At 47.1% G+C, this 288358-nt stretch overlaps 3 protein-coding genes and 1 long non-coding RNA gene across 12 annotated transcripts; 1 reads left to right on the top strand and 3 right to left on the bottom strand.

Annotated features, from left to right (window-relative positions):
• Positions 1-59701: 59701 nt before the first annotated feature.
• SH2D4B (SH2 domain containing 4B) lies at positions 59702-160785 on the bottom strand. Its single transcript, XM_089897780.1, has 7 exons — positions 144848-160785; positions 116287-116450; positions 115080-115227; positions 101806-101953; positions 88256-88472; positions 84112-84236; positions 59702-63112 (listed from the first exon to the last, which is right to left on the bottom strand). The coding sequence occupies exons 1-7, from the start codon at positions 145547-145549 to the stop codon at positions 63024-63026; spliced, it is 1593 nt and encodes a 530-aa protein (XP_089753906.1). The 5' UTR covers positions 145550-160785; the 3' UTR covers positions 59702-63023.
• Positions 160786-160909: 124 nt separating this feature from the next.
• On the bottom strand, positions 160910-215951 carry TSPAN14 (tetraspanin 14). Of its 6 annotated transcripts, none has more exons than XM_022591018.3 (10): positions 215841-215951; positions 189251-189348; positions 172664-172714; positions 170754-170900; positions 169028-169198; positions 166910-167035; positions 165560-165604; positions 163640-163759; positions 163173-163250; positions 160910-162526 (listed from the first exon to the last, which is right to left on the bottom strand). In XM_022591018.3, the coding sequence occupies exons 2-10, from the start codon at positions 189329-189331 to the stop codon at positions 162455-162457; spliced, it is 891 nt and encodes a 296-aa protein (XP_022446726.1). In that variant the 5' UTR covers positions 189332-189348; positions 215841-215951; the 3' UTR covers positions 160910-162454. The 6 variants fall into 6 exon arrangements, with proteins under 6 accessions (XP_022446726.1, XP_022446725.1, XP_022446724.1 ...); XM_022591017.3 differs by lacking the exon at positions 215841-215951 and adding an exon at positions 189442-189733; XM_022591016.3 differs by lacking the exon at positions 215841-215951 and adding an exon at positions 189446-189732.
• A 195-nt stretch (positions 215952-216146) lies between these two features.
• On the top strand, positions 216147-224257 carry LOC111183569 (uncharacterized). The gene is made up of 3 exons (XR_002647065.3): positions 216147-216397; positions 217260-217394; positions 218133-224257. It is a non-coding gene; the product is annotated as an uncharacterized LOC111183569 (long non-coding RNA).
• A 23298-nt stretch (positions 224258-247555) lies between these two features.
• PRXL2A (peroxiredoxin like 2A) lies at positions 247556-268741 on the bottom strand. 4 transcript variants are annotated; one of them, XM_022591010.3, is made up of 6 exons: positions 268611-268741; positions 257780-257959; positions 255360-255451; positions 252094-252234; positions 251325-251489; positions 247556-248481 (listed from the first exon to the last, which is right to left on the bottom strand). In XM_022591010.3, the coding sequence occupies exons 2-6, from the start codon at positions 257955-257957 to the stop codon at positions 248365-248367; spliced, it is 693 nt and encodes a 230-aa protein (XP_022446718.1). In that variant the 5' UTR covers positions 257958-257959; positions 268611-268741; the 3' UTR covers positions 247556-248364. The 4 variants fall into 4 exon arrangements, with proteins under 4 accessions (XP_022446718.1, XP_022446719.1, XP_089753905.1 ...); XM_022591011.3 differs by having other exon boundaries at positions 257780-257942; positions 268611-268734; XM_089897779.1 differs by lacking the exon at positions 268611-268741 and adding an exon at positions 263669-264063.
• Positions 268742-288358: the final 19617 nt, after the last annotated feature.

The raw sequence follows: 288358 nt of genomic DNA, 5'->3' as shown, positions 1-288358 counted from the left end.
GTAGCCCTAATTCCTTCTGCAAAGCCCTTTATTCCCTGTAAGATAACATATATGTAGGTATGACATCTCATCACATTTGCAGTCCCAGGAAGTAGATAATAGAATCTTCTTGGGAGCCATAAGTTTACCTAATACACCATCTTTCTCCACTTGCGTGCTCATCACCATGCTATCTAACCTTATTTTTTTTTTAATCTGTGCCAAGAAACTTTGCTCTAAGACATTGTCTTGACCTTTAAGGAATATCCACCTTAGTTGGGGAATTTAAAACAAGACACAACAAATAATCACAGCACTCATCACAACCTGCTTATCTATGGCACCTAATAGTTCACACCTATCTACCCGTATTCCCTAAATACCGTGTGTCATTCCACCTTCTTGCCTTCTTTGTTCTTTTGTACCTTTCCATAACCCTCAAAAAGCCAGGCTTCATGATTTGGTCCAGATATCTCCTCCATAAAGGCCTCACTAAGGTCCTCCCAGGTCTGACCTATTGAAATGAATGTGCCCCTCTTACGGGATGACTGGCACTGTACTTTCGAGTGTCAGCACTTGTCATACTCACCCTGAGCTCTAGCATGTTGCTGAAGTTCCAGTCTCCTCCACAGTCAATGCACAGGAAGCCCTCATGGCTTACACCCACTCCCTAAACTTGGCAATGAGTTACGCTAATGAAGCTGGTACTGGATGGAGGAGATGAGTTATCTGTAGGTCACTATCGAATGTCTGAATCCTCTCAAGTCAAATAGGATATTCAATTCTGATCAAGACTTGCCTCAATATGATAGTCAAGACCTTTATCAATAGTATTAATATAGCTGGGGGGAAAAGTGCATGTGCAGAAGCAGGATCTGCATGATCCTTGGAAAAGAGAGTGCAAAAACCGCAAGTCAGAGAAGTGTCCAGGGGCCCCTAAGCTGGGATGGATCGCCAGTGTTTTTCCGCTCTTGGATAAAACATCCCTCAAGGATCCTTATGCCCCTTCCCTGAGCCCGGGGCTCAAATTCTCTGACAAATAATTCAGCTTCCGGTGCTTTGTTGAGGGAAAAGTAAATATGCCATCGTAAATAAATATATCAATAGTCTAAGCTGCGCACCAGTCTCCTGTGAGCTTTGTTTGCTTGAATAAGTCCTTGAGAACTTAGAAAAATGCCAGCTGCCCTAAGAAAAGTCAAATGTGAAGGACTTCACACCAAAGAACTGCATTGATAAGGGGTCCTGTTGGGCGGCTGATCTACTTGTCGTCAGTGGGCTTTCCAAAACTGTGACTTGCACATTTCCCCATCACCAAGAGGCTGCTGGGGAAGAGCCCTGCCGCTGGGGGTTTGGGATATGAAAGATCACCCCAAACATCTCTGCCTTCCCTTTAAGGAGGTGGAACTTGTGCCCCTCCCCCTTGAGTCTGACCTGGGACTGGGACTGTTTTGACCACTGGAATGTGGAAGAAGCAACATCCTGAGACTGGCAAACTCCAGGCACTGAGGACACATGAACACTTCCAACTCCACCTCTTGGAGATCCAGGCTGACCATGTAAAATGTCCAGGGTAGAGGCCATGTGGAGAAGACCCAGAGGACAAGTTACCACATGGAAATAGAAGCCTCATGGAGTAGCACCGAGGGTCCAGCCCCATCTGACAGCAAATACATGAGAAATCCCAAAGAAACAGTAGGGGAACCAGCCAGCTGAGCCTCAGTCAACCCATGGAATTGTGAGATATCATTAAGTGATTGGTGTTTAAGCCACTAAGTTTGGGGATGGCTTTTTAGGCAAAAATAGATCATCAAAACACCATCTAAGCCAGTTCTTCAATCCTCCTTTCAAATGAGCCTAATAACTGTTCACTAGATTGAGTGAGTTCAAAGCTTTACTCTGTAGATCTCACTGAATTCTCTCCTTCTGTTTGAGACCTATTTAACAGGTAAGAAACTGAGACTCAAATTAGTTAAGCAACTTGCCCAACATTGCATAGTTAGAAGGAAATTGAAAGAGATGCAACCCAAATGCTGACTGCTGTGTTGTTTCCCGTTCAACAGCCCAGCGCAGGCCTGACACTCCTCTCCCGCCGCACTGTCTGGTCTTCATGTACGCTCAGCAGTGGGCTCTGAAAGATTTCTCAGAACACACACCAAGAAAGCTGTCATAAATGCAGGGACAGCCGCTCCTGATCTGTAGTCCCCATAGCTTCTAAAACGGCACTGAGCACACAGTGTGGACCCAATAAATGCCTGCTGTTGAAAACACAGATCCATTGATTACAATAAAAATAGAGCAGATTGAAAATTTCCAGAAATGGGCCCTACCCTAAGGTTTGTTTCTTGTGGGGTTTATTCTGGTCACTCTTTCTGCAGAGACTTGTTGTAGGGAGAACTGTTTCCATGCATTTCCTAGATTAATATAACTAAGTCTCTGATGGATGAAGTGAGTTGTTGCAAAAAATTTATTCAGCTTCCAGAATTTTCTAGAAGAGGAAACCCCAGATCACAGGCCCACCTTTCCCACACCAGCTTTGCCCTGAAGCGCATAGCCTGAGATTGGGGTTGCATATCCTTAGCTATTTAATTAAATTGACAAAGTCAGTTCTTTTTTCTTAATCAATTGCTGTGATTATGTCAGTTACCAAAGCCTGCAATCCTTTTTCCAACTTGACAGGGTAAGAAAAAGAATAGTGCAGCCAATTCATATGGAAGCGCTTCTGTGACATATGTCCCCAAGTAGGACAGGAGATGAAAGTTCCGATCTCCTTCTGACGTGAACTTCATTTAGGGTCTGGAGTAAGTCAAGACTGAAGTGCACGTATTTGTTAACCACTTGCTGTGGGTGAAGCACTCTGCTTGCTAAGTGCTAGAAGAAATGATAATAATAAAAAAACATCTAACGTATACATTATGTTTATCAGCTTAGAAAACATTTTCTCATATCAGCCCATTCAATCCCCATAATGTTCTTGAAAAGCAGATAAACTGATCACTGTTTTGCAGAAAACTGAGGTCATAAGAGGCTATGTGATATGTCCATGGTTACTCGCCTAGTACCCAGCGGGGCCAAGACTTTAAGAGGATATGGTGATTCTACGTTTATTACCCTTTCCAGGATGTGATGAACTGGCAAATGAACAATGTATAACAGAATCAATGTATGCAGATGACAAAAGGAAGGAAAAGATCGTGGGGTCTGGTTAGGCTTCTGGGATTCGGGCCGGGTTTAGAAGACTAGCCTGCCCACTGAGTGTGTCTGAGAGCCGTGGGCTCAGGGGCTGAGCAGCAGGGACACTGAGACCTTCCTTGCATCTGAAGAGCAGATTGGAAAGTCCTTGAGGCTTCACATCTCCTGGACGCTGCATCCTACAGACGAGCCAGGAGACGCTGTGATTATGCCCTTCCCACAGAGGAAGACCTGAGGCAGCAGGTCATCCAGGGCTGCACAGGTGGAGCCACCTGAGGCCCCTCCAGAATTCTGCCTCCTAAGCCATACTGCTACTTGCTGCATTTTCTTTCAGAAGCCCCAGGGCCTTAGTGATGCAGCCATGTTAAATACATATTCTCCTTGTCCCCATGGAGGACTCTCCCAGGACACACTGCCTCTTTTACACCCAGCCAACATGTCTACTGGGAGGGGTAATGACTATAGAAGGGGTAAGGACTTAAAGGCAAATCCTATGTGGCCATTTGATAACATAGCCATAAATTCTTTGACACTCATTCCATGGAGAGTGGGGTCTGTGTAATATGGGACTGAGTTGTGACTGCTTCAACCAATAGAGAGGAAGTGATGCTAGGTTACCTGTTAGGTCAGAAGAAACCTTGCAGCTCCTGCTTTGGTCCTTAGGAATGCTTGGTCTCCAATAGTCCCTCTTGGGACACTTCCTCCAGAAACCAAACACACGTTGGGATGAGCCCAAGCTACCTGCGGAGGCCACGTGTAGGTGCTCTTGGCAATAGTTCCAGCGAAACGAGCCTTCCAGATGTGCCTCCAACCCAGAAGCACCTACAGTCATTGGAGTCTTTGGTGAAGTAGAGACAAGCCATCCCCCTGCCCTGTCCAAAGTCCTGACCCACAGGCTTTGTTAGCAGAATGAATGGAGGTCATTTTACAGCACTAGAAAGTGATTTGGAGATGGTTTGTTACACAGCAAAAGAAAAACTGATGTCTCACCTGTAGGTACTGATTGTGTGACTTTGGGAAAAATAGTTATTCTTTTTAAAGACCCCTCTCTATATAATATTGATTTTAAAATAAAATTCTTCTTCACGTGATTTTGTCAGGAGTAAATGAGACAGAGAGTGTGGATCACTCGGCACAGAGCACATTACAGGGCCTGACCTTATGTGTGTGAGTTTCCACGTGAGGTGAAAAAGAGGCTTCAGTTTGTCCTGACAAGTGCACTGCATCTTCCCTCTCATCAGACATCCTCCCTCACATCCTCCCAGGGCTCACACTACACGTTAGACCTTGCAAGCCCACTTCCTCTCAGCCTCACCGCAGCTGATTGCCAGGTGGGATGAATGGACCCAGGGCAGAATGGAGGTTTTTCATGTGTGACACCCTCCTTCTCTATGGAGAGTCTGATCTTGACAACTGCGGGGAAGGGGCTCCTTTGCTTCAGCCCACCTGGCTCCACAGCGACTCAGTGCAGGTGGACACCAACATTCATTATAATGACCAAGTAGGGGGGCTTTGGTGCCTCTTCAGCCAACACTTCTCTCCACGTTGAATCCTGCATGAGTCTCATGATCAAAGTTCCAATACGTCAGGCATATATGCACACAGAGTGTCACAGAACTAAGAAATAATTGTATGGGTCTCTTCCCTCCTGAGGACCAGCATGAGGAAAGTCCTTTCAAGACGAGAGGAGATTCCAAGCATCCTAGGAGGTGATAATTAACTTTCGACCACCACAGGTTTGAGCCCATGAGAAAAGAGGGGAAGGGGAGCCCCGCTCCCTGTATGACCAGATGGAACACTGCCACACACGCTCCAAGAGAACACAGCTCACAATTCTTGAATGCAGTGCTGAGGCATCCCATGCGCAAGTCTCTTACTCTTAGAGAAAAAAAAAATTAAACTTTTCTAAATCAGACTGATAACTAAATCAGAGAAACTTTTTCTCCAAGACCAAAAGAAAAGCAAGAAACTGCAAGTAAGAAGGGCCTGAGTCTGCGTCTCCATGGTGACCGGCTCAAAGCTGGGCTCTTCCAGTGACACTCTCTTCTGCTGTAGGATCAGGGTTGGAAGGTAGGGGGTTCCTTCCAAGAGACTGCTGCTCCTCCTGAAATTATGAAGGGCTAAGACTATCAGGAAGAGGTCCAGTTGTTCCTGTGGATCCAGTTACAGCAGGTTCATTACCAGAGTCAACTTCAATTTAACATGTTTATTAAGCAATTACTATATGTTAGGCACTGCTCTGGAAGCTGGAAACAACTGAGTGGAACTAGAGCCGACTCTCAAGGAGCTTACAGTCTAGAATAGGGACAGGCTGGAAGGGATGAAGAGGAGAGGGTCATTGTAAGTCCTTGGCCTTGGGAGGGGTCCTCAGGAATGACCGGAGTCTTATTCCGCATTTTATTTTATTTTTTTTATTTAATACAATTTTTTGAAGGTTACGCTCCATTTACAGTTATTACAAAATATTGGCTCTATTCCCCGTGTTGTATAGTACGTCCTTGTAACCTACCTCACACCCAGTAGTTTGTACCTCCCACTGCCCCACCCCTATTTATTCCACATTTTAGATGAAAAGTTTCTTGGCTCTGAGTTTCTGAATTTCCACAGATCCCAGTGTAGTGACATTCTGCTCATTCCTGTAGGCTACCAGTTTCAAAATACCTCGTCTACACTAGTCATTTCTTAGAGCCCTTTTCAGAAATTTTCCACATGATTAATGTTCCATTTAAAAACCTCCGTTTTGCATAGGCTTGCGGTAGATGCCACAGAGCTGTAGCTGTCAGTGGGTCACACTGTGTGATAAATTAGCCAAAACGGAACGCTCGAAACACTGTCACTTTCCTGCATTAATGCAAGAGCCTCGGAGAGTCCCTGCATCATTGCTGCTCCACATTATACCCGAGATCAACAACAGGACTCTGTGTACAGAGAATTCTGATCAGAGACCTACCGCTTGCTACCTCCATGGGTCAGCTATGTTGTTTCAGGATGTGGTGCCTCAGTGTCTCCATCTCTCAAACAAAAACATAAAAATCCCACTCCTTCCATTAAAAAATTCTCTAAAGACAACACCGTATAGCAGGGGTCCCCAACCCCCGGGCCGCTTACCGATACCGGTGGCTGCACAGCAGGAGGTGAGCGGCGGGCGAGCGAGCGAAGCTTCATCTGCCGCTCCCCATCGCTCACATCACCGCCTGAACCATCCTCCATCCCCAACCTACCCCCACCCCCCGCCAGTCTGTGGAAAAATTCTCTTCCACGAAACTGGTCCCTGGTGCCAAAAAGGTTGGGGACCACTGCCGTGTAGGGTTCTAAGCACTGGGCAGAAGGTAGGAATACATAGGGGTTTCCTCCCACCCCTATTCCTACTTGGCAAGATAATTGACCTCTCTGGCCACTATTTTCTTCTACATAAAAGGGAAGGTCTCTTACTATTCTACTCTCTATGAATCTATAGGTATGGAATGTGCACCTATTTTTGAGTTGAGGTCTTGTGTATTTTTTCAAAGTTGTTTTATAGGCATTGTAGTAAGTCCTTCCATTTAACACCTTAAAAAATTATGTTTGCAAAAAATTCTGATAACATGTTTATAATTAGATGCACTTGTGAACACAATATGATCACAGCACTGAGACAAGATGATTTCTCCACTCTTTCAATAATAGGAAATAATTATTTCCTGTAACACTAAAAAGTACAGTTTTATCTCTCAAAATGCAAGTGCTTTAATGGACTAAAACAGATTGTTGCCCCTTGGACTCTACTACACATGTTAAATTATTATTATTATGATTATCACACCATGATTATAATGTATTCCATTTAGCACTGTGGATTGTATTTGCTAAGTAGTTCTAGATCATTTATTACTTATCCACTCAGTGGTTCTTACACAGCACCTGAGCAAAAGTTAAGGACAAAATGTAAGCCTTTAGTCTAAATAGATTTAATATTCGAAGCTGAGCCTTAGTCTGGCTGAACAGAACTGGCATGGCTTAATTCCTTTTGTCACAGTCCCCCTGGATAATAATTCCTTAATTGCTTCTTAGATGGAAATATTAATCATGGGGCAGCCTTAAGACCAAAATTATGGTGTTTTTTATCCCCAAAGGTTAACGGGGAAAAAAAATTATTCTTCTCTTCCTTTCTTCTCTTTCCTGATACACAGCTTGTGTGACACCAATCAGTTTGCCATTTGAATTCTATTTAAGTAAATGTGTCATCTATCCTCAGAAATTCAGAGTTCCCTGAGCAAGGGAATGGTGCCTGATTTATCTCAGGACTTGCCACAGAATCTACATTCAATAAGTGAAATAGCCTGACTCTGTACAAACACAACTGATTTCAGTAAATTTGGGAAATTGCCTCAGCAGTTGTGTCACTGCTTCTGTCTGATTGTGTGATAGTTGGTCAGTTTCATGGTTGGTCAGTAGGTTGTTCTGGGGAGAGAGAGTGGGGCTTAGGAAAGCTAATCACTCAATATAAATAATAATTAAGCCTCAACCACGTGGTGATTCTGTGCTCTGCCCTGGCGATGTTTCCTGCACTCCAGGAACCCACAGTGTGTTGAGCAAGATAGACTTATAAAAAGATAGGTTGACAATTAACTTATCTATTAAACTATTAAACACTATATTATAGGTAGAAACGCTGTGTTTGACCCACAGATATTGCCCAGAATGGCTCTCTTGGTTTGACAAGTGTGTGAAAAGTGTACGTTCGTTGTCCCGGTGTAATGGTGTAAGAAACCCTTTTGTGAGCCTATCCAGCCTGTAGATGCTTAAGACCTCAGGTGTGAGAAGTTTGTTCACAGAGGAGGGAAGCAAATCTACTTGCATAATTGCGGTGAAAGTAAGATGGGTACCACACACAGAGACCTTTCAGGCAGAACTACGTCATGGTTCTTGGCTAAACATGGAAAGCAGCAGTCTGATCTACTATTGAGTTTAAGATGGAGAAAGAAGATCTGTGACAGGGTTTTATATGTTGCAGAGATTTCATTGAAACACAGGAAACACAGTTTTGGAGAAACTGATTTAGAGAATTATCTAAATAAGACAACTAACGTGAATTGCTGGGCAGGGGTAGGTCCTATAACACAAAAGTAAGAGATCAATATATGAAAGGAGGCAGCCGAAAAGAAAACAAAAGACAGCCAGGAGAGAGAAAATGTGTGTATGTATGGGGGAGGGAGGGGGGGAGTATGTGTATGTATGTATGTGTTAGAATTTAATATTCAACAAATATAAGAAGGGAAGAACTCGTCAAAAATTTGTGTTGGTTATGAATTTGGGAAAAAAATTAACTTTGAGTTTCTCCTTAAACCATATACTAAATAAACCTCTAAATGAATTACAGAGCTACATACTAAGATATTAAATTCCAATTACAGAAAAATTAGACTATAAAATTGAATATCAAGAATGTCAATTTAGAAGTAATAGAAGAAATCACAAAGAGTAGATCATCAGACTTCATTACATACAATTAAAGTTTCTGCATAGTAAAAGAACCCAAAATAAAAAGGCAGATGAGAAAAGAAATGCTTCTGTAAATATGTTTTTAGAAAAAACAAAGAGATAATGATTTTATTCTGTGAAGAACAAAGGAATATCCATTTTTAAAAGGAAAATAATTAAATAGATGAATGCATAAAATATTCTCAGTAAGATAAAAGGTATTTTATCACTATTCCACTGCTCTTTATTTTTATTAAATAACATTTAACAACGATTACTGCCTGGAATTATGTGAAGTGTTGAACATTATTATGAGCCTCTCTTGTAAAAACTACTTGAAAATGGATTTACTTACCAGGAAATGATCAAAATTAAAAATCAGATATGAAAACTGCAGGGATGATTATTTAATCTATTTGAATATGGAACTAAAACTAAATGGTTATGGAATTTAAAGCCCAGAATGCAAATGTTATAAACCTTAACCAAGTAAAAGTAATAACATTACAAACAAAAATTAAGATGTGAAGGAAATGGAGATGGGAAAAAATGAAAAGTGCTAGTTTTTTTTTTTATCCCCTATAGCAAGGAGTTGGTTAATAATGTGTCTGTTTATAAGATGTAATTTTAAAAGCTTAACTCCTACCTGTTAATATTTTATAAGCTGTTTTTTCTAAATTTCAGAAGGATCTTTTGGGAAAGGAACAATGGCATGTGATAAAGAAACATTTATCTGAAATTCAGTTCTTCCTTCAGTTCTTTCTTCTGTAATATTGAAGGAAAATTAATTTTAATGTTTTTAATCTAAAGATGGCAGCTTAAGAAGAGGCCTCTGCTTTTCTCTACTCTTAAGAGTTATAGGACAGGCAGACAGGACAGGGTCTTCTCACAGGCAGCAAGCTGTCAGGGCAGCCCTTTCTGAAGAACAGTCTTCAAACAAAGGAATATTTGGTATGGGGAAATTTTATGTAAAGCTGGAATTTTAAATTATTGAAGTGGCTAAGATAAACCCAGTAGTTCGAGAATAAAAGTAGGAGGTGAAGGAGAGGAATAGAAAAATAAAAGGGAAGGGAAAATTAATATTTCTTTTAAAATACAAAAGGGAGAAAGCAGTAGAGAAGCATAAAGGCATATCAGACCTTCCTAATTGAAACAGGGGAATAGGAGAATAAAAATATATTTTATCAAGTCAGCAGAAATAAAGACTGGGAAAGAGAGGAAAGAGTAAAAGTAAATAATGGTAAACTTTAAATAAAATGAACAAGGATAAAATCAAGGCTAACACATATTATCCAGAATTTCCAAATCAATGAACAGACTACTAGACTGTGTTAAAAAGAGCACTGTATTCTGCGGTTTTTACAAAAAGGTACATCTAGGGTAGAGCGACAAGTGCTGAAAATGAGGGAGACACATAGAATACCAGCAAATGAAAATAAGCAAGCAAGCAGACGAAAAAAAAAGGAAAATAGCAATAGTCTCAATATCAAGCAAATCTCAATTTAAGGTCAAAAACATTTAACAGGGTAGATGGTGTGATGATAAAAGATACAATGAATGATGGCATTATAGTAGTCATATACACTGTATACCAGATAACATAGCAGCCAAATAAACTTTCCTGTAATTCAGTATAACGCGAGGCAAATACAATTTGAGTTTAAAATATGAACGCACTTTTAAAATTTTATAGATCAAGTTGGCAAAACATAACAATGAAGATTTGATTAAGGATATCAGCATTTATTGATTACTTGGTTGATTAACTCCATTCTTATAGGCAAGGAACTTTTATAATATAATATTGATTACATCTTTAGCCAAGGAAAAAGCTTTGTCAAATTCAAATATCTACAAGCTGCAGTCTGACCATGATTCAGTTGTATTAAAAATCAACAATGACCCTTTTTCCCCCTTCTATTGCCCCTCCCCTCTTCCCTCTCCCCACTGGTAACAACTAGTTTGTTCTCTATATCTGTGAGCCTGCTTCTTTTTTGTTTTATTCACTAGTTTGTTGTGTTTTTCAGATTCCACATATAAGTGATATCATACAGTATTTGTCTTTTTCTCTCTGACTTATTTCACTCAGCATAATGCCCTTCGAGTCCATCCATGTTGCTGCAAATGGCAGGTCTTTATTCTTTTCTATGGCTGAGAAGTATTCCATCGTGTGTGTGTGTGTGTGTGTGTGTGTGTGTGTGTCTTTATCCATTCAGCTGTTGATGGTCACATAGGTTGCTTCCATACCTTGGCAATTGTAAGTAATGCTGCTATGAACATTGAGGTGCAGATATCTTTTTGAAATATTGCTCTTGTATTTTTCAGATATATGCCCAAGAGTGGAATTGCTGGGTCATATGATAGTTCTGTTTTTAGTTTTTTGAGAAACCTCCATGCTGTTTTCCACAGTGGCTGCACCAATTTAAATTCCCATCAACAGTGTACAAGGGTTCCCTTTTCTCCCCATCCTCGCCAACATTTGTTATTTGTGTTCTTTTTGATGACAGCCATTCTGCTAGGTATAAGGTGATAATCTCATTGTGATTTTTGATTTGCATTTCCCTGATGATTAGCAATATTGAGCATCTTTTCATGTTCCTGTTGGGTTATTATGGATTATATGAAATCAGGTGTGTGAAACTTTTGAAAATTGTAACGCACTGTAGAATTTAAAGAATCATTCATTCAATAAAAAAAGGCAAAAAAATCACCAATGAAAATATTAAAAAATAAAGTTCTTAAAAATTAAGAAAGTCAGGCTAAATTACAAAGGAAATCCAAATCCAAATTACAAATTTTTTTAAAAGAATGCAAAGAAGAACAGAACTCAGTCGAACTGATGTGGGAGACAGTATTGTTTGGTGCTGAGACAGACAGCCTGAAGGTGTATGATTCTGGAAACACTACTTAACCTCTCTGTGCCTCAGGGTTCTCACCACTGCAAAATAGTGATAATAACAGCACTCCCCCAGAGGGATGTGGTAAAGATTGAATAGAATGCACATAAAACACCTAGAAGTTGGGCACATAATAAGGGTTCTTGAATGGTTTGTATCTAGTTGTCTTCATTCCTCCCTCTACTTACCTTCTTCCCTCATTCCTCTCCTTCCTCATTTTTTAAATTCTCTCAATGTATTTCTATTACCTTTGTGATAAAAAATACGTTAAAATGTCTACTGGAGCTATTTCATGGCAAATGACATTATTAATGAAAGTCAAAGGAAAAAGACTTCAACTGAATAAGAAATATAATCATTCCTTAGGTCAGCATATTCTGATATTCATCCTCCTTTCTGCTGGTGGAGGTGTGTCTGAGTGGGGAGAGGGTGCAACTCAACACAGAACTATTTGATTTTGCCTATTGTAGACATAAAAAATGACCCAGTTTCTGAGAAGGCTGTCTACTGGGACCTACCATAATTTCTACAAGGAGGGCTACAGTCTCCTTTGTCTCAGGGAGAGATGTAGCAGGATGGAAAACAAAGATGTAAGACTTACAGCCTTTTATTTCCAAAAGTCTAATTTCAAAAGAAGGAAGAGAAGATACTGGTGTAGACTTTTCCCCAAACCTCTTGTGACTACCCCCAAACAGGAAACAGAGTCTGCAGAAGATGAGCAATGAGAGAGAGGGGGCGGGGGGAGAACATGATCTGTGGGTCCCAAGACAGGAAGCATCCAGGCAGCATGTTCAGCAACTGAAAAGATCCCAAAAAGAATTGTCTTGGGGGCACACCAGGGCAGCACCCAAGAGGACCCTATGCCCCAAGGGGCACATAGGTGTAAGGCAGAGTGCAGGATTCAGAGGCCATGCCAAATGGAAAGGTCAGTATCCAGCAGTACCTGACCTCTAAGGACAGGGCACGTGAGGATCAGGTGGGCACCCATTACCGGACATTGGTCCTATGGAAGCCCTGGAATTTTGACACTATCTTGAGTGTCAGGAAACTCCAGGAAAGAGTGATATCAACTTTTCCCAGTTGCCCAGCAGAACAAAGGCTCAAAATAAAATTAATTTGGAAAATAAAATACCGCTAATACTTTCTTTCACACCTGAGTTTATAGTGAAACTTATACCTGCCACGTTACTCTTCCCTGCCTTCAAGGCAAACCCTTTGCCAAATAGTGGACCCATGTGACATGCTACCTAGTCCTGATGTGAGCTCTCCTCTGGGGTCCATAATCAGCACTTCCTCAACAGGGGTAATGGCTGTGTGGAAAAGGTGGGGCTTTCTCTCTAGCGCGTTTTGCAGCCCCTTCTAGGAGACAGACCTTGGAGGTTTATGATCAGTTTTGTTGCTCTGTGCTGTAATGTAAGACCACCTCTGAGTTCCTTCCATTTTCCTCCCCTTCCCTTCTCCCACTTTACGGATGAGGAAATTGAGGATGAGCATAGAAATAACACCCCCAGGCCACACAGCTAGATAGAGTGGAGCTGTAGTTGCCCAGTGGGGCTCATGAATGGAGAGTCTTCTCTTTTCCCAGGGCAAGGCAAGATGTTCCTTCTCACATCCCTGGGGACTCAGCCTGCCCCACCCTCCCAGGAGCTGAGGTCACCAGCCCACAACACACCCTGGACTGCTGCATGGAACAGTGCCCCGAAGACACGACTCCAGGCCCTTAATATGTTCAGGTTTTACTGCTGGTCCCCTGAGAGTAACCTGTTTGTTGCATTAGGCACAGCTCATGAGATGCAATCACAAAGAACCTTTCTCTCTCTCTCTCTCTCTCTCTCTCTCTCTCTCTCTCCTGTAGACTATCATATCCTCTGAGCTGTCCTAGGGCTTGGAATATAGATTGTACTCAATATATTTTCATTGACACTGATTCTATTGATTTGTAATTATTACATTAACATGATAACACAATAATTAGATTCACAATAGCATCTACATATACAAAGCACTTAGTGTATGTCACCGCTAACACAATGACCTTCTACAGGCATCATCATAGATGCTATACAGACGAGAAAACCAAGACCCAAGGTTGCACAGCAAGCAGGGTTTTGAATCCACACTCTGTCTGAAAGCAAATCAAGACCTCACTGTATAAAATGGTGATCGCTTTCCCCTCGCTAAAATCGTCTAATGCCCTTTAAATTTGCTCTGTGGGATTAGTTTTCTTCATCTGCCCCTAGGATTAATTTCCAGGACTTCCCTAGTTATTTCTGGTTATTATAAAGTCCTGTAGTCATTTGAAGTCACAAAGCTCAGTCTTGACTGTGAAATTAGAAGGTCTGATTCTGTGTAATAATCAATACTTCAATCTTAATTTGAAAATAAGATTCACCCGCTTCCTTGGCTAGGGTTTCCCACAGTTACAAAGCTTCTCTCTTCCTGCTCAACTCTTCTACCACTTGTTATCTGCTGTTTCTTCTAACTTTTTAACATTTTGAATATGGAAACTTCCAAGCTCACACAAATGTCAGAGTAGAATGATCAATCCATTACTCACCTTCAACAATTATCACCTCGTCATCCCATGGCCAATCTTGTTGCAACTATAGCCCCACCCACCATTATCTGGCTGATGTGACAGCCCCACACCCAGTGTTGACCAATGGAGAAGCTTAAGGGAGGAGGAAAAGGTCTTACCTGAGTATCAGGTAAGCTCTTTTGTATTCTCTGGGCCTGGCAAGTGTTTGAAGCAGGTATTTTCTTTAATGGGGGAGATTTGGTGGGTTCTCTAGAGAGTCCTGTAGGTATCTCTCCCCTGCTGCCCCCTTGATGTGAACAGACACATCTCCGTTTTGGTGAGTGGCTTAACCAGGAATCCAGTGGTCCATCTCTAGGGATTTTTTCTGCTGAGGTCCCATCAGCCCTGCAGGCAGCCCTATTACACAGGAATGAAGATGACCCAGACCCTCTACCTCATCGCAAAGCCTTCATCTGCTCAGTGGAAAACACTCAGGCAGCCCTTGCCCTAATAAATTCCAGAAGCACAGGCAAATGTCAGCTCACCTCTCTTTCAGCTGGTCCATCCTGCTGCAGGCTTCTCTCCCATCCTTTAGGTTTTTCAGTGGGACTCTTACTAAGGTCACAGAGTAGTTCCATAGAAGTACCTGTTGTCATTCTTCATGTGAGGAACATAAATCAGTATTGCTCAGAGTGTGGTCCTGGCAAAATAGATACAGAGTTTGTGCTGGATTGTAAATCAATGCACTGCTTCCTTCATCAAGAAAGTCATGCTATTTAAAAAGAAATGTCAGCCGAACTAACAATCGAGTATAGCAATGTACTCGATTTACTTCCTGGTTCAAGTTCCTTATGTCATTATAGACTGCAAACAAACAGCTCATGGACTGGCTTGAACAGTTCTTGGCCACTTACTTTGGAATTTATCCACAGTGGAAGCATTGGAATAAAGCATTTGTTATTCCTGCCAAAATCTGTTCCTCAATCAAAACTGAGGCAGGAAGAGTCCTGTTAACAATCCTGAGTTATATAAGAAAGATCAAGGACTTGGACCTACACAGATAAATTACAAAGACCCAGATTCTAGAAAGATTTCATAGGCATGGTTCCTGGTCTTGAGCTCCTGTTCCTCTGAGGTGGTCACTTGCAAATCCTGTGAAGTCATCTATTTCCAGTTTGCAGCTAAAACAGACCACACAGCCATGTCCCTGGTTCTTACCTCTTCAGAGCAAGTGGGCCTGAGTTCCAGCCTCGAGTGCTGTCTGCAGCCTTTCTCTCACCTAAGAGGCTACTTTGCTCTTCCAGCACAACAACAAAATGACTGAGGGGTTCATATATAAAGATTCTGTCTCACACTCTCCTTAAGGAGATGCACATCCTGCACTGGTGCTCAGAGTTTCCCAGTAAGGCACAGGCAAACATTCACCACATCCTGAGAGCTCTTCAAAGGGAAGATCCTGCCAGCTGCAACCTCTGGAAGGAAGCTCGCCAAGGAGCCTGTGATGCTGGTGCAGCTTGGCAACTAGAAAGCTCTGAGAGGAACATCGCGGACAAGTTGTTGCCTCTGCTTGCTTGCCCTATATCTGTCTCATCAACATGAAGGGCACACTACAGGCAGAGGGCCCTCAGAAGCCAGACTAGGAGAGGTATGTCCCTCGGGTCATCATAATCTTTCCAAAAGGATTCAAAGTGGACCGTTAGAAGCCGCTTACCCAGCTCTTCCTGGACCACCCACTTGGGCTTCCTATGATCCATGATCCAGATCATTCATTGCTGACCAACAATTCCAAAGAGCATCGGAATTCTGGCTCTTACACCCCCCCTTGCTGAGGTGATGAGTCACTCCACGGTGCAGAGACTGACCACGCCCTTCTACCCTCTGCTGAGTCTGGTCTCCCCCTCAATGTGCCTGCCAGGTGCCGGGGGCTCCTGAGCGAACTACGCAGGTGGGCAGCCAGGATTCAAGCGCTGTGTGCAGAGACGACGAGGCAGGGCCGTGAGTTAGAAAACTCACGATCTAGTGGGGAGACTGGTGAGAAGACAATCACAGGCAAATGTGGTTTCAAGGTTTCATGTCAGAACTTTGACTCTGCAAGAAGGGACAGACCTCAGAAAATAAAACATAAAATGAAACTACGTGAGCTACCTTGGGAAAACCATTTCTTCTTTCTGAGCTTTCCATTTTCTCACCTTGAAAATTCAAACTCTAATCTTCTTCGGGGCGGGGGGGTGGTGGGGTTTGAGGACTTAGTGAGCTGAGTTGTGAAAACATTTTGTAAAATGCAGAGCATGATAAAATGAAAGGAGTGGGGTGATATTTGAATAAATGATATGCTCATATTCTATCATTCTCATTACATGTTAACGGTTATACTAATGATATAACATTATCCTACCATTATATATTAAACTCATCACAAACCATGTCCAATCTCAGTAAATCCTGCCAGTGATGACTTTGAAATATATCCAGAATCCCTCCATTTCTCTCCACTCCTGATGGCCATCCCTGGCCTCTCTGGTCCAAGCCTCCAGCCACGGCCTCCTCACTCCTGCCACTGCCCAACATCAACCTTTTATCAACAGGCCGTTTTGTAAATTGTGGTAAAATAGTAGATGGCTCTTTCTAAACGTAAGTCAACCATGTCACTCTGCTATGGGAACCCCACTGATGCCCCACAAGTCCTAGCAGGACCCCCCGGTCCTGTATCACTGGTCCCTGCCCCAGTGTGACTACATCTCCCACCTCTCTGCCCTCTGTTCCCTCTGCTGCAGCCATGCTGGCCTCCTTGCTTCACCTCAGACAATAGCACATTCATGCCTCAGAGTGATTGAACTCGGATCTGCTGCCTGGAATGCTTTCCTCCAGAGAGCTAAGAGCTCACACACCTTTACCTCCTTCAGGATTCTTCTCAAACACCAGAGGCATTGCCAAGCCCTGGTGTGAAAAGCATATTGCCAGCAGTACCCTGCTCCACGTCCTATACCCGTGGCCGCCTTCATTTTTCTCCATTGCGCTTACACCGTCCCACATGTTAGGTATGCGTCCGTTTTCCTAGAACCTGCCTCCCCAACTAGACTGTCATCTCCTTGAGGGTGTTAGAAGCCTCCTTTGTTCACCTGAAGGCTGAGTGGTCCACAGCAGTTACCTAATACATTGTGTGAATGAGTGCACGAACGACTGAATGACAAATTGATAGTCGGCCAAGTAGCCCACGATATACCCACACCCCACAGAATGTTTAGAACAGCAATGGGAGAAAAGGGACACCGTGCACTTTGAAAAGTGAGGCTGATTCAGGTTTTTAAGGCAGGAGCGCTGGAATGACCCAGGGAATCTCAGTACACAGCCTTACAGTGTGTCAGAAATAACTTCACCCAAACTGGAACCTTTATTCTTCCTTCGCCTGGATGCTTAGACCTTGGCCTTCATTTTCTTTTTCAAGCATCCTGAATGGACGAGCTCCGTGGTCCCTTCTGCTCCCACAAGGACTCCGCAACGGCAGGAATCCAACTCCCCACCTCTCTGCTCTATTTATACTCCTTGATGCCTCTTTATGAAAGTTAAAGTCCTCAGAAGCTGAGAGAGGCACAAATGTGCAGATATCACTATTGATCCCCGCCCCCCCCCCGGGAGGGACGAGGCTGCCAAGTTGTATGGCTACAAAGCAGCCGAAATGGCCTGGCACGGGTCCCAGTCCCCTCCGCCACCACCGCCCGCCCCCCCCCACCACACACATGGTTCTTCTCTGATCCCCACCTCCCACCACCAAAACCTACAAGACCCCTGTTTCTCCCTCCTGTGCTGTGGACCTTCCAGACCCAGAAGCCATCACAGCTGCGGTAACGAGCCCAGCAGTTGGTTTCTGCCATTTTTATGTTTAGGCCCAAAGAGAAAATGAAAGCAAATAAAATTCAGGCCACTGCTGTTGATCTCCAGTCATTTCTGAATGTTGCTACAGCGACCTGCAGGGGGCTTTGCAGCCACTCTTTGCTTCCTCGTCACACCCTCCTCCACCTGACTGTGTGGCCCAGGCCATCCAGACAGCATCAGCACAGTGTCCTGTCATGAAAAAGCTTCTGTCCAAGGCTTTGGAGGAAAGAACCACCCAGGATCCAGGGCCAGGCAATCAGCTCTGTCCATGTGGCCCATTCCCTGACAGGCCAGCCCCACAGCCAGGCTGGGTCCTAAGATGACACACAGAGGGAGGCTGAGCAAGAAACCGATTGCTGTTAAACACTGTTGAAAATACAGGGAGAAGGAAAGGAAAGAGACCTGCAACATCTCAAGAAGTTTTACAGCTTGGACTTCCCCTGCTTCCGTCTGAGGAACTGGAAGACTTTTCAGCAGCCCAAGTCGTGCAGTCAGGGAGATTTGATTTTGGTGGCTCCGCCCCCTTCCCCTCCAGGCTTTTCATGGACCCTGTGTGTCCCCACCCCCCGCTCCATCCCACCAGGGACCTGGCTTCCTGCTCAGTCCAGTGCTATCATTTTCTTTTCCTGTGATGCATCCCAGAAGGAATGGAGTTAAAATGCATGTGCTTGAAAAGCTGCTTGACGTCACTAATTATTAGAGGAATGCAAATCAAAACTACAATGAGGTATCACCTCACACCAGTTAGAATGGGCATCATCAGAAAATCTACAAACAGCAAATGCTGGAGAGGGTGTGGAGAAAAGGGAACCCTCTTGCACTGTTGGTGGGAATGTAAATGGATACAGCCACTATGGAGAACAGTATGGAGATTCCTTAAAAAACTAAAAATAGAATTACCGTACGTCTCAGCAATCCCACTACTGGGCACATACCCAGAGAAAACCATAATTCAAAGAGACACATGCACCCCAATGTTCACTGCAGCACTGTTTACAATAGCCAGGTCATGGAAGCAACCTAAATGCCCATCGACAGACGAATGGATAAAGAAGATGTGGCACATATATACAATGGAATATTACTCAGCCATAAAAAGGAACGAAATTGGGTCACTTGTAGAGACGTGGATGGATCTAGAGACTCATACAGAGTGAAGTAAGTCAGAAAGAGAAAAACAAATATCGTATATTAATGCATATATGTGGAAACTAGAAAAGTGGCACAGATGAACCGCTTTGCAGGGCAGAAGTTGAGACACAGATGTAGAGAACAAACGTGAGGACATCAAGGGGGGAAAGTGGCGGTGGGTGGGTGGTGGTGGTGTGATGAATTGGGAGATTGAGATTGACATGTATCCACTAATACGTGTCAAATAGATAACTAATAAGAACCTACTGTATAAAAAAATAAAATAAAATTCAGGAGAAAAAAATAAAATAAAATGCATGTGCTGAGTTACAGGTGACAGTAACATATGGGCCTGGGATGGGGAGGGAGCGCTCAAAGCTCAGCTCAGGTCAGCTCTGGGGGCTGCGGGGGGCTGGAGCCTCAGCCCCTCACACAGCCTGCAGTCTAGTAACAGTTGCAATCATGAGAGCAGTGCCCATCCATTCGAGCACACTGGGTGCAATGGGTATTGACTAATACCCACTCCTGTGTGAGCACAAGACGGTTAAACAGCAAAACCCTCAACTGCTGCTGGAGTGCATGGTGGATGGCGCAAAAAACTTTATGGGAAATGTCTTCCAGGCAATAGGTAGCAAGTTCAGAGCTGTTCTATTTCCACCCGAATCAGAGTAGTCTGTAAAAGCCTTCACACACCAGCAGCACAGGGAGTGGGAGGTGTTTGTCATAGGCAACCACGGTGGCCATTCATTGCTGAGTGTATTCTGACTGAAGGCTCCTGCAGTGTCCTGATCTCTGCAGCCGAAAATAGCCACAGATGCTGCTGGGCCTGCAGCAGTGCAATTCATGAAAATGCACAGCAACGGGGTCCCAGTGGCAGCCTGGTGCTGGCCCACCACCAAGTTCTCTCCACCCCTTTTACTTCTCTCCTCAGATCCCTCTAGTCGTGACGTAAATCCTTCTCTCTCGCGTGTTTTGTCCAAGATGCTCTCCTTGTCTACTTCCAGTCTCCCCGCCTCCTTGAGGCTTAGACCTTGAGAAATAAAACCATGAAGACTGCCGGCTATTTCTGCTTTCCGTTCTCCCTCACCCTTGTAGATCAGAGTCCGAGCATCCACTTAGCTGGAAGAAGGAGAAAAAAGAAACTGGGTTACTATAGGTTCTGCCACTAATCATTCTCATCACTGATCTGATTCCAGGTTCACCAGTTCATACCCCACAGGAGCAGAGAACTGCCATGTTCCTTCCTGAATGCATATGTGTCCTTAAGGCCAGAGACGATGTAGTTTGAGGTGCGATGCAAATTTAACATGTACTTAGCGATAAAAATTAATGCTTATTGAATAGTTCTAAGTACTGTAAGTATGAATAGTTATAACTGTTCCAGGTACATTGCATGCGTTGCTCAGGTCATCCTCATAGCATCTTGTAAGGGAAGCACTATTATTGTTCTTATTTTAGAAAGAAGTCGAGACACAGAGAAGGCAAGTAATTTTCCCAAAGTCACACAGCTTGGAATTGGTGCAATCATAACTCAAATTCAGGCAGGCTGAGAGCAGAGCCTCTAGCTCTTCACCACGAGGTTTTACCGCCAGGCCCCATCCTGTCCCACCCTATCTGAGATACACGCCAGATGCCATGGGACTAAGATAATAATGCAGAGGTTAGGCAGTGCCTTCCTACCCTGCCCTTCCCAGCTGCCTGCCCCTCTGGACCCTCAGTGGGCCACTGAGAGTCCAGTGACTGCAGGGATGAAGGAGAGGAAGGCCAGGGCTGGGGCTCAGCTGAGTTACACAGGCACAGACATGGCTGGTTTGTTGAATTTTTATAATACTTCCAAGCTGACAGAAAGTCACTGCCCAGCCCCCTCCCTGAGAACTGCTCCTCTCCCCCCCACTCCGGATCTAGCATTAAGGGGTAACCCCTGGCCTGGTATGGGACCTCTAGAAGGCACCCCCTCATCAGGCTGCCGGGGCCCAGAGAGGTTGTTCCAGATTATCCTCTTAGCCCCACCTTGGCCCACCACTCTTCCTGAGTCAGGTGTCAGGGGTGACAAAGGAGACTGAAGCCCTCAGTGGCCTCCTGAGTGCCCAGCTGAGCCTCTTTGCCTGCCCTGGCCATGTGCGGCCTGACTCCTGACCAGCTTCGGTCTCTGGTTCCTGGTTTTTCCCAGCCCAGGCTGGTTGGCCAGGTTCCGAGGGGCGTGGCTCCTGCCAGCCCTTCTCTTGAAGCTGAGCTCTATTCCTATTTCTCAGGCATGGATCCAGATGGGTGCCTCAGTCTGCTTCTGGCACCCCAGCTACAAGCTGCAGCTCTCAAACCTTCCCCCTCCCCCTCCCCCTCCCTCTCCCATCAACTCTTCTGCCCTAAGTCTTGGTGGCATGAATAGCAGGCCCCTCTTGGGAAGGGGAGTGGGCACCCCTGTGGCCCTCCAGCCACTAGTATGGACTGTCCCACTCCCCACTCCCTGCTAGCAGCTCTTTTTTCACCTGGCTAAATCCAGTTCAGCATTATTGGGAAGCTACTGTGTGTTGGGTGTTAGTGTTACATGACCTAGTTGAGAAAATTGTCCTGTGCTCAGCTGATGGTAGTAACTGCTTAGCTATAAGAACTGTGCATCCAACACTGTCCCTAAGTGCTTTAAGTTTATTAAACTTAATCCTCATGTTAAACTCATGAGATAAGAACTGTTACTAAAGAGGACTTTGAGGCACAGAGAAGTTAAGAAACTTCCCCAGATCACACAGCAAGTCATGGAAGTGTCTGGATTTGAATCTAGCATTTGTAGCTGCAATTGCCATGCTGTGGCTGACGTCCAATAGCAAAAAGGGATAAGTACCAGGACAGGAAAGACCTAAGTTCTCCCCAGTCCTTTAGACATATGAATTCAAATCCAAATGGGCATATTTAAGAAAATGCTTAAAATTGATTGGTTTATCCCAAGACTTCTCACATCTCAAGTGTAGCTTCAGAGCAAATGGAATTGGCCAGCTGCTGGATGAGGAGCCCAGGTTTTCAGGGAGAATGTTCCTTTCTTGGTTACTCGGGAGCCTTTCACCCTGTTTCAGAGAGAGCTCCAGGCTGCTGGAGGAAAGCAGAGCATTCCGGTTAGCCCTGGAGCAGTGCCCACTGGCCACCCCTGCCAGCAAACCCAGGGGCCGCACAGAATTTTTCCTTCTCTCCAGCGAGCCCACAGGTAGAGGCCAGATTTTCTAGGTGATCACAAATACCCTCTTCCTCATGCCCCAGGAGAGGGAGCCAGGACAGCATCCTCATGGTGCAGTGGCAGTTCCTGGGGGACCCGCAGTTTGGGAACACCTCCCGCAGACAGAGCCAGCTCTCTTCAGATAACCGGCTAGATGGTGCCACCTGCTGGAGAAATGGAAAGTCTTCTCTCTGGCCACAGCATCAGTGAGCCCTGCTTCCCGTGGCCCCTTGCCCTGGTCCTCCACCCCTGACCCTGGCCAGAGAGAAGCCTTCAACAGAAATCTCGTGCCAGGAACACAGGTGTCCACCTCTGGGTCTTCCACCGGATCAATTAGCACACTGTGCATTTCTTTATCTGCCCCGCTTTCTTCTTTCTGCTTCTCAGGGCTCTGAGCATCCTCCCAGACCATCCTCACTGTCACTCTGTGGTGAGGGACTCTAACTCCTTAAACTCTTCGAACCTCAGTTTCCTCATTTATTACGATGCAGGACTGTTATGAGCAAGATAGTCCGTCTGTTCCAGGCACTCAGCAAGGTTGGACAGGGGACCAGTGATTGTCACACATCGGCCTGAATGAAGCCATGTGCTGAACATACGTCATGGCTGGCCGGTGACATATGGGAAACGTATGTGGGTAGATATTCTCAGGTTCTCAATATTACTGGACGATACCATTTCCTCTGTAAAATATCTACAGAAGAACAGAGCCCTTTTGAGATAAGGGTTCTGGACTGTTCATTAACTACCTATGGGCTTGCAGGGTGCAAGTCTCAAATTGTAGCCCCAGCAAGGTAATAAATTACTAATAACACTGGGACCATAGAGGTTATAACTGGAACACTAAGTTCTACTATTTCACTTAATAAACGTTATTTTTCTTCCTTTACTAGTTTGCTCCTTGTTCCCTATAAGCTTAGTCTTTTCCATCTGTTAAGGGCTGAACTGTGTCTCCCCCTTCCACTCCCCCCCCAAAAAATCACATGTTGAAGCCCTAACCCCCACTATCTTAGAATGTGACTGTATTTAGAGATAATTACCTCTGTAAAGGCCCTAAGTTAAAATTAGGGTGGGTCCTAGTTCAATCTGACTGGCGTCCTCATAAGAAGAGAGAATTTGAAAACACAAAGGGAAGCCACAGACTGAAAACAATTTTTCAAAACAAAGGGCTTGTATTTAAATTAGTTAAAGAACTCTTACAGCTTAGTTTTTTTAAAAAAAGGAAAAAAACTAATAAAAAATGGACAAAAGTTTGGGACAGACATTTCCCAAAAGAAGATATACAGGTGGCCAATAGCACATGAAAAGATGCTCAACATCACTAGTCCCCAGAGAAGTGCTACTTAAAACCAGAATGTGGGGCTTCCCTGGTGGCGCAGTGGTTGAGAGTCCGCCTGCTGATGCAGGGGACGCGGGTTCGTGCCCCGGTCCGGGAAGATCCCACATGCCACGGAGCAGTTGGGCCCGTGAGCCATGGCCACTGAGCCTGCGCGTCCGGAGCCTGTGCTCCACAACGGGAGAGGCCGCAAACAGTGAGGCCTGCGTACCGCGATAAAGGAAAAAAAACAAAACAAAACAAAAAACCAGAATGTGATACTACTACACACGCACTAGAATGACTGAAGACATCAATAACAAGTGTTGGTGAGGTAGGTGAGGATGTGGGAACTCTCTCCTGCATGGCTGGTGGGAATGCAAAAAGTTACGGCCATTTTGCAAAACGATACGACAGTATTTTATAATGTTAAAAATTCATTTACCATACTGTCCAGCAGTTCTATCCCTAGGTATTCACCTTACAAAAATAAAAATATATGTCCCCATGAAAACATGTATGTGAATAATTATAGCATTATTCATAAAGGCCCCAAACTGTAAACAACGTTAAGTAATGTAGACTTACCATGGAATACACAGAGCATTGAAAAGAAACAAAATATTAAGACATGCAACAACATAAATGAAACTCAAAAACATTATGCTAAATAAAAGAAGTCAAGCAGAAAAGACTATGTACTGAATGATTCCATGCGTGAAATTCTAGAAGAGGCAACACTATAGTGACAGAAAGCAGATCAATGGCTGCCTGGGGCTGGGGTAGAGGAAGGGGATCAAGAAAAAATGGGCACAAGGAACATTTTTAGGGTAAAGGGACGGGGGGGTTTTTTTGGATTTTTATTTATTTATTATTTTACCTCTTTTATAAACATCTTTATTACGTGTATTTTAAATTGAAATATATTTAATGTATAACCTTGTATAAATTTAAGGTGTACCACATGTTAATTTGATACATCTATACGTTGTGATACGATTGCCACTGTAGTGATAATTAGCACCTCCAACACATTACATAATTATCCTTTCTTTTTATTGGTTGGAATCATTAAATTCTCATCTCTTAGTAAGTTTGATGATTATAATACAATATTGTTGTCTATATTCACTACACTGTACATTTGATCTCTAGGTCTTATTTACTACTTATTGCAAGTTCGTACCCTTAAACAACCTCTGTCCTAAACACCCGCCTGAAGGATTTTTAAATTAATATTTTTAATCTTGAGATTTTAAACAAGGGGAAAGTGAATAAAAAATCTCTTCCTTTATATGTATAACATGCCTCCAAAGGGTACAAAGAAGTTAATAAACAGGGACTACCTATGGGAAGGAGGGCTGGAGGAGATGATATATTTTTATATATACCCTTTAAAAATCTTTCATATTAGAAACTTTTGAATGTATTTCCTAAAGACAAAATAAGCTTAAAAATAAGCTTTAAAATAAAATAATAAAATTACCTTTTTTTTATAAAAAAGCGGGGAGAATATGTAAAATTTAATTGTAACTGGAATCACGGGTGTACAAAGGACACCACATGGCACGTTGTTGTGATTCCTTAAAATCTACTTATTTAGAACACTTTCAGAATAGAAACATCCTCCAGTATATAGTAGCCTTCAATGTAACATTACTAAGAAAACAGAATCGAGGAGAGCGGAAGCTGAATATTCTATCATGATCAGGCAGTGTTAGGTACAGGGAGAGCCTGCCTCTCCTCTCTGAGCTCTCAGCACGCTTTTCATACCCTCTTTCACTCAGCTCCAGCCACAGTGGCCTTCTCCCCGTTCCTCAGTCCAGCCTCAGGCCCCTTACTTTGGATGTAAAGGGACTATTGTTAATATTGATTAGGACGGAAGTAACAGGATTGTGTATACTTAACAAAATTCATTAAAGTGTATTTTTGAAATGGGTGAATATTATTATATACAACTATAACTATTTCCTTAATAAACAAAAAGAGGACAAAAAAAGAGAGACACCAGGAGTGCATGCACGGAGAAAAGACAGTGTAAGGACACAGCAAGAAGGCAGCCATCTGCAATCCAAGGAGAGAGACCTCAGGAGAAATCAAACCTGCTGACACCTTGATTTTGGACTTCTTCACCTCCAGAACTGCGAGACAATAGATTTCTGTTGATTAAGCCACCCAGGCTGTGGTGTTTTGCTATGGCAGCCCTAACAGACTAAGACACCATCTTAGTACAATAAAGACAGCAGCTGCTCCAGGAGATAGGACTTCCATCCATGTGGAGATCAGCCAGGAGGCAGGACTCGGGCTGGGGTGGACTCGCACTTACAGCCAGGCAGGGCCTGAGGACACTGGGCAGCCTGGTAGGACCGGCCCAAGGGCCCTGGTGGATGCCTGCCTGGATTTCTGCTTCTCTCTGTCCTTACTAGAGAGTCTCCGATTCCCCGTGCAGAGGAAATGACTCATAAACCACAGTGCCCCACTTTGGGGGTCACAGCAGGGCAGGGTCACCCCTCTGCGGGGCTTTAAAGAGAGGCTGAATTTTATGGCTGTGTGAGGTGTTTACAACAGAAACACTTGTGTCTCCAACTGCTCTCAGGTTGCTGAACTAAATTTCCTCTAAAACTGAAAAGTACCCATCCATCTGCTTGATGGTGACTTCCCCAGAGGCAAAGAGAGCAGAGGCTTGGGCAGCTGGAATGGGGTTGGGCTGGGAAGGTAATGACAAGTCAAGCCAAGACTGGGGTGGTACTGTGGACGTCCCTCTACAGGCAAAGCAACTGTATATTTGATCAGAATATACTAAAAAAAAATAAAAATGTTAAAAATTGTCTCTGATTTGTGAATTCATTTGTATGATAAGTTTTACAAAGATTTATAAAATCAATAACAGTTAATTACACATTCAAAACATTTTATATTGAACATAGTATGTCGAGAAAGCATACAGATATCATTTAAAAACTTTTATCACTTAAATCAAGAGTGTCAGGTCTCAGCTTGAGCCTAAGCTGGATCCGGATCTGGTTCAAAAGAAGCTGGTGAACAAGGACTGGGGGCTTCCCACTCAGCGACGGGGAAATGGACCAGGACAGGCTTGACCCAGGATCAGAGAGAATGGTCCAGGGATGTGGGAGGAGTGACCACACAGATGTTGCAGAATCCGCCCACAGGCCAGTCCCAGAAACTTGCTGGCTCCTAAAGGGAACAAAAATCAAATCAAAAAGCAGCCTTTCCCTTAAAAATGCTGAAGACCCAGGCGTGGGCAGCACCTGCATTGGTCCCGAGGCAGGTTAGACTCCAAGCATTCATGGATTTGTTTTCTGTGTACTTCCTTCCTTTCCCCCAGTTACCCTGGGAGCACCGCAAGATAAAACAAAGACTCCAAGAGACAGACACCGATCCTGGTAAAAGACAGCAAGTCTCCAATGTGTTTTTCCCAAACCAGGAGCTTTGATTTTGCTCCCTGAATTTCACTTAAGACTAAGGCTGGAGAAGGAAGGGAGAGGCTGATGGAGACAAGGACAGAGGAGAAATGTGGGGAGGAAGCAACATGGGAAGGAAAAGAAAGACCAGCAAAAGCAAAAGCCCCAGGAGCCACAACTGAAAGGACCCCGGCACAAGCTGTCCTCCAAGGCGACTCCCTCACCAGCCCGTCCTTGGACAGCAGCCCTGGACTCCTGTAAACCCCTGTGAACAGCTGCTGTGGGCCTTGGGCAAAGCTGGTGGGAGTGCGAAGAACAAACCTCGGCATGACCATCATGGAATATTCCTATGGTCCAGGGCAACGGGGGGCACAGTCCTGGTGTGACAATATTGTCTAATGCCTGGTAGCCAAATGGACAGGGAAGCACCCGTCCCATCTTGCCACAAGGTACTGCAGCGCTGGCCGGCGTCACGAGGCCTTCAGAGCCCTATGCATGGTATCTGGCAGAAGTGAACAGCCCCCAGTGGGAGATGCCGGCTCCTGGTGAGAGCCGGAGGGAGCAGAGAAGCAGAAAGGTCTGGCAGAAGCAGCTGCGCAGCAGAAAATGGCCAGGAGCAGAGCCAACCGTTGGGGAGCACCCTGGAGCTCCAGGAGCGCCTAGATCAAGGAGGGAGGGCCCAGGCCCTGGGTGAGCAGGTAGGGCAGGTACCCTGGAATCAGATGGCTCAGGTTAGTGTAACCCCATTTGTGCTCCCAGCCAGACTAGTGAGGAACTGGGCTGATCCAAGACACGGCTGAAAATGCAACTAGCATCTGGCAAAATCCGTTTGTCAAGTTTATGACGTATCTGATGGAGAAAAAATGATGACAGGTTCACCACAAATTATGCACATAGAAAAGTAGCATACAGTTTTTAATTCCGGGAAAATGAAAAGCTGTACAAGAAGGAGGATGTAATCATAGGACCAACTTGACCTTTAGTGAGCAGTATTTTTCATTAAACTGAGAGGACTTGGGTGGTTGAGAAGAGGACTGGGGGCAGGAGACAGGACAGCTGACTCTGCATCAATTATCTACATAGATAATTGCCTAACACTGAGAGGTCGAGAGACAGCAGTCTAATCTTGTAATTCAGAAAAATAAATACTAGGAAAAATAGCTAAAGAATTGAGGCAGGTTGTGTTTAGGGAGCCGCACTGAGTGGAACAGGAGAAGGGGAAGCAGGGGCCTGCTGGGTCCTGCCTCCAGGCCTGTGAGTCATCTTGGACCCGTGAACTCTCCACTCTGGGACTCACTTTCCCCATTTGTATCATGGTGGTGCTGTGTAAGTGATCTCTAGTGGCTGTCCGGCTCTGGGGTGTGGGGTTCAAAGCATATGGCTTTATGGGGATGGATGCACTGTGGGTACTGGGCATGAGAATAAATGCACTTTTCATGATCATAATGACCTGAGTGTCACACAGAACTGGACCAGACCAGCCCCAGCATGCCTCTCAGAATGGTGCTCAAACTACAACAGGCGGCCTCAGCACTTCCTCAGCTCAGCCAAAGGAAACTCTGCCCACCTGCTCCCAGGCTCAGGGCCCGGCCACAAGAAGGCACCTCTGGAGTCACTGAACCACTTTCTTTAGTGCAGATACTGACAATCATCCCAGCAGGACCCATCTCTATCTCTGCAACCTCCTCTTCGTACTCCCAGCGCCCGCTTTGACCTCCTCCCCCCCCATCCCATATTTCATCCCCACAAACAGACCATATTAGCACCCTATCTGGTGAACAGGACATGCATCTACATGTAGAGGGAACGAATGAGTGAATGAATGAATGAAATCATATACTAACTCCCTGTGCATTGAATGTCTTTCCTATGCACCAGAATTGAAGGAATTATGGCAACGAAGAGATACAAAGCAGATGGAAACTGACATGCACACTCCACTCAGAGTGAAGAGGGAAATGACAGTGAAAAAGACATCGGATTCCTTGTCTAAGCTTCCTCTAGAGGCAAAACTATTGTGGGGAAATGAGGGAAGCAGTCCCTGTAGAAAGTAACTTTCTACAGATCTTCCAGGAAATCTTCCAGGACCTGGTACCCAGCAAAGGTGCATGTGGCCATATGGCCAAATGACCCTTTCTTTTATGCATAAGGCAAGTCAGGATGGAAAATGCTGGTTATCTTCAAGACTGAAGCTCTGAGGGGAGAAGAGAATTAGCATGTGTTTAGGACCTACTATACGTCACCAATTTTTATGTATTTTCTCATTTAATCCTGACAATGACCTTGTGAAGCAGGAACCATGACCCTGATTTACAAATGAAGAAACTGGACCTCTCAAAGCTAATTTATCTTCCTTTACTTCACATAGCTAGTGAGTGTCAAAGCTGGGATTCAACCCAAAGGCCAGGTCATGACAAAACGCACTGTTGTCCCTTATAAGTACCGACTTGCACAGACTTAACTCCACACAATTCTTGACCTGGCTGAGGAGGGGCATGCAGTGTGAGGCCCCGAGAGGGAATGTGTGCGAGGTGCCTTCTCTGTGCCTAGCTGCCACGTGCAGAGACTAAGCCACATTTTCCAGGCTGGGGTGTGGGTGGAAGGTCACAGAAGTTTGTTGGCCAGAGGGGGACCATGTTGAAAGGGGCACAGGAGAGGGGAATTGGTGCAAGTGTATTCCTTTAACAAATGGGAGACTCAGTCACATTATATTAGCTCTATTCCCTACCAAATGGATCTGTCCGTTTTTTCCGTTTCCGTGTATTCTAAATGCATTTAAATGAACTGATTATTTAACAATTTCTATGGGTTTTCTGGTGTTTGTTTTTGAAATTTTTGTTTTTGTTTGACAGTGTTGAATCATCAAAATACTGTAAAGCATTTTTCTGGCTCACTAATTGCTACACTCCTGCCTAATTGCCCGCTGTTTCATTTCTTCTTTGTTAAAATAACACAAAGTTTTCTGTTTTGTTGCTTCCCCAAAACAAACGGTGCTGCTTCACTACCCCTCCATCTGTGCCTTCACCAGGATAACAGCACACACAGCAAATTCCACAGACCATCGGTCCTGGGCAGGGGCTGGGGAGCAGGAACTGGGAAGGACGGGATGAGAAGCACAGTGGCCGGCCTCTTCCCTGCATTCCTGAAGCTCCTTCCCCAGCCCCCCGCCTCACATTATCTAATGGATCTGCTGACATCTTCAGCACCTCTTGGTTGCCTATACACTCAAGTGCCCTATGCCATGAAGCTGGTGGAACCTAGAAGCCCCTGCCTTTAGTTATAGAGACTCCACATGTAGCTCTATTTATCCATCCAGAAACTACAGCCTTAAACCAACCAGCCTCACCTGTGCCACAGAACTGTGCTCCGTTGACACCTGAAGTATGGGTCCCACGTGATGAGCAGCACATGGGCTCTTCGTTGCATCCTATGTTTCTGACCTCTCCCTGAGCCTCCCTTCCCCAATAGGAATGGGAATTGGGGATATGGATACATTTTTCTAAGCACATCTCTGCCCTTTCCATAGGACCTTGCCAAAACCAGTTGGCCGCCTGTTGGTTGGAAGCCAGTATTATGATCCTGGCCTTCTATTCTTATGGAAGAGAAAATACTGAGGCCCAATGAGGGAAAGTAGAGTCCAAGGTCACAGTGTGAGTCAATGGCAGAGCTGGGACCAGACCTGGGAGCTGGACTTCAAAACCAGTGCTGTGCTAATTCCAGACTTTACTCCTGTGAGAGAAAACTCAACACCCTGATGTTCTTCTAAAGACCTGAGGATGCCTGGAAAAGTGGAGAATGTTAGCTGGGAGACCTGGCTTGTCAGCAGCATTTGTGCAAAGGGTCAGGGCTTTGGGTTGCCTGGAAGGGTCTATGAGTCAACACTATGATAAACCTGCTATAAAGTAACCAACAAATGTAGAATCAAAATATTAATACACTATCTAATGCGACATATATATGTTATATATATACTATACACACACACACACACACGCACACACGTGTATACATTTAGCTTAACAAAATTTTGCTGCCAGAGTAAGGGACATGATCGTGTTTCCTAACCTGACCCCACGTGGAGGGTTGTGTTCACTTTAAGAGGAAAATTGACAAACTGGAGCATTCCCAAAGAAAAGCAACCGAGAAGCCAAGCTAACTCAAAGTAATAATAATAATGTAAATTATTAATTTAATAATTATTAAATTAATAATAATTTAATACAGTAAACATGTATCTGACCTCAAATAGCTGAAAAATAATGTGAAAAAGAAAACAGAATTGTTCTGGTCATTTTGGAGAGCCAAGCTGGAAGCCAAGCTTTCTCTTTGGAGAAAGATAAAAGTGAATTTTAACCACTGGAACTCTTTAAAATATGAAGATTATCATGTAAAGTAGTGAGTTCCCCATCATTTCAGGTGTCCAAGCAGAGACGTCTCCAGGGAGACACCAGAGGACTTACCGAGTGTGCTTTAGAAGGAATTCAAGCAACAGAGATGAGTTTGAACTAGATCAAGTGTATCCTGCCATCTGATAGTCTACCGTCCTTTCCCTGAGGCTCAGAGCGAGAAGAGGGAGGAAAGAGGAGAGGGTAGTGGAGCTGAGCCTCCTTTTGGAGGTAGGGTCAGAGCAGCTGCAAGTGTTTTCACCAGTCCGTGTACCTCTTAATATCCTTCTATATTAGCCAGGATCCCTCGGTTGCACAATGTAGAAGCTCATGCATTTTTAGGCAAAATACAGGTGTTTATTGTAAGAACACAGGGTGTCTTGTGAAAACTGGAAAATTCTCTCTCTTTCCACCTCTCCCAGAATATCATCCATCCTCTCTTTCTGCAGACCACTTTATTGCATTCTCCAGAGTCTTAGGTGCATGAGTTTAGAATTTATTCTGCAGTTTTCTCAAGTTTACTTGAGGTTAAGAATCATCTGGAGTGCTTGTTTCAGAAATGGATTCAACATAGGCATCCTGATGTGGAGTTTCTGCAGGGGAGTCCTGATAGTCCAGTGATTTTTATCATCGGGGAAGTTTGACAATCTTTGCAGAGGCAAACTGGGAGTCATTGAAAGTTTGAAAGCAGAGTCATGACATAAATAGTCATGCTTCTGGGAGATTAATTAGGTGGCTCTGTAGAAGCCAGACTGTCAGTATTGAGCTACAGAGAGCTCTGATAAGGGAGACCTGGGATGGTACCTCTAAGATCTGAGTGGAGGGACAAGAAGCACAGGCCCTGCGGCCAAGTCTTCCTCTCATGATCCCACCTTCCTGGCCACTGTTGAGAGGAAGAGCGTGTGCACATGACATTGGTGGAGACAACTGGGATCCTCCCTCACAGGGATTCAGAATGACAACTGAATGACCCTCTACCTCATCTCCCTGGTCCAGTCCTTCTCAGGTCAAAGCCCACCCCTATACAGATGTCCTGAGCCAGGTGACACTTACCCTCCATTGAGTACTTATGTCACCTGTCCTTGGCCTCTCTTCTGACCCTAATTACAATACTTCCTTCCATCCTACATCAAGGATGTATGTGTCCACTTCACCACCAGACTATAAACTCTATTAGGAATGAGGACTCTACTTCATGCATCTTTGTTCCTATCCAACATTCCTTACACACATACATCAGCCCGGGCATCAAAAAGCATTTCGCTAACTACTTGTTCCATGGAAACGGTGATTCCTCTCAAGTTCCTTCTAGCCAGTTCTTGAAGCGGCCAGGAGGTTTCCCACATGAGTGTTGAGAATGAGACCTCTGAGCTACCATAACATATCTGCACTTTACCTCTTGTCCTCCAGCACCTTTTATGGGAATTTCTCCCTTCACCCACTCAAAAAGTGAGGGCCACGACCCAGTGCCCATCTAAGCCCAGTTGCTGCTCATTAGGCATCAAAGCTCAATGCCAAGGGCACTAAAAGTCAATGTTGCTGCCATCCTAGATTCCAAATCTATCTGTGCCTTGTCTTTTCTGCGTCCCACAGAGACACACTTAACACATTTATTCATTCAAGATATATTACTGTGGGTCTGCTTGGTACGAGGGCCACTGCTAGGTTGTAGAAGATCATTAAGATAAAGCCCATTCAGATTCGCTTACTTTAAGGCTCAGACATCTGTCACAAGCATCTGGGGTGAAGGATAGTCTTCCTGGGAATCTCACCTCACCTCTCCCATAGTGGCCCCTTGGCCTGCAGCCAGGCATGTGCACCACAATTCTGTCTCCCCCCCGGGGGACTTCATGTCAAGAGTGTTCCCAATGTCTTCCTCTGAATTAACGCAGGGTCAAATCCCACCTCCATGCAGTCCTGCGGACCATGCTAACTCCTAGGGTCGATATAGCTGAAACCCACACTAACAAATATCTGTTGAATATTGAATGACTGTCTTTCACATACAAATCCTATATAGACAAACACACGCCTTCCGCTCTCCACTTGACCCTTCACACACATCCTTCTACATCACAATAACTAAGAGGGCTTCGTGGCTCTTAAAGGACTTTCAGCCATATAAGTGGAGGGCCTCATAGCATTTGTGAGAAGTCACTGGAGAGGACAATTACACTAATCCTCTCTTACAGATGAGGCAGGTGAGCCTCAGACACTAAGAGCTTCTCAGAGCTGGAAGGATGGGCCATGGCATTTGGATCCAGGTTCTCTGCTCCTAGGTGCTGTCCTTCCAATCCAGCTTCTCTAGGAGGGACAAAATGTCACCTATATTAAGCACCTACTATGTTGCAGGTATCTTACATGCTTTACTTCATCTAATCCTTTCAGTGGCCCCATGAGGCAGATGTCATTGCCCCCATTTTATAAGTGAGGTGACTGAGATACAGGGAGGTCAGGGTCACCCAGCAAGTAAATGATGGGGGCAGGATTCCAACTCAGGTCACTTGGATCTAAAGCCCATGCATTTGGCCCTCACCACAATGCCCCACCACATAGAAAACTCTATATCCTGTCATCGTCTCATTAGAAAACCAGCCGTCATGCTACTGCAGCTAAAGCAGTCCTCATAAATAAATTACGTCCCTAATCAATCAAATAAAGAGCAGTAAAGGGTGTTTTAATTCCCAGACTTCCAACCAGCCGAGTAGAGCGCTATGTGTAATTGGCCCGTGCTGCCCCTCTGTAATGTCACAACACATTCCCAGCTGAATAACCACAAAACTGAACAAGTCAACCAGGGCATTAGCCCAAACAAGGACATCTTGTTGCAGGACCGAATGCCCTCCCACATCATAAAAGCACCTAAAAAATTCCAGAATTCTAGGATCTCGGTTGTAGCGTGAAATCCTATCTATAGAACCTTTATTAAAACACAGATTACACGCACTACAAACTAGGGCTTTAGCTCATTTTTCAGCTAGACAATGATACAGACTTCCTTAGATCTTCCTTCAGCAGTGTTCCTTTCCCCACCAATGTAGTGGCTTTCCCGTGGGAAGAGAATCGGGGCAGGGGAGGGTGGCAGGCGAGCCTGACTGGAGATCAGTGTGGGGCGCAGAGAGGCTGGGCTGAGGGGCAGGAGAAGGCACGACCTCACCTGGGGACCACAGGGCTCCTCCTGGGTGGTTCCTACCAGGCACCGCCTTGCCTTTGTCCTCATGTTTCCACCTCTCATTCTTCCCACCCTGGGACAAATACCCCCATCATTGTCCTGTGGGCCCAGTGGGACAGCGAGAAGGCATTGAGGACCCCACTCGGCTGCTCTTATGGAGAAATCACTCGTTCTGCCCCCAGAGTTAGCCTCCTCTGGGGTTGAACGCTGGCCAGAGGGCTCCCACCGTTTCACAGCCGTCTCCTGCATGACTTCTGGCTGTGGTTTCCTCCTTCCCTCTGTCCCCACAGGCTCTCCGTACTGCAGAGATTCAGCAGGCTTTGTCCACTGAGAATTCACTTACCTTCCCTGTAAGGAGTTCCCTGAGGACCTGAGCAATCAAAACTCCTGGTGCACTGAGTCTGCCTTCTTCAACTCCTGTGCCATTTCCCCAGCACCGCTCTCACTCCAGGCTTTCTTCTAGTGCATGAAATACTTTCCCTAAATTGCCATATGTTTGAAACCGAGCTGCCATGACGTGCCAACAACAGAGGCAGGTAAGCGACAGCTGGTTTCAAGAGGCACCCTGTAAAAATCAAGACAAGATTTAAGTGGTGAGGAGAAGGTTTCTGAAAAGGCAGCATCACCTCAACAGGTCCCCAGTTGAGCTCATTGTCTCCCCACCCCCATCCTCTCTTTGTAGATGCTCTGTCCTGATGACTGGCCTTCTCATCCGTTCAGTCACTCACCCCAGAAAGTGGGAGTCAGCCCTGAAGTCCTATATCCAATCCGTAGCCAAGCACCGTCACTTTTGTCTCCTTGATCTGACTCAAACATGCCCCCTTCTCTCCATCCCTAGATGATGTTACCAGATTCCAGGCTTTACTGTCTCTCACGTGGATGATTGCGGTAGCTTCCTAACTAGTCTGCCTATCTGTGGTTTCCCCTGAATAACCCAATCCTGCCTCAACTCTGATGCCTCGGGAGTCTTTAGAAAATGCCTACTAAGATCTGAAAACACTGTGCTTGGTAGTGTCTGCCTGTACTTTCAGTCCATCCGACTCCGGAACTGCACAAACAATAAGCATTTTCCTGGCTCTCCTGGACCAACTTAGAGCCACTTATAGGTGCACGTGCAGGCCATGCTGTTTCACACTTGTATTCCTCAGTGCACACTGTTCTCTCCATCTCAATGCTCCTCCCAGGTCTACCTAGAACATCTCTAGTCTTCTACCAAGAAAATCCCTACTCCTCTCCAAACTCTTCCTCAGGCACAGTCGGTTGTACCAACACTTCCAGTCTCCCTTTAGCACTAATTAGTTTTGCCTGTGTATTTTTTACATACTTTGGCAAACTTATTTACTTAATTTAATATTTTGACAACACATTTTGTTTTACTTCAATCAAATCACAACACTTTGTAACTGCTGCAAAGTGCATCTACAATTTTCTGTTACAGATCCACTTGTAAAAGGTTTCCTGTGACATTACAGCAAGCCTCTTTTTTCAGAGAATATCCCCAAATTCATCCTCAAGTAAAAATAAAAACTCCAGAGGGCTGGTCCCACTGAATGAACTAAACTAAATTCTACCAAACTAATTCACTGCAGAAGACCTGAAGTTCATCACTTGGTTTAAAGAGTTTGAGTATGTATTTTTCTATCTTCCCTGAAAAATGATATTTAAGGTAGTAGATCATGACATACTTTAAGTTGAGGTAAAATAAATCACTCCCAACCTAAGTATTGGCAAATGGCACAAGGTACCCTGAGACTAGCAGGAAAAAGAAAAGATCAGGAAAAGCTATTGTATGGGGCAGAAATCGTGGGGTAAGTCACTCAGTGCCAAAATATAATAACTTTTATGGGAAATATTTTTGAATGTTATTCTAAAGAGTAGGATATGATTCCTCGACAAAGAGGAAAATGATCAGAAAAATGCATCAAGTAGCTACCATATGACAACCATTTTGTTAAGCACTTTATAAACATTTAATCTCACAACAGCCATGCAAAATGTGTGTCATTAGCCATTTGTAAAAAAAAAAAAAAAAAAAGAAAAAGAAAAGAGAAATTAGGTTAAAAATAGAAGATATTCCTAGTTTTATGCTAATAAATGACAAAACTAGAATTCAAACTCAAATCTGACTAATTCAAAGACCAGCTTCCCAGACAAAATTTTAAATCAAAATAAAGAAGATAATCTAATGATAATAAAAAATCCAAATGGGTCAAACTTACCAATTTAAAATGAGACTCTCACATTGGATTCATTACCCAATAAATACAGAGTATGCACTCTTTTTTAGTTGAACATTTAACATACACCAAGAAATGAGCCTGTATTAGGCCATGGAAGTGTCAGTAAATTCTAAGGACTCACTATCACCAAGGAATGTTCTCTACTCATAATACAACAACATTAGAAATTACCCACAAAAATGTAAGTTCAAAACCTTATGTATCAGCAGACAGGATTACATATTACTAATAAATTGGGGGCTGAACAATCATAACTGAAGTTAAAAACTCAGTAACAGTTAAGACACTCCATTTCAAAATTTGTGGGAACAGCGGAAGCAGAACTTTTCAGATATTCATAAATTCATCAAGAAAAATTTAAAAAGTGAAAGCAAATATTCAGTTCAAGAAGCTGCAAAAAATATAACAGAGCAAATAAAAGAAATAAGAAAGCAGAAAATGATAAAGGCAAAAATAAATGAAATTAATAATTTAAAAAACAGACATTTAACAAAGCCAAAAGCTAGCTCTTTGAATAAATTAACAACATAGACCTTTGGCAAGACTGATCAAGATAAAAGGGGGAAAATTAAAATAAACAAACAACAGAATGAAATAGGAACTACCAACAGACACAATATAAATGAAATGATAATAAATTGAACAACTATGCACTAAAACGTCTAAAAACCTAGATAAAAGGAGTAGATTTCTTACCAATGCTTCTGGCAGGGGCAGAGCATGGCCCTGACCCAGTGAGCAGCATAGTCCCCCTCCCCAAACCCCTGCCCCACAGACTAATGATCTGAGGCCAGATACCAGCAGATACCCTGAGACCCATCTCTAAGAGGGCACCCACCTTCCATCACTCTAGAGCCAGAGTTTTCCAAAAGCCAAATCTGACCAGATTTTAAAATAATTTTTAGGGCAGATAATAACGTGTGAACACCCTGTCCTTAATATTTTATTCAGCACTCTAAATAAATTTCACAATCCAAAAAAAAAAAATTCTGACCAGATAACACCCCTATTTAAAAGCCTTTGGTGGGTCTGAGAAACTGTCACAGCCAAGGGCAGCCAATGGAGATATGGCAACTAAATGTAGTAATGATATCCCTGATGGGATCCTGAAACAGATCGGGGACATGAGATAAAAACTCAAGCAGTCTGAATAAAGTATGGACTTTTAGTTAATAATGATATATCAGTATTGGTTCATTCACTGTGACAAATGTACCATACTATTGTATGATGTTAATGATAGGGGAAATTGGGTGTGGGGTTCACCCAGTGAATCCTCTGTTCTATCTTGTCAATTTTTCTGTAAATCTAAAAACTATTATAAAATTAAAAGTTATTGAATTCTGAAGAAGCTAATAGAGGAGAAAAAACCTTCAGTGGTTCTCCATCACTTCTAAACCCAAATTCCTTATCTTGGGAAACGCAGCCCTTTGTGAACTGGCATTCCCAGGGGGGCAGAGACCAGTGACCAAACCATCAAGAATGGAGAGAGACGGGGAGCCTGCTTCTTATCAGGCTGTGGAATAGGATGGAACATTAAAAAAGACAGGGTCCAGCAGAGGCAGAAAAGAGAATTCTGAGAAACGGCTTGAGCTTGGGAGGGCCCTGGTTTTGATCAGCAAAACAGCAAACATTCTACAAGGTTCCCCAAAAGTAGCTTTGGCATGCCTTGGGGACTTGTCACCGCTGGAGGGACCCCTGCTGCCCTGCTCCCTAATCTTGAGACCTAAGGAGGTGCAGCAGCCCTGGCTGGAACCCCAACATTGGCCTAATGGGGGTGCCCCCACCAACCAAACCATCTAGATATGGTCAGTCATGGTTCGGTCAGATCTAAATGGCCTGCCTGGATTCCTCATCATTGCAGCCACAGATCATTTTCAGATGTCACCCTCAACCCTTGGGTCTTACCAAGCACTGGACAGTAGCCCCAGGGGTCCTTGCCCAAGCTTGCCCCTTCCAGGTCAAGTTCCCAGGGCTCAGTCCAAACTAACTCAAAGATTGCCACGATGTTATAAGGGAAGGCTGGAGTAGAATTGATGACTTCTAAGAACATTTCCAGCTCTAAAAATATTCTCTGAATTTCTCCACCAAATCTGCACAGCTGGACTCTTAAATCCTCTTGTCCTTCCTTCTCCAGACTCCGTATCTTCAATTCCTCCATAGCCCTGCTGCAAATAAATAATACCCCCTAAGAGCCTCCAGCTTTCTTTCCACCCAGACCCCCATGAGAAGAGGATGTCTGTGCTTGAATACCCAGTGTGGGCTACAGAGGAAAAGCCAGGTGGTCACACACAGAAGCTACTTTGCAGGTTACAGACTACATTTCCATCCATATCCCCCCATTCATCTTTTGGCAAAATGCAGAGAGAGGGTTAAGAATGAGGAGGAGGGCTTCCCTGGTGGCGCAGTGGTTGAGAGTCCGCCTGCCGATGCAGGGGACACGGGTTTGCGCCCCGGTCCGGGAGGATCCCACATGCCGCGGAGCGGCTGGGCCCGTGAGCCGCAACAGGAGAGGCCACAACAGTGAGAGGCCCGTGTACCGCAAAAAAAAAAAAAAAAAAAAAAAAGGATGAGGAGGATTCCATCAAGTCAGGCAAAATTAATTAGCTGCAATTTCACTGTTGAGCTGCCAGGTAAATTTCACAGTGTGATCACTCCGAGCTTCTGCATTAACGCGGCAGTAACTTCTTATAAGCACTCAGTATCCCATTTTACTCCATGCATGCGCACGTCTAAGAATTAGGCACTAGTCCAGTTGCCATGCTTCCTTTGGAGCTGGGGATAATCAAATTTTATAGGCTGTTTCTCAAAGAGAAACACAGTAACTGCTGTCGCTGTTTTTTCTCCTCCCACCTTTAAATGGGAATGATAATGTCTACCTCATTGGGTTGTTGAGGTACTTCTAACACAGCACCTGGCACATAATTAGTGCTCAGTATAGCTCTATGTGGCAACAACCTCACGGCACGCACCCAACTGCAGTGAAGACATCAGAAGAGAAACTTTAGAGGAGTGAGGGATGGTGGTATTTGGGTTACACTTAATGATTCAGAAAGCATGGAAGGAAACAAAGCTTGGACCCCACATATGAGGAGCAGCAGGGTGAACTGGAGAAAGGACACACGTCCACGCTCTGTGAGCATGGCTCACCAGCATGCACACGTCCCACACCACCCGAGCCTGACTCAGAGATCCCTAGCCACTGGGAAGTCTTCTCTGTGTCAAATGAAATCTTCTCAGTAAACCCAGGTGGACCCTAGCTCTTCCCTCTGCTGCTACATAGAGCAGTTTTACATCTACTTTCAAATGGTGGCCCTGCAAGAAAGCACCTCTTGTCCTCACTAAGGACCCCTCATTCCTTCCTCAGTCCCCAGTGCCCAGACTGAAGCTGTGTTGCCTTGTGCTTAATTGCAAGGGCTCTGAAGTCAGACAGATGTGGAGAGAATCGAGCTTGACGCTGGTCCAGTTATTTTACATTCGTAAGACTTAATGCCTCTTCTGTAAAATGGAGAATTAATAGAGAAGATACCTCATAGAGTCTTGTGCATAATTGAACGCCAGTCTTAACTCATATTAAGCACTTACTAAATGTTAGCAATTTTCATAAAATGGAGAATTTAAAGAAGATAGCTCAAAGAGTTTTGTGCACAATGCAAGCATAAGTCTTAATGCATATTAAGCATTCCATTAAATACTAGTAAATTATTCTTCCTTTAAACTCTCTTGTATCTATGATTCTGACACCTTTAACCATTTTGATAGGTAGGTAAGTAGGTAGGTAGGTAGATAGGTAGATAGATAGATAGATAATAGATAGATAGATAGCTATACCAGAGGCTCTCTGAAAGTGTCTAGTTTTCTCCTACCTCACTGGCTGATACCAGTTGGTGCCCTTTGTTAATTCAGGCTCTTTGGATACTTCCAAATGATGGGTGCCCAGGCTTTGTTCAAGGCCCTCAAATTTCCCATATCTCCCCCTGGCTTTTAATAGCATCCCTGTGCTGAAGACCACCTCCCAACCATTCTATCTCTAGCTCAGATATTTCTGTTGAGCTCCAGATTTGTACATCCAACTGTTTACTTCACATTTCTCTTTGGATGTTGTGAAGTAAAGAATTTAACCTTGCCCAAAAAGAGGTCTAGTCTCTGCCCTTTGCTTCTGGGAGGTTATCTCTAAGCCTTTGAAATGTCATGCCTGACACGAGTGTCTTTATTTGCCTGAGAGTCTTGGATCATGCAGAATAGTCTTAACCATGTGATTTAGGGCAGGGGATTTGAGTTACATGGTATCAGTGAGCCCCAGAGACTGGAAGTTAAGATCGGCCACATGAGCAGTCGATCATGCCTACACAATTGATGCCAGTAGAGACTCCAAACACTGAGGCTCAGATGAGCTTCCCTGGTTGGCAAAACTCCGTGCATATTGTTACACATTAATACCGGGAGAGTAATGCTCTCCTGACTGTGTGAGGAGAGGACAATGAAAGTTCCGTTTGGTATTTCTGGACTCTGCTAGGAGCTTCTTCCCTTGGCTGATTTTAATCTGTATCCTTTCCTTGTAACAAACCATAAATATGAGTATAACAGCTTTCAGTGAATTCTGTGAGTCCTTTTAGTGAATTATCAAACAAGGCAGTTTTTGTTTTATGGGGGTTTTTTTGCCGTACGTGGGCCTCACTGTTGTGGCCTCTCCCGTTGCAGAGCACAGGCTCCGGACACGCAGGCTCAGCGGCCATGGCTCACGGGCCCAGCCGCTCCGCGGCATGTGGGATCTTCCCGGACCGGGGCACGAACCCGCGTCCCCTGCATCGGCAGGCGGACTCTCAACCACTGCGCCACCAGGGAAGCCCCCCCAAACAAGGCAGTTTTTAAAGTCGCTGAGCTTGCAACTGGTGTCAGAGTGAAGGTGGTCTTATAGACTGTGCCTTCTAACTTCACAGTGGGCAGATTCTTGTGGAAGTCTAAATGGCCTCTCAAACCTAATGTATCCAAAAGGAATCTCGATCTGCCCTTCTAAAAAATAAACTAACGATATTTTTTAAACCTTCAAAACATGTCTCCTAATGTCACCCACCTTGCTCATTTCCATCAAACCAGCGGAAGGGACAAGGACATGGAGCAGGCATGGGGGATTTTCAGAGGCCAGGACTGGACGGGGCGTCTGTTACTTGCACTCACATTCTGTTGGCTGAAATGTAATCAGACAGTCACACCTAATGTCAAGGGTGGCTAGAAAATATACAAGACTTAGGCACCCAGAAGAAGAAAAAAGCTTGGGGAGTAATTAGCCATCCCTGCCATATGTCACACTAATAGGACTAGAGCTCAGTTCCTTATTTCTGTCCTTCAAACACACTAGGTTGATTCCTGCCTCAGGCTCTCCACTGCTGCTCCCTTTGCCTGGACCTCCACGCCTGGCTCCTTCTTGCCATTCAGATGTCAGCTCAAATGTCACCTTCTCAAAGAGGGCTTTCCTGGCCACCCAATCAAAAGTAGCCTCCACCCACCAGTTACTTTCTGGCATAGCCCCTGTTTCAATTTCGTCACACACTTAGGTCAGCATCTGAATCAGTCTTGTCATTTCTGCATTTGTTTATTATCCGTCTCTACATTAGGAAATCCATGAATGCCTGACCCTGGCAGATGCACACTAATATTTCTGAACGAATGAATGAATGAATGAATGCTTCTGTATGCATATTCCAATTGACCAAACATCATCTCAACCATGCAACTTCCAGATGAGATCTCCACAGAGCAAAAACACCCATCTTTTCTCTGGTTCTGCTGTTTCTCCGAGTAGAAACCATGCTGTCATGAGCCCTAAGACTAAAACCCTCCAGCCTTTCTGAGGCAGGTCCTAAAGCTCTGCCCCTTCTGACTTGTACTTGTGTACCTGATATTACGGTCCTAGTGGTGAACTCAGGAGTTATTCCTGTTAAAACTCATTTTATTTTATCCAAATGATACAGTTTGTCTCTGGGAGTCTATTTAATGCCCCACTGTATTTGTTCTTTCATCCAAATTGCGTCAGTACATGAATGGATGCCCCCCATAGAGAATGGGAAGCTAAACAGTGTTCTTTCATCTCCATCTATTAGCCTTGCCCCAAACTTCACATTTCAGATGCTGTCCTTGTTCAACTAACTGCAGAAAAAATGAATAAGCCCTTGAGCCCACCTGTCCTTATTCACTGTGAGTCTCAGACTCTCAGCAGCTTTGTTCCTCCTGACACTGCCTGGCAAGGTCAGCGTCCTGCCTGCGCACCCCTCCTCCCACCTCTTCTGTACACATGTGCCCTGAAGAGCCTCAGGAATTTCTTCAGAGCCTTTGGGTGTCAGCCACTGGGCTTTGCATCAGACACGCCAAGATCTTAAGCACGGCTCCTTCACTTACTAGCTGTTATGACTCTGGGCCTCTGTTTCCTCTTCTCTAAGATGGGGTGATCGTGCTCATTTGCAGGGCTGTTGTGAGGATTAAAGAAAATAAAATGTGTAAAGCACCGAGCCTAGCACAGAGCAGGACTCTGACAGAGAAAGTTCACATCCTCAAAATAAGATGCCCCGGGCTTCCCTGGTGGCACGGTGGTTGGGAGTCCACCTGCCGATGCAGGGGACGCAGGTTTGTGCCCCGGTCTGGGAAGATCCCACATGCTGCGGAACGGCTGGGCCCGTGAGCCATGGCCGCTGAGCCTGCGCGTCCAGAGTCTGTGCTCCGCAACGGGAGAGGCCACAACAGTGAGAGGCCTGCGTACCGCAAAAAAATAAAAAGTAAAAAAGTAAGTTGCCCCTTATGGGTTCACTGGGTCCTTTATGGTCCTAGCATCCAGCACAGCGTGTGTTGAGGAAGGACGGTTGACTGCCCCCTTCCTTAGAAAGGTTCCACGTTGGGCACACCTCAGCCATCATCTGGTGCACTCGCTACCTCAAACAGGGGCAGAGCACTTACACCCCATCAGGCACGGGCTTACGGTTCATGACAACGTCTAAAAACAGGGTTCAGTAGCCTCAGTCCCTGCCTGGGCGAGGGCCGGGGTAAGGGCGCGGAACAGACTGCTGACCCAGGCGTTCCTACTGAACTCTTCACCCCTCTGTCCTGTAGGCCTGACCAAAATCAGGTTCCGAAAGCTTCCATACAGCAAACAAGAGAACCCGCCAGCCACCCAAGGCATGGTCCTACAGACAGGCCCATACCCACCATCCCTGGCTGGAGGGGGCCTGCCCTGCAGGAACATGAGCTGCTTTCTACTCACTGACTAGAAGAGAGGTGAGAAGCCTGCAGGTGTGCGGGCTGGTTAGGCACAGCCGGGGGGAAACCAGCTCAGGCCAGGAGTTGGCATACAGCCACCTCACATCCATGTTCCCGCCCAGCTCAAGGTGTCTCTGTCCTGGGGGATTCCCTTCTGTACATGTTGCAGAGAAAAGACCAACACAATAGTGGAAGAAAAGGCAGCTCAAAGGTACTCCCTCCAGGAATAAAAGGAGCTGGAGAAGAATGAAAGACAGAAATCTTATTCTTTTCACTGTGGCATTTTTTTTCTTATAAATCCTTGTATGGGAAGGATCACTCTTCGAGGTTGATGGCTTTCATCAGAATGCGCTTTCTTAGCAGCCGCGTAGCACAGGGAGATCAGCTCGCTGCTTTGTGACCACCTAGAGGGGTGGGATAGGGAGGGTAGGAGGGAGAGGCGAGAGGGAGGGGATACGGGGATATATGTATACGTATATTCACTTTGTTATACAGCAGAAACTAACACACCACTGTAAAGCAATTATACTCCAATAAAGATGTTAAAAAAAAGAATGCACTTTCTTTCCACTCAGTCGTGGAGTCTGCAAGTCACAAGGTAGAGGGGCTGACAAGCCTCTACTCTTGTAAAATCTTAAGCTGCAGCCATGTGAATAGCTAAAATAAAGCTTTCCGGGGCTCTGAGGTTCTGGCCTTTTTAAAAGTTGAATTTATAGGCTGCTCTGCTTCCAGATGTCCCTTGCCAATTCTAGCTTGCGCAAAGAACCATAAACCTTGAGTGAGAGGCTGGTATTCCAGAGCCTCTCAGGAGGCAGCGATTCCGGTTCATCCATCCATACACTCATCATGTATCCACCCACCCATCCATCCATCCATCTAGGCATTCATCTGTTCTTGCAACAGTGATTGGCTGAGTGCCAGCCTCTGGCCTGTAAAGTATCAGTATAGCAGGAAACTCACAGCCGTGGTCCCTGGTCCTGTGGAACTGGCATTGAAGGTAGATAGACAAGTAAACCAGTGTAGCAGGATGAGTTGTTAGAAATACACTATAACCTCGTTTAGAAATAACTGTGTCTTATCTCCCTGAAGAGATAGCCAGGGCTTTCATTCCTGAAGTTTTGGGCTTCCTTTACCTATGGTTGGCTATGTACATGAATAAGCTTTTGTTTTAAAAACTCTGGGTGAATGGTCCCTCACTGGCCACTGAGGGCCACCCTGCAGCCACTGTTTGCAGCCTGCACAAGGCTTTTAAAGACAATGGATCTGGGCAGGTGGGAGACCCCAGATAATCCTGTGTTGATGTTAACCACTCACCCTCTGCAGGCAGCTGGGTTTGTGCACCTTCTCTACACTCAGGAAAGAGAATTGGGCTGGCAGTACTTCTCGATCTTGGCTGCAAGTCAGAGTCACCTGGAACTTTTAAAAATCACTATGCCCAGATTTTATCCAGACCAATTGCGTCAGAGAATCTGGAGGTGCGAGCCAGGCACCAGTTTTTACAGCTCCCCAGAGGCATCTAATGAGAGCAGCCAGTCTTAGGTGAGGCGTTTTCTGCCTCGAACGTTGGGGATTGAAAGGAGTCTCGTTTCAGCCCCTCAGGATGGGCTGCAGAAGGGGAGGGTCTGGGTTTCTGTTCCTAGTGGGAACCAGACCATCATCACAGGGTCCTTCCCAGGGAAGCAGAGACAGCCATTAACAGGAGGAGCAGAGAAAAGGAAACAGGCAGCCGCCGTGGTTCATGGAAGCATCAGGGCGCTTGTCTGAGAAGAACGCAGAAATGGCTGGGTGAGCAGAAGCTCAGAGCTGGATTTTATATTGTTTAGAAAAAGTAGGAAATGTGTCACTTTTTGTACCTCAAGTATCACATAAGTAATTCCTCCCTTTAGCCCACTCAGTGGTCACACAGGGTAGCAAGCGCTAAGAGCGAGACAGACCCCTGCTTGTGGTGGCAGAGGGTCACCAAGCTGGTTGGTGCTTCTCTCCTTTTACCAGCACCCCTCAGCCACCCACACCTGCCCCACTCGGCTCCCAGCCACGCCTCACGGGGTCATGTCCTCTGGGCACTTTAACTCCAAGGTAGAGGGAGGTGGTAGGTTGGGGACCTTAGGCTCCAGGCAGCCAAGTCCTTCTCAGACTGTGTTCGCCTTTTACCTATGAATCTCAAGCATGATGCTCTTCCTTAGGCTCCTATTCTCCTGCCCACTTGCCTGCTGTCCCACCCCCCACCCCATGCTCCAGCCTCCTACCCCAAACAAGGAAGGTATAAGCATCTGAAATGATTGCCCAGCCCCTTTCCCGTGTGCAAAAAGACCTCTCTTCCACCCCTTTGAATTTCTCCTGAAGCATGTGGCTTTAAGAACCTTCCCTTGCATACTGTTGAGATTATTTACTGTATTTCATAGAAATAAAAAAACGGTAAGCTTGTTCTCTCTGTTGGCACAGCCAACAAGGAACAGCTGGCAGCTTTGTAAATGACTCCATTAAATCCCAGCTCTGTAGTGGGCCAAAGATTTCCACAGCCCAGTGCCTCTCAGCCTCGGCTGCAACTGGAATCACCTAGATGGATTTTTGAAAATAAGATGCCTGGGTCCGCACCCCATCCCCACAGATATTGTTTTAATGAGTCTTCAAGGGATGAGCAGGGCTGTACATGAGGATTGACTTTTCAGCACCCCAGGTGATTCTACAGTGTGCCCCGGGTTGAGAACCCCTGCGGTGGAGCAGACCAATGTCTTGCCTGCCAGGACTCCTGCCTCATCATCCAAGAGAGCATCTCTGAAGTGCTATGATCGGGGATGGGACATGATGAAATAAAGCCACATCCCTCATCCTCCAGGGGGCCTGCAGGTTCCCATCTGGTACTCTCACTGCCTCCAAACTCACCTCCAGTTGTTAAGGCACTAATGGGGGCACCCCATCTCTATGCAGATATACTTTCCAGGATAAAATATCTTTGCCTGGTGTGCTTTTCAGTAGCAAACCTTTTCTGAGCATGTAGAATAAGATGGGTGCAGCATACATGAGGCCCAAGTCTGGCCAACGGGGGAGATAAGCAGGTGACCAAAGGTGACCTGTACACTAATGCCTGTAAATTCAAGGTGTACAGTGGACTTTCAGAGAAGGGACGACAGTGGGTGCTGTGGTGGAGACAGCTTCCGGGAGCAGGCAGGTCAAAGGTAGGGTAGAGTATAGAGAAGGGTAAGGCCAAAAGGAGGGCTTCCTAAGAAGAGGCAGCGAAGTAAAGCCCGAGGACAAGAAAAGGTATGACAATGGGAGGAGATGATGGGAGAAACTGGGCGGAGAAAAATGGTTCTGTGGTTCATCCCTTCCCACTAACCTATCACCACCCCATGGACTGAGGCCACTGCCATTTCGTGTTTGGATTTTTGCACCTGCCTCCTCCTTCCCCGTAGATCCCTCACGGTTGGGGGACATGGGTAGTAGGAGAGGACCACGTGCTGAACCATAATCCAAACTATCGCTAGCTCGCACCCAACCAATTAACAAAAATTCCTTAGTATCAGCTGATTTCCAGACCACGTTCAAACGTCCCTACATGTTTCACAAATGTTCTTTTTATAGGTGATTGGTTCAAATGGAGATCCAAACAGTGTCCACACATGGCATGTGGTTGATATGTCTCTTAAGTTTCTTTTCATCCAGAAGTTTCTTTCCCACCCCTATTATTTTGTTCATGCCTTTTCTTTTTCAAAGAAGTCAGGTCATTTGTCCTATAGAGTTTCCCTCATTCTGAATTTGGCTCTCTACATCCTCATTTGAGGTTTAATTTAAAAACACAGACAAACAGAAACTTAGGCGGAGAATCACCAGCACAGGCAAGAGGCAGGGAAGCCTACCTAAGGAATACTCTCCAGAAAAAACAGGAATAACCAAGCCATTAGCTTCCATTTAGGTTAATGTCTCAATTTGTGGTTTGAAGTGAGAGGGAAAAGTAGGATTCAGCTATTGAAGCCTACTCATAATTCCAGACTTTCGGAACGTGGTGAGAAAAACAGTGAATGGAAAGAAAGGACGCATCAGATAGGAGGAAAAGGGCACTGAGGTTTGAACCAGCTCAGAAGAGGTGAAGAAAAATTAACAGCAGTGAAAGAAGTTTTTCTAGTCACCCCATCCTCCGCGGACACATTTTGGGGGCAGATGAGAGCAAAGCCTTGCCCAGCCATAGCCCGTGGCCTGCATCACTCCCACCCCCCGGCAGGTTAAAATCCTTCAACAGCAGGGATGGGATCTCACCTCCAATGGAATCTCAGCCCCAGTTTCCTCCAGAGCTTTGGATAAAGCAGGAGTGTAGGAACGGCTTCTGGGAATACTCTGCACGCTGACTCGTTAGGCAACCTGTCATGAAAGTATAAGACCCCCAGGTCTGTCACCCCAGGAACATGTCCTACTGCACCTGGCACCAGAAGTAAATGGAGAAAGGAGGAGATGCAAGGTTTAAGATGTACTGAGCCAGAAGTCAACCTGTGAAGAAGTCTTCAAGTCATCAAAGGTATACAATTGATGGTGGAGGCCAGAATTCTCACTGACATTTAGTCAAAATGCAAGTTCTGTCCTCTCAAGAATAGACTCAAGAATACAGCGTATAAAGTTATAAATGCACCATATATTTTCTCTGGGTTGATGGGAATTGGGTGAAATACAATTTCTTCTGTTTTCCTGTTTGTATAGCACAATCCTGTAGCAAGACTACAGTATGTCTGTGTCTGAAGACATATGGTTTACACATCCCAAATATCAAGATTAAAACATAAATTTTGACCAACTCTGTTAGAGGAAACAATAGCTTATCTTTTTAATTCTTTGCTTGCAAAATATTATCAAATGACAGTTTTTACAGAGATACGATCAAAGAGTATGAAGCCAAAAAATGTAGGAATTTGAAAGCACTATAGAGATGTGTTAAGAGAGTTATTTAGTGAAAATATTATACCGTCTTTCTGAATTTGAGGCTGTTTGTGGTATTTGGCAACTTATTCAAATTTGTGTTTTGTTGTGATTTCTTTTCATATTTTAATTATTCACTTCTGTACCAGAAAAAAAAAATCTTAGGCAGAATAAAAGTGAAAGTTATAAAATAGATGAATTAAGGAGTGATAATTAGCTTTGCACAGTTTGATTTAACAAAATAATTCTTTTAAATAGAGAGTGTTCTCGTGGGGCGTTTTAATTATGACTTAACAGAACGTTGCAGCTTGAATTGACCCGAGGTGATCTCATGCACCTTATTCCTCAGATAGCTGAGGGAACTGAGGCTGAGGAAAGGAATCCAGGCCGAAAATCACACTGGGAGTTCGTGGCAAAGGCAGAATTAGAACCCAGACCCCCACCCCCGACCCCCAAGCCCTGTCCACATGCTCCTGCGTCCATGCGCAGGTTTACAGGCTGCGAAGAGGTGCGTGGGCTTTTCCAAGGGGTTAGTGCCGTCACTTACCCCGAAACGCACACATTGACAAAAGCTCCCTCCACCTCTGGACCACAGAGCTAGGTCCCCCAGGCTAAGCAAGCGGAGAGTAAGGCTTTTTCACCGTAGTATGCCTACAGTACACCCTCCCGATTGCCACGGTCTGAGCTTCCCACCCGTTTTTCCTGAGGCAGGGGACGCTGCCTAGGCAGATACTGCAGGTGCCCCCTGCTGGCCAAACCGAATATCACAGGCCAGTCCGCCCTCCCTTTTACAGATTCTGGCGCTGTCTCCAGCGGTTTAAAACCTGTTCATGGATATGGGGCTGAAGTAGAGCAATTCTCCACATGCAGGGGAAGGAAGATGCTCCATGAGACTTTGTCCTGTTCATGCTCAGTTGAGACTATGGCAATCAGAACTGCACCCACAAGATCCTGAAAGTATGAAGCCCAGGTAGTGAAGCCCAGAGCAGTGCCTTGAAATTTAATGTGAACAGACATCACCTGGGAATCTTGTTTAAATGCAAATTCTGATTAGCCGGGTCTAGGATGGAGCTTGGGATGCTGCATTACTAACAAGGTCCCAGGTCATGCCAATGCTGCTGGTCCAAGGACCACACTTTGAGTAGCAAGATTGTAGATGGAAGTGCTTGGACTTTGGAGTCAGACAGAATGGTCTGAACCCCAGGTTTTCCACTTACCAGCTGTATGATCTCAGACAAAGATGGTTAAGTCATCTTGAACCTTGAATTCTATGTCTGTAAAATGGGCATGCCCACACCTACCTCACTGGGTCTTGCGTGGATTGTATAAGTACCATATACACCTACCTAGGATGGTATGCAGTATGTCATGGATGTTCAGTAAATGGTGTCCATTACCATAATGTGAGTTTTCTCCCAATAGGTTCACGTCCTCAGCAGCTTACTGCTCGTGGATACTGCTAAAAGGCTTTGATTTGCTCAAACATGTAAACCATAGCATCTCAAACTTATGGACATCACAGTTTCATTTATTAGACCCTCACTGCCAAGGTTAGATCTACTTATAATTGTAAACCCTGAGGCTTCTGGTCAGTTAGAGCTGAATCCTTAACAGTCGTCTCAGGCGTCCCTGATGAATGTACATCTCTCACATCCAAACTGGAAAGATACAGAAGAAGTAAGATTGATGCCTCATCGCGACACTGGAGGTGAGCCGTATTTCACATGTGCCCTAGGCAGACACTGGAACGTGACCTGCAGATAAAATCTCAAGAGAAGTGCGTAGGAAGAGACTTAGTGCTGTGAGCTGGAGGGTCTTGATTCACATACTAGCATCAGTGTTCTGTCACTGAGCCACCTCAAAAAACCCTCTAAGTTATATGAGCCTTAGTTTCTTCATCTGTAAAATGAGGTGATGAAAATAATGCATCCAGATTAAACGCAGAATGTGAACTGCTTTGAAAAGGATCATCCCCCTTACCTTGGTTCCCCTTATGTGAGGGGAGTTAGAGTTCAAGATAAATTGGGACCCTTTCTCCACAGTTAGTTCTGGACCCAAGGACCCAGGAATTTAGAAGCAGCAGATGTTACAGAAATATTTGTTTGTAATTAAAATATACTACGGTTTATTTTACATCAAAGAGTTTAGGTCACGAGGTGTGAAAAGCCCATCCCCCCGTCTGGGTTACATTTTGAAGCAAAGAGTGATTGACCCAATGTAACCCCATCTCCATAGCAGAGCCTGTAAAAGCCTTCTGCCCTGGCCCCTCTCCATCCCATCCCTGACTCCATCCCCAGTAACTCCAAACTCCCAGATCCTGGTGCCCTTTTACACCTCTGCACCTTTTCACATGCCCCTCCCTTGTCCTTTTCCTCAATCCTCCCCAAACTTCTGACTCAAGAACCAGTCAACGATCTTGGTTTCAACAGAATCTTTCCCAGGGTGACGTAAGCAGTGAAATCACATATCAGAGGCTATCAGGGAGCTGACAGAATCAGCTAGAAGGCTGGAGAGAGCAGCTGAGCAGGTGCAGGGAAATTGAGGAAATCACAGTCAGAACCACAGCCAAGACTTCAGAGCAAAACAGCCAAGGGATGACCCCTCTGCTGCCACCAGCAAGCACTGGAAGCCGTAGGTGTGGGCATCACCCATGCCACCACCCTGGAAGGCTGGCCCTGCCCCCGCACTGCCACCATCACCGGCCCAGGAACTGAAACTCAGCAGTTGCAGTGCAAGTCCTAGACAGATCTGTGCAGCTGGGGGCTTTGCCCTTCTTACCAGGGGGACAGGAAATGGGGGAACTGGGCTTTTCACCTTCTGTGGTGGAATCCTGCATTCCAGCCAGACACACTCCGGTAAAGGGCTCAGAAGCCAGGCAGCCAGATGGATGACAGACACAAGGCTACAAGTCTGGCATCACAGTGGTGCCGAAACTTCCCCGACACACTTTTCTCTGGGTCCCCGAGCTGTGCTCCCGGCACCCCTTAAACTTGATTGTGTGGTTTTATATTTTTCTGACTAGGTTTCTGCGACTGCTTTAGGACAGACTCCCCAGAAAAGCAGACCTTGGGAGGAGAAATCACATACAAGTAATTTATGAGGGAAGCTCTCCAGGGAAGGTATGTGAGGGAGTGGGGAAACAGGACAGGAGGAAGAGAAAGCCAAGCAAGGGGGAGATCTTGGGTGAAAGTGAAGCAGAGGTGCCTTCAAGCTGACCCCCACAGGGGACCTCAAGAGCACAAACTACACCTCAGAATTGCCTCAAACCAAGGCAAGGGGCTGGGTTCCCACACTTGATGCCCAACAGGCATGAGTTAAAGGCAGCCAGGGTTGAAGAAGGAAGGTATAAATATAAATCCAAAGCACATCCTTGCAAAGTGGCTTCAGTTGCCCTAGCACAGTCCTCCAAGAAGAGCGGCAGGTGCGAGCTATTGAAAGCACGATGTTGACAGCAGCGACAGTAAAATGGGGTCTGAGGGGATGGGACGGAGCTCTGACGCCATCTGCTCCAGTGACCCCACTAGACTGGGAGCCCCCTCGACGGCGCTGCCTGTGGCTGATTTATCCCTACGTTCCCAGCACCCAACACAGGCAGGAGCTTAGGAGGCACCGAGGAAGTGTTCGAAAAGTGAATAAATGCTGGCTAGAAGGGGCATCTTGCTTTCGGGCTGCAAAATGAAGCAAAGGGATGAGTGCAGACCCTGACGCGAGGCAAGCAGGCAAGGGTCCGGGAATTCCAATCTGGGATTTATAATCCCTTCGTTATCTTGCGAGTCCTGGCCACACGTCCAGACAAAGGAGAGAAAGAATTCATGGAGTTCGCAAGGTCAGAGGGCCTTCGTCGTCAGAAAGGATTCAATGTCGGGTGAGCACTTGTCTCTAGAAGGGGAACAAGGATTTGGAGTTCTCAGACACTGTGGCCCACAGCTACCCATCCCCTTGGGAAGAGGCTAGAAGCTGGAGCTGACACAGATGGCTTCTAAAGTCATGTATGATACCCAGAGGACATGGGCGATTTGCCATAGCAGCTCACTTCTTGTCGTCTACTAGCAGGGGGAAGGCAGGACTGGACAGGCCTGTAAGCCCCTGACGAATGCGCTTTCACAGTAGAGTCCCCAGAAGAATTCATCCAGGCTGACTCTGGAGAGAGGGCTATTTTTAATCCTATGCCTTTGGATTGGCCAACCTCAGAGAAAGAGGGCAGAGCCAGTGGGGCGGGGGGAAGGGGCAGTCTCCCCCTCCCATTTTAGGATAAGAAGAGGGTGGAGTGATTTAGCAAAGGCTTGATTTGGGATGCTAGAGAGATCTGGGTCCTTCCAGTCTGAGGCATAGATGGTAGCCCCGGGAATGTGGCAGGGCACCAAGAGAAGGGACCACCAAGTAAGGCCCTGCTTAGGGTCACCATGGCCCAGGTCGTGTCATCAGCAGGCCAGCACTTAACACCACCATTGGCCTCTGGAGCTAAGGGCCGCCGTGATGGTTAATTTTATGTCAGCTTGGCTGGGCCACAGTGCCCAGATATGTGGCCAAAGATTATTCTGGACCTTTATGTCAGGGTGTGTTTGGATGAGATTACCATTTAAATTGGTGGACCTTGAATAAAACTGGTTGTCCGTGATGTGGATGGGCCTCATCCAATGAGTTGAAGGCCTGGATCGAATAAAAGCCTGACTTCCCCTGAGCAAGAGGGAGTTCTGCAGCAGATGGTCTTTGGACTTGAACGGCAACATCAGTTCTTCCCTGGGTCTCCAGCCTGATGGCCCACCTTGCAGATTCACATATATAAGTATAAAGGCTACATGGAAGTGCCCAGAAGGATGGAGTCAGGCAGTGTCACAGAGTGTCCACAGACCTGGATAGAGAGAGTTCAGAAAGCATGCAAACGTCTTCCTGTGTGGCTCACCTAGAGGGGCTTTGAAGCCAGGGCAAGACTCTCAGCAGGTACAGTGTGAACCTTATGGCTGGCAACTCAATGGGAATTTCTGCCAGGGTCCAGCAGGAAGACAGGACAGACCTCAGAGGTAAGGTAGGTCTAGATACACCAGTGGGTATTGACTAGGATGGAACATCTCCCGAGTGGTAGACCCCCAGCAGCCCCATCACACACCAGGGTAAGTCACAAATCCCCCAGTGCAGTAAATCCATCCTGGGAAGAAAAGGGATTGTGAATTGACTGACTTTAACCTGAAATAACCAAATTTTATTCAGAAAATGGGAACTTGATATAAATTAGGTTCAATTACAGAAAATTAAAGTGGCATTTCTTGCACAGCTACCTGAATTATGAAGGTTGTAAGTGTCATCCATCATCACAAAGGCAGCACGTCCACACTGTCCTGTGTAGCACGGGGGGTGGGGTGGGGGGGGGACACTTAACCTCAGCAACATAGACTCCATTCCCTTCAAATAGACTCATGCAGAGGCCCCAGCCCAGACCCAGGTGTCAGCATCCCTAGAATAGAAATATTATTGTCTATTTGTTTGTTTGTTTTTAAGATCCCTGGAAACTGCTTTAGATCTTCCTGTTCATTCCCAGCATGTAATTCTGTGCATAGACAATTTACTGGCTGGGCAGATATAAGAAGACAATTGAGGTCCTTTCCTCTCTTTGCTAGTTTGTTTCCTTTTTGTTGTTGCAAAGTTTCAAATACAGTCAAATTAGACTCTGCCTCAAGTCCAAACTGTAGTTGGGCTTCACTTCTTCCTTCTAATCTGCCAGAAGTTACACTAGAAATTTCATCCCATGCTCGGATTAACCAGTGAGGAAATGACAGCAGTCATTTTGAACGGCCATCCCCTCGTTCTACCAAAACCATAAAATAACTACACAGAGAAACTGGACAGAGCTGCCTGGTGGGTGGGACCCAAAGTCTCCACAGTGTCCCAGCAGCAGACCCCTGGCTTCCAGCTCCAGAAGGACCCGTGCAGGAATGCTGAGCCACAGGTCCAGGTGAAGAACCCCTAGGGATGCTCAGAGTGTACTGACTCCAAGTGTGTGCTTTTCTGATGAATCTCCCGTGTCACCTAGTGTTACTTTGTCTTTGGAGAGCCAAAAAAGGAGAAACTCTACACTGTGGGAAAAGTGAAGAAAGTTAGAAGAAGTGAAATAAACCTTTAACTAGAGACTTCAAATGATCACAGACAGAAATGTACCAAGAATGGACTCATTGCTAAAAATGAAACTGAGATGCTGGAAAGTCCATCAAAAGCAGCATAACCAAGGAATGTCAGAACGTAGAGGATGCCGAGGTCCTCCATCCTGGGGTCCAGTGACCACCACCAGGCTGTCTACCTCCTCGGGCACGGAGGGGAATGTGAGGGTCACCTCATGGTGGAGGCACTGAAACACTACAGCCAAGTTTAAAAGCTGGAGGTTGGGTAATGAGATATGGCTTCTGTCTTCAAAGCAAGATAAAGAGGTCCATTAACAGACTTTGCAAATGCACCTAGAAAGGTGCCACTGGTGGATGGAACAGGAGAGCAGGCAGAGACACTATCTCTGAATATGTGAGAGGACCCATGGCTGGCAAGAAGAGCTGGGACACCCTCAGACTAACTTTGCTCCCAACCCAATACACTCTTGGCCCTTCCACCTTGGGGGGCTGACTTATGTAGATTTCACCAAGAGTTTCAGACCCTCTGGCTGTAGGCTGGTTCAGCCACTGGGGTGCTCAGCAGAGATTAGAAGGAGGGAGGAGGGTGAAGGCAGGGTATTTATTTCTTGCCCCAGCTGCCTCCCTGCAAGGCCACCTGAGGCTGGCTCTGTCCCTGGACACAGTCCTGACCTGCTCAAAACGGCCATCTGTATGTGTATCTCCCTCCTCATGCCGTAACTGCTCTCCCACACACCCCACCATCCTGAGGGGCTGTGGGGTAACAGCTGGGACGCCACCAAGCCACACACAAGTCACTGCACTTTCCACTGTGGGTACCCTACGCCCCCCACCTTTGTGAATGAAACCTCATCAAATGGCCCTTTGTTGAGGCCCCCTCTTCTTTCCTATTGGGGCACCAGCTAAAATAGACACCAACAGCCTCTCAGTCTTTTCTTGGCCATTCTCAAGTGTCTGTGGAAAAAGACAAATTACATATGCAATGGAACAAAAAAAAATGATTCCATCTGAAGAAGAAAAAAGTCAAGACAAAAAGCTTGTAAGAACCTATGAAATGTGTCTCTTTTTCTCCCTTTTAAGTTACCATTGTACTTTTGAGTACAATTGGTTAAAAATTAGTGTTAAGAGGCTTTTTAAATTGATGGGAGAAACGGTACCTCCCTTAAACCAATAACTGAATTGCTTAATTGAGCACATAAATCTCATCGTGAATACTGATCGTTTCTCTTAAGGGCTCTGTGTGCTACACCTACCAGCCTGGGCTCCATTGTTTTATAGACGTGTCAGGTAAGTGCTTTTAACACAAAGTATTCCTCCCTTGGTATTACTAAGTAATAAAAGTTAAGTTGTTCCTAAAATGATCTTTGCATTTCTGTTTCAGCTATGAGTTAGCACCTGCTTTCTAAGGTTAAGAATGTTTCTAATGCAGAGCATCGTTAACTAGTTTTCCAATGGTGCATATGTTCAGGGAGTCCATGCCTCTTGAACAAATTGCTAAGCGATTAATGGAAAATGATATTTTGTTAGGCAGACTTGGGGAAGTGTCTTGATTTATCCCTAAAATAATTTGTTAGAGTCAGGCTCCGGGCTACTAAATCACAGACGTTTTTATGGATTTTAGTTATTTGTTCGAATACTAACTTGTATTCAGCGTACTATTTTGGTTGTTCTGTTTGTTTTTGTTTGCTTGTAAGCCATAAGTGGTCTTCACTTTGCAAGAGTCCTTAGAAACTGGAAATGAGGAGAGAGGTTCCATTAGCTCAAAGAACTTTCCGTAGTTCTGTTCAACAACCAACTACCAGTAGAAATACGAGGCTGGAAACAATACACATGCCATATATAAAGGGGTGGGCCCCCCACCTTATTAAATTGCCCAGCAGCTGCTCAGAGGGAAAAGAATCACTAAAGAACGGCAAAATGAAAGGCAATAATTACAGCCAATCAGAACAAGCCAAATGGAGAAACCCAGCAAAAATCCATGAAGATGTGAGAATAAAAAAGAAATTAACCAGAGTCATGCCAGCACAAACAGCAAGGTGTAATATCGATTTAAAGAGTCAAGAAAAGATAGATGAGGAACAAAACAAGTTATGGAAAGTCCAGGCAGAATTTTTGGGCAACACCCAAGTTATCGGTACAGATTGCTCTTGCCCCATAGGCTCGCAGGAGTGTCCAAGACGCTTGGCGGATGACTGAGAATCTGGGCAGAATGTGTCCCTTATGATGAATTTGGTTGTGCAAATGTTCAGTTTGTGTTATAAGGGAGGGGTAGATTACCGTATGCTAAAGAGCCCCCCCCATATACACACAGCCCGAGTTTGGTTCTGAAGGACCCCGTGGATCATAGGGGCTTTTAAGGCTTTTTCCCTAGAACACACACACACACACACACACACACTTATGCACTTTCATGCCTCCATACCTTGGCTTGTGCGCGTTTTTTCCTCTCCCCGGAAGCCTCTTCTGTTCTTCTACCATATTGGTGATCCCCAATGAGTTCCCCTTCCCTCTGCAGTCTGCCGCCACGCCCTGCCTGGGTGGGGGATGAAAGAGGGCGTGTCCACAGAGGGGAGAAGCCCCTTGGTGAATGGGTTAAGGGTCGACCATAGAGCAGCTTGGCCACCTCCTCCTTCTACAGACCGTGGGTGCTCTTGAGGCCTTTTCTCCTTCAGCCCCCCTCTAGGGGGTCCCTTTGATTGCTGGGCCTCTGACACTGGTGCCCCCAGGATAACAAATTTCCCTTCAGAAGAGTAGCTGGCACAACCATTTTTGAGTCTGGCTCTGGCTCTGCAACCACACCATCCTCTACTTTACACAGTCTCCTGGAGTAAGAGCTCATAGCCCAGCAAGTCCACGAGCTTATCCTGTGGGATGACGTTATAAATGCACACGGAATATTGCCCACAGCAGGGACTCACACAGCTGCTCTTAGCATGGTCAATGGAAAGGAGACATTCACCTCTTATTAAGTGTTTATTGTGGACCCCACGCTTTACAAGTATCATCTTTTTAAAGCCCACCAGCTAAGGCCCTCTTGGAACACACATATAACCAAAGTTAGATTTATTAGCTGGTTGCAGCAAGGGGGAGCACATACCAGATAATCGTGGGAGCTAGGAAAGGTCACTTGTTGAGATGGGGGAGCTGAAGTTGATCACAGAATGACCTTGGCAGGGATTGGTCAGAATCTGTAAACTAAGGAGTTGCCGGAACACCCAGGGGTTCTTCAGAACACATGAGTCATGCAGATATGCACCCTTGTTCATAGCAGCGTTACTCACAACAGCCAAAAGGTGGAAGTAACCCAGGTGTCCATCAACAGAAGAATGGATAAACAAAATGTTGTATATACATACAATGGAATATTATTCAGCCTTAAACAGGAAAAAATTCTGACACATGCCACAACATGCACGAACCTTGACGAAATTATGCTAAGTGGAATAAGCCAGGGACAAAAAGGCAAATACGATATGATTCCACTTACATGAGGTACCTAGAGTCATCACATTAATTCAGACAGAAAGTAGAATGGCGGTTGCCAGGGGCTGGAGGGAGGGGAGAATGGGGAGTTATTGTTTAATTGGTTCAGCTTATCTGTTTTGCAAGTTATAGAACAGTTTTGCCAAGATGGGATTTTTGTTTAAATTCTCAGTTCCCCCACTTCAGACTAGCTGTTAGCAGAGCTTTTTTGACTTTATCAGTCTCGTTTGTTTGTTTGTTTATTCCTTGTTAACAACTGAAAGTAGTGGATTCAGAATTCCAACCCAAAGTAGTCAGATGCCCAGCCTGGGTTTTTCAACCATAGGGCTCCCCCTAAAGGTGAAAGCAGCCCTTTGAAATTCACACAGCCCATTTGTCCCCAACCCATAGCAAATGCAATTCGACAACATTGACTATTCCAGGCACCATAAAACACATAGGTAAATGGCATTACCTGGCCTCCAGGACCTCACAGGCTGAAGGGCAAAACAAATACATACACAGTTAAGTGTAGGGAAGTATGGTACGTTCTAGAAAGCAAAAGATCCTGCGCCCTTGTAAAGTATCTGTATAACCGTGATAGTACTTGCTTACATTTGGTTAAAATTCTTTGACAAAGAAACCAGCCTCCTTTTTAACTAATAGAGATGAGATGAGTTTCAAATTTAAAATGTAACACATTTACTTAGGTTTCTCTGACATATAAATGATGGTGTCAAAATCTTTCCTAAGGGTAGAATTTAGATAAAGCAGAGAAAGAAAGCAAAAGAATTCCTCACCTATGCACCATAATTTAAAGCCAGGGTCGGCAAACTTTTTCTGTAAAGGGCCAGATAGTAAATATTTTAGGCTTTGCAGGCCATATGCAGCCAAAGACTACGTAAACAAATAGCAAAGCTGTATTCCAATAAAACTTTATTGGTGAACGCTGAAATTTGAATTTAATGGAATTTTCACAGGTCATAAAATATTATTCTAATTTTTTCCAACCATCTGAAAATGTAAAAACCACTCTTGGCTCTCGGGCTGTAGAAACACAGGCAGAGAGGCCGAATTCGGCCTGCAGCTCTAATTTGCAAGGCTTGCTCCTCGGCTTGTGGCTGACAGTCACGCAGCGTCACAAGCACCCAGGAGCTTGTTAGACATGCACAACTTCAAGCCCCACCCCGGAGCCGCTGAAGGACATTTTAAGAACATCAGCTGTGTTCGTTTGCACACCTCGGTTTGAAAAGCACTGGTGTAAGTTCTCTGCAGACTCCAAAGCCAGCCTGATGAATCCCAGTGCTGTAATACAATTTCCCAGAGAATTAAGTGGCCCTGGGAAAGTTCTGGACTTCTCCCTGCCTCACTTTCCCCACAGGCAAGATGGGGATGATAGCATTGTCTCCCTCATGATAGTTGTGAGAATCACACACACGAGCCCGGGCGCACACACAGAACTGAAACAACATTTGTAGTTTAATCTCAATCTCGTGTTATGTTATTTTCCCAGCCACACTCTGAGACACGCACTGTGGAGAAACTGTGGCCCAGAGAATTGGAGACACACGCCCAGCGTCACAAAACAAGAGTCTTTCTGCCTCCAAATTTACGCTGAGGGTACATACAGGAGAGGGCATACTCCCCAGGCACTCAGGTCTTCCTGCCCCTGTGTCCCTTCTAAGGATCCCCTCTCAGTAGCCCTTTTCAGCCCGTGCTTCATAGATATCCCCCCCACTCCCCAAGTATGCAGGTCCAACTCTACCACACAGGGACCTCCCCAAATCTATACCCCAAGATACCCTTTCAGCTCTTGAAATTTATCTTCCATTAAGTTGCACAGTGTTTTTTACACCTTCTCTTTCTAGTTATAGATTGTAAATTTTCCCTCTGCTGAGTCTTGTAGCTGGCTGACTGTTTTTCATTATATTTGTAGGGCTCAGGGAAAAAAAAAAAAAAAAAAAGACAATTCCTTTATTTGAGTATCCTGACATTTATTAGCATAATAAAACTCTCAAGAAGAGATTGCAGTTTTCCAGACAGTAATTTCATTTGCAGGACAACTTACAAGGAATTTATTTTAAAGCCAGGTAAAACCTAAAATCTATGAGACGTGCAGAAAGTGCAGGCCCCAAATAAAAAGAAATAAATGTATTAGGCATGGAAAAACTCAGCTGTTGTCTCTCACATGTTAATTAGGGGTGACAGGAACAACAGCTTGGGGAATCAGGTTCTCAACCCATCTTGGTCTACTTTCAAAGCTGCTTTGGAGTGAGAACTTTCTTCTTGTTAGTTTCTTCTAACACCTTGAAAATCATCACATCACATCCCCCTGACACGTCCCTGCTAAGCATGAAACTGTTGCTGTTGTTAAAGCGGTTGTCATCAGCGATACCCTCCATTTGACAGAGCTTTCGTATTTATCATTTAACTGACCTGCCATAAGGCCTAGTGTTGGCCATATAGAAAATTCTCTCCTCAGTTATACTGAGCTTTAGTGAGGTTAAATAACATGAACAAAGTCACATGGTTGGTAAGTAGCAGCCAAAGCTCTAATTTGATTCCTCTGAGTCTAATGGAAAGAAGGTAATTTTAATAATAATAATAATAATCAGGTTTTAAAGCACTTTACAGTTCAGAAAGCAGGTTCCCTCCATCACTTTATTGCATTCATCCAGGGGCCCTGTGAGGCAGGTAGATAGGAGAGAGGACATGGAGTCAGCATGCAAATTTGATAGTATTGAGCACGTTTGTATGATGGGTCCTTACCCTGGCTTCCCCAAAAGGCTGAGCCTGCAGCAGTGCTTATGGGCTGCTGCTTCACCCAGGAGCATAGTCCCAGGGGAGCAGGAGAGAGCGAAAGGGGAGTGAAGCAGAGAGGGAGGAAGAACACACAGGAGGGGGTGGCACTCATCTGGCCACTGCTTGGTTTCATCGTGACTAGTTGCTCAGTCTTGCAGGGCTGTCTTGATACGTCTTGCATGTGAAGAACTGCCTCTCAGAACAGTCCCTCCAGAAGGGAAGAGGAAGGGAGAAGAATTGGTCACCATCCTCTGTCTCCCATTGATCAAAGGTTCCCCTCATGGGGAGTTAACCTCCAGGCTCTCCTTGGCTGCATGGCGTCTTAATGCCTCTGCAGTAACAGAAGAGAGGCCCATAGCACCACACGAGGCAAGGCACCATTGGCCGATCAACACGGTGGGAGAGCCGTGCAGATCTGGTTTCAGTGGTGGCAACTGGAGTGAAACAAGTGGCCAAGGTGATCTGAGGAACAGGTGAGGCAAGGGGTGGAGCAGAACATAAGAGATGCCTGATACAACTATCAAGTAAGGTAACCAGTTCATTGATGGCCACAGAGTCCATTCATCCTTTTACTCCCACCAAATACAATGCTGCCAGCATTATTATACTAGTCAGTTTCAGGGTGAGATTTGAACCCAAGTCTTCTTGATTCTAGAGCCTAAAATAATCCCATGATAACATGCCAGATACAGATATATATTTTATATATATATATATATAAAATCCATAAATATAAAATACGAGTATGCACAAAGACACCATCGCTGAAAGTTACTGAGTTACTGGGAGAGTCTTCTTGTTAATATGAAGAACACACTCAGTATAAATGGACAGTAGAATCAAAATCAAAAGAAGTAGGAAGGCAGAGGTAATCATTTGAGTAACCTGCATAAACAGGACCACATTCTAGAAAGCAAAGGCCTTATCAGATGTCTACAAGCCATTCTTGAATTTATAATTCCCCCTGGGGCTTAGGCATATCTGTAGGAATACATGAAACCACTGCCTCAATATTGCAAAACCAGGGCCAAGATATGATTCCAAGACAGAGGAGGGATGGCAGAAGAGGGAAGTACGAAGGCAGGGCAGTATCAGTCATCTCGTCTGGAAGCTGGGGCTCAGACGCCTTAGGAAATTCCACTGATAACATCAATGATAGTGACAATGAGTATCATTTAAAACACAGTATCTACGCCTTCCATATAAATCCTTTACAACATTTCTTCTCTAATCCCCATGACTTTATAAACAGTGACAAATAGAAAATAACTTACTAGAAATCGTTGCTGATGGGTGTTGGAAAACTTTCAGAAGAAGTGCAGTCGTTCAACAAACATTTATTGAATGTCTACCATATGTTAAACTCAGAGTTCGGCACTGGAATTATTTGTATAATTAAAACAGGATCCTTGTATTCTAGGAATTCAGTTTAGGGCAGCCATGACAAAAAGGCTTCATCTTCTGAGGTTGTATCTAAATTTTTCAGGAAAGAGTTGCACCAGCTGTTAGCAATTTCTGTCCTGGGCACTGGGTCAGGAACCAGCAGCACGTACACCATATATTTCATATTCCTTGAAATATACTAATCTACTTGTCCCTGTGGATGGTGGTGGATCTTCCAGAAGGCCATAAGAATTTGAGCTGGGAAGTTCTTGAGTTCAAAAATAGGATGCCCCACGGAGTCCAATTGAGAAGGTGGAAAAATATCATTCAAACAACAGATGGTAGTCTGGTGGGCTGTCCCTCTGTCCACAGGGTTCCTGCAGCAACTCTCCCCCTGAAACAGTGATAATTTCCTCCTAAAAGGAAAAAAAAACGGAAAATTCACTTATAATCAAAAAAAGGAAATAAAGGTCCACCAGAGAGAGACCAGTTCGAGATAGAAAGACTAAGAATATGTATCTGCCTCCTCTGCATTCAAATTTATAGAAATGGCAGGGAAAAATTTGCTTTTAAAAAGAAATAAATCCATAAAAAAATGGGAAAATAAGAAGGAGGACCACCAACAGAACAAAAATGTTGGAGAATACTTGAAAACCAAAGGCAATACAGGATGAGATTGTCAGAGGAGTGAATGTGGGGCAGGGGCAGGGGCAAGAACAAGTGTCAGTGGGACAGGCTGGGGAACTCCAGGTGGCAGAGGGCTCTGCCTCAGGCAGGTCAGGAAGTGAGGAGAGGCACGCAGTTCCTTGGGAAACCAAAGAGATCCAACTAGTTCAGACATCTCCACGCCCAAAGATGAAGTACTCACTGTCAATTCCGTCCCTCACTTCATGAACAGATTGGATTTGGGAAACAGGGACTATATCCACGGATGAATAAACAGGAATTTCAAAGTTCAAAGATCCCCTCAAAGCCCCAAATTTATAAACATTTAAGGAAGATCATAACCATAAAAGAAAGATGCCAAACTCAACAATCGAAACGACTCCCAAGAAAATATCAGGTTTATAAAACAAACAGAGTCTTTAAGAGGTGCGTATTAATCTCCTCACTGGAATAAGAAGATAAATCATCCATGAAACAAGAATGGACTATTATAAAATAAAAGAACCAGTTAAAAAGCCTGGAAATGAAAGGGATGCCCATTTAAGTTAAAAAAATTTTTTTCAGTGGAAGACCTGGAGAGCAGAATGGACGTAACTAAAGAGCAATTTAGTCGCCAGAAGAATTGATACATCAATAAGAAAGAGACATCTAAGTAGAAAAATGGACAAAAGACATTAACACAATTCACAGAAGAAATCCAAGTGGCCATTAAACATATGAAAAAATCCTCAGCATCAGTGGTAATCAGAGGAATACAAGCTAAACAACAGTGAGATACACTGCCCATCTTATGGGAAAACATTAAAATGACTGATAATCCCCAGTATTGGCAGCAGTGTAGGGAAACAGCCTCATATAGTTTGGGAAGAAGCATGAATTGGCGCTACATTTCTGGAGGGCAATCTGGCAGATCTTTTCAAAATAAAATGTGCTTAGTCTTCTATCCAGCAATTCCAGTTTGACGGATCCATCCTAGAGAAAGACTTGCACATGTGCCCAAAGTGACACATGCAAGCAAGTCTCTGCAGCACTGTTTGTGGTCACGAAAACCTGGAAGCTACATAAGTGACAAGCAAGAGGAGGATGGAGAACGAAACTGTAAGATACATCCATACCAAGGATGCGGTGCATGCACGGACATGAAGAGATCCCACAGATGTATGTCAGTAACAGCCAGCATGTCCTGACAGCTTACAAATGTCAGGTGCGTTGTTGTAGTGCTCTACACAGTGATATCTTACTGAAACCTCCCAGTGGCCCTGAGAGGTGAGTCCTGTTCTTAAACCTACCTTACTGAGGAGGAGACTAAGGTCCCAAACTTGAATAGTAGCCCAAAGTCACACACAGTAATGAAGTTGGGATTTAAAACTTGGCAGCCCGATCTCAGGGACCATGCTTTCAAAAAATACATTCTATGAAATATTAAGCAAGTTTTTTAAAATCCAATTGCTAAGCTCTTGGTAAAGGATTATCCAATTTGTGTGAAAAATAACAAAACTATGAACATACATTTTGTTATATGCATAACAAAAAAATTCATGTACATAAATTTCTACATTAATGCCCAGGAAATACCTGGATAGGGAAACAGCAGACTGGTAATTCAAGATGGAGGATAAAAATGGGGGCTTGAAATGAACAAGACTTTTGCTTTGCACTGTATTTGATTTTTCTTAGAATGTAATCATAAATTGTGTAATTAAAATGTTAATTTATAAAAGCTGACCACCAGATCTACACAGGGGCATAGACAAGATCTCTCTTCAGTGTTAGAAACTCAGTTGCCAGCCTCAGACCCTACATTTGGGAGAGGGTAAAGACCTCCAAAGACATCTGGTCTAGCCTTCCTATGCAGGAACCTGTCCATAGCATCTCTGAGAGACGGACATTCACCCTTCCAGGGACAAGGAGATCATCACTGCTCAAAGCAGCTTGTATTGGACAGAGAGAGCACACAACGTGGCTTAGAGGAACAAGCATAAGCTTTAGACGCAGACAGCCTGGGGCTTATCTCCTGGATCTAGCTGGTACCAGCCATGAAAACTTAGACAAGTTACTCAAACTCCCTGACCTTGGTTTCCTGATCTATGAAATGGGACTAATATGCCTCCCTCCCAGAGCCATGGTGAAGATTAAATGAGAACATGGATGAGAGCAACAGGCACAGCGATCGACACAGAGAAGGTACCAATATCCACGTACCCCTCCTTCCTCTTTCCTATAGTTGTTAGAAGGCTCTTCCTGATGCAAGTAGAAATCTGCTTTGATCCTGGTTAGCCTAGTTTTCTGAGCAGTCCTCTCCTCCCAGCATCTAGGTATTTGTAATTGGGTGGTTTTCTATGTGCTTTACGTATAAGTTCAAGTTAAGAGCTGCCCTAGAGCCCTGGGGACATCCATGAAGAAAAAGTAATACAAATCCAAGAGTCTCTATTACAGCAAAAGCCCAGTGAGGCGGTCAAGTAATTCTGTGAACATTTCTACGCCTGCAAAGCTCAGGGAGATGGGGGACCCCTGAGCTGCCACAGCTCTGTCTCCCGGAATCCTGAGCCCCCGCCCCCTTCCGGGTCACTGAGCTTCACCTCTGGCTTTCTTCCAGTTACTACTAATGCCAACAGCCACGTTAACACAAAAGTTGTTTCTTTTTATATACATCGTTTGGAAGAAAACGTCCTTCACAATGTGAGGTCCACGACAGGGGAACAAATAAGAAAAAGAGTTGTGGGAAACAAGAACATGCATACCACTTCACAGTTACAGGGCGCCGTTATGTACATCCCCCCATTTAACACTCACAGGATCTGAGTTAAGTATTATTTACATCCATTTGCCCAGTTAGCAAACTAAAGCTCAGTGAGACTAAGGAAGCTGCCTGAGGTCACACACACTAAGTGGCAAAGCTATAGCTGGAACAAGAGGCATTGTAACTGAAAAGCTTCTCTAACCACAGGGTTGCCTGCCCAGCTAACTTGACGAAGCTGTTGAAGGCCTGCCTAGAATGTCCTCAAGAGGGACACCCTGGAAAAAGCTGGGGGTGAGACATGGGCTGGGACAGAAGGCAGGTCGACCAGCCCCTAAGTGTTGACAGTAGGCAGCACTCAGGTACTCAGGGTGAGAAGCGGCTTGGAGACGGGTGTTTGAGGTGCCCGCATGAGTAGAGGGTCAGCCAGAGAAGAGCAGTGGCCCCAGAGCCTGGTCTAGACAACCTCTTGTCTCTTCTACCAGCATGGTCTAGATCCCTGTGACCCTAAGGACCTTCTGCGGCTGCTTGCTCACTCTCCATCCCCATCTCTTAGAATGCCCACAGCCTGCCTCTCCCCACCCACCCCCATCAGCACCCCTAAGAGGGATACCTTGTGGAAATCAATGAGATCCGTGAGCGTTGCATGGCGATTGGGGTCCACTCCCAAGAAGCTGTAAAAATCCCCAGAGGCATCCACAAGAAAATGCTTGAACCCTTTCTGCAGGCGGTAGGAGAGGGTGTAACCCCAGATTTTCTCACTGACCCGGACCAGAAATGCACCCTCAGTCATATTCTCAAGGAGATCTTCGGCATCTTCTCGGCTGATAATTCCTGTTTTTTTTTAAAAAAAAGAAAAGTCAGCAGATTCTGCAACCCCTTCCCCAGCCAGCTACCCTCCCCGGATCATTCCTGCCCCTCAGCCTTGGTCACAGGTCTAGAGAAGGGAGGGGCCTCAGGAGCTGTCCAGCACTTGACTTATTCTACTGAGGAGACACCTTGGCCCGGAGCAACTAGCAGTGAGCCTGGGGGCAGAGTTGCTACTCGGACCCCAATTTAGCAAGCTTTCCCCCAAATTAAGCCACACTAATTTGGATTAATTGGGTAAAACTGGGTAAGCAAAGAATTAGTAAATGAGCTGGAATTATAGCATCTATCGATTACAAATACAAGTCAACAAGAATTGCCCTGTGGAGAGCCTTAAGAGTACTGCTTTAATGACCAGACCAGAATGACTTACGATTACTGCCTCGGTTATCTCTCTGGTACCCATGAGTGAGCACCTGAAAACAGTATTTCCTCTTAAGAAGTAAAAACACTTCCTCTGTCTACCTGTGGACACCAGGCAAACAGTTTCTTAATAGGGGCACATAATTCAGCTCCACTTCGGCTCAAAGAACAAAACGTCCTCAGGTTCTGCAGTCCTACACAATGTGGCTTCACCACAGTAGGAGAGTCAGGTCTGGCCTTGGAGGTGTTTGTACATCAGGGTCAATCCCCCAAAAGGCTCTTCAGGAGCCGCTGTCCTCTAGGGAGTGAACGAGAGGCCATGTGTCTGGTAGGTCAGGCTCTAGAGGGGGCGGCGGTGGGAAGAGGAGGGGTGTCAGGAGACCTAGATGACCTGCCCACCTCTGCCCTCACCTGCGCATGGGACCTTCAGCCAAGCCCTCAACTTCCCCAGTGTCCTTTGACGTTTAAGTGACAATCTTAATCTACCTACTTCGAGGGCGCATTACGACTTTCAAGTGAGACCAAGAATTGAAAATAATTTCATAAACAGAAGAGCTACAGAAATGTGGGCTCCTGCTCTCAGCTGTTATTTGGGGGAAAGGTAAATTGCAACACAATGTCCTCTTACACACCTACTTGTTTACCATCTGCATTCATTCAGCGGGATTATTTATTGCCAGTCACATAGCAGAGGGTAGAAGGTAGATGGGCTGCTCATCACCATGACCCTGAAGGCACTGCATGCTGTGACTCCCCGCCACTGCACCCCTGGTGCCATTGCCATGCTTCACTGTAGGGACACTCCCTTCCCATATTCTTCCTACTTAACAGGAGGTGTGGCAGGACTTCCTTGTGCCCAAAGCAGAGGACACAGAAGCAACCACACTGTCACATGTCCCCCTTTTAAGACAGCCAACACAAATGGGGGCCACCTCTTTCCTCCTTGCCCAGGACTTATCAAGAGGCAATCAAGCCAGCCACCCGCTCCCCAACCAGGCTGTATAAGCAGAAAACCAGGGAGAGAGAAGGAGAGAAGAGGGTGGGAAGCACTCCCACCGCAGGGTGCCCGAAGAATCACACATACATACCATGCAGGAGGGAGGATGCTCCTTGGATGGCCTTGGTGGGTTCAGCCAGAGAAGCAGGGACAGCCAAAAGAGGACCAACCGAAAGGGCATGCCCAGGATTTGTCAGAAGACTCAGCACTGTCCCCCACCCACCTCCCTGGCCCAATACCAGAGGACCTAGGCCCTAAAGGTGTCTAGGGCAAGGAGGTAAGTAAGGGGAAATAGAGATGGAGCCAAGGGCTGCGAGGAAGAAGGACCAGAAGATGTCTCCTCTGTCCCAACTCCAAGTACCTCAAGCTGAAGCCCAGCCTAGACTTGGGAGTTGGAGAGGAGGGGAGTGTTACAATGGGCGGGAGACTGAACAAACTTAAATATGACTTGACTTTTTAATATGCAAAAGTGACCAGTAACCCCAAAATGACAATGCCATGCATCTCTGCCATCTAAAACCCTCGAAGGGCTTCCCACTGACCTCCGCCTGGCAGAGTCTGGCTCAGGAACAATGGACACCAGGCTCTGAAAGCCCGATTTGTCCCAGCTGACCCTGAATCCTCATTGTAGGATTCCTCTTTTCTCCCAGGAATCACAGGCTGCTGGTCACCTACACTCTACCTTTGTGTGGGTTAGAAAAAGATGTCCCTCTGGGTGGTTGAACTAGAAAAAGGTGCCTCCCTGGGCCAAAATGGCTAAGCTCACTTTTCTGTATTTCAATCCGTTCTCCCCCAAACTAGCCCCCTTGGCTTCCCTTTATTCAGTGTGCAACTTGCTTAACCCTGTCAGGAAATCATTTTTATCCCAGGAGGCTCCTAGAACGTCCCACCTTTGGACTTTCATAACCTTCTGTCCAAACTCTATGGTATATTAGTAAAGTGGCTGGGAATAGCTCAAGGGCAGAGCCTGTGATGGCCGTGGGAGTATTCTGTTCAGCCTCCCTTACAGGGAGACCCTGCTTCAAGGAGCAGCAATGCTGGTGAGCTGACAGCCTCCAGCTGCTGGTCCTTCAGGATCCACTGGGCACAGGGGGTACTATGTGCCTGACTCGGACAAGGGGTACTATGACGGAGCCCAGGGGGTACCAGAGCTGCCATGCCTACCCAACGTGGGACTCCTCTAGCAAGCAGTCTTTCCTCAAGAGCTTCCCATCAGCCTGACGAAGATGTTCTCTGAGCTGCACTCCCATATCAGGCTCTTCCTCCCAATAATCTGTCCTTCCTTCCCTCTGCTCCTTCACAGGTGTCAGACCTGTACCATGTTCAGAAGACCCTCCCCATCTGTCCTGCTCTGTCTCCCCTTTATCCTTCACAGACATTTCCTCCAATAAAGCTCTTGGACTTCTGCTTCTGGAAGACCTGAACAGACACAGAAATCTTATCTTTGTATTCCAAGTGCCTGGAATGTTGGGGGCTTGTTTGGAGCAGTGATCAGGCACATGGACTAAAATCACAGCTCAAGGACTTGATCAATAGGTGGCCTTGGGCAGGTCACTTAAGCCCCTCTGAAACCCAGCTCAGTGACCTCATCTATTAAGTGGTTCTGATTATAACACCTACATCATACGGTTGTTTGAGAATTCATTACGTTAACGCATGAATGTGCTCGTCACGCGTGTGAATGTGCCTGAGAACATAATGACCACCCGATACAATGTAACTAATTTGCACTGGATACACTGAGTACGCTACACACATGCCAGTGTTGGATGTTACCTTGAGCTGGTGGCAGCAATGGTCATAGTACTGCCAAGCTGTGCTGCCCACACCCCGCACACAGTCCTCTCAAACAGAGGCTGCTGAAGGGGACTTCCCCCGGGCCCCAGCCGGGGATATTCCTGGGAGACTCTCCAGGTATCTCAAATAGTAAGCATCTGTGAACTCTGCCCCCTCTTTGATACCTACCTGGGGATCAAACTTGTGATTTGGCCCAAGACCAAAGGTGATACAGCCTCATAGTTCAGGATGGCAAAGAATTTCACAGGAAACCTGACTCCTAAGAGAATTAATTGGCTGAGGGCCGTGTAGGATGATGGTGAGGAGAGGCTGTTAGGTTTTCCTGCCCCGTTCCCTCTGCTCTCCATCGCTCTCTCTCTTCTGGATCACCTCGAAGCCAGGTGTACTAGGAATTAGCATTAATCATATCCCATCCCACCTCCTACCTGAAATACTCTACAACCTCCTGGCCAAGGAAAGAGGGGGAGGGCCTCACCTCACCACTTCTGGCTGGGGAGTGAGCTTACCGTTGGGATCATGGAAACTTTCTAACTCTGCTAATGACTAGGATCTTCTGCTGAGGGAGATGGCCTTACCAGACGATGTTCCAGGGTAAGTTGCTCTGGAATGATTATTGGAGTATGCAGCTACACGTTCTTTCTGAGCCAATTCTCATCCCCAGACAATAGGAAATGTAGTTTTTCCAGAAACACTTTCTCTCCTTCCTTCCTTCCTTTTTTCCTTTTTCCTTCCTCCCTTCAATAAACATTCATCAAGAACTCTCTAGGAACCAGGTCCCATGCTGGGCACCTGGGAGTCAGCATTAAATGAGAAACAATTCCTGCATTCCAGAATCTCTGACTCTGGACTGAAATCAAGATTAGCAAAATTTTTTTAAGAGCGGGCGGGGGAGGGGTGGTGCTCGCTGTAACCAGTGGCGATAAAGGCTATAGGGCGTGGGCTCAGGGAGGCGACCCACACAGCCCTGGAGCCCAGGGATGGAAGCTCCAGTTAGACTGAAAACAGAAAGGTTAAAACAGAGAGGCAAGGAAAGGAGGGCAGTTTGCAAAAGGAACGAGCAGGTGATTCTTTGTGGCTGGAGGGAGGGCTAAAGTAGGAGCTGGGGGGAATTCCCTGGCAGTCCAGTGGTTAGGTCTCTGCACTTTCACTGCTGAGGGCGCCGGTCCAATCCCTGGTTGGGGAACTAAGATCCCGCAAGCTGCGCAGCGCAGCCAAAAATTAATTAATTGTTTTAAAAAGTAGGAGCTGGGCAGTGGCCAGATGTGTAGAGGCTGGCAAGGGTCAGGCCCCAAAGTGCTCTCCATACCATTAAAAAGGATTATGGACTTAATTCTGAGGGCAATGGGGAGCTACTGATCTTTCCTAAACAGAAGAATGTGAGAATGTTCAAGGGTGGAAAATGGATTGAAAGGTATGGATTGGAGTCATACAAGCCAGGGATTTCAACTCACTGAGGGCTTTTTCACCTAAGTGTTGCTTCACAGCTCCATTTCCACAGTTGTGACATTGGTATCCAGCTCCCAAGCCACTAGTCTACCAGGAACGGTTTCTGTTTTGAAGCAGAAAGGCAAAAGGATACACCAAGGGTCACATGAGAGGCCTTCTATCAAAGCCAGCACTGGGCAGTATCTGGGGACTCAGTGGCCCTCATCTCATTTAGCCTTCCTAACAACCCTACCATCGTCAGTTCATAACTGAGGACACTGAAGGTCAGCAAGAGAAGTGACTTACCCAAGGTCACAGAGCTATTAAGTGGTGGAGCCAGAATTTGAACTCAAGTCCTCGGACTCCAAGTCCAGTGCTCTTTGCTCTACACCAAGTTATCTCATGCAGAGGACAGCAAGTGCTGTGAAAGACACAAGAAGGAGGAAATTAATGAGGCCTGTAGAAGTCAGGGCAGGATTTATAGAGGCAATGAAGGGGGATGGGAAGTGCACCTTGAAGGCTGGGTAGATGCTAGGTGAGCAGAAAGGAGTGACGATGAGGTGAAAGGAGAGAAGAAGGGGTAAGTGAGTGAAGCGTCACAGTGAAGACCAAGAATGACACAACCATGGGATATTTATATAAATGTGACATAAGTTTAATCTACATTTCAGGAGGTTAAGAGACATGGAGAATGGAATGAAAGGTCTAACACATGTATAAGCTGAATCCCAAAAAAGAGAGAGGAGAATGAAGAGGAGGGAATATTTCAAGAGTGAATGCTGAGAACTGGTCAAAGACCCATAACAGTGAAATGGCACAAAGCTACTCAATGTCTCATTTTGTCAACCAGAGAGAAAAGGCAGATTACCTGCAAAGAATAAAAAATTAAACTGATGGTTGACTTCTCCATTGCAACAATAGAAGCCAGAGGACAATGAGATAATATTTTCAGAGTGCAGAGAAAAAAATAATGGTGTTTAATGAAACTCTTTCAAGGTGAAGGGAAAAATAAAGATGTCTTCAGAAAAAAAAAATTTGAGATTTGACTACTAAGAAAATTCTAGAGGATATACTTCAATTAGAAGAAATATAATCCTAGACAGAGAATCTGAGATGCTAGAAGGAATGATGAGCATGGCTACTGTAGGTCAATTTAAAAATATATATTGAATTACATTAAAATTGTAAGTTCAACATTAGTGTACCTATAATTATAATAGGAAATAGGAAATGATTTTATAATAGGAAATAGTCAAGATTATACCTGGTGTGAACAGAATGCTGTATAGAAGCTATATGTAAATTATTTGTCAGCATTTCATGCAAGTGTGATTATTTTCTAAGGCCCTTGTAGCTCTGGTTTTATGAAATATGTGAATGTAGTATTTTCATCAATAAAGTTTAATATGCTAAGCATTAGTTTAAAATTTGAATGAGAACAATGTTAGGCAGATATGAAGTTATTTACCACATGTTGTAATGATCATGTTCTGAATTGATTTCAATATGCAGTATTTGAAAAATGTCAATACATAAAGAAAAGGAAATGAGTGCAATTGAGTCAATATATTTTTTAAGCAATTTTTATAATTTAGCAGACATTGCATCTTAATATAAGTAACTATTAAAATCGTGTCCTTGTGAAAAAATAAATAAAAATAAATATTGACTTACAAAATAATAATAATAATGGGTAATTTGAGGGTTTGAATAAGATAGAACTATAATACTGGACAACATCTTATCAGTTGAGAGAAGGGTGCTTGGAGTTTAAAAAATCTTTGTTTAGGAAGAGGGTAAAGATATATATTAACTTTATAATATATTACGTATGCATGTTAAATCACCTGAATTAACCACTAAAAGACAGGCTTTGTTGTTCTGTTGTTCTCCAACAACAGAAGTGGGAAAATGCAATGAGAAAAAAATTTTTTTTTCAATGAAGTGTGAAACAAGCCAATAACTGAAAAATAAATACACTATAGTTCCGTTTATATTAAATTGAAAAACTCACAAAGCTAAACAGTCTAGTGTTTGAAGATCAATATATAAACAATACATGAAGCAAAGAAATGATGGGCAAAATACTGAGGATAGGGATCGTATCTGATGGAAGGAAGAGGGCTGCCCTGGTGAGAAGCACACAGGGGCTTCCAAGGATTGGTGATGTTTCCACTCCTTAAGTTTTCATTCTGTCCTGCTTTTCACCAGGGTCAGCGGCAGAAGCAAACAGAGGTGCAACCTGGAAACTGAGGCAGAATCCCGGCATACAGATGGAGGCCCTTGATGGGGACTAAGGGGAACAGGGCACTGGACTCGAGCGGGCCCACAGGTCCCTGATGTGCCCAAGGCTTCTCGGGAGGTCAGAGGCAGTCCGACTAACTGCAGCGCCCTCTGTGGGGACACTACCCAAAAAGACAGGGCCAAGGTCAGGGGACAGAGGCCCTTCAGGGCAGCAGCCCCCTTCCCCACGGTTGCATCAGGCGAGGGTGAAAAGGTGGGGCAGGCAGAAGGGAACGTGTACGCTGGCACAGCAAAGAAGCCCAGGCGCCCATCACCCCCACGTGAACATCACAGGCAGGAGTTTGCAGCCAGCACACCTGTGAAGTGGAGCCAGCTGCTCCTGACTTCTGTCTGTTACTGCACCTCGAGCACAATTCCCGAGCATTCTTCCTGCCACCTCGCCTAATCATCTCCCTGGACTCCGCGCACATGCTCTCAAACCCCAACTACTCCACGTTCACTATCAAAATATTCAATATTTGCTCCACCGGCGCTAACAGGCGGCAGCCCCAGGAAAGGAAAGGCACTCTAAGCATACTTGCAAAAGACCCTCTGCTCTAATGGACCCATAAATCCACATGTTAGCAAATCCTAAAGCAGACCCGGGATTCAGTTCCCAACCCCTCTGCCACCTCCGTACCTCCGTCCCTGAAATCGTTAGCTTGGAATTGAACCTCAGTAACCAAATGAGCTCCTTTTATTTCTGTTAGAGCTTCTCCCTGAAAAGAAAGGCAGGCAGCCCAGACAGGACGTTTTACTTTTTATGGGTCTCAATTTATCTGACATGCGTATTTCTTAAAGCTTTCACCAAAGCTACACCTCACCGGCCAACAACTCCTCCATTACCTTTCTCATTCATTTTTGTGACTTTCCTTCCCCTTTCTTATTGCCGTCCTTTCCAGATGGTATCATTAAGGGGGCTGGAATTATTAATCGCTTCATTCTCAACAGTTTCTCAGAGCATCCTAAAGCCACACAGATTGTGATGAATGAGTTCAAATGCCTTCATTTTTTATAACTCCAAATGAAATTTAGCCACAGTTAACTGCTGAGACGAGTGTTTCTCTGGACAAGCATCTTGGTTCCAGATATATTATGCACAAGAGGCACCATTCCACGCCCATGACTGCCTGCTCCAAGCTGACATGCCAGGTTCAAATCACTGATGCCGCTGTTCATGACATGGTTGCAACCACCCAGCAAAACGACTTCTGAAACTGGCTACACAAGGATCCTGTGTAGCACTAACCTCAACTGGAAGCATAAATTCATTATTTGATTCATGCCAGTCTCACTTACTGTGAGTTCCACTAGGCCAGTTATTTTCCTCAATATGGTGGACATAATTGGTCTTGCCCACTCAGGACCATCTGCCCTTCTTCTGGCAAGGGAATGGTGAGCTTCCTCTGCGAGGCCACACCATCCCACTCGGTCTATACAGTTGCAATGGGATAGACTCTTCCCTGCTCTGGGGATGGTCATGTGACTCAAGCCTAGCCAATCAGAGAGCTCATCCCTCTGGCCATGGTGATTGGTTCAGGAGTGGGCATGTGACCAAACCAGAGCCAACAAGGCAGAATAATGGGACTAATACCAGAAATTATTTGAGAGAAAAGTATGCCCTATCTTCTGTTGGATTCGAACCTAGGAGAATGAACGCACGCATGCAACCACAGGCTGATGCATTGCTTGAGAATAAAAACAACATGGAGCGCAACAGAGCTGAGCGATGGAGAGAGGCCAGTTGCTAAAAACCTAAGCTCCCTGGATCAAGCAAAGCCTGAAGCTGGCCTGATGTTTGGGTTTTTCCAGTCACATAAGCCAATAAATTCTCTTTTGAGTATACCAGTACGATTATTTTTCTGTTAATTTCAAGTGAATGTAAGTGCCATGAGGGGAGGGAAGTTGTCAGTTTTGTTCACCACCACATGCCCTGTACTTAGTACAGTGTCTCACAGACAACAGAAGCTTAATATTAATAATCAACAAATGATTTAACTGCCTTACACAGGGAGCCTGCTCCCTGGTGCCCCTGCCCAGGGAATTCGACAACCCCAAACTCTGACAACTCCCTGTTTTACTCCATTTACTGCATTTACTCCATGAGGACTCCATTTATTGCATTTATTGTGGAGACTGGGATAGCATCCCTCAGGAAGTCTATGGGAGGCGGCCCCAGCTGCACGAGGAGCAGACACTTGCCCCAGCCAAGAATAAGGCATGGCAGCTGAAACAGCTGTCCCCACGGCCCAGAGATGGCTGGATGTCTCCTAAAGGAACAGCCATCTCTTCATCCTCAAGGAGACATCCTGGACTGGAAAGGAACTGACTCTCCTGGGCACTGTGTGCCCCAGGGCAGTTTCTTAACCTTTGGAGCCTCTAGTTCCTTACCTTGAGATGGCAGCAAGGCCACAGTGCGTCACAGATAGGAGCGTGGACTGTGGAGCCAGACCACCAGGGTTTGAATCCCACCACCCCCACTTACTAACACTGAACCGCAGGCAAGTGGCATCACTTCTCTATGCCTCAGTTTCCTCATCTGTGAAACGGGGCTAATGCTAGTAGCAAGCACACAGTGTTATTATGAGCATCAAAGAAGTTAAAGTATGTGTTGTGCTTAGAAGAGGGCCCCACATACTGTAAGCACCATGGACCTAACTGCTAGTATTATTACCTCTTCCAGAAAGTTGTGCAAAGGGTAAATGAGATACTGGATGTTCGATATTTACTGGACACAAAGCTAGCACAAAGGAAATGGTCACTGAATTACCAGGTAAAACATAAAAGCCAGTGTGAGCCCACACATGAGGCCAACCAACCACACTTTGTGGATATAGACCAGTGCACACCTGACGGAGGAGTGGTACCAGGTCAGGTACCCCCTGCCCAGGGATGCCACCAGTCCAAGTGGTGCCTCTGGGCACCTCCAGATAGACACAGCCCCATGCAGGGTACAGGGCCTGGAAGCAGGGAAGAAGGGGTTGGTGATAACTTCATGAGATCAGAGAAATTATAGAAAAATAAAAGTGCATTTTCTTTGTACACTTAACTAAACTTGAAATGTGGCTACACAAATGTTGGTAATGCCTTACTGTCTGCAGGGGGCTGACAGCATATTTGTGACGATTACAGGAGAAAGCACACGTTAATTGCAAGCCATGTTGATCCCTTGCAGGAAGTATTTCCAGGAGGTTGAATCCTAAAGCAGGGGACACCCTCCTGCCCCGTGCACTCCCGGGGGGCTGATGAGGGGGAGTGTGAGTCACAACACCCCAAAGCAGCATCACTATTTTAAACGAAAGCTGTAAGCAAATGACGCTGACACGTGACTGTATAAAGAACTTAAGTACTAAACAGAAGGTAATTTGGGTCTAATAAACTTTTCATAATTAAACATAAGTGTTACATAAGTCATTTCCAGAAAGCTTCTCAACTACTGTAGTGACCATACTTTATTCTCTAGCAAGTGTCAAAGCCGCCATATTTGTTTCTCAGATAAACAGAGAAAGCAGAGCTCACAGTAGGAAGGGGTGGGAGAGAAAAGTCGTGTCATCTGATCTAACCCCCATCATACTGGACAACGCACGCTTTCACTGTCTTGACTGAAGAGCCATCTGGCCTCTGTCTACACATCCCAGCAGTGGGTGCTCCCAGCTCCTGGAGGTAGTTTATCCCATCTCAGGACAGCTAACTGCTAAAAAGATGATCAGACTGAACCAAAGCCAGCACCTTGTGATTTTCACCCAGTGTTTCATTGCTTGAGGCCGCTGACCTTGAGGACATTAGTGGTTTGAAGACACAGCAGCTGTGCCACCCACCCCAAGTCTTCCACCTCAACCCCATGCCTGTCGTCACAGAAATGTGAGGCCAAGGGCTCTGGCATGAGCCGGAGCCCTGGGTGCCAGGGCTGGGATGAGCTTGGGGCTGGGGACTGGTGGGAAACTAGACTACAGGTCCCAGAGCCAAAATAACCTGACAGCAGTTTCCTGGGTCTAACCTATGATAGAAACTTCCCGGAGTCAGCAAGGTAGGAGGAATCTCTTGTAGCCACCAGAAATACGATGAGACTGTCAGAAGTATATTAAATCAATTACATCAACAGAAATCAAGTCTATTGTCACTCTGTGCTTCTATTTAATCCAGATAGAAAATAAAAAATCAGTTCTATCAAATCCAAGCCCTCTAGGTCCCCCAACCCCTGTCCCTTCCCACACATTTTAGTTACCCACACCTGTGCATCAGAAAACAATCTCAGCAAAACATCCAAACTAAACGTGTTAGGTAGACAAGACACCAAGGGTCTGAAATCAGAAACACGGAATTACAGAGAGCAGAAAGGAAAGAGTTACGATCTTGGGAACCCCATTACAGCCGATGCTTTCCTAAAGCAAAAAATAATTTCGCTCTCTTTGTAATCTTTTTTTTGATACCCTATAGCCAGTGCACAATTCTTTTAAAAAGAAGGAAAAAGATTCCTTTATTTCTTAGTTGGAACAGCTTAAGCAAGAACTTAAGAGAAAAGTAGGTCAACTGACCTACTTCTTTTCTTCTTTCGAAATGTTTGCATTTGGGATCAGATTTGGTGGAAATTTTCCATTCCAAATTCTGCTCAGGAAAGGAAAATGAGCAATATGACTTGATGAGATGGATCATGACATGCTAATCATCCTTCCAAATGACCCATGTGTTACCCCTCACAGCTTTTAAAAAAATTTCAAGATGGGTATCATATTTATAATGAAAAAAATTCAGACTTTTACTTTTTGTGGGGAAAGCTAAATATGTACCATCTTCCTTTTGTGAACAGTCGTTTGATGTCATCATTCTCTTTACTTCCAAGTGATAGCAGTGGCATACTCTAAGGGTACGAAGCCACATTTACATGCTTCAAATCCCGATATGCATCTCCAAAGGCTACCGTGTTGATTTATTCCATGTAACAAGTGGAAGCATTTAGTGCAAGTTCTGAACACTTTATAAATATCATACATGTAATCCTTATAACACCACCACTACTTTCTCTACCCCTGGTTTCCTCAGCTAGTCCTTGCTTCACATGGATTTGGTGCCTGGGTCCACACCACCCGGGTCCCCCATTCTGGCTGCCACCTCTCAACAGGTTCCAAAGCCTCACGTAGTTTCTTATCCTTCCACTGATCTTGAAAGCCGAGGACAAGAGCTTAGCTGGCTCACTCTCTCCATCTCAGCCCCAGACACTCTAGCCCCTGAGAATGACCCCAAAGACCAAACAGGGCGCTCCCAGATTTCCCCTCAAGCTGGGCCAGGAGACGAGTGGCAGCTTTGCTCTGGAAGGCCCACGGATTGAGGAGGGGTGAGATTTAAGAGAAAGAACTCGGGCCGTGCGTAACAGAAGTTCAAGTGAATATACAGTAAGGGATTGTGGATCCAGAGGAGGCACTTTTTCGCCCCAAGCTCCCTGCCTGGCTAGCAGCATATTCAAGGGGCCACCAGAGTGGAGGAAGAAAACCTGGGGTCCAGAGGCCCTACATCTTGTCCCAGCTCCCATGCTTACTGCTGGGTGAATAAGGGTGACTTCTCAAGCTCTCTGGTCACCAGCGTCTTCATCTGTAAAGGGCTAACCATGACCAGCTCGAGGAGAAGTTGAGAGCACCTGTGAGATGGTGCACGTCAAACCACTCTGCACGTCTACACAGCCAGGCAAACACACAAGACTTCACAGCGGCAGCCAGTGAGGAACACTGATCAGCCCGTTCAAGCCTTTCCTGCTCTGCAGCTCAGAGAGGATGTGCTGTCCCGGTGCATGCAGCTGTGGGGGACCGGGGCCGGGGGCAGCGAGCAAGACCCCATTCCCACTCAGCCCCGGCCTCCCCAGGCACAATCCTTCCCACCTCCTAGGGGCTGCCGCCCTGCAGGACTCCTGGAAGGGTCATCCAGACGGGGTGCCCACTGCTGTGCCTCAGTTCCTGGACCGCAAACAACATCAGTAATAGGGACACAAATAAGGAGAAGAAGCACAACAGTCGCTGGGAGAAGAACACCTCGCTCCACAGCCCGCAGACTCCCGCCCGGGCGCCTGCTCTGCGGCCAGCCTCACGCCCTGGCCAGCCTTCCCCATTCTCCTGACCGCCTGAGAAAACTTTGGAGGTCCTGGTGCAATGCCAGCAGAATCACACTGCATCCCAGATGCTAAGGAGAGAAAGCTCTCAAGGGCCCTCGGGCCTGCCATCTGAGGAGTCCAACAGCCATCCTGCTGCCCAATAGTAGCTGCAACCACCTTTCTTCTGTTGAAGTGAAATGTGTCTCTTTAGAACTCCCAGCCCCCGAGCCCCTTTAATAATCTCCCTTTCTCCAGACAGGACTCCAGAGACTGGGGAGTAGTGGCTCTGTTCCCCCCTTCTGCAACACAAACATTTCCCCAAATAATCACTAACAATGCTATGACTCCTACATTCTCCCCCCTCCCCCCTTCAAAGACATTCGGATGCGCTGTGGTCAAGAGCAAGGTGGACAAGGAACCTGAAGGGAGGGACCCAGCCTAGAACCCTGCAGCCCTGGGACCTTCAACACTCCTCTCCTCCACGTGTGCCCTGAAGTCGCAGCATGGGCAGGTAGGACGCAGTGCCCATTCCACTTAGGAGCTCTGCTTTGCACGGAAAGCCACCCCCGGCTGCTGGACCCCCGCAGGCTGCACCATCCACATGGTGCTTGTCAGAAAAGGCGTGATGGGAACACCCCACTTGAATGCAGGACAGGCCATCAGGAGATCCACTCCGGAGCCCCAGCTCCACCATCCACTGCGCAGCCGGGAATCTGCCCCATCCACTCCCCGCCAAGCCCTAACTAAGGGCCAGCCGCAGACAGCCAGTGGGTTGCTGCCAGGACAATGAACCACAGACCAAGTGTGACTGTTTTCTAGACTGTTTTCTTTTCTCAGGAAAAGAAATGGGTTCTGACTGAGCCAGTGTTCAGACAGAGGATATTCTTAATAGTTTTAGATACATGTTGAAGTCCAAAAATAGATACTTTTTTCCCCCAACGTCAAGCTTATATGCACTAGCTTTTCTCAGGAGTATTTTTGTATACCAGAAGTCTCTCTTAGAACCACTGGAACATAACAATGAACCGAGGAGAAACGAGGAAGGACTTTAACATTTTCTCTCTCTCTTTAACAGAGGGGACTTTATCAAGAACCCCGTGGTCCCAGCGGGGAGCCAGTTCCTCCTTCCCTCCCGCTCTGTGCTCTGAGCCCACGTCCCCAAACTGTTTCCCCGGGGAGGTGGGGTCTCTAGTGGCCCACCTCAGTGCGTCAGCACTCATGCCAACGGCTCGTTATGGCGGACAGAGCGCATTTGGTGGCTTGATCTTCATACGTATCCTGTGGAGTCAACGTTATCATCACAGATGGGGAATTTAAAGGACATACCCAAGGTCACAGAGCTGCAGGGTTCTAGAGGGGCCCCAGATCTTCAGACTCCTTGCCCACATCGCGCTTTGGATTAGACCTCGACACATCCAAATACGTTTGATAGAAGGGAAGAAAATAGAAGTCACAGCAGTCCTTTTTAACCTGCATCTAAAATCCATCTAAATTAACTAGGAACGCTTTCCCCAGGAAAGAAAAGATTTATATTGGGATTGCGATCGATGGCATTATGGGCTCAAATTCTCCTCCCCTCCCTGTCTCCATACCCTTTGACACATGGCTTTGCAGTTCCTCACACGAAAGGAGCAGAAGATTTTTCCCAGCGCCTCAACTCTGTGACATATTGTGGCCAATGGCACGAGGTGAAAGTGACAGGGTGCTGGTTCAGAGGCTAGACTTCTGGAGCCTAGCATGCTGCCACGTGCTCTCTGGTTCCTGAGAAGAGCATGCCTGGGCTAGCCTGCCAGTCCCAGGAGGAGCCTGAGAGCTACACGGGGCAGAGCCGCCCCAACGAAGATGCCCAGCAAAGACCAGCTGAGAGCAGAGCCCCAGCCAACTTGCAGCGGACTCCCTAACAATTAGACTGTGGGGCAGGAGGTTTCTTCTCTTGGACAGATTAACATGGGGGGGGTCCCACAAAGGATGCTGTAGGGAATTGCTACATTGGAAGAGAAGTTGGACCATACCAGAAGTTCCAGACTTTGGGGTTTTAGGTATAAGTAAAAAGGGTGGAAACCAACATGGGGCTGCTCCCTTTTTGCTCTTCTGAACAAAGGCAGTATATAAAAAAAATAACTACTGCTTACTATCACCATCAATTCATAAGACATAGGACATTTTAATACTAAAACTGAGGAGAGGATATCATCTTCGAGTACAACACAGTCCTTTTCAAGCAAAGATAGTTGGCCACCCTCCATATGTGAGCCTTTTCCTTTCATCTTGTCACAGATCAATGAAAACTTCGACACATAGCTCTCGTCCGTGAATTAGCAACATTCCTGCAGGCTTTATGGTGGAACTGTGAGAAGAACACGAAATCAGTTACGTAAATTTCGAGACTTAAATCATGGTTCTGGGGCTTCCCTGGTGGTGCAGTGGTTGAGAGTCCACCTGCCGATGCAGGGGACGCGGGTTCGTGCCCCGGTCTGGGAAGATCCCACATGCCGCAGAGCGGCTGGGCCCATGAGCCATGGCCACTGAGCCTGCGCGTCCAGAGCCTGTGCTCCGCAACGGGAGAGGCCACAGCAGTGAGAGGCCCGCGAACCGCAAAAAAAAAAAAAAAAAAATCACGGTTCTGTTTCTTCTGTGACAATATAAAAAGTACATGTCTTTTTCATCAGGATAGAAAATAAAGCTAAAGATAAATGTAAGCACCTCTGCCGTGCCTTCTCCGTTGGCTGCCACAAGTGCAGCAGAGCAGCCAGTGGTTCTGACAAACCCCAACCGCGACAGAACTTTTAAGTTGCACTACGCAGGTGCCCAAGATGCTAGTTTTGCGTTTCCATGATTATTATAATATACAAATGAACAGGAAAGCAGTGATGCAAATGGAACCTCTCACAGGGGCTACAGGGACACATAACAGGGACAGAAGTTAGAGGCAGGGAATCCCCAGGACCAGCTCCCAGGACACACAGCTAGACCACACGTGAACGTCAACTGTCGACTTCCTGAGCCATAAAGAGCTACCCCATCCTTCTGTTAGATTTGTGGAGGCCCAGGAGAAGGAAGGGGTCTGAAAGTGGATGGTGGTCCCAACAGATTCTATTATCATTCCAAACTATCCGTACCACAGATGCCAGGCTGGCTCTGGCCAGAGGAATGTGAGCAACCATGGCACACGTCAGTTCCAGGCAGAAGCTCCGGGAGCCAGTGTGTCGCTGGCCGTGCCCCTCTTTTTCCCTCTGTCATGAGATCACTGGCGTTTCCAGTAGAGGCAACTCCTTCTGTCTGAGGCCCAGATTAAAGTTCACAACCAACTCCCACTGGGCATGTCACATGGGTAAGAAATGAGTCTTGGCTGGCAGACGTCACTGAGACTTTGGGATCATTTCTCACTGTAGCATAACTAAGCATAATCTGACTGACATGATGGGGATGCTACTGAGGTGAAGAACTCAACATCAGTGGCAACAGAGAAAGAGGGTTCATTTGTCTTGGATGCGTTTCTCTACATGATCCCTGAGCAGGTAAGAAGCAGAGGTGAGGGCTGAGTACAGAGATGCCTAAGACACAGGGCCCTGGCCCCTTGGAGCCCATGGCTAACCGGAAAGGCTAGCCTCACCTCTCGTGTGGCTGGGTTTTCTCATTGCTCCCAGATTAACCTCACTCATCAGGCCCTGAGGGGACTCACACACCTACCAGGCCCAATGCAGAGACAGAAGATGCCTCTGAGGAGCCCTGGACGGCCAAGGAGGCTGTGAGGTGAGGGCAGTAGGCAAGAGCCATGTTCATCCCTTCCCAGCAGAGAGGGCAGTGCACGTCCACAGCCCTGGGGCCTGCAGTCCCCTGGACTCCCGCTCACAGATGTTGTGCTTGGTCTCTGACCATCTCCATCAAGGTCACTCAGTGTTTCAGCACACGCCCTGGGGAAATCAAAGCTTGTGCCTTGAGCTCAACACACTCAGTGAGCAAAAAAAGGACAGACATGGGACCTCTCTCTACTCCACTCCCAGCAGGTGAGCCAGGAGCGCTGAGCCTTAGCCTTGGGAGACCGGCCAGTCTTCGTGGGGCCGGAGCGGAATTAGCGGAGTCTAAAGTCCTTGACTCCTCTGATTGTGGTGGCCCTTCAGGACCCCGCACCAACCCCAGAGGGAGGCTGAGATGTGGAAATGATCTGCCCCTGCCCCAGGGATCCGGAAAGCCACCCTACCGTGGAACCAGGGGGCGATGGCTTTGGTGCTCCTCTCAAAGCCCGCGCGGCGAGGCAGCTGCTCCTCCTTAAACCAGCGCACTATGACTTCTCTGGAGACAGGACACAGGGGCCGCTCCCAAGTCCTGCTGAGACAGAGACCGAGTGTGGCAGAGTCAGGGAGAGAGCAGGGGGACGGCGAGAGGGGAAGGAAGGAGGGGGAGGGAGTGGGGGAGACCACTGTGAGAGTGAACAGTCCCGACGCCCACACTCACGCCTGTGGACAGGATTAAACGAGTCCAGGTACTTGAAGGCGCTTTGCAGGTCACAATGTACCAGCTGTTATTGTTTTCCCCAAAAGAAAACTGTTGTCACTTAGTTTGAAAAAAAGCCACGCAGGTGCGAGTGCGAAGTAGGATAGGAGGGGATGTCAGAGGGAGAGAAAAGGCATATCTGCCCTCTAGAATGGCCAGGGCATAAACAGCAGCGTCTATGAAGAAGGATCGTAATGTAATAGGAGCAAAATTATTCACATGTGCGTGTCCTCCGCCCTCCCCAAACCTGCACTGAAGAGAACTCTGGTTTTGCCCCTCCCCGTCTCACCCACTGCTGCCATCTAAGGGGACACCTGGCTTGGCCAGCTAGCCTTCCATGTTTTATGAGGCAGAACCAGGACAGTGAACAGCCTCAATGTGCTCTGGAAACGGCTGAGCTTCACCACCAAGAAGTAAGAGGGAAAAGGACAGGGGAAAGGGAGAGGGGAGGAAAGAGTCGCTGCACGGGCTGACTTTTGATGGAGAAGCAGGTGTGGAATTGAAGATCCTGGGAGGGAGATGAAGAGGGGCACCTGAAGAAGGTCTGAGTAATAAATTAGATGCTTTTTGATATTTTCTCATAAGTAAGCCCAGATTTTAATTGTTATACTGTGGCTCCTGAACGTATACAGAGACGGGGCCACGTGAGACCCCGCTGTACTAGAGCCCCACTGACATGAAGCCCAGTAAGGGTTTGACAGCACATTCCCCGTAACAACACACACCACTGTGTGTTGAGGTGATATGCAGCAAGATCACATTGCACTGCTGTATGGGATGAAAATAGAGCTTCAGCAGACTTTGGGCCCAGCATGAACAAGCACAGCTTTCTCACCCTTCCCCCTGAGTGACAGCAACCTGGCAAAGGCTCACACTGTCACTGCTGTCTGTCCACCTCACAGCACTGGCATTTAGAATTCACCACCACTGTCGTCGTCTCTTATGAAATAAACACCAGCACGAAGTCCCCAAGTCTTTGCATTTCCCCTGCACCAACCAACACTTCGATGCTGAGCCCAGCACTTCCTGGCAAACCCCAGAATGAGCCCCTATTTTTACCTGCCCTAAAATGAATCCACATACACACACACAGTAGTGAACACTGTAGATTTTAGAAAAGATGCAATAAGAGGGTGAGGTTCCATTGAACAGCCTAAAGCCATCATCAGTGGAGTCTGTTCTCCAAACCCCTTGCTTCCCGCTGCCACCTCTGCAGGCTTTTTTTTAACACCCCCTCCAACCAGCTTTGCTCCTCTGTATCCGCCCTTGAGGATTTCCCTCTTCTCAGGAACCTCAGGTGCTCTCCCTCTTTATGAAGCGGAACACTGCAGCCCTGCCCCAGCCTCTTCCTTCACACTCGCCTTCCCCAATAAATAACTGTGCTCAGGGGGAAGAAATATCCTCTGGTTTCTAGGACTCATTCTCCTTAGAAGGCAAGAGGAGGTTATAAATAACAGCAAGGAAAATTCGTTCACTCTTGTCCCTCTGTTTCTAAGCAGAGAATCTGATTCCCCAGAATATAAATGCTAGGACCAAGTGCTCCAAGAGGCCACCTGGCCAGAAGCCTCACTCCTGCACCTGGAACTCTCTCCCATCAACAATGTGTCTGCCCCCAGCATAACCGGGCAAGCGTGGGCTGGCCGCCGGTGCCGGCCGCCGGTGCCAGCACCACAGTGCTGAGGGCAGTGAGGCCACGGGGACCTGTTCCATGGGGCAGCCACAGGAAGGAGGCTGAGGCATGGCTTCTGCCGCTCCATCTGCATGGTCCCTGGTCCCCCTGCTCCACCCAAGACGGCACACTGTGGCTGTCACTTCTCCTCCTCTACTGACAGCCACACACAGCGAGCCTGGAGCCAGACTGCAACACAGTTCATGCAGCTCTGTCTTCTGGGCCTGAAGGACAAATTATATGTCTCCTTTAAAAAAAAAAAAAAAAAAGCACAAGAGGAAGAAGGCTTTTCTAACTATGTCTCCAAATCCAGGAAACATAAAAGAAAATCTGACCTCATAAAAATAAAGAACTCCTGCATGACAGAAAACATCATCATAAAAGTCAAAGGACAAATGACAAATTGAGGGGGAAAAAATGTTTATCACAAAGAAAAGCATCCCTAATATTTTCCCTAATATTTAAGGAGTTCCTAGAAACAGATGGCGAAAAGACCAATAACACAATGAAGAGGCAGGAAGGGAAATGAACAGACAGATAGAGAAATACCAAAGGCCCTTAAACATATACAAAATACTTCATCTCACACATAAATAGAAATGCAAATTTAAGTTTTCACTGAGATATTATGTCTCACACAAAACACAAGTCTGACAACGCACTGCTGGCAAGGCTAAAGGATGAGAGTGTTCATTGGTACCACCCCTGTGGAGGGCAAGTTGATGGGAACTATCAATACTGTAAGTGCATGTAGCCCCTAACCCATTGGTCCCACTTTTGGGGATCTCTCTTGTAGATAATAGTTGCGTGTCTACAAGGTTACTCATTAAGGGCACTGTTGGTAATAACCAAAGATTTCAAACAACACCAATGTCCAGTAATAGAGGTTTTGAAAAATAAATTAGAGCACAGCCAGGCAGTGGAATACTATGCAGCTGCAAAAAGAAAACTAAATAAAAATAATCGGGTAAGAATCGATATGTAAAGACCTCCAAAATTTATAGTTAAATGGAAAGAAAATCAAGATGCAGAACCATATGTATGATAGGCAAACTTTTATGCAAAAAAAAAAAAAAAGGAGATACAACCTTTCACCTTGGCAGTTGCAAAAAGGAACTGGGAGGACACATAAACTAAGAACAGTGGTTCCCTGGGCGGGCAAGAGGGAACTGAGTAGATGGACGGCAAGGATGGGAGTCAGCCTTTCCTCCATGTATCTTTTTAAACTTTCTGGTTTGTGAATCACATAAATGACAAGGAAGGAGGAAAGGAAGGGAGGGAAGGAAGGAAGAAACGCCGATGTCAGTTCTCCCTAGGCTGCAGGGAGAGGGAGGGGGTTTTATGAATAATCCTAAATCCCAATTAAAGCAAAACCCAGACAACCCTCTTTCATCTGGGGCTGAATGGACTCTTCTGCAGGTTTATTGTGGTTCAGGGAGCAGCAGGCACTCACCATCCAGCCTCTGGGCCCTCCCTCGGGCAGCAGACAATCAGCAATAATGAGGAGGGGAACCAACCTTAGGGCTGGCCTGAGGTGGGCACAGGCGGCAGGTCGAGAGGCTCCAGGCAACCTCTTGATCCTCCGTCCCAGCGATCACGGGCAGTCAGTCACCTGAGCGCCCTTGCCAAACCACTCATCAGCCCAGCGTGTAAGGCCCTCCTGCACTCAACTGCGTTCATCTGCAACCGGCTCTCAGAACCCGGATGCGCCAGCATTGCCTGTGGTTACAAAAAGCAGCAGCCAGTTCTGGTTCCAGGCTGCTGGGCCACGTTTAACCCACTTGAGGTCTTATAATACAAGTTCTTAACCTGGGGTCTACGGATCTTTTAGAGCTTGAAATTATATGCAAACGTTTTGGGGTATTTACATATGTGCATTTCGCAGAGAAGAGGGTACACAGCTTTCTTTAGATTCTCAAAGGAATCCTAGACCCCAAAGAGGTGAAGCCTCCCAGAACTCCAGAGTTGGTAGAAATCTCCAACCCCGACTCCTCTCCCCAACTCCTGCCCCATTACACAGACTAGGGCACTGAGGCCAACAGAGGGGAGATGACTAGCCCCAAATTAAACAGCAAGTCGGAGGCAGAGCCGGACCGGATCCCTGGTGTCCTACGCCCCAGCCGGAGGCCCGCCCCCAGACACACCGCGCATGCGGATGCGGGATGCGAGGTCTGCGACCCACCTGCCAGGCACGGCCAGGGGTGAAGGCAGCCCCGGGCCCAGGAGGTGGTGGTAGAGTCTCGCCTCCTGCTCGTGGCTCTGGCCGAGCTCTCGGAACCTGGAGCTGAGGCCAGCGACCGTGCCCTTCTGGATGGCGCGGAGGGAGTGGCGCCGGTACTCGTCCCGGGCGCGCTGGGCTCGGCGCCTTCTCTCCTCATCAGCCGCCTTGGACCGACGCACTGGAAGGGAATAGAGAGCGCGTTCGCCCAGACCCGCAGCCCAGACCATGCACTGAGCAAGCCAGTACATGGCCAGGAGCCCTGGGACCCACCCAGAGTCCCAGGATTCATCCGGATGCACCCACGTGCGCTGCGTGGAGGCTTGGCGCCCAGCAATGGCAGGCCCAACCTGAGCCAGCAGCCGTGGGTTAGCCTGTCCCTGTGGGGATAAAGACACTCATGACAGTTTGGGGTGGTCCAGCTGTTCCTGTGGCCCTGTTCCAGAATGAGCAAGCAAATGTTGGATGGAAATGTACACCTCCATGTGTAGTTCTTCCTGGAGTGCCCTGCTCAGAGCAGCTTCTCAAACCCTGTGCCCTGCCTCAAGGACACCTGCCCACCTTGAAGTGGTTAGCATCTCAAATACCACTGCCACCACCCATGCTGATTACCGCTTTCTCTGTGCCAAGCCCTGAGCTCCGGGCCCTCCCTGCAATTTCACATTATAGACGCTTCCTCCAGCCACCAAGGGAGGAGGGCACATCACTATGTTTGCACAGAAACCCAGCCTCCGGGAGGTTAAGCAACTTGGTCCGAAGTTAAATAGCTAATAAGGGGCAGAGCCAGGGTCGGAACCCAGGTGTCTCTGGCTCTGAAACCTATGCAGCTCTCTACGCCACTCTACCCCACCTCTCAAGCTTCCTTCCATTTTAAAATCAGGTGTATCTGACACCAGAGCCCCTGCTCTTTCCTACAAAAAGCCACAAGAGCATTTAAGACCATCCCATCCAACCTCCTCATGTTATTCACGTGGAAACTGCTTTCCAAGGAAGGATGCTGACTTGCCCAGCTGGGTCAGTGGCCAAGCCTGGCCGGGAACCACCCTGTCTGCTACCACAGGATGAGTTGTTGGAAACTCTGGAGTCCCAGTTACGGTGCCCTTTCTCTTTGGTTTCCTGTGGCCTTGACAGCTGGTGGGTGAGTGTGTTGGAGGGAAGGGAGGGGATCCTTTGACAGCTGTGTCACGCCACAGGTTCCAGAATGCCACAAGGCCCCTCTCTCTAGCCTCTGTCTTTTCATGTTCCTCAAGGCAGGGTGGACATCTGCAAGTTGCTGCTTCTAAAACTCAAAAGGGAGTCCTGGGGCTGGGAAAGTGCCAAGAGAGGGAACAAAACCTGTTGCAGGTACGGTCTAGAATTAAAACCAATTATTTTGTAGTCTGATTGCATCGTGTCAGGCCCCTGTCTGCCTCTAAAATCCAATCCTTTTGTAGAGAACTCGTGGAGCTGGCCGTGTTCTTCTCGTTGTGCAAGACCTGGGATTGCCCTGGCCCAAGCAGGTCACCCTCCCCCCGGGAGTAAAATCTTACCCCCAGTCTAATTCTACTCCAATCTCCATCCAATACCTGTGCAGCAAGCACCTACAACCTATCAGTCAGAGAACTGTGTTCTGTTAGCATTTGGAGGATACAAGGCACATGGCCCTCATGCTGAAAGAAAGCGCTTCTCCTTCTCAAGTTGTCAAAGTCCACCCTCGAAACATAACATCCCCCAGATCTGAGGAAGGCAGCAGGAAGTCTGTCCCTCAGAAGGTATTTATGGATGTGGAAGTCACATGCAGAGGATCTAATAAGCTGAGAGCTCCAGGGCAGGAGGGGAATTTTCTTTGGTCTATTCACTGATGCATTCTAGTGCCTAGAATACATGTGTATCAGTCAGCAGGTGATAATATGCTTGGATGACTGTGCCCAATTAAGTACTTAACTCTGCCAGGCCCTGAACTGGATATAGAGACAGCAAAGACCAGACGCTTCCCTCAAGGCACTCAGAGCCTAGCTGGGAAAATCAGACAAATAAATATCTCTAGCACAAGGAGAACAGGGACTGATCAAGTACTGTCAGAGTTTAGGGGCGGTAGCACTCACATTCTATGAGGAAGCCAGGAGCCACCACAGGAGATGCAGCATTCCACTGGGTCTGGAAAGGTCAATAGGAGTTCTTCCAGAAAAAGAAGGAGGAATCCACCCCAGGGGAAAAAAAAACCTGTATTTCCACTCCAGGTACTAAGAACACCATAGTGCCTGCTACCACAGGCTCAAACAAGGCCAGGTTCCCCAGCACAGGCTTTGCGGTCACTAGACTACAAATTAACATAGAAGCTTGTGCCCTATAAGGGCCAGTGACCTTTGAGTGTTGACAGCCCCTGAGAGACAGTCACACTCAGTGACACAAGGAAGTCACATGCAAACTACGAAGACAGATTTTTGGAACTTGGCTAGGAGAGTGCACAAGCTGTGGGTCACAGAGGGACTAAACCCAGACTCCTAAAACCCAGCTCTAGTTTTGCCACTGTCTGCCTCAGAAGCCTTCAGTGGCTCCCAATGCACACAGGACAAAGGGCAAACCCCTTGGCCCCTAAGGAGCATCCTGCCCGCCCCACTTTCTTTCCCAGCCCAGTGGGCCTCTGAGCTCCTGCCCACTCTGTATTCAGGCGCCACCAAGCTCCCCACCATTCTGCGAACTCTCCCCTGTGCAGCTGTGTCCACCGACTCAGACCAACCATGATGCCCAGGCAGAGGCCTGGAGGGCACTTGGAGGTGAGGATGCAGCTGAGGCTACAACAGGAAGCCAGCCCTGCCGCCCAGGGGCTGATGTGGAGTCAGACAGGTTAACGGCAGCTCCGAGAGGGCTCTCTTGGGTCCTTTTCTTTTCTCGTGTTCTTTTTTTGAGACATAATTGACATATGTAAGCTTAAGGTGTACTATGTGCTAATGTGATACACTGAAAATATTACAAAATGGTCACCACCATAGCATTAGCTAACACCTCCGTCAGGTCCCATAGTTAATTTTGTGTGGTGAGAACATTTAAGATCTAGTCTTGGGCCTTCTCTGGTGGCGCAGTGGTTGAGAGTCCGCCTGCCGATGCAGGGGACACGGGTTTGTGCCCCGGTCCGGGAAGATCCCACATGCTGCGGAGCGGCTGGGCCCCTGAGCCATGGCCACTGAGCCTGTGCATCCGGAGCCTGTGCTCCGCAACGGGAGAGGCCACAACAGTGAGAGGCCCGCGTACCGCAAAAAAAAAAAAGGATCTAGTCTCGGCAACTTTGAAGCATATAACATATTGTTGACTGTAATCCCTAGGCTGTGCATTATATCCCCAGAATTTATTCATCTTCTAACTGCAAGTTTGTACCCTTTGACCAACATCTCCCTAACTCCCCCCCACCTCCCCCTTCATACCCCCTCACCCCCGGCCCCTGGTAACCACCATTCTACTCTCTGTTTCTACAAGTTCGGCTTTTTTAGATTTCACATATAAGTGATATCATGTAGTATTTTTCTCTGTCTGACTTTTTTCAGTTAGCATAATGCCCTGAAGGTCCACGTCTGTTGCTGCACATGGCAGGTCTTTATCCAATCATCCATTGACAGATGTTCACGTTGTTTCTATAGCTTGGCTATTGTGAATGATGTTGCAATAAACACGGGAGTACAGATATCTCTTTAATAGCCTGATTTCATTTCCTTTGGAAATATACCCAGAAGGGGGATTGCTGGGTCATATGGTAGCTTTATTTTTAATTTTTTGAGGAACCTCCATACTGTTTGCCATAGCGGCTGCACCATTTGACATTCCCACCAACAGTGCACAGGGTTCCCTCTTCTCCCATCCTCACCAACACCCCATGCCAGCTTTCTTAAGAAAGCTCTATGCCTCTAGGCCTCACTTTACACCTCTGTCAAAATAAGAATGACATGAATGTCTGCCACACTGAGTTACTATGAAGGTTAAATGAAACATAAAATTCTATAAACTATGAAGTACTTTTTTTAAAGCAATGTCTTACTAAATCAGGCCTCTGAACTTGATCCTTTCTTCAAATTTCCCAAAGCCTGATTCTGGAACCTAGCTGCCTGGGTTCAGATCTCAACTTCATTTACCAGCTGTGTGACACTGGACAAGTTACTTAATCACCCTGGGCCTCCGTTTCCTCAAAAGTAAAATGGACGTAATAAGAGTCCCTACCTCATAAAGTTGTTATGAGTTGTTAAGAGAGCTAATAATATAAACCACTTAGACCTGTGTCAGGTACATTTTAAGCACCATGATAAGCGTTAGCTAAAACTTTTATTTTCATTAGCCCTGGCATTGCCATGTTCAAAATGTAGCCATAAACAATTCTTGGCCAGTCCAGGAGGGGGCACCCTTGATGCTCGGTCACATGAAATCCGGGTCTGTTTACAAGCAGTGCGAGATCTTAGTTCCCCGACCAGGGATTGAACCCGGGACCACGGCAGTGAAAGTGCCGAGTCCTAACCACTGGACTGCCAGGTACTCCCAGCTTACCCTAAATTAAGCTTTGAAATCTTAAAAGGTTGCTTCTGTTCCTTCTCTGAATCCGGGATAGATTCGAACTGTATCATATGACTCTGCCATGGAAACCCTCAGCCAGAATTTGAAGTTTTTTCTTCTATCCCTTTGAAAACAACCATAAGTATCTGTGCCCTGAAGCAGCAAGTATCAGACAGTCCTTGTCCCCGGAGGACGCACTGCAGAGACGAGGGCCCCAACCGAGTCACCGGCTTCCTCCCACGGCCCAAGTTCCCAGGGCCTGCACTGCATGCAGAACAAAGGGGGGCCATGGCCATTTCCACTTCTAAGGTAGGTTCCAGGGTCTCCTTTCTCCATCTCATCACTCAGAAATACATAAAGACAGCTGAGCAGCATGAAAACACTGAGGACCAGAAGAAAAGCTGAATTTAGAGACTGAAAAAATGGACCAACCACAATAAGATTCCTCTTCACACCTATTTGGATAGCTATTACTTTTTAAATTTTTAAATATAAAAAAAAGATGAAAATAGCAAGTATTGGCAAGGACATGGAGAAATTGGAACCCTTATGCCTTGTTGGTGGGAATGTGAAATGCTGTGGAAAATGGTACAGCAATTCCATAAAAAATTAAACATACAATTACCATATGATCCAGCAATGCCAATTCTGGATATATACCCAAAAGAAGTGAAAGCAGGAATTCAAACAAATATTTGTACAGCCATGTTCATAACAGCATGATTAACAATAGCCAAAAGGTGGAAATAACCCAAATGTCCATCGATGGATAAAGAAAGAAAATATAGGATACACATACAAGTAACAGTATCCAGCCTTCAAAAAGGGAGGAAATTCTGACACATGCTACAACATGGATGAATCTTCAAGACATTATGCTAAGTGAATAAGCCAGCCACAAAAGGACAGCCGCTGTATGATTTCACTTACACTCCACTTATTGCACTTAGAGTAGTTAAATTCACAGAGTAGAAAGTGGCGGCTGCCAGGGGCTACAGGAAGGGTGAAATGAGTTTTAGTCTAATGGGGACAGAGTTTCAGTGTGGGAAGATAACCAACGTTGGAGGTGGGTGGTGGTCATGGTAGCACAACACTATAAATGCCACCGAACTACACACCTAAAAATGGTTAATTTTAAGTTGTATGTTTTACCACAATTTATTTGGTTTTTTTTACCTTTTTGGGGTGGGGGGAGGGCTGTGCCGTACAGGATGCGGGATCTTAGTTCCCTGACCAGGGATCAAACCTGCGCCCCTGCATTGGGAGCGCGGAATCTTAACCACTGGACCACCAGGGAAGTCCCCTACCACAATTAAAATGAAAAAAAACTAAAGGACATTCTGGCTTGGGGAGCACCAGGCTGAGAATGAAGAGGCCAGAGCACAGCAGGGTGTCACCATTAGCTAGAAATGTCCCCAGCTGTGTCCCTGCTGCCATCCCTCCGTTCTCTCACCTGCAGATCAGGGGGAAAGATCCCTTCCATCTCTGCTCTCCTAGCGCGAGGATGCACCCACATCTGCCCAGCGTGGGACCACCTCCCAGAGCTAAGACACCACCCTCCAGGACTGCCTGGCCTGCAGCCCTGCTGCGCAAAAGAAACCAAGTCCCACAGTCTGGGGAGTCCAGCCACACCCATGCCAGAGTGGGAGTTTCAGCTGTCCCAAGCTCGGGGGTGGGGAGACAGCTGAGCATTCTGCTTGACTTTGCTCCTAACTCTCTATCTAGCCCAGGACACGTTTTCATCTCTCTGGGTCTTAGTTTTCCCTCCATGGAAAATAGAGACCACCCCCCGCTTCGTCCAAGGGCTGCCAGAACGGCCAGGCTGCTCTGGAATCACGTCCTTGCCTGTGCCCCGGCTCCTGCTCAGTTCTCCAATGCTGAAGAGAAACAGCAGGAGCTGGGTTTCCTCTTGGCAGCATCTCTGGGAGCAGTTGCATAGCTCCAGAGATACGGCCAGGCTAGTCGTTGCAAGAGGCAGGGTTTTTAACACTTTAAATAACACATTCGGGCACTAAAAACACACTTATTCAGCACGTGTGTATAGTGCCTCCCTGTGCCAGCTCCATGCTGTGCAGGCCCGAGCTGTGCATTGCACAACTCCAGGGGGCGCTGTCGCCCATGACCATCATTGATATGTACAGATGTAACAATTTCCTGGTAGATGGCAGTGTAGCGTCTTATAGAATCAGCGCCTTTTTCTAATTTTCACAAGGTCACCATATCAGCTGGCTGCCTGGCTCCTGCTAGGGGATGTGGATAGAGCAACCATGACGACACAGTCCACGCCCTTGGAGAGCTTACTGCCTGGGAGAGGAAACACGCCAGCAAATGGTGAATGGAGCTGTGTGGGGTGCGCACAGGGTGCCGCGGGGCCCCGGAGAGGGGGCACCTCATCCAGGCAGAGAAATCCTCTGGAGAAGGACATCTAAGCTGATGCCTGGTGGACACACAGGATTCAACAAAGAGAGGCCAAGGAGAGGCTATTCTAGGCAGAGGAAGCTCAGGGGCAGAGGCCCAGAGGCAAGAGGGAGTTGGAGCATTCCTCTTAGAATGGCTGGGGGGAAGCTCCTGTGGGGAGGGGACAAGAGGTGAAGATGCAGAGACAGAAAAGGCCATTTAGGAGACCAATAAATACCGGCTAATTAATTTTAGTGCTTTACCAAAGGGTGATGGACACCGCTGAAAGGCTTTAAGCAGGAGAGCAGGATGCCCGTTTGCACTTTTCAAAGACTGACTTGGCTATGGTGTTGGAAATGAATCTGACAGGAACAAGAATAGAGGCTTGGAAACAAGAAACCTAGGCAAAGAGCAATGGGGTTAATGTCAGGACAATGGGAAGGAGGGGAGTAAATTCAAAGAATATTGAGGAGGTCAAATCTTTACAACTTGGTGGTTTGGGGATTGGTAGTGAGCAAAAAAGAGAGACCGGAATGACAGCCAAGTTTCTGCCTCTGACAGTCAGGTGATGAGGCAGGTGGGGGAAGAGGAGGATGGAGTTTTGGATGTGTGGAGTGAGAGGTGCCTATGGGATTCAGGGGGGAAGGTCCAGGGGCCACAAGGTTCTGGAAGATCATTAACTGTTGCTCTTCATGAGACCCGTCTCTAGAGCACTTGCCCATGGTTCTCCCTACCTCTGCCCAGATCGAAAAGACTCAGTGCTGAATAGAATTCAGATGAGCCAGTTACAGCCTGCCAAGAAAGCAAACGCTTCAAAGCAACATCAATTTGTAGTAACCCCTTGGGTGAATAGCATAATGTCTCTGAAAATTAGTGAATAATCCTATATACAGGAAAAGGCACCAATAAAGATTTAAACTGTGTATGTGTGTAGATGTGTTTAAATTCTGCTCCATTTTCTGCTTCACGGGAACCTTGGACAACTTGAATTACTATACCTACACTTTATTTCCTCATCTGTAAAACGAGGGCCTCGTAGGGTTACTTTGAGACACCAGTGAGATTGTACATAGATGGGGCTTGGACAGTTCCGGGCAAATGGAGGAGGCTCATTAAATATTATCTATTGTTGTTGTTATGATCATGTTGACTGTGAGATAAGGGGACTGGAATACCACCTTTAGGATGGGTCCAGCCCCATTAAGGCACAAAAGGGTGAAGGTGGGGAAGTGGTGTAAGAATGGGGGCTGGGTAGAGTCAGGAGCTCTTGTCAGGGAAATGGGAAAAATGAAAGTTCGTGAGAAGGGTACGTTTCCTGACCCCTGGGAGAAGGGAAACAGGTGGTCCGGATGCTGAAGGATATACATATAGGCCTCTGGTGACTCAACCTGCTGGAGCAGCCGTCACCTGGGGAGAGGACGTGTTTGGTGCCAAGACAGTGAGCTCTGAGGAGCCTCGGGGAAACCCAGTGAGGCTCACCAACAGCTAAACAAGGCCAAAGTAAGGGGCTGTCTCTACCTGCACCCCGAGGCTTCTGAGATCACCTGTCAACCATCCTTGTTCTGCTTGCAATCCTGATTGCTGCCAACAGTGACCCCCTGTGGCCACCAGGAGGAACTTCAGGGGTTCCTTAAGACCGGAGCGCTCCCCATGCCAGCGTGAAGCTCCGAAAGACTTCACTTTGGGGACAATATAAAGCGCCCAGGGATTCCTGAGTAATTCAAGAGGGGAGAGGACCCTAAGCAGGACCTGAATCAGGCATGTGGGGACTCACGCTGGCATCATTCTGAGCTGTAAAGCCAAAAATATATGGCACCTGGAGTTTGGGGATCAGTTCAAACTTACGTCCAAGGAGCAACTACACAGTTTCCCATCCCGTCAGCAGAGAGAAAAAAAATCCTTCCGTGCTATCCTTCAGCTTTCCTTCAAGCCCAAAACTCTTCTCTGCCCACCCCGTCGGCAGACCCACACCCCATCTCCACAGGCCCCTTCAAGCTCTGCCTGTGTCAAGCGCACAGCATTTTAGAATCACTGACTTTAAACCCAGACTCCAGAGCACATGCCCTTTTATGAGCGAAGAGAACAGAACCAGCATAACTGGACTCCCTACTGGGCCCGAGCACATATTTTCTCAGCTCTGACCGAAACCCCACAAGGCGTGCGACACTAGAGTGCTAGTTATGGGTAGGGGGGCCCACAACCGGGATCACACAGCTCAAAGAGGGAGGGGAGGAGTGAACAGTCACACAGCTCCAATTTTTGTAAACGATACCGTTAACCAAGTCAGGCCGGCTCATCTCTAAATCTCTGGATGACTAAAGGTTACCTAACTCGCACTCTTCCAAATTCACAGTTGAGAAATTATTAAGTGAATTTCTGCCTGATATATTCAGAGCTTCTCAGAAGCCAGAGCCTGCTCCGCTGTTTGAACTGAATAACTAACTCTGTATTCAAGCGATATTAAAGGGAACAATTCCCTTTTTTTCTAACTTGGAGAATTTAATTTAGGTGTTTTATCAAAAACTGCTGCTCCCAGTAGATTAATGGCCCACTATATCTTTCATATTAAGTTAATTGAGTGCAGAATGGCTTTGCTGGGTTTGAATGACAGCCTCCAGAGTTTAGCTCATTATTCTTTAAGAAAGCATAAAATGAGGAACCAAAATCATGGGCTTGAATGATCACATCTTTTCTCTGTTCAGGGTAGGTTTTTCCATTTTCGGTTGCCACACAGTACATTAATTAGCAATCAGGCAGCACTGGGGCCAAATGATTTCCATCCTCCATCACCAATGAAACACCAGCCCAGCCCATAACTTTCCATCTCATTGTGTAGCTACAAAAAAGAGGGACACTTCGTGAGTGACAGCCCTTCACAACTTAGAGAGCACGTGTGCTTCTGCCCTCTCATTTCACCCTCAGCTCTCCGTGATTACCCTCATCTCACAAATGAAGAAACTGAGAAACGGAGCAGAGCGAGAGCTTGCTCGAGGTCACACACCAGGAAGTGGCAGAGCTAGGACCGGGCTCCCAGCCCATTGCTCCTCCCCCAGACCACAGTAGCCTCGTGTGACTTCACTCTGTGATCGTTCACTATTTTTTTCAGTATAAATTTTGTCCTGCCTTCTTTTTTCACCCATCTCTTCATCCATTCCAAATTTAAACAAATGAATTCTTCGTTCGCTCTTGCCCATCTTATCTTTCTGGCCTCATTTCCATCATTACCCACCATGAACCCCAGGCTGCAACCACATCAAAGCATGTGCCGGTTCTATGCACGTTATGACCTTGCTTTTGCTCAGAACTGTTCCCTCGGCTGCGATGCCGTTGCCCGCCTTATTTACCTCCCCACTTTTCCCAAACCAAATGCCATTTCCTCCAGGGGGCGTTTCCAAATGTACAAATATTCTGTAGCAAAATATTACAGGATTCTTGCATCTATGTTTATCAAGGGTACCGGCTTATAATTTTCTTTGCTTGTATTGTCTCTATCTGGCTTTGGTATGAGATGATGCTGGCCTCCTAAAATGAGTTTGGAAGTGTTCCCTCCTCTTCAATTTTTTGGAATATTTTGAGAAAGACTGGTATTAATTCTTTTTTAAATGTTCAGTAGAATTCATCAGTGAAGCCATCTGCTCCTGGACTTTTCTCTGTTGGCAGATTTTTTATGACTGATTCAACATTCTTTTTTTGTTTTTTTCCAAGGCCAGTATGTTTCTTTTATTATTATTTTTTTTGTTTGACTTAAGATGGTTGAATGATTTCATTTTCATTTATAAGCATTACAAGAATTCCCATGCAAAAACCAAGACGGTATATGCCTAATTTCAATCGGCCAAATTCCAACCCATGAGACTGGACATTCAAGATCAAAAGATCAAAATGTTGCTTGACCTTTCCAATAGTAGACGTCACGGTCATCCTTTGAGAGATTGGCAGGCCCCTGACCTCCCAAACGCTACAGTTTGCCATGAGCTCATACCAAAACAGGGAGCCGATCGATGCCTTGCAGCACCTAAACCTGGCAAGTAATTTCATTCATGAAGACAGGACACCTCTACACCAAGGCTGCCACCCACAGTTATCTCCTGGTTCCTGCTGTATAGAAAAACCTGCTTTTGAACAGGCATGGTATCTTCTATTTGGGGACTGATATTAACTTTTCCTTCCAGTTTTCCTCAAAACTCTCAGTAGAAGCAAAGAGACTTTACAAAAAAGCTTACCTCTATAATGTCAAAAGAAATACAGTTGACCCATGAATAATGCGGGGTCAGCGGCACCGACCCCTGTGAGGTTGAATATCCATATATAACTTTATGAGTCAACATTCTTATTAGTAACTGGACGGTTCAGATTTTCTATTTCTTCATGATTTGGTCTTGGTAGGTTGTATGTTTCTAGAAAGTTATTCATTTCTTCTAGGTTATCTAATTTGTTGGAATATAATTGTTCATAGTAGTTTCTTATGATCCTCAGTATTTTTGTGGCAGTCGTTAGGTAGCTGCAAATCAAAATCACGATGAGGTAGCACTTCATACCCATTAGGATGGCTATAAAGCAAAACACCACGAAAAACAAGTGCTGACAAGGATATGAAGAACTTGGAACACTCACACATTGCTTGCAGAAATGTAAAATGGTACAGTCACTTCGGAAAACAGTATGACAGTTTCTCAAAATGTTAAACATAGAGTTATCCTATGACCCAGAAATTCCACTCCTGGATGTATATCCAAGAGAAATGAAAATATATGTTCACACAAAAACATACACAAATACTCAGAGCAACATCATCTATAATAGCCAAAAAGTGGAAACAACCCAAATGTCCATCAACTGATAAATGGATAAACAGAAACATGGTGTATGCACACATTAGAATTTTATTCAGTCATAAAAAAGAATGAATGACTGACCCATGCTACAATGTGGATGGACCTTGAAAACATGCTAAATGCAAGAAGTCAGACACAAAAGGTCACATAATGTATGATTCTATTTATATGAAACGTCCATAACAGGCAAATCCATAGGGACAGAAATTAGATGAATGGTTTCCAGGGGTGTGGTGGCGGGGGGAAGTAACAGCCGGTGGGCAGAGTTTCTTTCTCTGGTGATGAAAATATTCTAGAATTAGATAGGGGTGATGGTTGCACAACTTTGTGAGTCTACTAGAAACCACTGGATTGAGCACTTTTAAAGGATGTATTTTATGGTACGTGAATTACATCTCAATTTTTTTTAAGTCTGTTTAGTGAATCTGGCAGATGACTAAGAAGTGCTGAGGACCAGAATGCTGGCCAGCAGAAGGCACCTCACATCTCTGCTCTCCCTGCTGTGGCCCGAGTTCCTCTCACTCCCAAACCCAGCCTGAAGCATGTCACTCACCTTTAGAAGCTTCCAGTGTCCACCCAAATTAATCATGCCTTTTTATTTTCTGTAGTTTTCGAAGTTTTGACATCTGGGGCCTTGCCGATCCTTCAGAGACTGCCCCTCCAAAAGCTAGCCAATTCTAGTAAAGGACTCACCGGCAAGTGTGCCTTTCAAATGCAAACTAACCAATGCAAAGCCCACCTTCCAACCATCTCTTTTATCTAGTTCTTACACTCCACAATCTCTCCATCTGCCATAATCACCCCAGGGCCAGGTATCAGAGAACTAGAGGCAGCCCCTGGACCCCAGAGCCTGCTGAAATTATTCATACTAGCCAATCCTAAGCCTGTTTACCCTGCCCTACCTTACCTTTTCCAAAGAAACCACAGTGAAGGCTCTTGCCCACTTTTTCCCCTTGCTCCCTCTGTCTCCTGACTCACCCTCGTGCTTCCCCATGTGGCCCTGCCCGGCATGCCATGCTCTCCATGTCTAGGAATCTGTGAGGAAAAACTTCTTCCTGCAAGACAGTCATTTCCATGTCTGAATGTCTAACCATACCTGATTAAAGCAAATCTCAAGAACATATTAAAATACCACCCTTCAAACCTGGCTCCACCCTCTCTTTCCCACCTAACTTCTTACCACCCCTGACACTCTCCAAGTTTAAGAGTCACCCCATACATCTCTAAATTCCTAAGCACACCACATTTCTTTGTCATATTCTGGGTACTCCTTCCCAAGGGCCCTCTCCAGCTTCTTTGTCTGTTATCCCTACACCGCCATCAAGCCTCACTTCATAACTCAACTGGAACAGCACCAGGATAGCCACCATGTGCTCCAACAGAACGTGTGCATTTTCCCTCAAAGCCCTTAGCCTGTGCGTCTATCTCCTGTCTGGCCAGTGAGTTCCCCCAAGATAAGGACCGTGATCCCTCATCTCTGGATCCCCAGGGCTTAGCACAGAGTCAGAAAAATATTGGTAACTCAGTAAATGTAGGGTTTTATTCTTTAGTATAAGAAACCTCCCCAACAGGCAAGTAAGTTCCTTGAGGATGGAGTCCTTACCCCCTGGGTCCTTAGCAGGACCACACACATGGTTGACCCCAGGCAAAGGCTTCTGGGCTGATTGAGTGAACTGGAATGATGACTGAGCAAATAGACAGGTGGGAGGAGAGTGGGTGAAGAAGGCAGGCCGGCCCCCCAGTCCCCAAGAGAAGAGCTCTACTCACGCTGTTCTTCCCACTCGCGTTCCTCTTTCTCACTGGGGTGGCTCTGCAGCTGGGCCTGCTTCAGGGTCCAGTAGAGTTCCTTCGCCCTCTGCTCTTCCTGGAGGCGAATCTGCTCTTCTCCTCGCTTCCTCTCCTCTTCCTCTTTCCTCTAAGATACCACGGGGACAGGATGACGTTAGGTGACGGTAACAGGGCACGGGCAGGGAAGGGCTGAGCTGTCACGGGAAGAGGTGGGCCAGTGGTGCCCCTCCAGGCTCTGTCTCTACGCACATGAAACGGTGATACTTACACCCAATCAGGCCATGGTAAGGATCAAGTGGCCTGAAATATGTGAACGATTTGTAGACTCTAAAGCTTTCTGCAATAGTAAGAGGACTTTGGGCCACCCTTGGTCACACTTCCATTCTGGGGGAAGAGGGGAGGGGAGGCATGGGGAGGGGCCCCTGGTCTTCCTGGAGGCCAGTTAAGCAGGATATGATTATATCTTAACCTTATTTTCAGCGAAGGTATTTCAGAGAGAGAGCAGGTTTGGGGGCCCCAAATCTCCAATTATTGTCCTGCTTTCAAGCTCCAAAAAGGCCGTGTGTGTATTTTCCTCTACCTTTGTTTAATCAAAGCAACATGCACACACATGTCAATCATGCATTATATGCCAAAAGGCTTGTTGTAAAAAAAACATCAATTCTCCAATCCACTTCACCCCAACCTACCCCGCCCTCATCTACTGCCCAGAGGTCACCATCCTCGATTATTTTAGCTTTCCTTCATGTGGTTACATCCGTGTCTGAATAATGCTGCTAATTCTTGATTTATCAATTCTAGACATTAACTACTACCTTTCTTTTTTGGTACATGAGTATTTAGCACTTATATTTCCCACACAGGTTCATACCCATACTTTTCCTCTCCTTTACCCTCACAATAGATTTACATCACAATTTGTGGTTAAATCAAAGATGGGTGCAGAACTAAATATAGTTCACTGTAACGCCAAATAGGGTGCTATTTCCACCAATTCTAAGAATTACATTTTTTAACTTTCTAATATCTCTAAAATATGTATGTCGTACAACTTACTACTTGCCTTTTTCATAGCCAACAGTTTTTTTCTTTCTTCTTAAAATAATCATAGATTTTACAATTAATGGCATGTGAAATTCAGTAAAACATGGCAGTGTGATGATTTTTTTCTTTCGAATAATTTTCTTTCCTGAGTTACTAGTTGCTTTATCTTGAAGTAGAGTGTTGAATTTTTGCCAAACTTCTCTAAGATCTGCAGTAAATCTTTCTCTGTGTTTAACCAAGTGCTTTTTTTATAACAGGCAATACAGCAGTGATCTTTTCCAAGGGACGCCCGCCCCCCAGATGCACCTCTCCTTCCCCATCTCAGCTGGCTGCCATCTAGGTCTCCTGTCCGTCTGTCCTCTCAGGACTCGCCTCTCAGCCTCCCGTGAGTTGAAGCCCCTGTTTCTTTGTTCCATGTTTTCTTTCTTGTCCACGTCCTCATTTTGCAGCAACATAGCTCACAATACCTCTCAGAAAAGGATGCACAGAGAGACACTTGTCTGAAAATATATTTATATATATATGTATGTATTTATCTCTATATAGCTATAGATAGATCTATATATAATCTATACGTCTATATAGAGTCTTGTCTGAAAATATCTATATGCTACCTTTACATGTAACTTCTAGCTAAGCATAGAATCTGATTAAAAATAATTTTCCTGGGCTTCCCTGGTGGCGCAGTGGTTGAGAGTCCGCCTGCCAATGCAGGGGACACAGGTTCGTGCCCCGGTCCGGGAAGATCCCACATGCCGCAGAGCGGCTAGGCCCATGAGCCATGGCCGCTGAGCCTGCGCGTCTGGAGCCTGTGCTCCACAACGGGAGAGGCCACAACAGTGAGAGGCCCGCGTAAGGCAAAAAAAAAAAAAAAATTTTTCCTGCAGAAGTTGCAAGACTTTACTATCTTGTCTTCCAGCATCCAGTACTGCACTCGGATTCTCATTCTTCTGCATAAGGCACTAATTTTTCTCTTTATCACTGAATTCTGAACCTTTTTTTTTTTTTTGGCTGCGTTGGGTCTTCGTTGCTGCGCGCGGGCTTTCTCTAGTTGTGGCAAGTGAGGGCTACTCTTCATTGCGGTGCGCGGGCTTCTTGTTACAGTGGCTTCTCTTGTGGCAGAGCACAGGCTCTAGGCGCGCGGCTTCAGTAGTTGCAGCGTGTGGGCTCAGTAGTTTTGGCGCACGGGCTCTAGGGCATGCAGGCTTCAGTAGTTGTGGCTCATGGGCTCTAGAGCGCAGGCTCAGTAGTTGTGGTGCATGGGCCTAGTTGCTCCGCAGCATGTGGGATCTTCCTGGACCAGGGATCGAACCCATGTCCCCTGCATTGGCAGGCAGATTCTTAACCACTGCACCACCAGGGAAGTCCCTGAACCTTTTTAATAGATGTGCCTTGATGTGGATTTTCTTTCATTGATTGTGTTAGGCAATCAGGATGCTTTTGATTGGAGTTTCAGGTTCTTCTAGTCTAATACATCTCTGCCTAGAATTTTTGTGATAATTTCTTCTCCTCTCATTTTGCTTTTCTCTTTTTAGAACCCCTATGTGTCAACTGCTGGACTGCCTGATTTGACCCTATAAGTGCCTTATCATTTCTCTTTTATTTTCCGTCTCTTGTCTTTTTGTTCTACTTCCTGGCTGATTTCACTGACTTTATCCCGAAAACCTTCTACTGAATTTTTTATTTCAGCTAGCACATTTGTAATTCCCAAGCCCTCTTTCTTATTCTTTGGTTGTTTCTTTTTGCTTCGTTGCACCCTGAAATTGTGTCATGAATGCAATAGCTCGTCTCTGAGGATTTTAGAGATTTTTCTCCCCCATATTCTGATTTAGATCTGTTTCCTCTCTTCTTTGCTTTTTTGTTCTCTTTTAAGTTTGTTTTATTTGGCGCCTGTCATTCGTGTTGGAGGCTTTCCTCTGATGTTCCCTGACTGCTCACATTAAAGAGAAAAAGTAAGTATGTATCTGAAACAGAGACTCAGAGTGTGTAGTCAGGGTTTCCTTGAGAGATGGGCTTAACTCTAGGAAGATTGGATGAAGGATCAGCCATTTCACTGAGGACCCTCAAATGTAAGTATCTGGAGGTCCTTCCCCTGAGATTATTCAGTGTCTTCTCTGTCCTACCTGGGTGGTATGAGACCACCAGCATCCCAGGAGTCTGTGGTGGGATGCAGGCTGCAGGTAGAACAGCCCTTAGACTCAAGCAAGCAGGACCCCTAACCTAAGCCCCACACTTCATGGGAAACCGATGCTTTGAGGTGTCTTTTTGCAAATTTCCCTTGCAAGTTCCCCCAAGACTGGCCAGAGATAGTACCCCCAGGACTGGCAGGGGCAGCAGTATGGTCCAGGTAAGATGCCCCAAGCCCAGACCAGGTCCCACATGAGTCCTAGTGCCTGCTTCTCCCCTTCAAGGTGCTCTCTGACCCTCTCCTCCATGCAAGGGGTTAACCAAGTGCCCCAAGGAGCTCCAGGATTCATATTTATGGAGTCATCCTGGGGCCCAGTGGCCAGGCCCTGGCTCCAGAAGGGTGGCCCAGCAAGCAGATGAATCCTACTGGCCAACACAATATTTTTATCATAGGATCACATGAGATTGGGCCACCAGAATAGAGCTAATAGGCTGATTTTATGTAGTTCAAGTTCTTGATTTGCTATAGACAAAACCACCACCAAAAAAAAAAAAAAAAGTTGCCAGCCCTGTACACCCGACAGGCAACCCTGGCTGCAGGTCCCACTGTTCAGAGTTCAGACCTTTGCTTGCTCCCCCTGTTTCCCACTTGGCCCCCATCTGCTCTCTCCACTCAGCCTGATATGCTGAGCCCCAACCTTGCCCTTGCAACTCCCCATCTCCTCCTGGTTAGAGGAAGGGATGAAGTAGCCTGGAAGAAACAGGTGAAAGCAGGGACCTGAGGGTCCAGCCACTCCACATAGAAACTTGCCATCAATCCCACATTCTCAGCGCCATCCTTCATGTATCTGCTGCCCCCAAGTCCCGAGCCTGTGGGGACTCTGGACTGAGTCGGTTCAGTGCCACCAGCCCTCTTCCTGCAGGAGCCCCGCTGACCCCCGCACCGCTCTCCCTCTGTCTTCCAGAAACCAAACTTCTGTGGACATTTTCTCATCTGTTCTTCCCTTCTCTCATTTTCTCTGTTTTTGTGGACATCATAACTTTTTCAGTCCACTGATATTTTAATGGATCAAAAGAAAAAAAAAAAAGAAGAGAGTAACTGTGAGTTTTGAGTCCCTCATTTAAAAAAAAAAAAAGGCAAGGATTTTGTTGCTTCTGAAATGGCACAGATTGAGGACTTTTCTCCAATTCAATGATTTTTTTAAATTCTAAAACATAGACAAAATTCCAACTTCCTATTGACCCACTCTCTAGGAGTCAGGAATTAAGGGCTAAAGAAGTTGAGCGGCTTCATCTAGTCATTCACCAAATCCTTACTGAGCATCCAGGAGGCTCGGCCTGCTCCAGGCACTGGGGATGTAGCCATGAACAAGGCAGACACAGCACCACTCTCTCGGAGCTTGCCTTCCGATGACAGAAAAACACCCATCAAGTAAAATAAAAAATATATCAGAAATAATAAAGCGTGCAGAGGATTAAAACAAGGTAAGTGATAGAGTCTGGGAGGCCACTGTAGGCTGCGTGACCAGAAGTCCTCTCAAAAGGGACTGGTCTGAGACCTAAATAATAAGAAGGCTGATGAGTGAGTCTCAGGGAGAAGAAATTTCCAGAGCAAGGGAACCACAGATGCAGTGGCCCCAGCACTGGAAACAGGTTTGGCATGTTTGAGTAGAGAATTATCCACTGTGGCTGGAAGGAAAACAAACAAACTTCTATCTTTAATGAGTTTGAGACGCCATCTGACATCCAAGAGGCCTGCCGTGGGCAGTGGGACGCGTGATCCCAGGACTTGAGGGTGAGTGCAGGCTGCACATGTTGACTGAGAGGTCCTCTGCTCGGGGGTGATGTTTCTCAGCCATGGACTTGATGTTATCAATGCAAGAAAGAAGGTAGATCAAGAGAAAAAAGCCAGGGTGTCTTGGGGGCGCTGAGCCATTTTAAAGTTGGGAGAAAGAGCTGGAGCCAGAAAAGGAGACTGAGAAGGCAGACCAAGGGGTAAGATAAAAACCCAGAAGGGGCGACGTCCGTGGGGGAAGCCAAGAGAGGAAAGCATTTCAAGTAAAAAGGGAGTTGTAAGCTGAGCTCAGGCTGCTGAGACATCACGAAAGATAAGGATAGAGAAGCAACAAGGGACAGCAGGACGTGGTCTCAGGACGTGATGGGAGATCTTGTCAACAGCAGCCCTAGTGGTGCGATGGGCAGCCAACCAGGCAGCGTGGCGGAGGCAGGGGAGTGACCGCAGACAACCCTTTCAAGACATTTCCTGTAAAAAAGGAGCAGAGACAGGAAGTGGCAGCCGGAGGGGAATGTGGGGTTAAGATAGAAATGGGGAAGGACGGTGTGTTGGTTGGCTGGTTTTAAGATGGGAAATACTAGAGAGAGTTAATGACTGATGCAAAAGTGGAACCAAGGTCTGTCTGACTCCAAAGCAGAAGTTGAATCTTATCCCAAAGCTGTATTTCACCTTCATCAGTCACTAGCATCTCAGAAGCACCAAAATGAAGCATCACACTGGCACAGCACTTCACAGTTTATACAGTAGGTTTCTATTCCTCCCCCAGGAATCCCCAACCTGACTGTGGTCACCACATCACGCAATACACAGGGCACCAACCAAGACAGCTTCCACCCGGGGACTATAGATCCACCATCTGCCCCCAGGAGTCTTCCAGACAGGCGTGGATTTCAGGGAAAATCCAGGCAGTCAAGGCACGTCAGAGCCAGAGGGGCTTCAACCCCCTAGTCCTACTCCCTTGTAAGGATAAGGGGTGTATAACAAAGTACTTATAGATGGCCATCTCCTCCCTGTGTCTTCACATGGTCTTTCCTCTGTGTTCATACATGTCTGTGTCCAAATTTCCTCTTCTTTTAAGGATATCAATCATAGGGAATTAGGGCCCACCCTAAAGACCTCATTTTAACTTAATTTCCTCTTTAAAGACCTTAGCTCCAAATATAGTTACATTCTAAAATACTGGAGGTTGGGACTTCAACATATGTATTTAAGCGGACACAATTTAGGACACTGAAGGGTCATGACTGGCGTACCGTAGATAAATAGCACTTGACCAACCACCTCAAATTAAATGCAGTGTTCCTACTCCAACCAGCTGTGGTGACATGAAGCAGCAAGATCAATGGCAGTGCCCACTCCCCCGACCCCAACCCGGCAACCTCCATTCTACTCTCTGCTTCTACAAGTTCGACTTTGTTAGACTCCACATTTAAGCGAGCTCATGCAACATCTGGCTTTCTGTGTCTAGCTTATTTCACTTAGCATAATGTTCTCCAAGTTCATCCGTGTTGTCACAACTGGCAGGATTTCCTTCTTTTTTAAGACTGAATAATATTCCACCGTATATACATATATACTACTTCTTTTATCTATTCTTCTGTCTATAGATACTTAAGCTGTGTTTGATGAAAAGGCACAAAGTTTCGGTTATGCAGCATGAATAAATTCTGGACATCTAATGTACAGCATGAGGACTATAAATTAACACTGTATTGTATATTTGAAGTTTTCTCAGGGTAAATCTTAAGTGTCCTCATCGCACACACAAAAGGTAACTAGGTGAAGTGAGGGATATGTTAATTAGCTTGATTGGGTAATCATTTCACAAGGTACCTGTATATCAAAACATCACATTGTACACTTTAAACACATACAATTTTGATTTGTCAATTACACCTCAATAAAGATGGGAAAAAATTACTCCCAATAAATAAATAAATAGACAGATAGATAGACGGATGGCAGTGCCACTGTTCACTCAATCCTTTCCTCCTGAGATTGAGACAACACCTAAGAGCCAGAAACCTGCATCAACCTCCATCTCAAAGGAAAGCAACTGGTAAGTTACCGTGACAAAGGCAAGCTCTTCACGCGGATGCGTCGACAAAAGAAAACGCTTTCAATTACAAATAAAGAGTACTACATATTCTCGCCCTGGTTTTGCTAAAATGCTCAACCTTCACAGCTAAAACTGCCTGAAAACTTTCACTGTTGCTGCTTTCAGAGTCATTTGGCGCATCTGTGATGACTGAAGAAAAGGCCATCTTTCTTAGGCTTGGCAGCCAAAGGCCAATGCAGCCAAAAGGCAGATAGGCAAAAACACCCGCCTTCCACCTTAGGAGTCGATTGCTTTTTTCTGGCAAGCCCAAAGCCCTCTGAGCTGTCCAGCTTATTCAATCCCCCTTCTCCTGATAACCCATCAGTAACAGCACACCGCAGGAGCCCACAGAGGCCTGGCCCGTCTCACCCCAATGGAAAATGTCACGGAGACAGATGCTTTTTCTGGAAGGTAGAGTCGTTTTCGTTTTTAGCCTGGCCCCAATGATACCATTGTGCCTTGTGGGATGATGTACTCCCAAAGGACAGGGCCAGGCCTGTGTCGTTTACTCCTCCATCGCCAGTTCCCAGCACAGGGCCTAGCAGATACTGGGTGCTCCATAACACTGACGGAAAGAGTGAGTGAATTAACGAATTGATGAAGAGAGGGTTTGTGATGATCCGTGATGGGGAAAGGGTAAACCACACCACGCTGTCTGGTTGATGCCAGCCTTGTCCAAGAGAAACTCAGATAAAGCCTACAATTTTCGAGAGAAAATGGAAATTGGAAGGTTTTCCCACTGGTTATAACCTGATTGGGAATAAGGCAGTGATAGCTTCTCTAGTTGTGGAGGATGTCACGAGGTGGCCAAAATGAACTCCAGCCTTAAAGGAGAAAAAACAAAAAGAGAGTGGCCTTGAATAGAAAACAGAGAAAAATGAAAGGACAACTTAGCTGTACGGTGTCTTCCTCATCAGGGAAACTGGGAGGAGGCGGGAGGGGGCAGGAGACTTGGAGGTGGAGAAAGGAGGTCACAGGCCCTGAGGGAGAGGGAGAGAGCGGGATCCTTAACCCATGTTCTGTGGTCAGAAGCAGAGGGAGAAGCATTCAAAATCAGTCTTATGGGTTAAGAAAGCAGGGGAAAGAAATGCAAATTTTATCTGGCCTCATGATCTTTTTTCTAAAAAAAAGAAAAACTTCTATGTAAATCTCCTTCAAATGGTGCCAGCCACAACAGAATGGTTTTTAAAACATGTTTTTAGCTGTCTGTACCCCCTGTTTTGACGTTCCCTCTTTAACCCTACACAAGGTTCTGAGATTGTCTTCCCCCCATTTTCTAAAAGGAATTTCCTATGACCAGGAGAATTCACAGAACACGTCTACATCCTCAGCACAGGCCACCCAAAGTGAGCCCAGCCAACCTCCCTCCACCACCAGGCTTCTCATCCAGGTTCTCTCCTCTCCTCTAGCCCCCACCCCTCTCCCCCTTCTGGGTGGTAAAAAAATAAAATAAAACAAACAAACAACAACAAAAAAACCCCTCAGCACAGCCATTCCAAGCACATTCTCTCTCCTCCAAGTCTGCACCTCCTTCCCAGGTCCCCACGGTTAGAGGGTGGTGCCCTCTACCCATCCCTCAGCCTGGGGCTCAGATACTTTGCTCTCTGCTTTCCCTCATCCCGACATCTAATTGATGCCAAGCCTTGTTGATTTCACAACCACCGTTTCTCTCTGCCCATCCCCTTCTATCTCTCCATAGTCACAGACTCTGTCCAGACCCTTATTTCCCACTTTGACCACTGCAAAGATCTCCTAATTGGCCTCTCTCTCCCTGCAAACTTTCATCACTTGAATCACACCATCCCCACCAGTTATCCTCATAAAACTTGATCCAACCATGGCCCTCTGTATCCTCACAGGTCTGCTTTGCCCACAGAAAACAGTCCACCTCCTTAGCGTAGCATCCAAGGACTCCACAGCCTACCTTTCCACGTTTACATCTGGCTCCACCCATTGTGTGCTTTTTTCTCTGCCCCCAGCGGACCATTCATCGTTCCACAGATCTCCTTTCCATTTCCTGTCTTTGCTCCTGCAAGACTCCTGGAGAGACCTTCGCCCTCTATGGTCCCCTGGGCGTGGTTAGGGCTGAGGGCTGCTCACAGAGTTGTCTCTCCCCTGGCACCCTGTAAGCTTTTTGAGAGCAGGGAGTTTACTACTACCACCACCGCCTTCCCCCAAACAACCTGCACTTAGGTTCTCAGGGGGAAAAAAAGTATTAAATTAGATGAATGTTATTGCTGCATTGCTGCATGCAAGACTCACATTATGTTAGAATCTTGGTGTTGAAAGACACATAAAAATTATCTAAACCAATTTCTAGCCCGATGCATAAATCCCTTTGGCAAAGCTGTTGCAGGTATCTATTGCTAAGTAACAACAAGCTATCAGCAAATTTAGTAGCTTAAAACACAACCATTATATGTGCTTGTGATTCTGTGGACTATTAATTCGGGCGGGGCTTGGCTGGGTGGCCCTTCAGCCCTACATTGTGTCAGCCAAGGTCAATCACTTGGTTGAGGTCATTGACTGGAAGAACCACGAAGGCTTCACTCATGTGCCTGGTGCCTCGGTGTTCCTCCACGTAGCCTCTGTTTGGCTCTAGCCTGGGTGTCCTTGCAACTTGGCAGTCTAGGGCAAGGAGGGCTTCTCATAAGGCAGCTTCCAAAAGTGAGCATTGCCAGAGGGGCAAAGGTAGAAGCTACAAATCTCTTACAGCCCGTCCTCAGAAGTTACACAGAGTCACTTCCACTGCATCCTACAGACCAAAGCTCGCCACAAGGCCGGCGGAGACTCAGAGCATGGGAAGCAGACCCCACTTCTCAAAGGGAGGTGAGGCCAAAAACTTACCAAGAGGCATATTTAATCCACCACAGAAACCTTTTCAGATACTTTCAGCCTACACATAACCATTTCCTGTGATGAAGAGCTCATCACAATACACGGGTAGTTCATTTACAGACAGCTCTGACAGAAAATATCCCAGCTCATAAACATGGACTGTCCAATGCCAGAGTCTGATCTGATATTCCTTAATGAGCCCCTCCAGGGCCTCAAAGATGCTACCTGCATTTCTGAGGCTCCTCAAAATGCAGACATAGCCATCAGGGTTATTATGTATATTAAACACATCCACACTTAGAAAATTAATTTTTAAAACCCAAACAAACACATAATAACAACAACCTTCTTTGGAAATAACACCAAAGCCTGCATTTGGGTCCCTCAGTGAACCTGATGCCTGGCCACAGAGCTTTATGATCCTTCCATGAACCCCGACACAGAGCCAGCCCACAATCTATATCCGTCGATCACTGAGGTCCTCAAGAAGAACATAAACCAGAAAATCTCTGCTGGGAACTGAGCCCCAAGACCCCAGCTCCACCGAGCTACCCTCCCAGCATCTGGGACTCAGCTCACCTCTAGGGAAGAGGGAGTCCAGAGATTGGAACAGGTGACTTTCACTGTTGGAGACATATAAAAAGTATTGTTTTTCTTCCCCAGCAGATTTAAATAATCATATGCAAAATCCAACAATACAACCTAAATACCTCTCCACTGTGGATTAGATCTGAGTTACTATTATGGAATCATACTGTTAATTTCAATCAGTGTGCTAATGATTATTTAGGCTATGACAGGACATGTCCTTTTTCATGGAAGATCCTTGCTGAAGGGTTTGATCAGGAGGCAGCAAACTGAGGCTCCCAGGCCAAACCTGGCTGACATGCGTTATTAAAAGTCTCACTGGACCACAGCCACACCCTTTTGTTTATATATTGTCTGTGGCTGCTTTTGTGCTACGATGGTCTGGGTGAGTAGTTGTGACAGAGGCAGACCCAAAAAGCCCAAAATATTGATGATCTGGTCCTTTACAGAAAATAGTTTGCTAACCGTTGGGTTAGAGTTACTATGTCTGCCACTTTCTCTCAAATTGTTCAGCAAAATGACAGCAACCAAAAAGTGCATACATGTATCTGTATGTGTGTGTGTGTGCCTGCGTGCATGGAGAGAGAAGGAAAGAGAGTGAAAATGTGGCAAAATATTAATAATTGGTAAATTTAAGTGGATAATATATGAGTATTCATTTTATTTTTCTTTCCACTTTTCTTCAAGTTTGAATTTTTTTTTTAAATAAAGTGTTTTAGAGTAAATATTGCTTCACTTAAAAACTCAAAAGATGGGAATTCCCTGATGGTCCAGTGGTTAGGACTCCGTGCTCTCACTGCTGAGGGCCCGGGTTCAATCCCTGGTCGGGGAACTAAAATCCCACAAGCCGTATGGTGCAGCCAAAAAAAAAAATACTCAAAAGAATCTCCTAGAAAAAAATGCAACTCATAGGAAAGTTAACTAAGGAGATCAGTAACAATATAAATAGCAATTGCAATAAGTTTTAAAATAATGAGCACAATAGCAATAAAAAATATTAAACCTAAAGTTTAATTAGAAAAGAAATGTAGGGCACCTAAATAAAACAATACATTTTACCAAAGTCCAAAAATTAGAAGCCCACAGGTACGTATGTCATTGAGAATGTTTGGGATTGGGTGGCCAGTGCATTTACAGGTGTTTAAAAAAAAACCTATATCAAAGACAAAAAAGAAGCTTTGAATAAAAGGAAGAATATACCACATTCCTGAACAAGAAGATTTACTTGTTCATATTATAAAAATGTTCATCCTCCACAAATACAGCAATAGCATTGATGCAATTCCAATAAAAAACACCACGTTGCTTTTTTGATGTTGGGGGGAGGGGGATAGTGAGAAAATATTTCAAAAGTATCTCTAACAGGAAAAAATGGATGAGATTAGCCAAGGACATTTTAGAAATGAAGAGTAATGATAGACTCTGACTTTAATAGATGGTGAAATTTATGTTAAAGCTGCATATAATTAAACAATTAAATCTGGCTCAGGAATAATCAGTCAAAGAAGAAAAATCCATGAAAAGATCCGAAAGTAAGTAAGAAGTAAGAATCGAGGCAGCAAATCCAGTGAGAGGAGAGAGGATGGTTTACATAGTAAATGATGTTAGGATAACGGGCTAGCCATTTGGAAGAAAATAAAGTGAGAGCCATACATCATACCACACTCCAGAGTGAAGAAAAATTAAGTGCAAAGAAATGAAATAACGAAAGATATATAAAACAATGTAGATTAGTATTTTTATAAGCTTGTGATGGCACAGATCTTTCTATGCATAAAACAAATAATAAAGAAAATGATTGATATAGTTGGCTAATAAAAATTTTAACCCTCTGTACATCCCAAACCACCATAACCAAAATTAAGAAAATAGCCACAACAGTGAGAAAAAATATTTGCAATAGAAATGATATTAAGGGGTCAATGTCCCCATTACCTAATCATTATGGGGGGAAAAGTTTTTTAAAAATTCAAAAATGAGCAAATGCCATTAATATACAATTCACAAAATAATACAATTGTTGAGATTCAGCATGATTATCATTTTTTTCTTTTTGTTTATAGTATTTTCTGAGCTTTCTATCCCCCCAAAATGTATTATTCCTGTAGGAAAAAAAAAATCTCAAAAGAGGAACCAGGAGAAAATCTTTTTCTTTTTCAGGAAACCTAAGCTTCTTGCCAGAGGATAGTAAAGCTCCTTTAACAGCTCCAAACTCTCTCAGAATGAGTAGATATGCAAGGTTACAAACAACCTCCTATCGTGGGCAAAAAATATGCATTTTTCATCTCCTCGAATCCTCCAAAAGTCTCAGGTAGGGTGTTGTTACTACCCTAATATTACAGACAAGAAAGTGAAGACTCAGAGAAGTTCAGCAAGCTTCCTAAGGTCACACAGCAGTAAGCAATAGAGTTGGAACTGGATCCCAGGCTGGTCTAACCACAAACTCAGCTCTTTTCAGGCCTTGTTTCAGGACCCCTGGGTTGGGATGCAGAGGGATGAGTTCTGATCCTGGCTCTGTCCCCAACCATCAGTACACACAGCCTTGGCAAGTCTCTTCCCCTGTCTGACCCTGATTTCCTGATCTGTTCAAGGGGAAGTGGACTGGCCCAAATGGTGTGTCAAGTTCCTTCCTGCTCAGACATGCCAGATTTTTGTTCCCATAAAGCACTCATTAGCCAAGGACTGGTCCAAACCAGAGATCAACCCCAGGGGCCTGGGGGCTAGAACAGCTGGCCTCACACAGATGCCCAGGCACTGGCCCACCTTGAATTCCTCATGGATGCGCTCCTCCAGGATTTTGGCAGCCTTGCGGTCCTCCGTCTCCACTTTCCACTTCTCCACCAGGATCCGGGCTTTCTCATTGGCCAGAGCATCCCGGAACTTCTTGGTGATCTCTGCCTCCTTCTGTCTCCTTCCAAGAGAACACCAGCAGGTATCAGGAGGTATGGGAAACTGAAGGACCACATGCCAACAGAGCTTCAAATAAAAACCATGCGCAATCATTCTTGGTCTATCAGAACGGGAAATATCTGAGGTTCACAAAACTCAGTGTTAGCAAAGGTGGGGAGTATAAATCACCAGAATTGCTCTGGAAGCCAGAAGATAAAACCTCAGAAACCCCATTTCTCACTCAAGTTTACAAAGGTGTAGGGAAAAGCTCATCAGAGGGTTTTTATAACATAAAAAGTGGCAAACAACCCAAATGTCCCTCAACAAGACCAATAAATTGGGTTTCTCACGTAATGGGATACTATACAGTAATCTTAAATAACACTGTGGATCTATATTAATCAATTTATGAAGGTGTGAATAAAGCAGCTTACAAAGCATGTATTGCCCAAATGCTCACCATGGTTATCTTAAGTGGTGGGTATTGAGTTGTTATTTAATTGATTCTTTACAGTTTTCAATGTTGTTTACACGCTACAATTTTATGATTAAAACACTGGCATTAAAAACTGGGGGAAAAGTGTTGGAGTCGACTTCATACAAATTTCCAAGTCTGGCAAAAAATATGTCAAATGTGGTTTATGAAAGAAGTCTGACCCCCCAGTATCAGTAGGGGCTCAACTGTCCATCTTGTGTGAGAAATGGAGGTAACATGACGAGGAACAAACAGATTTTAAAAGTGAATTCAAATTGCTCTGCTGTCCTTGGGACAACTCAGTGAGGAAAGAGGCAAAAGGATATCATACGCATTATCTCAGTAAATCCAACTACATCCATATAGAAAAGGTGTTGTGATGCCCAAACCACAGATGTGAAAACTGAGGCCCTGGATCAGCTCACCATGAGTTAGTGGAGCCAGGATTTGAACCCACAAGGTCTACCTGATGTAAGACTAGTGCTTTGGTCCCCTAATCTTAGCAGAGCTCCAAACAGCCAGCCAGCTGCCTGGAGCCCCCTCCCTGGAACCCACCCCAAGCCTCCGTGTTCAGGACCCGCCCCAGTACCCACTGGCACCTCTCACCAGAGCTCCTCTGCCTCCCTCTGTGCCTGCAGCCGCGCCCTCTCTGCAATCAGCTCCTCAGAGATCTCTTCATAGGGCTTGTCTCCAGGGCCTTCTCCCATGACCCAGACCCAGACTTCGCCATCTGCCCCCAGGAGCCACTGGATGTGCTTGTCACTCGCTGCCTCACAACACAGGAAGAACAAGGAAGGAAGGAGAAACAGGTCTGAGTTGTACTGAGTCAGGAATGACCGGGGCTGGCCAGGGGTGCACAACCATCACGCCACCCTACAAAGCATGGTCATCTGCAAAGAGGATGCCAGAGAGACATTGACCTGAGTGCAGGTCCATGGCCATCTCCCTCTCCCACTCCCTCTAGGGAGCAATATGTCAGCCAAGTCAGTCTGCTGGAGCAGGTGTTCAAGGCTGGAACTGCTGTCCGAAGCCCAGAGACCCTGAAATCTTCAGCACAAAAGACATCAGGTGACAGCACTCGCTGAAGGAAGACTTGCGTCACTCCCAAGCCAAGGCAGTTAGGAGCCCGAGAGTCTCCTCTCTCTCTCTCTCTCCCCCCCCTCCCCCTCCCTCCCTCCCTCTATCTCTCTATCTATCTATCTCTATCTCTATCTCTATCTCTGTTTCTATCTCTATCTCTATCTCTATCTCTCCTGTCCATTGGCTGGAAATAAGGAATTGGAGACGGTGTCATTGCAAGATGAAGCAGCTGGCCCCTGAGTCTCCCTGACCCACATCAGCCTGTAACCTGAGCAAGAAATAAACCTGTGTTGGATTAGTCACTGAGATTTTCAGTTTGCCTGTTCTAACAGATTCCATTGATAACCATGACTAAAATGGAAATCTAAAGTGGGGTACTGGCTGAAACAGGAATATCAACTAAGTGTCACTGCCTTACCAGTGATGTTTAGCAGGCTGAATGGCTGGAGATCCACGTGATGCAGGAGCAAAGCACCTGGTAAAGTTATCAGACACTATCACTTAAAAGGCAGACCCTCCTGCCTTCTGAACCTGTCCCCCCTAAGGGAAGATACTGGAAAATAGAACTTTGGTAGTGGGTTGGTTGCTAGGAGCTGTGTTTGGCAAGATGTTAAGTTGAAGGAAGAATTGAGCACTTTGCAAGTAGAAATGAAAGGGAATAAAGAGAATATAGAAATCCGGGACTTTGTAGGTTTGGAAAAGCCATCTCTTTCTAGGGCCCAAACTGCAAGAGATGGGATTTTTAAAGGTTTTGCATGAGTGGCCCAGTAAAACTTTTAAGGTGAATAAAGGGCCCTAGGACACAGATCTCTGTGATGGTCATGAGAATGTGCTCCATGGACATCCCACAACAGGCAGCATAAGTGACTGTGCACTCCAGCTCCTATGCCCTTGTGTTTGCCCAAGGCCATGCTTCCACAGGAGGCTCCCAGCCTTTGACTGAGCGTGGCAGGCTGGTTCCTGGGAGACATGGGACTCCACTGATGGGCAACTCCCCGGAGGCCTTGACAAACCTTCCCTGGACTGCGTGGCTGCCTGGAACACCTCCAGCCAACCTGCCGTCCCCCTCTCCTTCACTCAAGGTCACGCCTGCACTGCCGTGCCACGGCTGTCCCAGCCTGCTCCTTTTTCTCTCACAGGCATTTCCTGAACAACAGCCTTGTGTGATTTTCTCCCAACCCTGTCTCTGCCCCTCACAAGCACACTCAGACTGCAATCTCTCACACTTATTTTTCAAAGAGCCTAACGTAGATGACCTTCAGTCGAAAGGTAGAGGCATCAGGGCAAAGAGGCAAAGAAAAACAGGCAATGTGCGAAATATGTCCAGAGAAGAATCTTCGATGTTGCTCCCGGCACATGGAAGCAAACAGATCAGAAGCCTCCCAAGTCTCTGAGTCTGGACTAAAAAAGCCTCTGATTGTTCAAGACTTAAACAACCATTGGGCACTCAGCCTCGATGACCAGGGGGCAGGTTTCAAAGGCTATACTGGTCCAAGGAGGATGCGACCCTCAACGCTCACTCTGGATGTGGCCAAGGGGAATAATGAACAAGAGGAGCCTCCAGGGCACAGACAGCATCCATTCAAGGCCATCCCTTCACTGCCAGGGCAGGGGGACCTCGCAGAGCCTGACCTGGAGGATTTCAGGATGCTATAGACCAGTGATTGAGTGGGGCTCACACTCCCCCCTTTTCCATAGTGGATATTCTGACCCTGCTCCCCCACTGTACATCATGTCTTAAAGGTGGGCCGTGTTAGGATGACATGTCTTTTTAGCCATATCAGGACCTTAGAGTGCCTAACGCAGAACACGTGTAGACTGTGAACTTCGGGTTGACGCAGTGACCGGGTGAGACTTGCGGGCATCCCCTTAAGGAGGTGGTGAGTGTATTTACGCAGAGAAGAACAAAACAAGTGAGTAACAAGAATGACAGTTTGTGACAGTGACCACGCTATGTCCAGCACCCCAGCTCCACTCCCTGAGTCCACCAGATGACCACTTTTCTCAGGTTCCCTTCAATTCCATGGGGCCATGTGACTGAATTCTAGTCTGTGGAGCGTCAGGGGAAGTGATTTGTGCCACTTTCAGGCTGAGGCTGGTTGCAATCTGAGTGCCTTTTCCACATTCTCTCTCCCATCCCTTCAGTGGGAAATAAACGACTCGAAGACGGTGGAGCAAAAAGCAGCCTGATCCATGAGTCAGTGTTCGAAAGCAAGCCAGGCAGACAGCTACCTAATCCACATCAAACTGTGACCTAATCAGAAATAAACCTTCATCATGTTAACCCACTGGAATTCCAGCGTTTACCTATTGCAGGAGGCAGCATTAATTCCCCCGGCATTGGTATATTTTTAGTATGTTAAAGCAATATAGTAATAGAGGAATATAAGTTTAATTATGACTGATAGAAACAGGAAAGCAACCACTACTAGAATTGTAGAACTTCCAAATTAATAGTGGGCAAAAGTAAATAGAGGCTTACCAATCCTGCAAAAATACTTAAAGGAAAAAGAGAAAACAACAGAAAATGTGTAGTTATTATAGCAGGCACCGTCAGTTACTTCCTCATCACCCACTCCAGCCACCTTCCTGCCTTACTAAAAACCCAAGTTTGTTTTGGGGAGTAACAGAGATCCCTTGGTTTCAGGAGAGGCAGGTTTCTACCCCAGCCTCAAAGAACAAATAAAATTAGTCTAAACCCATCATGTAATTTATTCTCCTTGGCAAGTAATCGATCTAGGAGTGACCAGACATCCCCGTTCTTGACAAAGGAGATGCAGGCAGAAGTCCCAATGACAGGGACTCATTCTCGAAACAAAAGGTGAAGACTTCTTAAGGTTGCAGACAAATACTGTTTGATTCCACTCATACAAGGTACCTAGAATAGTCAAATTCGTAGAGTCAGAAAGTACATTGGTAGATGCCAGGGGCCGGGGAAGGGGGAGGTAGGAGGAGTGGGGAGTTAGTGTTTAAAGGGGACAGAGTTTCAGTTTAGGAAGGTGAAAAATTCAGGAGATGGATGATGGTGAGAGTTGCATAACAATGTGAATGTACTTAGTGCCACCAAACTGTACAGTTAAATATGGTTAAAATAGTATGTTTTATATTATGTGACTTTTACCACAATAAAAGAAACATTAAAAAAAAAAAAAAGGTGAACACTTCTTAGGGGAAGCCCCTTCACTCTTTACTCGTTTACCTCACCTCCTTCTTCCTGCTTGGAAGGAAGAAGTGATGCCAGGAGCTGCTGGAGGACTTTTGCAGCCATAAGGAAGAAAGCCACATACTAAGGATGAGTAAGCGGAAGGACTGAAGGAGATGGGGCCTCGATGATCTTGCTGAGCAGCTAAACTAATCTATCCATTGCAGTACACCTCTGGAATTCTTATCATTTGAGAAAAATAAGGAACTCCAAGGAATAAAGTTCTGTAATTATTAAATGAAATGTGGTAATATAAATAAATATGAAAGATTTAATTAGGCAACTATTAATCGTGCATTCTGTTACTTACAGCCAAGCACATCCCTAACTGATACAGATAACAAATGAAAAATAGCACAGAATCCCTAAACCCTAAGTATATTCATTAACACAAAAATGGGAACAGAATTAATTTCCCTATTAAAGATCTGAGACTGTCAGATGTTAATAAAAAGTAAAAGACAAACACTGCTTTAGTAAAGACCCTAGATGTTCTCCTTACTGGCTGCAAATAATAATAAATCCTTCCTTGGCAGTGGTGGGATGAATTGGGAGATTGGGATTGACATATATACACTAATAAGTATAAAATAAATAACTGATAAGAACCTGCTGTATAAAAAAAAAATTCAAAAAACAAAAAGAAAGGAAAAAAGTAAAACCCCACTATTTAATGTCATTAATTAAGTCATCACTTTTTCACCCTACTTCTAACAAGGCATATTTCATTATAGCTTCAGTGTCAATTTTCTCTTCTTTTACTAAATTAAAATTCCACTAGAATGGTCACTAAATTAAATCTCTACTGGTGAACATTCTAACCCTATAATTCTGGGCATAAGGGTGTTTCACATGAGAGCTGTCCTTAGAAAATGCTGCCAGTTTTATATATATATATATATATATATATATTTTTTTTTTTTTTTTTTTTTTTTTGCCTTACGCGGGCCTCTCACTGTTGTGGCCTCTCCCGTTGCGGAGCACAGGCTCCGGAAGCGCAGGCTCAGCGACCATGGCTCACGGGCCTAGCCGCTCTGATCTTCCCAGACCGGGGCACGAACCCGTGTCCCCTTCATCGGCACGCAGACTCTCAACCACTGTGCCACCAGGGAAGCCCCGCCAGTTATATTTTTGAATTTAGGTTTGATAAGTATTCCCAAGTTTTCCCCATCATGGAAAAACAATAATAATAATAATAAATCCTTCCTTCTCCTGATGGAGAAAAAAAAGTAAAATCCAATTCTGTGCTATTTAAATAAAACACACATGTAAAAAAGAAAAAGTTTAAAAATAAAGAGCTAGTTAACAATAGACCATACAAAGGCAAGCAAAAAGAAAGCAGAAGTGGCAATGTCAGACAAAGTAAATTCAAGGACAAGTGTGTTAGACAAGACAAAAAAGAATATTACGTAATTATAAAAGATGCAACCCACAAAGAAGACATAACAGTCATAAAACTTTATACAACAAACAACATAGCTGACAACTGCATAAAACAAAAACTCCTAACAACACAATGAGAATTTCAAAATGCATATATACTCATGGTGGAGAGTTTCGCTATATTTATTTACGAGGCTGGTAGACCAAATAGATTTTTAAAATTAATAATATAGAGGATTTGAATAATATAGTCAACAAATTTTACTTAAGAACTACAGAACTTTACTCCTTAAACATTGACAATATACTTTTCTTCTTCTGATCTTGCAATTATGAGAAAATTTTATATACCGCATCCTCAAATAATAATACAAAACTTAGAAATCAATGGAGTAAAATAGCCATCAAGAAAATATCTCCTAGAGGGCTTCCGGGAAGATGGCGGAAGAGTAAGACGCGGAGATCACCTTCCTCCCCACAGATACACATCTACACGTGGAACAACTCCTACAGAACACCTACTGAACGCTGGCAGAACACCTCAGACCTCCCAAAAGGCAAGAAACCCCCCACGTACCTGGGTAGGGCAAAAGAAAAAAGAATAAACAGAGACAAAAGGATAGGGACGGGTCCTGCACCAGTGGGAGGGAGCTGTGAAGGAGAAAAAGTTTCCACACTAGGAAGCCCCTTCGCGGGCGGAGACAGCGGGTGGCGGAGCGGGGGAGCTTCGAGGCCGCGGAAGAGAGCACAGCAACAGGGGTGCGGAGGGCAAAGCGGAGAGATTCCAGCACAGAGGATCAGGGCCGACCGGCACTCACCAGCCCGAGAGGCTTGTCTGCTCACCCGCCGGGGCGGGAGGGGCTGCGAGTTGAGGCTCGGGCTTCAGTCGGAGCGCCGGGAGAGGACTGGGGTTGGCGGCGTGAACACAGCCTGCAGGGGGTTAGTGCGCCACGGCTGGCCGGGAGGGAGTCCGGGGAAAAGTCCAGACCTGCCGAAGAGGCAAGAGACTTTTTGTTCCCTCTTTGTTTCCTGGTGCGCGAGGAGAGGGGATTAAGAGCGCTGCTTAAAAGAGCTCCAGAGACAGGCGCGAGCCGCGGCTAAAACCGCAGACCCCAGAGACGGGCATGAGACGCTAAGGCTGCTGCTGCCGCCACCAAGAAGCCTGTGTGTGAGCACAGGTTACTATCCACACCCCCTTCCAGGGAGCCTGTGCAGCCCGCCACTGTCAGGGTCCCGGGATCCAGGGCCAACTTGGGAGAACGGGAGAACGCACGGTGCGCCTCAGGCTGGTGCGACGTCACGCCGGCCACTGCCGCCGCAGGCTTGCCCCGCCCTCCGTGCCCCTCCCTCCCTCGCCCCGGCCTGAGTGAGCCAGAGCCCCCGAATCAGCGGCTCCTTTAACCCCGTCCTGTCTGAGCGAAGAACCGACGCCCTCCGGCGACCTACATGCAGAGGCGGGGCCAAATCCAAAGCTGAGCCCCTGGGAGCTGTGAGAACAAAGAAGAGAAAGGGAAATCTCTCCCAGCAGCCTCAGAAGCTGCGGATTAAAGCTCCACAATCAACCTGATGTATCCTGCATCTGTGGAATACATGGTAGACAACGAATCATCCCAAATTGAGGAGGTGGACTTTGAGAGCAAGATTTATGATTTTTTCCCCTTTTCCTCTTTTTGTGAGTGTGTATGTGTATGCTTCTGTGTGAGATTTTGTCTGTATAGCTTTGCTTCCACCATTTGTCCTAGGGTTCTATCTGTCCGGTTTTTTTTTCCTTAATAATTATTTTTTTATTTTAATAACTTTATTATATTTTATCTTACTTTATTTTACTTTATCTTTTCTTTCTTTTTTTCCTTCCTTCCCTCCTTCCTTCCTTCCTTCCTCCCTCCCTCCCTCCCTTCTTTCTTTCTACTTCTACTAATTCTTTCTTTCTACTTTTTCTCCCTTTTATTCTGAGCCGTGTGGATGAAAGGCTCTTGGTGCTGCAGCCAGGAGTCAGTGCTGTGTCTCTGAGGTGGGAGAGCCAACTTCAGGACACTGGTCCACAAGAGACCTCCCAGCTCCACATAATATCAAATGGCGAAAATCTCCCAGAGATCTCCATCTCAACACCAGCACCCAGCTTCACTCAATGACCAGCAAGCTACAGTACTGGACATCCTATGCCAAGCAACTAGCAAGACAGGAACACAACACCACCCATTAACAGAGAGGCTGCCTAAAATCATAATAAGTCCACAGACACCCCAAAACACACCACCAGACGTGGACCTGCCCACCAGAAAGACAAGATCCAGCCTCATCCACCAGAACACAGGCACTAGTCCCCTCCACCAGGAAGCCTACAAAACCCACTGAACCAACCTTAGCCACTGGGAACAGACACCAAAAACAATGGGAACTACGAACCTGCAGACTGCAAAAAGGAGACTCCAAACACAGTAAGATAAGCAAAATGAGAAGACAGAAAAACACACAGCAGATGAAGGAGCAAGATAAAAACCCACCAGACCTAACAATTGAAGAGGAAATAGGCAGTCTACCTGAAAAAGAATTCAGAATAATGATAGTAAAGATGATCCAAAATCTTGGAAATAGAATGGACAAAATGCAAGAAACATTTAACAAGGACCTAGAAGAACTAAAGATGAAACAAACAACGATGAACAACACAATAAATGAGATTAAAAATACTCTAGATGGGATCAATAGCAGAATAACTGAGGCAGAAGAACGGATAAGTGACCTGGAAGATAAAATAGTGGAAATAACTACTACAGAGAAGAAAAAAGAATGAAAAGAACTGAGGACAGTCTCAGAGACCTCTGGGACAACATTAAACACACCAACATTCAAATTATAGGGGTTCCAGAAGAAGAAGAGAAAAAGAAAGGGATTGAGAAAATATTTGAAGAGATTATAGTTGAAAACTTCCCTAATATGGGAAAGGAAATAGTTAATCAAGTCCAGGAAGCACAGAGAGTCCCATACAGGATAAATCCAAGGAGAAATACACCAAGACACATATTAATCAAACTGTCAAAAATTAAATACAAAGAAAACATATTAAAAGCAGCAAGGGAAAAACAACAAATAACACACAAGGGAATCCCCATAAGGTTAACAGCTGATCTTTCAGCAGAAACTCTGCAAGCCAGAAGGCACTGGCAGGACATATTTAAAGTGATGAAGGAGAAAAATCTGCAACCAAGATTACTCTACCCAGCAAGGATCTCATTCAGATTTGATGGAGAAATTAAAACCTTTACAGACAAGCAAAAGGTAAGACAATTCAGCACCACAAAACCAGCTCTACAACAACTGCTAAAGGAACTTCTCTAGGCAAGAAACACAAGAGAAGGAAAAGACCTACAATAACGAACCCAAAACAATTAAGAAAATGGGAATAGGAACATACCTATCGATAATTACCTTAAATGTAAATGGACTAAATGCTCCCACCAAAAGACACAGATTGGCTGAATGGATACAAAAACAAGACCCATATATATGCTGTCTACAAGAGACCCACTTCAGACCTAAAGACACATACAGACTGAAAGTAAGGGGATGGAAAAAGATATTCCATGCAAATGGAAACCAAAAGAAAGCTGGAGTAGCAATTCTCATATCAGACAAAATAGACTTTAAAATAAAGACTATTAGAAGAGACAAAGAAGGACACTACATAATGATCAAGGGATCGATCCAAGAGGAAGATATAACAATTGTAAATATTTATGCACCCAACATAGGAGCACCTCAATACATAAGGCAAATACTAACAGCCATAAAAGGGGAAATCAACAGTAATACATTCGTAGTAGGGGACTTTAACATCCCACTTACACCAATGGACAGATCATCCAAAATGAAAATGAATAAGGAAACACAAGCTTTTAATGATACATTAAACAAGATGGACTTAATTGATATTTATAGGACATTCCATCCAAAAACAACAGAATACACATTTTTCTCAAGTGCTCATGGAACATTCTCCAGGATAGATCATACCTTGGGTCACAAGTCAAGCCTTGGTAAATTTAAGAAAATTGAAATTGTTTCAAGTATCTTTTCTGACCACAATGCTATGAGACTAGGTATCAATTACAGGAAAAGATCTGTAAAAACTACAAACACATGGAGGCTAAACAATACACTACTTAATAACGAAGTGATCACTGAAGAAATCAAAGAGGAAATTAAAAAATACCTAGAAACAAATGACAATGGAGACACGATGACCCAAAATCTATGGGATGCAGCAAAAGCAGTTCTAAGAGGGAAGTTTATAGCAATACAATCCTACCTTAAGAAACAGGAAACTTCTCGAATAAACAACCTAACCTTGCACCTAAATCAATTAGAGAAAGAACAAAAAAACCCCTAAGTTAGCAGAAGGAAAGAAATCATAAAAATCAGATCAGAAATAAATGAAAAAGAAATGAAGGAAATGATAGCAAAGATTAATAAAACTAAAAGCTGGTTCTTTGAGAAGATAAACAAAATTGATTAGCCAGACTCATCAAGGAAAAAAGAGAGAAGACTCAAATCAATAGAATTAGAAATGAAAAAGGAGAAGTAACAACTGACACTGCAGAAATACAAAAGATCATGAGAGATTACTACAAGCAACTCTATGCCAATAAAATGCACAACCTGGAAGAAATGGACAAATTCTTAGAAATGCACAACTGCCAAGACTGAATCAGGAAGAAACAGAAAATATGAACAGGCCAATCACAAGCACTGAAATTGAAACTGTGATTTAAAATCTTCCAACAAACAAAAGCCCAGGACCAGATGGCTTCACAGGTGAATTCTATCAAACATTTAGAGAAGAGCTAACACCTATCCTTCTCAAACTCTTCCAAAATATAGCAGAGGGAGGAACACTCCAAAACTCATTCTACGAGGCCACCATCACTTTGATACCAAAACCAGACAAGGATGTCACAAAGAAAGAAAACTACAGGCCAATATCACTGATGAACATAGATGCAAAAATCCTCAACAAAATACTAGCAAACAGAATCCAACAGCACATTAAAAGGATCATACACCATGATCAAGTGGGGTTTATTCCAAGAATGCAAAGATTCTTCAATATACGCAAAACAATCAATGTGATAAACCATATTAATTAATTGAAGGAGAAAAACCATATGATCATCTCAATAGATGCAGAAAAAGCTTTTGACAAAATTCAACACCCAATTATTATAAAAACCCTGCAGAAAGTAGGCATAGAGGGAACTTTCCTCAACATAATAAAGGCCACATATGACAAACCCACAGCCAACATCGTCCTCAGTGGTGAAAAGCGGAAAGTATTTCCACTAAGATCAGGAACAAGACAAGGTTGCCCACTCTCACCACTCTTATTCAACATAGTTTTGGAAGCTTTAGCCACAGCAATCAGAGAAGAAGAGGAAATAAAAGGAATCCAAATCGGAAAAGAAGAAGTAAAGCTGTCACTGTTTGCAGATGACATGATACTATACATAGAGAATCCTAAAGATGCTACCAGAAAACTACTAGAGCTAATCAATGAATTTGGTAAAATAGCAGGATACAAAATTAATGCAATCTCTGGCATTCCTATACACTAATGATGAAAAATCTGAAAGGGAAATCAAGAAAACACTCCCATTTACCATTGCAACAAAAAGAATAAAATATCTAGGAATAAACCTACCTAAGGAGACAAAAGACCTGTATGCAGAAAATTATAAGACACTGATGAAAGAAATTAAAGATGATACAAATAGATGGAGAGATATACCATGTTCTTGGATTGGAAGAATCAACATTGTGAAAATGACTATACTACCCAAAGCAATCTACAGATTCAATGCAATCCGTATCAAACTACCACTAGTATTTTTCACAGAACTAGAGCAAAAAATTTCACAATTTGTATGGAAACACGAAAGACCCCGAATAGCCAAAGCAATCTTGAGGACGAAAAATGGAGCTGGAGGAATCAGGCTCCTTGACTTCAGACTATACTACAAAGCTACAGTAATCAAGACAGCATGGTACTGGCACAAAAACAGAAATATAGATCAATGGAAGAGGATAGAAAGCCCAGAGATAAACCCACGCACATATGGTCACCTTATCTTTGATAAAGGAGGCAGGAATGTACAGTGGAGAAAGGACAGCTTCTTCAATAAGTGGTGCTGGGAAAACTGGACAGGTACATGTAAAAGTATGAGATTAGATCACTCCCTAACACCATATACAAAAATAAGCTTAAAATGGATTAAAGACCTAAATGTAAGGCCAGAAACCATCAAACTCTTAGAGGAAAACATAGGCAGAACACTCTATGACATAAATCACAGCAAGATCCTTTCTGACCCACCTCCCAGAGAAATGGAAATAAAAACAAAAATATACAAATGGGACCTAATGAAACTGAAAAGTTTTTGCACAGCAAAGGAAACCATAAACAAGACCAAAAGACAACCCTCAGAATGGGAGAAAATATTTGCAAGTGAAGCAACTGACAAAGGATTAATCTCCAAAATTTATAAGCAGCTCATGCAGCTCAATAACAAAAAAAAAAACAACCCAATCCAAAAATGGGCAGAAGACCTAAATAGACATTTCTCCAAAGAAGATATACAGACTGCCAACAAACACATGAAAGAATGCTCAACTTCATTAATCATTAGAGAAATGCAAATCAAAACTACAATGAGATATCATCTCACACCAGTCAGAATGGCCATCATCAAAAAATCTAGAAACAATACTTGCTGGAGAGGGTGTGGAGAAAAGGGAACCCTGTTGCACTGTTGGTGGGAATGTAAATTGATACAGCCACTGTGGAGAACAGTATGGAGGTTCCTTAAAAAACTACAAATAGAACTACCATACGACCCAGCAATCCCACTACTGGGCATATACCCTGAGAAAACCATAATTCAATAAGAGTCATGGACCACAATGTTCATTGCAGCTCTATTTACAATAGCCCGGAGATGGAAACAACCTAAGTGCCCATCACCGGATGAATGGATAAAGAAGATGTGGCACATATATACAATGAAATATTACTCAGCCATAAAAAGAAACGAAATTGAGCTATTTGTAATGAGATGGATAGACCTAGAGTCTGTCATACAGAGTGAAGTAAGTCAGAAAGAGAAAGACAAATACCGTATGCTAACACATATATATGGAATTTAAGAAAAAAATGTCATGAAGAACCTAGGGGTAAGACAGGAATAAAGACACAGACCTACTAGAGAATGGACTTGAGGATATGGGGAGGGGGAAGGGTAGGCTGTGACAAAGCGAGAGAGAGGAATGGACACATATACACTACCAAACGTAAGGTAGATAGCTAGTGGGAAGCAGCCGCATAGCACAGGGAGATCACCTCGGTGCTTTTTGACCGCCTGGAGGGGTGGGATAGGGAGGGTGGGAGGGAGGGAGACGTAAGAGGGAAGAGATATGGGAACATATGTATATGTATAACTGATTCACTGTGTTATAAAGCAGAAACTAACACACCATTGTAAAGCAATTATACTCCAATAAAGATGTAAAAAAAAAAAAATTCTGAGGAAAAAAAGAAAATATCTCCTAGAGAACCCATGGATCTTAGGGGAAATCAAAACTAAAATTATACATTATCTAGGGGGAAAATTTGTAGCAAAAAAATATGGGCACAGATAACAGTAGGCTCAAAAGAAAAATTATAAGCTTAAAGGCTTTTCTTTTTGATGTCCCCATGAAGATAAAATTCTCTTCTCCAAACACAATGTAGATGGCTTTGTTGACTCTATTCCAAACAGAAGTGTGAAACAGTGAGCAGGGTGGATGCTCCCATGTGGGTCCTGAAGCAAATAGTGGTCACCAGGAATGAGACTCCTACAGGGTAGAGGGGAATCAAAGTTCTCCAGGTGAGACTGGGAGCTGAGTAGGATTGAGGTCAGATGCTGGTAATGTGCTTGGCAAGTTCATGAAACAGCAAGGAGACCACTGTGGCTGTAGCAGAGGGAGCAAGAAGGGAAACTGGAAATGCAGTTGGAGAAGCAGCAGCTTTCATTCATTCAGTGTGGGAAACAGAGGACAAGAAAATCTGTAGGCCAGTGAGCATTTGTAATAGTCCAGGGGACAGACAATCATTTCTTGGACGAAGATGGCCCTGGTGGAGGAGGTATAAAGTGCTAAGATTTAGGATATATTCTGAAGGAAAAAGCAATATTTGCTTAAATTTTGGATATGAGTTGTGAAAGAAAAAGAGCAAGAAAACTCTAACTTTTCAGCTTAAGCAATGGAATGGATGGTCATATTACTGAAAAGAGTAACATGAAAGAAACTGCTTGGATAAATCAACATTTCTGTTTGGGCTAAATTAAGTTTGAGACGTCTACTAGACATCCAATAGGCAGTTGAATAAAACAGAGTTCAGAGGAGAGGCTGGAACTAAAATATAATTTTTTGAAGGCATCAGTGTATAGATATTTAAAGCCACAAAACTGGACGAGAGCAGGTAGAGAGCGAGTGTAGACAGACAACAGGAGAGGTCGAAGGACTGAAGCCCAGCACGCTCCAACACCTAGATAGGAGGAGGACCCCCAAGGAGATGAGGACAAAGAAGCCTGCGAGGCAGGAGAACAACCAAAAGACAGCAGTATCCCAGAAGCCAAGTGGAGAAAGAATTTCAGGAATTAAAGGGAGGTCAACTGTGTCAAAGGCTACTGATGGGTCATTGGGATGAAGACTTGAGAATTGACCATTGGATTCAACAACATGGAAGTCACCAATGACCTTGACAAAGGTGGTTTTATGAGTCTGTGAAAAGGAACATTTGGATGCTTGGAAACTCTTAGAGGAAAATATAAATGCATATCATTATTACTTTGGGAAGGGAAGAATTTCTTCTATGAGACATAAAAAAATAAACTATGAGAGACAATGTTGATATATTTGAATACAGATTAAAGCTTAAAATTTCTACACACAAAAAATGCCATAAAGACAATTAAAAATCAAGTCACCAACTGAGAGAAGATACTTGAATACACATAACTGTCAAACGATTGCACCAATTAATAAAAGCAATAGTAACAGCTAACATCTACAGAAGGCTTATCTGCTAATCATGGTTCAACATATTTTACATGTATTAACTTATTAATGTCTAGAACAATCTTTCTCTACTAGGGTCCTGTGAGAGAAATAAGCCCTATAAAACATAATTTGAATGGTCTTTTTTTTTTCTCAGTTCTCCCAAGAATGGAATATAGATAGTACTAGTCTAGATGCATTGCAGAAAAGCTAACTCATTGCATACAGTGTATCCTTTAAAGCATTTGTTATCAAATAATTTGCTCTCAAGACCCCTTTATATTCTTTAAAAATATTGAGTATCTCAAAGAATTTTTGTTTATGTGGGTTATATCTATCAATATTTACCACATTCAAAATTAAAACTGAGAAAATTTTTAATATATATTTACTTAAAATAATAGCAACTTGGGACTTCCCTGGCTGTCCAATGGTTACGACTCCGTACTTCCACTGAAGGAGACGTGGGTTCAAACCCTGGTCGAGGAACTAAGATCTCACATGCCACAGGGCGTGGCCTAAAAAAAAGTTACTTCAAAATAAAAAGTTTAAAGATTTTTAAGCAAAATAAAATTCAAACCCAGGGGCTTCCCTGGTGGCGCAGTGTTTGAGAGTCCGCCTGCCGATGCAGGGGACACGGGTTCGTGCCCCGGTCCGGGAAGATCCCACATGCCGCGGAGCGGCTAGGCCCGTGAGCCATGGCCGCTGAGCCTGCGCGTCCGGAGCCTGTGCCCCGCAACGAGAGAGGCCACAGCAGTGAGAGGCCCACGTACCACAAAAAAAAAAAAAAAAAATTAAAACCCATTGGTTTATTTTGCACTTTGAATGGATCTTTTACTCATGTGTGATTTTGCAACATTCCTCATTGGTCCTTGGAAAATATTGGTTCACTGAATCAAGCAGATCTCCCAAATTTATGATATTATAAAATAAAATACGTATTTTATTTTATAATATCATAAAATTGTTTGTTAATATTACTATGAACCTCAGAGAAAAGCCTTTACGTATTGGGAATCTAATAAGTTCATTGTAGCTGATACAAGTTTTCCAAAAATTCTAATTTTTGCTTGAAACCTGGAATTTTATCACTGGAATAAATTTTATCCATTGTTTTCCTTGAAGTGACAGATTCACTTTATTCATGTGCAAATACCCAAGTCTGAAAAAAGACATAGTTTGTCAGTCTTCTTTCAAGTAAAAATGGTATTCTATGAGTAAAGAGGCTAGTTCAGCACATAACTCAAAAAATCACACAGTGCCTTTCCTCAAGACACCCATCATACTTCAGAAATGCTTTATGCATCCTTCCATTTTGTCATACAATAAAATGAATAAGATTTACTGTTTCATCAAGGAGTGAAACCATCATTAATTTTACTGTGAGTGTATTATGATGAAAAAATACAGTCATTTCACTCCTACAAGACTGGAAAGAATAAAAAAGTGTGATGACAAATTCTGATTGTTGAAAAGGATATAGAGCAATGATAATTCTTATAAATTGTTGATGGCTGAAGGCACTGATACAACCACTTTGAAGATATTTGGCAAATATTTAGTAAAGTTGAACATGCTACTCATTATTACCAAGGAATAGCACTTCCAAGTACACACGTGCCCAGAGAAACCTGAACAAGAAGGTTCATGGAAACATTGTCCAAAATATTAAAAATCAGGAACAACATAAATGACTAATCAAGGAAAACAGATAAATAAATTATAGTATGTTCTTATAATGCAGTACTCTATAGCAAGAAAAATAAATAGGTTTGAACAACACAAACATATCTCCTTAAAAAATGCAGAACCAATAAATTAAGTTAAATTCAGATTGCATACAGTATAATGTCATTCATATAATGATTAAGCAGCATATTGCTTACAAAATATATATTAAAGTATGGAAAAGACATAAGGATGATACATGTTGAATTTATAATAGGCTTGCATATGGGGAAGGAGATGGGGAGTGAAATTTTAGAAAGGCATTAAAGTGGGTCTCAACTGTATATGACGTACTTAAATAGAAACAAAGAAGGCACTAAGTTAACACTTAATAAAGACATTATGGGTCCATAAGTACTTATTATATTATTTTCCATTTTACCTATATGTTTAAATATTTTATAATGAGAAATTTTATAAGCTTTATTTAAAAAAAAGATGTGGGACTTCCCTGGTAGTTCAGTGGTTAAGACTCCGCACTCCTAATGCAGGGGGCTCGGGTTTGATCCCTGGTCGGGGAACTAGATCCTGCATGCATGCTGCGACTAAGACCCGGCACAGCCAAATAAAATAAATAAATAAATAAATATTTTTTAAAATATGAAATAAAATTTTGAAAAAAAGATGTAACATGAATAAACTAAGTTCTCAATCTAAGACATAAAAAAGAACAATAAAATAAAAGCAGGAGAAAATAATTAATGAAAAAAACTAATATTAGTGAATGCAAAGCATATACATTATAAATACAACCAAACATTTTTTCTTTGAAAAATGTAATAAAGTAGGAAACCACCTAGCATGCTTAAATTAAGTTAAAACATATATATATATATGTTGTATGTCATATATATGACATATATATATATTTTTATATATATGGAATGTGTATACAGTATATATAATATATATGGCATTAGGAATAAGAAGACAATGTAAAACAAGAAATGATTAAAAGAGAATATCATGTGCTATTCTGTGTTAATAAATTTGAAAATATAGATATAGGTATAAATCTTCATGACCTTAAATTAGACAATGGTTTCTTAGATATGATACCAAAAGCACAAACAACAAAGAAAATATATATCAATACAATTTGGACTTCATCAAAATTTGAAATTTAAAACTTTTGTGTTTCAAAGGATGCCATCAAGAAAGTAAAAGGGCAATCCAAAGAGTGGGAGTAAATATTTACAGATCATATATCTGATAAGGAACTTGTGCCTGGAGTGTATAAAAATTCTTACAGCTCAATAATAAAAAGACAACTCAGTCTAAAAATGGGCAAAGGATCTAAATATACATTTCTCCAAAGAAGATATACAGATGTCCAATAAGCACAAGAAAAGATGCTCAAAATCTTTACTCATCAGCGAAATGCAAATCAAAACCACAATGACATTTCACATCTCCCAGGATGGATTTAACCAAAAACATAGGTAATAACAAGTACTGGTGAGAATGTGGAGAAATTGGACCTCTCATACGCTGCTGGTGGGAAGGTAAAATGGTGCAACTTCTTTGGAAAACAATCTGCCAATTCTTCAAGTTATTAAACATAAAGTTATCAAATGATCCAGCAATTCCACTCGTAGGTACACACCCAATAGAAATGAAAACATACATCCACACAAAAACTTGTACGTGAATGTTTATAGAAGCATTATTCATAATAGCCAAAAGTGAAAACAACCCAAATGTCCATTAAGAGATAAATGGACAAACAAAATGTGGTACATCCATATAATGGAATATTATTTGGCCATAAAAAAAGAATGATACTGATACATGCTACATTGTGGATGGGCCTTGAAAACATTATGCTAAGTGTAAGAAGCCAGTCACAAAAGTCCAATACTTTATTATTCCACTCATATGAAAGTCCAGAATAGGGAAATCCACAGAGACATAAAGTAGATTAGCAGTGGACTTCCCTGGTGGCGCAGTGGTTAAGAATCCATCTGCCAATGCAGGGGACATGGGTTCGATCCCTGGTCCAGGAAGATCCCATATGCCACGGAGCAACTAAGCCTGCGTGCCACAGCTACTGAAGCCCGCGTGCCACAACTACTGAAGCCCACACGCCTACAGCCCGTGCTCCACAAGAAGAGAAGCCACCATAATGAGAAACTTGCACATCGCAACAAAGAGTAGCCCTTGCTTGACGCAACTAGAGAAAGCCCACTCGAAGCAATGAAGACCCAGTGCAGGAAAAAAAAAAAAAGTAGATTAGTGGTTGCTAAGGGCTGGAGCAGGGAGAAAGGGGTCTGGCAGGTACTAGTTAAGGTGTATGGGTTTTCTTGAGGTGATGAAAATATTCCAAAATTGTCTGTGGTGATGGCTGCACATCTCTGTGAATATATTAAAAACCATTTAGTTGTACACATTAAATGGGTGACTTGTGTACACTTTAAATTGGTGACTTGTATGGTATATGAATTATATCTCAATGAAGCTGTTTGTGACAACAAAAACTCTCCTGGTAATTTATATGATAAGGTAATTTATAGGGAAAAAAATCAGTTAGGGTATAGGGGTCTAAAGAACATATTGACCAACTTAACCTAACTGACGTCTATAGAACACTCCACACTACAGCAGAATACTTTCTTTATCAAGTGCACACAGAAACAAGGTTGACTACATTCTCAGCCATTCAATTTCAAATGTTTGAAATCAGTTATGGTATGTATTGAGAACCCAACCGTGGTGGCCAGATAATAAGCACATCTGTGAGATGATAGGATAAAAATAAATGCTCCCTGAGGTCCTGTCATTTTGAAAGGACATGAGGGAAACAGGTGTGGAAATGTACCCAAAGAATTTAAACCCCAAAGTTGAATGCAAAATCTGGTTCCAAATGCAAGAATCCTAGGAAGCTTTGCTAGTTTTTACGTGAGAAAAACCTTGAAAGCAGCGATGCTACTAGCCACTGGGAGAGATAACAGAGGGGCAGGCAGCTGCCTGCAACCTGCTGCTTCAGCCCAGCTCCCCTGAGTGGGGCTGAGACCTGGCATCAGGTTACAGGGAGTCAGGAGATAACCAGCTGGTGGCCTTTCTCAGAAACTGCCCCTGCTGACCTCCAGGTGCAAAGGGAAGCAGTGAGGTGGACAGTTATGGAAGGAGGGAGGTGGCAGACATGATCACCCCTGAAGCAAGGGGAGGAAATTACACCTGGGCAGCTCAGCCCAGTATCCCCAGCTGGGGCCTTGCAACAGGCAGGAGAAGGGCTTCCCTCCAGCCAGAGCTGAGCAAAACTCCATCTGTTTAAAGAGCCCATGGGCTGTAGAAAACAAACTTATGGTTACCAGGGGGGAAAGGGGGAGAGGAATAAATTGGGAGATTGGGATTGACATATACACACTACTATATATAAAATAGATAACTAATAAGGACCTACTGTATAGCATAGGGAACGCTACTCAATACTCTGTAATGACCTATATGGGAAAAGAATCTAAAAAAGAGTGGATATAAGTATAACTGATTCACTTTGCTGCACACCTGAAACTAACACAACATTGTAAACCATCCATACTCCGATAAAAATTAAAAAAAATAATAATAATACACAGCCCATGGGCTTTTGGCAGCAGCCGGGAGAAAGTTGCAGGGACAGGAGAACCCCATCCCCGTGGGCCCAAGCTCCTCGGGAACCTGCAGAAAATCTGTCCCTCCACAGCCATGCAGGAGAGAGAGAGCATCTCTTTCTCTGGACCCCCATCAACATTCCTACTAGCAAACGTCTTTAACTTTTGCTAGTATTATTGTTTTAATTTGCAGTGATGTACTGATAGTTCGCTAGTGAGGATGAACACCTTTCCACATGGTCATTGTGACTCGAAGTTGCACTCCTGTGAATGGCTTGTTCATGTCTATTCCCCACTTTTCTACTGTTTGTCTTCTGCTAACTGACTTAGGAAGTTTCTTTCTTCTCTGGATACAAGTCCTTTGCCTGTTATAAATGTTGCAGATATTTTTCTCTCATTTACCTCCTGCTTTGTTCTATTTTTAAACTCCGTTTGGTGTCTTTTATCAAGAAGATTTTTAAAATCTAGTCACATTTATCTTTATTTTTCCTTTAATTTTTATTGCTGTATCTTATTTTAAGAACACCTTCGCTCTCCCCACTATTCTCTCATATTTTCTTTGATTACTTCTATGATTTTGTTTTTGCTTTTTCTGCACTGGTCTTTAATCACCTGGAATATGTCATTTCACCATGGGAGCAGCTGTGAGGAGGAGGAAGATGTGTGCACTGCAGTGGGGGGAACTGGAGCCCCAGCAGGCCTGGACCCGATTCTAACTCCACCTCGACTCAAACGGAGATAATAACATATTTCATTAATTTGAAGACACACACCTTAACATTTCTGAAACCAGGATGTATCTTACAAACAATGGTGTATCATGGTTTAATTTACAGCTTTCTTAGTAATATATAAAAATAGTGTGTCTTTCAAGCTATGGCATCTTAGATTTCATGAAATACAAAGGACCCAACCTCAGGTCCCTAAGGGGGTGGGATAAACAGGCACTTAAAGGGCCCAGGACAGGTCAGACACACAGGAGGCAAGGCGTTCCATCTGGGTGAGTTCTCCTTCATTCCAAAGAATGCAGCTGCTCTGAGGCTTCATTCTTCCTGCAGCCCTGGCCCTTCCCCCTTAGCTTCCAGAACCTGAGCCTACTCTCTGGGAACCTCTCCAGGCTCCCCTACCAAAGGCCTTCAGCTGGACAAGGCCACACCTTCAGTTCTCTCCTTCTAGATACAGGATGCTCAGAGCTGACAGTTAAGGGCTCCACATAAGGCTGATCTCCCTCCAGAGCCAAGAAAACTGCACTCTCACCCCTGGAGACACCCACACCTGCTGGGCACCAAGAGCCCCACATGCTCTCATGGCAGCTTCTGCCTGGCTCTTCCCACTGCCTGCCTGGTGAGTCTGGGGCTTTGCAGCTTCTGCAAATGCTGGCACTGGAGACGGGGAGCCGTGGATGCTGGCAGAGCTGCCTCGGCCAGAACCACAGCACCGGCTGGGGGAAGGCAGGGAGGAAAGGGAGTGAGCTGGTGGGCTGCAGAGGCCCCCAGCCAGGGCCAGCGTGAGAACTTTGCACAGTGGCTCCTTCAGTCTTACAGCCACCCAGAAAGCCCTTCCCTCTTCACGGAAGAAGGAACTGAGCTGTAGGGGAGCAGAGTGACGCCCCTCAGCGATGCTGAGACTGTAACACGGAGGACCTCACTCACCAGCACTGCTGCCCCACCCTTCTGTCCACCGTATGGAGGCCGAACAGGGCTGAGGAGACAGAAAGTGGGCTCTCCCCCTCAAGGTCAATTCCACACACCTGGGCAGAGCACCAACTGCGTGCAAGGCCCACACTGGGTCTCAGAGTCCAGGCGGGGGTAGTGGTCTGGCCCCTAGCCCCTCTCTCCATGCCCTAAGGGGTCCCACACCCAGCTGCACAGTCACAACCAGGGTGGTCCCAGGCCATACACTGTGCAATTCCCGACGGACCAGTCCTCCCACCCACCATAATGCCACATCTTTGCTTCGCCTGTAGGAAAGTTTATCAGCATCCAAGAACCAAGAGTCTCCTTTTACTGGAATAACTGAATTTCTTGCAATTTACCCTAAGAAGTAACCACACCAGGAGTAATGATTTGACAGACACAGGAAAAGTCCCATCCCCACCCTCATCTCTGAGACTCCAGAAAAACTGAGGTTGGCCAAGCAGTGGTGGAGCTGGGCTCACAGCCTAGGTCCCATGGGAACATTCAGGAAGAGGCTGAACAAATTCCAAGGGCATCTGCCACCAGAGGCAGACTGAGGCAGTGAGGAAAGGAAGGAGGTGGACATGGCTTGGCTCTTATGTGCCCCGCATGGTGGCGGGAGCTTTCCCACTTGTTGAAGAAGCTTTTTGAACCCTGCCAACAACTGCTGGAGAAGGGTTATTATTCCCATTGCACAGGTGATGTTCCAAGGTCAACCCAGTAGACCAAAGATGAAAATCCAGGGGACTTGCTTCTATTCCACCAAGCTAGAGACATGTTGAAAATAGCATCAACCCAACCAAAAGGTGGAGAAGTAATCTGTGACACTGTCATTTTCCACCCTTGAGCCCCTCAGGAAATGAGCTAATGGAGCATCCCTTCGGGTGTGGAAGTCTGGAAGAGCAAGCAGGATCTGCCTGCCCCCCACATACACCCTGAGAGCTGCAGTGCCTATCTACAGGTGACGGACACTAGGACACCTCTCTGGGGTCAGCTGGATGGCCTGGTGTCACCACAGATACACTTCTCATGACGTTCCTCTTGCCTGACCCCAGGGCTCTCGCTGGGAAGCTGGCAGCACCCCCATTGCTCATCTGTTGCCTTCACTGGTCCCTCGGACACACACTCAGCCCCAATTTACCAATTATCGTGCCACAGGGGACTTTTTACCTCTTGTCTACCTTGCACAGGACTCTGGACACCCTCCCCGCGCCGCCAGACACCTCTTTTTCTCTCCCCATCACATATACTCTGTGAAAAAGATCATTCTCCCTCCCCAAAGAATTGTTCTTTGAATATTTGCATATGGACAGGAAACATCTTCTTGACAGAGGGGATGGGACACTACTGGTGGATAATCCGGCACCGTAAGAAAACAGAGAGGCTAGATTCCCCAGCCCCCTCCCCCCATGGCACTGTCCTAGAAGCACTGTTCCACTGTGCCCAGGAAAGGGGCCATGAGCAACAGCTCCAAAGAGCTACAGTCCAGAAATCCAGGGCATCCATGCCCCTGATTCCCCAGTGTTCCTGCACAGTCACCACCCTCTAAGTGGATCTACTGGAAAACTGTTGGAACTAACAGAAAAATTCACAAAGGGAGTTGAAGAAAATCAGCATGCCTACCCCCATATGACAGCAAGAACAGGGATGGTGCAAGACACGGCTTCAAATGTGGATTTCCCTTGATGTTTATTAACTTCTGTGTGACGTGCTGAGAATCCGAACAGCAAGGGGTGTGCTGCTGGGTTGGCCAAAGCATTCGTACAAGGGGGCAAAGGGGGAATGAAATGTTTCTCACTTTCCCCTCAGAGGGAAAAATGTGGGGTACGAGTAATACAAAGTGGAGTTAGTGTCCAAGTAATTACTGTTATTATGATTTGATTATGAAACTGCCATTGGCATAAAAAAATAAGTCTTGAAAGATAAGTAAACAAAAAAATCTAAACTTCTTGATTATGCCAACAAAATCATGGAGACGGATATTAAAATATCCTTAAGTTTCTCATCTTCAGTAGATAATGTTTCATTCCTGATAAAGGTAAAGAAAATGGGTTCAACTCTATCTTTAAAATAAGTTCTAAACGAACATATGCTAGTTAATATGCATGTTTCAATAGACTCCCTTAAAACAAAATGGTATCAAAAGGCGGGGTGAGGGGGAAGAAAAGATACAGGGAAATGTACACTAAGTGGATGCAAAGGAAAAAAGTAGCATTGGTCAAACTAAAATCTAAGTCAAAATCCTAAAACAAGAAATGAAAACGAAATGAGTTGTAAGTATGAATGACAAGGTCACAGAACTGCCATTACTTACATAGTATAGATTGTAGTTCAGCTTCTACAATATATCGCAAAACACAAGTATACTGGGATTTTTAGACTTTTACTGAAGATTTTCAAGGTCTAGGGAAGGGGTCACACTGCACAGCTCACAGTCTTCTACTCAAAAGGGAAATCCTTTGATACCCGTCTCTTCTATCCAGCCCCACTGACACACCACGCATGCAACGTTCTTAGCAGCTCCCTGCCCACGGCTGCCCCCCAACCATATCCCTCAGCCTTGTTCCAGACGCTGGGATGGAGGCAAGGCAGCCGCAGCCATAGTGTCATGGCCCATGCAGACTAACGGAGGAGATAGACCATAAACAAGCAAACAGATACATGAGAAAAGAGGAAGGTGACGACGACAAAGGCAAATTCACAGAGACAGAAAACACATCAGTGGTTGCCAGGCGCTGGGGGAGGAGAGGATGCAGAGGGACCGTTTAAAGGATACAGGCTTTCCTTTTGGGGTGATGGATATGACAGAGGTGGTGGTTGCACAACATTTTGAATGTACTAAATGTCACTGGATCGCACGCTTTAAAATGGTTAAAATGGTAAATTTTATGTTGTGTTTTCTTACCACAAACAAACAACAAAAAAAAAACACGATACTTTCAGATGTGGTAAGTGCTTTGAAGGAAATCAGGCCAGATGTTGTAAGAGAGAGAGACTGGGGTGGGGTCCTTGAGAGCGGGTAGTCAGTGAAGAGCTCAACATTTAACTGAGAAATGAATGACGGGGAGGGCCCAGCCTCATGAGGATTTGGGAAAAGAGCATTCCACACAGAGGGACCCAAAAGGGTGGAAATCGGGTTGGAAAGTAGGCAGAGGCGCCCGAAAAGCATTCGTGTTTCTTTGAGTGCAGTGGAAGCCACGGAGGCAGGGAGATGCCTGAGCTAGTCAGTGTGTTAAAAGGACACTTTGGCTGCTCTGGGGAGAAAAGTCGTAGGGCGTGAGCCTGAGGCAGGGGACCACTGAGAACATGGGTGCACCGGGAATGTCTGCAGGCAAGTACTGCTTCCCACGCCCGGAAAGGAAACACACCGAGGCTAGGAGGGCCTGGGCCCAGCGGGCAAGGTTGCCGTGGTTACTGGATGGTTCCCAGGAAACAGAGAGAAGGCAGATGCCCAGTGAGAAGGACTGTGTCACACAGCTTTCATTAGAGCATGGACCAGGCCCACCTGGGCACCCAGTCCAGGGCAGACGCCCAGTGGGAGTGGCTGAGAGCTGAGACAGGATGCTGGATCGGGTGTCTCCCTCCAGCCCCAGGTCAGGGCTGCTTGTGGGAGCGCCACAGGCTGGGTAGGCAGAGAGAGGCGGGCCTAGCAGGTGGGAGGTGCCTCTTGACCCCAGCTGTGGGGAATGGAAGTAGTGAGGGCTGGACAGCTGGACTTAGAGCCCTCCACAGGCTGGACTGGGGCAGGCACAGGGCTGGCTGTGGGGGTGAGAATAAGGCACCTCCAAGAGGCTGCAGGTTTGGTTTGTGGCGTGGCCAGTGTCAGCCACGTTAGAGAAAAAAGCAGGAAGGAGGGTGGGGAAAGCGGTCTTGTTCCCAGGCAGATGACGTCCAGATGGATAAGAAGATGGTCACCGAGGAACCAATTTAACACTGACAGAGACTGCCAATCACAGCGGAGCCAGCAAGACCAGGCAGAGAAGCTTCCTGGGTCACAACAGCAGTAGGAACACATGTGTCCTGAGTCCTGTGTCCCAGGCGACATGCAGCTTCAGCCCCCAAAAACTGGGATAACTGGGCCAGCCCAGAAGGGGCCAAGGGTTGTAAAGGCTGCAGCTCCTCACACTGGGTGTAGGTTCCTGCGGTGGCAAAAGGGCACGAAAAGGGGAAACGATGTTGAAAGTCATGGTACTGCTGGATGGGCGTGGCTTAAATCTAGCGAGAATGTAATGTGATAACCGCCTTCCCAGAGTCTCAACAAACAACACAAATTCCCGCTGGACCTCAAGTTTTGTCAGAAATGTGACAAACAGCAAACATGACGGCAGACGGGGAAACAATGTAAGCTGAGGGTCTGTATCTTCCATGACGGGGCAGAACACCAGAAGCTTCTCAGCAAAATATAAGGTGAAAACAAAAAGACACACCTGCATGGTCAGGGGAGTGACGTGTGCCCAGCCACGACCGTCATCTTTCACCCCAGCTTACTTCTGTGGACCCCAAATGTGTGTCCCAGGACCAATACAACCCCTGAAGTTCTGTAAAGTGGAATAATCCCTATCACCAGTATTTACACCTACCCTCTGCAGGAGAAGCAGAGAAGTTTTCAGGGACAGGGTGCACCTTGCCCTGCTAAGCCCTCAGGTCAGGCCTGCTAGGAGCTGGGAAGTGTCCTCAGAAGAGAGAGGGTGGGAGGGAGGTCTCAGGGGACAAGCAGGACTGGGGAGACGGATGGACAGGAGGAGGTGCAAGGTCATTCCAGTCTGACCGGAACCGAGTAAGGTGTGCTCAGGGGTCCCAAGTGGCTGGCACACACAACAGGACACAGCAGTTGCTTCCTTCAGGACAGATTGGAGGGAGGGAGGGAGGCAAAAGCTGGGAAGGAAGTGCCTGTGAAAGGAAGGAAGAGAAAAGATCCAGCCCGTGGAGTCTGTCCCCACACACCCTGTCCTGAGCTGCTGTGCGGCTGCATTGCCCCAGGCCACCCTCCTGGCACTCCTGTTGGCATGTTCCCTGGGATCTGATCTGTCTACCCATGGACTCAAGGGCCAAAGCTCTGTCCAGTTCACCAAGGTCAGCGCTTAGTAATGTTGGCTAAGGGACTGAATGAATAAATGAATGAATGAACAAATGAACACATGAACAGATCATCCATCGAATGGAAGTCCCAAGTTCAGAAGTGAATGAGTAGAAAAACATCAGCCACTGGACCAAGGTCAAAGTCACGGGGTGTACATCCCGTTTCCATTCTTAGCAGCTAGGTGACTTTGGATGGATTGTGTCACCTCTGTGCGCAGTGGCTTCCTCATCTGAGATGGGGTCACAGGGCTATGGGGGCATTCAGTGAGGACAGGCGCAGGGTAAATATTAAAGGTCACAGACCAGGTGGAGGGTTGTTGCAACCCTTCATTGTGATCCTAGGACAGGAAGCAGGCACTGTGCACCCCAGGCCCACAGTAAGAAGCTCTTCAGCCTCTGGGGCCACGCCTGCCCCTCAGGGCTTCCCCATCTGCCCAGCTCCACACCAGGACTGAAGCAAAGAGCTGAGATCTGAGCGGGATCCTGATCTGGAATACATACACTCCTCCTCTTATCCATGCTTTATAAATCAGAAAATTAATTATCTGGAAAAGAGTCTTCTGCACCAGAAACCCCAATGAGTTTAATGTATAATTTATACACGAAAATGTAGATGTCAACGTGTGACAAATCGCCGTAAAAACATTTTTGCAGTTAAAGCTTTAGGCGTCTGTTCTCCTTGCAGAAGAGCCACCTGACGGACAGCATGAGGCCGCAGGGCTCAGGCCAGTGGGGCAGGAAAGGCAGCCTGTCATTTTCAGTGATGCGGCTGCCAGTGTAGCCCCACCCTTGGCACCAGCCACACGCAGTCACGTCATAACTCCCCCTCCCTGGGGTCCTACTGTGTCCTGTTCAAAAGGGGATTCCGCGCTCTGTGCCAGCTCTGTGCTAGACCCAAGGATGGAAGACAGAATGGAGAATGTGCTCACTCCTGTGGCTTTGAGTCCCCTGGGAGAGCCAGGCGAGCAGACGATGCATGACACTGACAGTGTGGCAAGTGCTAGGGCAAAGACGGGTCCTATGTGCCGAGGAGCAAGTACTTCCCTATGCCAGGAGCATCCCCAAGAGACTCCAGGAGGCAGGGGCTAGAAATGAAGGAGTCTGTCAGGAGGACGAAGGCGGGAGAACATTCCCAATGGGAAGACTCACACGTGTAAAAACAGAGGCTAGAGCAAGGTGTCCAGATGGGTGCCAGCGTGGCCTACGGCACATGGCAGGCGCTGTCTAGCAGTGAGCCTGGAGTAGAGAGAGGGAGCCAGGTCACCAAGGGGCCTGTATGTCTTTTTCCTGGACTGAAAACTTACAAACAGATCAAGTCTGAACTTCACTCTGGTCAACAGTATGGAGACCAAGAGGGTTGCTCTGGGGAGTGAACGAGAGAGATGAATGGGCTTTGCAAACTGTGAAGTGCAGCATCCACGTAAAGTGCCCTTCCCGGCAGGACCTTGAGTCCCGCAGCAACTCAGCAGCCTGCCTGCATCAGGTGCACCGTCACTCACAGGCGCCCCGGCGACGGCCTTGACTGGCACGTCACTGCAGAATAACCACCGGAAACGTGGGTTGAACCCTTGCTTCTTGTCTGCAGTTGCTGTTGCCATTGGGGTTGGTCACTCTTAGCGCAGGACATTCCCTGACACCCTCTCTCCAGAGGCCCGCTGGGGCTCCAGCACAACCCAAAGCATCCTCGCACACAAGGACAGGGAGGAGGGGCACGGGCGCTGTGCTGGAACCACTATGCCGCGCACGCAAGTGAGGGAGGGGCGATGTGTCTTTGCTGCACCCTGGCCCTCTGTCCGGAACCACCGGTGAGGTTCAAGAACATGGCCTCGGGCTTCCCTGGTGGCGCAGTGGTTGAGAGTCCGCCTGCCGATGCAGGGGACACGGGAGCGGCTGGGCCCGTGAGCCATGGCCGCTGAGCCTGCGCATCCGGAGCCTGCGCTCCGCCACGGGAGAGGCCACAACAGTGAGAGGCCCGCATACCGCAAAAAAAAGAACATGGCTTCTACCCACCAGGCAGTCACCAACAGGGTCTGAGCACAGTCTGAGATCCCAGTGGTGTCTTCCCAGAACCTGGGCCCTTCACAACAAGACAAAGCAAGTCCCCGTGCCTCAATGCCATCAGGGTCCCCAGGCAGTTCCCTGTGCAGCCTTGGAGCCCTACAGACCTAGTCAAAAGATAGACGCCCAGGCTAATGGGAAGGGATGCTCACAGAACAAGGGTTTCAAGCCCCCAGCCCTCATCACACCAGTGCCCATTTTAAAGAAGAACATAGCCTGACATCGATAACTTTTCTACCTCCCGGGAGGCCAGGGGTCAGCCCCTTGGTGACTCCCACCCACATACCTCGCTTGACCTTGGGGGGCCTGAGTCCCTCGAACTGGGCCAGGGCCTCCCAAGCCTCACGCTCCCTCCAGCGTCTCAGCTGCTCCTCTCGCATCTTGTAGAAGAGGATGTGCTTCTGCACATCACTGAGCTCGGCCAGGAGCTCGGGGTCGATGTACATGTCGTGCAGGATCTGCTGCAGCATGGTGTCACCTGGGATGCACACGCCAGGAGGGACACCCCAGGCCACTCCTCGCCCCTGGCTCCTCACGCCACGGTCACTCCCAGAGCCACTTCTCTGTGCAGCATCATCGCTCTGCCTCAGCTCCCAGCCAGCCACGAATTCATCTCCTCTGCCCAGGACAGCCACAGGGATCAGGCAGCAGGAAGCAAAGAGGCAGCCAGGACCTGCAAGGGGGATCCAGCACCAGGAGCTGTCCAGTCCTTCTACTGGGTCACCAAGAGCCACATCCCAGCAGAGCCTGTGTCTTGGCCTCCCCTGCGCTCTGGGACAATGGGAGAGTGAAAGCCTCCAGCTCTGCGGGCAAAACCCAGGCCCGGCCCTTCCTGGCCCTGGCAGGTGTCGAGTGATCTGTTCATGGAAGGTAACGATGACACCAGCTATATCAATGACACTGCCCCAGCCAACCGGGAACCGATCTCTCCTCCACAGGTAAGAGGAGGAGGAGGAGGCAGCTTTGCCTATTAATTCCATGTCTTTTGAGCCAATGTCAAACAGGCCAGAGGAGCCAGCCAGGAGCTTCTAGGCTGCCCGGCCTCTCGCTCTACTTGCTCCGTCATTGCCAAGCTTCCTCTTTTCCAGGACGTTGGGCTACTGAGGTAATGCTTCTAACACTCGGCCTTGGAGGAGAAAAGAGCTTTCTTTCTTTCTGTGTTGCAGCCAAGGAAGAAAGCAAAAGAGAACCAGTAGGGCCACCCGAGGGGCTTGATCATGGAATTCAAGGACATGAAGGAGGCAGACATCCTCTGCCTTCTCCCTGTAATGAGGTTCTAAGGCTATGCGTGTGCTGACAGATTAACCCTCAATTTGGGGTCAATTTTTGTTGTTGCTTATCTTTTTGTTGGTGTTGCAAGTACCTGGAGATGATCACAAACAAAGAATGCAAGTGTGTCTTCTCTGTCGTCTCCATGCCCTGAATGCGAAGCACCCTGGACAGAGCAGGATGTTGCTTTCTGCTTGGAGGGAGCCCATCTGTCTTTGGCCGTGAGGATGGGTAGGCGCTGCTCATGCTGAGACCCAAAGTTCACCCTAACAGCTGCTCAGAGCTACTCCCAGCTGACCCTGTATTCAAACTGGGGTTCAGAGAAGGTAAGCAACTTGCCTATGGCTACCCACCCTGGGACTCCATCCAACTTTCAAATATGACAACCACTGGGTACTGTGAATCTTTTGATGGTTTGTAGCACTGTGGCCTAGTTGGGCTGGTGACCTTCATGTCCCCTTCCCTCCCCATGAGGACTAAAGGTGGATCAGGCACCCAAAACTGATGGAACCCAGGTGTGAGTGGGCGGTCTTCTCCTGCAAGGTAGACCCACAACAGTAAGGATTAAGCGGGTTCAGATGAGCTTTAATCCCACGGGGTCACAAGAAGTGCGGAGGGCCAGGCTGCCCCTCCCCCAGGTCTGGCTGGCTTGTCCCCGGGTGACCCAGACCTTGGAGGCTCCACAGAGAGGCTCTTGCCATGCAGCGCTGTGGCCCTGGACCCCACCCGCCCTCTTCTCTCTCCTCCTCACCGAAGACCTTTCAGGGCTCGGCGTCCCGGCTCGCTCAGTTTCTTAGACCGAGGCCATCCGAGCCTCCGGCACAGCTCTAATCTCCCTTGTCCTAAATGTGGCTGGGTGGGAGCCCGGCGTCCAGAGAGGAAACAAGGGGAGGAGGGGCACGAACGGCACGAAGGGAGTCTAGCTTCCCGCGGGCAGCTTCTTACTTTCTGGGTCCACCAGATGCCTACAAGAAGAGGGGAGAGACAGCACAGTACGGGGCCGTAGGGATGGGACGACTGCTGTGGGTGTGAGGTCCAGTCCTCTGGCTGAGCGGTGATGGTGTCATCCTTGCGGTGGTGACACCGTTGAGAGAGGGTGCGTGGCGGCCGGCTGGGAAGGGCCCCGCTAGCTGCCCGTTTTGTGCCGCAGCCGGCGGAGCGCTCCCTGGCAATCCCAGGTCAGTGGGGCAGGAGGCCGAGCGCGCAGCGCAGCCGGGGCGCGGGCTGGATCCGGTTTCCGGAAAGACGCTCTAGGGCCGGCGCCGGTGGGAGCTGCCTGGCCCTGATCGGCGCCACCTCTGGGCTGGTGTCCTCCCGCCCGTCGCCCTCCCCCGGCGGAGGAAGCCGCTCAGCCCGGCCTGTGGCACCCCCTGGCGGCAGATCCGAGCGGGAGCGGCAGCACGTGGGAGAGCCGGGCGCCGGGAGCAGCACAAGGTCGGCTACGCCCGCCGGGATGCGCCGGGATCTGGGTGCGGGAGGACCGGCGGTGCGGCGGGTACACGATGGCCGTCCAGGGCCCGGACCCCGGCCCAGGAGCCGCGCAGACCAAAGGAGCCCGCGGCGGTTCCTGCCCAGGCAGCTTCCGGCGACTGCAAACGAACGAGATGAGGGGCCCCGGGGTATTCACACACGCTTTTCTGCCGCCTTCCAACTGGTTTTATTTTGTTTTCATTTTTTATTGGCCGATGTGATGTGTTTAACTTTGTATGCTAACGCAGTTCCCTCTGGGGGCGGGGTACACGCACGCAAATGTTGTTATGAAAGTGACTGGAAACCACCTGAATGTCCCTCAGTGGGGTGGGGCGGGGAGGGCCCCTGGGGAGGAACACTAACGTTTGTCACAGAGAATGAAGTCCATCTGTCTGCTTTGGCCGGGGAAAATGTCCGGGGCAGGAAAATGAAAAGGCGACACGCAGGATATTGTGCACGGCGTAATCCATTTTTTAAATTCTATGTTTGATTATTTTTGTATGGGCAAAGGAAAAAATATGGAAGAACACACACATGGTTTCTTTCTTCTTGGAAGGGGGAGAAAGCCCACTTTAGACAATTCTGTATTGCTTTATGCAGTGACTAAGATACATAATTCATGCGGCTGAAATAAATGTATTTCAGAAGTTCTAAAATGTGACCCAAGAAAATTGGCCTCTGGAGTTCAGTAGTCGTGGGGCAGGATGTGCACAGCCTCGTCCACACTGGCACCCACCCCCAGAGAGGGACATGCAGACAAAGCCAGACCTCCGTAGCCTGGGGGGCTACAACGTTGGCAGGGATAGACCGTTCATGTTGCCAGAGTTCCTAAACTGGAGAAGGACTTGGAGACATTTCTCCGAGACAGAGGAGCAGGAGGTGGGGAGAAGAGTCAGCAGAGTCTGGCCAGAGTCTAGGAGGGAGGTGATGAGGACTGTAGTGGCATTACCAGCGGGGACCAAGAGGGCAGAATTGGGGGACATTTCCTCCTCCCAGAGCCTCCTATCAGGTGTCTCTGCTTCCATCAAAAATCATTTTAAAACTTAGATCATGTTACTCCTCTGCTCAAAACCCTACAGTGGCTCCCATTTTACTCAGGGAAGCCCAAGGCTCACAGGATCTGCCTTCCACCCCCTCAGATAGCCCCTGGCACCACCACTCCCGCTTCCTTGTGCTGGCTGTCCGTCTGCCCAGAACCCAGCTAGCTCATTCACCCCCTTCAAGTCTTTGCTCAAACTTTTAACTCCTCCGTAGTCCTGATCCCCCATTATTCGGCTCTATTTCTTCCCGTATCACTCACTTTGTAAAATACCATTTTACAGTTTGTTTGGTTTTGTCTCTCTCTCCTGACTTGTAACAAGCACCACAAGGGCAGGTGCTTTGCTGATGTCCTCAAGAGCACTGTCTGGCGTGCAGCAGGTGCTGGATAAATACTGTAGCTACTGGAAACAAGAACGGATGAAGGAACATTCATACCGGAGTTGACCAGAGCCTGTGCAAATGCTGGGCAGGCATCCGGAATAGGGCTCTGGAGAGAGGTTGCTGGAGACTCGTACCTGGAAGTCGTGGGCAGATGGGCTAAGTCTGTGGAGCATTAGGTGGACTGGCCCTGCCACAGGCCGCCTCCCCTGACTGTCCCCCCATGCCCTGACCACAGGGCTCCCTCGAAGGTAGGGTCACATGTTGGCCAGAGGACCCTGTCACCTCGGCCTCAGGCAGCCCGGAGCACAGGCACCGTGAAAAGATAGGCCGCAGGAAGGCCGTCCTTACGTTTCCCCCCGCCTCCCCGGCACACAGTCACTTGAGGAAGCTGGTCCCAAGAGCACATTTAGGATCTTACCTGGTCTCAGTTTTGCGATCCAAGGGCTCAGTGAGAGTCTAGAGGAATTTCTGCTTTGTCACCCGTTAAGCTCCACGGAAGAATCATGGCCATAAAAAGCAATAGTGTTCCTGTATGAGTGCAACAACTACTTAGAAAATACAATGTGAAAGAGATCCCGTTCACAATAGGAACCAGATATAAAACTCTGGGAATAAATTTGATAAATATTGTGGGGGACCTATATGAAGAAAAGTAAAAATCCTCATTGAGAGCATACCTAAGATTTAAGTTGATATAGAGACACACCACATTCACAATCAGGAAGACCTATTACCATAACATGTTCAGTTCGCCTCTGTGTTACTTAGCCTCCAAGATGGTTCCCGATGATCCCCGCCACCTGGCAGCTGTGACCTGGCGTGGCCCCTCTCACGCATATCCGGGTTGGTCTGTGTGATCAGTAAGATACGCCGGAAGTGATGATCTGTCACTTCTGAGATTAGGTTATAAAAGACTTTTCTGCTTCCCCCTCGGGTTCTCTCTCTCCCTCTCTCTCTTCCCCTCTCTCTCTCTCTTTCTCTCATCATTCACTCTGGGGAGACCATGTCATGAGACCCCCATGTCAAGGAACTGAAGCCTCCTGCCAACAGTTACATGAGTGCGGTTGGCACAGGACCTGGTCAGGGGAGACTGCGGCCGCAGCCAGCAGTTTCAGTGCAACCTCATGAGAGACCCTGAGCCAGAATCCCCCAGCCAAGCTGTTCCTAGATTCCTGACCCTCAGAAAGAGTGTGAGATGTATATGTGCTGTCATGCAGCAATGCATAACTAATACAATCTCAAAGAAGTCATCCGTTTAATACAATTTCGAGCCAAACCTGAAATTTAATTGGGACGTGGAGGAGAGACTCAATAAAATGATCCACAAGTTAACTGAAAGAATGAACAAACGAGAACAGCCTAGAAAATATTGTGGAATATTGAACTCCATACTGTCAGTATTCAGACTTCTAAAACAAACATTTCGGTTCTGACAAAAACAGGTAGATTGAAGTGAGAAAGTCCAGACAGTGATCCAAATACATATGTAATTATTTCGTATGTGATCAAAAGAAAGTTAATAATGGGGTGGGGGCTTCCCTGGTGGCGCAGTGGTTGAGAGTCCGCCTGCCGATGCAGGGGACACGGGTTCGTGCCCCGGTCTGGGAAGATCCCACATGCCATGGAGCGGCTGGGCCCGTGAGCCGTGGCTGCTGGGCCTGCGCGTCCAGAGCCTGTGCTCTGCAACGGGAGAGGCCACAGCAGTGAGAGGCCCGTGTACCGCAAAAATAATAATAATAATAATAATAATGGGGTGGGGGAGAATGGATATTTGTTCAATAAACAGAGTTGTGTTAATAGATCCTTGCCTATCACTTGTGATTCTACTATACAGCCATTGGAATTAATGTTGAGAATATCCGTTGGCATAAAAGTGTACTCATGATGTATTACTTGGGGGAAAGCGTGTGTAGGATAGTCCCAGTTTTACGTAACAGGAAAAAGAGTATTTTAACCCTCACTGCCTTCTAAGGAGAGTAAGCAGGTCCTATTAAAAGAAAAGGACTGTGAACTTCTGCAAACCATGCTAGGTTTGGGTATGCACATTTGGGAGGCCAAGCTGGGGTGAACTGCGTTACTCCATGTAACACAGGACTGAAAATCAGGGTTCCTGAGCCCAGAGATGGCAGTGGAAGAAGCGAGGGGCACAGCCACACACCCGAGACTGTGGACCACCCTGCCCCAGGTCTTTATCAAAACGATTTAACTCACAAAACGCTTGCTGTGAGGTTTCTTATTTAGAAAAGAAAAAAAGTGAACTTTATCCAATTCTGCCAGGACAGATGAGGGACATAAAGGGGACCATTAAGGGACACAGGAGTGGGAGGCACAGGGGCACGAGTGCCAGGAATTAGCAGAGTTCATGGGAGAGGGCTTGGGGCTTTCCCCACCATGGAATTGCTGGGATCGGAGTACCTGGGCAGGGTGAGGACACCAATGCTGACATTTGTAAACAAAAAGACAAGACCACAAACACACGAGTTTATGAGCTCAGCTTCAGAGCCCAGGATTGCAGCCAGCCAGGCCTGATTTCCTGGGCAGAGCTTCTCAAGTAATCAGGGTGCTGCACAGGGCTTTTGTCAGAGTCATCTGGCCAGGCTCACGGTAGGTAACAGTGGGAGTTGTTTCCTGCTCCTTCATATGGGACCTGGTTCCTCACTAACTTGGTGAGTCAGTATATTAGGCAGGGGTTGTGGGTGCCGGTAGCTAATTCTGTGTCCCCAGACTCCTGGTTTAAAGGAAAAAGTCCTGAGTCCCGCACAATCCCTGGGCCAGGGATTGATACACAAACGCTGGCAGAAGTTGGCTGATCTTCTGCTACGGTTCTAACTTGGGCTGCTGGCTCTTGCGTCTCCCCACAGGGGTGAGGGTCTGTGTGTAGTAGGGCAGATGGGCCAAGCTGAAGAGAGGCGGAGACACTGATGGAGAGAGGAAAACACTGGGCAGTGTGAAGTCTGTTCCAGCCCCCAAGGCCCCGCTCCTCTCTGTGACTGTCCCACCCTCCCTCCCTGTCATAGGAGTCCCCTTCTGCTTAACCTTGTCTGAGTTAAGGTCATTGCAACCGGTGTGTCCTGACCACCGCAGTGGCTTGGCTCGCCCTCCATTTGTCTTGCCAAGGATGCTGCGGAAGTGGACAGGACGTGACACTAAGGACCTGGGCCAGACCCTCTCTCAGGGCCCCTCCTGCTGGCCCATTTCCCACAGGAGGTCCTCCTGGGCCCCGATCTCTCTCTGATTGCAGCCACCCCATCTCCTTGCTGCCCAGCACCCCTTCCATCGCCTCCCCCGGGAAGCCAGTGACACAGCAAAGAAAAGGAGGTTTCCAGAGACGGCCAGTCCTCTGCTCACAGGATGCTAAGTCCTTTGGCCTGCACACAGCTGGTGCAGTAGGCAGCTCCGGGTCCTCAGGTGGAGGGAGTATTGAGCCAGCCGCCCCCCTCTCCATCAGCTGGCCCTCTGATGCAGACAGAGGACCTATACTCGCCTGCACCCCTGACCCAAAAACCTCTCCAGGAGCCCCAGTCCTGCTAATTAGAAAATACTCTACTCCATCCAAATTCCCCTGGAACCAGGCCACTCAGCACAAGTATAACAGATTGACTCAGTCTCAGCCCAGGACGGATTCTTATTAACTCAAAGGGCAGGAGGAAACTCTGAGGCTGCAGACGGCAAACAGGCTTCAACGCTGGCAGCCCCACACACAGCCCTCCCCAGGTCCCCTGGCACCTACTAAAGACCACACAGTCGGCCAGCCCTGCCTGCTGCCCCTCTCAGCTGCAGAGTCACCTCCAGACCACAGGCCCAGCCCCAGCAGGCCCCAAGGCTGTCCTGCCCGGTAGAGAGAAGCAGTGCCCTTGCCCTGTAAGCAGCTGAGAACTCCAGTGAGCCCTGGGCCCCCCATCCCCAGGCCCTCCTTAGAAGAGCAACCAGAGATTACTGCTAATATTTCCTACACACCCACCATGAGGCAGCAGGCACTGTGCCAAGGGCTTTCTTCTCCTAGCTTACTTAATTCTCAGAACAAGATTATGAAGCAGGCAATTTTATTATCCCAAGGTCAATTTTTTTTTTTTTTTTTTTTTGCGGTACGCGGGCCTCTCACTGCTGTGGCCTCTCCCGTTGCGGAGCACAGGCTCCAGACGCGCAGGCCCAGCAGCCATGGCTCACGGGCCCAGCCGCTCCGCGGCATGTGGGATCTTCCCGGACCGGGGCACGAGCCCGTGTCCCCTGCATCGGCAGGCGGACTCTCAACCACTGCGCCACCCTGCCAAGGTCAATTTTATTGTCAAGGTCAAACAGCTGCTAATGCTCCAAGTCTTACTGAGCCCTAACAGGTTCCTGCCCTCCCATCCTCCACTCCCACCCCGTGGACTCTTGTTCTGAGCTGGACAGTCCTTCTGGGGCCACGCAGCAGTGCCTTACCTCCCCAGTGGTCACACCTGGAGGGCACAGACAGGAGTTCGTGTGCCGTCTGCCCCCTCATCTGCTCACAGACCACATCTCTAGCCCCGTGGGATCCCACACACCCATCCAGCTTGATGAGGTGCCCTCCTTCAGGCTGCTCTTGGGAGCGGTGAGAAGGCTGAGTGGAGGCTGTGAGATAGGCAAACAGCCCACCACGGGCTGGGCCCTCAGCTCCCTACAGAGGGGGATTCCAGTCCCAGTCTTCACTTCCCTAAGCTGTGGGCCTCGGGGCACAGACCACTGGTGCCCTCCGATACCTGGCCTCGCCTCTTCCTCCTGCACACACAGCGAGGCCCTTTCCAGCCCTGGTAGTTTGACATGGCTTCTGAGTCGCGGCCAATAGAACGTGAGCACAAGTGATGTGCAAGCCATCCAGGCCTCTTTCCTAAGATTCTCCCTCCCGGGACCTTCACCCTCTTCCCCAGCCACCAGCTGACTAGACTAGAGACTTCAAAGACCTATCAGAGGGTGGAGTCACAAAATGCAGGGAGTCTGGGTCTCTGAAAGACTGCACAGAGTGTTTGCCAGCCCAGCCCCTCAGCCTTCCACCAGAGACTGTGATGTAAGCAAAAGACATTTATTTTTCAAAGCCATCAAAGTTTAGGGGACATTTGCTCTAATGGTTAGTCTATCCTGACTCTAATGCAATGGTCCTCTAACTTGAGCTTGCATTCAAATCATCAAAGGGCTGGTTCAAACAGAGACTGCTGAGCTCCCTTCCCGAGTTTTTGATTCCACGGGCCCGGAGTTGGACCACAGAATTTGCATGTTTCACAAGTTCCCAGGTGACACGGTGGCTGCCGGTCCAGGGAGCCACACATTGAGAAGCACTGCACTTTTAGCCAAGCTGTAGTGTAAGAATCACTATCCCCACTTTACAGAGGAAACAGTCCCAGGTTCCTGGCTCTTTCACTAGCACTGAGCTGCCTTCACACTGTAACACATCAGTGCATGTCCCCCACACACCTGCCCTCTTCTGTGCTCACTGATTGTGTCTTTTGAGTTAGTATCCTCAGAGGGAGAGAGAACAGTCCTTGGAGTAGACATCCTGGGCTGTAAACCCAGCTCTGCCCCTCACCAGCTGTGTGGCACCAGGCAAGTCCCGTTTCCTCTCGTGTCAAAAATACCACCCCCCTGCCCAGCAGTGTTGCCCACAGTAGGTTTTTTATGAGGCTGTCTGACTGTCGCACTTCAGTAGCAGACACTTGGAACAGCAGGAACAAACGTGGGTCCTAGATGAGCCCATTCCAGCCTCAGCTGTATTGCTGCCTCCAAGGCCAGTGGCTGACATCTATCCTGGCACAGCCTTGGGGTGGAGGAAGCGGGGATGGGGGTGTAGGAAAAAAAACCCACACACAATCGAAAACTTTTAATGCAACTTTGCGGGGTGTAAGAATTGTGTTGCCGGGAGGAAGGAGGGGAGTTCACCAGCTGGGGGCTGGGCCGCACACCCTAGTTTCTTAGAACATCATTACAGATTCATTTTTATATGAGAATCCTACAAAGACCCCCAGCCCCTGCAGCTTCCAAGAATGGTTTTGAGATCTGCAGAGAGGGGAAGTAAGCTCACTTCAAAATGCAGTTATTCGAATGCACGTGAAAGGTTTAGCCTTTAGAAGAGGTGACTGACCGGATGTTCTGTTGACTGTGGAGGAGCTGATTTCATCCTCAGGGCCCAGGTGACACCCACACTCCTGGATTTGGCCCCTGGGTGGATGGTGGTCCCCTCAGCTGAGATGGGCGAGACGGGGAGGAGCCGGCTGGGTGTGGTTGGGATTTAGGGTTGGAGGAACAGAAGACAAGTTCAACGCGTCTGCAGGAGCGGACGGGGACATGGGGCTCTGAATAAAACCCACATGGTCTTAGACACAAAGATTTTCTCCTGGGGGCCTGGGCTAGCACAGCAGGGCTCCATGCACATGTCTTACTCACACACACACACACACACACACACACACACACGCTTCCAGTCCTGCTGAGGCTGCCCTGCTTCGGGGATGCACACCCTCACTCGTCAGAGGTGGAAGACGCACAGAGCACCTCCTGGACTCAGGGCCTCACTCTGAGGCCTCGGGTGGGTCCCAGCACTTCCCTGAGCCTCTGTTGTTCTTACCATGAGTGGGACCAGATGGGGTCTCCCCAGCCAAGACCCTCCCCATCCTGTCCAAACATGTCATCTTGCTGGTTTCAGAGCATCTATTCCGGCCCTTTCTTCTTTCCCATCCAAGCTCCTCTAACCCCTGTTCTCCCCCAGATCATCCCCCCTGGAGCCCTTGAAGGCAGGCTGTGGCCCTCTGCTGGCTCCCTGGGGCGGTCTCTGCAGATGGCCTGGCCCCCTCGACAGGTGAGGACCACTCTGCTTCCTCTGGGGGCTCCAGGAACGACTTCTCAGGCTGTGTTGATTTCTGGCAGGATCCACACCCCAGGCAAGAAGAAACCCCTTCTGCCCCCTCCCCACCCCCATGACACAGAGAGCAAACAAACAGACCTTGAACTCCAGATGCCTGCTGAGCTCCCCACAGATCTAAGCCTTGCTCCTGAAAGGACGGGGAAGTGGGTCTTCTCATTTCAGTCTGGCTGGGAACTTGAGCTGTATTTCACGTAACCCAGGCAGCTAAGCCTGGTGGGGACTGGTAGTTACAGATAAAATTTCTTCAATAATTGCATTAGCAGTAATTTTGGGGGGTGCCTACTAAGTAATCTAGACCTATGTCAAAACGCTTTACCCACCTCATCCCATTTAATCCTTGAAACAACCCTGTGTTGGGGTGTTTTTATCCCAATTTTACAAAAAAAAAAGACTCAAAGAGGTTTAAGTAACTTGCTAAAGGCCACAAGGCTAGTGAGTAGTAGGTGCTGTGGAGTCGATAACACCTGCCAAGTTTACCAAGCTCTCATCTACACGAACTCATCCAATGGTTCCAGAAACTTTGTGAAATAAAGAAATAAAATGATCTCCACTTGACAGATGAAAAATGGAGGCACTAAGGGGTTTTGGGTTTGCGCGTGATTTTTGTTTGTTTTCGAGCCCCAGCTCAAACTCAGGCTCAGTGCTCTTCCCACTGCAGCACAGGCCTTACTTAATCCTTAATCCAAAGCAGTCTGCCTGGTGCTACAGAGGAAAACAGATACACCGCAACCCCACCCGGTCTCCCTGGGAATGCAGCCCCACAGGGCCAAGACCCCCTCTTCTCCTTTCCCCACTTACCCTGGGTTCACTGTCTAGTTTTGCCTCGGACACGTAGTTGCCTGTCTGGGGAAGTGGCCACGTGGGCAGGCAGAGCCCACCCGAGTGTGCTGCCCTTCTCCAGCAACCAGGCAGTGAGCCGTCTGGACCCCAAAGCCCCATCGCGGGCTTGTCTGCCGGGCTCTGCAGCTCCCTCCCTGGCAACCTCGGGGTGGCACTGGATCTCCAGTGCATGTCTTCATCGGTACGCAGGGATGCCACCCAAACCACTGCTCTCCCACATGACCAGCTATCTCCAAAGGCAAAGGCAGACTGCAGGGCCACCTTGCTGAGCCTCCCTATGGAAGCTGTGCTGTTGCAGGTCACAGGCTACTGGAGGAGACGTCACCGCCCCACTCCCAACTAACCCTCTTGGCCCAGAAACAGCCCGTACATCCCTGGTGCTCAGGCCGCCCTCACACACACCAGCCCCGAGTAGCCGCTCATTATGAAGCCAGCCCACCTTCCTGGAGAACTTGTTTAAAAACATGTTTTTCTTATTAAACCTTCTAGGAAGTAATTCTAAGAACAAAATACCGTGGGGTTCTCATAAGCCCTTGTAAGAGCAAAACACCCCGTAACTGAAACACAGGAGTTCATGGGGGTGGTTGGCAGCCTTCCCCATGTCCGTCTCCTCCCATAGGAGCCTGGTTTCCCCACCACGTGGTTTCAGCGGGATGGACAAGCACAGGGGGCTGGGGCAGGGGGGGCTTCCCTCAATGGGACCACCATACTGTCCTCACCAGAGGCTCAAGGTGGTCCTTGGTGGGGTCTTGCCTCCCTCTGCCTTGGGTGATGGGAGCACTGTGACAGGCAGAGCAGACAGGGGAAAGGAAACCGGATCCTCGGCATCACTGAGTCACTCGGATCAAACCCTTAAAGTCACCCCACCCCTGGACTTTCCAGGTTCAGGAGCCAAAAGCCTCCCTTCATTGTTTAGGCCAGTTTCAACTGGGTTTTCTGTTACCTGTGACTGTAAACATAATCCCCGTTCCAGAGCAAGGCTCATTCACTCATGGCAGTCCTGCAGTGGACTGTGAAAACACACTGTGGATGCGTATGCGGAAATATTTCTGAGATACACTGAGTAAAACTCATTGTAAAACACAATTCTCATTTGTGTGGAAAATTCTCATTTGAATATGCATGGACATTTCCTAGGAGGGTACTTAATAGTGGATGCCTCTGGAAAACAGGACACATACTTTTTACACTCTGTGCTTGGATACTGAAAAAAACAGATTAGTTTAAGAGCCCTTTGAGGTAATAAAATTACAGTCCAAGGGGATAATTTAGTTCGGTAGTTATTAAGCCATGGTTTTGAAGCCCCTGCTGATATACAAGATGCAGAGCATGGAAGAAAGCAGAGTGAAGAAATAACTCTTCCAGACCTTTACAAGGCACACAGACTTCCTCCTTTTACAAACCTGGAGTCTCTAAAATTGCTAAGTACACCAAAACAGCATCCATTTGAATGTAGCCTTAACTTTCTCTTTCCCAAAGTTATACTGCCATTGCCATTCTATAGTGCCCACATCAGGTTTTCCTGAGGTGTCCTGGAGACCCCAAAAGCATTTTGAGAATGAATCTACCTTTACTGTAGCCTTTGAGGAGGAAAAGCCAGGTCTTACTGAGTTTACAAGGAGCTAAAAAGGACCTAAAGTTGTATAATTCTCTGGATTTTTGGAGAGAGCACCCAGATGAAGGAGAAAGGAACTGCAGGAGGCCCAGTCTGCCCTGGAAGGCTGGGAGGCATCCTCTTGGATGACAGACAAGCACGTGGAAGCACCTGTACCAAGATTCAACCCTGGGGACAGGTTACCACAGTTTGGGGGCCCATATCCTACAAACCCTGTGGCCAGACACCTCACATGACCCTAGAGCTAGAAAGCGCCCACCCATGCAGGTCATACAGCCACCCCACTCACCGGGGACAGCTGAGGGCCCTGGACCACAAGGTGACAGGGCTGAGCTCCTGACACCTGAGCAGGAGGATGCCCTGGGTGCTGGGACCACGGCAACAGCCCCTCCCCTTTCTCTGTGCCTCTGCAGTCCACACTCTGAGCTTGCCGGCCGAGAAGCGATCAGGTGCTCTCTACTGCCAAGACTGAGTCCCTCCGTCCTCTGCTGGCCTCTCACCCCACCTCCTCTTCTGGGGAGCTCTCCCCTGGGGTCCCTAAGATTGCAGTAGCCTACACTCACAGGCACGCCCGTTACTGCCCCAGTGGCAGCCCCCAAGTAGTATCTCCTGAAGAGAAAGCTATGCCCGATCCCTCACCGCCCAGCAGGCTTGCTGGGTGGACGGCAGCTCTGGCCATGCGAGGAAGTGAGCGTGCTGCTGCTCAGAGCCAGGGCCTCCAGCACAGGGTGGGGCTGAGCTCCTTGGGGATGACATCATGCTCCCCCAAAGGTCCCCCCAAACCAAACCAGGCACCCAAATCCAGGTATAGAGACAGGGATCCACACTCTTCCTCCAGCTGCTTGTCAACGTGCCTCAAGAGCCCAGTAACTGGCTCATCCTCAGGACACCGATGCTTCTCAGGCGTGCCCTTGGTGCTGGTTTTGCTCAGCAGGCACCAAGCAGAGGTTCAGAATCAGGAGCTGGCAGGCACCCAACCTCCTATTTTAGTTGCAGGTGCAGGTTCAGGGGCAAGAGGCTCCCAGAGTTTCAACCCAGCTCTTCAAAATCCTTGATCAGCAACTTACCTCATGTTTTTAGCATAAAAATGGCTTGCCTGAGCTCTTCTGGTGACAATCGGTTTTTTGTTTTTTTTTTACGGTACGCGGGCCTCTCACTGTTGTGGCCTCTCCCGTTGTGGAGCACAGGCTCCGGACGCGCAGGCTCAGCGGCCATGGCTCACGGGCCCAGCCGCTCCGCGGCATGTGGGATCTTCCCGGACCAAGGCACGAACCCGTGTCTCCCGCATCGGCAGGCGGACACTCAACCACTGCGCCACCAGGAAAGCCAGACAATCAGTTTTTAAGTGTACCTTAAGTTTTAAGGTACTCTGTGTACTTCCTACGTTCCAGGAAGTTCTGGATCCGTTAATTTTTATTGTTATTCATGTGGAGAAGACCAGCACAGTCTCATGCACCAGCACAGATGGCTTTCCTGCCCAGCTCACAGCCCTGCCTTGGGCGCACGGGAGCCCCAGGAGACAGGTGAGCCCTGGCAGGTACAGCTGAAGGTGGGACAAGGATGGGCGGGAGAGACCTGAGAGCCCTGGCGGCAGCAGAGGACTTTGAGGATGGGGTGGTCCAGAGTGCCAGGTGCTGCAGAGGCCAAGAGAGGCATGGAGGCCGTTGATTGGGGTGTGTGGCTTTCAGTCAAGTGAGGAGAGTACTGGGTGGTGGTGGGAGGGGGACAGGGCCCGGACGAGCAGCCGCCTGGGAAGGAAAGCAGTGGTGGGGCGTGGGCCGGTAGGAGGGCGAGAGGGCCAAGGCAAGCTTTCTGGGATGGGGATACGTGGGATGGGGCGAGGACAGCAGGTGGGAAAGATAACAGTGCAGAAGCCCCAGGAGGAGGTGGGCAGGAGGGTCACAGGAAGGATGAGCAAAGACCCTGAAACTTCAAAGCGAGAGTGTATGGGGGGCCAGGAGGGGAAGTGCAGAGGCACAGGCTGGCCTCTATCTCAGTCTGAGAGGACAGGGAGTGGCTGGAGACTCAGGGTAGGCTGGGCAGGGAGTGACTGGGAGGGCTGCACTGCGGCTCCATGGAGGGAGCCCAGTGTGCTGGAGATGCCACGTGAGCATCCCTTATCCTGCACTTCTTTGCTATTCTCATCCAACTCAGAGTCAGATGAGATGGCTGAAAGTGGCCAGCAAGTTTCGTAAACTAATTGGAAAACAAACCCAAACTCTGAAAAAGTCACAGCTAGACTTCACCCTGAACTGGGCTGTGACCTGTGAAGACACTTGCAAGGGGTCCAGCCACCAGGTCCACGTGAATAGATGGGACAGCAGGAGCTGTTGGTGCCCACACACCAGCGGTGAGGGCCTGGGGCCACCGACTCCCCCAGGGCAGCCTGGGTCAGATGTACCTGGCACTGCCACTAACCTCCTCCACAGATGGGCCAGCAGGTCTAAGACACACAACTCATGCAGTGGCAGTGCCCAGATTCCAACCCAGTGTCCCCAAGCTCTTTTGCCTGGACCTTACTGCCTGGGGCTGTACAGTTATAACCTAAAATAACATTTCCTCCGGGCCTGTGGAGTCAAAGTTCTACCTTATGCTTCCAGCTGGGCATAACTAAGCCACAAGCCAGCTTGTTCCAGGTGTAACCTCCACACAAAGAATCACTGAAAGTGGCACACAGAATCTAAAAAAAATCACCCGATGAAATTTATTTCAGATTGGGCCAACCACCTACCTTCCCGTCATGCCTACCCACACCCGATCCCACCGTTTCCCTCGGCAGCCGAGTTTACCACTGAGATGCTTAATGCCATCTTGATATGACCCAGAACAAAAACAATCACAACAACAGCATTAATATAAAGATATATTCCATAAAAGAGTTTGGCAGTCAAAGAAAAGCATCACACTTCCTAAAAACACAAGCATTCTTCCCCTAGTCTACAGAGAAAATTGTAAAAAAACAAAACAAAACCAACATCATCAACAAACACCCACCAGTATATACCACATTAGCATGTACACTTCGGCAAGTATGTGAAGGTGGCACTCCATCCCTGAACGATGAGGACAGAACTGGTACGAGATCCAGAGAGGCGTTAGAGTGTAGACCAGCCAAAGATGCACAAACGCCCCAGCTACGCCTGGGGGGTTATTCAGTACATAAGACAGACTTCATTTCCAACAGCAAGCCCCCAATAGCCCTGACAGGAGAGGTGGACACGGTGACCACAGATATCCCCGTCAGGGGGTGGAAGGTCACCATGAAAGTGAGCAACGAAACGTCTGAGCCTCTACGCAGCTGCAGGCTGGGGTCCGTGGCTTGGCCCAGGGGCCTGGCTATGGGGCTTCTCTTTCCAGGGAGAGGCTAATGCCAGGCCGGCCAGCCGGCCCTCAGCATGTGGCCTGGAGAGGAGCCCTGGCCAAAGGGGTCCAGCTGGCCATCTCTGGCTGGGGCTCCCCGGCCTTGCAGTGGGGGAGGGTCAGGATCACGATTCAAGTTCCGGGTAACAGTTTCAGTAGCACCAAGACCAGAAGACAGTGAGGCCAAGTTGGGAGGGGAGTGGGGGTATGCATGTGGGGGGTGCACAGACGAAGGGGGAGCATGTATGTGCAGCTGGGTTACTAGGGGTGATATGGAGAAGCTGCTGGAGCTGGTTCGTGGGACACTCAAGGGAACTGAAAGGGACGGCGTCAGTCCCAGACGCCGCGTAAGGCTGTTGAGAGGAGAATGCCAGAGGAAATGAAGATGTGGTGTGAGAACATTCCTGCCCTATAAATAAGCTATTTACACACTTCAGGAAAAGGAGAGCTGACTCCGCAGGAGAGCCATGCCCACTGCCCCCTCGTGCCCTCAGGGCATAATGCTGTTGAGGCTGGAGACAGTTCCCGCCCTGGGCGCCGGGGGACGATGGACGAGGCACTCCCGTGGCACCAGCCCCCGCACTGGCTCAGGCTTACTTCACTTGACATGGCCGAGGATCCTGCCAACACCCCGACCTGTGCAGACACTGCGAGCCCCCCTGGCACTCAGAGGGCCACAGAAGGTGTGGCTGCCCCCTAGGCCAGCACCAATGACATGAGCGGTGAGGAGGCCAGGGTGCAGCCACCAGAGCCGTCTGTCCCTCAGAGTCACCTCCCCCACTTAAAGACATACCCTCTGACTCCAGGCAGACCCCAGCGGGGCTGCTGGTCACAAGTCTGTGCAGGTGAGAGGGGGCCCCTGGGTCTCCAGCACCAGCAAGCAGAAACAGAGATCATGTCACGTGGATGCTGAAGGCGGGGCGCTGGCTCGGGCTGGGTGCGTCCGTTTCTCTCCCTCTGGACGTGAAGTTGATGGCGGTGAAGGGCTTCGGCCTCCACGGCGTGGCTCAGCTCTGCTCGCCCACCTGTGGCTCCTCAGAAGTGGTGGCCTGCCTTCACTGCCTCAATGTCCGAGATCAGGGTCCTCGCCAGGAAAATGCCAAATATCTGACAACAAAGCCGGCAGAGGCAGGGGCCGTCAGCATCGGGGCCGAGGGGGAGGTGGGGCAGGGCACCCCGCACTTCCCATCACCTCCACACCCACCCGCAGAGGCTGAAGACAGAGAGCAGCAACTGGGCACGTGGCCAAACGAGACCAACCCACAGCTAAAACAAACGAGCCCGGGCTCTGCTTTGCTGCGTGAAGAACAGTGGGATCTTCCCTAAAGCCTAGAAGGGGCAAACAGCAGGCACCACAGAAGCAAAACGGACGTTCTGCCCTGCCTGCAACATGACCACGCACATCCCATATCACAGGCCGCGACTCGCTTTGTACCCGGGGTGAAACGGAAAATGACAGGGTCACCCTGACTGGTTCTGATTCCCCAAATACCAAATCTCGAATGTTTCCTGCAAACCTGGATTCCACCATAAAAACAAGACTGTCCCCGATTTGGGCCATGCTGGTGTCTGAAGCTACACCCCGACCTCAGTGACCAGGATAATCACGTGGGAAGGCTGATCTTTTCCTACCAGGAACAGACTAATGTGAACTTGGTGATCTGAGGAATTCTGCTCCCCTCACCCCCCACTTTCAATCCCTCTTGTGGCTGGTATCTGATGGGCCAGGCCTTCTGAAGTAAGAGATCCTTGCCTGCTTTGCAAGTAAATTTTTTTCTTTCTTTTTCCAGATGCTTCTGTCTCTCGGCCTTCCTTTGAGATCAGTCAACCACTGAGTGAAGGAGGAAAAAGGTGCGTGGATGGCTGGTGACCCCGAGTCCACCCCAGTCACCCTCTTCAAGGCAAGGTCAGAGCCGAACATTTTCTAAATGGTGGGTTTTCCACAGAGCAGCAGCCTCAGCTGCCTCCGAGGCTGCCTTGGGGGCTGCCGGCTTCTCCTCCCAGCCCTGGGCAACCCTGGAAAAACTCCTGGTTTTTCTGATTCACTGAATTCTTGACTTTCTCCCGCCAGTTCTTCTCCCGGGAGACACTAGGCAGCCTACTCACCCCGGGCCTCATGCGCCCTCGGCCACCAGCACCTTTCCCAGTGTGAAATCTGGCTCAAGGGAACAGGTGCGGCCACAAGGGGAGAGGAAGCCACGAAGGGCAGCGGGGGCAAACCTGCAGCAGTGAGATGGCGATGAAGACACCGGCCACGATGTAGATGTTCCGTGGGAGCCACCCCTCCAGCGCCTGGATGCAGCCTTTCGTGAAGATGGACTCGTCCCATTTGCTCTTCAGCTGCAGGGAAACAGGACAGCGGCCTGAGCCCGAGACACGCAGGCCGTCCCCACCCTGGATCCCCAGAGGGCTCCCGCCGGGGGCAGAGCAAAGCTCGGCGGGGGTGGGGGGGAACGAGGGATCTGGGAGGCTGGTGCCGAGGACAGACGGACAGACAGAACTCTCCAGGAGAAACACGTCTATTTGCCTCGGTCTCTGCCCCTCCCCGGGCCGTTCGCATTTTATAACCTGTCTAAGCAAAGGCTCCCTGGCTGTGATCTTTAAGCCCTTTCTCTTAGGGCCTCCACACATTTCAAGGTCAGCTTGTTCAACACACCTCCACAGCCCACGTCTGGAGAAAGGGGAGGGGGATGAGGGCTTGGGGAAGGAAAATGTGCCTTAAAGAGAGAAACTGGGGAAAGAGGGTTCAGCGTCTTCTGAGTCAGGAGAGGGAAGGGACAATGGCTTCTCAGAGTGTACCCCCGAGCCCAGGTGAGCCTGGCTCCAAGAAGCAGAGCCAGCAGGAACAGGCTGAAGTCGACCCTAGCGGAGGCTCAGTCAGCACACAGGGATGTGGCCTCGGCAGACACCGTGTCCTCACCCACCCCGAACACAGCAGTCAGCCCCGGCCCCCCTCCCCTATCAGCCTCACCCATGAAACACTGACGGAACGTTCATTCGTTAGCAGTGTTAGGGGCTGAATTATGTCCCCCTAAAATTCCTATGTTGAAGTCTTAACCCCCCAAGACCTCAGAATGTGACTGTGTTTGGAGAGAGGCTGTTTAAAGAGGTAAATAAATTACAATGAGGTCATTGGAGTTGGCCCTAACCCAATATGACTGGTGTCCTCGTGAGAAGAGATTAGGACACAGACAGACACAGAGGGAAGCCCATGTGAGGACACAGGGAAGAGGAGGCACCATCCAAGCCAAGGAGAGGGGCCTCAGAAGGGACCGACACTGCTGAGGCCTTGACCTCAGACTTCTAACCTCCAGAACTACGAGAAAATTAAATCTCTGTTATTCTAACCGCAGGGCCTGGGTACTTTTTTACAGCAGCCCTAGCAACTGATGCAAGTGGCGAGGAAATGGGTCACTGAAGAAGCTGATGTTGACATAGGCCCACCGCTAAGAAGCGGAGCTCACTGCAGTGGGAGTTGAGGTTTCCCAGCCTGGAGGGTCACATCCCTAGTGTCCACGGCCAAGAGCAGGGTGCCTGCAGTTTCCCCGAGATCCCTCTCCTTCAGAACAGCTGTCATTCACATCACCAGAGGCCACCAGAGCAAGGACTGGGGTGGGTCCTCGCCTCTTCACGTCCAAGCGCACACTCCGTACGGCCTGAGGAAGCCCTTAGAGGGCTGAGCCCTGCTCCTGCCCTGAGCCTATCTCCCTCCCTGTTAGCATTGCCTCCATAATGGCGGCTGGACCAAGCCATGTGCCTCCTGCAACTCCATCCTGAACCCCTACATAACAGACACCTCCTGGGACTCCAAGGGCCTCTTAAACATGTCGTCTTTGTTCCCCCAAACTTTCATCCATCTTCTTTCCACTAACGTAGCAAGTGCTAGATTTTGTGACTGTGGTTCACAGAGCTCGATATCACACCCATTACTGTTCCTATGAATCTTGTCTTGCCAGCGGCTCAGGGAAGGCGTGTGCGTGGCCGTATGCTCCCGCTTGCCTGGTTCCCAGCTTAGGTGGCACCTCTGAGCTTAGTCTCCCCTGGCTTTCCCACTCCAATTTGCACTTGTGCTAAATCGGGAAGTTGGACCCTAGAGGATAAACCTGAAGAATTCAAAGTCATATGCACTGGAGCTCTCACCTGAGTCCTGACATCATAGCCACACTGTGTGTTCACAACTTTTTGCTGTAAGAAAAGCAGAAAGATTAGTCATTTTTGTGCTCCAGAATCCGGTGGTAGAAAGCTCTAGAAAAGTCACAACCAAACACCAGCAAACACCTGCACCAATTCCATTACAGCTCATGCCCTTCCATCATGCTGCCAACTAACCTTCCATGCTAGGACAAAGGTTGGCAAGTTTTTTGTGTGAAGGGCAAGATAGTAAATATTTCAAACCCACCTACGTAGCTACTATTCAACTCTGCTGTTGTAGCATGAACGCGGCCATTGACAATATGTAAATGAACAAGTATGGCTGTATTTCAATAAAACTTTATTTATGGACACTGAAGCTTGAATTTCATGATTTTCACGTGGCACAAAACATTATCCTTCTTTTGATTTATTTTCAACCACTTAAAACGGCTGAAACCATTCATGGCTCACAAGTCATCCAAAAACAGACAGCAGGCCAGATCTGGTGCAGGGGTTGTAGTCTGCCAATCCCTGAGCTAGAAGGGAAAAGCTACACTTGCTAAAGATTTCAAAGTCATGGTGGAGATGTCAGACACCGCTGTGCAGCCTCTGCAGACCTGAGCCCCTCCCGGGCTGGGGAACGCGCCTAGAGCCCCGTGGCCCAGCACCAGGCAGTGTGATGGTACTGACGGCCGTAGGGGCTCCCTTCTGCTCAGGCTAGGTTTGGGCAAACATTCAGTGCTCCTTCAAGGACACCCAAGGGAATTCCTTGACAGTCCATTGGTTAGGACTCGGCGCTTTCACTGCTGTGGCGCCAGTTTCAATCCCTGGTCAGGGAACTAAGATCCCGTAAGCCGTGCAGCGTGGCCAAAAAAACGGGGCGGGGCCACCGAAGAGCTCAGTTTCTGGAACCCAAGGATGTGGTCTGTGGCCTGGGGATGAAGACAGGTGAAGAAGAAAGAACAGTGAAAGAATTCTGCACCACCCCCAGATGGCGATGTATGCCACCGCCCAGGGCTTCGGAGGGCTGACTGAGTGTTTGTTTTCTCCAGAGAAAGGAGACCAGGGCTCATTATATTCACAGCATCTTGTCCAGGCACCCCTGAGTGAGAGCCCCTCACGGGAGGGGGACCACTGTTTTTTGCCTGCTTCACCCAGCACACCAGAGCCAGGGTGGGCCATGCAAAAACACTTATGGAATTTATAGGTATAGGATTTCAGAGCTGCAAGAGCCCTGAGGCGAGTGGAGGGGGAGCCGGGCACTCAATCCATCTGCAGAAGAGAAGAAGCCAGAGCCCTCAGGGAGGCAGGAACTGCTCCGCTCCAGAGGGACCGTCCATGCTCGGGCAGACTCACCGCGGGGTCGGGTACACAGCAGGAGAAGGGCACCCCACACTTCTCGCGGCTGTAGCTGGCGCCACTGCAGTTGAAGTAGACGTTGAGGTCCCAGTCTTCAGGGCCATATGCCCCACAGCACTGGTTCTGCAATCATAAAGCCGAGAACTGTCGGGGCTCTGAGCCAGGGCTGTCGTTGCCCCACGTAGGGTGTCTGTCTTAGGGACATGGGGTTCAGTGCACCTCTGTGTATCACACAGAGAAATCGAAGCCCACCCCACGGACCTACCATCACTGAGAAGTGAGCGAGGTGACCCGAGTGGACCCTTAAGAAGGAAACTGTGTCCAGGTCCTGTCGGGGCCCAACACACCAGGCCGGCTCGGCAGTGCCCTTGGAGTCAGCTCCACTCCCTCCTCACCCTGGAACTTTCCCTTCCTCCCCAACTGACCCCCAACCCGGGAGAGCGGGCTTCTCGCTCTCCTTCTGATGTGGTCCTCTACTGCCCCCCGAGAGAACACCTCTTTGTGGGCAGTGTGCTTTCCTCCCCAGGAAAGGTCCAAGCTGACCCCAGTCACCTTTCGTGCCTCTTTACAGGAAACAGCTGCTGAAGTCTACTCCCAAGGAGAGTTATGACTGGGGTGAAAGGTAAGGCAATCAAAGCTCTGCCCTGACCCAGGGTCTCCACCCTCCCTTCCCAGAAGCCCCCGCTATCTGGTGAGGCAGCAAAGAAAAACCCCATTTGTCTAAAAAATCGTAAAACCAAACGCAGTGAAAGCAGCACTGTGACGTCAGCGGCGTCCCAATCCGAGAGCAGATGTCGTTTTCACCCTTGCCCTTACAGCTGTCACGGTTATGGCCGTAATCACAGGCCCACAACCAGGATTTTGGCTTCACTTTCGGTTCTAAGGTAAAAAGCCCGCCTCCCCTGCCCCTGTCCTCCGTGGTTCCAGGTGCTCTAACGACTACCTGATATTCTACCATGAGGAAGCTCCATCATTTACTGAATCTCTAGGGAAAGGTATCTTTTAAAAGGAGAGGAAGGCAGTGGAGAAAACTACAATGTCGTTGAGGCCAGTGCAGAGAGGAACCACCCTGGCATCCTTGACACCAGCAAGCCCAAGGTTATGTGGAAGTGAAGAGAGAATGGCAGCCTTGAATAGAAAAGGAAAAGGCACAGGGGGCAGTGATGTCAGGAGAGGGTGGGATGGGGACTTTCGCAGACGAACACGGAAGAGATCTAACAACAGAGGAAGGATCTAACGACACAGGAAGGATCTCTGATCACATAAATGGGTTTTGTGGGATCCTACAATACATGAAATAAGGAGTAAACAAGCTCTGGTTAATAAGGAGAACAGCTCATAGTTATTTTTAATGCTCTTCTATTTACTCCTCAGAACAAAAGGGTTCCATATAAAAAGTTCCTGAGGAAGCTAGGTTTTCTGGCAGAGCACAGATCAAACAACAACCTTGCACAGGCTGGCACGGTGGGGAGCTGGTTTCTCCTGGGGCTGGGGGGGCGGGAGGGGTGGCAGGGATGGGGGACAGCAGTGGTCCCAGCCTCCAGGTACAGCCACACACAAGGGGGAGGAAGGCCTGACAGAGAAAAGGCCACAGCCTGGGACTGCTTAGACAAACCCCCAGGAACAGTGTCCAGGGAGGTCACATTCCTCTCCATCTGAAGAACCTTCCTCCAGGCAGCTCTGCCCTCCCAAACAGGAAGGGGAAAAGGTCCCGAGGAGGAAGGGGACAAGAATAGCCTCAGTCGGGGAGTCACGCGCCCAGCTCTACCCCTCAGCACACACAGCACCTAGGAGACTGCAGCCGCCTGCGTGGCCAGGGCTGGAGAGACCCGGGCCCTGCGGGGGTAGAGGGTAGGGTGGCCGTGGGTGTAGCTGGACTGCCTGCCCAAAGCAAATGGGGGAGGGCACCCTGAGAGCAAGCCTGGCCCGCCAGCAACCACAAGCAGACAAAGCTAACCTGACCAGAGTTGGGGGGGAGCACCTCCCCTGGCCTCCCGGCTGTGGGCAGAGCTGAGAAGGGAAGGCCCAGTGTTCCCTACCAGCCTGGGCCCCGAGCCATGCACACAGACTGAAGCCAGGAAAGCCAAGCTCTATCAGGGAGAAGGTGGTGCTTACAGCTTTCTGAAGGGAGTCGATGAGGTTCTGCAGGTCAATGTCATCCCGGTAGGATCTGATGTTGCTCTCGAAGAACTCCCGGAACCGGTCCCTCACCCAGTCCTGGAACAGGAAGGCCAGCACGGCTACGGCCAGCTCCAGGAAAAAGATGAGCACAATGGCACTGCAGAACTGCAGGGGGACAAGCACAGGAGCAGAAGTCACTACACCTCTGGCCTCCCAGCCAGACGCGCATCCTTGTCCGACCCAGAACCTCTGCCTGCTGCGAACAGCACGAGCTCGGCACCCAAGAGACTCACGTTGGAGTCTGGGGAAGCCCACGTTATTAGCTGGGTACTCTGGGCAACTCATCCTTACTCACACTGCTGCATTGTTGGTAAGAGTCAGATGAGTGAAAGTATGAGAAAGCTCCAAGACAATGTACCAACCACCTCCTATGAAGTAGCCCCCACTCCAAGGAAACTCCATCACGGGAATGAATGGCTATCCTACCCCACCAGGTATCAGCTCCTTCAGGGCAGAGACTGTGCTCCAGACACGCTATCTGACCACTCTCCTCGCACATACAACCAACCCAGTTGCTAGAAACTTGTTACTCCTACTTTAGGGATAAGGAAGCTGAGGTTCACTCAGGTTACATACTTTAGATACAGGACATCTGAGTTCCCTGGCAGGGCTCTTTACAACTCTGGAGTTGCTAACGTTATCAGTACCTACTCTGTATGTGTGTATATGATAGTCAACTGCATAAAAACCTCTGCAGAAGCACAGCTGTCCCTGGCCACAATAGTGGTGGAATTGTGTAAAGGCCACTGCAGTCACAGGTCCACACCCCCTCCCATCAAGGCGGGGCTCCAGCCTGTAGAGCTCAAGTTATCACAGCTGTTATCACTGGCCATACAGCACACTAAGCAGCTATGCCACAACCAACAATATCTCAAAATAAGACGTGCACGTGTACAAACATACACACATGAGGCCCTCCAGTGTACAAACATACACACACATAAGGCCCTCCAGAGTGAACTCTCCATTCATAGAGAAGCAAGGTAACCAAACATAATCTTTAACAGAAAAAAAGCCCACGTGTTTTGCTTTCTAAATGAAGCCCAGAAAAAAAAGGCTTGATCTAATAAATTCAACAAAAACTATAGTGCAAAAGACAATTATGTGTTTTCCCCACCAGGTGCTATTTAATTTTAGCTGAATGCATTTCAAAATGAATGTGTACCTAAGTATAAAACTAAACTCTTAGTAACTCGAAGTTCTGCCAGGAAATTAAGCATTCTGCATTGCACAGCCAACAGTTTCACACACCCTGGAGGAGGGAAAAGATTTCCTAACATTATTGACATCTTTTGATCTTAGCCAGGAAGGGCAAAGGTGAGTAGCAAACAAACAACTGGGACTTCTTAAGGGAGATGAAAGGCAAGGGAAGGGGAGGAGAGCAGGCCAGAGAGCAGCCGACTCTGCCCACTAGGAGATAAAATCCAGAGGGGCCCAACCTCTCCAGAGATGAGGGTCTGTTTCATCTGACTGTTCCCTGAAACCTTACCTTTCATTGGGCAGCAGGGCACCAAGGGCTGCCTCCTCCCCCCACTGCCAGATCCTGAGGGAGGCTCATAAGAGCTGCTACCCACCCCCCAGATAAGGGCTAGGCCTGCCCGGCAGAGCCCACACCCCTACCTCCCTATCTCCTCCCACCCGCGTGTCCAGGGCCACTCACAAAGTTGAGCAGGCAGATGTTCTCCCGCAGGGCCCCCACACAGCCAGCGAAACCCAGCGTGAACATCACCACGCCCACCATCAGCACCAGAACCACAGGGTCAATGCCATGCATCCGGGTCACTTTGGTGAGGTCGGACAGCACCCCCTGAAAGAGGCAGAGAAAGCAGGGTAACATCAGCTTCAAAGAGAGTCGAGGGTGCCCTGGGGGGCTGTGTCCGGACCTAAATGAGGACAGGGACCTGCCTTCCAAGCCTCAGTCTTGTCATTAAAAGCCACGGCATGGCACGGCCCCTCCCCACCTGCCCCCTTAGAGGCCCCTCTGCCCAGTAGATCTTTGCCTACGCCAGCCCCCAGCCACTCTCCTGTTCCTGGTCTCCATCTAGGCTGTGACCGCCTCCCAGGCAGACCCCACACTTCTTTTGTAGCCTGCAGGGTACTGACACCAGGCCTGGGGTGGAAGAGGCCCTGAGGGGCCCTCTGGTCCGTGGTCAAGGCACCCCAGGGCCCTGGCCTCTGGCCATCTGGTGATTGACTTTGCACTCGATTCATGGAGCACCCCACTATCCTGAGATGAAAACAGCTTCAACATGAACACGCTTGTGAACAGCACACCCGCCAAGGACAGGCGAAGGCAGCGCCATCCACTAACTTTCTGTGATGATGCAGATGTTCTATATCTGCACTGTTCACAATGGTAGCCACTGGTCCCATGTGCTATTGAGCACTTGAAATGTGACCTGGTGGAACTAAAGAACTGAATTTTAATTTGTATTTCATTTTAATTAATTTAGATATAATTAGTCATATCTGGCTAATGGCAACTGAAATGGACAGAGCAGTTCTACAGGATTCAAAGGAGGATGGAGAAAAGAGCAGCCGGACCAGGCACCCAGCTAGAATCAGGGAGCCAGGGTAGCCAGGCCTAGGCTCAGGGCTCCGTTGGCTGAGATGCTGCTGTTCCGGAGGTGGTCACACGGTGGCACTACGAGTCATGGTTTGCACCAGCTTCTTGGTCACTAGGGCAAAGTGACATTGCACTACAAGCTCTTAAAGGGGCCCAAACCCAAAGGCAGACCGTATCCAGTTCCTAAGGCCATGGCAAGAAAGCCCACAGACCTAAGCGGTCCTGTCTCCTCCTCCTGAAAGCAGAAGGAGATTCCACTGAAGGAACAGAGGGCCCTGGGCCTGAGACTCAAGAGGAAGCTTTAGCTCCCACTGTTTCCAGCCTGGTCTCTCTACTTCCCCAGCGCCCACCTACCTGCAGAGCAAAATGTGGCACCAAAGCTCCACCCTGCCCACACCGGGTCTAGTCCCATCCTTGGAGTTCCAACTGCCCCTTGTCCTTCCGGACAGTAAGAGCCTGGTCTTCTCTCCTCCCCTCTCCTCTACAGGTTGGGCAAGGAGATTCAAAGGTGCCTACAGGGCACCCAGGGGGCACATCCCAGAGCCCTGCTCCCTGACTCAGGGGTCCTTCGCGTGGACAAGAACAAGAGCTTCAGGAATCAACACAACTGTGTTCAGGGTCCTGCTGGCTCCCAGAGGCACAGACAGGGTCCATTCCAGAAGGTAGCCCCAGGCCTGCCCTGGACACAGCTGTAGACATGCCCCAGGGTGACTCAGGGCTTCTGGTAACAGGAGAGAGGGCTCCCCACACTCACAGGGCTCAAAATCCCAACCAGCCCAACCTTGACCTCTAGCAGCGACCCTACCACGGGGAAACAGGGCCAGCAGCAGGACCCCAGGAGTTTTCATCATAAGTTCAGTAACTTCCAAGAGCCGGCTCTGTAAAGATTAATGACTACGAACCATTACCCTGCACAAGAGAGGCTCGTCAGGGAGGAGTTTGGAGGAAGGGACAAACAAACATGGCGGACTGATGCTCAGGGTCCTAGTGACAGTCACACCTACCTTTTCGCTCCACGCCCATAGTCCGACACCGAGGAAGACAACTCCAGCCAACTGAGCAGGCACAGGGGGAAGAGAGAGAGAGAAAGTGAGGTCAGAAACCAGCTCCACGAACATGCTTCTCATAGGAGGGACCACACTGCTAGTCAGGGGGTGTTCCTGGCTCGTGTCCAGGCTGGGCAGAACAAGGGCAAGGCGGCCCCCTTGGCCCCTGCAGATGACAGGGACTCTACACCAGAACAACAGGACGGTGAGGCTCTTCAGATAACCCACACCTATCTTCCCTGACCATTGGGACAAATTCCTTCAACCCCAGCTGTCCCCATGCTCTGGAGAGCAGAGACAAAGATCTCGGAGCAGATTCTGTCCAGGTGAGACTATGGAGTTAAGAGACATCAGGCCACGCCCCATTTCTTACCCATTCCACAAGCCCCCTACTCATTTCAATGCACTATCTGGTGTGTAAGAAGGCATCACCCCTCATGATGGCTGCCCCAGGAGCCTTCATGGGCTCCCAGTGCAGGTGAAGCCCTGCATAGGACAGAGCACCCCCTGTGCCGCCCACCTCGGGCCTCCAGCCCCGGAGACAGACTCCAAGCACAGACAAGCAGCCGCCCAGGCCATCTGCTGGCAAGGCTCAGGCTCCTCACTGTGGTACCTACACTCGGCACTGCAGGGCATGCCTGCGCTCAGGAAATGCCTGGTTATGTTACCGAATTAAAAGAAGCCTGCACCAGGCCAAGTGCTCACCCCAGAAAAGCAGTGCCCCCCAAACCTGACCTCCTACCCACAGGAACCCACCAGGGCTAAGGTGCCTCACATGCACCATGACAAAAAGGGACCCCCAAATACACTCCACAGATGCCTACACCCGGGAGGACTGTTCCATAGAAAACAAACACCACGTGGCCTCTACAAATTAAGCAGCCCCGTATCTTTCTGCTTCACTGCTTTATACTCTGCTGGCATTTTGCTGCCATTTATCAGGACCTCTCGGTAAACAACAGGGCAAGGTTCTCTGTGGCTGCAACTTTCCCAAGTGTATTCTCCAGCTTTAGGATACTCCTGTCTACTTCACCGCAAGCCCTAGCAGGCTGGACTCGGAAGAAGGGCCTTCAGAGAAAGCCCCGGAGTTCCCAACCTCCTCTGGGTCACAGGCCACTTTCAGAAAATGTGCACATGCCCAATGTTTTGGAGGGAATTTCAGAGGGTTCTCAGACTCCTTACTGCTGGTTCCCACAGCAGTCTGTGGACCCCAAGTGACGGAGTCCTGCCAAGACCTGATTCCCCCGCCTAACAAAGCAGCACGCGAGCCGAGAGGGCCAGGACCAAAACTCTGAAACCGAGTCCCTCTGAAACACAGCTCCTCTGAAACAGACTTCCCCGACAAGTTGATGATTAATCTCTCTATCCACAACTTTATTCCCTTTCTCGTCTCGCCCCTGTTTCCCTCAAGATTGAGGAATATCAAAGAAAAGGGGTGACTGAAACCGAGCAGGGCCCTGCGGGGCCTTCTTGGGTACGATGAGCCCCTCTGTGCCCGCGGCTTCTTGTTGGTCTCCCCTCCCCTGCTCCCCCCACCCGAAGAGCAGAGTCACAGGACCCCTGGTTCCTCCAGAAGGGATTTAGATAACAATATGACACTATCTTTGAGCTGTTCTGCGGAAACTAAGACCACCGCCCGCCCCCAGCCCTGTAGAGGATGGTGATGACCCGCTGACCTGAAGAGGTATGTGGATCCCAGACTGACTGGAACCGGAAGGTAGATGATTCAGATTCCCGAACCATCTTCCTGTTACATCACCACTAACCAAGCAGGAGAAAGTCCACAAGTTAATCATATACCCTGCAACTCCCACCCCTAACATTTCCTTTAAAAACCCTTGACTGAAAGCCATCGGGGAGTTTGGGTCTTTTGAGCACGAGCTGCCCATTCTCCTTGCTGGGCACTCTGCGATAAACCTTGTACTTCCCTTCACCACAACCTGGCAGCAAAAGGACTGGCTTTGCTGCAAGTCGGGTGAGCGAACCCAAGTTCAGTTCAGTAGCAATCCCAAGCAGTAAGTGAGAAGGCCCAGATCCCAAGCCTCTGTTTAGTTCATTCGTTTACTCACTCACTCATTCATTCAACAGGCATTGAGTAAGTGCCAGGCACCATCTCAAGCACTGGAGACAGCACTGCGCCACGTGGGCAAAGATCCCTCTGCTGCCAGAACTTAGGCTCTACGACACGTGGTCCTTTCCACCACATTGTGCTGACTTCCCACTTTTCCATCCTCCCATTAGATTAATGAGTTGATGAAGAGGGCTTCGTTTTCCTTGGTGGGGTACACGACCAGTTCCCTTCCCTTCCCGAGTGTCTGACACTGCACGGTAAGCAAGCCTGAAGGTGACCGGTCACTACCTGCCCGATCCCCGTAGGCCTCTCTCCCCACCATCCCTCAAGGTCTCCAATGACTCACTTCCCTCTTGCCAAGCGGGGGGGGGGTCACGTCTTTTGCCTCAGCTTACCTGATCTCACCCAACACAGCTGGTCATTCTCTCTGTCACTGAGGCACTCAGCTTTGGGGACACCAAGTGTACACACACAATTGTCTTCCACCCTCCCTGTTGTTTCTTCTCAGTCTCCTTTATGGGTTTGTCCTCGTCTTTCAGAGCCCTCTAAATGTTGGAGAACCTCGCTGCTCAGTCCTGGACCCCTGCCCTTCCCTGATCCCTCTAGATGATCTCATAACTAACATGGCTGACTCACAAATCCTAACCTCCAGCCATAGCTGCTCCCGAGTCAAACACCCCAAGGTCTACTTGACTTGTCCACTGAATATGACTAGTAACATTTCAATCTCCACGTGCCCCCAAATGGAGCTGTGGTCTCCCAACCCCGGATCAGCTCCTCCCCACCTCTCCCCTTCTCACTAAATGGCACCACTGACCATCTACTCATTTAAGACAGAAAACCTAGACCTCAGGCTTGACAGCTCTCTCCCTCCAATTCCACATTCAACCTATCAGGACCCCTCTGTTAGTCCTACCTTCAAAATACATAGCATACCCTCTCTGCTCCCACCTGTCCATGCTTCATCCCTGCAGGGGCCTCCCCACCGTCTCCCCACAGGTCCCCAAGCAACTAGAACAATCCTTTAAAAATATGTCTAGATCACTCCCCTCCTCAAAATGCTCCGATGACTTCCTTTCACGCTTAGAATAAAATTCAAACTGCTTGCCGTAGACCACGAGAACATGGGCAGCCATGCTGTGGCGTGTGTCTCCAACACCATCTCCGACCTGGCTCCCCGGTCCCAATCCCCTTCTCTGGGCCACCCTGGTATTGTTACTGTTTCTTGAACTCACCAAACTCATCCCTGCCTCAGAGCCTTGACTAGATCCCTCAGCCTAGAATGTTCCTCCTCCATATCCCTTCCTGGCTTCCTCCCTCATTCCATTCAGGTCTCTTCAAATTTCTCCTCCTCAAACACATCTCCCTTTGCCATGCTATGTGGACGCTCCCCATCCATCACTCCTGATCTTCCCTGCTAGATCTTCTTCATGGCGCATATCCTAGACCACATGAGCTGTCTGTCTGTCTACTGTGCCTCCCCCCCACTTAAGCCCTCTGAGGGCAGCGATGTTTTCTATTCTGTTCAGTGTTGCCTAACCACTTTCCATGACAACCCACCCACCACCCGGTGCCAGGAGGGACAGTGAGGAAGGTCTGCCCCTCAGAAACCCTTCGCCGAATACAGTCAGCTTGAGACACCAGCTCCCTACCACCGCAACCCAGTTCTCCTTCTGTCGCAACAACGGGGCTCTAAGAATGAGAGCTTGTGTTTTTTTCCATTCTGTTTTACAGGAAGAACTAAAGTTAACTTTGCACCAGAAAGACAGGAACTGGGGGGGCAGGGACCCATGTCAGATCATGGGTTCAGTGAACAGTGGTCCAAGGCAGGACCTTCAGGGACCAACAGTTGTTTTAGAGACAAGGAGACTGAGGGAGAACCAAACTGGGGAAGTGACCTGTCTGGGAGCTCACACGACAGCCCCCTGAATGATCCAGGACTCTGGCCAGCTTTGCCTGGCTCCCCGTGGAGACCCTTCCCTGGACCTCCCTGGGACAGATGGTCTATGGAGCTGGGCTGTCCTCCTGGCTGCCAACCATCTGGGAGTGACAGTTAAGGTGGCTTCCAGCCTCAGAGTAACCTCCTTTGTCTCTCTTCTATGACCTGATTAAATTCCTTCCCAAAGAATGGAGCCCAACTCCCACCAAGCCCAAAGGCAGGCCAGCCTTGGACCATCAGGTGCATACCCTGAGGTGGTCACCAGGGCAAGTAGCACCACCCCTTCCTGGGTGCCAGGTGTTGCATTAAACACAATACACCTAAAGAGGCCCTCCACACCCCATAACACTGGTACTATTACCCCCATTTTTCAAATGGGAAAGTTCCGATGTAAAACGATTTGGTTATTTGCCTAAAGTCAGACAGCTAGCTGGTGGCAAAGCCAAGAAACAAACCTGCATTTCTCTGCCCTGACATCATGTCATCTCATTGCCCACAGGGCAGCCACCCAAGGCAGGAAGAGCGGGCACCAGCCTGTGCCCTCCACCACACGGGGCAGTCACAGTGCCCGGCGGCGTGGGAGTCCGCAGGAGGGGCTTCTAAGCTGTGCAACCCTAAAGCCAACGTCCCACATCATCAGGTGGGGAGGATCACTCTGTGTCCAGTCAGGCCCTCTTGGGGGTCACTGTGAAGATTCAGTAGTGACCTCTCCACCTTAGGCAAAGGCCCCTGTGAAAGAAGGTGAGAGGTCTCCTGGGGGGCATTCTGGGCTGGTCCAGCCCTGCCTTGTTCCGGAAGCCACACGGAGTCCACTCACCAAGTGGGCAAGCCTTTACCCAGCAGGTCCCAGACACAGCGGAAGCGTACACATGTAGCCAGGCCCTGCTGGACTGGAGGAGGATTCCAACGCCAAGGAGGTCAAAAGCAGCCCCTCATCACCCACGATTTAGTGGGCTTGGTCTCCTGTAAGATTTCACTTCAGTGCGTGAAAGCACTTAGGCAATTCTTGCGGGCTCCAGAGGACTTTCCTCCACAAGCTCGAGACAAACCACCAGCAGCCACGAAACGCTTTCAGGCCATGCCCTGCCGGCCCCTGATTCTTGCAGACTCCCCTGGCTGAGGAAGGGTGACATTCACAGAACCCCTGCCCCTGGGCCACCAGAGGGAGCCTCAGAAAAAAACAAGAAGGAAACCCAAGAGTAAGCACCGAGACCCGAGGGAGTCCAGGGCAGCACTGAAAAAATAGCATAGGTCAGCCGGTCCTGGTTCCGGCTCCACCCTGCAACAAGTGACAGGACTTGTGCGAGTCCAGAAATTTCTCTGAGCCTGTTTTTCTTTGCAAAAGGGGGATGACCCTTCCTGGGTCATAGGAGGGTTGTAAGAATTCAAAGAAGTATCCCGAGTGATGTGCTTACCCTGGAGCACTGAGCGAGCCCTGCCCTGACATGGAGGCAGAACAGAGGCCGTGGGGACCCTCAAGACGCCATAATCATTTGCTGGATTGAAAGCACTCTGCGCACCATCCCCCAACGACTTGCAGCTTTGTCCTGAGACAAGGTCCTGCCTTCCAGAGGCATCTGTTTCATTGGGCTTCTGGAGACAAGAGTAAAGCAGAGTTTAAGGAAACAGATGCCTTCTGGAGGCTTTTCAAGTGAGGTGGGGAAAGGATGATGGAAAGAAAACAGGGCAGGGAGTGGAAGAAGATAGAACTGTCTCAGCTCTGTTCCTAACTCACCCTGTGGCTCTGAGCAAGCCATCCCTCTCTCTTGGACTTCAGTCTGCCAACCTGCAAAACTGAACAGGTAGAGACCAATGATCTCCAAGGGCCTCTGCACCTCCCACTGCCTAAGCTCTGCCACCATAAATCATGCCAGGTGGAAACCCAACAGTCCTGGCACTCACTCTCCAGAACTGGAAATCCGGAGTCCAGGCCTGGGGAGTCCAGGGAACACCAGAGATGCTCGTGGTCACTAGAAAGGACACCAGAGGGCACAGACCCTAGACCCAACCTGGCCCTGAGAGCCAGTGCACTGAGGGGGAGTCCCAGGACATCTGTCGGGATCAGGAGGCCTTGCCCCTCCAGACTGCGATCACTCTGGACCCTAAACAGAGCATAAAAGAAACGCCTCTTTCAAAACAGTCCCACATGAAAAAAAAGCTTAAACCAAGCCAGTTCTTTGTGGGAGTTTGGAAGTTCTGGGAGCTGGAAGGGACGCTAAAACCCAGCTTCTTTTCCCGGAGGGAAATGGGCCCAGGGCAGGATGGTGCCTTGCTCAGGGTCACACAGCTATCACACACCAGCTCTTCCTCCTGCCGGAAGGGTGGTTCTGAAAACCAGAAGAAGCACATGTGCCCTTCCCGCAGAGCCAGTGAACTCCTGCGAGGGGCCCGAGGAGGAGGTGGGGAGGACTACCCACAGGGCTCTGGGGCAGCTTCCACATAATCTCCGTGCTCCCTGATAGCAGGGAGCTCACGCCCACCACACCCTGCCCAGGAATCTGACTGTATCAGCCTTTGAAAGAAAGGAAGGCAGGGAGGCAGAGTTCTCCAAGGGAGGTTACAGGCAGCGCTCCAGGCAATGGAGAGAAGGAACCCCCACCCCAGCCTCACCCCACCCCAGCCCCTGCCATCGCTGGCACATTTCAGTGATTAACAATGAGTAGAGAACAAGATACTAAGCTAGGGGTTGACAGTTCTGTAAGCCAGATAGTGTTTTCAGCTTTGCCTGCCAGAAGGTCTCTGTTTCAACCACTCCACTCTGCCGTTATAGCAGGAAAGCAGCCACAGGTAATACGTAAACGAACGGACAGCAGTGTGTTCCAGTAAAGTTGTACGTGCAAAAACAGGCAGACAGCCAGGTTTGGCCTGCGAGCCGTAGTCTGCCAAGTCCTGCACTAAACTATCACACTGAAACCATCTGGACCTAGACAGGATTTCCTTCAGCTCAGCCACACGAACCCCAGGACATCCCTATAATTCGGGTCCCCAACCCTGGTAGGTTTTTATATTACTTCAACAGGTCTTAATAGCCTAAAACTGCAAATAACTCAAATGATATATTCCCACAATGGGATATTCCACAACAATGAGAATCAACGATCTACAATTACGTACCACAGCATGAATGAATCTCACATACAAGATTTAACAAAAGATGTCAGACTCAAAAGATGTCCCTCCTAAATTCATATCTTGAAGCCCTAACCTCCAGTGTGATGGTATTTGGAGGCGGGGAGGTAAGTAGGGTTACATGAGGTCATGAGGGTAGAGCCTCCATGATTAGAGGAGGAAAGACCAGAGCTTGGGTTCTCTCTCTCTGCCACATGAGAAAACAGCAGGAAGGCAGCCATGTACAGGCCAGGAAGAGAGCCCACACCAGAACCTGACCATGCTGGCAAACTGATTTCAAACTTCCAGCCTCCAGAAAGGGGAGAAAATAAATTTCTCTTGTTTAAACCAAAGAGCCTGTGATGTGTTGTTATGGCAGCCCAAGCTGACCAAGACAGGAAGAATACTTGGGCAGAAAAATTAGATCTAGCATCCAATCAAAAGTTACTAGATAGGCAAGAGGGAAAATAAAAACATGACCTATAACAAGGAAAGAAATTCAGTAACTATAAGACACAGAAATGAGATAGAAGATGGAATCAGCAAAGACTTTAAAACAGATATTGTAAATATGCTCAAACATTTAAAGGAAAATAAACATAATGAAGAGACAAATAGAAAATATAAAAAAGATCCAAATAGAACTATTAGAAATAGAAAATACAACATTAGAAATGAAGAATCACTAAATGGGTTTAATCGCCAATCAGGCACTATAGAAGATGAGTGAACTTAAAGAAAAAGCAATAGGAACCTTCTAAACTAAATGGTAGAACGGGGTTAAAAAAAAAAACAACTACTGAGCAGCACCTCAGTGACCTGTGGGACAACAAGGAGTCCAAGGGAGGGAGGGTGTACGTTTGAAGAAATAATGATGGGAGTAATCACATATTTGATGAAAAATACAAACCCACAAATCCATAAAACGCAATGAACTTCAAACAGAGCACAGAGAAAACACACCAGCACATATCATGATAAAATTGCTGAAATCCAGCGACAAAGAGAAAATCCTGAAGTAAGCCAGAGAGGGAAAGAAAAGACACATTATATAAACAGTATGCATATACAAGACATTTAACCAAATGAAATGAAAACATATCAAAATGTGTAGGATGCAGAAAACGCAGAGCATCAAATATAGACATACCTTGGATGTACTTGGGTTTGGTTCCAGACCACCGCAATAAAGCAGGTCACACTAATTGTTTGGCTTCCCAGTGCATAGGAAGATTATGCTTACGCTATACTGTAGTCTATTAAGTGTGCAACAGCATTATGTCTAAGAAAACAATGTACATACCTTAATTTAAAAATACTTTACTGCTAAAAAATGCTGACCATCATCTGAGCCTTCAGTGAGTCACAGATCCTTTTACAACAGTAACATCAAAGGTCACTAATCACAGATCACCATAACAAATACAATAATAATGAAAAAGTTTCAAACAGTCTAAGGATTGCCAAAATGTGACAGAGACACAAAGTGAGCCAATGCTGCTGGAAAAATGGTGTCAATAGACTTGCTCAATGCAGGCTTGCCACAAACCTTCAATTTGCTAAAAATGCAGTGTCTGGGAAGCACAATAAAATGAGGTATGCCTGTACTTATACTATAGGAAAGAAGAAAGATCTAAAATCAATGACCTAATCTTCTGCCTTAAGAAGCCAGACAAAGAACAAAATAATCCCAAAATAAGTAGAAGAGAGAAAATAATAAAAAGAGCAGAAATCAGCGCAATAGACTGGAGGTGGATGGCGGGGACGGTTGCACAACACTGAATGCACTTAATGCCACTGAACTGGGCACTTAAAAATGGTTATAATTCTAAGCTTTGTTATGTATGTTTTACCACAATTTTTAAATATAAAAATATGATTTTTGAAAAACTTTTAAAGAAATTAATAAAATAAAAGCAGAAAAACAACAGAGAAACATCACCTAAACTAAAGGAAGTCAGATCGGAGAGTGAAATCTAATTTATGTAAGTGACAGGAGGCAAATCAGTGGTTGCCAGAGGAAGGGTGGGGAGGGAGTGACTACAGAAGGGCATAAGGACAGTTTCTGGAGGGATGGAAATGTTTCACATCTTCATCGTGGCGATCATGATGAGAGGGGAGGGAGGATACAGCTGCCAGTTCAGCGCACTGAACACTTGAAATGGGTACAGGTTCATCCTTCCTTCCTTCCTCCTTCTTTCTTTCCTTCCTTCCTTCCTCCCTCCCTCCCTCCCTTCCTTCTTTCTATGTATGTATGTATCAGTATGTATATTAGAAGTGGATTTATTTATAGAGATACATATTCCATAGTCAGAATGCCGTCCGTCTCAAAAGGCGAGAATGGCCTTGGGAGAAATACACTCCACAGACAGAGTGTGGGCCATCTCAGAAGGCGAGAGGCCTATTCTATTTAATCTACACTTCAATGGAAGTGATTTTTTTTTTTTTAATTTATTTGGCTGCGTCGGGTCTTACTTGTGTCACGTGGGGTCTTTTCGTTGCAGCGCGCGGGCTTCTCCCTAGTTGTGGTGTGCCAGCTCCAGAGCGCACGGGCTCAGTAGTGGCGGTGCGTGGGCTTAGTTGCCCTACGGCATGTGGGATCTTAGTTCCCTGACCAGGGATTAAACCCCCGTTCCCTGCACTGCATGGCGGATTCTTAACCCCTGGACCACCAGGAAAGTCCCTAGAACGATTTTTTTTAAAGCATTTCTAGGAAAAAAAAAAAAAAGGTACAAACAAGATGGGAATAGGGTACTCCCCCATAGATGACAAATCACCCCAGCAGACTGGGCCATGCTGACTATTTACTGGCCAAGGAAGCAGAGTTATACACATCACCAGTTACTTAGACCTGACGCCACCCTGTGAGTGTGTAATAATCATATGTCCTGGGGAATAATCACAGTGCACCATACTGCCCATCCTCGCAAATCCCTCCTGGTGGTCCCAGCCGCAGATGCGCCTGAGCCAGTGAGATCAGGAGCTGAGGCCCTAAACGGATCAGCAACTCCTAGCTCTAGCGGAGTCTCTAATTAAGCAATCCTCGCCCTCTGTCTTGGCAAGACAAAATGTGGAAAAATACACAAACACACACCCCTATGAGCCAAAAGATAAGGCGGTCTATTTCCTATGAATTGGGGCAGCCCTTCTGGAGAATATGACTATATAAATGTCAGGCTGGTCAAAACGATGGACACACCTTCTGACCCATTTACTCTCACTCCTGGGAATCTATCCCAGCAAATAATTTCTCCCCTTTCCCCAAAGGGAAGAATCTGTGTTACAAAAGCTAATCACTGCTCCTTATCTAGGATAGTAGAAAAATTGGAAACAACCTAAATGTCCAATATAGGAATTTCCAAAAATACAATCAGGAAGACTGTGCGGCAACCTGGAATGTTCTACACTAGGTGATGCTGATACGAAAACGCACACTTCAAGATCACGTGGATACTCTCACCAAGATGTGAAACTATGTGTGACTGCAGACAGGAAAATGGAGCCTGAAGGAGGGAACACAGTCAAGTTGGGATGCCTTGTGTAGTCTTCTAGAATTTCCATGCAGTTACAAAAGTTTAGTAAATAAAACTGGAAGGGAAAAAAGGTACCACCTCTCAGCAGTGGAAGTGAAATCGTCTACACATGTTATTAAAACACTAGACTTTCCCTTTCTGACTGCATTGAATTACCAAGAAATGGAAGCAGAGAAACCATCTGCGCTCAGACCTAGGGATCAGGCCTTGGGGTCTGATATCACATGGAGCTGAACTCTTTCAGCTCAAATAAGGGCAATTCTCTAATGGTTAGAATGATCCAGAGTCAACAGCCCATTGCGGGGCCAGACAAAGAGAGTTAAGACCATCCACCCACAAAAATGCCACAAACGGGAGCAAGGGCAGGCAGCTACCGTTAGGTCCTTCCGCATCAGACTGGCTTTGCCTCTCTTGGGAAGGGTTAGGGTTAGGGACTGTCCTGGTTTGCCTGGGGCAGTCCTGGGGCACATCTGTTGTTCCGGCAAAATTCTTAATAACCTCTCTTTCATTCTTAAAAGTTTCCCAACTTGGAGCACAAATTACATGCTCACCCTACTCGTGGGAGGCATCTGTTACTTCGAAGGAAGGGGCCTCAAGCCATGCTGCTCACAGAGCCCAAATGTTTCTCACCCAGAAACAGGCTGCACATTAGGGTCAGAAATGAATTCCCGCATTTTACAAGCAGGGAAGCTGTGGCTCAGGCCTGCCCTTGTCACTGAGAAGGTCCACAGCAGAGGGGGGGGCTCTCTGTCGTCTGTGCCTACAAGCAGTCTCCGTTTTTCACTTTTAATCCACCTCTGAAATAAATCCAGGCAAGGGCTTTATCAGAATCTTTGCAGATTAAACTCAGTGTCTGTGGTGGGAGCTGCAGGCATCATCGGAATCATCCCTTGAGAGGATTCATTCAGCAAAACCAGGGAAGTTCAAATTCTCTGTGGAATCAGGTGGGGTGAGAATGAACAAAGACAAAGGCTGTAAGCCCCTCCCAGCTCCCTTTCCTCTGCAAGTCAAAGTGAGATTTTTTAAAGAATTTTAATCATAGTAAAGTACACATAATATAAAACTTACCATCTGAGCCACTTTTAAGTGTACGGCTCATTGGCATTAAGTACATTCACAGTATTGTGAAACCATCACCACTGTCCACAGAACTCTTTCCATCTTGCAGAACTGACACTCTGTCCCCATTAAACAGTAACTTCCCATTTTCCCCTCCCCCCAGCCCCTAGTACCCACCATTCTACTTTGGGTCTCTGAAGCAGACTACTCTATGTACCTCATATAAGTGGAATCATAGAGTATTTGTCCTTTTGTGTTTGGTTTATTTCATTCAGCATAATGTCCTCAAGATTCACCCATGTTGTAGGACGCGTAGGAATTTCCTTCATTTTTAAGGCTGAATAATATTCCATGGCCTGTATAGACCACTTTTTGTTTATCCATTCATCCTTCGGTAGACACAGGGGTTGCTTCTAGCTCTCAGCTATTATGAATAACGCTGCTACGAACAAGGGTGCACAAATATCTATTCAAGATCCTGCTTTCAATTCTTCTAGGTATATGCCCAGAGGAGAAATGCTGCATCATATGGCAATTCTATTTCTTACTTTTTGAGGAACCGCCATACTTTTTTTCATAGCATCTGCACCATTATACGTTCTCACCAACAGTGCACAAGGATTCCAGTTTCTCTACTTCCTCACCAACATTTGTTATTTTTCTGGTTTTTAATAATACCCATTCTAATGGGTGAGAGTGATATCTCATTGTGGTTTTGATTTGCATTTTCCTGTGTCAAAGTGAGACTTTGCCCTAGAAACAGGTCTAACACATCCAAGGAATGATTGTAATTTAAAAAAACCAGGCTTCCCTGGTGGCGCAGTGGTTAAGAATCCACCTGCCAATGCAGGGGACATGGGTTTGAGCCCTGGTCCGGGAAGATCCCACATGCCACAGAGCAACTAAAGCCCGTGTGCCACAACTACTGAACCTGCGCTCTAGAGCCCACGAGCCACAAATACTGAAGCCCGCGCACCTAGAGCCCGTGCTCCACAATAAGAGAAGCCACCACAATGAGAAGCTTGCGCACCACAACGAAGAGTAGCCCCTGCTCGTGGCAAGTAGAGAAAGTCCAGCACAGCAATGAAGACCCAACGCAGCCAAAAATAAATAAAGAAATAAATTTATAAAAAGAAAAGAGAGAAGCCACCGCAGTGAGAAGCCTGCACATCGCAACAAAGAGTAGCCCCCGCTCGCCGCAACTAGAGAAAGCCCGCACACAGCAACGAAGAGCCAACACAGCCAAAAATAAATAAAATAAAATAAATTTTAAAATAATAATAATAATTTTAAAAAACCGAGAAAGGGTAAAAAGTGCTAGTGTCCTCAAAATGCTGTGGTGGCAGCATTTTCCTGACATCCCTGTGATAAGATCCCCATGAAGCCCAGCTCCATGTACACCCAGTAAAACATGCAGTTCAGAACACACACAAACACGGCGGGCATCCACATCTCTCGCCTCAAGCAAGTATTAATGGTCCCTTGGAAAAATCTCGGCCTTGAAGTTGGAAGGAGACAGCTTAAAAAGAAAAAACACAAAAAACGGTTAGAGTGCTACAGGTGTTTGCTATAAAGAGCGTTACTGTGAAAATAATTCTGGATGGGGCAAACTTAAATAAAACCTCTGCTTGTTCCAGCACCTAGAATTGGTCAAAGAATTCAACAGGTTGCTTCTGCATATTCAAACCTGCCTAAGGAGCCCAAGTCCACCATCAAGGCTGTCACCCTTCTGCTCAGCTTACTCACTGTTAATTCATCGAAACCAAACAAAAACTCTCTGCAAAATGATCCATCTGTGCTTTGCTTCAAAATAATCCAAGGTGGGGGAAGATATAAATTAAACATGATAGGCTGAGTTGGTAACTTCTGAAGCTAGCTGATGGGAACATGGCAGCCGGGGTGGGGGGTTCATTATATTCCTCTATTTTTGTATTTTCTCCATTTAAAGAAGAAAACTTCTCTGAGGAGGTAAGGGCTTGGCACATCATCTTATTCATCTTCCACAACCTTGTGAGGCAGGCAGCAGGCAGGTGACAGCAGTATTTCACAAAGAAATCAGCTCAGGTTGAGAGTCCAGACTGGCACCCAGGAACCCCCGCTGCACCATGCACTTCCCTAAGGGCTCTGCGCCCCAATTCCCAAGCCTCATTCCACATTCCCAGCTCCTGTGCAGATGAAGACAGCAAATCTCCGCCTAGAACCCAGCAGGGAGGGGCCGGGCAGCGCCCCCCCTCTCATTTTCCCAACAGAGCTCTCATTCCTCGTTTTCCTGACTGTTCCTGTTTGTCCTGTGCTGTTCTGCCCCAGTGCACACTAACTGAAAAATGATTAACTCTCGACCACAGACACTGCCAATTCTGCAAAACTCCAATAACGCTGTAGCCCCCTTCAATCACCAAGCAGACTTGCTACAATTCTGGATTCATGAACTCTGCTATGTGAATTTGGTGCTGCAAATGTATTATATTGGGCAAGTTAGTAAAGTTTCCCAAGAGCAAAGAATCTATCCTGAAGAGGCTCTGAAGAAACAGAGATTACCAGGGCCCTGTGCCACAGCAGCAGCAGGAGAGTTTCACCCCAGACGCAAAAATCAGGATGAGAGTCAGAGGTCGGGATGTAAGGCCAAGCAAGCACAGCGGGCCACCGGGCAAGGGGTACAACAGGCGGGTGGACAAAGTGTCTAAAGTGTCAAACCACCTGCCTAAGCCAGGTGGCCCTCAACTGTGCACCTGGCTGGGGGCTGGGGACTCCAGGTGAGGCCGGAAGGCTCTCCTCCAGATAGGGAGCAATGCAGGTCTGAGGAGCCACACATCTTAGGGAAGGGGCAACCACAGTCCTCCCATTAGGAGGGGCCCACAGGAACCACCTCAAATGTCCAGCACTGCCCTACCTCAGGGGCAATAATGAGGCTGCTGGTGAAAGGTTGTCTGGGCACCAGAAAAGTCCTGCAGTGAATGGCCAAGCCACTGAATCCCACCCTACTTCTCCAGGACAGAAAACCCCCCAAACTTTGAGATAAATCATCAGGGGGTGATGCTGGAAAAACAAGGGTGAAAGGCTGAGAGATCCTGGTAAGCCGGCCTCGATGTCAAAAGTTCCAGTCCAAATAGGAAATGCCAAAATCCTCAGTAGAGGTAAATGTGGCATCATGACCACTTACCCTGTCCCTCCTTCTCCATCAGGCCCCACCCAGACACTAGCAGCAGACTCGACGCTTGTATTAAATGAGGTTTTAAAACCCTCTGGGCACGGTCATGTCACCGTGCTCTCCTGCACAGAATCAATGTCTGCCTCCCCCTGGACCAATGCCACTGACATGCTCTGATATCTCCCTTAAGCCCTTGACCAGTTCCAGCCGGTACCCAATTGCTCCTCTTTAAGGCAAGAGTCCTTGAAAGAACTGTCATGAGTCACTGGTCTCCACTTTCTCATGTCCCATGGGCTCCTGGACCAACTCCAGGTGGGTTTCCATCCCCAGCAGTTCTGGTCAAGGTCATACCCTCCACCTTGTCAAAGCCAATGTCAATTTTCTGTCCTCATCCTACTCCTCTCTACATGAAGGGCTTCCTCTCAAGGCTTCCACGACACAAAATCTCCTGGTCTTCCTTTTACCTCAGGCCACTCACTCACTCACAGCCAACCTTGGAGAGGACTTTCCTCCTCAACCCCACCTCTAGCATCCCCACCTCAATATTCAGACCCCTCCTCTCCTCAGTCAATACACTCTCCTTCGATGATCTGGTCACCCCTTCCTCTGATGGTGGCCAAGACTTTCATCTCCAGGATGGCCACTGGTACGGGACACTGACATGTCCATGTGGCTGGCTAAGAGGCCATTCAAACCCTTCTGCCCCAAATGCCCATCTCAGAACATGGGACCACCGTCCATGCCTTCACTCTGCAGAATCACTCCAAAATCAGATGATACCATCCAACTTATAACCTACCAAGAGTTACTGACAGAAGTAGAATTCCAGCTACTTACTGGGAACCATACAGTCCTGCATGACCTGGCTTCTTCATGCCCATGTCCTCACCTGTGTCCCCTGTGCCCTGTACTCACTCAGCTCCAGCCACATGCCCTTCTTTTTGCTTCTTGCACATGCCAAGTTCATTCCTGCCTCAGGACCTCTGCACATGCTGCTCTCCCTACTGGAGCTTTCTTCCCAAGACCCCATATAGCTGTGTCTTCACTAGTACTCAGGTCTCAGCCCACAAGCCACCTCTCCTTAGAATGTGCTTCCCAACCACCCTGGCCAAGCAGCTTCACCCTCCCTGCTCTGAGGCTCAGTAGGCTAACACCCCTTCTGATTGAACACCAGCACCACAAGGACAGGGTTTTACTCCCCTTGTCCACCCTTACCTCCCAGAGCCCAGGACAAGGCCTGGCCCACAGTCCAATGTGCACAAAGGACCCGGCAGCTGATGTCTCATTGGGGCATTCCTGGGGTGTGGATGGAGGGAAACGGACACGCATCTGGGTCAGAGCCCCATCTTCCTAAACCCCCACGGCTGGGGTAGGGCCCCTTAATCTAGTCTTCAATCACCTTGGCCTTCCCCATCACAGCACCTGACGGTCTACTTTATAATTTATTGGGTTGGCCAAAAAGTTTGTTCTGGTTTTTCCGTTTTGAATGGAACTGGATTTTCCAGTTTTTTGAACAAACTTTTTGGTCAACCCAATACTTGTCACTGGTTTCATGAGGGCAGGACCCTGACTGTCAGCCACCTCACCCAGAGCCTCACGGGGCTCTGGCAAATCAAAAAAACATGAAGAAGCATGATTTACTAATTAAGGACTACGCCAGGGAACATGGTTGCTCTCATCCACTCACCCAGAAGACGATGTTGTAGCTGAAAAGGAGGTACTTGTACCAGCAGCTGACCTCGGCGTTGGAGTATCTATAATAGTGCATCTTCTGAGAAGCAGGATCTGTGGAGAGAGGAGGAGTGATGAGACAGCTGGTTCAGTTTGGAAACATCTCCCCAAAACCTGCTCCCCAAGGGAAGAGCAAAGGCAAGATACAGACTCAGGCTCCAGAAATCCCCAAATGGTCCCCTGTGCTCTTTTACTAGTCCAGACGTGGGTTTACTATCAATGGCAGCTACAAGTTAGACAAAAATCAGGTGAAGTCAACTTTCCATAAACAGCCAAAAGAATAAGAGGAGAATTTTTGAAAGAATGGAGAATGGTGATTTTTAAAAAGTGTGTTCTAAATACCAGGACTTCTGCTGGGAACCTTCCCAAACATTATGTCATCACCTCTCCATTGGGTTGATTTCCCCACTTCCTGATGGGGAAACAGGAGTTCAGAAAGGTCATGTGACTTGCCCAACAGCAAGACAAAAACAACAGGGCCCAGGATCTAAACCAAGGCGGGGTGGGGGGGGTGGGGGGGTGGGGGGGGTGGGGGGGTGGGGTTGGGGGTTCCCCACAGTCCACATTCTTTCCACCCACGGCTACCTGGGGCAGAGCAGCCAGGAGTCGAGGGAACCAAAGGAAGAAATGAGGGCTTGACCACTGAGAGCCGCGCTTAGGAAGAAGAGATGAAAGGGCGGGTCTGGACGTGACCTAACAGTGACCAGTCAGGAAAAGCCATATTTGTTCATCTAACATTTTCTGAGACAACCTCCCAAGCTCACCCTCAAAGGGTAAGGAAGACAGAGCACCCTGGCCCGGGCAGGGAGATCCTGTGAGCCCACAGCAGCCAGCCCTCACAGCATTGCCCCTTCCTCTGCCACCTACCAGGACCACTGTTTTGGCCTCCTGGGGCTGCAGTAAAGCTTGGATTATAGAACACTGAACTGCACAGGGTGAAGGAGGGGCCACTCTTTTTTTATCTGTGTCCATCCACCAAAGCCTGCACAAACGAGGGTGCCCTCAAAGGGGAATGAATTCCGAGGGCCTGGCCCACCTTTACTATGTTCCTTTTTGAACCCCAATGGCAACCTAGGTGAACCCTTAACTCCTCCATTATCCCCTGCTGTCAAACAGTGGCTGAATGGTGGGGAAGGAGGCAGGTGCCTGCCTCAAGCTGACCCCCAGGGTGGGATCTAAGGCTCACGGGGAATGCTCCCCCCCACCCCCTATTCGCCCCACTCCCCAGGGTGAGGAGAGGAACAAGATGAAACCCAGAGCCTAAGGCAAAAACAAACAAGGCTACTCTGGCAGTGGGGAGACAAACCACCCGCAACTGCCAACAAGAGACCAGCTTCTGTGCCTTGCTGTGGAGCAGCCACGGCAAAATCCCTTCCTGTAAGGTGGCCTCGGTGGCCTGGCCACTGGTCTGTAACGTTCTGAGAAAGTGTTGCCAAGCAGGGACATGAAAACCACATCCTTCTGGAAACGGGTGCTCTGACTGCTCCACCATCCTTCCCACAGAGCAGAACCAACAGGCAGAGCCTGGACACCACCATCCACTGGCTCCCCTCCCTCCAGGAGCAATGGGAGCGTGGTCAAGGCCCAGCTGGGAGTGCAGGCCTGCCTGGCCTCAAACCTAGCCAGGGAGGGGCAGTGACCCAGCAGCCCCATGCCCACTTCCCCATCCCACCAGCAGAGCAGCAATTCTACAAAACTGCCCTCCAAGAATGCGTGTGAACACAGCCCCAGGTAATGAGGGACAATACTGGACACAAGGACACACAGGAGGCCTGAACACAGCCTGGGCCACACAGGGTGGCTGCAGGGAGAGGAAAAGGAGCTCTCAGGCAGAGATTCCTTCCTTCAGCAACATGACCTGACCTGGGCAAGCGTCTGCCTCTCAGGGCCTCAGCATCCTCAACTAAAATGGGGCCTTAACGACTGATTCCTAATGTCACAGGAGATCAGCCAGCAGCATCAAAATGACTTACTCTAAACACAGATTTCTGGATATTCTGATAAGCAGGTCTGGGTTGGGGCCAAGAATCTCCGGTTTTGACAAATTCCCCAGGTGATTCCTGCCATGCCTAATGGACGAGGTATCAGCTTGGGCGCAGAAGGCTGTAGTCCCTCTGGGGATCTTGCAAAGGTGGAAGGACCTTGTCAGCTGTACTTGCAGCACAGAGACTGGGAGTGCAGTAGTGATGGCTCCTGGTAAGCAATTAACTAAAAGTAACCAAAATTCACCCACTTGTGTTTCGCAGAGTACAAAACCCCAAAGCACTGGTTTGTCTTCCTAGCTGCAGATGAGTGAATTAATCCACACAGGAAAATTTTTTTAAATCTAAAACTCAAGTAAGTTTAAGACAGAGAACAGCCAGCTTGGCTGGAAATGACCTATGAGGCAGAAAAATGTTTAAGTGGTAGAAACCCCGTTCTTTGTATGGACAAGACAATCCTGCTCCTTGGAAGGCCAAATGCACCTCCCCATCTGTGCATCCTAAAGAAGCCAGAAAGTGGATGGCCGTGCCCTCCATGGAACTGGGCCCCAGAGACTGGGGAGGGCTGCTCAGGCATGGTACCCGAATGTTCAGGAATCCAAGAGGGCGCTCCTTGGCCATCATTTAACCTAAGCATAGTAAAGAACTCTCCCCAGAGCTCTGAAGCAGTAAACAAAGCCAGGCTCCCTTCTTTCTCCTTGGTCTTGGCTCCACAAAGAAGCCAGCTAATTAGCACTGGCCTGTATGCTTTCCACAGCACTGCAGACCTCATCCCTACCGGCTTGCCCAGGGCCTCTGAAAAACGATGACCCTGAGGTGACACAGGGACTCTCCATGTGGAGATCCCTGGTCTCCTTCAGCTCCAGCCAGGTAAGCAGGGAGAACATGGAAAGGCCACAGGGATCTCCTTGGCACACAGGCTGCAGGGAGCCTGTGCTCTGGAATGTGGATTCTCTGCAGCGGGCTGCTTTTCTCACCATCTGCTCCCCTCTCCTCCACTGGGCTCCCAGGGTCTCACCCCAACAAAGACTCACAACCAGGAAATAACTCTGCTTTCACAGATGTCAGGGTCCGAACCCACACCCAGAGAATCTCAACAACCATGACGTAAACCCCAAGCCCTCACTCCCTGGTAACTTAAACACTCGAAACTATACCAGCCAGGTCCATGCCAGGGAATGATCAGAAAGAAACACCCTAATCATCCATCAGATGATGTGTCACACTCAGATATGTCCCCTTACATGCCTGCCACCCCCCTCCCCCGCCACAGCACTCGCACGAGGACTGTGCCGTTTGTGTTGGACCAAAATAACCTTATGAGGTCTTGGAGCAGGGTGTCTCAATGACACTTATTTCCCCATTCCAACCCACAGAAGAGGAAACTGTTGACAGGAAACCGTTTAGTCTTTCTTCACCCACTTGTTTATTCCTCCTCCCCATGGGAAGAGAAGGCACTCAACGAACCAGGAGGTGAGGAGAGTGACCCCAGCCCGTATTTCACCTAAGGAGCAGGGAGGAAAGGCTGCCTCTCACTCCTGACCTGCTCGCTCTGTTCTGGGACCAGGAGGTGGAGAAGCAGGTCCTGAACTTCAGCCAGAAGATCCAGGTCTCCACACAGGCAAGTCCCAGAATTTAAATGGAAGGAGGTAACAGTTAGACCTGTTTGGACCCTAGCCTAAGCCACATCCTCCAACGCAGGGCCTTGGGTTTGGGGGGGAATGAAGCCAATGAGCATCTGAGGTCTGGCTTGGCAGCTTCAGAACCTCAGTGAAGGAGAAAAGACTGTTGAGTGCCCCGCAGCCACCAGCCTGAGGTGTTACCCGAAATTTACCAAGGACCAAAGAACAGAAGGCGATGAGGACAGCGGCGCTGAAACCAAAACCAGATCTGACCCAAAAGTTAGCCAAAGTGACTCCAGAGTGACTGTGGTCCCTGACTTCTCACCTCCTTTGGTCACCCTAGTCACGTCAGAGGAAGGCAGAACTCAGCTCTCTACCAGCTAACCAATTAACACCAAGACCATTTACCCTAAAATACATACACAGACTAAGAACTTTGCCTCCTAACAGAAGATGAATAAACTTTTCACAAATACTAATTACCACCACAATTGAGAAGAATCTCCAAAAGCTATTTTGTGTTTTTTGCATAGAAAACAATTATCAGAAAAATTTAATTCCAAGTCCACAAACTGTCTCAACTCCAAAAGTTATCAAAACAGAATAAAGCATTTATGTGGCAAATAGGAGGCATGTGTTTGTCAAAACATCAACTTCTTAAAACAAGGGGGAAAGTCAGGATTATTTTAAGTGTTGAGATAGCTCGTTTGCGATCAGAGAGGAACTGGATAACACACTAAAACCAATCTAAATATTAAAGGCTACATGTACACACACACGCACACACACACACGCACCAATCTCCTTCACTTTTGAGCCAACAGGAAAACACAATCAAAAGTACAAAAATATCAGTATAAAACAGGTAAGTTTTAAAATTCCCATACAATTAAAAGTAACATTAAAATTAAAAAGGAAACACAAATGATAAGCTACCTGCAGCTGCAGCTATTATGACAAAGGGTAAATACTACCTGCAACATATAAAAATTCATACTTTAGTCGATTTACAAAGTTGTGTTAGTTTCTGCTGTACAGCAAGGTAATTTTCCATTATGGTTTATTGCAGGATATTTTCCGTTATGGTTTATTGCAGGATATTGAATATAGTTCCCTGTGCTATACAGTAGGACCTTGTTGTTTGTCTATTTTATATGTACTAGTTTGTATCTGCTAATCCCGAACTCCTAATTTATCCGTCCCCCACCCCCTTGCCCCTTTAGTGAACATGAGTTTGTTTTCTATGTCAAAAAAAAAGAAAAGAAAAAATTCATACTTAACAAAAGATCCTAGTTTTAGACAAAGGATACGGGCGTTATACTGAAATGGAAGGACAATACAATTCATCAATGGAAAAATATTCATAGTCACTGGAAATGAAACTTAAAGACAACCCGCACATAGTGTTTTACACTTTTTAGTTTAACAAAATCACCACCACTATTGCTGGCAAGCCACGGTGAGGCTAGTGCATGCATACCTTGCTGGCATGGGAGTAAACTGTTACTAACTCTTTGGTAAGCGATACAGTTACAGACATTCAAATTCAAAAAAAAAAAAGACCCTTAATCCAGTAAACTCATGACTCAGAATTTGCCTCAAGGAAAGAAACCAAAAGAAGAAAAACAATATGAGTTAAGTATGAAATCTAAACATGCTGGTCTGCAATTATAAAACAATTTGTAAGCATGTGGTCAAAGGTCAAAGTGGAAACTAAAAGCGTGAAAATGGTTTCATGGGTTGGTAGACATACAAGTGATTTTCTAAAAAGGTTTTCATCATCGCACTTACCATTACCATCTTTGTATTAAAAATATAAACTGAGGGTCTTCCCTGGTGGTGCAGTGGTTAAGAATCCGCCTGCCAATGCAGGGGACACGGGTTCGAGCCCTGGTCCGGGAAGATCCCACATGCCGTGGAGCAACTAAGCCCGTGCACCACAACTACTGAGCCTGCACGCCACAACTACTGAAGCCCACGTGCCTAGAGCCTGTGCTCCGCAACAAGAGAAGTCACCGCAATGAGAAGCCTGTGCACCGCAACGATGAGTAGCCCCCACTCGCCGCAACTGGCACACAGCAACAAAGACCCAACGCAGCCAAAAATAAATAAATAAATACATTTATAAAAAATAAAATAAATAAAATTTAAAAAAATAAACAGAGGCCACTGCTGGTGGAGGATGCTGGCCCCCCAAGTGTGATGACCTCTGTAGGCAAAGTAAACAGGGCTCGTCTACTTTGGGATATTAACTTGTAAGATTCCTTCCTCTTCCCTCTTCCTCCCACCACTTTATTTAATTTAAAAAGTAGCACACGCTCAACTGTAAAATACTTGGACAATTCAGAAGTGTGCAAAGGGAATTGGCAATGAGAAGTCAATGGCTTTCAAATTTTTTACGATAGCTCACAGTAAGAAGCACATTTAACAATCAATCCAGGGCACACATAGTTACATGCACCCCTGAGTTTTGTGAAACAGGACTTCCCCTTATCACAGGCCATGTGTTCTAGATTTGCTGTTGCTTTAATTTTTTTCAAAACTGTCCCTGCACATAATCTACTAATCAGCGACTGTAAAAGCTGTGTTGAGAAACACAGCAGATCCCAGGTCGCAGGGCCAGGCCTTGCCCTTTCCAGGGACTCCCTCAACTTCTAGCTGGTCTTGACGTTAACTTCCCAAATATCTCTTAGAAATTTCTGTATATGATATGTTTGTCTTACCATGATTACTTTTCCTAGACAACTTTTTGTTCTCTGGAGTTAATAATTCTTATTTTTCTGTTTGTTTAATTTTCTATGAATTTATTAATAGTCAACCCCAAATTCAATGCCAGTTGTCCAAATCTCCTCTCAATAAGTTCACTCACATAAGATGTCCTACTTCTAGTTCTTCCAGAAGAAACCTCTCCTGGAATCCTCTGAGCGGCTTTAATCTGGACTGGGTCCCAGAGCTCCCTTTTGCCTCATTTGGAATACAGCCTACGAGAGAGCCAGTCTTTGTTCACCTTCGTGGAGGAAATCTTCAGGGCAAAAGGGAAGTTTTTCAGACCCTGTATGTCTGAAAACATCTTTATTTTACCTTCATTTCTGAATAAAAGTTTGGCTGTGTATAGAATTCTAGGTTGGGAGTCAATTCTACTGAGAATAATGAAGGCATCGCCCTACCTATATTCCAGGGTATTGAGAAGGCTGAAACCACTCAGATTCCTGATCTTTGTAGTTAACCTGTTCCTTTCTCTCTGTAAACTTGTAGGATCATCCCTTTCTCCCCAGCACGCTGACATTTCAGGGTACTGGTCTATCTTCATCCACTTGGCTGAACATCTGATGAGTCCGTACAATATGGAAACCTCTATCTTTCTAGGAAATTTTTTTCTGGATGATTTTCCCACTTGCATTTTTCTCTGTTCTCTCTTTCTGCAGCTCCTATATTAATGGATATGGGAACCCGGGCTGATGCCTTAAATTTCTTACCTCTTGTGCTCTATTATCCATCTCTTCATCTTTCTTGTCTATTTTCTGGAAGACTCTTTCAATTTTATAATAATTCTAATTATTCTAGTAATTCTGATATTTTTGCTCTGCTCTTACTCTTTTAAACTTTTAATACTTTTTTGTTTTCTAAATGTTCCTTTTGTATAGTATCCTATTCATATTTCATAGATATAATATTTCTCTTATCTCTCTGAGAAAATGTCTAATTTTTTTCAAAATATTCTCTCTAAATAGAATATTTATTTCAAGTTTCCTTCTCCCCCCTACTTGTTTTGCTTCCTTTCATGTTAGGTACTTTCTTCAGATATTAGCAATCCTTGGTAATCCTCATGACTAAGAATAGATGCCTAAGAACTGACTAGTAGCACTGAGTTCTTGGGCAGGTGAGTTTCTGTGCAGGGAGATCTGGCTGGGCCATCTGCTAAAGATGTCATCAGCATCTTTAGTTCTTTCCTCTTAGGCCGGTCAGGTTCCCCAGTGAAGTGTCTTTTAATCTCCTGCCTGAAAGGTAAGGGGCTGGCTGTCAGTGTTCTAGAAGCCAAGTGGGATAAAAGGCTGGGGAATGGAGGTAGTCTTCATATGAACCTCCCAGAACACCTGGAGTCTCCCAGGCCCTTGGTTTTTCCTTCAGCAGAAGGAATCTCCAATGTCCAGCTAAAGGGAAGAAGCAGTCACCAAGCACCACTGAGAAAGGAAAGGGCTCTAACCACATCAACTGCTTTCAAACAATTCTTATATTTAGCCACCTCTGATGCTCCTCCCCCGCAAACCCCCCTAAAATAATAATATGGTGACACCAACTCCTACATTTCAAACTGAGCCCCTCACCCATCTAATTATTGGTTTGCAAATTTTTTCTTGCTGTTGTTTCCTTTCCCATTCTCCCTGTCCTCGTAGATTGATTGCTTTTTAAAAATTCCCTTTATCTTAACTTTTGTGGGGTTTTAGGATAAAATAAAATTAGGTGTGTCCACTCAATCCATCATTTTTACATGGATCTCTAGGATGACTTCAAAATTTTTTTAATTGCCATCTTTTTACTGAGCAAAGTCAAAAAACAGGAAGTATAATTTATAAGCATATAAAAGAAAGGACAAATGAGATTTTGCAGATGTAATCAAGATAAATAATCAATTTACTTAAAATAGGGAAACTGAGTGGGTCCAGTATAATTACATGAGCCCTTAAAAGCAGAGCTTTCTCCCAGCTGAGGGCAGAAGTAGTCAGAGAGATTCCAAGCATGAGAAGGATGCAATGCATTGTTGCTGGATCTGAGACAGAGGAGCCACATACAAGGACCAGAGAGAGGCTCCAGGAATTGAGGGTAGCCCTGGTTGACAGCAAGGAAACAGGACCTCAGCTCTACAACAAACAGCAAGGAACTAGGTTCTGCCCCAGAACCTCTTCTGAATGCAGCCTGCCTACCCCTTGATTTGGGCCATGTAAGACCCCTAAGCAAAGAACCCAGCTGAACTATGCTGACCTGGACAACACCATCCACCCATATCCTGAGCTAGAACCCAAGTTATCCTGCTGGCTCCCCCTGCCTCATTCTCCAGACTCAGCCATTCACCAAGATTCAACCTTTCTACCTGGACTTCGAGGCTCCCAGTACTTGTACCTGCCCACAGGCCCATCCCAGGGAAGGGCAGCCATATTCCCAATGGAGCTGGGAACCCTGCTACACCTCCAAACAGCACACCTTAGGCCCTGGACTTTCCAGGTCCTCAGTACCCACTGGGTACTGGCCGCAGGAACAGGGAGGCCCAAGGGGAGAAGTCTAGGAGGAGACAGGTGACTTTCAAGGGAAATGGGTTCCAGTAGGAGAGATGGTCACAAAGGCAGGCCAGAGTAGGCTGCCTCACTGCCCATGGGAATCACACACAGGAAGGACATCATGCCTCAGCCCTGGGGCACCGCCACCCTGAGAGGGGAAGGAGGGGTCAGGTCCACGGGCTCCCCACTCAGCTCTGACTCACCCTCAGAAGTGTCTAAGTCCTCCCCTAACCCATACCCCTCAGGACCCAACTCCCCATACTCAGAGTCTGCCAGAAACAGTGCAAGGTTGGACATGGTGGCAGCAGCCACTCACAGGGGTCTGGAAGTTTGACTCTTCACTATGGGAAGACACTACAAAGCCAGCCAGGCATTAGGGTGGGCCACCGTCCCTTATCACAGGGTCACAAGCACAGGCCCTGCCACACAGGTGTGGGAGAAGGGAGGTTCCCAGAGTTCAGAGACCCTCAGGCCCTTGACTGCTGGACCTGGGATAGCCTCCAGGTGGAGGTCCAGGAAAGCCTAGGCCACCAGCTCTGAGCCCCACCAGGCTCTCCAACGGGCCTAGGATTCTAAGTGCTGTATGAATTGGCTTCCTGTATGAAACTCTGTTCTTAGCAAACACGGCATTATGAGCTTCCACCACCAAAAACCCACAACCCCAAACCTGCTGAGTTTGAGGAGCACCAAGGGGCCCCTCACTAATCTGGTGAGGAGACATCTGTCTACCTCAGTGCTGTCACCAGGGAAGAAGCTGAGGGAGCGAGGGATGTAGGTCAGAGGAGGGAAGTGGGGAGGTGAGGGCTCAGCGGGAAAAATGCTGGGCCTGGAATGGAGGTCACCTAATGCAGCGATTTTCAAACTTACTATTTTTATTACTTTTCAAGCTACAAGAGCTTTTGTACAAAGAGACTCTGACCCAGAAACCCAGCATGGAGGTGGGCATAGCAGGTCTCTTCAAGTGGCTGGTGGAAAGGGGAGGCTCCATGAGCTACACACTTGAAAATGACTGGCCTGGTCCAGCTGATCCCAAATTCCACAGAACAGGAGAATCACTCAAGGAGCTTTTTCCAAACTGCACATAGAGACTAGTTTAATAGGACTGTGACAGACCTGGAAATTCACATTTTTAAGAGCTGTCCTTCACAGCCGTCAGTTTGAAGGGACCCCCACTGGCCCAGTCTGGAACAATGTGAGTGTCAAAATAAACAATAATACTAATACATTTTAACTCATTGAATAAAGTAAGAATCCATTCTAATATATATAAATGGATAAATAAACAAGTGGAGGAGAAGGGAAAGTTCTTTACAGCAGAATGATAAATGTAAAATTAATGTAATTAAATCATTGCCACTCAGCAACCACAACAGAAATAACTGATAATGGGTTTTCAGTCTGTTCAGGCTGTTATAACAAAACACCAGACTGGACAAAATACCACAGACCAGGCAGCTTCTAAAGCACAGAAGTTTATTCCTGACAGTTCTGGAGGCTAGGAAGCCCAAGATTAAGGCGCCAGCATGGTCAGGCAAGGGTCTCATCCTGGTTCAAAGCTGGCACTTTTTCACCATGTCCTCAGAAGATGGAGCAGCAAGGGAGTCCTGTGGGGTCTCTTGTAAGGGCACTAATACTATTCTTGAGGGCTCCACCACCATGACCTAAGCACCTCCCAAAGGCCCCACATCCTAACATCATCAAACCAGGCACTAGAATTTCAATATGTGAACTGGGGCAGGGGATGACACAAAAACATTCAGTAAACAGGTTCTAAAACCAGTTGATCAAAGTTTGATGAGAAAGCAGCATGTTTACATAGTCTCAAAGTATCTCCCCATAGGACACTTACTAATTACAAAGAACATAATAGTAGCTCAGCAGTGGAGAAACCCAGCAGATACCGCCTTAACCAAGTGACCACCACTGTCATCACTAGTAATGAGGTCCTCAAGCCAACATCCATCCCTCCTGAAAGGATACACTGAGGACACACCACAAAATGCATAACCCGAGTCTTATCTTGACGAAAGATCAAAAAACAAACAAAACAAATGAAGGCAGAGTCTACAAAATAACTCACCTCCAGTAAAATGTAGAATTTGTGGCCATTTTCCTTTAAACAAACAAACAAAAAAACATTTGGGCAACTAACAAGTCTGGGGCCCAAACACAGGTCTTGAAGATGATTCACCAGGAAGCTTACTCAACTGCTCAGGCAGCACCAGGGCGGTGCCTGCCCACCCAGGTGAGGCAGGGCCAGGTCACCCACAGCTGCTGCCCCCCAGCCTCTCAAAAGGCTGTGGGGAAGGAGGCCTGGCACCGTCCCGGCCTCCCAGCTGCCCTCCCTCTGCTGCTGCAGGTGAAGCCGCCTGCTCACGTGAGGATGGGGAGCCCTGCTGTCATGGTGTACGGCACCTTGTGCCCCGATAATCACAGCAGGCCTGTTTCTGAAAACCTAAGTGCACACAAAATGTCTACACCCAGAAGCCAGGTGCACACAAGACGTGGTAATCTGGACCCAGTTTACAGCAACATCCTCAGCATGGACAAGAACCCATGAGGCCTATGTGCTGTGACCTCCAGACCTCAGGACCCAGAGGCCTGGACCCTCTGTCCACCCTGAGGTTCCCCACGAAGGGCCTAAGCCAAGGCCAAGGCGCGACTGAAGCCAAGGGCACAGCAATCCACCAGTGCCCTAACTCACTCTGCGAGCCCCTGGGGGAAAGGCTTTTGCTGTGGGAGATGAACACCTCAGGACCTGTTTCTACATGTCCCGGCACCTGCTGCGTGCCAGGCACCTAGAATGGGGCTGTGGACACCAAGAACTCGAGTGAGACCCGTGCCCAATGCAGGGGGCTCAGGACACGCTTCCCTCTGCTAAATGCAGTCAGGCAGGGGCAGGAGGGCAGGATGGGGCCCAGGAAGGAAGGAAGGAGGAGGCGGGAAGCTGGTCAGGAAATGTTCCCCACAGCAGTGGGTTTAACCGCTACAACCCAGCATGGTGGCAGCCAACAGTCTCAACAGAGCCCCAGTGTGGCCCCAGCTCTGGGCCAGGCCCTGAGGATGGCACCAAGACCCCACCGGTGTGGCTGCCCTTGCAGGGCTGACACAGTTGCGGTAGGGGCCACTCCTAACAGCCGCAAACATACTGAGTGACAAGTGGGCCTGCTCTCGGAGAGAAGTAAATTCTGCTCCAATAGCTGAGTCCTGGGCAGCCCTCAGGGGAGCTGCTCCGGTGCGAGGATGTGACCTGCCCGTCTAATGTAGGTGGGAAATGTTCTCTTTGCAGGGGTTGCCCTACCCCCACCCTCCTCTGCCCCAACACAAAGAAACTATATAGGAGAACTTAGAATTACACACATTTACTCCTTTTCCTCCATTTCTCCACGCCTGAAAGGCATAAAATACTGTGGCTCTAAGATATTCAAAATCTTTGTATCCAAAATTGCACAGTTCACTACAATATACTGTGTTGTAAGACAACCAACCAACCCACTTCACTCCGAGGTCAGCATTGGGAGCACCCCCTAATCCTGCCCTGGGCAGACAGGGGCTCACCAGGCCAGGGCAGAGCCTGGCTCCTGGCCTCCGAGCAAGGCAAACAGCCTGGGGTCAGGCTCACAGAGGGACGAAAGCAAAAGGTGAAGCCCGCTGGAGAAAAATAAATAAATATAACAAAGTGCATTGAAAATGTAAAAGAGAAGAGGAATAAGAGGGGTGGGGGAGGGAGAAGCAGATTTTTTTAAAAATGCAAATCGATGGTGGAACTCTACTGAAAAAAGCTGAGAAGAATCCACAAAGAGATAGAAGATTACCGGCTTAGTCCCTAAAACAGTCCCGGAAAGCCAGGGGCATCCCCAGGCCTGGGGGCCCAAGCTCACACCCACGAGCCCTCCACCCACCTCAACCAGAATGCAGGGGGAGGGCAGGCAATCCTAACGAAATCAGGAGAGTCATCTCAAACATTTTTCCGCTAAAAAAAATTAATTTACAATCCCTTTTCTGGACTATTTATTTGAACTTCAACGTCTACCAAAACACCTTTATATATAGAATGCTTTGTGTTTCTACAAAAAGCAAACAACATTTACAACCTGATTTTGATCTCCTGTCTCCCAGCTGGACGGATGGGGCGGGGCAAGTGGCACCAGATGGCCGAGGGAGGCTCTGCACCCCCTTTCACAAAAGAGGGCTCCAATTACCTCCTCGGCTCAGTGCCCCAAAGTTGACCTCGCCAGCAGGCTTCAGGGAGCCAGCTGCCCGCCAAGGCTGCTTCCACGGTCCCCAGACCCACCTCCCAGACACCGCCAGCGCCCAGGGCTACCTGCTGCAAACTGCGCGCCCCAGGGGGTGGGAGCCACGGAGCCGGAGCTGGCAGAGCCCTTTAAAGTCGGCAGCTTTAAGGAGGGCAAGAGGGTGAAGACAGCAAAACCACAAAAGAGACAGAAGAAGGTGCGAGAGTCTCAGGGTGGGGCAGGGCGGGACGAGGTGTCTGAGCCAAACTTGAAAGCGCATGAAATCACCTGGGAATCTAGTTCAAAGCGGATTCTGCGTCAGCTGCTGTGAGGCAAGTCTGCAGCGCTACAGGCTCCCAGGTGTTGCCAGTGCTGCCCAGTGACAGGCCTGTGGGCAGTACTCTGAACAGTGAGGGTGTAAGGGGCCCAAAAGAAAAGCAGTAACACTGATGGAGGGAAAAGACCTTTAAGGCAAGTCATGGGGGAAAGCCCACCCACCTAATCGTGCGTCCACTGACAGGGATGCAATCAGCTCTCTCGGAGGAATGCTTTAACTGTGGAATTTGCTCAGTATTTTAGTGCATCCCACTGGATCCTCACAGGTTATTTTTATTCCCATTTCACAGCTGTGGAAGCTACTCTAACCAAATGTTTATCAAAGCTGGACTCCCTGCCCCTTGGATATCTTCCAAGACCACAGACCTCCTGTGACACAGGGCAGAAACACACAGTCCAGAACAGTGACAAGGCTGATCCCAGCCCAGCAGACAATGGGAGGAAAGCCATGGGGCACAGGAGGCCTCCCAGGGGGTGGAGGCTGGGTGGGGAAAGGCAGATAAAGGGCCAGAAACCCGTTTTTGCCTCCTGGAATTTTTAACAAAATAAAGGCAAAATGTAAATCTAGCCGCCACCCCCAGGACCAAGTTGGATATTTAAGTACAGATGGTATCTCTGTCTTACAGGTTTTGTTTTTACTTTTAACAGCCTGGCCTCACTTTGGTGGGAAGTAAAATAAAGAGCTTTCTTTCCACCCCCAGAGGTTCACCAAAGAGGGAATGTGGTATTTCCAAGAAAAGGGTCAATGCCATTGTCTGAGGCAGGACTATTTATCAGTGGGCTCCTTGGTGCCACACTCAGCCCCTGAGGACTGGCTGTGTGCTTTTGGGCTCAGGATGGGTGGGTTTCACCATCACCAGCCCCTCAAGAACCTGAGGAAGAAATGCCCCGGGGAAGAGATGCCCTCCGTTAACCCCATCTGATGACATTTCCTCCAAAAAGGTACCCTGAGTTGGTGAGAGGGGCTCAGTGTAGCGACCAAGCATTTTGGGCTTAGATTCATAGAACTCAAAGAGTCACGGCTCAAAAACGTCCAAAGTTCATTTGAGCAACCCTTCCATTTTCCAGAGACCTACCCCCATGGAAATGAATCGCCAAGGTCACCCAGAGGGCCAGTCGCACAGCTGGGACCCAACCTCAGCCTTCTCCTTACTTCCCTGCGCTTTTCCGGAGCAGTGTGCTGCCTCAGTCACGACCTTTCCCACACTTGTTTGGGCCCAACTACCCTAAAAGCTGCATCTGTGTTTCAATGCATATGACAGCGAACTTAGCTATTTTTGCTGAGTCTTGTACAACATTTGCTGAAACAAGGGCACTCCAAGGGGTAACCCTGTCCAGGGCTGGGACTTGCTTCCTAATTTGCGAGGTTGGCTGATAAGAGTCAGATAAGACAGCCAGGCTGATCTCAAGACGGATGGGTTTTGAAAAGATCAAAAAAAAAAAAAAATGCTAAACACGAAAAAAAGTAGTGAGAGCTCCGGAGTTCTCATACCAAACAACTCTTATGTCAAAGGCAGGGGGACTACATTTCAGATTCCGGCTGCGGTTTAGAAAGCTGGAGATGTATGAGTTGGGACGGGCACACTTCCAGAAAGAGATGCCAGAGAGTAACCCTCAGCTTGGCCTGTGACCTCACACTGGGTGAAATCAGACCCCCAGGAGGAAGCTCCTTTTGCCCACCAAAAACTGGGGATGAGAGACATGCAGATGCAAAGGGGCAGGGGATGGATGGTTCCCCTCAGTTGGAGAAAAATTCCCACAACCACAGAGACCAAAAAAAAAAAACCTACTGTTTTCTCAACTACCCCTGCCACTAAATGCTAAGAGCTTTTCCTACACGACTCTTTCATGGAGAAGGACCAGGAGGTAAAGGGATCAAAATTTACACTTGGGAGTGGCTTTTTCTGCCAAAGACCAGGAGGCTGGTGCTCCCAAAGGCATCCATGAACTCGCCCTCCCCCCCATCCTTCTCCCTCTCACACACCCTCAGTGGCACAAACAGGCAAGCCCTCTCTCTGTCCCCACTGTACAAGTCAGCATCACTGTGATCCAATAAGATGCAACACCCTCTTTAAACAAACGGAAATCTCAGCACCACCGGGGAGCTGGGGATACAGCTGGGGGAAGTGACGGTACAGCCGGCAGACTGCACACCATCGGCTCAGTGGGAAGATTCATGTCGTGAGGGCTTCCGCTGGTGCTGTGCACCCGCTGCCTGCTGCCTGCCCAGCCTGCCGCCGCCTGCCTGAGATTCAAGAGCCCGGAGATGGCAGAACAAAGGAAAATGGCCGTGGCTCAGGCAGCGGGGTGGAGGGGTGGGTGGAGAGACTGCAGGCCGGCCTGCCAGCAAGCAGGCTTTTCTACAGCTGAGTGCTCCAGCGAGGCACAGGGGACACCGGGCTGAGCGCTGAGGTACAAAGGAAAATGGGGGCCTCAAGACTGACAGCTACCCAGGCACACGCCCGGCCCCCACCCAAGGGTGCAGCTGGGCGGGGAGAGCTCAGGCAGACAGCACTCCCAGAGGCAGCGGGCAGGTGGCTGATAAGACAGGCACTGGGCACCCCTGCTCCTTGCCCAGCTGCTCAGAGCTCTCACACCCAGGGGGGTTCCAGGCACAGCTAGGGGGCTTGAGGGGGGAAGGGGAATCTTGACAGAGGTACCCACAAAGGGCAGGGTCCCTCCAGATTTCCAGGGATGGGGAGCGCTGGGAGAGGGCAGGGTTGGGCTAGGCAGCTCACCCAACATCAGAGAACATGAGTGGGGCCCTGGAGTGGCTAAGATCTGTTCACTAAAGGACTTCTATTAGCATAATGGGCTCCCGCTACCAGCAACAATGGAGCCACTGGCCACCCCCTCTCCTCCTCCCCTCCCCCCAAAATAATTCACAATGGGAGGCAGCAGGAAACCAGGGCAGAGCCCATGAATAGCTCCACTGTCAGTTCCCAGGCGCCACCTCCTCAGCCCCACAGGTCAGCCCTAGCTGTCACCCGGCCACAACAGAAACTTCTGTGCTACCAAGCTCCAAGCCCCGTACAACAGAGCGGTGGGCATGGGAAGCTGTGGACTTCTCACAGGGGCAGCATGTAAGGGCAATGGTGGGAGAGACAGGGCAAGGACGCAGGCCTCAAACTCACCAGGTCAGGGTCATATCGGGCACCCTTCTTTTTAGGGGGGCTATCTGCCAGCCTTCCCTAAAATCTCCCCGCTTCCTGCCCTGCCCTTTGCAGGCATGGGGTGGCCAGAGCCAGATAGGGGAAGATTATGGTCCTTTCTGGGGTACACGGTGGCCACAAGTATGGGGAAACAGCCAGAGCACTCCCAGGACTCCCAGAAGGATCCCAGTAGATGGCTCCAACGTAAGCCCTCTCTCACATCCCTGCCTCCCTGCCCCAACCCATCCCAGGAAGAAAACCTCATCTGCCCTCACCCCCTGCTTCTGCTCTGCAAGGAAGCCGCCTGCTCAAAACAGAAAAACCCATCTATTATTTACACCAGGTGCCTTGTACACAGGCTTTTAAAATCACAGGGTGGCAGTCAGGCCCAGAGCCCTGAAGCGGTACAAAGAAGGCAGAGCCTCTCGGCAGGCGGGAGATGGGGGATCCCAGAGCCGCGGAAGGTCCTGGACAAGAGGCTTCACACCAACCCCTGAAACCCAGGGAGAATCTGCTCTTCTAAAAGCTGATTCCCAATTCCTTGTTTGTTTCTCAGCCAGGATGCTGGACCTCACACCTGGCCCAATTCCTGCAAACTCCCGGGGCCGCTCAAGCCCACGTACGAAAAGCCTCCCCACTCCCCGCCTCCCCAGAACCTCCCTAGACCCTATCTGGCTCTGACTGCCTCTTCATACTCTTACATCACACTTTTGGATGCACAGGCAGGCCCACAGGGCACAGCCAAGAGCTGCAAACACCAGGTGCCCTGGAAGAAGGCTGACCTGAGCTGAAACAGACAGGCTCTGACTGCAGAAACACAAGATCCCTCCAAAAGAAAAACTCTGAAATGTTCATGCTCCCTCTTGGAATCAAAACAGCGTGTTTCTTTTCTGGTCAAGCACCCCATGCCTGGATTCCCCGTCTAGCCATCTCTACGATAGACCTCTGAGAATGTACATGTGAGGCATTCCTGCAGCTTGGCTTGGAGGAACCAAACACTGAAAGCAACCTCAACGTCCATCCACGGGGGGCTGATAAAGTGAATCATGGTTGACCACACAGAGGAATAACATGCCGCCGTTAAAAAGAATGGCCTGAACTGCGTGTGCTGAAATGGAACAATCCCAAGATAAACTTTAGGGTAGAAATCAGAACCCCCTAAGTAGTGTACGGCATGGCGATAAACAAGAGGAGGCCAGAGACGCTTCACTAGACACCCAACATCTGGTGATGGTGACAGGGCCCCAGGGGAGCAGAACTGAAGGAGTCAGGGGTGGAAATATTAATTTTCACTATATATTTTTATGTATCTTTCATTATGTACTTTTTTAAAGAAAAAAGTTAAAACTAAATTGACATTTAAAATCCCTAAAGTTCGTGGCACAAAAAATTTGGCTTGTAGCTCTCTGCAGGCAGTTTGTGGCATCTCCCTAGAACAAGAAAAAGGGGGGAAAAAGGGGAAGAGAGTGCCAGCCTCTGGAATAAAGACAGACTTACCAACTCAGAGAGTTCCCTGTTCACAACTCCTCCCCAAGTCCCTAAATAGAAAGCCTTCCCAGGAAGACCAAGAGCCGATTTTGACCAAGGCAGAAGGGAAACCTAAGTTATTCCATACAGAGGACCATCTGTAGCCAGGTCCACTCGGATGGATGAGACTGTAATACCCCCAGGTTCTGGGGGCACTGAGCCGCAGGCATCCCAGGCCTCAGCATGGACCCTTCTCAGGGCCCTCCCCAGTCATCAGTGAGGCTCAAGGTCCTAGTGTTACAAACTCATCCCAATTTTAGCAGCTGAAGAAAGCTATTTCAACAGATTTCTAGGCCTGGCCCAACTCCAAGAACAGGCTAAAAACAGTTTCTCCAAAATCCCAGCTCTAAACTCCAACCCCTTAACCACTAAACTCCCTGTACCTTTCAGGAAATGCAAGCTGCAAAATGGAGCTGTGAGATGGGTTTGCACATGTGTTCCTTACTAAGGGAGTACGCACATGTTGTTTAAAAGCCTACTTTAACTGACGCGTCAATAAATACTCTGCACTCAGAAGCACTGATGTATTTCCTCCAAGTGATTTTCCCCCTAAGGAACAATATAATAACCATCCCAGTCTCTCTCCTGCTTCTGAGGGGTATGACACAATGCCTATTAGAACCAGGACTGGCCAGACCATTTGGGTGAGACCACTTGGCGGGCGGGGAGTGGTTCCTGGATGGAGCTCTCTCTACCTAGCAGAAGTTCCCTGCCCCACCTCGCAGCCCACCACAAAGATCTCCTAATGACTCGCAGACCACCCAGACCACAGAGAAAGGTGGCTGGAAAGAGGGAAGATGTTAAGTTTGGCTCCCCTATCCTATTAGAGGCTTTCTGATGAGTGTTCAATGTTCGAGAAGCAGCCCCCAAATTAAGGAGCACAAATGAGACTCCACAACAAGTAGAATCACGCAGGCACTTGGAGCCCTCAGACCTCAGCTGCTGGAGACAAGTTCCTGGGCCCTCAGTGGGCCCTCAGCACCTCCGGTGCAGAATCCTACAACCCTCCATCAGCCCAAGGCCGGCCCCTCTCTGACCGCCTTTCTGCATGAGCGGGCAGTGCCCTACACCCAGGTAGGCACTGACCCTCAACACAACGAACCCTGCAGCCCCCCAGCTGGCGCTTGCCCCACCTCCCCGCATCTGTCTTCCCACAGAGAGAGCTTCAGGACTCCCTAGCCCAGAGGGGCCCCCGACAGGCCTGCCCATCCCACCCCTCCACCAGGGCACACACCACTCGCACCTCCCTGCTCCCTCGGGAATGAATGAATACCCCATGGCTACCACCAGCTCTTTTGTTGACAGGCCCCCTTGTCCATGTTTATATCATTACTTGTATTTTACAGGAAGCAGCTAGGACACCAGGAGACGATGACAGTGGAGGTAGGATGGCTGCACAGAGCCACTGTCCCCTGCAGGGGTGGAAGCCAGCCTTCAGGAAGGGGGGAAGGCCCGAACCCGCACCCGGCAGATTTTCTGCACACACCCTTTTTTCTCACAACAGTGGGGGGTCTGGTTCCTAACAAGCTGACTGTCGAGACAGGAGCCCCCCCAGGAGTAGCAGACACGCCCAACAGGGTCATCTGTGCAGGGTGTGACCAAACAGACAAGAGGGGCAGAGAAAACCAGGAGGATCGAAGGCCTTGGGCAGCGGAAGGAAGCAGCGGGGGATCAGGCCAGAAGGCCCCTGGAGCGGCATTGGGGGGGAGGGAGGGGATCACCCACTGCACCTCCCCTGGCCCAGCTCAGGCAGATTAGACAGTCGGGTCCCAGGCCTGTGGGAGAGGGAGATCCATAAAGTTGTCAGACTGGTTTGCCCAGGATGCAGAGAACAGGAAACACAAGGTACACAGGCCAAGGAAAGAGGGTCAAGTAGGGAGGGCTGTCCAGAGTCAAATGGCTGTTATCTGGCTCCCAACAGATCTGGCAACAAGGGCAGCCAGCATTGGCCTGGGGGCGGGGTGAGGGGGGACACAGGGAACCAAGGCCACGGGTCCATACTGTTTCCTGGATGCAGAGGGTGGTCCAGGGGCCAAGAGGGAAGGAGCCAGGGGCCAAGGAGCCAGTAGGTGCTGAAAAGGACAGGACTAGGTTTCTGGAAGCAAGGGAGTGACGCCCACAAAGCGGGGCACCACTCCTGAGCGACAAGCGTGAGTGCTGATGAGCTCAGGCTAGTGCCTCGTACACTGACAGTGTCTTTTTGACCAAACTAGTCAGGATCCTCTGAGCCCTCTGCCCCATGAGGCCCAAACCCGGGCTTCTGTCTCTGTCCCTGTAGAGTCCAGTTTTAGCAGGAATCCCGCTAAGGCAGTTTAGCCAGGATCTCCCACCCTCCATAGCTGATCACCTTCCACATCTGACCAAATTCCTCCTCCTCCCCGTGTAGCACCCGCCACATGACACCTGATCACCCTAGCCTGCCTTCAGCAAGAACTGTCAGGTCAGTTAGCAAAGGATTACCCTACCCTCCTATAAATTTACCATCCATCCACCCACCCACCTCTGCTCCCTTGTAACATCTGGGGTTGAGCCCAGTCTCTCTCCCCTACTGCAAAACCCCATTCCCCACTGTTGTAGTCCTTATACCTATCACGACACTCCTGAATAAAGCGTGCCTTACTGTTTTCACGAGTGTCAGAATAATTTTTTTTAAACAATATGGAGCTCCAAGTCTTCCTGGACCCCTCACCCAGAGTGTGAGAACCGCTGGGGCTGGGGCTGGCCTCCCCGACCAAGCCCTGGGGGACAGACCCTGTCTGTCTGGCGCACGGGTGAAGGGCTGAAACCAGACAGCCAAGCTGCAGGGTGGCCGGACATTAGGGAGGTCATCTGGAGAGGACACAGGGTCTCTTCGTGGCAATGGTCACTCAGTGGGCAACCAGGGCCTTTCCTTGGAGCAGCTGGTGGCAGCAGCCAGAAGCCTGGAAAGAGCAGGGACCTGAGCAAGCTGAGTGGGCACCCCAGACTGGGGATCAAAACACTCCGAAAGCTGAGAGTCACACATGGCCCGAACTGCTGCAGCGGGTGTGTAGGGCCCAGTCGCCCATCCCTGGGAGGCCAAATCTGAAGCTGGGGCGGCCATATCCCTTATTTCCACCTGCCACTTTCCAACAAGCCCGGGTATCCCATGGTGCCCTGATGGGCTTCTGATGCATTAGCACAGACCCTGCCTTGGAACTGTGTGTCCTGGGATATGCTGCTGCCCTCGACCCTCCCAAGCTCACCACTCAGACTTCAGGGTGTGGATGAAAGAGATACAGGGGACACTCATTTAATTCCAGCTGCTGTGAGGGCCCCTCTCCAGAGTATCAGGACGACAAATTCCTCAAAGCCGCTTTTTTTTTTTTTAATGCTTCCTGGGCCCTGCGGAATAGACTGGCACAGGCCCCAGCAGCTAGTACAGGTAAACAGGGAAAACACAGAGAGGGAGTTCATCGAACCTCTCCTCAGGGTCAACCTCTGCCTAGCCCCACGTCCCGACCCCTCCCCAAACCTTACCCATGCAGGAAAGCCCAGCCTCAGCTCTCCCAAATTCCAGGACACACGCAGAGTCTGAGGCAGCACCAGAAGTGTAGCTCTGACCCAGGATCCCGACGGCCCCGCCACGGCTCGCAGCCACGCAGCACAGGCTGACAGAGCCCAAGAAGGGAGGAGCTGGTCCCTCCAGCTATCCAGCTGATAGACATCAGGGCTCTAGGAACTTCTCCCTGGCTACTGGGCGAGCGAGACGTAACAGACCTCCAGAAGCCTGCCCAGGTCCACTTACTCTCAGATTACCAGCCTGCGGCCTCCTGAGGAAAAACCACAGCAACGCCCAGCCAGGCCCAGCCCTGGCCAACCCCACCAGGCCCAAGAATGGAGGAAATGGGCTTCCCAGAATCCTTGGCTGGTGAGCACTTTGCTGAGAGCCGTCAGCGTGACGGCAGCAGTCCCAAACCAGGGTATCACCCTAACTCAGGGGCTGCACACACTGCTTCTCAAACCTGAAGGGTGTATGCTTCACAGTAACCCCACGAGCGACAGGAAGGGCAGATTCTTCTCACTTCACAGATGAGAAAACCAAATCCAAGAAAGAAAGAAAGAAAAAAATCAAAGACTTGTCTAGGTCACTCAGCTAGAAAGTAGATACAACTCTAAAGCTGGCCTCGCCACTGTCCACTCTAGGTGCTGGACAACATTACTCATCGTTATGTTTCATCGGCACTAAACATTTCCTACTAGCCAGGCCCTTTGCTGGGCCAACACAGCCACTTGCCCTGTCTGAACCAAAAAAAAAAAAACATGCCCTTAAGGGAGAAAACAGATGTTGAGACATTATGAATATCCCACTGCTATAATGAAGATAAGACAAATCAGGAATGCTGGCATTCACTTAGACCAAAGATTTTCAAAGCACAGGTCTACACAGTCCCCTGAGGACTCTGATGACCAGCCAAAAATGGGACCACTGCTGTAGACCACCATTACCTCTCCCTCTATTCCAGGTAGGAGAGAAAACAGAAGCCCTGAAAAAGGAGGAGACGAGCCTAAGGGTAGTACGTTAACCACGAGCAGAAGAACCTGAAGTCCCACCACCTCCACCAGTGTTTCTTGACCCTGCTGGAAGTCACCAGGGACAAAGCCGGTGACAAACCACAAAAGCAAGGTCCACAGGGTAGCCAGCTCTTTGACACCCTGCAAGCGTGGCCCGGGTGGAAAAATGCAATTAACAAAGGGGTTCTAAACCACTTCGCAGGACAGAGAACCACCCCAGCCCCATATTCAAGCCTGTTCTCATGTGGCTCCATCCTTTAGTAACCTCACCACCTTACCTTTCCATACCCCTAGGCCTGCAGGCTCAGCCCCAGAGTCTCACAGGTGTAAGGGGAAGGGCAAGGCCTATAGAGGTATTTCTACATGCTCCTGCTTCCAAGAAAGGTGGCTGCCCCTACTCGCCACATACAGATAGAGCATGAGGAAGTCCAAGAAGTCCAAGGGCTCATGTGCCAGGGCAGAGAGAAAGAGCAGGAGCCTGCTTCGCTTCCCATAGGCAATAATATCCCTCCTTAAAGGCCACCAGGACCCAGCAGCAGGAAACAGGAATCCTGGAACCCAGTTTACAGCCCCTAGCACCAGGCTAGGAGCTAAACAAGTGCTTAGTAAGAATCCCTGGCCTGGGACTCATCACTAGTCCTTGGGCTCATAAACTAATGCATGAATAAATGAATGAGCAAAAGAAGACCCAAGGGGCTCAAATAACTTGCCCAGGGTCAGAAGAGCAAGCTGCTTCTGCAGACCACCTCTTACTACCCTAATAAGCATTTTTGTTCACCATACCTCTGCCCTTCAAATGTGGCACCTCAATTCATCTTTAACCTAAATGACATTTCTTTGACTAATTCATGATCGATGTTCATGGTGACACAGAAACATACGACACTCAGACCCAGACCTTGGGAAGTCACAGAGAAAGCACAGTGGTGGGCAGGTGGCAGGCATCAGTGCTGTTCACCAAATGTTCCCAGTCCTCTTTTGCTCCCCACCCTGCAGGGAAGTACGTGGCCATGTGACTGCTTCGACCATTGAAATGCCACTTCCGGGTGGAAGCTTTAAGAGCCAGGGTGAGATTCATCGTGTTCTCTGTCCGTCTGTCCAAGTGACCAGGAACATTTCACTTAATCAGCATGGGTCCCACGGTGAGAACAACATAAAACAGACATGCGATGGATGTGGTATAAGAAATAATCCTTTGTTGCTTTAATTCTCCGAGATTTGAGGATTGTTACCACAGCAAACTCTGATCTATCTAGACAGATACAGGCAATGACTCTCTCCTACTGTGCATGGCAGTGCCGGTCTTCCCATTCCCTGGCCTTAGGGAGACAAAAGCTACATCACCAGTCAACCTGCTATGTGCCCAGATAGTTGAGATGCTTTCAGAAGCAGGGAACATAAGTGCACCTGCACTGAAGAACTTACTAGATCCTCTGTGGGCCAGGCTTGTTCAGTGTATTAATCAACTTTATTCACTTCTGAGAGGAAGGCATCATCTAGTTAGGTATGAGGAAACCCGGTTCACATTCAGACCTAAAGCAAGTTACTCTGTGACCTCTCTAGGCCACAGTTTCATCTGTAAAATGGGACGTTAACATTATCTACCATACTGTGTCGTTTCACGGATTAAATGAATGAATACAAGTAAAGCTTCTAGGATAGTATGTGGTGTAAGTCTCAATCATTAAGTCTCAATAAACTTAACTATTACTACACATTTTAAAACCAGCAAAGGTTTCCCAGGACCGGCACAATGGCACTTTACAGGCATTGCCAAACTGAATTCTATCTCAGCTGAAGTTAAACAAGTAACAAATCAAATCCCTGAGTGCACTGTAACCTAGAGTGAGACCTCAGGAAATGTTTCCACACCGCAGAGCTTCCAGAACTCCCTGCTCCCTCCCCTCCTTGGGAATTCACTACCACCAGGACCTGCAGGGCAGGGTCCCCTCCTCTCCCACACAGAACACGTGCTTTGTCCTCCCACTCCCAGTCACCGAAAGGGAGGCGCCCTCACCTGTCCTCAGAGATTTGCACAGCTGCCCAGCTGGTAAAGGGGGGAACTTCCCTGGGCAGCCAGCCCTTCTGCAGCCCCTTTCTTCCTAGAGGCTGCCACAAACCTCCAAATGCACCAGTGGCCTTGAACTCCTGTTTGCCTGAATAATGCTGCTAAGCAGAGATCAAGCTCAGATTAATAAACGCTACAGAGCATCTACTACATGTCCAGCCTGGGTTCTAAGACCACACAGAGCTGACAGCCAGCTGTGAGCCTGGAACAATGCTTGCAACAGCTCCTGGCACCCCACAGACTCTCAACCATGCTTTGTTGAATGAACTGAAGACCATGTTTGGTAGTGCAAACAGTGGAGTTCAGAGATGTGGGGATGCAATAAGAGGGGAGGGGAAATCCGTCTGGTAGCCTGGGCTTCCAAGGCCTGACCCCCAGACATTATGGATCCTCAGGATGGGACAAAGCTTGGAGACAGCTGAGAGAGGAGGTAAAAGGGCAAATGGGGCCATCATGGAGGAATATGCGCTTCATTCTGAGGATGCCAGGGCCCAGGAGGATCCCTGGAAACAAGGGTGCTTTGGCCTTCCACAGGGCTGACTGTAGAGGGGATGTAGGGGTGCTGGGGTGCTCTGATGGCCTAGGCCCCAGGTTTCCCTTCACCAACAGGGAGGGGTGACCTGAGCACTCTGCAGGCACTAACTTCCCCTACTTTGAGGTCAAGGGGAAGGGGGAAGGCTACTTTTGAGGATTCGGCAAGCAGCTCCACCCACTCCTATCAGTCCCAAGGCAACCCCCATCTCAGAAGACAGAAGGAATCCTACGGAGCAGGCCATGGGAGAGAGCACACCTGCAAAGGCTCCAATGCAATGCCCTGAACTCACGGCCCAGGATGACCGGATGCCCCCAGACCCCAGCGCGCTGCTACACAGCGCCGCAGCCAGCCGCCAGAGCAGTACCGGGGCCAACCATTTCCCGACTCCTCACAGCACCGACCCCTTCTAGCCTGAGACCAACTTCTTCGTGCGTCCCGGATTCGTGTCCCAGCAGTCCCGGTACCCAAGTGTTCACACACACACACACACACACACACACACACACACACTGGCGGAACCACCACTCCTCCCCGCAGGAGCAGTGGCCCCGGGACAAGCCAACTCCGCAGCCACAGACCCAACTCGACCGAAGCTCCAGTTAGATCAGGAGTCGGGCTTTGCTCCAAAGCACAACCCCAAACGACCAGCACGGAGAAGCTGGATCACCACCTACTCAAACTCCGCCCGCCCCAAACCCGTGCAGGGCAGAGTGGTACACACCGCCGGGGTGGGCGACTTGGAGCACACTCGAGGCGGGGCGGGGAAGGGGACCGCCCTCCCCAGTCCGCGCCACCCTCCACCCCTGGCCCGAGCTCCGGGCAGCCGAGGGTCCGTGACGGAAACGAAAGGAGTGCCCAACCCAAGGCTCGAGGCTGGGGAGAGGGGCAGAGCCCAGAACCGCGGCGGTCCGACCCCTCCCTCCCCGAGTGCTCCCACTCCCGCCCGGTCGCAGCAGGCACCCGTCCGGGGACACGGACAGGGCGAGGGCGGCAGAACCCCGAGCGCCAGCCGGGTCGCCCGCTGTGGCTCTCACTCCGCCCGGCGCCCGAGTTCGGCTCAGCGGGGTCCGGGCCAAGGCCTCCGGCCCCTCACGGGCGATCTGGGCAGACAAAGCCAGCGCCGCCCGCCGGGCCGCCCCCGGGGCAGGGGCGAGGGAACCGGAGGGACCTATCCTGGACATGGGGAGCAGTCCTAGTCCCCAGAGGGCGCTCAGGGGGATCGGCCTCAGACAATGAGGGCGGCAGGGCCCGACGCTCCAGCGGGGACTCCGCGCTCTACTCACCCGGGCGCGGCGGCGGCGGCGGCGGCGGCGGCGGCGGCGGCGGCGGCTACGACGACTGCAGCGGTGCGGCCGGGCTGGGCCAAGGAAGTTAGAGCAAGTTCGGCGGCGCTGGGCGGGAGGGCGCGACTCAGGCCATCCGAGCGCGGGGGCGGGGCGCGGAGGGGCGGGGCCGGGGGCGCGGCGCCCGGCGGCGGCCGAGAAAGGGGCGCCACTTCCCTGCGCCGCCCGGCGCGGCCCCGCCCTCCACGCCCCGCCCCCACCGCTCGCCCCGCCCGGCCTTCCAGCCCGCGCCTGGGCAGAACCCGCGGCGCCCGGTCCCCGGCCCGCCCCTTTGTCCCGCTTTGGGCGGGGCCGCAGGCGGGGGGCGGCCCTGGTCGGCGCTCGCCTCTTGGGTGAGCGGGGCGGGCTGAGGCCGGACCCGCACCCAACGTTTGGGGGCCGGAGCAATACGTGGACGCCACGTCGGCCTTGTCACTGACCCCACCGGAACCCAGCCTGAGAGAAGCGCGAGTTGTGGGTGCCACAACTCGGGGCTGCGGGGGTGACCGGGTAGAGAGGTGAGCGCAGGGTTAGAAAAATGGCTGAATTGAAAGTGCTGGAAGGCATTCCTGCCGGGCCTCGGAGACTGGGGTTGGGGGTGGGCTTCAAGACTGGGGTAGTAAATTAACATTTATTCTTTGTAAACCGGCCGGTAAAGACTGGCTGCTTGTAGCCTTCGTGCTAAAAATACCACGCTCTCTTTCGACTGCCTGCCGAGATTTGTCCCTCACCTTCATCCTGACAAGATGGCTGAGAGGATTCTTGCGGGGGGAGGGGGTACTGAAGGTACAGCCTGTGTTAGAGAGGTATTCACACCGCTGGCTGGGCTCTGATGTTAAAAAGGCTGACCTCTGGGGTCTCAATCCACCTATCTGAAAAATGAGGCCCAGGCACGCCTCATTTTTTAATGAGCCTTAAACTCATTCAGATGGAGGAGGGCTAAGCGATTTGTTCTGGGGACAGCAGGAAACTCGGATCTGTTAAAATTGGGTCAAGAGACTAGTTGCACCACATTCTAGTAAAAGCAACCAACAGGTTAAGTCCAATGTAAGGAGGAGCTCTTGAACTGTTCAGTCCATTCCCAGTTTTTTCTTATTAAGGGGGATGCAGTCTGCTTGTGACACCCCAGGCAGCTCAGAGACCTCCTTGCAGAACCTGTCTATCCATTCATCCTCTAACAGGTAGTGGGTGCTTGATTGAGCGCCTGATCTGTGGCCAGGCCCTGTTTTGATGCTGAGGATTCAGCAGTAAACGAGACAGCTGAAGCCTCTTGCTACATAAGGCTGATTTTCGGTGGAGGACACATTATTGCAGGTTGAAATAAATGCTGGGACAAAAACAAAGGACTGGGATAGAGAACAAGAGCTGTTTGTACTTTAGGTGGAGCCAGCAGGGAAAATGTCTTTGAGGAGGTGATGGTGAAATTGAAGTCAAGAAAATGAGGAGATAGCTTTGGGAAAAGCCAAGCAGAGACATTCCAAGTCAAGAACAGTTTGTGCCGAGGCCCTGAGAAAGGTAAGCTGTGAATGTGTGAAGGAGCTGAAAACAAAACCTTGTGGCTAGAGTTCAGCAAGCCTGGGAAAAAGAACAAGCATGAAGTGGGGAAGTGGGCAGGGACCAGGCCATGCAAGACTGTGTTTAGGAATGGAGACTTTTTATTAAACCATCGAGGGTGGGCTTCCCTGGTGGCGCAGTGGTTGAGGGTCCGCCTGCCGATGCAGGGGACGCGGGTTCGTGCCCCAGTCTGGGAGGGTCCCACATGCCGCGGAGCGGATGGGCCCGTGAGCCATGGCCGCTGGGCCTGTGCGTCCGGAGCCTGTGCTCCGCAACGGGAGGGGCCACGGCAGTGAGAGGCCCGTGTACTGCAAAAAAAAAAAAAAAAAAGTAAAAAAAACCATTGAGTGGTTTTATGCAGAAGACTGTGTTCTGATTTTCTGCTGTGTGAAAATAAATTGGGTGGGTGGCAGGCACAAATAAAAGCAAGGAGATAATTAGACTGTTATGGCAGCCCCAGCCAAAACTAATGGTGGTTTGGACCAAATTGGTGGCCACACTAAGGTGAGTAATTGAAAGATGCTGTTTTGGACATGGACACTGATAGGATGGATGTAGGGGCAGGGAATAGAGAAACCAAAGATAACTTTGAAGTTTCTGGCTGGAGTAAGTGGGTGAACAGTGCCTCATTTATTGGGTGGAGTAGCCTGGAGGAAAGGGACTACAGTTCAGGGAGACACATCAAGAATTCTGTTTTAGGGGCTTGCCTGATGGTGCAGTGGTTAAGAATCCGCCAGCCGGTGCAGGGGACAGGGTTTCAATCCCTGGTCCGGGAAGATCCCACATGCCTCGGAGCAACTAAGCCCGTGTGCCACAACTCCTGAGCCTGCACTCTAGAGCCCGTGAGCCACAACTACTGAGCCCGCATGCCACAACTACTGAAGCCCACGCGCCTAGAGCCCATGCTCCACAACAATAGAAGCCACCGCAATGAGAAGCCCACGCACAGCAATGAAGACCCAACGCAGCCAAAAATTAATTAATTAAAAAAAAAAGAATTCTGTTTTAGTCATGTTGAGTTGAGATGCCCGTCAGAGATCCAGTTCAATTGTCCAGTCACTAGGTGCTCAGAGGAGAGGCCTGGGCTGGGGGTGGGGCTTTGGGAGGCATCATTTTAATGATGGTAAACACCTTGGGATCTGAGGGAGTCACCTAGGTTGAGGAGGTAGATGCAGAAGAGGAGAGGGTTCAAGAGGGACCCAGAGGAGTCAGACAGAGGAGCCAGAGCAGGAAAGAAGACTGAAAAAGAGGCTGGGGAGGCGAAAGGAGAACCGGGAGAGTGCTATCTATGTCCCGGAGACTGACAAAGCAGTGTTTCCAGAAAAGAGTGGTCAGCTGTGCTAGGTGCTACTTACAGCTCGGATAAGATGAAGAAAGGGAAAGATCCTTTGACTCTGGCCACATGAATGTCATTGGTGCACATGATAAGGACAGTGTTCCAGGAGTAGTGGGGTGGCAGCCAGACCATGGTAGAGCTATAGTGTTTGGACAGTTTGTCCAACAGGGAACACGGAACAGGGAGAGGTCTAGAAAGGGATGTGGAATCATAGGAGGCTTTGCCAGAGAATGCTAGATGACCCTAATAGCCATTCTCCCCCATTTCCTTTATTATAGACTTTCCAGTTCTAGCTGGCCACATGGCTTGCCTGAATAAAAGCAAGTTTCTAGGACTCCCTCATGGCTGCATGTGGTCACATGACTCAGTTCCAGCCAACAGGAAGAAAGTGGAGGTGTCCACATGCAACTTTTGAGAAGTAGCTTTAAAGGGAAGTGGTGTGCTTATCTCAGCCATTGCTCTCTCCTGCTCACTGGAATATGTAAATAGAGCTGCAGACAGCCTATTGAACTTTGAAGCCATAGCCATGTGTTGAGGATGTTAGTGCAACAAGTTAGAATAAATCCGGGTCCCTAATGTTTAGGGAGCCACCGTACGTGCTCTGGACTATTACCTCTTGATTTTGTATTTGAGAAAAAGAAATTTCTGTCTTGTTTAATCCTCTGTTTTCCAGTGCTCATAGCCATATCTAATTTTTACTTCTGTTAGGATACAAAGGGTTTTGTTAAAATATGGAAGATACTAGAGCAGGTTTGAAGAGTGATAGGAATGATGCAGGAGTGATGATTCTGAAGAAAAGGTGGAAGGAGATGTTATGTGAGCATGAATGGTGAGGACACCTCTGGTAGAGGGATGACTCCACCATTATTAAAAAGGGGGGTGTGGAGACAGAGAAGATGTTTCCAGTGAAAGTTGCAATTGGAAAGATGATCATCCACACCTGATGATTTCTGGTTAACCCTGGATGTGAAGGAGGTCATGAGCCTAGAACAAGGAGGAGAGAGTAAGGCCAGCTTTGTGAATCATGGACCCGATGATGTTGGAGGTCCTGCCAGCCTGAGCAGCCTCAGGGAGACAGCTGCTTTCTGGAACAGTTGGCCACACTGCTGCAGGGCATGAAGAGGGTGAGGGGAGTGCCCACAAAACCAGCAAGGCCTCCACCCCTCCCCCCCCCAGGCCTCACTGACAGTTACTTATGACACTCGCCTGCCATTTCCAGCTGCCCTTTGAGACCCACCAACTTTACCTGACCCATTTTTACAATAATACGGGGTGGCTTCAGAAAGCATCAGGGACACTCAAAGCAGGGCAGGCCCATTTTCTCTTCCTTTCTTAAAAAGTAAAAAGAATTGCAGTGGTGATCATTTTGAAATGTATAGAAATATCAGACCTCTATGTTATGCACCAGGAACTGCCATAGTGTTGTAGGTCAGTTATATACTTCAAAAAGCAAACAAGCTCATAGAAAAAGAGATCAGATGTGTGGTTACCAGAGGTGGGGGGGGGGGGTGGGGAGAAGGGGAATTGGATGAAGGTGGTCAAAAGGTACAAAATTACAGTTGTGAAATAAAGAAGTACTAGGGATGTCATGTACAACATGATTAATTAACACTGCTGTATGTTACATATAAAAGTTCAGAAAGTAAATCCTAAGAGTTCTCATCATAAGGAGAAAACTTTTTTTATTTTTCTTTTATTTTGTATCTGTATGAGTTGATGGACGTTCACTAAACTTATTGTAATCATTTCATGATGTATGTAAGTCATATCATTTTGCCATATACCTTGAACTTACACAGTGCTGTATGTCAGTTACATCTCAATAAAACTGGAAGAAAAAAAAAGTACAATGTAACCAAAAGACAAAATAAATTAAAAGAATTGAGATATGGACAGTCCCAACTCATAAAAGGGCTGTATTGTAAACAGTGACTTAGTTTCCGGGCTAGCCCCCAGAACTGTAATTGCCAAGGATATAACTGAATTATTGCACAGACTGCAAGCCTTAGGTATAGATTATGGGAACAAAAAACATTACAAGGAGGGGTAAAAGAAAGAAGCTGAGAGTTTCTTCTCCTCCTGGACCTGGAGTTGGCTATAAATTTTAAATGGAGGAGCTTGGCCTTTATCATCCTCAGACTTCCTCCTTACCCTCCTGTCCCAGTCTGGTCCCTATCCCAGTGCTGCTTTTACTCTCCCTGGGCTCCGCTCTGTAGCGCCTCTGTGTGTGTGTGTGTGTGTGTACAAGCTGGGGGGCAGGGGGGCGATGAGGGGAAGCAGCTTGAATAGAAGAGGAACTTGGTGTCCAAGTGCTCCTAATTCTCAGCCTCTGGATTTTGAGCAAAATACTTTACATCTCTGAGCCCTACTTTTCTTATCTGTAAAGTCAAGATAATAATAAAACTCACCTCACGAGCTTATAGTAAGAATCAGATGAAATAATGTTTATAAAACATGAGCTGGAAGGAACTCTTATTTGTTTTCTGGGAACCACCAGACAACCAAGGATCTTCACTTTAGTCAGGATGTTTTGGTTGGAAGTGAGAAAAACCTATTCAAATTAGCTTAGGCCAAAGGAGGGAAGATTACTGGAAGGATGCTCAGGTCACACATAGAATCAAAAGACGAACTGGAAACCAGATTGACTCTGAACACTAGGGGCTGATCCTGTGGGCTGCCCAGTCCAAGACCCCCTTCCTCTGCCTCTCCTAGTGCTCAGAGTTTGCCCCATGTTGGAGATGTGACTCCGAATAACTACACTGTAGGTTGGTTTGAACAAATCCCAAGGGAGGCCTCTAATTGGCCCAGCTCTAGTCACGTGCCCAGTCTTGGACCAATCACTGTGGCAAGGGAGAGAGGTTTCCGTAACTGAACCAGGTGTAGGTCAATATTCCTATCCCTGTGGTCTGTAGAGCAACACCTATGCCAAAGAGGTGGTGTTGCAGGACCAACATCATAATTCCGGCAAAGTCTTACAGTATATGCCTGGTGTTCCTCAGGCCCTAAGCCATCTCCGAAAGATTTTAGGCAGAGTAGTGACATTATTACATTTGTGCTTTTACAAGATCCCTAAGGCTGCAGTAGGGAGAATGGATTGGAAGGAGCAAGATTAAAAAATAGGAAGGAAACTGTTAACAATGGTTCAGGAAGTCGGTGATGAGATCTAAGAGGTGAGCAGATTCAAAATATATTTAGGAGGTAGAATTGAGGGGTGACTAATAGGATGGTGACTGATAGGATTCTGGCTGCATAGATGGTGATGCCGTTTACTGAGACCAGGAAGCCAAGTGACTCTGTGTGTGTGTGTGTGTGTGTGTGTGTGTGTGTGTGTGTGTTTCGTGAGGGGTGACAACTTGGACCTCTTCCGTTTGAGGTGTCTGGACAGAGAAAAGCGGTCCAGTTTGCTGTTTGATGTTCAGGAGAGACATATAAGCAAAAACTGTACATTTGGGAGTTGTATTAATCAAAACTTGTGTTCAGCTCCTGTAACATCAACCCAAGCACACTGCTTTGACTAAATAGGGTTTGTTGCATTTTGCTGCTATACTCATTGAAAACTCTGACATAACGCACAGTCTGAAGGTAAGTAGAGTAAGGCTGGTCAGCAGTGCCACAGTCATTCAGGTCCCAGGTCCGCTCTGTCAGTCTGCTCTGGCTCTCCTTACTGGGAAGCTTGCATCCTCAGAGCCAGCTGTGGTCATACCATGGCTGCTCCAGCTCCAGCTTCCTACCTTCATTCCATATAGGCAGGAGAAAGAGCAAAAAAGGATGAAAGAGTAGCACCTATGTTAGGACAGCAAAACTTCCCCAGAAATCCCTGCCGACTGCTGCTTATGCCTCATTGGCCAAGTCTGGTCGCGTGGCAATCCAGAGCTCCACAGGAGGCTGGGAAATGTAATTTTTAAAAATTAGGTTATATATGTTATATATATTTTACCACAATAAAAAACAACAACATTTTAATGCTAAAAAAAAATTACGTTCCGAGCCTGTTTGAAAGAAAGAAGAGGAGAATGATTATTGAGAGAGCTGCACAGAGATGATGATTAAAACCATGAAAGTAGAGGAAATTATCCTGGGACTGGGAGTTGAGAAGGAAAAACAACAGAGGCAGAATCCTGCTGAATGTGGAGACGACTAGGAAGAGAAAAAGGAGAGGGGTTAAGGAGCCTGAGAAAGAGCAGCCAGTGAGATAGAAGCAAAGCCAGAAGGATGGTGTGTGTGCAAGTCAAGGGAAATAAATGTTTCAGGAAGGAAGGAGTGGCCCCCAGTTTCCAGTGCTGCAAGGAAGGCTGCGAGACAAGGCTGAGGAGTGACCACAGGTGTCGGGAGCTTCAGAGCGCTGGGCCAGTGGATAGTTGGGTCACAAGCTTGTTAAGTGGGGATCAGAGTGAGGTCTTTAGCTGGGGGATGATGAGGGTAAGAGGCTGAGGGAGAGGTTTGTTTGTTTAAGAAAGGAGAGACTTGAATATGTTTAAATGATGTAGGGAAGAGGCAGTAGAAGAAGAGAAATTGAAGAGTCTGAAGGAAAAAAGATGATGCTTGCTGGAGAAGGTGGGAAGGATTGGGGTTCAGAACAAGAGGGCAGCCAAAGACTGGAGGACAGATAGGCCTCCATGGAGACAAGAGGATGGGGGAAGAGCTGAGATGCAGATGTTTGTGGGTTTAGTGGGGGTTCCTGAGTGAAGGCTTCCTTTTTTCTCTGAAAATAGGAGGAATAGGTCACCTGTTTAAGGAAAGTGGATGTTTGGTGGGATCCAAGGATTTCAGAGAAACTTAGTAGAAAATGAGAGAGGCTTCTGAGGAGGGGCAGACAGAAGGATTTGAGGAAGGATTGGGAGCCCAGGTGAGGATGGCGAACCAGAGTCAGAGTTACAGCTCAAATGGCACAGCCTTCATCAGTCTTCAGCGGCTGGGGTAAGTCCAGGTGCAGAGAGCGCAGGCAGTAGGATTGATCAAAGTTTGAGGGTCTGCTAGAAAGGCATGATAGAAAAACAATACTGCAGAGGATTGAAGAATATTGGAAAGAAAGCACTGAGGTGTCGTATCATGAGTCTTGGGTGGTAGGGGAGAGAAGTGACAGCTGGAAGGGCCAGTAGATGGGAAGAAAGGAGAAGGTAGGGGTGAGGCAGGAGGGCCCTCATTGACCGCAGAAGACAGGAATGGTTGCACGTGGCTACGGTCAGACAGAGGGATGTATCCACGGGAGAGAGTGATCAAGATGAAATGAAGGAATCAGTGGCCCTTGCAGTGAGGAAGTCAGGGCCAAGAGGCCAGTGGGAGGATGGGTCACCCCATGAAGTATGGCAGGACTTGGCTGAGCCAGGTGCTAACGTCTTTGGTAGACCTTTCACTCCGAGCTGTTTTGAATTGATGTTGCCTTTCTTGAAACGATCAGGGAGCCCTAGAGAAAGGTGAACAGAAAAAAATTAATTTCTTGGCCTGTCACCCAATGCCTTCCCTATTTGTTCCAGAACCATCTATTTTTTTAAAAATCTGCAGGTCTTCCCTGGTGGCACAGTGGTTAAGAATCCACCTGCCAATGCAGGGGACACGGGTTTGAGCCCTGTTTCGGGAAGATCGCACATGCCACGGAGCAACTAAGCCTGTGCACCACAATTACTGAGCCTGTGCTCTAGAGCCCGCGAGCCACAACTACTGAAGCCCGAGCACCTAGAGCCCACTGAAGTGGGAAGCCACTGCAGTGAGAAGCCTGCACACCGCAGCGAAGAGTAGCCCCCGCTCGCCTCAACTAGAGAAAGCCCGCGCACAGCAATGAAGACCCAACACAGCCAAAAAAAAAGGATAAATAAATGAAAATTTTTAAATGTTAAAAAAAATCTGCAATTTTCCAAGGGCTTCTTGCTCCTATTTGCATCTGCAGCCACAGCCCTGAGACCTCTGTCCTCAGACAGTGTCCCCTACCACACTATAAAGATTTGTGATAGGAGCCCATGTGTTAGCACACGACACAGTGGAGCATACTTTAATGATGGAGGCCAGGACTCTTATAGATGATGGTGACAAGGAGTCTTATCACCCCTTAGTTGTCCAATCCATAAATTGAAGGTGGGAGGGAGAGGACAGTTGTTTAGTAGGTAACCTCCCAGAGCCCTTCTAACCCTGACTGCCTGTGAGTCAACCCTACTGTTATTTTATTTCTCCAAATGGAAGAAGACGGTTTTGTCAAAGAAGGAAGTCCAGATGTGGCCAATAAGACATCAGAGGGAGGAGGCCAATCAGAGAGGTCGAGAGCAAGGTCAGACTGCCTAGGTTCAACCCCAGCTTTGCCCCCTGAAAGCTCTGTCCACCAGGGGAACTGTGGACTATGTGCAAATGTGAAAATCACTTCACAGTGAAAAATTTTTTCTTCTGAAGTAATCTCATGTGAACTGACTTTCACAGAGCTATGCATTTGTAGAACAAATGTGGAAAGTAGGCTCAGAGGGAGTCACTCTCCACATAAGTGGTAGAATCAGAAGTGTTAGCTTTATGTCCAGACCTTTGTGTCTCAGTCTTCCACCCAAGACTGGAGAGTCACGAACACACGGATTTGGGGGTCCACTAAGCCCCTGGGACCCCTATGTTCAGGCCCTGCCAGGAAGGACCCTGATAGGAACCCCTAGGAAGGGGAGAAAGAGGCACCTGCCCCACCCACCTGAAGCAGAGCAGAGCACAGGTGGATGCTGCGGGCATCACAGGTGCCTCTGCCTGTCCCCCCCACGGCTCTGGGGACTTTTCCCTGGTCCCCTGGGAGAACCTGGCCTTCCCTGGGAAGCAGTGTGGGACAGCTGCTGCCGCATGCACACACTGCCATCTAGAGGCAGCCGGCTGAACTGAGTTTACGGAGCCACAGCTGGGTGTGTTGGGGCAGGAGAAAAGGGCTTTCAGTCTTGGTCTGAAGATTCCTTCCTGGAGCACTTGTTCTCCTGGCTCCCTCTTCTAGTTACCCACTCAGGCAGCACCACGTATTGTAGTGGCAGGACCACGCACCTACTCCTCTGAGTGCCCTGATCTCCCCTCCCTGTAATTGTTGCTGCTCTTCCCCGTGCCCCCATCTCCACAGGGTCTCTGAGGTCTCTGCTGTTCCTGTGTCTTTAGATGCCTTCCCTGGCCACACTTCATGTTTATCACCAGACTTGCTCTCTCTCCTGAGCCCCAGCCCCAGTCTAGAAGGAAAATCTGATCCCATCATCCCCTTCCCCCAGACCATGAGAAATTAATTTCACTGAACATTCTTCAGAGGCCGACCACACCTGGTCACTATAACCACATCTGAGCAGGTCTCTGTAACCACATCTCTGACCACAGGCCTCCTTCACACTCGGTGACCCAGTCTGTCACCTCTAGTGTAGTGGTGACCACACAGACTGCCCTTCAGGACCAGGTATGGAATCTGATAGGAGGGAATTACCCCAGGCAGAAGGGAGCTACCTCAATCAGGGTTCTTGGGCCCAAAGCTCACCAAATCCCCCTTTGCTCATTTCTGGACAACTAATGAGTGATCCCAGCTCCAGCCTCCCCATGGGGTCAATTGAGGCCTCCCTTGGAATAACCTCACAGTTCAATTTCTCCCCCCACCCTGTCCTGCTTCCCTCACTTCCTAAACATAAATCTCCGGATCAGCTTCTGTTTTCTGTGCACTTAGCCTCAGCACATGTCATCACCTTAGCTCAGAACATCTTTTGCCCATTCCTTTTGCCTGTGTGAGAACACTCAAGGAAGTAGAAACTAGCCAGCCTAGCCCCTCAGCCAGGCTCTTCAGGAGAACGGGCCTGGGTGTCCCCATGTCACCAGCTCCCAGATGGTCACTCATGCTCTGGCACCAGTGTCTCACTTTGTTTCTCCTGCTGCAGCTGCTTCTGGCCAGCTGGTCCCCAGCTTCCCCTCGGGCCCTGCCTGAGGTCTGCCCACTGTCTCCTCTGTGAATCTTCAGCCCTTGCCCCCTTCATCTCTCAGAGAGGCACATTTATGTACCCCAAGAGTGAGATGCTGATTGCTTTGGTCAGCTGTCACCATCCACATCCCTTCTTGGGCAGAACATTTGTGCCAGCCTTGCAGGTTGGCATGCCTTGCATGTCTGGCCAGCCCATGAGGTCCTGACTCAGAGTCCAGGACCCACCTCTGGTCCAGTCACTCTGCCCAGGACGGAGAGTTTGGGGTGCAGAGCTCTGGTGAGGCCAGAGCTGCATGGCCAGCTCTCTGAGATCCCCAGGAGAGGACAGTGATGGGTGGCAAATGGGCACATAGCGTCGTGTCTATCGAGTCTGCTGCTAGGACTGCTGACTCAAGATAATAAACAAATTTAGACCTACACATTAGCATTTGTAATTTTCGGGATGAGTTTCGGTATGAGTATGCAGATCCGGTTTTGTGATGATTATATTCTTATTTGTCGAGTTTTAAATGTGTTTGAAACATTTATGAGACTGAAGCATTAGAATTGGGAAGAGTGTAATTGATTACATTTAACTTCAATTGTTCAGGGAAATCTACTTTGTTAAAATTATAAAAAGTCAATTTGTTAGTTGTACGAATAGTATGTGAATATTTAGAGAAATGTTAACTGTTTCAGTTTTCCTATATTGCACGTGAGACAAGGTGCGGAGTTGGCTATGTTTCTCTGTGGGTAAAGAGCTCCTTGGGCATTTAAGAGCAGCTGTGGGGAGCCCATGGGGTGCTGGGAGCCAGTCCAGGGAGCGGGACCTTCACTGTCTATGCACCAGGAGGTGGGAGGGTGTCTGTCCTGTGCTCTGCCCCATGGCCCAGCTGGGGCCGGTGAGGGGCCTGACCCTGTGCACTAGGGTGAGGGGTTCACTGCTGGTGGCCCCCAGCCTTCACCCCACATAGGCCCAAAGTTACCCCAAGGTTCTCTTGAGTCACAAATGTTGGGATAGAAATGAAAGCCAGATAAGGGCAGCCAAGGCCTCTGCCTGGCAGATGCTTCAAAGGCTTTCTGCTTGAAAGGGCAAGCCTCACAGCCCACCCCAGGAGCTGGCTGTGTCTCCAGGCCCAGCTCCCAAGCCCCTCCTGTCCGGAGGGCGCTGGCCGCCTCCTCCTTTTGAGTATGATCGGTGTTGGGTTAAGGGCCTGGTAGCAGAACTGGCCTTCTGTCCCCCTAAACAAGCACAGTCAGGAAGGGCACAAGGAAGGCCCAGTGCCAACTGGGTCCACTGTCAGGGAGAGCAGCTCTCCCAGCTGCTTATCTGAATTTGCATTCCTCTCCAGGCCTCTGCCTGTGCAGGCCCACCGGGGCTTCCCTGGCTCCTCAAACCATACTGATTTAATAGAGCTTAATGTGGCCCAACTTTCATGCCACATCTATAACCCTCTCTGAGGGGCTAAGGGTGAGGGCACAAAAAAACTTTTGATCAGTGAATCAGATATGGAGGTTTACTAAGTGCATAGGATAATGCTATTTTATTACTTTGTTAAAAATATTTAATTAGTTAATGCATTCACATGTATTAAAGTTCAAAAGGGCATTAAAAGGGACATTTTCCTCTCACCTGTGTTCCCAGCCACCAGTACCCTATTCCTAGAAGCAAATACTGTTACTGGTTTTTCATGTATTTTCCTATCAATATGTTATGGCAGACACTGTTGGTTGAACCCTAAAATCCATTCTGTTTTATTTTTTTAGGGATAGAGTCACCAAAGTTTGGCAACATATAAAGCCATCCATGAGAAAGACTACATTTCCCAACCACTCTTGCAGTTAAGTACAGGCATACCTCATTTAATTGAGCTTCACTTTATTGTGTTTTTTACAAATTGAAGGTTTGTAGGAACCTGCATCAAGCAAGTCTATAGGTGCCATTTTTCCAACAGCATTTGTTCACTTTGTGTCTCTGTGTCACATTTTGGTAATCCTCGCAATATTTTAAACTTTTTCATTATTATTATATTTGTTATGGTGATCAGTGATCTTTGATGCTACTATTGCAAAAAGATTATGACTTGCAGAAGGCTCAGATGATGGTTAGCAGTTTTTGGCAGTATTTTTAAATTAAGGTATGTACACTGTTTTCTTTGACATAATGCTACTGTCCACTTAACAGACTACAGTATAGTGTAAACATAACTTTTGTATGCACTGCAAAACCAAAAAATTCATGTGACTCGCTTTATTGCTATATTTACTTTATTGCAGTAATCTGAAGCTGAACCCACAATATCTCCAAGGAATGGATGTATGGCCCTTAGTCCTGGCCAATGGGATGTGAGCAAAAGTTATATGTGCTTCTTCCAGGTCATACCTTAAGGGAAAGAAGTATGTTTAGCATTTGACAAAATTCAACATCCTTTCATGATAAAAACTCAACAAATTAAGTATGGAAGGATTATTCCTCACCATAATAAAGGCCATATATGACAAGCCCATAGCTAACATCATACTCAATGGTGTAAAGTTAAAAGCCTTTCCTCTGAGATCAGGAACAAGACAAGGATGCCCACCATCACCATTTCTATTCAACATAGTACTGGAAATCTTAGTCATAGCAATTAGGCAAAAAAAAGAAATAAAAGTCATCCAAATCAGAAAGAAAGAAGTAAAAGTATCTCTGTTTGCAGATGACGTGATATAGAAAACCCTGAAGACCACCAAAAAAACTGCTATAACTGATAAATGAATTCAGTAAAGTTGGAGGATACAAGATCAACATACAGAAATCAATTGCATTTCTATACATTAACAACAAACTATCTGAAAGAGAAAGAAAGCAATCTAAGCTTTCTAAGTTAATACACATCTAAGCTAATAGACATCTATAGAACACTCCATACAACAACTGCAGAATACATTCTTCTCAAGTGCCTATGAAACATTCTTCAGTAGAGACCATATGTTAGGCAATCAGATAAGTCTTAAAAAATTAAAAGAATTGAAATCATACAAAAAGTTTGTTTTCTGACCACAATGGAATGAAATTAGAAATCATTACCAGAAGGAAATTTGAGGAATTCACAATTGTGTGGATATTAAACAACATACTCTTAAATAACCAAGAGGTCAAAGAAGAAGTCACAAGGGATATTAGGAAATATTTTGAGATTAATGAAAACAAAAACACAGCATACCAAAATTTATGCAACCAACACAGTGCTCAGATGGAAAATTATAGCTGTAAACATCTATATTTTATTTTATTTATTTTTATTTATTTATTTTTGTGGTACGCGGGCCTCTCACTGTTGTGGCCTTCCCGTTGCGGAGCACAGGCTCCGGACGCGCAGGCTCAGCGGCCATGGCTCACGGGCCCAGCCGCTCCGCGGCATGTGGGATTCTCCCAGACCGGGGCACGAACCCGTGTCCCCTGCATCGGCAGGCGGACTCTCAACCACTGCGCCACCAGGGAAGCCCAACATCTATATTTTAAAAGGAAAGATCTCAAATCAATAACCTAACCTTACCTCAAGACACTAGAAAAAGAAGAGCAAACCAAACCAGACACAAACAGAAGGAAGGAAATAATAAAGATTAGTGCCAAAATAAATGAAATAGAGAGTAGAAGAAATATAGAGAAGAAATCAACAAAACCAAAAGTTGATTCTTTGAAAGGATCAACAAAGTTGACAAATCTTTAGCTAGACTAGTAAAAAAGTAAAAGACTCAAGTTGTTAAAATCATTACTAAAAGAAGGGCCATTATTTTATTTTCAGAAATAAAATGATTATAGCAAAAAAAAAAGCAATTTCATTTACAATAGCATCCCCAAAAAACAATAAAATATTTAGGAATAAATTGAACCAAGGAGGTGAAAGACCTGTACACTGAGAAGTATAAGATGTTGATGAAAGAGACTGAAGAAGACACAAATAATAAAAAGGAAAAAGAAGACACAAATAAATGGAAAGATATTCCATATTGCTGGATTGGAAGAATTAATATTGTGAAAATGTCCATCCTGCCCAAAGGAATTTACAGATTCAATGCAGTCCCCATCAAATTTCCAATGGCATTTTTTAAGGATATAGGAAAAACTATCCTAAAACCCCAAATAGCCAAAGCAATTCTAAGAAAGAACAAATCTGGAGGCATCACACTTCCTGATTTTGCACTATATTACAAAGCTATAGTAATCAAAATAGTATGGTACTGGCATAAAACAGGCACATAGACCAGTGGAACAGAATAGACAACAGATGACATGATAATCTGTGTGGTTTTAAAATAGATATCAAGTTGAGGAAGATCCCCTCTTTTCCTGTTTACTGAGGAGTTTTATTATGAGTAGGTTTTGGATTTTGTCAAACGCTTTTTCTGCATCTATTGATTTGATCATGTGGCTTTTTTCTTTAGCCTGTTGATATGATGGGTTACATGAATTGATTTTTGAATGTTGAACCAGCCTTACATACTAGGATAAACCCCACTTAATTGTGGTGTATAATTCTTTTTATATATTGTTGAATTTGATTTGCTAATATTGTGTTGAGGATTTTTGCATCCATGTTCATGAGAGATATTGGTCTGTAGTTTTCTTGTAATGGCTTTGTCTGGTATTGGTATTAGGGCAATGCTGATATCATAGAATGAGTTAGGAAGTATTCACTCTGCATCTGTCTTCTGAAAGAAATTGTAGAAAATTGGTATATTTTCTTATTTATTTATTTATTTTTGGCTGCGTTGGGTCTTTGTTGCTGCGCGTGGGCTTTCTCTAGTTGCAGCGAGCAGGGGCTACTCCTAGTTGCGGTGCATGGGATTCTCGTTGTGGTGGCTTCTCTTGTTACGGAGCACGGGCTCTAGGCACGTGGGCTTCAGTAGTTGTGGCACGTGGGCTCAGTAGTTGTGGCTCACGGGCTCTAGAGCACAGGCTCAGTAGTTGTGACACATGGGCTTAGTTGCTCCGCAGCATGAGGGATCTTCCCAGACCAGGGCTCAGACCCCTGTCCCCTGCACTGGCAGGCAGATTCTTAACCACTGTGCCACCAGGGAAGCCCGAAAATTGGTATATTTTCTTCTTTAAATGTTTGGTAGAATTCAGTGAACCCATCTGGGCCTAGTGCTTTATGTTTGCAAAGTTATTAATTATTGATTAAATTTCTCTAATAAATATAGGCCTGTTCAAATTGTCTATCTCTTCTTGTGTGAGTTTTGGCAGATTATATCTTTTGTGGAAGTGGTCCATTTCACCTGGTTATCAAATTTGTGCATATAGGGTTGTTCATAGTATTTCCTTATTATCCTTTTAATGGCCATGGGATCTATAGTGATGTCCCTTCTTTCATTTCTTATGTTAGTAATTTGTGTCCTCTCCCTTTTTTTCTTAGTTAGCCTGGCTAGAGGCTTATCAATTTTATTGATCTTTTCAAAGGATAAACTTTTGGTTTAGTTGATTTTCTCTATTGATTTCCTATTTTCAATTTACTTGATTTCTGTTCTAATTTTTATTTCTTTTTTTCTTCTTACTTTGGATTTAATTTACTCTTCTCTCTCTAGTTTCTTAAGGTAGAAGTTTAATTATTGATTTTAGATCTTTCTTCTTTTCTAATATGTGCATTCAGTGCTATAAATTTCGCTCTAATCACTGCTTTCACTGTACCCCACAAATTTTGTTAAGTTATATTTTCATTTTCATTTAGTTAAACATATTTTTGAGATTTCTTCTTTGACCCATGTATTATTTAGAAGTGTGTTGTTTAATCTTCAAGTATTTGGGGATTTCCAGCTATCTTTGTGTTATTGATTACTAGTTTAATTCCACTGCAGTCTGAGAGCAGACACTGTATGATTTCTTTTCTTGAAGAACAGAAGTTACGTTTGATGGCCCAGACTATGCTCTATCTTGGTGAGTGTTCCATGTGAGCTTGAGGAGATTGTATATTCTGCTGTTGGACAAAGCAGTCTATCAATGTCCATTATATACATTTGATTGATGACTGTTGTTGATTTCAACTATGTCCTTACTGGTTTTTTGCCTGCTGGATCTATCCATTTTCTGATAGATGGGTGTTGAAGCCTCCAACTGTAATGATGGATTCATCTGTTTCTCCTTGCAGTTCTACTGATGTTTGTCTCATGTATTTTGATGCTCTGTTGTTAGGCGCATACATATTAGAATTGTTTTGTGTTCTTAGAGAATTTACCCCTTTATCATTATGCAGTGCCCTTCTTTTTCCCTGATAGCTTTCCTTGCTCTAAAGTTTGCTCTGTCTGAAATTAATATAGATACTTCTGCTTTCTTTGGATTAGTGTTAGCATTGTATGTATTTCTCCATCCATTTGTTTTGTCTTTTAATATTTTAAAAATAAATAAGTTTATTTATTTATTTATTTTTGGCTGCGTTGGGTCTTTGTTGCTGCATGTGGGCTTTCTCTAGTTGCGGCGAGCCGGGGCTACTCTTTGTTGAGGTGTGTGGGCTTCTCATTGCGGTGCCTTCTCTTTATTGCAGAGCACGGGCTCTAGGCACATGGGCTTCAGTGGTTGTGGCATGTGGGCTCAGTAGTTGTGGCTCGCGGACTCTAGAGTACGGGCTCAGTAGTTGCGGCGCACAGGCTTAGGTACTCTGCGGCATGTGGGATCTTCCCAGACCAGTGCTCAAACCTGTGTCCCCTGCATTGGCAGGCGTATTCTTAACCACTGTGCCACCAGGGAAGTCCCCATTTGTTTTTAATGTATACATGTCTTTATATTTAAAGTGGGTTTCTTGTAGATAACATATAGTTGGGTCTTGTTTTTTGGTCCACTCTTGACAATCTTCTTTTATTGGTATATTTCAAACATTAACATTTAAAGTGATTATTGATATAGTTGGATTAATTTCTACCATATAAGTTTTTATTTGTTGACTTTTTTATATTGTTCCTATTTTTGTCTTCCACTTTTTTTGCTGTCTTTTATAGTTTTAATTGAACAGTTTATATGATTCTGTTTTCTTTCATTTCTTAGTTATATCACTTATCCTTCTTTGTTTACTTTTTTTAGTGTTTGCCCCAGAGTTTGCAGTATACATTTGCAATTAATCCAAGTCCACTTTCAAATAACACTATACCACTTCATGGTGCAGTGTGAGTACATTGTAATAATAAAATAATTACAATTCCTGCCTCCCATCCATTGTATCATTGCTATCATTCACTTCACTTATACATAGCATATATATAAGCATACATAATTGAATATATTTTTACTATTATTATTTTAAACAAACTTATCTGTTAGATCAATTAAGAATAAGAAAAATAAAAATTTTTGTTTTGCCTTCACTTATTCCTTCTCCAATGCTCTATTTTCTTTATGTAGATCTGAGTTTCTGACTATATCATTTTCCTTCTCTCTGAAGAACTTCTTTTAACATTGATTGCCATGCAGATATACTGGCAACAAAGTCCCTCAATTTATGTTTGTTTGAGAAAGTCTTTATTTCTCCTTCATTTTTGCCAGATACAGAATTCAATGTTGATGTTTTCTTCCCCCACCACTTTCTTTGTTTCTTCCTTTCTTTCTTCCCTCCCTCCCTCCTTCCTTCCTTCCTTCCCTCCTTCCTTCCTTCCTTTCTTTCCTTATTTATTCTATTTTTTTGGCTGCACTGTGCAGCATGTGGGATCTTAGTTCCCTGACCAGGGATCGAACCTGTGCCCCCTGCAGTGGAAGCACAGAGTCTTAACCACTGACTGTCAGGGAAATCCCTCCCCCAACACTTTAAAAATTACACTCTACTCTCTTCTTGCTTACATGGTTTCTGAGGAAAAGTTGGATGTAATTCTTATCTTCATTCTTCTATAGGTAAGGTGTTTTCTCCTCTGATTTTTCAAGAATTTTTCTTTTTGATTTTGTGCAATTTTACTATGATATACCTAGGTGTAGGGTGTTTTTTGTTCTTGTTGTTTTGTTTTTGCATTTATCCTGCTTGGTGTTCTCTGAGGTTCCTTGTTCTGTGGTTTGGTGTCTGACATTAATTTGGGGGAAATTCTCAGTCATTACAGCTTCAAACATTCTTTTGTTTCTCTATTCTCCTTCTGGTATAACCATTATGCATATGTTACACCTAACTTTTAGTTGTCCCACAGTTCCTGGATATTCTGTTCTACTATTTTCAGTGTGTGTGTGTCTGTGTGTGTGTGTTTGCTTTGCTTTTCAGTTTTGGAAGTTTCTTTCTTTTTTGTTTTTTTGAATTTTGGAATTTTATTTCATTAATTTTTTTATACAGCAGGTTCTTATTAGTTATCTATTTTATACATATTAGTGTATATGTCAATCAAAATCTCCCAATTCATCCTGCCACCACCACTGCCTCCACCACTTTCCCCCCTTGGTGTCCATATGTTTGTCTTTACATCTGTGTCTCTATTTCTGCCCTACAGATGGGTTCATCTGTACCATTTTTCTGGGTTCCACATATATACGTTAATATACAACATTTGTTTTTCTCTTTCTGACTTACTTCACTCTGTATGACAGTCTCTAGATCCATCCATGTCTCTACAAATGACCCAATTTCATTCCTTTTTATGGCTGAGTAATATTCCATTGTATATATGTACCACAACTTCTTTATCCATTCGTCTGTCGATGGGCATTTAGGTTGCTTCCATGACCTGGCTATTGTAAATAGTGCTGCAATGAACGTTGGGGTGCATGTGTCTTTTTGAGTTATGGTTTTCTTTGGGTATATGCCCAGTAGTGGGATTGCTGGATCATTTGGTAATTCTATTTTTAGTTTTTTAAGGAACCTCCATACTGTTCTCCATAGTGGCTGTATCAATTTACATTCCCACCAACAGTGCAAGAGGGTTCCCTTTTCTCCACACCATCTCCAGCATTTGTTGTTTGTAGATTTTCTGATGATGCCCATTCTAACTTGTGTGAGGTGATACCTCATTGTAGTTTTGATTTGCATTTCTCTAATAATTAGTGATTTTGAGCAGCTTTTCATGTGCTTCTTGGCCATCTGTATGTCTTCTTTGGAGAAATGTCTGTTTAGGTCTTCTGCCCATTTTAGGATTGGGTTGTTTGTTTTTTTAATATTGAGCTGCATGAGCTGTTTATTTATTTTGGAAATTAATCCTTTGTCCACTGATTCGTTTGCAAATATTTTCTCCCACTCTGAGGGTTGTCTTTTCATCTTGCTTGTAGTTTCCTTTGCTTCGCAAAAGCTTTGAAGTTTCATTAGGTCCCATTTGTTTATTTTTGACTTTATTTCCATTACTCTAGGAGGTGGATCAAAAAAGATCTTGCTGTGATTTATGTCAAAGAGTGTTCTTCCTATGTTTTCCTCTAAGACTTTTAAAATTGGCTGGTCTTACATTTAGGTCTCGAATCCATTTTGAGTTTATTTTTGTGTATGGTGTTAGGGAGTGTTCTAATTTCATTCTTTTACATGTAGCTGTCCAGTTTGCCCAGCACCACTTATTGAAGAGACTGTCTTTACTCCATTGTATATCCTTGCCTCCTTTGTCATAGATTAGTTGACCATAGGTGCGTAGGTTTATCTCTGGGCTTTTTTTTTTTGTGGTATGCGGGCCTCTCACTGTTGTGGCCTCTCCCGTTGCGGAGCACAGGCTCCAGACGCACAGGCTGTGGACGTGCAGGCTTAGCGGCCATGGCTCACGGGCCCAGCCGCTCCGCGGCATGTGGGATCCCCCCAGACTGGAGCACTAACCCGTGTCCCCTGCATCGGCAGGCAGACTCTCAACCACTGCGCCACCAGGAAAGCCCTATCTCTGGGCTTTCTATCCTGTTCCATTGATCTATATTTTTGCTTTTGTGCCAGTACCATATTGTCTTGATTACTGTAGCTTTGTAGTATAGTCTGAAGTCAGGCAGTCTGATTCCTCCAGCTCCATTTTTTTCCCTCAAGACTGCTTTGGCTATTCAGGGTCTTTTGTGTCTCCATACAAATTTTAAGATTTTTTGTTCGAGTTCTGTAAAAAATGCCACTGGTAATTTGATAGGGATTGCATTGAATCTGTAGATTGCTTTCGGTAGTACAGTCATTTCCACAATATTGATTCTTCCAATCCAAGAACATGGTATATCTCTCCATCTGTTTGTGTCATCTTTGATTTCTTTCATCAGTGTCTTATAGTTTTCTGAGTACAGGTCTTTTACCTCCTTAGGTAGGTTTATTCCTAGGTATTATATTCTTTTAGTTACAGTGGTGAATGGGATTGTGTCCTTAATTTCTCTTTCTGATCTTTCATTGTTAGTGTATAGGAATGCAAGAGATTTCTGTGCATTAATTTTGTATCCTGCAACTTTACCAAATTCATTAATCAAAACTACTCTAGTAGTTTTCTGGTGGCATCCTTAGGATTCTCTATGTATAGTATCATGTCATCTGCAAACAGTAACAGTTTTACTTCTCCTTTTCCAATTTGTATTCCTTTTATTTCTTTTTCTTCTCTGATTGCTGTGGCTAGGACTTCCAAAACTATGTTGAATAAGAGTGGCAAGAGTGGACCTCCTTGTCTTGTTCCTGATCCTAGTGGAAATGCTTTCAGTTTTTCACCATTGAGAATGATGTTTGCTATGGGTTTGTCGTATATGGCCTTTATTATGTTGAGGTAGGTTCCCTCTATGCCCACTTTCTGGAGAGTTTTTATCATAAATGGGTGTTGAATTTTGTCAAAAGCTTTTTCTGCATCTATTGAGATGATCATATGATTTTTATTCTTCAATTTGTTAATATGGTGTATCACATTGATTGATTTGCATATATTGAAGAATCCTTGCATCCCTGAGATAAATCCCACTTGATCATGGTGTATGATCCTTTTAATGTGTTGTTGGATTCTGTTTGCTTGTATTTTGATGAGGATTTTTGCATGTATATTCATCAGTGATATTGGTCTGTAATTTTCTTTTTCTTTCTTATCTTTGTCTTGTTTTGTTATCAGGGTGATGGTGGCCTTATAGAATGAGTTTGGGAGTGTTCCTTCCTCTGCAGTTTTTTGGAAGACTTTGAGAAGGATGGGTGTTAGCTCTTCTCTAAATGTTTGATAGAATTCACCTGTGAAGCCATCTGGTCCTGGACTTCTGTTTGTTGGAAGATTTTTAATTACAGTTTCAATTTCATTCCTTGTGATTGGTCTGTTCATATTTTCTGTTTCTTCCTGGTTCAGTCTTGGAAGGTTATACCTTTCTAAGAATTTGTCCATTTCTTCCAGGTTATCCATTTTATTGGCATAGAGTTGCTTGTAGTAGTCTCTTAGGATGCTTTGTATTTCTGCGGTGTCCATTGAAACTTCTCCTTTTTCATTTCTAATTTTATTGATATGAGTCCTCTCCCTCTTTTTCTTGATGAGTCTGGCTAAAGGTTTATCAATTTTGTTTATCTTCTCAAAGAACCAGCTTTTAGTTTTATTGATCTTTGCTGTTGTTTTCTTTGTTTCTATTTCATTTATTTCTGCTGTGATCTTTATGATTTCTTTCCTTCTACTAACTTTGGGTTTTATTTGTTCTTCTTTCTCTAGTTCCTTAGGTGTAAGTTTAGATTGTTTATTTGAGATTTTTCTTATTTCTTGAGGTAGGATTGTATTGCTATAAACCTCCCTCTTAGAACTGCTTTTGCTGCATCCCATAGGTTTTGGATCATCATGTTTTCCTTGTCATTTGTCGCTAGGTATTTTTTGATCTCCGCTTTGATTTCTTCAGTGATCTCTTGGTTATTTAGTGACATATTGTTTAGCCTCCAGGTGTTTGTGTTTTTTATGTTTTTTTCCCTGTAACTGATTTCTAATCTCATAACACTGTGGTCGGAAAAGATGCTTGATATGATTTCAATTTTCTTACATTTACCAAGGCTTGATTTGTGACCCAAGATGTGTTCTATCCTGGAGAATGTGCCATGTGCACTTGAGAAGAAAGTGTAACCTGCTGTTTTCGGATGGAATGTCCTATACATATCAATTAAGTCTATCTGGTCTATTGTGTCATTTAAAGCTTGTGTTTCCTTATTAATTTTCAGTCTGGATGGTCTGTCCATTGGTGTAAGTGAGGTGTTAAAGTCCCCCACTATTATTGTGTTACTGTCGATTTCCTCTTTCATAGCTGTTAGCAGTTGCCTTATGTATTGAGGTGCTCCTATGTTGGGTGCATATATATTTATAGTTGTTCTATCTTCTTCTTGGATTGATCCCTTGATCATTATGTAGTGTCCTTCCTTGTCTCTTGTAACATTCTTTATTTTAAAGTCTATTTTATCTGATATGAGTATTGCTACTCCAGCTTTCTTTTGATTTCCATTTGCATGGAATATCTTTTTCCATCTCCTCACTTTCAGTCTGTATGTGTTCCTAGGTCTGAAGTGGGTCTCTTGTAGACAGCATATATATGGGTCTTGTTTTTGTATCCATTCAGCCAGCCTGTGTCTTTTGGTTGGAGAATTTAATCCATTCACGTTTAAGGTAATTATCGATATGTATGTTCCTATTACCATTTTCTTAATTGTTATGGGTTTGTTTTTTTAGGTCCTTTTCTTCTCTTGTGTTTCCCACTTAGAGAAGTTCATTTAGCATTTGTTGTAGAGCTGATTTGGTGGTGCTGAATTCTCTTAGCTTTTGCTTGTCTGTAAAGCTTTTGATTTCTCTGTCAAATCTGAATGAGATCCTTGCTGGGTAGAGTAATCTTGGTTGTAGGTTCTTCCCTTTCATCACTTTAAATATATCATGCCACTCCCTTCTGGCTTGTAGAGTTTCTGCTGAGAAATCAGTTGTTAACCTTATGGGAGTTCCCTTGTATATTTTTTGTCATTTTTCCCTCGTTGCTTTCAATAATTTGTCTTTAATTTTTGTCAGTTTGATTACTATGGGTCTCAGCGTGTTTCTCCTTGGGTTTATCCTGTCTGGGACACTCTGCACTTCCTGGACTTGGGTGGCTATTTCCTTTCCAATGTTAGGGAAGTTTTTGACTATAATCTCTTCAAATATTTTCTCGGGTCCTTTCTCTCTCTCTTCTCCTTCTGGGACCCCTGTAATGCGAATGTTGTTGGGTTTAATGTTGTCCCAGAGGTCTCTTAGGCTGTCTTCATTTCTTTTCATTCTTTTTTCTTTATTCTGTTCCACAGCAGTGAATTCCACCATTCTGTCTTCCAGGTCACTCATCTGTTCTTCTGCCTCAGTTATTCTGCTATTGATTCCTTCTAGTGTATTTTTCATTTCAGTTATTGTATTGTTAATCTCTGTTTGTTTGTTCTTTAATTCTTCTAGGTCTTTGTTAAACATTTCTTGCGTCTTCTCGATCTTTGCCTCCATTCTTCTTCTGAGGTCTTGGATCATCTTCACTATCATTATTCTGAATTATTTTTCTGGAAGGTTGCCTATCTCCACTTCATTTAGTTGTTTTTATGGGGTTTTATCTTGTTCCTTCATCTGGTACAAAGTCCTCTGCCTTTTCATTTTGTCTTTCTGTGAATGTGGTTTTCCTTCCACAGGCCACAGAATTGTAGTTCTTCTTGCTTCTGCTGTCTGCCCTCTGGTGGATGAGGCTCTTCAGTTTGGGAAGTTTCTATTGAGATATCCTCAAGCACAGAGGTTCTTTTCTCAGCTGTGTCCCGTCTATTTGAAAGCTCATCAAAGGCATTCTTCGTTTCTGTTCCAGTGTTTTTTATCTCTAGCTTTTCTTTTTTATTCTTTCTTAGAATATCCATCTCTCTGCTTACATTGTCTATCTGTTGTTTCATGCTGTCTACTTTATCCATAAGAGCCCTTAGCATAGTAATCATAGTTATTTTAAATTCCCGATATGATAATTCCAGTCATCCCTGCCATATCTGAGTCTGGTTCTGAGGCTCATTTTTGTCTCTTCAAACTATGATTTTTGTCTTTTAGTATGCTTTGTAATTTTTTTTTTTTGATTGCAGGGCATGGTATACTGGGTGAAAGGAATTGCTGTTTAGCAATTTAGTAATGTGGGGGTGGGGTAGAGGGAGTGTTATTAGTCCTGTGATTAAGTCTGAGTCTTTTACTGAGCCTGTGCACCTGGACTGTGAACTTCCCAAGTGCTTCTTAGTATCCCATCCCCACATAGGTGGGACAGGTTGGCTAGAGTGGGCTGTAGTTAGGGATTTCCTTTCTCCTACATGCAAGGCTAGAGTCTGCTGGAGTAGGGTATTTCTTTTCCCCCATGCCAGCTAGGCTCTGGTTAGATAGCTCTGGCATAGTTCAAAATGGTTGCTTTTCCCCTCCCCCTGCCAGAAGCATGAGGGGATTTTTCTCTAATACTTACTGTGAGAACCTGGTCAAGTTTCTGGAGGTAAAACTCACAAAAGTGTGGGGACTCCCTATGACTTAGTCCCCTGGAGTTTTTGACTCGAAGACTTGCCCACACTGAGCCTCCAGCAATTCATCAATTACAGTTTAGGTATTCCTGTCCTAGAATTGGTGCCCACAGAGGTTTCTACACATGGATTTGTGCTTCAGTAAGTTGTAATTCTCTGTATTGGCCTGTTGGACTCTCCACTTTGGGGGCCAGCAGTTTTCCCTGTTGCCTCATTTCTTTTAAAGATCTAAGAAGAGTTGTTGATTTTCTAGTTTTTTACTTGTTAGGATAGAGTATTAACTTCCAAGCTCTTTACTTGGGGGGACTGGAAACTGGAATTCTGTTAACCTTTTATTGATTTGTAGGAACTGGTATTTGAAAAACCATCCTTTTGTAGTTTGAATTGCAAGTGTTTTTTCCCTGTTGTTTATTGGCCTTTTGACTTTTCTTATGGCTGTTTTTGCCATCCAAGCTCTATTATTTATTGAGGAATAGGCTCTATACTGGGTGCTGAGGAAACCAGGATGAACAAGATCAACAATTCCCTGCTTTCCTGGAATGTCCAGTCCATTGATCCAAGGAGGGCTGGTTCTGTAACAACAGCATAGAGATCTGGGCTATAGGTTTGACCTGATGAACGAATTATATGAATTATACAGGGCTTGTAGCTACCAAATCTAGAATAGCCCGTAGATGACACAGATGAAGAAATAGGCCTAGAGAAGAAAGAGACCAGCACAAGGTTTCCTAGCAAATTGGTGTCCCAGCTCTGGAGGCTTAGTTCAGAGCTCTTTTCTCTCCATCAAAAAGCTGCTCCTGACCACTTTGGGTCCTATAACATCATCTCCCCAGAATTCTGTTTTCCCCCATAAAGTGAGGGGTAGGATCAAGATTTTAACTGACTCAGTCTGTACTGAGGGAGCATTTGGAGTAGGAAATGGAACCAGAATGTCTTGCTGGATGTAGAGAGTAGTTCGAGGCACCATCTGCTAGGAGGAAGCTTGTAAGGAGCTGCCCTATGGACTAAGCCAGAGAGGCATTTCCAGGGACTTGGCCTCTCCCACTGGCCACACTGCGACCATTCCCATTCTAATTAGGCTGGACCAGCCCTGAGCAAGTACTTCTGTAATGAGAAACTTCTCTCATCAACTCTTTGGTTACTGTGAAGCAACAAAGATAGGATAAGTGCTTATTTCTTTATTCTTTTCCAGGTTTTAAAATGAATTGATTTCTTCGTATCATCCAATGATTTTTTTATTTTTTAAGGATCATTATGAACTTACGGATATCTGATGTGTTTTAGTCCATTTTAACTAAAGATGCTCATATTGTCCCATCTTTAGCAAGAAAGAACCTTTTCAAGGTGGATCCTGGGTCCTTTCTTTCTACAGGCCTTCAGTAGTGTTTGGGAGCTTGCTTGACAACCGCTATGACAAGATGTTCCAGGCTCATCTTGTACATTCTCTGCCCTAAGCTTGTAATCAGCCATTTCTCCGAGGAGGTCCTTGGATGTTAGAAGACCACAGTCTGGGCTCATCTGCCTCTTGGGAGAGTTTCTTCGTGTGTCCTGACTGAACAACATGGAAATTAGGGCATGGGTGTCTCTTGCCTAGCTCTAAAACAGATACTCTATTCAAGCCTTAGATATAAAAGGGGAAAATTCCTTGTACTTCTCTAAGATATCACAGTTGTTTCTCAATTTAAGGCAGTGGTTTTCCACCTTGCCTACATACTAGAACCCCCTAGGGAGCTTTAAAAAAATACTGGATCCATCCTGGATGCATGCCCAGAGATTCTGGTTTAACTGGACTAGGATCTGGCCTGGGCAATAGAATTTGTAAAAGTGTGAAGCAGCCAGATGGTGTGGAACCCTGGCTGCACATAGTTTATCATTCCATATGTGTTTTTACACTTTACTACCTTGTGTATGGAGGTTTAAAGGTTACTGTTGTGCAGTCTTAAAAATTTATATAAATTGTATCCTACTGAGTGTACCACTGGGAGCTTGTTTTTACCTAGCATGGTTCTGATGCATCCCAGTTGATACTTACACCTCTGGTTCATTCATTGTAACTGTTATAGCTGGTTAAAAAAACCTTACTTCTACACCATCATTTTCTGCTCTCTTTTACTGCAAAATTCATGTGCAGTTAGTGGTTCAGGTCAAAAACCTTGGAGTCATCCTTGACTCCTCTTTTTTTAATGTCCCAAATCCATTCATTTGGAAATCCCCTTAGCTCTGTCTTCAAATATATCTGACAATTTCTCATCACCTCCACTGCTACCACTGGGTTCCAGCCATCATAATCTTTTGCCTGGATTATTGCAGTAGCATCCTAAGTGGTCTCCCTGGTTGATCTCCTGTAATTGATTGTCTCAAAGCAGTCAGGATAATATAAATCAGATCATTCCTCTTCTCAAAACCCTCCAATGGATTCCCATCTCTCTCGGTAAAATCAAGTTTTACCTGGGCCTGCCAGAACATGGCATGCATTTCTACCATCTCACCACCTTCTGATCTTGTTACTGAGTCCAAGATCGTACCGCTCGCCGCCACGTCAGGCCAGTAAGTCGAGAGAGGAGTTGTTGGGGCAAGGAATAGCAACTTTATTCAGAAAGCCAGCAGACCAAGAAGATGGTGGACTAGTGTCCCAAAGAACCATCTTACCCGTTAGAATTTGGGCTTCTTTTATACTAAAGGGGGAGGCAGGTAGCTGGTTGTTGCATACTTCTTGATGCAGGAATCCTTTGTTCTTGCAGCTGTCCACAGAGGTCTGGTTACACTGTTCCTATAAATTTCCAACAAGATAATTGCTATTTTCTATTCTGCAACTTTTTTTCTTAATTTTTAAAAATTTTTGGCTGCATTGGGTCTTTTTTGCTGCATGTGGGCTTTCTCTAGTTGTGGCAAGCGGGAGCTACTCTTCGTTGCGGTGCGCGGGCTTCTCATTGCAGTGGCTTCTCTTGTTGCAGAGCATGGGCTCTAGGCGCACGGGCTTCAGTAGTTGTGGCACATGGGTTCAGTAGTTGTGGCTCGCGGGTTGTAGAGCACAGGTTCAGTAGTTGTGGTGCACGGGCTTAGTTGCTCCGCAGCACGTGGGATCTTCCCGGACCAGGGCTCGAACCCGTGTCCCCTGCATTGGCAGGCGGATTCTTAACCACTGCACCACCAGGGAAGTCATATTCTGCAACTTTTTAAAGGTCAAAGCCTTAAGAATGGGCTATCCTGTATACTTCAGGCTATAGGCAACATTCTTTTACAAAGGTGCAGAGCCAGCATGACTAAGCACAGGCCACAGAGCACAAGAGTTAGCACTAAAGGAATAGATCCAGTATGGAGTCAGGCTTGTGCTTCTGTTACAGTCTCATCTACCTCTGCTCCTCACTCATGTTGCTGTAGCCACATTCGCTTTCTTTTTGTTCCTTGAACATAATCTCATCCCCACCTCTGGACCTTTGGATTTGCTGTTTCCTCATTGATCTGAAAAGGGTACTGCTTTTGAGAAATCAGTGTATTGGGGAAAGGAACACAGAAGCAGGAAAACAAAACAGACCCGCCTCTCACCTGTTTTCCCATTGCCGATTCACTGTTCCTCTGGTTACCTCTTGGTTCAGGGGCTTGATCCTATCTGAAATGACCTCTTTACACTGGCCACCTACCCAAATCTTCTCCACCTTGAAGGTTCAGTTCCAGCCCAGGCTCCCTCTACATCCATGTCCATACCATCCCTGACCCTTGCCATCCAAAGACTATTTTCCAAAACTCATCAGAGATTACCAGGGGCAGCCTGGTTCTGGGTAAGTTCTCTTAAGAACCCAGCCTGGTTCTGGGTAAGTTCTCTTAAGTTGTGAGCACTGGTCTTCTAGACTTAATGCTAAATTCTTTTAAGATGGTTCTCAACTTTGGTTGCATATTGGAATCACCTAGGAGCTTTAAGAAATGTTGTTGCCTGAGTCCCATCCCTGAGATTCTGATTTAATGGGCCCGGGTGTGTGGCCAGGACGTCAGAATTTTTTAAAACCCCCTCAGGTGATTCTACTGTGCATCCACTTTTGAGAACCATCAACTTTCCTACAAGGACTGTCTCGCATATTCTCTCGGTAGTTTGAATTATTATGGATTCTCGATTAGTTTATAAAAGAAAAGAGAACCTGCTAATGCTTGTCAAAGGCTAATCACAGCGATCAGTCCCCCCACCTGCTTTCTGTAATTTTCCACTACTCTGACTCTGCTCAAGCCCCCGCTTGTCTCCCCTCCCACTTCTTCATTTTCCCCTTAAAATTCCAGTCACCTTTGTACAGAGCCTGCCTGAATTCAGTTCTATACTGAGGGCTCTCCCCTAACTACAGGAGTTACCAAGTAAAATCTGTCTACACTACCTTTAACTAGTGTTTGGCTTTTCTTTAACCATCTCCATTTAACAAGATCCTTAGGTGATTTGCATGTATATGAAAGTTGGAGAAGCACTGTTTCATAATATTTATCATTCCCTAAATGACTTCTAATAAACAGCCCTCAACTATAGACAGGAATTATTATGCCCATTCTACCACTGAGAGATTAGGGTCAGAGCTTTGCTCAAAGTCACACAGTTAAACTAGAACTTGAACCCACTATAGAACTCAGTCTGGCGTTCTTTCCATAATGCCATGCTAATTGGAGAGAGAAGACACAATGCACGTAAAGACCCAGGAGTAAAACAGCTGGTGAAGGAGATCACAGTAAGGTTCCTCTCTAAACATCCATTGCAGCAATGTCCTTGCAGGCTCTGCTCTTCTTTGGTTGCAGGAGAACTGTTTCAGAATCAAGTGTCTTCTAGGCACCAAAGAATTCTCATGTGGGGGCTTACCTGGTGGCTCCGTGGTTAAGAATCTGCCTGCTGATGCAGGGGACATGGGTTCAAGCCCTGGTCCGGGAAGATCCCACATGCCGCAGAGCAACTAAGCCCGTGCGCCACAACTACTGAGCCTGCGCTCTAGAGCCCATGTGTCACGACTACTGAGCCTGCGTGCCTAGAGCCCGTGCTCTGCAACAAGAGAAGCCACCGCAATGAGAAGCCCACGCTCTGCAACGAAGAGTAGCCCCTGCTCGCCACAACTAGAGAAAACCCGTGTGCAGCAACAAAAACCAAACACAGCCAAAAAATAAATAAATTAATTGATTAAAAAGAATTCTCATCTGGGTTATCCTATCAATAGCTGGAGTCCCAGAGATTACAGCTACTGGGGGCTGAGTCACTGTATTGACCCTCTTCAAGTACTAAAGAGCGCTGCCTCAACGTCTGCAGGAGCCCAGCACTTCAGGGGCCCCTGCACATACCACATAGCCGCCACCACATGAAGTCAGACCCAGTCCTGGTCTTAGTCCTGAACTAGCTGCCCCTACTTACTGTACACTCAGTGTCGTCACGCCTGCCTTCCCAGCTTTACCTCCAACCTCAGTCTTCATCCTTGCTTTCCTGGATAAACACTGACTCCCCTCCTCCTGGCTGCTTTGGTTCCTTGGGTAAATACAATAGTTTCCCCTTATCTGTGGTTTTGCTTTCCACCCTTTCAATTTCCCATAGTCAACTGCCCTCTGAAAACATTACATGGCAAATTTCAGAAAAAAACAATTTATAAGTTTTAAATCACACACCATTCTGAGTAGCATGATAAAATCTCGTGCTGTCCCGCTCTGTCCTGCCTGGGATCCCCAGCCATCAACATCGTCTGCTGCTGACTTCCAATCACTGACATTGTCATGGCTCAGTAATCCAGGATCACCTGAAGCAGACAATCCTCCCTCTGACTTAGTGTCAAAAGGTCAGTAGTAGTCTAACCCTACATCACAATGCCTACATCATTCACCTCGCTTCATCTCAGCACATAATCATCTCACATCATCACAAGAAGGATAAGTATGATAGATGTTTTGAAAGAGACCACAGTCACATAACTTTTGTCACAGTATAGTATTATAATTGTTCTATTTTATTATTAATTATTGTTAATCTCTTATTGTGTCTAATTTATAAATTAAAATAATAGGTACGTATGTATAGGAAAAAACACAGTATGCGTAGTGTTCGATACCTTCCATGGTTTCAGGCATCCACAGGGAGTCTTGGAACATATACATATGAGGGGACCACTGTAGTCCTCTTCTCTGGACTCCCATCCCCGCCTTCCTACTCCTGGGCCAATTTGGTGCCTTGAGCAGACTCCCTAGGGCAGAGCTCCCTTCAGGCTCTTGCTGACCTCATACTTACTCACATGACAAAATTTCAAAGATAACAAACCAATGAACTAAGTTACATTTCATCTTCTCTGTCCTTCTTCCTCCTCAGTCACCAAATTAGGCTAGAAAACCATCAATAGGAAAGCAGCTACCAGTTTTAAATGCCAAGTCATTCCTCTAGGAAAGTCAGTAAAATCACTAACGTGAATGACAGGATGAACTTTTCTGGGCATTTGGAAACCTCTTAGATCATTAGAACTAGAGGAACTCCTCCCCCGACCCTACCCCATACACATGCAGAATACTGATTTTTCATGTTCAGTGTCTTTGGCCCCACTGATTTAAAAAATTCAGCCGTTACTACGGTAAATATTTTTATTGTTAGTTTTGTCAGAAACGTTTGTACATATGGGCAATTTCTGATGCCTGATTTTATTAGAGCCTAATTTTACTGATCATCTCTTCTAGAAAATCAAATCTCCAAGATTAGAATGGAAGACAATGAAAAAATAGATTTCACTTTATAGTTTAACCTTTATCGAGCCATCCAAAGCACATAGTTCTTTTATACGAGTATTACTTCAACATAATATAATAAATCATAACAAACCAGTGAACTAAGTTACATTTCATCTTCTCTGTCCTTTTTCCTCCTCAGTCACCAGATTAGGCTAGAAAACCATCAACAGGAAAACAGCTACCAATTTTAAATGCCAAGTCATTCCTCTAGGAAAGACAGCAAAATCACTAACATGAATCATTCATTGAAAACACAAGCCAGAACCTTATACCGTTAATCTTCAAGTCAATCACCAACTTTTCTTAGATTTTTAAAGACACGAAAATGAAAATCATTTCAAATAACAGCACTCAAACACCATATATGTTTGTAATGAGGTGTAGCAGTCAACTTTAAGCCTCAGATTTTCCAGGTTTTAGCTGAAATAAGCCTTATTAATTAGCTTTTTAGATTTTTATCAGTCTTGTTTGGGGGTTATTTTGCCTTATTAGGCCTAAACAGAGTACAATATTAAAATATGTTAATTGTCTATACTGAGAATATGGCATAAATGGGTTTCTAACTCCTTAGGGACAGCAGTGGAAACACAACACATCCCATGAACACGGGTGAGAGCCCTAGTTATCCCTGAGCTGGGCAGTGTCACACAATCATTTCTTCTCTGAGGCTGAAGTCTGTGGTTTGATGATCTTCTTAGCAGCTTCCAGAACAGAAACTAGGTTTACTTTGTCTCCAAATTCTTTTTCTCGGTGCTCCAGAAGAATGCCCTGAAAGGAAACAAGAGGGTACATCAGTCCTCACTCTTGAGTCATTCATTCATGAGACAGACACTGAGCGCCAGCTGTCCATCAAGGCCCTTGCTTGGGCAGCAAGGAACAGAGATCCGAATTGGTCCCGGCTCTGCCCTTGAAGAGTTCAGTCTTTTGGGGAAGGTAGATCAGGGGAGGCTCCTCCGCAATATTTGGACTGTACAAGCAGCACTTTGGGAGCCGGAAGTCAGGAGGCTTCACAGGTGATAGAGCATGTCTACAGGTAGAGATGCACGTAAAAGAACATTCCAGGCAGAAAGAACAGAATGAGCTTGCACAGAAAAGCCTGGAGTTGTGGAAGTAGAGCTCAGAGGTCAGACCTTGACAGGCACTAAGTGAACACCTGAAAAGGGAGACGCTATCTTTAGTTTTCCTACGAAACTGGAGGCCACTCACTTCCGATACCATGAAGCAAAATGCACTAAGACATACTACACCCCAAAATACCCTAAAGTTGTAAAAAAGATAAAATGTGTTTGAGATCAGCATCAAGGAATCCTTGTTAAAGGGTTCTTTGATAGGTGACAAATTAAACTCAAATTGAATTTAAAAAATAAACATTTATAAACATGTTCTTTGTACCATTATTTATAAAGACTTTTAAAAAGAAAAGTGCCACCACACTGTGGTGACTACAGAGAAGCAGATCAGGAAAGTACATTCACTCGCTCATTAGCGCGGTTTGCAGACGTTAAAAACACTGAGGAAGAACATATGATGACATGGGGAAATGTTCATGACACGCTGTTAAATGAAAAAAGAACATCTAGTTTAGTAAGGTACCGTTTTCTAAAAAAAAAAACAAAAGGCCTGTCAGCTCAGCTCTGTCCTAAGAGGTTGTCCCTGGTAGCTGAGCTTATAGAATGGCTCTCCCCACCTTCTCTGTTTTCAAATTTCCTATGTTGAAAACACACTGCTTCTTTAAAGTTAAGTATGCTTTAAAGATTATTATGACAAAGGAAATCCCTACTGAGTGGCACCTGGCACAGTGGGACTGCAAAAACTCTGCTCTGAAGAAACACGGAGGTAAGCCCTGAGGCCAGGCCAGCCTGGTCAGCCTTCCACCAGGAAGGAGGAAGACAGGAGCTCCGGGGAGCACCAGCAAAGTCAAACAACACCCCAGGAGCGAGCCAGCAGGCTTGGGCAGCCCGTGAGCACCAGGTGAGTCACTGCCAGGCAAGAGGAGGCTGGCAGGTGAGCCAAACCCTTCCCTGGGGGCTGAGGAAAGGCAGAGATAGGAAGGGGAAGGAATCCCAGGGGCCCGGAGTGGGAAGAGGCTGAGGGATCCTGAGGAAGTGGCCTGCCCAAGTGCAAGGGTACCTGGAAGGGGTCTTTGGGAACCACCTCCAAAGTGGGGCTATGGGCAAGGGAAGGGCAGGGTCTCTGGAGCAGGAGAGATCGGAGTTCCTGAGTTTCATTCCCTTTGCACCACATACTAGCCCCATATCTTTGGCTGAGTTATTTCATAGGCCCACTTCCTTACATGTAGATAGGAATAAAAATACCGACCATCCCAGACTGGTTGCAGAGAAGACAGGAGATCACGTATATGAGCACCTGGCACAAGGCAGGTACTCACTGGCAGCCGTTATCACTAAGACATTTCGATACATTACCAGAAAGTTAGCAAACAGGTTTATGTTATATCAGACACCAATTCATGCTAGATTCTCACACAGACAAGCAACTGCAGATACCAAGGTTTAAAAGGAAGAGATTCGAAATACAGCTTAAAATTGAAGGCATTCTAGTCCCACTAGCTTTCCTCCCCAACTGGGGAAAGTATGCAGTTATCAACGTCAGTGGTGAGTTCCACCATGCAGACCAACCCTGTCTTCTTTTTTCTTTTTGGCCGCACCATGTGGCTTTTGGGATCTTAGTTCCCTGACCAGGGATCAAACCCGTGCCCCCTGCAGTGGAAGCACCGAGCCCTAACCACTGGACCGCCAGGGAATTCCAACCCTGTCTTTTTACAGACAAGCTCAAATGTTAATGTCATGCCCGAAGTTGGTCAGACGAGCCTAGAAATCAGACCACTGGGTCTTCCTGCCAGGCCTTGAGCCTGCACTCACTGTACCCTGTCCTTTCTCTGAGGCCACCCGGCCTCTGCTGGCACTGCCGTGAGTCTGCCGTGGAGCATCCACCCACCCGCCTCCTGAGCCCACAGAGACCTCATCTCTCCACACCTTCCCTTAAGCCCCCGTGCTGACTCTGGATCCCCACAGCCAGGGCCTGAAATAGAGTGTGCAGAGAAGTCTGCTGCCCCTCCAGAGACAGCCAGGCCACCAGGACCCCCGCAGGGAAAGCACCACCCAGCACAGCTCCCTGCTGCTCCCCCAACGAGGTCTCTTTCCATTCCTTCTCTCCTCTTCACTTTTCTCTACTGTCCATCCTCAATGACAGGGAACACTGCAAGGGAGTAAATTCTTCACAGAATAAAGACTCTGCTTTTGTTCTAGTGTAGAAAACAGAACTTGACATCAGGAAACCCGGGTCCAGGCTCCTGAAGTGCCACTGAGGAGCCGTCCTCCTTGGTGCAGTCACTTGCCCCCTCACAAGTTATTTACCTGCAAGACTCAGACTATGTCGCGATGTTACTGTGACGAGGGAGGGGGTCGTGTGTGAGGTGCCGAGAGAGCAGGCGTGCAATAAACGATCATTTCCCTCCCTTCCCCTTCCTCATGCTCCCTGGCTTTCTGGAAGGAAGGCTGGGAGACTCCGAGCAGGGAAAGCCACCCTCCCACCCGACACATCGGGGTCTCATGCTCACAGACCCACGAGTGAACACGCTAGCAATTTACCTGCTTTCCTGGTCCCACCACAAAAACTCCCCCAAGGATGAAGCCCTCGCCTTCCAGGTTTCCAGAAAAGCCTCCACTCCGGGCCCGGAAGAAGTTGTACCAGACACCCAGACGGACAAATCCCATGAACATCATCTTCCGCCTTTCCGGACCATAGAACTTCTTCTGTAGGAGCGAGGAAGACAGACCCCACATGAGTAGCCCATATGCCGGCCTTCCCCAGGGAGGAAAGTTCCCAGCAGGGCATCTGTGTTCAGACAAAGGCCCAAAGGCTGCTGGTTCCTGTCCTCCACCACCCGACACACAGCTGCCACCCAGGAGCGCTCTCAACTGCCCGAGCTAAAGAGAACCCTGCGGCCTGCCACCCTGACTCTAATCTCTTGCTATGGACCTACAGGGTTCTTGGGCCTGAAAGAGTGATAACAGTCCTACATTCTGCAGAGGTCAGTAAAGGGGAAAGAACTATGGCTGCAGTGAATTAAGGGACAGGGGCTTGTGCTGGGCAAACCCCTGCAGCGCAGGGAAACCGGTGGAGCTTTCAGCTATTTCCAAGGCTCCCATTCCCGGGTCACAAGTCAGGAAGGGCTCAAGTAATAACTGAAGGACAGCTCTTAAGTTTTTTTCACTCATGCTCTGCTCAGAGGGCTAGGGGCAGCTGAAAGGGAGGCCGACTCCAACTCCTGTCCAGACATGCTTTGGGCCACCGAACTCTCCACGCACAAGCGCAATCCCCAGCGGTCTGTGTCCGACAGGCTCACAGCACACGTACCTTTTCATCCAGGAAGATTTCTCCTTTGAAATAAGGCTGGAAGTCCTTCACTTCAGTCTTGACGTGCTCCTTTACCACTGCGTAGAGGGGGATGCCCAGCTCGTCCAACTTGGGCTTCAGGGAGGACAGGTCTGCAGCCTCCTGCAGAAGACAGGAAAGGTCAGGGGCATGAACTCTCGGGGCTCTGCAGCCAACCAGCACCCTCTTTCCTACAGGCCCAGAGCATGGCTGGCACCGAATGCAGAAGAACAAAGGCAACAAAATGCCAAGAACAATTAAGGCCTGTGTAGACCAGCAAAAGACTGTCCCAGTTGGGCACGAGGCCTCAGGATAGAGTGTCAGGTCCCCTCCTCAGCCCAGGTTCCTGTCCTGTCCATGGAGGGAAGGAGAGGCTAGTCTCCTGTTATGGGTGTCCTAACCATGGCCTGGGGAGCATCCGATAACTAAGAGCTTGCACCCAAACTCAGTCCTCCACTCCTAGCCACAGTGCTTCTCTCCTCATCTCCCAGCCCCTCCACTGCACTAGAGCAAACTAGCACAAGGGCCTAGCAGTCGGTCTCCATGCGGGCCATGTGAATAGTTGCCTCCACACCTCTGCTCAGCTGGCCCCCTCCCATTGCAATAACCTTCCTTCTTTCTCCAGCTCAAATCCTGCCCTCTAGAAAAGGATCCCTGTTCTAAAAAGCTCTCCCTGGCTAGCGCAGCCTGGAGTAAAGGCCTGATTCTCTGTGTATATCTAATCTTTCCTGCTTGGCGACTTTTTCTGTACTGAGTCCACTGGGTTCCACTAAGTTGAGCTTTGTCCCTTAAGTTCCCAAATGTGTCTCAGAGTCAGAAACTGCCTTCCATTTCTTGCATCCCTCAGTGCCTAGCACGTGGCTGGATATGCAGAAGGTACTAGGTACCAGGAGGAAAGATTCCAGGTGAAGGTGGACAATGGGGAGACCGCAGCTGAGCTGGGAAGTATGGACATCCCTGATTCTCAGGAACTGCGGGCTAGATGAAAAGATGAAACTCACACATCAGGGTAGAGCTTCGATGTTAAGAACAAACTACTTTTTCACATTTGGTGTCAGAATGAAAGAAACAGCAGGAAATCCTGTCAGAAGCAGCCTACTTGCCTCCAATACATTTGCTATATGGTGGCAACTGCATTTAATTTTTCATGTATTTTCTGGAACAACAACAAAAGGATAATGAAGCAGAATTCATTACAATGCATTTGTCAAGAGGTTCAGTGAGTGGCAGACTCTGCCCAAGAGCAGAGAGGACTACAGGTCTCATGTGGTCAAAGAGCACCTGTGTGTGAGAGGAAAGGTTTTACTCACTTTCCCTGGGCTTTACTCAGAAAAAGTGTGAAGTGGAAACTGAGTCACATGCCTCCCCCCTCAAAGTAACTTTACCTGCCATCCAACCATCCTTTTAGAAACATAAGTTTCCATAAAATGCTCTACCAGGGTACGGACCAGAGCCCAGAAAAACAGGTTGTAATTAGAGCAGGTGCTCCTGGAAACTTGGGGTTTAGGTGGCCTTGAGAAATCAAGTCACAACAGGCTTCCATGTTGGTATTTGGAGGCATCAGAGATTGGACTCAAAAGCCCTGAGTTTAAATGTCACCCGCTGTGGTAGGCAGAATAATACCTCCTAAGGATGGATGTCCACATCCTAATCCCAAGAACCCGTGAATATGTTTTGTTACATGGGAAGGGGGATTAAGGCAGCAGATGAAATTTCGATTGCCAAGCAGGTGATCTTAAAGGAGATTATCCTGTTTTATCTGGGTGGTCCCAATGTGGAATCACTAAGGTCCTTAAATGTGGGAGAGGAAAGCAGCACGGTCAGTGTCATAGTGACACAATGTAAGAAAGACTTGGCCAGCTATTGCTGGCTTTAAAAATGGAGGAAGGGGGCACGAGCCAAGGAATGCAGATGGCCTCTAGAGGCTGGAAAAGACACAGAAATTATTTATCCCCTGGAGCCTCCAGAAGAATTACAGCCCTGCTGATACCTTTATTTTAGCTCAGTGAGACCCATTTCAGAATGCTGACCTTTAGAACTGTAAGAAAATGAATCAGTGTTATTTAAAGCCACTGAGTATGTGATCACGTGTTACAGCAGCAATAGGAAATTAACACACCCCCTACAGCAGTATGACATTGTCACTACCTCTGTACCTCAATTTCCTCCTCTGTAAAATGAGAATGACAACAACAAGCTGTATTTTCCAGGGATGCAGTGGGGAACCAATGAGGTACCGACGGGAAGTGCCCTGAATGTATAGAACGATAGTGCACCATGCAATGTAGGCAGATTCTCAGCCAGCCCAACCACACAAGCAGGGGAGAGCTCTGCAAGGCTGAAAGGAAATGCCTCAGGATAAGACAGGACAACCAGGGGAAGGAGGATGGCAACTCGGACAGGACCGAAGCCATGACCTGAAAAGCAAAGTTTTCTCAAGAGCTGGAGTACTGTCGTTCCCAGTTCTCCCCCAGGCAAAGCCGTGAACCTCGGGACCTGGGTCTTCTGTCACTGACTGTATGACCACGGATAGGTCAACAAACCACTCGTATCCTCAGTTTACCTATGTGTAAAGTGACAAGGCTGGACCCTGCCTTCCCTTGACAAGCTTCCTCACTTACTGAACAGACGCAATGGCCTCCCTTTGAGGGGCCAACCTGGAGACCTCCCAGTCAGTGAGCCCCAAGTTGCACCAAACTCTCATGCCCACTGCACCCACACCATCGGCATGACCAAAATCCCCTGGGCTTCAGATCCAACGCCGAGAGCACAGAGAGGCAGCAGTCACCACGTGCGGCTCTCAGCCGTCCAGCAGGGACACCAGCGGGCTCCCCAGGAAGAGGCAGGCAGGCAGGTCCATTCTAAAGGTGTGGCCCTGTGCTCCCCCGGGTGCTGTAGCTGCACCACAGGCGAGGCTGCCCATGCCTGTACCAGTAACGATCCAGGCACCTCATTTCAGTAAGCAAACCCCTGTGCTGAGAACCAGGGACATGCAATTGGCCCTGGTCCAGGACACAGATACTACAAGAGTGAAAGGCCTTGGAATGCCAAAGAAAAGTCAAATATGTTGCTAACCCTAGGATATGGTGAGCTGTTAAATGAACAGAAGCAGAGAATTAGGCAAAAAAATAAAACAAAACAAACCTAGAGTAAATAACATAATGGGCCACTGTTGGTCCTGGCTGGAAATGCCCCGGTCCCCCCTTGCTAGGATCCCTTCCTCTGAACAGATCCTCAAATGCACTCACCTCTCGACAGAGGAAACAGCCTGGCCTCCGCACAGCCATAATCACAGCTCCATTATTTTCCCAGAGCGTCTTTGCTTTAAAAGTCACTGGTTCTGAGGAGAAGAAAAGGGAATTCAGTATCATTTCCTCTCAGCCTGGCCCCAACCTCTAAGCACCTCATAAACAGCACCAGGCCAAACAGAGGACCTGCAAAACTATTTCACATGTGGGAAAAAGCAAACAGGAAACACGGATAGGGAATATTTATCTTTCCAAGGAAAATGAATCCAGTGTAAGGGTCCTACTGTATAACCAGAAGGCCCCTCCCCCATAAAAATCTAGTTGTGAACTTGAACATCCCAAACTGGAACATTTCTGGAAAAATAGCATATTCCTTTGCTGTCTCAGTGTAACTTGTAACAATCCTTTAGGGCAGATACATGGCCAAAACTTGAACGAGATCTTGCACTTTGGCCAAGAAAACCCCAATTCTTAAAAAAGTATTCAGAGAAATTAGGTCAAAAGAAATTAAAAACAAAAAACAATTTAACCTAAATATGTCAACTGCACCATTATCCACAGGAGAGGGTAGAAGACGTCCAACAAGGAAACTCTTTGGGTAGCGGAGTAGTGTGGCTCAAGCCCGGCTCCAGTCACACTGAGTCCGCATCTAGGTGTGACCCGGGGCAGGCTCTATCTCCGCCCTGAACCTCCATTTCCCCATTTGTAAATGCAGATGCCTAGCAGCTCCACTTTGGGCCACAGGGAGTATTAAAAGATGGATATAAAAGTGCTCTCCAGGTAATACAGAGTCAGTGAGGGCTCAATAAGTACCATCCCTTATTATTTTAGCATTTCTCAGAGGAATCCATGTCCCTGTGGGATGTTACATAGGAAAAAAAGAAGGTGGGAGGGGATCGAAATCAAATGACACTGGGAAACGCTGGGTCGAACATAGCTAAATAGGACTCTCTCTGCAGGGCTTCTTAGTCCCTTACTGAGGTGACCTACATCATAGATCTGCAGTCACAGTTCCTGCCTTCCCTTGACAAGCTTCCTCACTTACTGAACAGACGCAATGGCCTCCCTTTGAGGGGCCAACCTGGAGACCTCCCAGTCAGTGAGCCCCAAGTTGCACCAAACTCTCATGCCCACTGCACCCACACCATCGGCATGACCAAAATCCCCTGGGCTTCAGATCCAACGCCGAGAGCACAGAGAGGCAGCAGTCACCACGTGCGGCTCTCAGCCGTCCAGCAGGGACACCAGCGGGCTCCCCAGGAAGAGGCAGGCAGGCAGGTCCATTCTAAAGGTGTGGCCCTGTGCTCCCCCGGGTGCTGTAGCTGCACCACAGGCGAGGCTGCCCATGCCTGTACCAGTAACGATCCAGGCACCTCATTTCAGTAAGCAAACCCCTGTGCTGAGAACCAGGGACATGCAATTGGACACAGTGTTTCTCAAATTTATTGGACTCAGGAGCTCCTGTCTTTGAAGATCCAGGAGCCTGGAATTCCTCAGAACACACTCTGGAAGGTTTGGTTGAGTAAACAGTGGTACAATTTTACTAAATATTATGGAACGATTATCACTATATTTAGAGAGACAACATGAGAAAATGAAAAATGCTTTTGATAAGAAAAAACTAATACTCAGCCATAAAAAAACGAAACTGAGTTATTTGTAGTGAGGTGGATGGACCTAGAGTCTGTCATACAGAGTGAAGCAAGTCAGAAAGAGAAAAATACCACATGCTAACACATATATATGGAATCTAAAAAAAATGGTTCTGAAAAACCTAGCGGCAGGACAGGAACAAAGATGCAGATGTAGAGAATGGCTGAGGACACGGGGACGGGGAAGGGTAAGCTGGGACGAAGTGAGAGAGTGGCATGGACATATATACACTACCAAATGTAAAATAGATAGCTAGTGGGAAGCAGCCACATAGCACAGGGAGATCGGCTTGGTGCTTTGTGTCCACCTAGAGGGGTGGGATAGGGAGGGTGGGAGGGAGACGCAAGAGGGAGGGGATATGGGGATATATGTGTATGTATAGCTGATTCACTTTGTTATACAGCAGAAACTAACACACCATTGTAAAGCAGCTATACTCCAATAAAGATGTTAAAAAAAAAAGAAATAGGTTTTATCTCTTAAAAGAAAAAGCTAAAACGTAAAAGCTCAATATACAAGTACACCAAGATCATAACTACATACTATTATGTGTACACCTGGAAAAATATGTGTGAAAATAAAAAAGATTATTGTGTTAGGGTAATGGAATTATCAGTAATTCTTAAAGTGTTACTAAATTTTTCCTAATGTTATATTGCCTTTTCAATTAAAAAAAAAAAAAGAACTACTTCAGAGAGAAAAAAACTAAGTAAGCCTGCATCCCAGCAACTTGGAAAAGTACTGACACCAGTGGAGTCACTGCTTACCCTTCTCCAGTGTTTTCAGGTCTATATCCTCCAGATACTCCAGCGTGGCTTTCTGGGGCTTGGGCAGAAATACGTCTGTGTTGGCCAGGAGCAGTGCCAAGGCAGCAGCCCCTAGGGCCCCCGCACCAATGGACCACATTCCCATGGTGAAGAAACTTGGATCCTGGAGGAAAGACATTTCTGGGGATTGAGAGAAAGGAAGACGACGTTACTGCTCCCACAGGAGAGCCGGAATCTGATCTCCCGGACAACAAGGCTCTGGCTGGGCAGCCAATCAGGGGGCCAGAGGCAAAGGGAGGAGAAGCAGCAGTGTCAGAGATGGGACTGGACAAGGGCTGCTAACCGAGCCCCTGCCCACCTGCCGCTACAGGAGCCTGGGAATACAACAGACATGTGGAGGTTCCTGCCCCAGGGAGCTCACTAGTGTGGGTCAGCAGCCACGACAGAGGCGACAGCCTCTCTTGCTGCTCCCTCTCCCTTGCTGAAGGCTGTGTCCTCCCAGCTTGATGGCGCTCCTCCAGGCTGTGTCACTGCCCTCCTCATCAATGTCTGCTCTCTTCCTTCACAGTCCAGGAGTGGCAGCTCCCACCTCCCTGGGGAGGCAGCAGCCTCTCTGTGTGATTAGATCACTTAGAGACCAACCACCCTGTTGTAACCCTACCCTTCCTCCTCGCTGTGAATCCCTCAGACACAGAGCCCAGGTCCTATTCATCCAGCCCCCAGACAGTGCCCAGCAGGGCCTCACTCGAAGTAGGCAGGCAATCCCAGTACATTTCTCCAACTGAGAATACCTTTATTTTCTACTCATTATACAAATAAAACAGGCTCATGGTGAAAACAAAACACCAAAAAAGAAGCAATACATAAAACCACAGCTGACAAGAAAGCAAATATCCTCTCAACATCTACCACCTATTAAATTATACAGTTTAATAGAGATGGCCACTATTAGTCTGACATTTTTCCCCTGTGAACAGAATTATACAGATGCCTGTCCAGTGAACAGGTAGAGAGACTAAGAGAGAAGGCAACATGTAAGAAAGAGCACGGTGCTGGGGTGTCTGCTTCAGAGGACTGGGCAACAAACAGTCTGCACTGGGCAGGGGGCTCTGTAGTTGAAATGGAGGTCCAGGCAGGTCCTATAGCATCCGGCCTCCTCCCCAGCTCATGCTTGGGGGCCTTGCCAAGGCTTCCTCTAGTTGGGAAGTCTTGTGCTTCTGAGTGGGAGCTCCTGGAAGCAGCCCACCCCTGTAACCGCAGCAAGTACCCCACCCAGGCTTTGTTTCTTGACAACCACTTACAATACCTATCTTTCCATCTGGCCCTCTCGCCATCCTAGGATCTGACTTACGCCGGAGCCTTCCTCCCCAAGTACCTGCACGACTGTAAGTGCTCGGATCACTGGGTACCGACCTGAGGTGTGTGTCTACGTGTATGTGTGTGTGTGTGGCCCACCTGACCTCATCCCACCTAACCAAAGGCTTAATTCTCCCCTGCAGGACTTGACTCAGGAGAGGACCTCTCCAAAGGATTAAGCAAAAGCCCAGAAATCCGCATGTCACTGCCAAGGGAGGGGGCTGTGAGGGATCCACTGCCATGAGGTAGGGTTGGGAGTAACTTGGTGGTGATAACTTTGGGAAGAAAAGGGTAGGCCAGACTAGTGTTTAGGCCAGCCCGGGAAGTTCAGACTTGAGTTCAGAAATAAAAGGGAACTTTCAGACAGGGGATGTGGAGTGTGTACTGGGAATGACCAAATGAAAATAGCCTTTAAGAAAGAGGAATTTGGCATCTGTACACTAGGGGACAGGATAAAGAAGGGGACTGTGTGTGTTGGGGGAGGAGGTGAGCTGGGAGAGAAGAGTTTCTTATAACCTCAAAATGTGCTCTCGTGCGCTGGCAGCATTGGCATCGTGGAGAACTGCAGAATTTCCAGCCTTACCTCAGAACTAAAAAGTCATAACCTGCATTCATCAGACATGGCAGGCAATTCACAGGCACATAAAAGTTTCAGAAGCATTGTCTTGGAACAAAGAATTCAGGTTTTGTGGTTGGTTGGCCATAAGCCACAGAACAAAGTACAGCCATGAGCGCAGGCTGGCCTTGGAGAGCTGGGCCTTCCTCAAGGGCCAGCTTCTGTTTCCTCAGCTCATTGTGTGAGGGCAGCCACAGAGACAACGAGAGTCAAAAACCAGGGCACAACTCCACGCCTCTGCCCCGAGTGTCCTTCTTCATTCGCTCTGTTCTGCATGACTCAGACGCCTCTTCCAGGGGTCTTCTTGGATGCTCTGCCTACCCCCGTCCCCCAAGAGCGGATTATTCACCCCCACCTGTGTCCAAATCACAACGATCCTTCTGATTTGGACCTGTTTTCAAGTTTTCTCTCTTCTGACTCTTCCTCAGTTTATCTCTGAGTTCCCCCGTGCCCAGCACAGGGCCTGTTTGTGGTCCACAGTGGGCTCTCCATAAATGTGTGCTAAAATGAATTCAGTAGGATTGAGTGATGAAAATGATGACTTATGGAGGACCGAAGCACTTGGGCAAAGCAGGAAAGAACGTTCCACAGGCCAGCTTCCAGTTCTTTTATGTGTCAAAGTTACACATTATACTGCATTATAGTTCACAGAACAATCAGGAGGAAAACCACAGCTCTCACCTGCCTGCTGTAGACAGGAGATTCCCCAGAGCCTGAAACAATTTCTGTACCTTGACGCACTTCCAAAACCTCCCTGGACTGCTGCCATGTGTATACGACTAAGGTCCACATGGCACGGTCTCTGATCACAGATTTGCTAACATTTCTGCCACAGTTCGCAAAGGCCAGCTCACACCTGCCCTCCAGAAGGACTCACTTCAATTCCTGGGACACATCAGAGCGTTGCAGGAAGTCCAGGGACCCTTCCAGTCAGCTCCACACCCTTCTAACACACCACTGGCTGTTTCTGGAGGCAAACAGGCTCCGGCTCCCCACTGTCCCATCAACAGCCATCGAGCCTGTTTGCTCGCGAGCACAAGGGAATCAGACTCAAACAGACTCAACATTTATTTCCAAACATTTATTCAGCACTGACCTGTTTAATAAATGGCAGTTTGGGATGACATAAAACTAAATGATAAACAGTCCTCAAGGAGATACAGGCCTAGTACACAGATAACAGAAATTCAAGTGGAAAGGTATGAACACGGGGCTAAGGCGGTGCAGCGGTGAGAACCAGTTACATCTGGTCTGGGCAGCCGTAGAAGAACCCAGAAGGAAATGGCTTTGAAGCAGGCATAGGATTCAGAGAGCAGGATGGAGCAGCTAGGCCAGGCTTGGGCTCAATAAGCCTTGGGAAACAGCGGACTGGCGGGGGTGAACGTCCCAAAGGCGCCTGACACCCTACCTCAAGTTCACAAGCCAGAGCACAAGATGTGGGCTTCAAAAGCCCCAGGAGCATTGTTTAGCACCCCAGCCCCCGCCTCCAGCTGTGATCCGGAAAGCATAAGCACAGAGTCACCCCTTTGGGGAGCTTGGCCCAGGACCTCAGGCCCCACAGCACTGAGATGTGAGAGCATTATCAGCACCAGAGGTGAGAGGCTGGCCTCTCCATGAACATATACTCCCAGCGGGCCTCTGGCAGCTGCCTCTTCTGCCAGTGGGAAGCAGTGAAAACTGACTTCCGGAAACACCTAGAGAGTGTACAGATCCGGCCTCTCAGCCAAGCCCCCCTGAGCTGCAAAGCAATTCCCATCCCAGCATGTCTTTGGAGCATGTGCCATGCAACTCGCTGGCTCTGAATCCTGCATCACAGCTATTCCCACCCACAAAGAAGGACTGGAGGGAGCAGGAAGCTTAATATCTACACGGGGCAATGCATTTTCACATGGGCCTCTAAGGCTACTAACTGGAGAGACAGGGAGGCCGGTAAACGAGCACGCACTTAGCGCCACTCGAAATGCGTGCTTTAATCTCACACAGTCGTACGATGCGCAGTTTCCTGTTACGCAGCTGACAACACTGACGTTCAGAGAAGTTCAGTACCTTTTCCAGTGTCCCAGAGCCAGCGGGACAGTGCTGCATCCTGGACCCAGATCACTAGGACCCCAAAGCCTGTAGTCTTTCTGCTCCACAGGCCTCCCCACACGTTCACTGGTGGGTTTCTGGAGGTCAAGAGGCATGATCCCTTTTGTCTTAAAAGATTATTTTAAATGATCAACCTATTTTTTTTTTCAATCATCACATACAGTCAAACCATGTTTACTCTAAAGGAAATGGACCGTGTGACAGATGTCCCTTCTCTTTCCTCCCCTCTCTATCCCCTTCTGTTAAGGAAAGGGTCAGTTTCTCTGAAAGATAATAGCAAGGCTGTTTACAGAAGAGCCAGCCGCCACCTGACACAGCCATAGTATTCGGTTCCCCACTGTGGCACTTATCTGATCAGGTCTCTCCCACAGAAGAACGTGAAGCGTGATAAGACCACAAACAAGCAACAGCTGGGGCGGCTCAGAGTGGCAGCGCTGGTCTGGGATAAGCGTCTCGGGGCAGGAGACCCGGCTGGGCTCCCTAGGCCTAGCTGGCTTGATCCCTCCCTCAGCCTCATTTTCCTCAACTCCAAAATAAGGGGGTTGGATGGGGTGAATGGCAAAGCTTCTAAAGCACCCAGTGACATCGTGGGATTCTATCAAAAACAGCTCACTTTGGAGCCTGCACATTCTCGGTTCCTCACCACAACTCTACCCCACCCCATCCCCCTTTCAATTTCCAGAGTGTTTCTTCCCCGCTGCCCAGAGCTTCACAAGGCACCTCCCCTCCCCCACACATGGTCCCTCATCCCCAACCTCGGGCACCAGGCACTCACCATCCGCAGTGCGCACACCCTGGCTTCTGCTGGCCCACGGGGAGCAGGCAGCAGGGGAGGGCTGGAGGTGGGGCTCTGGAGTCCCGCCTATGGCCCTAAGCTCACTCCATTGGCAGGACCAGGCCACCCAGAAACCCTGGGGCTCCTTCAGCTGCGGACAATCTCCAGAAAACATCAATATGGACAGCTGCCAAGATCCCCTAGCCGCAAAACTTGGAGCAAATGTTGAGTCATTTGCAGTCACGCAGATTATAACATTTATCAAGTGCCAACAGACTCCCTCTCTGCTTCCCCGGGCAGGCTAATGAAGTGAAGCCCTTAATGTGGCCCTTAATGCAGCCCAGGGGTCACACTAACTGAAATCAAAGGAAGATGTCCCTTTCCCCCTGGCCGCTTGTGTAACAGACAAACAAGCCTGACACCATAGTGGATCTATTCCTTTAGCTCTAACCCTTGTGCTCTGCAGCCTATGCTTAGTCATGCTGCCTCTGCACCTTTGTAAAAGGATGTTTCCTAGAGCCTGAAATATACATGATAGCCCATTCTTGAAGCTTTGACCTTTAAAAAGTAGCAGAACTAAAAATAACAATTGTCTTGTTGGAGGTTTATAGCAACACTGTGAGGAGACCTACATGGACAGCTGCAAGGACAAAGGATTCCTGCACCAAGAAGTATGCAACCACCAGCCACCCGCCTCCCCTTTCAGTATGAAAGCAGCCTGAATTCTAACTCGGGTAAGATGGTTCTTTGGGACATGAGTCCATCATCTTCTCGGTCTGCTGGCTTTCCAAATAAAGTCGCTATTCCTTGCCCCAACACCTCCTCTCCCGATTTACTGGCATGTCGTGTAGCGAGCAGTATGAGTTTGGACTTGGTAACACTTGGGCAGCCTGCTCCCTTGCCCTGTCCTCCACCCCACACCACTGGGGCCCCTTACCTGCTGTCTGGTTCTTTACCTCCCTCTGCCTTCCCTTCTTTTCCTGCCACTTCAAGACTCCTCTCAATCCACACTCCCTGCCTCGGTGACCTCACCTACAGCCAGCACTTCACTCACCACCTTGGTAGTGACTTCCAGGTTCCAAGTGCTGCTCCAGACTCAAAAGTTTCCACTTGGGGGTTCTATAGGTTATCTCTGTTGCATCATGACCAAAGCTGAGTCAGTTTCTCTTCCGGAGTTCTTTTTCCCTAGCTCAGTGAATGACACAAGCATGGAGCCAACTCCTCAAGCCAGAGACTGCAAGTTGCATTTTACTCTCTGTTCTCCCTCATTGCCCACATGAAATCAGTCAGGAAGTTCTGACCATCCTATGACGTGGGTTCGCTACCCATCCTCTTCTCAGCCTCACTGCTGCTGTCCACAGCAAAGCCCCTATTACTCTGTACCTGGCCTATCTCAGTAACTACAGAACTCAGCTTGGCTGGCTCCAGCCAGGTCCTCTTCAGCCTATCCTCCGTGCTGTAGCCAGAGCGACTGTCACACTCCCCGGCCTGATCACGTGCTTCCCTTGCTTTCAGACCCTCACTAGCTGCAAACCTCCCAGCACGCCGCCAGGGCCCTTGACAGCTCAGCTTCAGGCCACCATTCCGGCCTCACCCCTGGCCACTTAAGCACCCTCATCAGATCACTCAATGTGTAAGGATTATAACATATTTTGTTAGGCCTCTGCACTGTTGCTCGTGTTGTTTCCGTTACCCAGAATGCCCTCCCCGCCCATGCCAACTAGGGAAAGGCCCAAGCACATGTAACACTTTCTCTCCGAAGCCTTTCCTGAAAGCCCCTACAACTGACTGCTCCCTCACCTCTGGTTAGATAGCAGGCATGTATGTGCAAACACACACATACCTTTGCACAATGCACAAGCAGATGGACTTAGTGAATTTAGTTATTTACATGTCTGTCTACACAATATGGTGGAGCAATCTGAGGGCAGGGGCTGTTGTCTTATTCATTCCTGCAAATTCAGCATTTAACACAAATCTTGGCAACTAGTAGGCATTAAATCTCTGAATGAAATGATCTGAATTTTACTCCTTAAACTCCGCAGTGAGGCAGAGCTGGAACTAATTTGCAGCTGGTTTGACCTTAAAGAAACACTCAAGCCTGGGGCTTAGGTGACCTTAGGTTGGGTCCTACCTCCCCTGCTCATCGACAGGGTGATCTGACACAAGCTATGAAGACACTCTGGGCCTGGGTCCCCTCATCTGTACAGAGGAGGGAACTAGAAAATCTACAAGTTCATCTCGGTTCTGACATCCAAAGACTCTGAAGTACTGCATGATTGCAACTCCAGGGTTCTGACATCCAGAAAGCCACGGGGACACCTGCCACTACTGCTCTCCTAGGCTGGGTGTGTACAGTCTCACCCTCTGCTTCCCCAGGCCTCATTCTACCTGTTCAAGGAGATGCCTCTGGGCAGGAACTGATAAAGTCTTACTAAAACAAAGTATCAGCCCTGGGTGGGTTAATTCATGCCCGAAACAAGTAGAGACAGCATCATATTCCAAACATTAAGGGTACACCTGCCCAGCCAAGCCCGAACCAGGGAATCCTCCCTCCTCAGAATGAGCTGGCTTGAGGCAGACACAGGGCAGAAGGAAGAAAGGGGTCCTGAGGGAGACAAAAGAAACTAGGAGTGTACATGGGCTTCCTTGTCTCAAGCCCTCAGTGAACAAGGCTGGAAAGGATGCTTCATCTTCTTTTCTTTGCTCTCCTCTGTTCCTTCAGAGCTCTAGTTCAGCCCCTCCTTCACTGAGCAAAAGAAAAAACTAAGGCCCAGAGATGGGACCAGCCAGTCCCAGGTCACTTGCGGGGAGGACTGGTTAGTGGCTGTGCCGGGACTCAGGTCTCCCAACTCCCAGTCCATAGCTATCTATCCTGCATTGGACACTCCTGCATAGGCTGAAACAGTGTGGGATCAGAGCCCAGGAAGAGGGCCTGCAGGTCTTCACGTCTGCTCACTGGCCTGAAGAAGGCTGAAAGCAAAACTGCTCCTGGACAGAGTCTGGGAAATCGGGTGGCTAGAGAGAGCACTAATCTTTCCCAAGCCCAGTACTTTGTGAGCAGTTTATAATTCAAAGCCAAATGTTTTAAGGGTCACGTTGCCCATTCTCAGCTGAGAAGCCACTCCATACCTCTCCTCCCCACAGTAACAAGGTCCTGTCAATTCTGGATAGACAGGCTTGAAAATGGCAATTTTAGCAGCCTGGTGACACGGGCACCCAGGGCCCCACGAGCAGTAGGACATACGCTCCCACCCACCCTTGTTGTCAAGCACCACGGAACTAGCCAGTTGCAAGGAGCTCTCACCTACTTGCCTCGGTCTCTGACTTCCTACTTTGCTCCTTGGCGTCACTGCTTAGCTCTTAAATGCCAGATTCAGAAAGTTCTGATCAGATGCTGAATGTAGAACAAGAGGACTGGGAAACATTGAGTCACTGCCAGTGTGAAGAATATGGGGGCTGGAAGAGGTCTTTTCCTCTGATCAGCTACCCTGCGGCTACAGAGCCCCACGCAAAATACCTGGCTGTTCTGCCCCTTGCTTGCACAGCCTCCTGTCTGGGCTCAGTGACATGAGTGTGGGTGGAAAGCAAGGGAGATACCACAAAAGAAACTGAGATTCAGGACAAAATCCTGGGTTCTCACTCTTCGATTATGAGAGGTCACGTCGTCCCTCTGAACCTCAGTGTCTTCTTAAAAACAGGGCACTTTGGGCTTCCCTGGTGGCGCAGTGATTGAGGGTCCGCCTGACGATGCAGGGGACGCGGGTTCGTGCCCCGGTCCGGGAAGATCCCACATGCCGCGGAGCGTCTGGGCCCGTGAGCCATGGCTGCTGAGCCTGCGCGTCTGGAGCCTGTGCTCCGGCAACGGGCGAGGCCACAACAGTGAGAGGCCCGCGTACCGCAAAAACAAAAACAAGAACAAAAACAAAAAAAACCCAGGGCACTTTGAAGGGTTGTTGGGAAGACTATATACGAGCAAATGAGGAACAAACTGTAAGGCAGCATCATCTTTCTCTTCCTTGCAGGGCTCAGATTCACTCATTCTCCTACGAGAGCAGGAGATTTGAAGCAGAACAGACACAAAACACTGAACAACTTCTTCAGCTGTGTCACTGCAGGCCTGCCTCTTGGGCGGAAGTTCTGGATCTGGAGGGAACCCTGGCTTTTCTCAGGCCCCTGTGGTCTAACTGCCACCCCACAATGCATACTCCATGCTGCCCTTCTGCAGCCTGCCAGCACCAGAGAAGGCAAACAGCCCTGCCCAGTTGTAATCTCCCTGTGCCAGAGGCCACTGAGCTCAGGGATGGGCTGGCTCCCGCACAGTGTCTCCAGACAGTTCTTGCCACACACGCCTCAGCAGAAGGAGGTTTGGAGTGTCTCTGCTCAACATTTCACAAAAAGGCAAGTACCCAGCTGGCAGGAGAGCTGCCTTATTTCTGGGATACTAATAGAGCCTGGGGCTTCGAGCCTCAGAATTCCAGTCCTCACCAAACTTTCCAAGCACCATTTAAGTGACAGAAGCAGATAAGACAAAATAAGAAATGTCTTCATACCCCACAGGAACAACGCATAAGATGTCAAATAAATGGCATGCCCTTATAAAGAACAGCAATACAGGAACGGCCACACCAAGAATAGCGCAAACCTAATTCAAATTCCTACAAGCTGTAAGCACCTGGACAAGGCACTGTTTTTGTATCAGTAAAACAGGAATGATTCCCAAATTACAAAATGTAATCTTCCACAGAGTTGTAAGAATCAAAGGATTAAATGTATACGTGGTGCTTTGTAAGCTACCTTACGAAGAGTGACATAATGTGAGGTGTAATTCTTACTCATTTCTAGATTAGTCAATGATTGCCCCTTAAATGTTGTTTGTACATGAGATGGAGGGTTTCTGATGACCCGGTATGTTCCAAGGAGACAGGGTTTCTGATCTCCAGGACTGGGCTGGAGCAGAAGCATCAGAGCCTATATACAAGCTGGCTCCCGGACAATGCTTTGCTAAATAAATCCCAAGTAATTATTTTCTGTTTTTAACCATCTGACAAGTTCAAAGGAAAATACATTAAAAAAAAAAAAAAAAAAAGCTACACAGGGTTAGAGAATTGGGTTGTGGAAAGAGCCTCGTGTTGGTAAGGAAAAGAGGCCCAGAGTCAGCTGGGACTGGACCCCAAGCCGGCTTCTGGCCCCCCCGGGGGTGCTGCCTCCCCACGGCCCTGGCCAGGCTAGGTCTTAAACATCTTCTCCAAATGCTTCAGCTCCGATCCCTGCAACAACCTCGAGGAGAGACTGTCCGATCATCAGTGCCTTGTCTTTTCACTCCCAGACTTCAGCACAGTGTTTTAAAACGTACGGCTGAGCTCTTTTCAAAAAAAGTTGCCAGGGGTTGTAACCTTTGGGTAAGGGAAGCAAAACAGGTGCCTCTGAGATGATGAAAAACGCGAGAAATCGCCGCGCCATAAAACACAGGACCCTAAGCAGGCACAGAGCCCAAGACGACCAGGCTCTTGGCCTCCACCCGCACATCGCCCATCGCCAGCTGGTCGGCCCGCCACCCACAGGCCACCCCGCAGGCCCATCCTGGGCTCGGCCCCGCATAACAGACGCGCCAGGACAAAGCCCCTTTCTCAGTTCTTTGTCCCAACAATCCAGGCAAGCCGGTGCCATCAGCCTCTCTCAAAGCCTGGGGGCGGGGAAGAGAAGGGTTTCTCGGCCGGTCAGATCAGCGCAGGGTCCCGGCCCCGGGTTTTCTGACCGCAAACGCTGGGTTTTTCCGCGGAGCGCGGGGCTCAGGGGCGGGAGGGGTGTCGTCCTCCGAGGGAGGTGGGGGCCGCCTCGAGACCCGCAGGTGTGGCCGCGCCCTGCCGGCTCTGAAGCAGCTTCCCGCGGGCTCCGAAGCTGACCGTGGGGCTGACCTAACCAGCCCCGCATCCGGCCAACCCGCGCGCGCCCCGACCTGCATCATTCGCCCCTCCCTGCCTCAGTTTCCTCACCTGCCTTCGCGGACGTCACGTGCCCCGCAGAGCCCTGCGCGCCGCACTTACTGCTCGCGCTCCCCTGCAGCCCGCCCCCTCTCGCGCCCGACGCACGGTGGCTGGCGGATGGAACACTCCCCGGCCCCAGGGGTCCCAGGGGTGGCCCCAGCGCCTGCGCAGGTTCGCGCCTGCGTCTCCCCGCGCGCCACTCCCACGTGACCCGCCCAGTTCCCCCACCCCACCCCACCCCGTGGCTCAGTGCCAGCCCGGCTGTGGCGCTGTCGCCAGCTGGGAGCGCGCGTCCAACTCTATGCGGCTCTCGAGACCCGTTCGCTTGCGGTCCCTGGTTCTCACAGCTCCAGCTGCTTTCAGTCCTTCACGAGTGGTGACCCTAGGCTCCTGATTCATTGTCGGGGCGCCTTCTGGAGCAAAAGGAGGCTCTCGAGTGCGCTGCTGGGAAGTCCTGTAGCCGAGGACAGTCCCCTTTCAGTCCTCAGCGAGTTTTTGAGCAGTTATTTTTTCACGGTTTTTTGGCATAGGGAGGGGGAACCTTTAGGGCCGACACACTTTAGCAACAAATTCAGAATTGCCAGCCTCTGACCCCCATCCCACATCCTCTTTCACCCCAAAATGCTGGCCATTGGGCAGAGCGTGATGAGTGGAGATGGCTGGCTACTGGGATGTTGCCTGACTTCACAGATTCTGAAGTCGGGGTCTAGTTTGACCCACATGGTTCTTCCGCTCATTCATTTACTCCTCATATTTAAGTGTCCACATTGTTTTATAAAAGTAGGCAGTTGAGAGAACACCTTTTCAGAGACAGGAAGACCTGATTCACGATATAACACTTAAAGTGACACTGGGACAACTGATCAGTCACAAGGCAGTGTGCAATGAAATAGCAAAGCAGGGCTGCCACACCCGCTGGTCAGAGGGAGCTGTCTGCCTGCAGCTTGGCCCCTGAGTTCACCTGGCACCGCCTCCTGGTGTACAAAGTCCAAAGCGTTCCCTGTCACCTTCCTGACCTCCCACCCAGACTCCAAGCTCCTTGTAAATTTATGGGCCATTTAAGAGATCTCTCCTTCACCAGATTGTGAGTTCCTTTGCTCCATCTCTGGGAACCCAGAGCCTGGCCCAAGGCCAGCATGGAAGTATACAGGGGAAGTGCTGTGAAAGAGAGGATGTTTCTAAATTGGAGGGGAGAGGAATCAGTTTGAGTGATCATGCAGCCTTCTTGCAGGAGTAGGTATTTGATTTGAAGGCCTGAAAATATTTGGTATAATTTGGTACAATGTGGGTGTAGTCATAAGAAGACAATTTACCCCCAGAGGGCCTTTCTCACTCCTGCTTAATACCTTCTTACCCGGTGAAGGGGAGGGGGAAAAGGCTTATTCTATCCATCCTGAAACAGGATATTTGGTCAACAGGGAGAAAGGTTGCAGGGGGAAAAGCCCACTTAGAACAAAACAGGAAGCCATTTCCCTTGAGTTTGGGTCCCCGGAGACTGACCATTAATGACAGAGCCATTCAGGGATCACCGGTAGCAGAATCCTGGGGTGGAAGGCTCCCTGAGGCTTCAGCTGTGGTATAATTACCAAATACAAAAAGCCATGATTATATTTATACTTTTGTAGCATTCCAAAGCTCTGGACTTCAAAAGCCAGGCTAGATCTGATAGCTAATTAACACACTCTTCACACTCCCCATTTGTCCAAGAAGGCGCAGGCTGAACTCATTAAAAAGCAGTCATCAGACCAGAAGAAAAAGTAGACACAGGAAAATTTACAAACTCAGGGATTAAAAACAAAAACATCAATCTACCAAGTTTGAAAAAGAAGAGTAGTTCTGGTGTTGTAAAGACCATGAAATAATCTAGATTTTAATTTAAGGGGGTAGAAATTAAGGTCGACTACGAGCTTTGTGACAATTTAGGTGTGGTACCCTCTCAGCAGGGGCAGGGAAACTGTTCTGTCCTTCAAAAATCCCCTGGGGCAGGCAGAAAACATTGCTAACAGGAGGCAGTTTGGGTAAAGATTTGTGATTCTTTCAGTGTCACAGACACCCCTAGATTCACCTAGCTTCATCTGCTCACTCAGCAGTGACCCAGGCCAGCAACATAACATGATTTTTTAAGCTGATGGTCCTGCAGTGTGTCTGGGCTCATTGGGGACAGTTCTGGAGGCAGCTAGCATCAACATGAAAATAAAGTAAAAATAGGTGCTTGATTTCATTGTTTCAAGCCTAGGTTCTTGTTCTGTGAATGCATAAAAGTCAAATCAAAATCTGGAAACATGTGTGAACCACAAAAACAGATGTGCACGGATCAGCTCCAAATATCTTTCTACTTGTCAATATCCCTGAATTCCACTTTCTTATTTTATAAAAGCATATAAAGATGCTCTACTTCCACAGCGCACCTCACAGCTAAGCCTTTCTGGAGCCCTCAATAGACGGGACCAGAGGTTCACCAGATGGACCAGTGACTGACCCAGAGCTGGATAGTAGGATAATTCTGTCCCCAGGTTGGGGAAACAGGGCTGCCTTGAGTGTCCTCACTCATTATCTTTTTCTCTATCCACTAACATTCATTTAGGAAGCTTTAGTGTGCAAGTAACAGAAACCCAACTCATACTGCCTTGAGGTGATCCTATGATTCAATAAAGTTATCAACTATCCAGGTCCTTTTGCTTCTTTGCACTGTTAGCCAGGTGTTGGTTCATGTTAAGACTGGTTCATCTTGTGGTCACAGGATGGCTTCCAAGATCCAGCATGGGGAGGGGCCAGTTAGACTAAGGGGTGAACAAAGCCCAGAGCCAGTCAGCCACTCTGATTGGCCAGTCACTGTGGTCAGGGTATTGCTGCGCTCTGATTGATCTAAGTCTGGGTTAGTGCCCATCTCATACATTATTGCGTGCATAGTTAAAAGGATAAATAGAAGTGAAATAAATGTCTTAAGATATTCCTAAGACATTTTCACATCCAAAGTCCAACTCTTCTCCATCATTTTTGGACTCAGAATCACTGATGTCTGCATTTATCACACAATATTATCCTTGGGCTATTAGAAACACTGGTGATGCAGCATTCATTTCTTAAAGAGTGCTCCACTACACTGCAACGAGAAGCCCACGCACTGCAATGAAGAGTAGCCCCCGCTCGCCACAACTAGAGAAAGCCTGTGTGAGCAATGAAGACCCAATGCAGCCCAATAAATAAATCTTTTTTAAAAAAAGAGTGCTCCACTATTGTCTTCTGCTCAAAACCAGCAGGAAGTTTTGATAAATAGACGTTTTACATCTTAATGGTAGTCCTTCAAAACACAGGAATTGGGCTTCCCTGGTGGTGCAGTGGTTGAGAGTCCGCCTGCCGATGCAGGGGACACGGGTTTGTGACCCGGTCCGGGAAGATCCCACATGCCACAGAGCGGCTGGGCCCGTGAGCCATGGCCGCTGAGCCTGCGCGTCCAGAGCCTGTGCTCCGCAATGGGACAGGCCACAACAGTGAGAGGCCCGCGTACCGCAAAAAAAAAACACATGAATTGTGATGACAATCTCTCATTGCTTTGGAATTTCTTTCATCTATTTCAAGAGATTTGGGAAATTTTCCATTGCATTACAATCCTTTTGCATGGATCTTGTAGTGAAAGATAATAGACTTCATATGTGTGTGAAGGGGGATTGGGGGGTAGCTTTATTTCTTGGTTCTGTAAACCTCTTGATTTTGCTTTGCAAGAAAACAGAAAAATGAAGTCATTCCTTTGATAACAAAATTCCCTTTACTAATATAAATTTATTTTCCACTTGCTGTTTCCATGAATTTCTGTGTTCACAATAACTTTTTCACTTTAGTGCCAAATCCTAATGCAATCTCTTAGAAGATTTTTATACAGCAATTAAACTCAACTCATGGAATATAAACAATGTGCACTTGCAACTGGAGGCAACTTAACAGAGAATCCAAGCTTTATAAGGAAAACAAATGTCTGAAAGTAGTTGTGAAAGTTACATGAAAAAACAGACAAAATTTGCCTTACCAAATATCAAAATACACCATAAAGTCATTGATATTCAAATAAATATGGTATTTTCTAAAAACTCTGCTTTATCTATAACTATATCCCAATTTTCAATCCTGGTATTGATTTCCTTCTCACTTCTTTTGCTGGACACCAAGGTCCAGGTGAGCTTCTCTGGTTGCCAATACTCTATGCATATTGTCACACATCACTGCTGGAAAAGTAACACTTTTCATGACTCCATAGTTAGAGGAAGACCGGAAGTTCTGAGTTTGGTACTTACCCTGCCCTGTGCACTTCTTCCCTTGGCTAATTTCAATCTGTATCTTTTCCCTATAATAAAAATACAACCGTGAGCATAATGGCATTCAGTGAGTTCTATGAGTTCCCCTAGTGAATTATCAAACCTAAGTGTGGTCTCAGGGACCCTAAACTGGAAATTGGTGTCAGAAGTCTTGCTTCCCTCAAACTCCTCACTGTCCTTGACAGGTTTAGGGGCACCTGGGTTATCTAGCATAGTAAAACCCATTAAGAACTTTCCTGTTGATTCAGTTTATTGTTATATTTTTCTGAAAAATTGTCCATTTCAACTACGTTTTAAGATGTATTTATTTAAAGTTGTTCCCTAATGATTTTCTAAAAACTCTGCTTTTCCTGTAGTTATAGCCCATTTCTCAATCTGGTTATCACTTTCCTTCTCACCTATTTTTGCTTGAATTAAAAAAATGTTTTGGGGACTTCCCTGGTGGCACAGTGGTTAAGCATCTGCCTGCCAATGCAGGGGACCCGGGTTCGAGCCCTCATCTGGGAAGATCCCACATGCTGTGGAGCAACTAAGCGCGTGTGCCACAACTACTGAGCCTGTGCTCTAGAGCCCAAGAGCCACGACTACTGAAGCCTGTGTGCCTAGAGCCCGTGCTTCACAACAAGAGAAGCCACCGCAATGAGAAGCCCACGCACCGCAACGAAGAGTAGCCCCCGTTTGCCACAGCTAGGGAAAGCCGGCGCGCAGCAACGAAGACCCAACGCAGCCAAAAATAAATAAATAAATTTTTTTAAAAAGTTTTGTTGGTTTTAGTAAAGTACAATTTTTTTATGAAGTTAGAGTTGAGGTCAAATTCACCAATTTTAACTGCTGAATTTGAAGAGTTGGAACCCACATATGCAGACATCTACCATCACCACCACCATCATCATATAGAATATTTCTATTACCCCCAATAGTTCTCTCATGGCCCTTGTGGTCAATTCCTTCCCCAGACCCTTAGCCTCAGGAGATCACTGATCTGCTTCCTATCGCTATAGTTTTGCTTTCTGTAGAATCTCATATAAATGGAATCATGCAGCATGTAGTATTTTGTTTGGCTTTTTTCACTTAGAATAATGCTTTTGAGATTCATCCATGTTTCTGTGCACAGCAGTACTTCATTACTTCTTACTGCTAAGAAGTATTCCATTGTATAGGTATGCCAAATTTTGTTTCTCCATTCACCAGTTGATGGATATATTTGGGTTGTTTCTAGCTTTGGGGCAGCTATGAATAAAGTTGCTGGGAACATTTGTAGGCAACCTCTGGACATATGTTGTCATTTCTCTTGGATCAATGTCTAGGAGTGGTCATATGGTCAGTGTATGTTTAACTTTATAAGACACCCTCAAACTGTTTTCTAAAGTGCCTATATGATTTTCATTCTAATTCTAAGAATTCCAGTTTCTCCACATCCTCACCAAATTTAGTATTTTCCATCATCCCCTGTGGTTTCCTCCACTGACAGCACACTTGCCATTAGACCCTTGAGGCCACCGTCAATGCTTTAGGGCATATGGTCAAGTTTCTACAAAGATCCTGCAGCAATCCAGGGACAGAGAGGGCTCAGGCCCTCCATCATGTCGGGTAACCCTAGACCCATCTCTTCTGTTTGTCTTAGAAATCTCAACATCACCATGGGTCTGGCTTCTCCAGCCTCTCCTTCCTCCCAGGTATTGGCTTGTCTCTCCCAGTGTAACTGCTCAGCTGGCTGGAAACAGAAAATGAGTACTCCTCACTCCCTGTTCCCCAGAGCTAAGCTCTTCTGTTCTCTGTTCCTGATGAACAGGAAGGGACAACTGACATCAGCTGTGTCTCTCTCCTTACCTGTATCCCAGTTCCGGTCCTGTCTGTCTATCTCTTCATCTAGCTATGTGTAGGTCTGTATTGACACATGCTGACACCCTATGGGCATAGAACAAAGTCTAGAAGGAAACCCCACAAATTGATAGCAATTGTTCCATTTTGGGAAGGAGGAAGATATACTTTTCGACGTGTAGACTCATGTTGTTTTTTTTAAAGCAATATAACTAAAAATAAAATAGCTACAATGCTTAAAAAAAACTGTTTCCTCATACTCCACACTTTGGGCATCCCCCTGCTCTGGGAGTTCTCCATAGTTCTGCCCAGCTCTGCCTACCTCTCATTAAATTATTCATTATTATTTTAAAAAATCACCTACAGTTTCTGGAGGCTAGAGAAGACACTCAGAACTCCCGGACAAAGAGAAATCTGTCTAGTGAGACAGGCTGCTCCATATTCATTAGAGGCTCTCCCAGGAGACGCAGTTTCAGTCTAAAAATGTTTAGAAAGAAGAGCACCCCAGAGAGAGTCTAGGTTTGCCTAACACTGTCTAATTTTTCTCTCTTTTCCTAGTGTCCCATTCAGTATAGCTTGTGTCCCAGATAGAAGAGCCGTGGTCGGGATGATAAAAAGCATTGTCTCCCAAACCACAGGTAACCTGCTTTGGACAATAGCAGGCTGCCACCAGCCAGTCCTTCTGAGAGAAAACTAAAGCTTCCTCCCCGCCTGCAGTCACCTTGCCTTAGGTTCTCTTGCTGCTATCTCAAAGTGTCACCTTCCCCTCGCTGGCATGCTGCCAGGACACCCAGGGACCTGGCTGGAGCCAGTGGATGCTGTTTCTGCATCCCAGGAATGCTGGTGAGTTCAGGTCAGTGGCTGGGATGGCCAGGGCTGCTGCAGCAAGGAGCCGAGAGGTGAGTATTCTTCACACTCTCCTCAGCCTCACCGGAGGAAACATCCCCTCAAAGCTGGCAAGGTCTCCTCTTTGGTGATTGAGGGCCTCCTCCCCACACACGGCCATGAACGTGGTGCCTGTGCCACCCATGAAGCAATGCCTTCTCCATCCTCGGTTCTGGGCACGCAGCTGCACAGTGTAAGCTGTGGTTTCTCCCTGGTCAGACACTGTGGGCAGCCAGGGAGACCAGGAATGGCATCGCATCCCCCCAGAGCTCCTGGCAGGGGTACGGCGGGCCTGTTCTGGAGTTCTCACACTTCATTAAGAGGCCTTCCCAAGTCTCAACCTCGCCCTCAACCCTCTGCTATTCAGCCATCCTGCCATTCTTACGCACGCGCGCTGTTTCCCCCGGCCTAGACTGCCTTTCCTTATGCTTTTCTGCCTGTAAGACTCCTCATTCTTCAACACCCAGGTCAGAAGTAATCTGTGCAATGCTTTTCCTCTCACTCTGCCTGAGTTAGCTCTGCTCTCCTGGGCTCCCAAGGCTTGTTCCTACTTCTGTTCCCACGCTGCCTACCTCTCTCTGTCTCCCCCACTGGACTAGGACCTCGAGGGTAGAGACTGTGCTCATCACAGCCACACTCCCAGACAAGGGCTTGGCAACTGTTATTAAGAAGAATGGCTTGGCTCTCCCCCTACCATCCTGAGAGAGGCATTCTCATTGTGGCAAAAAACCCAGGGAGGAGAGTTTCAATGGATCAGCCAGGTTTCACTACAGTTTTCTCTGAAGAGGATTCTGTGATTAGCAATTTAAGTTACTTCTGTGCCCCAACCAGCAGGCACACCTATACTGAAACATTAATCACCTAACAAACACCCACCACCCCACTGAGTCATCGTGCTGAAAGCAGAGGTTCCAATATTTAGCAACATGCCTGCCAGCCTGATTGCTGGCCAGACCTTTCAACCATGCTATTCAGGAGAGGAAAAGCAAACCTTTATTTCAAGGGAAGCTGTATGGATCCTAAATGTTTTTCCCTGGGGGTATAGTATACGTGACTGAATTTGAAGAATGTTTTTCCTGCACACCTGGCATGTAATCTCCGGTATTTTCCAACAAGTCAATGCATAACTCATCCAGCAAATGATTTATACGAATAGATCCCCATTATCTCTGCTGAAAGGGGTTCCTAGATAATGTTATGACTGAAGATCATAATGATGCCGGGGCTTTCTCTGCAAGGCCCCAGTTTAGGGCTATTCTAGCTCCTCCTGGTGCTGCAGCTTTGGGACTTTGCTGAGTGCCAAAATCTTAGCTCTGAGTGTCCAAACTTCCCAAATTAATGTCACCCTGCAGCATCTGAAGTGTTAATCTCAATTAGTTCACTCTTCAAAAGGCTTCATGTTTGTTTATTTGTTTGTTTGTTTAAAGAAAGCAGTAATAAAACACACAACCAAACTAATTGCATCTTAAACCTGAGAGTCAAGCTGGGTCTTGAAAAGATGTTTGCACACCCATGTTCATAGCAACATTATTCACAGTAGCCAAGAGGTGGATGCAACCAAATGTCTGCCAGCTGGTGACTGGATAAACAAAATGTGGCCTATATATACCATGGAATGTTATTCAGCCTTAAATGATACTGAGCAGGGCCCTTTGGGGCTCCTGGGCACAAAGCCTTTCTGTGTTCCCCCATTTCTTTGATTACAGGAAATATCCTTCAATCAGCCTACATGACCTTCCCTGAGTTCCAGTGGGCAGATTGAAGCAGTTGTTAATTAGGGAAGGGAGGGGATGTGAGACCAGGGAGAAACAAACAGTCAAGAGAAACAATAGGGCAACCTTGGGACAAGGTCCCCCGTTCCCCATCAGAGGATACACACAACAATATCCTTGAGCTGTTTTGCAGGTACTGAAACCCCTTCCAGGTGGGGAGAGGTTAACGATGAACGATTAAGGATGGTGTGCTGCCCACAAGCACGTAGACCCCAGACCAGCTGGAACCTGAGGGTTGATGATGCTGACTCCTACTTACCTCCCCACCAACCCATCAGAAGAATGTCCATGAGCTGATCACGCCCTCCTTGAACCACTGCTATAAGACTTCTCACTATCCTCTCCAAGTGGGGACACATAGTTTTTTGAGTCAGGAGCCCGCTGTGTCCCCCTTTGCCTGGCAAAGCAATAAAGCTATCCTTTTCTCCTTCACCCAAAACTCTGTCTCCGAGATTTGATTTGGCACTGATGTACAGAGAAGCTGAGCTTTAGGCATCCAAAAAATCCTGTCTCGTGCTACAACATGGATGAACCTTGAGGACATGATACTAAGTGAAGTAAGCCAGCCACAAAGAGACAAACATTGTATGATTCCACTTATACGATGTATCTAAAGTGGCCTAACTCATAGAAAGAGAACATAACATGGTGGTTACCAAGCAGAAGGGGGTTGGACATGGGAGTTCTTGTTTAATGGAGTTTCAATTTTGCAAGAGGAAAAATTCTGGAGATCAGTTGCACAACAGTGTGAATATACTTAACACCACTGAACTGTATACTTGAAAATGGTTAAGATGGTAAATTTTATGTTATGCATTTTTTTAACCACAAAACAAAATAAAGTTTCTTCAGGATCACCTGGTTTGTCCTACTGTTTTACAAATGGCGCAAAGATTTGCCCAAGGTCATCATCCACATTCAAGGTGACCTGACACACGGCTGGATGCTTTCCATGCTCCAGTAGCCTGCCTCTCCAACAGCTCTAGTGGGTTTCCCCTCCTCCTTCATTAAGGAAGGGAGGAGCCCAAGGCCCCCCATGGTGGTCCCAAGTGAGCCAGGGCAATGGGGGAGGCCCTGTGAGACACTAAATTCTCATCGGTTCCACTCTCTTCTCCTCATCAGCCTCCTGGCTAGCTCATTTTTACTGGGCACAAATATGTATAAGCATGGAAACAAGTCAGGTGGTCCTTTGGGTCTAAAGATGACAGAAGCCCAGACTGTTGTCCAAGAGTGGCAGAGGAAGCACACCCGGCGCCTGGGGAGACTTCTCCTGCCCTGGACCTGGAGTCACACTCCCAGCAGACACCGCCTTATCTCAAATCAGAGTTTTTCTGCTCCCCAGTTTCGGTTGTGTGTTGGCTTGGGTCTGCATGTACCTTTCTGCTCAGGCTTAAGGAGATTCCACCACAACCTTGGATATTTCCAAAATGTTCTCACTCCAGAGCTTGCGCTTCCCTGAATGCAATGCTCTTTGCCAGGTATTCAAGGCCCTCTCTGACCCAACCCTAAGGTACTTTTCCAATCATATTGGAAGCTAAGATTGCACAGTGACTTAAGTCTTAGGGTCAGTGCTGAATTCCACTTTAACAGGCTTTATCTCTGTAGCCTTAGATAGTCACTTATCTCACTCAGGCTTTCTTAAAGAAAAACACAGATAACAGTATCTAGTGTGTGAGGACTTATTGAGATAAGGCATGCCGGACCTGAGCCTAGAACCCCGTACAATGTAAGCGCTCTCTGAAGCACTTGGAAACTGGACTTATTGTCAACAGTACAGGTGTCCCCTGCTCCAGCAGGGCAGGATAATTTACCCGATGTACACTGTATACGTGGTCTGTGCATTCCAGTCTCTGCCTCTGTCTTACTTCTCTCTTCTCTCTTTCTAGAGCATCTTCCCCAAATCCCCCCAAGGCCCAGATCAAAGTCACCTCATTCTTGAAGACTTCATTGACCCTCCCAGAAGGAAAGTATCTGTGCTAGAGGTCGATTTGTGTAGCTCTGGGCTATAAAAACACTGTGTCACAGAGGCGGTTTGCTGAATGTGTCCTCAGGTGGTCATGAATGCAGGAGGCTCTAGGACCTGAGACTAAGGTCTTTCTCTGGCACTTTGGAAATTTCTGTGAGCAGACCCACAGCTTCTCTCTTCACAGGATGTCTGTGAGACCTTAAGGGGGCACCTATATGACCCAGTTTGTTAGCTACTGCAGGCCTTGGAGAAGAAGGAAGCCTTCTTGAGGATATTGCATGGGCACTCCTAGTAGGCTGCCGCCTGCGTTCTGTTTTTCCCAGTAAAAGCAACCCTGGGTGGTGGAGTTGGCTCCCTCTGCACCATCTTGGGTCCATGGGTCTGACCTTTGCCCCCTCCATCCCCTACTTGTGTTTAGATCAAAGGTCTAGGCTAATTCTCCTTTCCTACATTCACAGCAACTCTCCTGCCTTGGATTCTCTTACAGCTTGTGGTTCCTCTCTTGGCATGTGATTCCAGTCAGTCTGTATGATCATTATTTTGTGTATAATTTGCTCCTCTATTGAATTAGAAGCTCTTTCAGTGCAAGGATTATGTTGGATTGATTTCTCTGCTCTGTGCAGAGCCAAGCACGGTACCTGGCTCATGCTTGGTACCTGGTGGTTTTGGGTTAACTTAATTGTTATAATAGGGAAGCTAATAACTACCAATTACCATGTGTTCATGATCTGTCTGGCCCAGTGCTAAGTGGTCTATATACGTTATCTCAGGTAATCCTCACCTCAGTTCTGTAAAGAAAGCCTTGCTATCCTCCACTTAAAGATGAGCACTGAAGGCCTAGAGAGGATAAGTGACTTGGCCAAGGTCATGCAGCAAGGAAAAGGTAGAGCTGGGGTTTTAATCCATCTCCACATGACTGGATAGATGCACACACGACCAAAGGAAACACACATACAGACATATCATCGCATTTGCAAAATTTTCACCTCACATCTGAAACAAGTCACACAAGCCTGAGGATATCTGGCTCCCCCTAAACAACGTGACCCAGCATCATGACGTGGGCTGCCTGTTTGGGGGCTGCTATCGGTTCAGACCCAGGTTGGGGCTGGCCAGATTTGTAAGATCCTGAACTATACAAGGTGATCTGCACCGTGGCTTCTGTCCTTCCTCTAGCTTCATCTTCATCATTGGCTCAGCTTACTCTGTAAGCTCCAGGAGGGCAGGGACTTTGTCTCTCCTAGGACAGTGCCCGCACCTGGCAGGTGTTCAATAAATTACTGTTATTCTTTTCAAGTTGTTCCTTGGTGTGCTTCTATCTTCTCAGCATAATTAACAAGAAATATGGAAGGTAAAGCAGGGGTACTTTACACAAAATTCAGTGCTAAATACATCTCCATGAAAACAAACATAAAGGAAATGTTTCTGCAATCCACGGAAAGATCTGTCTGATAGAGGCATGATCCGGATGCTGAAACGAACAACCACTTCAGATGAACGTTTGTGAAGTGCTGGTGACACCCCATGGCTGTGAAAGGAAACACAGGCCGTGGCAGTGGTGGGGAGCTGGGGGAAAGCCCCCGCAGCAACACAGCTGCAGGTTTAGCGTTACATGGTTCTAGCACAACAACGACAATAGCGATAATAAGAGCATCAGCAGCTGATGTTCTTGAGGGTTTCCTATGTTCCAGGCACACCACTCTAGGAGCTGTACGTGAATGAACTCATTTAAGTGTCACAGAGGGCACTGGAAGTTGGAGGTGGATGTTCATGGGTGGAATAACCAGAGGCTGACTTTTTAAAAAATTTATTTTATTGAAGTACAGTTGATTTACAATGTTGTGTTAGTCTCTGGTGTACAGCAAAGTGACTCAGTTATACATGTACACATTCTTTTTCACATTCTTTTCCACTATGGTTTATCACAGGGTATTGAATATAGTTCCCTGTGCTCTACAGTAGGACCTTGTTGTTTTTCCATCCTATATATACTAGTGTGCATCTGCTAACCTCAAATCCCAATACATCCCTCCCCCACTGCTCCTCCCTCTTGCAACCACAAGTCTGTTCTCTATGTCTGTGAGTCTGTTTCTGTTTCATAGATAAGTTCGTTTGTGTCATATTTTAGATTCCACATATGAGTGATATCCTATGGTTTTTGTCTTTCTCTGTCTGACTTACTTCACTTAGTATGATAATCTTTAGGTCCATCCACGTTTCTGCAAATGGCGTTATTTCATTCTTTTTTTATGGCTGAGTAGTATTCCATTGTATATATGTACCACATCTTCTTTATCCATTCATCTGTGGATGGACACTTAGGTTGTTTCCATGTCTTGGCTATTGTAAATAGTGCTGCTATGAACATTGGGGTGGGTGTATCTTTTCCAATTAGAGTTTTCTCTGGATATATGCCCAGGAATAGGATTTCTGGGTCATATGGCAACTCTGTATTTAGTTTTCTGGGGAACCTCCATACTGTTTTCCATAGTGGCTGCACCAATTTACATTCCCACTAACAGTGTAGGAGGGCTCCTTTTTCTCCACACCCTCTGCAGCATTTGTTGTTTGTAGATTTTTTGATGATGGCCATTTTGACCAGTGTGGGGTGATGCCTCATTGTAGTTTTGATTTGCTTTTCTCTAATAATTAGTAATGTTGAGCATCTTTTCATGTGCCTATTGGCCATCTATATGTCTTCTTTGGAGAAATGTCTATATAGCAGAGACTGACTTCTTGAGCATGAGACCCCTGAAGGACTATGCCTGGTAGGAAAGAGTTAGAAGCATTTAGCTAATTATGGTTGTATTAGTGATCATTATACTAGTCATGAGCAATGGATAATGGCAACTTCAAAGGCCATTAAAATAATAATAATCTGAAGGGCAGTGTTATGACAAGAGGGCAGTTTCAATGGGTTCTCCTTGCATTTCAGTGGAATGATAGTTTATTTAAGATTGTGTTCAGAGAGATAGGTAAGCTGCTAAATGAAGAATGTGGTAGTGTCTCCCATCTCCCTCCACAAGCCTGACTTTCCCACCAAACTGTAGGTGGAGAAGCTGAAACCAAGAGCGTGAATACCTGCTGAGCCTCTGACAAGTACTGACAGGTTCAAGGGACCAGGGAGGAAAAGAAATCCCAAACAGTGTGACATTTAATACACTCCCTCTGCCCAGCAGAGAAATGTGACCCCAAGACTATCAGGCGCCAGGCGATCTCAACAACCAGAGAGCTCAATTCTCCTCCTAGAGGGAGGACGGTGGAGCAAGTAGCCAGCAGAGTTCACTCCATTACTGTCCCATCTGGAGGCTGGTCTTGAAGAATTCTGTGGAAACACAAGGACTGGGAATTAAGCATCCATTTAGCAGTCACAGTGAAAGCTCAAGTTTAAATGTACATTTTATACACTTAAAAAAAAAAATTGGGGCTTCTCAGGTTCATATTGATAAATTTTACTTTTAAAAAGTAAATTTTGTTTCCCCAATGGAGAAAATAGTTTTATTTCTTTTTCTTTCTTTTTAATTTTATAAAAGATTTATGATCATTATAAAGAAGTTTGTGATGCAGAAAAGTATAACAAAATATAAATTCAGCAGTATTCCTATCACTTAAATGACCATCATTCTATATATTTCTCTATGCATAGACACACATGCACACTCTAAGATAATACATTTGCTATGCCGACACATACCTTTCTACATTATTGCTTTTAATGGCTGCGTAATAGTCATAGTGGAATGTTTCCATGATGAATTCCAGTAATGCCTTTCGTGCTATCTATCTTTTATCTCTCTCTCTCTGAAATATACAAGAAATTAAATACCAAATCAAAGTACTCTTTTTGTAATCAGCTCTCAAAATTGTTGTCAGTCTATGTTTGTGTGTTTTTGTTTTTGTTCTGTGAAGTTGTTTGGGAAATGTTCAAATATTTGAGAAAAGTTTAGATGCTAAGCAGATTGGAACCGGGGATAGAATAACACAAGATTCTGGAGTTCATTTGGCCACTTATGTAAAACGAAACCCTTAGATGGAAAGGTGGGCAGGCAGGGCTTGAAAAAGTTCAGAAACGTGGAGTTCCTCGCAGGCCCCCCTGCCCTTGTCTCTCTGATGCTGCCCCCTGGTGGTGGGCTATCAAGGTTGGGCCCTGCAACCTCCAGTCATGTCTGTCTTTTAACCTCTTCCCCTTCCCTTGGGTTCTTGAAGGGCACTACTTAGGCAGGAGGAAGAAATATTAAAAAGGAAAGAAGCTTTCTTTTTAGTCATGTAGATTCTGAGTCTAATAAAAATAGTTTTTGAATAAGGAGAAGAAATCCACCCTTTTTTACAGCATCCTTTCAAACCCCCCTTATTTCTCCCACCTGTCTCTCTCTCTCTCTCTCTCTCACACACACACACAAAAATCATGTGATCATTTAGCTGTACCACATTCTCCCTATTGGTGGACATTCTGATTGCTCCGGGTTTTTCATTTTTATAAACTTATCTTAATGAACAACTCTGTACACACATCTTTATACAGCTTGATAAATTAAAAAGCTCTTTCTCATGTCTTACTTACTTTGTGAGAGCAGAGGGGCTGCCATCAGAAGCTGCAAGAGCTATTTCCAAAGAGAATTCTTCCGGACTGGGGGCAACAATGACCAGGTGAAAACAGGTGGCACAAAGAGGCAAGAGATCCACTTCTGCCAGAAGGCCCCACAGCCCAGGGCTCTGCCTCTGGGGACGCGGTGCTGTGTTAGCCCTTGCAGGGTGAGCAGTGCGGCAGCAGCCGTCATGAGGTGGAAGGGCGCAGCAACCGCTTGGTGGCAGAAACCTTCAAACCACTCCTCAGAGAGTAGAAGCCTGCGGAGCAAGCTCACTGCGTGGGAGAGGCATTACATGGCATCGTGCGTGAGCTCACCTGGCATATCATTAGGGATGACAAAAATAAGCTAGGGAAGAGTCTGAACTAATAGGTGGAATAAGACACTAAAATAAAATATGCATAATCACTTTTTTTTTTTTTTTTTTTAGGCGGTACGCGGGCCTCCCACTGCCGGGGCCCCTCCCGTTGCGGAGCACAGGCTCTAGACCCTGGGCCTACTCGCTCCGCGGCATGTGGGATCTTCCCGGACTGGGGCACGAACCCGTGTCCCCTGCATCGGCAGGCAGACTCCCAACCACTGCGCCCCCAGGGAAGCCCATGCATAATCACTTTTAATGCTATGGTTTTCAGAGGCCAGTTTAAGCTGCAGAAACATGGCCAATAGCTATTGTGTATTGCATGTACGGCCTCATGGAAACCCCAAAACAGCTTTACGTGGTGAAGCTTATTAGAATTCTAATTTTAGGAAGGGCAGGCATATGGGGCCCAGAGTGTTTAAGTAAATTGCTCATGGCCATACAGCTAGTAAGTGCCGGGGCGTGGATTTGCACCCAGGTCTTGTGAAGGCCAAAATTCTTGCTCTTGATCCTTAGGTTATGCTGCTTGCTTTCCAAATAAATAACAATTTACTTGGGATGAAAATCAAGTAGAAATTGGCCAATCTTATCATCAGTTTTTTATTTTTTGTTTTGTCTCCATTATTCACTGAGAGAAGGAGCTACACTCCTCTCATTTATCCGTTAGGTACTTCATCCTGACTGACCTCATTCTCTGATGCTGTGACTTTCATTTCTGTTTGCCGTTATCTATCAGCTTTGTTAACCTTAGTCTGGAGTTACCTCTCGTGAAAACTTCTGAAAAGATTTTTTTGAATCACTAAAGGCAAGTAAATTAAACTTGAAGTGGAGAAAATCTTCATGCCTTCATGGCTTTCCAGAAATGGGTCATAGAATACAAAAGGAAGACCTAAAGCTTTAGCTTGGGTGACACTGACTACAGGGTTTGCACTACCAGATGACATCTGTGGAACTACTTGGCCTGGATTTACTTTACCTTGGCTATCTGTTTTTTCTGAAAAGAAATGAATTGAGATAACGGAGTTTACCTCAGGAGAGGTCATTTCTGCAGCAGAGAATGTGCAGAGCGCTTCTTTCTGATGGGCTACAAACATATGGCATCATGAGCTCGTGTCAGCTCAGCCTTGCTCCAAACTACTCCCTATCCCTAAGACGTTTCGTCTTGACTACCTGTTTCTAAAGATTTTCTTCCTTGGAATCGTGTTTGCCAGGGAACTTCACTGAGTTGGATCCTCTCCATAGATTTTCTGACAGCATTTGCTGGGGAGAAGTTCCTGGCTCAAAGTATGCATTACTTGTTCCTCTCCTAAAGAATTGCTTGCAAGATTTTTATGCTGACTAGTCATATGCTTGAACCTTTTTTTTTTTTTATCTCCAGATGGCATTATTTGACTAGACTTACTTACTATTATTTGTGATGACATTTGCTGAGAAATTTGTTCTTTATTTAAGGTTCTTTATTTGGTTTGGTAGCTTTACCCATGACAATGATAATTCTTTTGATATTTTGTGTTGAAGGGATCTAGTGATGAATACTAATGTACCCTAAGGCATGTTCTCAGGAATATCACTCTGCAGAACCCCTTCAGTAAACCTGATGCAGAACCCCTTCAGTAAACCTGACTACTGACTGTTCTGAGGAATAACCCTGACAACTTCTGCCCTGGGGCTTGCCCTTAAACAATTGTTAAATTTCCCCAGATTTCAAGGTTTTCTTTCTCTCTTTCTTTTTTTTTTTTAATTAATTAATTTATTTTTGGCTGCGTTGGGTGTTTGTAGCTGTGCAGGCTTTCTCTAGTTGCGGCGACCGGGGGCTACTCTTCGTTGCAGTGCATGGGTTTCTCATTGTGGTGGCTTCTCTTGTTGCAGAGCATGGGCTCTAGGAGTGCGGGCTTCAGTAGTTGTGGAGTGTCAGCTCAGTAACTGTGGCTCGCCGGCTTAGTTGCTCCTCGGCATGTGGGATCTTCCCGGACCAGGTCTCAAACCCATGTCCCCTGCATTGGCAGGCAAATTCTTAACCACTGCGCCACCAGGGAAGTCCCTCAAGGTTTTCTTAGTTTTATCATTTCTCATTGAGTCAACAAACCATTCTTCAGATCCTGCCTCTTTTGAGGGTTTTATTCTAAACATCTTGACCTTTGGGAATTATTTTTCTGTATGACTTTTCTGAACATCTATTCTGGCCAATCCTCTTGATGGAAACTTCTCTTTCTAAGGCCAGCAACTGATTTTTGAGGCATCTCATAAACACTGGTTTTATACACTGATTGTGACAGTGATGAATATTGAGGAATTTTTCCCCTAACTAACCTTTCTCATGAAATTGCTTTCTGTTGGCCATTATTCATGAGGATTTTCCTTAGCCAGGCTCATCTGCAGAATTGATCTCCCCTAGTGATAATTCTTGCAAAGTCTCTCGTCAGCTAGTTTTGTCCATGTAGTTCGTTTTTCAGACAAATGATCTGGAGGTAATTCATTCTGACGCATTATGGTCTTGGAATACGTCCCCAGTGGTGACTTTTTTTGGGCTGTAGGGAATTATTGCAGTCTGGCTTAAAATAGACTTATGTTTCATCATTAGGGGCAATGATTCCTGACCAGTTTCTCCCTTCTTGGCATTATATATGTGGACTTTTCTTTTCTGGTGCCTCTTGTGGAGCAATTTTTGCCCCGATAACCGGTATCTGTGAACTGTATTTCTCCTGAAATTTTTGATAATTCCATTTCACTTTAGCTAAACTTATCTACGAGTGTAATATTTTTAGACAATATCTTTGAATGCTATCTTTTTAGTCCTGGAGGTCATCCTTTTTGACAATGGCAACCAACGTTTTTTTTTTTCTTTTCTAATAATTTCTTTGAGGTGGGAAGACCCAAGAAATCCCTGACACTAGGGTGTCAGGATGACTTCTGACCATGGCTTCCAAAAGTCTGCTTTCTGGGAACACTTAATGGGACTTTCTGCCATCTGTGACGTTTGGACTTGTCTTTTGTTGAAAGGCATCAGAAGAAGTTTCTTCTTGACAAAAAGAACTCAAACATGAACACAGAAAGACCCAGAGAACTTTCCCATTAGTAATATGAGACATGCAACAGTGTTCAGAGCTATTCCTTGAGGAACTGTTGGCATAAGCATTGAACTCTCTTCATACACATCATAAAGTTTAATCCTGTCCAGAAAATCACTCACCAGTTTTTCTTTGCTGACAAGCATCTTCTTGGAACCACATTTTTAGTTGATTTAAGCCATTTCATTCTCAAATTCTGAAAATATCTGGTTGTGACATCACAGGTTTTGCATGCGTTCCCCCAAAGTCATTCTTCGTGTTCTCTTTCCAAAGATAGAAAAGTGAGATTTATTCCACCCCACAGGATATTATTCAACCTTTTGAAAAATATTTACAATCTACATAAAAATATAACAATGATATTACTAGGTACTAGTTATTCAAAAGAATATTTTCACTGGATGGTATTACTCTGTCACTGGGAAGAGCTTTAGTGATGGACTTCATCACTTATATGGTTATCACAGTGTCCCTAAAGGGTCTAACATGAATTTTTGAAGTATCCTGTTTGGGATTTTAAATACTTAAGAGTGTTGGTTAATTTTGGATGATAATCAAGACAATAAAATATGAATGAGTGGGGTTAAATGCTTCCGGATGACAATGATCATTTGAAAGCTCTTTGAAGATTTGATTTCATCTGAGAGGTAAGAAAAATACTGTAATTGGGCTTCCCTGGTGGCGCAGTGGTTGAGAGTCCGCCTGCCGATGCAGGGCACACGGGTTCGTGCCCCCGTCCGGGAAGATCCCACATGCCGCGGAGCGGCTGGACCCGTGAGCCATGGCCGCTGAGCCTGAGCGTCCGGAGCCTGTGCTCTGCAACGGGAGAGGCCACAACAGTGAGAGGCCCGCGTACCGCAAAAAAAAAAAAAAAAAAAGACTGTAATTGACTTGAAGCAAAATATCCACGGACAGAGGAATTAAAATTCCTTCACTAGAAAGCATTAGGCAGCACCGCCTGGCAGTCAAGTGTGTGGGCTCCTGACAGACA

Source organism: Delphinapterus leucas, chromosome 16 (assembly GCF_059928025.1).
Source record: "Delphinapterus leucas isolate spDelLeu-1000000601 "Yukka" chromosome 16, BTC_Dleu_Yukka2, whole genome shotgun sequence".
NCBI lineage: Eukaryota > Metazoa > Chordata > Mammalia > Artiodactyla > Monodontidae > Delphinapterus > Delphinapterus leucas.
The sequence above is the reverse complement of the archived record's forward strand: the minus strand, read 5'-3'. Positions and strand labels throughout refer to the sequence as shown.

What these genes read in the sequence shown, in the direction of transcription:
- SH2D4B (XM_089897780.1), bottom strand. Translation starts at nt 145,549, where the DNA reads ATGGAATTAATAGGCAAAGCTGCCTCCTCCTCCTCCTCTTACCTGTGG. An exon ending in GCATCCATGAGGAATTCAAG is followed by an intron (nt 101,954 to 115,079) that starts GTGGGCCAGTGC and finishes GTGGTATCTTAG; the next exon opens with AGGAAAGAGGAAGAGGAGAG. An exon ending in CATCGCCCCCTGGTTCCACG is followed by an intron (nt 63,113 to 84,111) that starts GTAGGGTGGCTT and finishes TTTTCCTTTTAG; the next exon opens with GAGGAAATTATCACTGTTTC.
- PRXL2A (XM_022591012.3), bottom strand. Translation starts at nt 262,789, where the DNA reads ATGTTTTCTGGAGATTGTCCGCAGCTGAAGGAGCCCCAGGGTTTCTGG. An exon ending in GCTGTTTCCTCTGTCGAGAG is followed by an intron (nt 252,235 to 255,359) that starts GTGAGTGCATTT and finishes TGTCTTCTGCAG; the next exon opens with GAGGCTGCAGACCTGTCCTC. An exon ending in TGGTGGGACCAGGAAAGCAG is followed by an intron (nt 248,482 to 251,324) that starts GTAAATTGCTAG and finishes GTTTCCTTTCAG; the next exon opens with GGCATTCTTCTGGAGCACCG.
- TSPAN14 (XM_022591018.3), bottom strand. Translation starts at nt 189,331, where the DNA reads ATGCACTATTATAGATACTCCAACGCCGAGGTCAGCTGCTGGTACAAG. An exon ending in TATGGGCGTGGAGCGAAAAG is followed by an intron (nt 170,901 to 172,663) that starts GTAGGTGTGACT and finishes TGCCTCTTTCAG; the next exon opens with GGGGTGCTGTCCGACCTCAC. An exon ending in TCGACTCCCTTCAGAAAGCT is followed by an intron (nt 167,036 to 169,027) that starts GTAAGCACCACC and finishes TTATGATTGCAG; the next exon opens with AACCAGTGCTGTGGGGCATA.